At 40.0% G+C, this 227,785-nt stretch overlaps 10 protein-coding genes across 14 annotated transcripts; 6 read left to right on the forward strand and 4 right to left on the reverse strand.

The window, feature by feature from the left end:
- The first annotated feature begins 30,814 nt into the window (after window positions 1-30,814).
- Window positions 30,815-38,450, forward strand: LOC119739786 (cytochrome c oxidase assembly protein COX15 homolog). The gene is made up of 10 exons (XM_038214858.1): window positions 30,815-31,109; window positions 31,322-31,420; window positions 31,792-31,958; window positions 32,846-32,968; window positions 33,275-33,461; window positions 33,946-34,110; window positions 35,135-35,216; window positions 35,608-35,762; window positions 36,833-36,946; window positions 37,416-38,450. Exons 1-10 carry the CDS (start codon window positions 30,966-30,968, stop codon window positions 37,545-37,547), a joined length of 1,368 nt encoding a protein of 455 aa, XP_038070786.1. The 5' UTR covers window positions 30,815-30,965; the 3' UTR covers window positions 37,548-38,450.
- Window positions 38,331-45,713, reverse strand: LOC119739785 (probable glutamate--tRNA ligase, mitochondrial). Of its 2 annotated transcripts, none has more exons than XM_038214857.1 (16): window positions 45,584-45,713; window positions 44,698-44,914; window positions 44,139-44,211; window positions 43,772-43,809; window positions 43,579-43,626; window positions 42,927-43,097; window positions 42,284-42,364; window positions 42,064-42,156; window positions 41,677-41,771; window positions 41,462-41,516; window positions 41,137-41,241; window positions 40,462-40,619; window positions 40,283-40,352; window positions 39,833-39,938; window positions 39,481-39,647; window positions 38,331-39,161 (listed from the first exon to the last, which is right to left on the reverse strand). In XM_038214857.1, the coding sequence occupies exons 2-16, from the start codon at window positions 44,899-44,901 to the stop codon at window positions 39,051-39,053; spliced, it is 1,575 nt and encodes a 524-aa protein (XP_038070785.1). In that variant the 5' UTR covers window positions 44,902-44,914; window positions 45,584-45,713; the 3' UTR covers window positions 38,331-39,050. The 2 variants fall into 2 exon arrangements, with proteins under 2 accessions (XP_038070785.1, XP_038070784.1); XM_038214856.1 differs by having other exon boundaries at window positions 45,597-45,712.
- A 135-nt stretch (window positions 45,714-45,848) lies between these two features.
- On the forward strand, window positions 45,849-51,854 carry LOC119739783. Of its 3 annotated transcripts, none has more exons than XM_038214853.1 (7): window positions 45,849-46,372; window positions 46,868-47,054; window positions 47,295-47,408; window positions 48,184-48,241; window positions 48,615-48,752; window positions 48,982-49,161; window positions 49,286-51,854. In XM_038214853.1, exons 1-7 carry the CDS (start codon window positions 46,099-46,101, stop codon window positions 50,006-50,008), a joined length of 1,674 nt encoding a protein of 557 aa, XP_038070781.1. In that variant the 5' UTR covers window positions 45,849-46,098; the 3' UTR covers window positions 50,009-51,854. The 3 variants fall into 3 exon arrangements, with proteins under 3 accessions (XP_038070781.1, XP_038070782.1, XP_038070783.1); XM_038214854.1 differs by having other exon boundaries at window positions 45,850-46,372; window positions 46,871-47,054; XM_038214855.1 differs by having other exon boundaries at window positions 45,856-46,372; window positions 46,874-47,054.
- A 496-nt stretch (window positions 51,855-52,350) lies between these two features.
- On the forward strand, window positions 52,351-65,486 carry LOC119739960. Its single transcript, XM_038215119.1, has 9 exons — window positions 52,351-52,472; window positions 55,046-55,208; window positions 55,833-55,937; window positions 56,306-56,379; window positions 56,536-60,028; window positions 60,153-61,891; window positions 62,291-62,452; window positions 62,826-63,043; window positions 63,700-65,486. Exons 2-9 carry the CDS (start codon window positions 55,118-55,120, stop codon window positions 63,767-63,769), a joined length of 5,952 nt encoding a protein of 1,983 aa, XP_038071047.1. The 5' UTR covers window positions 52,351-52,472; window positions 55,046-55,117; the 3' UTR covers window positions 63,770-65,486.
- Window positions 65,487-66,179: 693 nt separating this feature from the next.
- LOC119739961 (E3 ubiquitin-protein ligase RNF139-like) lies at window positions 66,180-72,106 on the reverse strand. Its single transcript, XM_038215120.1, has 3 exons — window positions 71,912-72,106; window positions 70,978-71,248; window positions 66,180-70,488 (listed from the first exon to the last, which is right to left on the reverse strand). The coding sequence occupies exons 2-3, from the start codon at window positions 71,180-71,182 to the stop codon at window positions 68,705-68,707; spliced, it is 1,989 nt and encodes a 662-aa protein (XP_038071048.1). The 5' UTR covers window positions 71,183-71,248; window positions 71,912-72,106; the 3' UTR covers window positions 66,180-68,704.
- Window positions 72,107-72,315: 209 nt separating this feature from the next.
- On the forward strand, window positions 72,316-76,121 carry LOC119739962 (RING finger protein 145-like). The gene is made up of 2 exons (XM_038215121.1): window positions 72,316-72,633; window positions 73,254-76,121. The coding sequence occupies exons 1-2, from the start codon at window positions 72,444-72,446 to the stop codon at window positions 74,885-74,887; spliced, it is 1,824 nt and encodes a 607-aa protein (XP_038071049.1). The 5' UTR covers window positions 72,316-72,443; the 3' UTR covers window positions 74,888-76,121.
- Window positions 76,122-77,476: 1,355 nt separating this feature from the next.
- On the reverse strand, window positions 77,477-82,177 carry LOC119739963 (glutaredoxin-3-like). Its single transcript, XM_038215122.1, has 8 exons — window positions 82,057-82,177; window positions 80,694-80,802; window positions 80,305-80,379; window positions 79,968-80,132; window positions 79,402-79,576; window positions 79,152-79,279; window positions 78,529-78,703; window positions 77,477-78,243 (listed from the first exon to the last, which is right to left on the reverse strand). The coding sequence occupies exons 1-8, from the start codon at window positions 82,119-82,121 to the stop codon at window positions 78,110-78,112; spliced, it is 1,026 nt and encodes a 341-aa protein (XP_038071050.1). The 5' UTR covers window positions 82,122-82,177; the 3' UTR covers window positions 77,477-78,109.
- Window positions 82,178-91,676: 9,499 nt separating this feature from the next.
- On the forward strand, window positions 91,677-144,090 carry LOC119739838 (neuronal acetylcholine receptor subunit alpha-9-like). Its single transcript, XM_038214931.1, has 7 exons — window positions 91,677-92,398; window positions 123,287-123,426; window positions 126,631-126,675; window positions 128,686-128,795; window positions 136,387-136,589; window positions 138,269-138,595; window positions 139,710-144,090. Exons 1-7 carry the CDS (start codon window positions 92,350-92,352, stop codon window positions 140,315-140,317), a joined length of 1,482 nt encoding a protein of 493 aa, XP_038070859.1. The 5' UTR covers window positions 91,677-92,349; the 3' UTR covers window positions 140,318-144,090.
- Window positions 144,091-151,376: 7,286 nt separating this feature from the next.
- LOC119739839 (neuronal acetylcholine receptor subunit alpha-10-like) lies at window positions 151,377-204,503 on the reverse strand. Of its 2 annotated transcripts, XM_038214932.1 has the most exons (9): window positions 204,016-204,503; window positions 185,681-185,829; window positions 177,226-177,270; window positions 173,042-173,151; window positions 166,258-166,457; window positions 164,838-164,870; window positions 158,790-158,911; window positions 156,819-157,026; window positions 151,377-156,323 (listed from the first exon to the last, which is right to left on the reverse strand). In XM_038214932.1, the coding sequence occupies exons 1-9, from the start codon at window positions 204,080-204,082 to the stop codon at window positions 155,722-155,724; spliced, it is 1,536 nt and encodes a 511-aa protein (XP_038070860.1). In that variant the 5' UTR covers window positions 204,083-204,503; the 3' UTR covers window positions 151,377-155,721. The 2 variants fall into 2 exon arrangements, with proteins under 2 accessions (XP_038070860.1, XP_038070861.1); XM_038214933.1 differs by lacking the exon at window positions 164,838-164,870.
- A 3,602-nt stretch (window positions 204,504-208,105) lies between these two features.
- On the forward strand, window positions 208,106-217,300 carry LOC119739607. Its single transcript, XM_038214588.1, has 5 exons — window positions 208,106-208,552; window positions 208,901-209,057; window positions 210,731-210,766; window positions 211,110-211,175; window positions 212,208-217,300. The coding sequence occupies exons 2-5, from the start codon at window positions 208,916-208,918 to the stop codon at window positions 214,523-214,525; spliced, it is 2,562 nt and encodes an 853-aa protein (XP_038070516.1). The 5' UTR covers window positions 208,106-208,552; window positions 208,901-208,915; the 3' UTR covers window positions 214,526-217,300.
- The last annotated feature ends 10,485 nt before the right edge of the window (window positions 217,301-227,785 follow it).

A 227,785-nucleotide genomic window follows, 5' to 3' on the forward strand; every position in this document is an offset into this window, starting at 1 on the left:
AAAAAAACCCGACAGTCAGGTTACTTGAGTATCTCGCACAAAAATGGTGGAAACCCTGGTTTCATTTTAAAGGCCAAGTATAGAAAGACCTCCTGATGAAGCCATTACTATATCTGCGAGTATATCTTGAAAAATTAATCTCGTTCTAAAATCAGAAGTTTCTTGCATGAGCTGGTCAACAAGCCAAACAAAAACATGGTGGGTACAAACAGTTCCAAAAGCACAACTCCCCCACATCAGCTATGGAATGGACCGTGAATTAATATTTCATTTAGACTGAGTACAGTTGAATCCTGGTTAGTTTTCGTTCACATGGAAGGCACATGGTATAGCTAAAAACTATAGAGCTACGGAATGAAGAAAATAATCTTACAAAGGAACCTCGTTCCAAAAGCAGAAGTTGTCTTCCATCTGCTGTTATAAGCATAGAACGGCAATAAGCTGATGTTTTCTAACATCAGGTGTTATTTACAATGAACATATATGTACAATCATCACATGCACATTAATGAAACTCTGCTTGGTTTCATTTTACATTACGACAACCTGCACAATTTTCTTTACAAGATTGCAATATGCATTGGTCAAACTTTGACCTTTACTTCCATTAGCTGTCAAATAAACGATTACGATGCTCAGGAAAACAGGCTGAGTAATCCTAACGAAAACTAACAGTTTTCCGCTTGAACAATCTAAGATGAATTTGAAACTTTCCCCAACCATTTTGTTGTTTCAAAACTTTTCACAAATTTTAAAAACCTTTCACTTTTTTTCCCAATTCAAATCAACTTTTTCACTGACTTTGTTTCTTAGTTTTCTAAATATTCGCCAAAAAAACCCCCAGAAAATGATTACTTTGTACAGTTTTGAAATACATGTAGTTTCACAATGGGTTTCTAGTTATTGGGTATACTGTTTTGACGAACCCTTAACAACATACAAGACTGTATTCGAGAGTGCATACACATTCATTTTAATATGTATAGTATACTGACATATGTCACATTCAGCTCAAGAAAATTCTTCTTGATTCAATTTATTACATAATAATTTTGTTCATCTATTATTCTTTCAGGCGGGGCATAGGTAAATGTCTGACAATTTTGTTTCACTAAAGCTGATATTTATGCATTTTTTTGTCATTTTGTTTTGAAGTTTCTTTTGCCCAGAGCAGCGATGTGTGTTCATTATTATGACGGCAGCAATTCAAGGTCTGATCGAGAAATGCAAATGACAAGTTGTGAAGCTGGACGCTGGAATTTGAACTGATTCTTGGAAATAAGCCACAAAACGTTGTTCAAATCTTCATGTATTTCATGATGTTGCCTAGGGTGTGTTCAGGAATATTGAGCGTATTGTCTCCAGGCTCGTGCGAATTATTTCATACGTCTCAACGTTGTGTTTTATAAAGGAATATAATAGGAATATTTCTTAATAAGTAATAATGTCAACAACGATGGTAATTATTTCAATTTGACCTAATTTGAGAAATGTCTTTTTTATTAAAGTAAGATATCAATTGAAAGATTTTTCTTGACCGCCTTCTTGACGTGCTCTGCATCGGGACCTTTGTAACGAAGCACCAACGAACTTAAAGACAGATTCTTGAGGTGAGCAGTGAGAGTCTCCACTCCATCTGCACTGAATGCATTGCCATTAACTATAAGCTCTCTCAAACGATGCCCGGCAGGGAGGATGCTGATCAGGTCACGGACGTCATCATCATTCAGTCCACATGAGCTTAATTCCAACAGGAGCAGGGATGGAGTAACAAGAGGGCCTACATCACGCAGATGGCTGTGAAGGTTGGTATCAGACACATATACGCGTTCCAACCGATCACAACCACCCAGTGCATTCCCTAGTCTACTGACGTCGTCATACGTTCGGTTACGCAGATCAACTACCTCGATCTGATTGCATAAACGGTCTCCTAACACATAGTCATCATCAAAGTGAGACGTCTCATTAATCTCCAGTGTCAGCGATATTTGACCACGATCCCTCTTATCCATCTCTTCAAATGTTGTTTCTAAGGTCTGCATGTCCTCATTCGCTTGTTTCGACACATTAGACATGATGTAAGTGACCTCGAATGGTTTCACCAATGTCGAACATTTTTTGGTTGCTCTGATGTTACCAACCCGTAACATTTTACTCAGCAGCTTCAGCTCTTCATGCGATCTACAGGTGATATAAAAGTTAGGGCGTATTGCAGTGATGTAACGCAGTCGATCATTAATAGCACTCAGCAGCGTCAAATCGTCATGCGATCTGCAGTAGACAGTGAACCTATCAAGTTCTACTAGTGGCTGGCGGAGACACTCCAAGTAATTGTTCATCGCTAACAGATCCTCATGACTTGTACATTCCACGCTAGTTGGTCGGTCTAACTTATCAGCCATTTCGTCAGAAGAACCAGACTCATATAGCAACAGGCGCGCCAGATTCTGCAGTGTAACCTTGTCACGCCGTCTTCCTTCGTTATGTTGTTTTTGTACGTGCTTCAGGATGAGCCCAGTAGCCGGAGACCCCGATGATATGCCGCATGCAAACCGCAGCAGATATTCCATTTCAAGGACATTGTCTGGATTGATCTGCTTCAACTTCTCACGAAACTCCTTTTTATTTGCGTGATGTAAATTGGCAAAGTAGCATGCCGCACTGTACTCCTGAAACGTCTTGTGAAGGAATGTGACTATAACCATCGGGCCGTCTACACTCTCGTACGTTTCCTGTTGTATGAAACCACTTTCTTCAGATGCATCATTCAAGACAGATGCACATTTGTCGAATTCTCTTTGCGTCAGTACGGGTTGGCGGTTATCAAGTAACCCATCCAACGCGACACGTCCCAGAACGCTAAGCGCAGTCTCCAAACGCTGCTTCCAATCTTCTCCACATCGCCGCTCAGCAAGAACCTCCGTGAATTTTTGGTACAGCTGCGCTGATTGGTCAGGCAATTGCGACTCGCCGAATTTGAAAATGTAGCAAACTATCTGACAAATAACTGGAATATGCGCCAATTTTTGAAAGCTTTTCTTCATGATTTTAATTAAGTCGCGTCCCTTACCCTCCTCAGCTCTGAAGTATTTCGTAATGTAATGCTCTGTGTTTTTCTCGGTGAATCCGGATGTTTCAACATACAAAGACCTGGGGTAACCTTCGATAATATCTGCGACCTTATGTGGCCGCGTTGCTACTAACACGCGGCTTTGTTGTAAGGCATCCTTGTGCAACACATTGTATAAGCAATATTCATCCTTCGAAGGTTTAAGAAATCTTGGCTGAAGTTCATCTAAACCGTCCAATAACAACACAATGTCCTGTTTGTTGTCTTTAATTAACCTGATTAAACGTTTGCGATCTGGCCGTTCATCTCGCTGAAAGCATTGGTCTAAAATTGCATCAATAATGCTCGATGTTTTCATCTTTTTAAGCTCAATCCGGAACAACAGCTTGAATTTGGCAAGTTGCTGAGATGTTGCCCAAGTGTGTGCAATTATCTTGAAAAGAGTAGTTTTTCCGAACCCAGCCCCGCCTGAAAGAATAATCATCAAATTCTTTACCTTTTCTGGATTAAGCAAATCTGTCCAAGACTCTAGGGTACTGTAATCATATTTTCCCACACAAATTTTCCCATCTCGTGTGGTCAAATCTTCGTTGATAAACTTTTCGGTAGCTTGACGAAGCTGTAAGTCAGTATAAAGCTTATCAACGTCTGCTACCTTACTTGCTTTGTCATCTGGAGCTGCAGTTTTAGGGATGGATAACGCCCTGTACTTATTTTGCAGCCCTCTCTGGACATCTTGCAGCACAGTGCCTGTTGATTAAATGATCAATGAAGGTTGATTTTGTCTCATTTTGAAACACAATATACATAGGGTCACAAAGTAGATCACAAATTGATCTTGTCATCTTGACAGGACAGTGGGTTCTGAAACATGTTACATTGCATATTGTCAGTCTTATTTTCAGTCTTATCTTTCCAAGATGAACAGTTTAATCATGTCATTCACGTGTAAAACAACCTGAACATCTTATGATCAGCATCTTATTGAAGCATGTATTCGGAGAACCAAGGTCTACAGTTGAGTAAATATAAGATCAGTAATGTGCCTTTACAATAATATATATGATGAAGCCAAAGCGCTGTTTTGGGAAGATCGAGATTATTAAAGGGCAGGTTCTGTTTGCATTTGTCATAATTGTATGCAAGCGTGGGAAAGACCTCCGTCTAATGAAAATAAACTTCCAATCCTGAACTACACTTTTATAGACGTCTTACATCTGACGTCATCAGGGCAGGCCTTTGTGCCTCTGTATCACTGAATTGAAATAACAAACAGTCGCATCAGTGACCGCCAGTGCAATCGGTCTAATGAAACACTCGATTGTCAACACTACTGCAGATGAGACAACTGAGATCACTTACCTTCTTCAACGCACCGAGATAATGCTAGTTCTTGCCGAGGATGTCCATCATTTCCTGGGTGAACAAGTACAAACCACAGCAGGCGAAAACATGAATCATCAGTCACATATTATAGATTTTGAAGTATTGGAAGTTCCCGCCAATTTCCAAAAGCGTTCAGTCACTTGTGAAGATCGGTCGTTCTTTTTCCTCTGAATGTGAATGAACGTCTTCGATCTTGTTTCAATAAGCCTCCGTAATGATGACGTCACTCTTTGTGTACAAGTGTGCTTTCTTAAGGTCGCCCCATAAGGCCAAAAACTGAAAGGTTCCGGTTTCTGGTCTGCGCGCGCGTCGCCGTAGCCATGCGCGTCGGCAAAATTAAAAAGCTTTTGTTTCAATGCAAGGTGATGTCTCAAAACCGCCAAACTCATTGGTTTGACTGGAATCCTGCTGCTGCACAATTTTGACATGTTTTTAGATGGGGTTTACGATCAAGCATAAGCTTCATGCATGTGGCCTCTCTGGGCTCCCACCATTTGCAGACGGTGTTGCAATTTTGTAATTGTGCGTCTGGAAGCCATACTGAGAGAGCGATGGTCGTGTATCTGAAACCTGTAAACGCGTTTTAATTAGCGCAATAAGCAAGGGAGCAGACTAATAACCAGCCTGGCAGTTCATGCACGATGTCGATATCCCTCTATGGTCTGACGTTACCATTTTGTCTTGACTATCCAAATTGCCCCCCAAAAATGTTCGTGTCGGTCGTAAGTAGTTGCAGAATTCTCAAGCCTTATGGCCTTACTGAGGCCACCTCAAGCTCCACTCTGAAGGATTATACATTTGAGAGAGTTTTAAGGGGATCGGAGCGCCATCTGCAACATCAGCCGACATTTGAAGAAAAAAAATGGGGCAAAAAAATTTTTAAAAAACGCGTCGCCGCACCACATTTGGGGCATGGCAAGCTTCACAGCAGAAACCGGAGACTTTTTTGGCCTAAACAAGTGCGAGTGCACAATAAGCTCTGGCCGATTAGTGGATCTATAGCGATTAGTGGTGAATACCAAGGGACTATAACAAACTTTTCATAAACATCTTTCCGAATTTTTCGGCAAGTATTTAATTGATTTTGTTTGCTTTTTTTGAAAATTTTAATTTACTCGTTGTATTTGGTGGGAAAATTGTGGAGTATATTTTGGCAATTTTCGGGTCAGATATGCACAATAAACACGCATGCGCATCGATCGAAACAAAACCGCTGTTCCGAAAACCGTACCATACTTTCATTGAGGGCGCGTTCAAACCCAACGAGTGTACAAAAAAACCACTTAACCAAGCTGGCTGTGTCCGTATTTTTGCACAGGCGGACAATAGTATCAGTATATTTTGGGATGTCAGAGCAGGGAGGGGGTGGGGGGTTCGCATTAGTTTTAATGAATTTCTATGAACATAATTTTTTGACAGAGCTGTGTTTTTTTTACCCCCGAAACCACCCCCAACCCTGGATCCGCGCCTGCCATTAAAATTGTGGAATGCCCGCCGTTCCCAATGGGTATTGCAAACCCTTCAAGTATACTGACGGACAGACAGATAATTATGTTTATTTTCTTCGCTGTCAAGATTCATAACATTTGGGCCAATGAAAGCATTAAAACATTGAAGACAAAACACGCCACACATACAGCCGTAGATATGGTGTGCAGCCAACGTCTTTGTACATTTGTTATACATTTGTTATACACCATTCTGCAGTTTGATACATTTCTCATTTAAAACGATTAAACCCGCGCTATAAGTTGCTCTAGTGGCATATTTCCGGACCATTGACAATGGTACGCGCGCGCGTACACAGGCTTAAGATTTTTTTGACTGCCCCCCAAAAAATAATTTCCTTGCCCCCCAATGCCCCCCCCCCCCAAAAAGTCTGGCACCGCCACTGGTTTTACGGAGCTCTGGAAGTGCCATCCGACTTGTTCAGATACTGACTTATTTTATCTCAGGATGACGACATATTACAGGCAAGATGACGACATCCTGAGATTATTCATTAGGGGATGGTGACATTCTGAAAGTAGGATGACGACATCTCGAGATAATTTATTAGGGGATGACGACATCCTAAATTAAGGAAGACGACATCCTGAGATAGTTTATTAGGGGATGACGACATCCTGAAAATAGGATGACGACATCCTCATATAATTTATTATGGCATGATGACATCCTGAAAGTAAGATGACGACATCCTGAGATAATTTATTAGGGGATGACGACATTCTAAATTAAGGAAGACGACATCCTGAGATAGTTTATTAGGGGATGACGACATCCTGAAAATAGGATGACGACATCCTCATATAATTTATTATGGCATGATGACATTCTGAAAGTAGGATGACAACATCCTTAGATAGTTTGTTATGGGATGACGCCATCCTGAAAGCAGGGTGACGACATCATGACATAATTTATCACATGGTGCATTGAAGCCATCTTCAAAACGCACAGGTGGATACGGAGCTCTGGAAGTGCCATCCGATTTGTTCAGATACTGACATATTTTATCTCCGGATGACGACAAAATACAGGCAAGATGACGATATCTTGAGATAATTTGTTGGGGGATGACGACATCCTCAAAGTAGGATGACGACATCCCGAGATAATTTATTAGGATATGACGCTGACATCCTGAAAGTAGGATGAAGACATCCTGAGATATTACGGGGTGCATTGAATCAATCTTGGAAACGCACAGACATCATGACCTCTCATCATCAAATAAATACCTTGTATATACAGCGATAGGGTAAATTGTTTACAAGCCGCACGTCCACCTGTGCGTTTTGAAGATGGCTTCAATGCACCCTGTGATAAATTATGTCATGATGTCGTCACCCTGCTTCCAGGATGGCGTTATCCCATAACAAACTATCTAAGGATGTTGTCATCCTACTTTCAGAATGTCGTCGTCCCATAATAAATTATATGAGGATGTCGTCATCCTATTTTCAGGATGTCGTCATCCCCTGATAAACTATCTCAGGATGTCGTCTTCCTCATTTTAGGATGTCGTCATCCCCTAATAATTTATCTCAGGATGTCGTCATCCTACTTTTAGGATGTTGTCATGCCCTAATAGATTATATCAGGATGTCGTCATCCTACTTTCAGAATGTCGCCATCCCCTAATGAATCATCTCAGGATGTCGTCATCTTGCGTGTATTATGTCGTCATCCTGAGATAAATAAGTCAGTATCTGAACAAGTCGGATGGCACTTCCAGAGCTCCGTAGGTTTCCTTATAATGATATTATACTCGTGAAACACTGAGAAAGCCTTACCTGTGTAACCAATTTCTAGCTGTTCCTGATCCTCGCTTGGTATTCGCATGTGCACATTTCCTGGGTGCAGATTTAAGAAGAAAGGGCATCACTATAACCACGTTAATAGAATGGTATGATGTGTCATTCATGAGTCGTTCATGTAATTATATTTTTCGGCATAAAGTTTGTTCCATATGCTTGAACATGAAGGCCGCATTAATGTGTAAATTTTTAGTGTCAAAACTGTTTTTCATACTGATGAGATCAATGTCCATTAGGCCGATCTTTTCAGTTATACGGAAGTAATTCTGCGTTTCAATTTTACTGTCTAATCTGTTTTCTTACCTCGTTGTTTTCTGCGGTGATTGAGATACAATCCAACTGTAAGAACGACAGAAACAACATTTTGTTATTTGAGTCACTATTTTAGTTTCAAATATCAAATGAGGTAGGGAAACTCATAAATAAATGAAATACAGAGCATATTGCAATTATCCACGTACCAAAGTAATTATGTAAAAAAAAAGGAAGACAGCTATTTTTATCTTCAAGAATAATGCAACATAAATCGAATAAAAACAAAACCGCTGAATCAGCATGATTGAGAATAAGGGTTTTTGTTACAAATTTTTTTTTATGAAACTTGTTCTATAATGGTAGGTCTAATAAATTGTCAGATCACCCTTTTAGGCTATTCAAAATCTAAATTTCAGACTTTTGTGGACATTTTAAGTATTTTCGTGGTACCAAATGTGCTTAAGCGTGTAACCACAAGACGTTTTCCTTTATAGGCCTATGCCACTAGGATACATCAGGAAGCAAATTTGGTCACCAAGGGTTGTTAATGGAAACGAGGTTGTAAACCCATAGGGATGAGGTTTGGGAAAATCCAATTCGCTGGCGTAGTTGTGACGTCACTCAGTGGTCAACTCGGTGCAATCATACTGGTTCATGTGCACTTACAAGTACTAATTGTGGAAGTGTTCTGTAAAAGCATAAAAAGGATGTAAAATGATGTATTATGCAATGCGTTCGCAAGGAATGTACGTGAATTGTTGCCCAGGAAGTGAGATTGACCCGGGGGGGGGGGGGGGGGAGATGACGTGACACTTCTCATGGTATACTGAATCTCCCCGATGCCATAAAATTAATGAATTCGAGACTTGCAAGTACACGTGTATAGAACATGACTTACATATTGTCACAAATAGGCTAATTGCTGATACAAGACCGAAAACAAGCCCAATGATTTCTGCCTTGGTCCAGCCAGATGTCTCACTCCCACTTGTAGTTGGTGTAACTGTAGTAGACACGTTCATACCTCCCAACTCTGCCATTTCGGTTCGCAGTAGCGGAACTTCCTATATAGACAAACCAAAATGAATACTCGTCCTGTCATTTCGCTTTGAATAAATGAGTACGTCTGTTTCGCTTTGAATAAATGAGTACGTCTGTTTTGGTGTATTATGCAATGCGAACTGAAAGTTCAACCAATTTCAGATAGAATTATTGTGATCCGTCTTAATTTAAGAGGGCGCCACCAAGACATGAGTGAGTATTGATTCGTAACTCTCCCGATATTTCAATTAAATTCATCCCCAAATCGCCGCTTTTGAATTAGCTAGCTCTCAAATTCCTCGTCATAACATCAACAAGATCATGGGGAACGAAACGGAGGAGAAACCTGCAGCAAAAACCCAGAGGAAAAGGGGGAAAAACACTGCGTCAGTGTCCGATCCTGCGTCATCAGCAGAGGCTATACACACAATTGCTGCCAAGATGGCTGCCATGGCGCAGCAGATGTTCACCACAAACTAGACAAGATCATCAAGAGTTTAGAATCTATTGAATCTAGACTATCAACACTCGAGGTGAATTACCATAAGATCACATCGCAGGTGGATGACCACAGCAAAACCATCCTTGAGCTGCAATCTGCTGCTGAATATGCAAGCAAACGTAATGCCGAACTGGCGAGTCGCATCAAATATCGATGCGATGGTAACCACATCTACTCATGTCAACTCGAGGATAAGATAGAAGACCTATATACCGAATCGTTCCCGACGTAACAACATAATCATACATGGAGTACCCGAACGATCTGAAGGGGATCAACCCTGCGAGGCCTTCGTCTCTGAATTCCTGACGCAACATATGAAATTAGAAGGTAGTGAGGATTATTATCGAGATTGAGCGCGCCCATCGCACCCCGGCTCACCGACCAGCCACCACGGGTACCGGAGGCCGTCAAAAGCCAAGGCCAATTCATTGCAGGCTCTCCGGTCCGCTGATCGGCAGTACGTGTTGAGGAATGCGGCCAAACTACTGAAGGGCAACCAGTACAAGGGGTCATCCATCTACATCTCTGATGATGTAACAAGCAAAGTCCGGAACTACCGCAAAAAACTTCGGGAAGAAAATCTGCCATCCATACGCAAAGACGAACGTGTACAATTTGCGTACATCCCATGGTCTATCCCACCAGTCATGAAGTATAAACTGCATACAGGAGAATTCAAGACCTTCACCGGGAAGTAAATCACAGCAATACAACACATGATAATGCACACTTACATTGTAACCTCAATGTCTATATCCTACCACCTTGTTGTGTATTCATCATTATTATTGTTATTAGTATTATTGATTTTGTTACAGTAATTGTATCCTCAATGTGATGTACATATTACCCCTCTTTTTCTTTCTGGAGTGATTTGTTAAGTGTTACATGTAGCTCAACAATAATCAGGTACCAGCCATTAACACCTGAGGCATCATCTTACGTAACAATATCAATATACTGCGGCCATCTAAGGGAGAAATGTCACTACTCTTTTCTCACCACTTGTTCATTCTTACATTGCGTTTGTAACTCATGTCATTTTTTGCCGTCCAATGTATTGTTTCTATGTTTGTCCGTGTGTACAGGAGTAAATTTTGTGTTATCCTGAATTTTGTCACCTAAAAATAATGTATTAAGTAAGCCTTTCCGTGTATTTTACTGTATTTTTGCAGGCCTTATAAATCATCGTAAAAATATCCTCCAGTTTTATGAATGATTACATAGATCCCGATATAAATTTTGCAACTCAAGAAATAAATTCCGAATATTATGATCAAGATGATCTCATGAACGAAGTTCATAAAACCACTCAGGATCCATTGATGTTGGTCCACATTAATGCAAGAAGTTTACAAAAGAATGTTGACAATATCTCAAAGGTCATCTAAAAGACAAGGATGTCACATGGCCAGTATTGGCAGATGTACTAACTTCGGCAACAAAGGAACATTGTCCTGTTGTAAGGGAGACAGAGAAACCGTGGATAGATGACCCAGACTGCCAAGACTTGATTGACCAAAGACGCCAAGCGAAGATAACCAACTTTGAAGGCGCAGCTTATAGAGACCTATGCAAATCTGTCAAGACAGCATGTCGCAAGGCAAAACGGAAGTGGTTGGCTGGTTTGAGTGCTGAGGCAGATCAATCATTCAGGTCTGGAAATACCAAGCGTACATACCAGCTGATAAGGCAGATTAGCGGGAGGAGATCTCCTCAGCCAGGCATTGGTATCAAGGATAAGAATGGAGAGATGCTTTATGAAGCCGATAAGATCAAAGACCGATGGATAGAGTACGGCACACAACTCTTTAGCTCAGACCTACCACGGCACACTCCTGATGAACATCCACCAGAAGCACCAGAAGCACTGGAACCAGAAGTTATGCCAAGTGAAATTAGAGCAGCCATAAAGAAACTGAAGGTTGGTAAAGCAGCTGGTCTGGATGGGACTTCTGGAGAAATGATAAATGATAAAGGCAGGAGGAGAGACCGTAGTACAAGCCATGAAAACAATAATTGATAACATCTGGAGGACTGGTGTTTGGCCAAGCGACTGGACACAATCTGAAATTATAACCCTACCAAAGGTACCAGGAACACAGGACTGCTCCAAGCATAGAACCATCAGTCTGTTGTGCCACGCTTCTAAAGTGCTGCTGGAAGTTATTCGTAGCAGGTTAGCACACTTTGTAATGCCGCAGATCGCTGAGGAGCAGTTTGGTTTTGTTACCGGCAAAGGGACAACTGATGCTATCCTCACCATACGTAACATCATTGAGAAAACAGTGAAAAGACAAGATCAACAACTGTGGATGATGTTTGTTGATTACAGCAAGGCCTTTGACACAGTCAACCACGCTGTCCTGTGGAAAACTCTCTTGGATTATGGCACACCTAAACACCTAGTTTGGCTACTGGAGAGACTATACTCAGAAGCTACTGGAGTTATTAGAGTAGAAGATGGCCACACAGACCAGTTTCCATTTGAGAAAGGAGTTCGGCAGGGCTGCATTGTGTCCCCCTTGCTTTTCAATGCCTGTGGTGAAGCCATCTTGCGACAGGTGAAAGAGTCACTAGATGAAAGATCGGGTAGCATTGTTGGTGGAAGAGCAATATGGAATATCCGCTATGCTGATGACACCACACTGATTGCACGCTCAAAAACAGAACTGGAAAAGCAAGCAGTAGAATTAGAGAAATGCAGCCACATCTTTGGTCTCCATATAAACTCAGCCAAAACTCATGTTATGGTTCATGGTAGCAAAGAACAGATCTTTCTTGGCGGAAGTGCAATCAACCAGGTAGACAGCTTCAAATACCTTGGCTCAATGGTAAGGATTGATGGAGACTCTACACCAGAGGTTTGTGCTAGGTTGGCAATTGCAAGAGATGCCACCAGCCAACTAATTGGACTGTGGAAGGCAAATGAGGTCAGCCTGAAACTGAAGAAACAACTGGTGAAATCTCTCGTGTGGAGTGTAGCCCTCTATGGTGCAGAAAGTTGGACATTAAAACAGAATGACATGAAGAAGATAGAATCACTTGAGCTGTGGGTGTGGCGTAGAATGCTTCAGGTCAGCTGGAAAGATAGAAAGACCAATGCATGGATCCGCCAAAGGGTGGGAGTTTCAGAAGAGGAAGGTCTGCTTGCCCAGTTAAGGAAGAGGAAGCTGTCTATGTATGGACATCGGAAGCGCCGATCAGATAGCCTAGTGCAGATGACAGTAGAAGGAGAAGTAGAAGGGAAGGCCAGGCAAGGATGTAGGAAAACAGGATGGATCGATAACATCAGGAAGTGGACGGATGGAGGAATGGCCGTGGCAAGAGCAAAGGCACACAAGAGAATGCCGACGGTTCTTTGAGGACTATGGCAAAACAGCAGCAGCAGCAGTTTTGGTGGTGTTAATGGATGCGTACTGGAAACGAATTATCCTGAAGATAGTAGTGTCAAAATTGGTTGATGTGTATGTGAATCGCATTATCTTCAGAGTGTTAAGTTTCGACACTGGCTGTGTTTATTTCCTGCGAATGTAATCGATTACCCGATACCGACCACTCAATTCGTATATTAACGGCGATTTACGCCGTGTATCGACACCGTCGATTATCTTGGCGTGTAAGTATCGATACTAACATGGATATTGTCAGTGAGTGTATAATTATAACCTTCCAACATCACGTCCACGGTGCGCTACATTCAGCGCGATTCACGCCATATAGATGAGTGCAGCACATAGTTCCCGGTAAAAAATTATCAAGTTACACTAATTATTGCATGAAAACTGTTCAACTAACGTACTAAATGTTCTGGCGGAGTGCATGTTTCCCGTGAACATCACCTTGATTGTTCTCAAAGACCTTTAAACGTATTTCTCCCTGCTGCTTTGTACAAGTCAGCCAGAACACCGTAATAGATGTAGTTTCATTGGAGTATCGGCCGCGCGTCTTAGGCCATGACTCACTGCACCAAGCTTAATTGTAGAACTTTTGCTTCTTTTAAATGCAATCCTTGCAATCTTCCTTTGTTTGTGTTCCATTTAACTTTATTTTTAATCTTCATACTGCCACCGTAAGGGCGGTTTGGCACCTTTTGGTTTATACGTTTATGAAAATTTCCATATTCATGAGAAAAACTGTGACGTCATTCAAGGCAGAAATTTCAGTTTCACGTCTGCTAAATATTTAGCATAAAAAGTCACTAAACTTTTTGGGGTTTGCTGTGGTTATTTTTCTGCTTTCATTGGTTCATTGTTGTGTCAGTATATGACAGTAAGATAATGAGAAAACTTTATGCACAAAATGTTTTCAATGAGCAGAATGTTGGGTTTACAATTCCAAGAGAAACCCCCTTATCTGACAGCTGTGTTCCTAAATTGACATCAAAGCAACAGCGCCCTCAGTTTTTAGGAAACGCTTGAAACATTCTCATTGTTAAACAAAGTGCACTTTGCGAAATGTGTACTGTAAAGGGATGTCTCATATGCATACACAACAAGGAATATTTGCTATACAATATGCTCCAGTATAAAGTTAATTTCGTGGATCCTTTGAAACTTGGCATAATCAAGAAAAGGCCTAATCGTTTCCCTTCACACAAGCTGGAACCATCCCCCCAAAATGATTGATATTGTGATAAATAATTATTTTATTTCCTTTCCATATCATAACTCAATGACGACATTCTATCCCTTACTATTGTAACCTGCAAAAACCTGTACGTGATTGTATCAGTTCAACAGCATCAATTGAGGCGTGTCAGTGGCGGATCTAGGAGGAGGTTTCAACTAATGTTGAAATAGTAGAATGGGGCTACCATTTTGTTTGTTGTATACAATACCTGCTGAGGTTATCTTGGAGGCCAAGTTGTGAATTATTAACCACAGGTAGGTTAGCATGAAGCAGGTCTCGGATCCTAAATTAGTTGGATCAAAGCTAAGTTTGTCTGCAAAGTGTTGTTGACACTGGTATTAAAGTCCATTAATTGGAGTCCGGTCGTCATGGTGCTTGTAGATACAGCAGGCCCTGCACCATGTGCAAACCTACCCCCTTAACCCTAAAAAGGCCGGGGTGGAATCCGCCTCCCCCTCTCAACTTTTTCCGCGATACCCTTGAAAAAAAATTTTGCAACCCGAGCTGTGCTGACTTTTTAGCCTCGAGTCTTAATTGCGCATCTTTTGATACTGAAAACATAAATTCAGACCGTGGGTTGCCGCTCAACGAAACATTTTCCGGTGCTACTCGCCGTGAAAACTGAATTTCCCCATACGTTGTGTACACAAAACAGAATTACCATTCGTGCATATAAATAATTAATTAGCCATAATTCCAAAACCCTTTGACCTATAGTCATGAAATTTCTTGGGTTTGTTTATGTGAAGTTGTTCTATGCATGCACCGAGTTTCATAATTGTTTGTCAATCGGTGGCCGAGCCGCCGAGATCTTGGGAGCGGGGCGGAATCCGCCCCCGGCTGTGAGATGGTCAAAATTTATAGTTTAAAAAAAAGGTATATTTCACAACGGTAAAGAAGCCTCATACCATTGACGTCATCACCGACAGATTCCTGTTGCCTAAATCTCATCTCTCAAATCACACGTTCGCACAAACAGTTTGAATAAGGTCAGATACTGGCATAGTATCTTTTATAACCATTATCACATACTATTGGAAGTCCAGGAGTAATACTGAATATTAAAATGTTTTATGAATTAAAGAAACACAGACAATATACGACAGTTTAAATTTAGTCGATTATTTTATCAAGAATTTGCTTCCTTTCATTCCCTTTACATTGACAGCTTGTACAGTATCCTAATGGTAATCATTCTTTTAAAAATACAAACAAAAAGTTGTTTCAATCGCTATTAACCCAAAGAAACCTGAAATGTTCCTACCTTTCTTGTTTGACCTTACGTGTCTTCTTACTGATGCTGACGCTGTATCGCAGCCTCACAATGGGCGGGTCGGTGGCTCAGGGTATAAATAGTCTACTGTCGCCAAATAATGACCAACATTGATGTTAGAAGGCAATTTGTGTTGTATCGGGCTGGCTGGCTAGCTACACCAATCTATTCCTTACTCCATGGGTACACATACAGACACAAATCCGCCGATGTTCATTAAAGAATGTTCAGGTTATGGCGTTTGGGTGGTTTGGGCGAATAGCTGGTTAGTTGTGACTTCGAGAAGGATCACGCGATGGAAACTATAGAAAGTCACCTGACGTTTGATGGAACTAGATTTTCTAGGGTGTGTCTGTTGATTTAGTGAGTAGGTAGGGCAACATTCGCACAAATATTGTTTTGTTGATTGAAGGAACAATACGATAAACCTCAAGAATGTAACAGCGCGACAAATTTCAACCCAGTAGGCCTAGATTATACTTTTTATAAAATTACACCTTCATTTTTCTCGCACCCTGTTGGTAATTCCCCCCCCCCCCCAAAAAAAAAAACCCCGCAGCATACTAAATAATTTTGTACAGGCGCAGTAATTTCACAGGATGCATGATCCTATTACTGACATATACAATAAAGTAGGTCATTTTGACAGTTTCATTTTTTGAATGTTTCCAACGGTGTCCCTTACCTTCAAAAAGCTCGAAAACCAATTGATTTTGTTATGAATAATACACTCAAATTCATATGGGAGTTCAATACGGCTGGTTTTATTAATTAATTTTGTACCTTTGCTGTGTAGTATATGAAACTAAATGGCACTAACTTTTATAGTGCGGAATGCGTATGACGAGTGCGCGCATTGATATTGGCACATAAAGTCATACTTACCAAACATTAGACTGGTTCTAGGCCCCACCCACCAAAAAAAAAGGAACGGGGAGGAGGTAGCTAGCGCAAATTTAATACCATTGATTGGATCGCCGCTGCGCGCGCAGCATGATTGTTTATTTTTGAATCACTGATCAGCTTTGTGTATTGACGATACTTGAACACATGGTTCAAGAAACACTTTCGAATTCAGGGAAAATCGAAGCTCATTTTCTCAGAAGGTGCACCCATTTGTTGGATATTGCCATTTTAGGCTGGTTACGCGCAAACAATACCGTTAGGGGAAATTTAACCTTCTGTATTCAGGATTCACTGCTAGCTACCCGTCCCCACATTTTAAGTCCGCAGGACAATGGAGGGACAAGGAACCAGTCTAACCAAACATTATCATTGTTAAGTTAATATTAACAGAAAAGGGGCGTCTTCGGGGATATTACAGTTTTGAACAAATATCAAATTTCAGCTTTCGTAGCGAAATCTGGCTTAATGGTGTGTATCAAAGCATTCAAACTGGCCTATTTTAGATTGAAGTGTTTGATGTACGACAAACATAATTATTGTTATCTTAGCCCCTTGGACCGTCGAGAGATTCGTCAGGATCAATCGACTTATTTGGAATTAATTGCTCTAAAGTAGCTGCAGACGAAGGAGCGAAGTCTGACATTATCAGGAGCTAATTGGTGTCGATAACGCCTTAATTTGGAGTATTTGAGAAAAAAAACACCTAGCTTTGCTTATTCACGAAATAAAGTCTGGCATGTATAACGGGCACATAGCATGAAAAGTAATTTTTGTAATACACTCCTTGTTAATGACCCTTTAATAATTGTGTCCCATTTAACCGTATTTTTATTTTCATTTTGCAATTTTGAAGGGCATTTTGGTGCATTTTTGTTTTTTATGCTAATGAAAATTTGCTTTGGTATTTCGTAGTCGGAGGTTCTTCCAGCCAAATTAGAAGAAATCCGCAACTTTCAACGCAGCTTCTATAAATCTAGCAGAGGTCGCCCTTCAAACAGCTTGCTGAATGGTGGCCGTCAAGTTATTGTAGGGCAATGGATCATCATAGAGTTTGTGTGCCTCTGAGGGGTGCAACACAGTAAATAGGCCACGAATCAGTCACGAATAATTATTACATTCAAATTATTCTATATTGTAGAGTTCTGAGAGCCTTGGGGGAGTGAAGACATTATGGCACTGCACCTCTGGCCGGGACGTTGGGCTTCCAATTCTGAGCATTTTGGATGCAATATTGGGTCCGAATCTGGCGCTATTTTAGCCATGTTGTGGAGGGATCCTTTTCAAAAATGGCTAAATTCCTTTTAGGATGGTCTTATTTGGCTGATAATTTCTCAAAAAGTCGCTGGTGAACCCACCAGAAATTGAAAGGAATATGAAAGACGACATGTTGATCATCATTTTTCTGCGCAGCCTGAACACCTGTGAGATTTCTGAGCATCTATAAAAAGAATTTGGAAGAATGGGGATTTATCACAGGTGTCAGTGGCAATTTATATACCGGGGTGCATCCTGAGATGACGGGACGGATCATTCCGTATCAATATTGCAGGGGCGTGTCTAGGTTTCGGAGCGGGAGGGGGGTGTCGGCGATGGGTAAAATGGACACAGCTCCTTGTACTTAAAGGCCTGATTTGTCCAGCCTGCAAAATATGTTCATAGACCTTATGCGTAGCGATCATCTTAGAGGGCATCTGTTGTTACTTCTGTTCCTTGCTCTATGCTTTACTTCAGTATCAATGAAAGCACAAAAAAGGTTCACTCTTGCACATTCCAACTAAACAAAGGCACTGCCCTCTAAGATGGATGCTGCATAAGGTCTATAAAGAAGGAGCGATATACATGTAGTCCCAGTGCTGAAATAGGGGACACTATTTTCTGGTCTATTGCAAGACTTAATGCAGGGTAGCAGTCGATAATGAAATTGATATACTGTACAGACAGAGGGCGGGGAATATCCCATCGATGGAGGAGAATGTAAGGGGATATCAAACTTCAGTAGAAGGCGATGGATTTATAAAGAAGGAATCGACTTTGAACTTGCACCGAAATATCCTACTTGTGCAGTCCCGTATAATTTGCAAGGATGGCAGCAAGAATTAGAATCAAAGATACACACAAATGCACTATAGCAAGCTGTGGTATAAAAACAGAATATTTCAGGGTAAAAACTTAGGCTTGATAAATAACTTCATGTTGTATTAAACAATGTAAACAGTAATATCTCTGATATCAGTTTAATTTTGTTCACTAAATCTGAAATAATTCAACTGCAAGTTGACAAAAAGGCAACAAAAAAATAAAGAAGTCATATAATTATTCCTGTCATACAGGTTAAATTTCAGAATAAAAAATGAAAAAAAAATGTGCTGCATAATTACTAATGTTTTCTTGCATCGAAGCCACAAATAGTTTGTAGATTTTTCTTAAATAGCAAACAAACACAAACAATGATGTCAAGTGCTGGAAATCAACGCTTAGTGCTCAGAAATCACCTTCAAAAATCTCATTCGATTAATCATTAATGACATGTATCCAGGTCAGAATGAGCAGCTAATAATTCGGAAACCTTCATGTCATAATTCATATTAATTAAACATTTACATAAAACTCCAACCAAAGAAATATATACATTTAACAAATCCAAGACACACAAACGTTTTACTGATTAAAAAAACCCGACGGTCAAGTTACTTGAGTATCTCGCACAAAAATGGTGGAAACCCTGGTTTTCATTTTTTTTAAAGGCCAAGTAGAAAGTCCTCCTCAAGCCAATAACATAATTACGAGTATATCTTGAAAATTAATCTCGTTCTGAAATCTAAAGTTTCTTGCATAAGCTGGTCAACAAGCCAAACAAAAAAAATGGTGGGAACAAACAGTTCCAAAAGCACAACTCCCCCACATCAGCTATGGAATGGACCGTGAATTAATATTTCATTATAGGACTGAGTACAGTTGAAACCTGCTTAGTTTTCGTTCGCATGGAAGGCACATGGTTTAGCTAAAAACTATAGAACCACGGATTGAAGAAAAAAATCTTACAAAGGAACCTCGTTCCAAAAGCAGAAGTTGTCTCCCATCTGCTGTTATAAGCACAGAACGGTAATAACACACACTTTGATGACCGGCCTGGTTTTAATACGTGTTCAACAGGCTTGCCAAGCTGATGTTTTCCTACATCAGTTGTTATTTACAATGAACATACATGTACAATCATCACATGCACGTTAATGAAACCCTACTTGGTTTCATTTTACATTACGACAATTTGCACAATTTGTTTTACAAGATTGCAATTTGCATGGTCCAAATCTGACGTTTTCTGCCATTAGCTGTCAAATAAACGGTTACGGTACTCAGGAAACCAAGTTGAGCAATCCCAACGAAAACTAACAATTTTCCGTTTGAACGATCTAAGATGAATTTGAAACTTTCCACATTCATTTTATTGTTTCAAAACTTTTCACAAATGTTAAAAACATTTGACAATTTTTTGTCTCCATTCAAATCAACTTTTTCACTGACTTTGTTTCTTAGTTTTTAAAATATTCTAAAAACAAACAGAATATGATTCCTTTGGATTTTGAAAATGATTCCTGTCACATTGTATTTCTAATTTTTGGGAATTGTTGACGAACCCTTAACAGGATACAAGACTGCGTTACATTCATTTCAATATGAAATTACGGTATACTGACATATGTCACATTCAGCTCAAGAAAAAACGTTCAGAATCAATTTATTATATAATTATTTTCGTTAATTATTCTTTCAGGCGGGGCATAGGTAAATGTCTGACAATTTTGTTTCACTAAAGCTGATATTTATGATTTTTTTTGTTCTTCATAAAGTTTCTTTTGCCCAGAGCAGCGATGTGTGTTCATTATTACGACGGCAGCAATTCAAGGTCTGATCGAAAAATGCAAATGACAAGTTGTTCAGCTGGACGCTGGAATTTGAACTGATTCTTGGAAATAAGCCACAAAACGTTGTTAATCTTCATGTATTTCATGATGTTGCCTAGGGTGTGCTCAGGAATATTGAGCGTATGTCTCCGGGATCGTTGGAATATGTGTCATTTATTTCATACGTCTCAACGTTGTGTTTTTATATAGGAATGTAATAGGTCTTCGTAATGATATCGACAGCAATAGTAATTAGTTGACTCAAGCAAACTAGCCGAATGACCTAATTTGAAATTTTGAAGAAAACCAATAAATTATCTTTTTAAAAATCTTTTAGATTACGGTGACATTTGGAAGATTTTGCTTGACCACCTGCCTAACATGCTCTGCATCGTGACGAAGCCAAAGAATCTTTAGTTGAGGCAGATCCCTGAGATGAGCAGTGAGAGTCTCCATTCCGCCCACACTGAATGCATTGCCAGCAACACTTAGCCACAACAAACTATGCCCGGCAGGGAGGATGCTGATCAGGTCAGGGACGTCATCGTCATTCAGTACACATGAGCGTAATGTCAACCAGAGCAGGGATGGAGGAACAAGAGGGCCTACATCACGCAGATGGCCGTGCAGGTTGGTATCAGACACATCTACGAATTTCAACCCATCACAACCACGTACACCCAGTGCATTCACTAGTCTACTGACGTCGTCACACGTTCGGTTACGCAGATCGACTCCGTCGATCTGATTGCGTACACGGAACAGGGATCCTAACACACAGTCATCATCAAAGTGAGACATCTCATCAATCGTCAGTTTAAGCTGAATTTGACCACGAAGCCTCTCATCCATTTGTTTAAGCGTTTCTTCTAAGGTCTGCATGTCCTCATTCGCTTGTTCAGACATGATGTAAGTGACCCAGAATAGCACCGAATACCCCAATTCTGTGACTGGCCTGATGTTACCACTCAGTACCATCTTCCTCAGCAGCTTCAGGTCTTCATACGATCTACAGGTGATATGAAACGCAGGGCGTATTGCAGTGTTGTCACGCAGTAGATCATTAATATCCCTCAGTAGCGCCAATTCGTCATGCGATCTGCAGTAGACAGTGAAGTCCTTAAGTTCTACTAGTGGCTGACGGAGACACTGCAAGTAATTGTGCATCGCTAACAAATCCTCCTGACTTTTACATTCCGCGCTAGTTGGTCGGTCTAGCTTATCAGCCATTTCGTCAGAACCCGACTCAAATAGCAACAGGCGCGACAATTTCTGCAGTGTAACCCCGTCACGGTCACGCAGTCCGTCCTTGTTACGTTGTTTTTGTACGTGCTCCAGGATGAGCCCAGTACATGCAGTAGCCGGAGACCCCGATGATATGCCGCATGCAAACCGAAGCAGATATTCCATTGCATCGACGTTGGATGGATTGATCTGCTTCAACTTCTTTTGAAACTCCTCTACGTCTGTGTGATGCAAATTGGCAAAGTAGCATGCCGCACAGTATTCTTGGACAGACTTGTGTATGAAGGTAGCACTTTGTATCAACTCCAGATCACTCGTGAAATACTCCCTATGAAGGAAACCCAATCGACAACCATCCTCCAAGTCTTTCTTATCAAATTCTTCCGCGTAGAACACCAGCCTTTCCCCCTTAGGGTCCAGTAACCCATTCAGAGCAACTCGCCCCAGTCCACACACGACTGATTCCATCAACTCCACCTCATCCTCGCCTTCATTGCAACAGCGACTGACTAGACACTTCGCAAACTTTGTGTAAAGCTCCGTTAACTTCTCAGGCAATTTTGACAGACTTTCCCAAACTATACACAGGAAGAGAACAATGATTGGAATCTGAGCCAGTGAGTGTAGCTGCCCCCTGGATGTCACGTGCGAAATTAATGATTTCCCTTTGTTGGCGGCACCTTTTGTAGCAAAGTAGGATGTTATGTATTTCTTAGCAGTTTTGAATGTAAAACCCAATGTTTGTATGCGGGTGTAGTGTGGGTATCCCTTGATGGCAAAGTCAACCATGTGTGGCCGAGTTGATGTTAAGACAGTGCTGCGTCTCAGCACCTTGTTACTCAAGATGTCCTTGACCCCATAACCACCTTCCGGGGCCGGAGAATTGAGAACATCGGACGGAATCTCATCCAATCCGTCCAGTAGGAAAGCCGTAACCGCTTCGTTATCATCAATAACTTTCTTCAAAACTGTCTTGTCAATATTAGGTAAAATCTGGTTGCGTATGGCCTCAAGGACGCAACTTGTCTTTTGCATTTGCCTCAACTTCACTGGGAGCACAAGTTTGAACCTTTTTGCCATTACGGTTTTTGGATCAGTGCTCGCATTTGCAACTCTCAATAAAAGAGTAGACTTGCCAAATCCCGCCCCTCCTGAAAGAAGGATCTTGAGCTTTCTGACTAAAACTTCAAACATATCTTCCGAAGAGTCTAAGAGCTTTGTACTAACTTTATTTACATTCCGTGTCCCCTCCGGTAAATGAATCGATTCTTGTGTTGTCTTATTACCTTCTAAGTTCTGAGTGAGTTGTAGTTCAGAAAAATGGTCAATATCCAAGGTCCTGGAAGGATCCAAGGGATGTGCAGGGATGGTGCTTGTTATATCCTTGTTGTACTCCATAACAAGCTGCTGGATATTCGTCAGATCAATACGGGATGCGAATCCAGTAGGACCTGAAACGAATCAGAATTAGCTGAAAAAATGTAATGAGTTTCTCAATTATGCAGTAACTCCTTTAAGATTTTTCCAAAACCATTTCATTTCTTTGTAACTGGTACGGGCTACTAAAACAAGACATTTTCACTTTTGGACGAAAAAATCGAACCAAAAATCGGCCCAGGTTTTGTTGTGGATTAATTACTTGACAAATTTCGAGTTGTTTGCGCCCCGAGTACAGTTCTCGCAGGGTCACACATGGTTGCAGCCACTCTAAAAGTGATAAATATAGCAACAGGGGCGTTTTCTTTAGGTTTAAAACAAATTTGCCGACTGACCACAGACCCGTATTACAATCATGCATGGGCAGATACAAAAATAACAACACTTAACCAGATTTACCTTGAAGGCACGTGACGATGTCATTTCTGTCGATCCTGGCCAATGCTGCACACACCACGTCCATCTGACCTCCAATGGTGGGCTGCCGTTGTCTCCATGCTACGAGCATCTGGAATTTCTGATAGTGGACATTGCCCGGGTCGTTGGCCTCGAAGGTCGAGATGTCTGCGGATGTGAAGCCAAGGTGTATTGCAAGATGCTTCCACTCGTGACCAAGCCTCTGGGCGATATCGGAGAGAGTCGGATCTGATATTTCCGCTACAATATCAAAAAAAAGATATATGACTTCAAACTGTATTCGAAACTGCATGGGAAGAGAAACCCGATGCACGATTCCCTGGTCAGATTTACTTGGAATCCGAGTCCAAATTTGCTTACCCTTTTGGGGTAAAAAAATTACACTTTTCTTGGTCAAATATACACTTGTCTGCTTTGTGTTAAAACGAGGTGAACAAAAGTCATTTTTGGCACCCGGTTAGGCCAATTTGGACCCGGATTACGGGTTAGTTTGATCACGAAGTTTTTAGTGTGCGAAAACAAGGATGACAAATAATTTGCCTTTATTAAAAGAGTGAATAATTAAGTTTTGGTACGTACAACTTGATGCGTCCTCTGATACTCCAACGGCGTGGCTTGTACTAGTAGACGGCCTGGTGGAAGTACCAGCATCATCAGCAGGCTGAGTGCCAACCTCCTCCCTTGATGTAACTCCAGATTTTTGGGGGATTTGACTTGTAGACGGCCTGGTGGAAGTACCAGCATCGTCAGCAGGCTGAGTGCCAACCTCCTTCCTTGATGTAACTCCAGATTTTTGGGGGATTTGACTTGTAGACGGCCTGGTGGAAGTACCAGCATCGTCAGCAGGCTGAGTGCCAACCTCCTTCCTTGATGTAACTCCAGATTTTTGGGGGATTTGACTTGTAGACGGCCTGGTGGAAGTACCAGCATCATCTGTAGGCTGATTGCCAACGGCCTGTCGTGGTGTTTTAATGGTCCTGTCAGAATCTTGTTGATGTGCAGACGTTCGCTTCATTTTGTGAAGTCAGTTTGACAGTCCCCTCTTTATAAATGTGTGACCCAACTTGACGGATATCATCTGTGCAACAAAAAATAATTTGCAGTGTCTTTGAGCTGTCTGTAAACGTAAATTACATTGTGACAGTATAGGCTTGGCCGACGCTGTTTTCTGTGAATTCTAAACTTTCTGAAAACTCCTGCCTCCACCTCATTCTGTCACGTTTGTGATTGGTCAGGCACGATCCGGGAAGAATCAGGAAAATCGAAAGCCTCCCCAATCCCCATCCGGACGATAAGGACACGCCTTTATCGATGGTTATGTGTTTTTGTTTCATTCCATGGTGGTTAGAAATCATTCGCTAAATGTAGTGAATCATTAGTTTGTTTCGCAAGCATGTATCAGAACTCTATTTTTGTCGGGTGGAGTGCGATGGCCTTTTATGCTTCCCTAAGTTCCAAACTTTTCAAACTTTTTAGCGTTTGCTAATTCCATAAATAATATTTTCATTACTTATGACGTGATGTTTATATAGACTCTTTACAATTATAGTTCTTTAGCCTTACAAGAATAGACGTGTTCCTGCAACCTGCGTCCATATCAGTGTACACAAATATTGCATGCATAGCTGCTGAGATTATCTTACATGTCAAACTTGCCAATTAATAACCACAGGTTGGTTAGTACGAAGCAGGTCTCGGATCCCTACCTCCATTATGTCAATTAGTTGAATCAAAGGTTAAGTTTTCCTGCTAGGTGTTGTTGACGCTGGTATGAAAGTCCATTTGATCCAACATTAAATGGGTCCGGCCATATGTGCAGTGTATTACAAAAACAGATCAATAATCACTAGTTTTGATGTTAGGGGGATCTGACTTGTAGACGGCCTGGTGGAAGTACCAGCATCATCAGCAGGCTGAGTGCCAAAACTTCCTACCTTGATGTAACTCCAGATGTTTGGGGGATCTGACTTGTAGACGGCCTGGTGGAAATACCAGCATCATCAGCAGGCTGAGTGCCAAAACTTCCTACCTTGATGTAACTCCAGATGTTTGGGGGATCTGACTTGTAGACGGCCTGGTGGAAGTACCAGCATCATCAGCAGGCTAAGTGCCGACCTGCTCCCTTGATGTAACTCCAGATGTTTGGGGGATCTGACTTGAAGACTTCCTGGTGGAAATACCAGCATCATCAGCAGGCTGAGTGCCAACCTCCTTCCTTGATGTAACTCCAGATGTTTGGGGGATCTGACTTGTAGACGGCCTGTTGGAAGTGCCAGCATCATCAGCAGGCTGAGTGCCAACCTCCTTCCTTGATTTAACTCAAGATGTTTGGGGGATCTGACTTGTAGACGGCCTGGTGGAAGTACCAGCATCGTCAGCAGGCTAAGTGCCAACCTCCTCCCTTGATGTAACTCCAGACGTTTGGCAGATCTGACTTGTAGACATTTCATGGGGGGGGGGGGGCGTCATGTAGATCAATTAATTTTTTTTTAGAAACTCAAAATCTCAGTGGGGGGCGACTGGGGGGGGGGGGCGACAAGGTTTCATGGGGGGGGGGCTGTCGCCCCCCCCCCCCACGCCCCCCGTGGCTACGCCACTGCGTCAGAGCCAGACTCAAACAACAACAACTGTACAGGCGCACCAGTTTCTTTAGTTTAACCTCGCTATGCCATTCCCATACCCGAAGCGGTTATCGGTGCACGAATGTTGCGTCGTGATTATGGTCCTTTCACATTCTTCGGCAACTTCATCATGTCCCTTGTAAGGAGGGACATGGATTTTGAGTGCAGTTTTTTAAATGAAAAATAAAAAACAAACTGGAAAAACAACTGAAAGACCCACATTGCGACCTAGGTACCTTAGACTTTAGTGTGTGACGTCAGATTCATAAATGATGACGCTTTTATATCGGTATATGGCACGGGTTAGGAGCAATGACTTCAGGGGCGTGTTTCAGATTTTAGGACACGGGTGGGTGGCCTATGATGCTTTATTCCAGGTTTTAGACTTTGTTAATTCCATATAAGGAAATTACATTAGTTGTGACGTCACAGACGTAGCGTTTATTTTTTGCAGACTCGTTCCTGACGTGTGACGGGGGGGGGGAGAGTCGTCAAGGCTGACAATAGTTTTCGTCGCCGTAGGCCTACATTTTGTGTGCCCACCTATACGTGCATCTGTAGCCCATTGTATGCATAGCTGCTCGAGGTTATCTTACAGGTCGATCTGTTGTGAATTATTAACCAGAATTAGGTTAGCATGAGGAAGGACGGTCTCGGATCCCTACTTCCATTATATATTAAAGAAATTGATTAAAGCTAAACTTGTCTCCTAAGTGTTGTTGACACTGGTATAAGTCCATTGGAATGCAATATCAAAGTAGTCCGGCCATATACAGCAGGCCATGTGCGCCATGTGCCGTAAGAAGCATCAATGATCGTAATTGACGCCACCAAAAGATTCCAGTTGCCTAAATCTCATCTTTACAACAAGTCACATACATACGTTTGTACACCCACAGAGGCGCACCCAGGTTTTGGTGGGGGGGCACACTTTTGTTTCCAATTTTTTTTTAAGTTACTTTGTTTCAAAAATCTTGCCCAAAGTTTTGGCCGCAGAAAAAAAATAGGGATTTTTTTTTGTGGCGTTTGACGTTGGTGGCGCCACTTACACCCCTATTATACTGCTAGAAAATAGGCCACATACATACCAAGGTCAAATTGAGGTACTAAAAAAAATTCTAAAAAATAAATAAATAAATTACAACCTCTTGGGGGGGGGGGGGAGCTCAAGCCCCCCCCCCCAGGACCCCCCCCCCCCCCCCCCCCTTGGGTGCTCCACGGTTTGCACAAATAGTAAGGTCAGATACTGACATAAAGTTATAACCGTTTTCAAATATGGAAAAGTTCAAGAGTAATACAGAATATTAAATGTTCCATGAATGAAACAAAATAAACGACAGTCAAAATTTGGTCGATTATTAATATTATCAAGAATTTGATTCCTTTCCTTCCCTGTATACTGACAGTTAGCTTGTACCTGGACAGGGTGAGCAAAACAAACGAAACCCAAATGTCGGGACAGTAATAGTGAAGTTCTGCATTTAGCACCCTCAAAATCTAGGATATAAAAGCCCAATTCATAAGCTTTGTTTTAGTACAAGAATCATTCAAATCACTTAAGTAATTTTTAAGTTACGGAATTTTAAACACAACCACCGTTTTAAAGGTGTGTTCTTTCAGCGAAACGAAAACAAAACACATAGCCTATAGGCCTAGGGACGTGTGAATTGTTTTCGTTTTGCTGAAAGAATTACGCATCCCTTTTTTTGTGATCGGTGGATAGAACTTTGAAACGGGTGGTTGTGTTTAAAACTCCGTAACTTGAAAAGTACTAAAAGAGAGCTTATGAATTGGGCTTTCATATCCTAGATTTTGAAAATGCTACATGTAGAACTTTACTAAAACAATGGTCCCGCCATTTTAGGTTTCGGGTTTTTTTTTCACTCACCCTGTATATCCTAATGGTTATCATTCTTTTGAAAATAAAAAAAATTGAATCGCTTTTTACCCCACAGAAACTAAAACTGTTCCTACCTTTGTTTGACCTAACGTGTCCGTATTTTTACGCTGCTGCTTGACAAAATAGTTTACTGTCGCCAAATCCGACCAACATTGATGTTTGAAGGCGATTTGTAGAGTGTATCAGGCTAGCTGGCTAGCTACACCAAGGCTATTCCTTCTCCATAGTTTACATCCGATGGTTTGGGCGAATAGCTGGTTAGTTGTGACCTCGGCGCATGCTGTGTGAAGGATGACGCGATGGAAACTATAGCAAAGTCACCTGAAGAGTGACTTTACTAGATTTTCTAAGGTGTGTCTGTTGATTTAGTGAGTATGTAGGGTAATATTCATTCGCACAAATATTGTTTTGTTGATTGAAGGAACAATACGATAAATCTGAAGTATGTTAAACAAAAATAGTACGACAAAGTTTTAACTCATTAGGTATACTTTTTGAGAAAATTACTCCTTCATTTTTTTCGCACCCTGTTGGTAATTCCTCCCCCCCCCCAAAAAAAAAACCACCCCAACAACAACAGCATACTGCATAATTTCTCATGATAGGCGTAGTAATTTCACAGGATGCATGATCTTATTATTGACCTACGATAAAGTAGGTACGACAGTTTCATTTCGAATGTTTGCAAAGGCGTCCATTACCTAATTCAAAAAGCTCTAAAACCAATTGATTTCGTTATGAATAATGTACTCAAATTCATGTGGGAGTTCAATACGACTGGTTCTATTTATTGATTTTTTCATGTTTGTTGTATCTATACTACAATTCAAGGAATCTCTGTCTGTCTGTCTGTCTGTCCGTCTGTCTGTCTGTCCGCCGATTATCTCCAGAACTGGGCACCGTATGGAGTTGAAAATCGGCGGGTGCATTGTTCGGGACAACAGAATGTGCAGTGCCGAGTTTGAAGTAGTTTGGACGAGGGGTTCTCGAAAAAGCTGCAAAAACAACAGTATTTTCTGAGACCTAGCGCGCCAGAATATAGCCTAGAACTCCGCGCACTGCCGTTCTTTTATATTGTTTACGTCATGTTAAAGCAAGAGCGCGCGTGCTCAATATGACGCAAACAATGCAAAAAAGACATGGGCACATTGTAGGGCGATAGCACTGCACACCATGTCTTCGTACGTTAGTGGCATGCACGGGCACGGGCACATGCATTTTGTAGTCAACTGAGCAACCATCACTGCACTGTATGTAGGCGGTCGACTGAGCAACTCTAATACAATATGGTATCGCCCTACAACTACGCCCTACAGTTGGGCAATACCATATTGTCCAGTAGGGGTAAATATCAGTGTCGGGGGTTGACGACATATTGTGCGTTTAACTTGCGAGTGTGCGTTCACACCATTGAATAATGTGCGTTATTTGCACGAGCTGCAGTTCTCAGCTGCCCCCTCCGAACACGCACATTTTCGACTGGCCCTGCACTAGTTACTATAAATTAAAAAAAAAATCTAAATTGCACTAAGTTTTACAGTGCGTCATGCGTATATGGCATGTACGCGCATTGATATTGGCACATCATGTCATTCTTACCAAACCTTAGACTATAGTTCCCGCCCCTAAAAAATACGGGACAGGTAATAGCTCAAATTTTAAGCCACTGATTGAATCACCTCTGCACGCACACAGAATGATTTTTTATTTTTGAATCACTATTCAACTTTGTGCATGGACGATACTTGAACACAATGGTTATCAAAAAACTGCTTACCACAACAAAGTAAGCAATATTGCCAGTGTCTCCATGAAGGCAACTTTCAAACATTTAACTGCATTTAAATCTGAAAAGTAATGTCCCTCTCTTTATTAGTAGTTGCCAGAGACACAACACTCATAAATGAATTTTTGGGGTCTATTGCCATATTGCAAAAGGCTGGTTCTGCGCAAATATTACCGTTAGAGAGCCTATAAGTTTATAGTTTTGCTTATTTACGAAATAATGTCACTGTGGTTAAAAAATTAACGGGCGGCCCGTACGGTCGTGTAATTTTTGTTAATGCAGTCCCAGGGGCGGATCCATGATTTTTTTTTGCGGGGGTGGGGGGGGGGGGGGGGGGTGGGGTGGGTGGGGGGGGGGGGGGGTGGGTTTCATCAGCGAATCAATGCTGAAATGTAGACAGTTCACTTGGCAAGTTGGCCTCCCTAAAATCAATAGGTGCAGGGGGGGGGTGTCTTGTGCCATGTTTTCAATGAGGGCGTTGTTAAAATTCCACCATCGTTAACACTGTGTATAATTACAAAATAAATTTAGGTTTACATTTTTCTTTTCAAAATGCACTTCGTCAGAAAAAAATACTTCAGGGAAGACCGATTCAAAAGAGGTAGGTTTTCATTTGAAGCTATCCAGAACTATGAAAAATCTGGAACTAGGAAAACGACTGTACAACGTCTGGACCAGGTGTTCCGATCCTGAGGCTGGGCTCCCGAGGCCAGATGATTTATGGCCAGAGCATGAGCGACGGAGGCGGGCGAACTTATGACTGCAAATATTACTTTTCAATATGATGTTGGCCGTGTTTCTGGTGAAAGTTGCATGGTCCAGTCTAATTCTACCTCCATGGTCCAGTGAACCTTCGCATCGCTTTTGAAACTATAACGTTTCAGCAGTTCATCAACAAATAGCAATGTGACAAGGATTGTCAACTTTGAGGCGATATATGAATTCAAAGCATTATGTTTTGTATTAAAAATCTTTAAAGCAGTCCCCCCCCCCCGAAATAACGCCGAAGCTGGTGACGACTACGAAGTTTGAAAAAGGTATTTAGTATCTAGAACCTTGACTTGTTACACGGTAACAACTGTGTATGCCTGTAAAGGTGTACTGCTAAAAATAATAGTTACATCACATGCACACGAACACACGCACAGTGGGTCGTTTTAGCCTAAAAACTGCGTTTTCTTTGCGTTGATTATGATACAATATTTTCCGCGATTTTGATAAAGGAAATCTGTTCCATACAATCTTATAGCTCAAATTGAAATGGCTCTGCGAAATGCCTGGAGAAGCTCTTTGAATTTCCATTGTAATCGGCAGTGTTTGATTCAGGGGTTTTCCTTTGCGAGCCGGTTTTGTAGTCGAAAACCTCGTCATGTCCTGGATGTTATCCATCAAAATGCCATGAATGTGAGTAGTGTTAACAGTTGAATATTTCTTATTTGTGCTGTACTGGCCTAGTAAATAGTAGCAGGTCATCAGAAATAGTTCTATTTTGAGTTGCCACATGCAAATGTTGGGCTTTTGAATTGTCATTGTCTCTTTTTATTTGGGCAAATGTTGGGAGGGGGGTGTTGTTTAATATCTTTATTATGATCAGACTTTCTTTTCCTCAATAAAAGGTCCGACACACTACATCATCGGCACTGAGCTGCACCAAGAGACTAGGACAATTCTTCAAGTTACCGCAACTGTCCAGATTGTACTCTCGTTACCCAAGGGTAAGTTCACATAATCTCTCTCAACCTCCGTGACCCACTTGCGGGTACCTGAATTCTTGAATCCTAGAAAAAGACACCAGTGTCGAAAGAAAAGTATCTGTCAGATTTCATCAAATTTTTAGACTTTTTATCAGAGTGATAATATCCCTGACCTGTATTAACTGTAGGGTCTAAGAGATGTTGGGGTGGGTGGGGGGGGGGGGGGGGGGGGGGGGGGGGAGAGAGGTAACGTTAAATTATTGAACACTTCGATACCAGTTGTTGTGCACATTAATCTGTAAACCACGTTGTAGTTGAATACTCCTTGCCCTCAGGTATTGTAAATTATTGATTAGTATTTGTTTTTTCCTGATTGTTGCGTTTGTATTCAGAGTCAGCAGATATTTCAGCATGCCAGTCGGCGTTTTCAGAGCAATGGAGTGGCAGAGGCACAGCCGACCGCAGCTATCCCAGCACATGCACAGAAGATTGTTGGCTGGTGGTTGCTGGGCTGCTGTGGTATGGTGGTGGGTGCTGTAGTACTGGGCGGAGTAACAAGGTAAACAAAAGGATCATTTGCAGGAAAAACATTTCCTGTTAAGGGCGCTCATACTGATCAGCTACCGTCAAATGTCGTCAACTGCCACAGTTACCATCAATTAATACTGTCAACCTCTTCAAAACACACTCTTATGATAGACTTGTGGTTAGGGGGTGTGCATGGGAACCGGGTGCCTGAGTACCCAACCGCTATCGTCAGGAACCGGTTCCAGATTATGGGATCGGGTACCCGTAACCAACTTTACAAATTACTTCTCAGACAAAAGAACAGTTTGGAACTGCCATTTGTGGGGAAGTTTCAAAATGAAAACCAGGCCTCATGGAAAGCCAAAACAGATTTCATGCATTTTAACCACACAACAGATGACGCTTGTGAAAGTTGCAGTTAACACCATAAAGCTAGAAAACCCTGAATTTTTGGGTTGGTTTTCTTTTACAGGGAACTTCGAAAGGGTGCCCAGTGCTACTCCTAACTGTACACTGGCACTAGTCATAGGCCTCATTGGATGATTTCCAACTGCTCTCCAAATTTGTTCGAACTAATTAGATATGCTCAGTCCGCATGTGAACCATGCATATATGTATGTGTTCTACATAATCCCTGAGGACCGACACACAAAAGGAGAACAAGAGATCCTTTCAGTCCTTGGGCGTTGGGTCTTTTGTTGAAAACGGTCCTCTTTCATACGGTTATGTGCTTAGACTATTGGAGAGTGTTATATTACAGAGACAAAGCATTGTCCTCGAGAGTATAGTAAAACACGACTGTCAAGAAGGAATATGACGCACTGCACGCGACAGCTCAGTAGCGATTGTGCCAAGTCTCTTCGTCTGAGTGATGTGTACATGTCTAATTATTTTACCTCTGCACGGTTGATTTTTCAGGTTGACAGAATCTGGTTTGTCGATGACTGACTGGCACCTGATCAAGGGAATGAAACCCCCACGGACCCAGGAGGAATGGCAGGCGGAGTTCGACAGATACAAGCAATTCCCAGAATACAAGTAGTAAGTTCATATTTCAAATCAATACTTATAACAAAAAACTGATGGCCTACTAGGCCTGCAACTATTAATAGGTTATTCAGCGATTTGTTTGGGTTCTTTATTCATCAGCAACCATTTAGTGAAAGAATAAAGTTTCTTTTCAGAAAGCCCAAGCATACACTCCTTAAAAAAGTTCTCAAGCCAAAAAAACTCAAAATGTCTATGTTCAAATCTCGTCTAGGTTTTTGACACCAAACAAACCCTTGCCATTTTAAAAAACTGGGCTCGATAACCAGCTTTGGCTTTCACTTTACATTGATTTCTCAGTGTGCACCGTGACATCACATTGGATGAGTTCAAATGGATTTGGCGCATGGAGTATGGCCATCGTATGTGGGGGCGCACTATCGGCCTGGTATTCCTCCTTCCCGCTGCGTATTTCTGGAGGAAGGGTTGGCTGACAAAAGCCATGAAACCCAGGGTGCTCATCTACGGATCTTTACTGCTGTTCCAGGTGAGAACTTAACTGGTACCCACTACCCCAGCTAAAGGTATTATTCTATCTTTGTGCTCGGACTGGATAGACTCTCACTGGATAGATTTTGTTTAACTGGTAACCAAGGATCAATGAGTCTCATATGAGGTTAATACCACTATTTTCCATATAAGGAGAATTTTAGCACAACACGTGTTAGGCACTACCATAGCCATGGCCAGAGGGGTATTTCACAAAACTTGAAGTAAAATTGTTCAACAAAATTCTTGAAAATTTGTGAATTTTTCTTGTTTGGACTTTATGAACTGGAAATAGGCTTTCAGCTAGGGCCATTATCTGCGTCCAGGCCCCCTAGCTAGTAATTGTTTGAAACTGGCTAAGCAAATAAATACATGTATTCCCTAAGTAATAGTTTGTGTGCTCAATTATCATCTGCCAATCTTATAAAGCAGTGTTTTGTTTTGCCTGTATTGGCTGATATCTAATCGTGTTTCACACACAGGGTCTGCTCGGCTGGTACATGGTCAAGAGTGGTCTACAGGAACCACAGCCTACTGACATGCCTCGTGTCAGTCAGTACAGACTAGCTAGTCATCTAGGATCTGCTTTTGCTCTCTATGCACTCATGCTGTGGAGTGGCTTATCACATGTCCTGCAGTACAAACCAGTAAGTTAGTATTGGCTTAAAGGGAATGTACATCATTGGCTTATACTTTAATTTCCAGAAATGAACTATTTGAGGGGTTAGTATAATAGATCAAATATTGTTACGCTGACATGTTTGAAGTTTTGTTTTCGAAAATGCTGGAAAAACCAAGAAAAACAAAAAATTTCAAGTAGTCTGGTTCCCTGACTCCACTGAAGATGAAATGGATCAATTTACATATGCCGGAAAATTGTACGCTAAGGGAACCAGTCTAGCTGACCTGCACCCATTCATGAACATAAAACCAATTAGCAAACAAAATTGGACTGAAAAAATGGTAAATTTGGAGCAGTAGTAAAAAATACTTAGGTTTTTCCTACGGTGGTCGGCCGACCACCGTTGGAAATGTAAACAAAAATACAATTTTCTTGAAAGTGACTTCACACCAGGTGCCATAATTTTACAGGATGCTTTAGACTGTCATTTACCAACATCCTGTAAGGTATTTTGTAAAAACTTGGTCATTTTATTTTTCAATGTTTGCAAATGTTGTATTTTCCCTTTAAAGTCAAATAACAAGTAAAGCCGTGTCCGAATTACTAGGCTACGACTCGACATTACACACGATTCTAAGGGAAGTTGCTGCAGCCACTTCTGTAAAAACGTGTCAATATTCTATATACTATACCCAGTCATTGGGAGTGCATTTCATGAGGCACTTCACTTGTCACTATTGTTGTCATGACAGTGGTGTGAGCTGATTGAAGGTTCCGCTAAAATCAAATAACCACTACTGTCGAACACCTTTATAACAAGGTCCTTGGGACTTTGGAATTACCTTGTTATAACAGGTACCTTGTATTAACAGTAACAGAAAACAAAGAAAAACAGACTTGGGACCTACAATTTTGCTTGTTATCAGCAGTACCTTGTATTAACAGTGCTCTTCTTATCAGGGTTTGACTGTATTTAGTTTGAAAAAAAATGAGGATAACCTGATTTTGAAAGCTTCGATTTCTCCAACCACTAATGTTGTTTCTTACAGATAGCGGACAGCAGATATCTGCCGTTACTGAGGAAGTGCGCACATGGCACTATGGCCTTAGTGTTTGTCACAGCCTTATCAGGTACTTAATTTGGTGTATTTGGAGAAATCATAGGTTGAAACCTTGGCTTCAATTCCGGCTTTGGCTTCTCACTCCAGCCTCATGTAATAATGATAACATGGTACTGCATCCAGCTGGAGTCCCCCAAGTCTAAAAATCTTCTGTAGGTGAAGCTGCAGACATAGCCGAGCTTTCAAAATACTGTGATTATAGACATTCAAACTGACAGAACATGGCAAAATATTTGTCAGAAACATTCTTGTTGGATCCTTTGGGTGCATTCTAATTTTGGATTTGTACAATGACAATTTGCAACTTTATGGGCGATGACAGGTCACATGTATTCTTGCCGATTTCGTCGTCTCAAGCTTTGCAAGCAATAATGATGTTGTTTGATTGGCTTGCATTTCAGGTGCCTTTGTGGCTGGGCTAGATGCTGGTTTGGTCTATAACTCGTTCCCCAAGATGGCCGACAAGTGGGTGCCTGATGACATCATGGCCATCCAACCCAAATACAAGAATGTTTTTGAGAACCCAACCACGGTACAGTTTGACCACCGCATTCTGGTGAGTAATTCGACATCTTACATGGTTTTCCATGTATGTTGGTGTCACGGCCTCATTTGTAATGAACAAAATAGGATCCACAAAAGATTGTTTAGTAAAGCGTTTAATTTTGTTTTATAAAATGACTCTTGGACCATTGATATGAGAGGCAACACCCACGCATCTTCTAAGATGCATAGGTTACTGTACGCCGTGCTTTGCGTTAAATCGGATATTTATCTTCTATAGCTTTTCAAATAACACAGACTGATTACATGAATTTGGTACCGGTATTCTTTTTTCACTTTATTTTTTAATTTAATTTTTTTAATGAGGAGTTCGAAACAGGGTTAATGATAATAAAAAAAAGTGTGGCATAGCAAAACAATAATTTACATCCTCCAGAAACAGGCAAAAAATAAGGGAATAAATGTGTGCTCCGGAGGTTTTTATCACTCGTTTAATACCGCTTAGAGTCTGGGTGCTGATAATTACCCGAGCCGGAGGCGAGGGTAATTATCAGCACCCAGACTCTAAGCGGTATTAAACGAGTGATAAATACCGACCGAGCACATATTTATTCCCATTCATAAATACCTTATCCGTAAAAAAATTTCAAATAATTCGTTCAAAAAATCCCGATTTTGTTCAACAAGTTCACTTCATGCTTTTTGAAACATCCCTCTAGCAAAATAATGGAGTGTTCAGCTGGCGGGTAAGATGTAAACAACCCTTTTATGGAGATTGACGCGCGCGTAACATGTTCTGCGCGATGTCACGCAGAACGCACCTGGGGCGTTGCGTTTTGAATTTAGAACTATAAAATTCTGACTCGCTTGTAGTGTTGCGCATGCCTACTTGAGGATTGTGAACGTTCAACCAATGAAACGGTAAGAGGCACTGGATTTTTAGGAGTCCACATTTTATTGTGACACTGGAAGTGTTTAAGACCAGCTAGCCATGTCTTTATCATCCGTTTAATACCGGCCACGTGACAGGCTCTCGACCAATAGGAATAGCTAAACTGTCTGAGGTATTTATGAATACTGAATAAACAAAACTAATCGCAATATTTGTTTTTCTTTTGTCAGGGAACGACTACAGCTTCAGCAGTTGTCGGGATGTGGTTGCTTGCTCGTAAAGTACCGTTACCAGCGAGAGCCAACCTAGCAGTGAATTGCATGCTCGCCATGAGTGCTGCACAGGTAAGACAAAAACCAAGTAATTGACTCGAACAAGTTAGATGTAGAGTTCTGTACATCAAACTCAAGATCTTGTTAGTAGATCTTCAGATTGGAGGTTACAGTTCAATGTGTAGAGTTCAGTGTTTGTGTCCTTGGGCAAGACACTTGACATGTATTTCTCATCACTTCCCCCCTCCCCCACCTAGGAGTAAATGAGTAGCTGTGAGGGCAGAGATGGTTTTTGTTTGAATCAGTGATTTAAGCCACCCCGACAAAAATGTGGGATGGTAATGTTAGGCGTGCCAACATTTCTTCTGTCAGGCATGCAACTGGGAATCGAGGAAAAAAACGAAGAAACTCCAAACCACACAAGACTTTGTACAGTATATTTCAATTGATAATGGCATTCATGAGAGGTAAAAAACAATGAAATCAGCAGATCCGAGGAAAAGTTGCATGCTTGTTATGTTGTATTTTTGTTTTCCCCCAGATAACCCTGGGTATCTGCACCCTGTTGTACTTTGTACCCACCGAGTTGGCAGCGGCCCATCAGTCTGGCTCACTCACGCTATTGTCCCTGGCGATATGGTTTGCTCACGAGATCAGAAAGGTTCCTAAATAACCACAAAACTGCTACAAGATATGCTGTGGAATGACGTAATTCTTGGCAGCAGTCTTGAATGTCGCTGCCATTGGCTAGAAATGGTTTGCAGTTTAAGGTTACAACTTTCCAGGAAAATCTAACATGCATCTTTTTTTCTTAAATGACTTGGTAAACAATCAATGAAAGTACCAAGTACATGTATATTTAATTGGCCTATTGCAAAATGTAAGATTTTTTTTTTTTACATTTACCGGTGCACCTGCAGACTGCAGATGCCCGTTCCATCGGACCATTCTGATTGGGTGGCTGTACCATCCTCCTTGGTTAAAGGAGCAGTTTTTTTTAACAGAATGCAACCTTTTTTGCTCGAAATCATGTTTCTGAGGAAACAATAACAGTTGGGAAAATTGATAAAAAGTAGAATGTAAACATTCTCACACCTTTGTAAATAATCAAGGATGAGATGGTCAATTTTAAAAAGTCTGAAGAAATGAAAGGTTGGAAAGATGCATTTCTCATGCCAAGCTCACAGATTCAAGAGGTCTGATTTCAGCCAAAAAAGTTTGAAAAATCTCACGCAAGAATTACTGCGTGAAGAGCTGTTTAGGTACAAAAGTTTGGTCCTCAAAAACCAGCTCACGTGACAAATGTAAACAAACAGGGTTTTTCAACGTTTACGATGTGCATTTCTTGAGACCAAGAAATTTGAAATCTCCACAGGAATGTACGTCTTCAAAATTACGTGTCAAACTGTAAACTGGTGATTCAGACTCAAGAATTTGAGGCAATTTACATATATTAACAAACCAACACTACATGAGTTTATTTTGGGTACTGTGTACTACATTTGGCATACTTTACTTTATAAATAAATGTGTACGTGTAACTCATTTCATTGTAAATAAATGCATGATGTAAAGACCTAAAGAATCCAGTGTATTTTCTTGCTTAAGAAAAAAAAGGGAATAGTTATTCAAGGTAATGGGAACATTTCCTTTTGTGGTTTTTTTTTATTTGAAGCAGCAAAATTGCTCAAAATCTTAAGACGGTGTGTAACAACGAACTTGTTGATGTTTCAGCTCAGTGAACACTCTACAGTTTGAGAAAACAGTGAAAACGTATGCACGATTTTTGGGGTCTCTGGATTCTGTTGCAACGCACATAAATAAGTCTGCCCATGGGCACATTTTCTTAAACCGTCTTCAATGATTGTTTTCTTCTGAATGATACCATTTCAGGCGGAATAATTTCACAAGGTATTTGGTACCAGTCCCGTCTGCACTTTGAGTAAGGATGTTCTCATTCCATCGGTACGTCCCTTTCTGGGTAATTGCAAATGTTCCTAAGTGTCTTTAAAATAAAAGTTTTGAAAATCTGGTAAGCTTAAATCAGCCTCGGCAAGTATGGACGCTCTGAAGTTTCAACTTGATTCAACTGCGGTGGATTTTGTCGTGTGCATTTCCAAACATCAAATCTGATTCGTCGAAGCGCCAGTAAGTCGATGGATCTCGTTCAGTGCTATCACCTGCTGTGTGTTTCATTTTGTCTGACTATCTCATGAGCTGCGTGTAAACGGTGAAGTGTTTCTGTCTTTCCTAGAACTGACATCATCTCTGCTACACTTGCTCCTTTCTGTACGAAAAAAAAGAGAAAAACATGCCAGAAATGTTGCTTATATATGATTAAACTACCAAGTAGGCTTAAAACGTTTTTTAAACAACAAAAGTAATTGCTTAAAAATACTTCCTGAAAACTTGACTTAAAAAAGTCCAATAAAGTTCTTCTCTGGCTGGCAAATTTAACAAATTCAATGACAAACTTGTTACATGTATATTCGCATGTGCACACAAGTCAACTTTTGTCCACACATTTCGGACATTCACCATAGCTGTGATTGGTCAAAGTGACATGGGGGCGTGGCTTAATGTATCAATCTATCATTGGCTCATACCTTTACATTACTCAGGGCTATTCTCAGCACCCTCATGAATATGGAATAAGGAATGCCGGCCAAGCTTTCGCTACACTGTCTCAGCTTGGGAGACAGGTCTGTCACCTCACTCAACACTTTTTCTTGAAGACTGTCAATTTCCTTGCAGGCTCTGTCCAACACCAACTCTGAAAAGACAAAAAAGTATTAAAAAGTTAAATGTAAATGTTATTTGGAATACATGTAGCTTACAGTTACCCCCTAAGTCACACGCATGCAATATTACTGATGTAAGCTTCAACATTTCACAGAGTGAACACACAAAGGAGGAAGTTAAAGACTAAATCGCAATCTCTAATGAGGGTCACATTACCTGCCTGGCTGGAAACTGACATCAATTCCCCTTTACTGAGTCGCGGTGGTATCCACAGGTAGATATAATCAGGTTGACATAAGTCTTGTATCTTATCAATATGGTGCTGCAACAATAAGAATAAGTGACAGGAATTGAGAACAAAATGTATATAATGGTGATTCATTTCGCTTTCATTTTCGTTGGGTTTGTTGGCCCCTCACCAACATAATTTATAAGAACTTTTATGCTTTCTAAGAGCCTGGGGAAAAATTCACCAGCTTGCACGTACGGGAATCGAACCCATGACCTCCTGCTTACTAGTGCAGACGTCTCGACAAGAAGTCTGCAAGTGTGCGAATCCACATTAATTTTCGTAACTACAATTTCACATTTTTTCTTTCAAATTCCCCCCATTTTGCAGCTATATTTCAGGTCTGACCCCCCTTCACACATTCTGATTTAACTTACTTTCCTTGCTTCAAGAACTCTCAGCAGATACTCGTCTGTTAGGTTTTCCATCTTGTTGTTTCCTTCTGACCTGACAAGAAAGGGTTAGGGTTCCGTGAGAAGTGCTCAACAGCAACAGAAAAACAACAAAACAAACTAAAAAAGAATCGCCCAATCTTGACTACAACACAGAATCAAACCTTGTTAGAAGCTCAGCCACTTGTTGCCGGAGCAGGGCGACCAGTCTATGCCTGCCTTCTGTATGAGTCAGGAGTCGGATGATATGACCTCTGTTGACCTCCGGTAGTAGTCTCATCTCAAGCACAGCTGAATGGGTCGAGACTCGGTGTAATGAAAACTACATCAGGGAAAGAGAAAAGAAGAGGAAAGAACACATTCTATCACAGTTTACTGCTCTTGGAGTGAAAACTTTGAGGGTTTACAAGTCTATGCGCTTCGAGGGACAGTGGGTGGCCATGAGAGGCTCATATCTCCCTCGGCCTTCAGCCTGGGGAAATAATACCCTATTGTAGTCAGGCACGGGCCCAATATGTAGTTTTTATTTCCACAATTCAAAGTGCTTCAATTTTACCTCATACATCTGAACAGTGATAACGTACAGGGCCCTGTCACAAGACTATCTTGTGCATGAGAGACGATTGCAACATGTAGATCATGCTTGATACAATTTTCAACTGCTCTGCTTACAGTAATGAATTTGAGATTGGGCGAAAGGCGTGTTATACAAATATTGACTGTTTCAAACTAGAACTTGACACTCTGTTTACCCATGTAGAGGGACAATAGAATCCCAGTTGCCACATCAAGGTGGGAGATCTGAATATTTTCGATAAAAAGAAAGTAATTCCACAAACCTCTTGAATCAATTGCTGCATGCTGCGTATTGTCTTGTTCTCCTCAAACCCTGAGCCACAGAATGTGATGAAATTGACGACTGCTTCTGGCAAGAATCCTGCATCCTTCAGAAAAAAAAAAGAATAAAAAAATGTTTTGCCACCGTAATTTATTATCGAAGTGTTACATAATAGCGAGTGAGGTCACTAGTTATCCTAGTGATATTGTATTGTACTTATAATTCAACAAGAGCAACAATTGTTAATGCAAAATCTCCAACCTTGTCTATTTTGTTGAATAATACTACTAATGGAACTACACAAATTAAACTGAATCACTTTTTACCTTGAAATGTTGAACAAAAATATCACCTTGACGTTTGGATAACTTACTCCCATCTCTGAAAAAAAAATAGTTTATAAATTAATATTCAAAATTATTAAATATGACAATTTTTCGGAACAGCATTTTCCAAAATTTACCTTGACCAACACTGTTCTGTATTTTCTTTGTAACAAGCATCTTAAAAATTTAAGAATGGAATAATCCTCGGATCTCACCTATTGAGCAGAAGCGGCAAGTGTGCAAACTTTGGTGGACTCCAGGCAAAAGCTTTGTAGAGATACAAGTGTTTGGGGGTCGATGTTAGCCACTCCTGGACATTATGGGATAAATCATAGCCGGAATGTGTGAGACATTCTGCCCAAAAATGAGACAGAACTGGACACAGGTCAGAAGAAAATTTCAAAACAAATCCAGGCATAATTTATGCGTGGCCTAGTATGAACAACTCAAGGTAAGTCTTATATCCTCCTAAATCAACTTGAGGCATAAAGAGGCATAAAGCTTGAATCCTCCAAAATCCTACCAAACTGCATGATTGATTTTGAGGGATAGACGGTTAGGATTCAGTTGATTATAACGTTCCTTAGGATGACTTCACTTACCATTCCCCGCAGGACGTGCGTTATACCCATGAGGTGATCGTCAACCACATTGGCAAAATGGTAGGTTGGAAAACCATCACTTTTAATCAGAACCTGAAGACAATAAGATCAATATCTGAGAATGGTTACAAGTTCACAGATGTATCTTGTTTGATGGGATTTTCCATCGTGGAGATTTATAATCAGTTTTATAGAACGTCCGAGTAAATTTTAAACTTACCGGATCTCCTTCTATAACACCAACATCGTGACTTGTTTTGCCATAAACCAGATCTTCAAAGGATTCAATATTTGGCTCCAGCTACACACACACACAAAATATATAAATAAACTAAATTAGAAAAAAAAAGGAAAACTGCATCGCAGTTCAAATTTGTGGCTTAACGTTAAAGAAAACTCTGATTTTCAACTTAAGAAACTTGGCTGTTGAAATGAGAAATTCATCTTTACCTGGAGGAAAAAGTGTAAAATGTTTTGTCCAAAATTAGAATAAAGTTAGCCTGACTTGTTCCCCCTTTTTTGGAATGATTTTCTTGGTTTGGAGTCTAACTAAACTTAAACTCCACTCCAGTCTGACATCAGTCAGATTTCTATACACATACATGTATGCTGCCGTCATAGACAAGGCCATACAGTCAAGAGGTCTACGATCAGCCTAGATTAATATACGTTATCCATTTGCCATGCACCACCCCCCCCCCCCTTTACATGTATGTGTTTATTACAAACGCATTAGCCATACAGGGCGTCGACTAAACACGCAGTCACCATTAGTTAAAGTCCAAATGTCCCTACTGACAAAAGTGATGATATTTTTACGGCCTACAACTACAAGTTCCACAAGGACAAAAAGTCCAACTCACCTTCAATCTCAATACACTCGGTTTCCCTGACCGCAAGTGGTCTTGTACCTGGTGGTGCGATAGGTGACGGCACCTGTTATCATAGCGGGGGACCTGTCTATTTCTCATGGCTTCCTTCCTCAGGAGTTCCAGCCTTTGTTCTGTACAGAAACAGTGGTAGGCAGCCCCTGTCTTAAAAAGAAGAAAGAAATTCTTGTGGTCCATATATGTGATGCGATCAAGCTACATGAGTCGTTTGTCGACACTGGTCAAAATTATTGTTTTTATTACAGATTTGAAAAGAGCACAGTCTCAGCTTTGTGCACTCGTTGTTGCTGCATTTAAATAACAAAACTGATCTCAAGGATGGCTGCTGAATGCAAAAGCTCTATAGCAGCAGCACAGTTATGGAGTTATGGCTGGACATCTATCAAATTTTAGAGAAAGAAATTAACCCCAATAAATAATTTCTATTTGTTTTGTCTAGACTTTTGGGGTGAAATTTAAAAAACTATTGGAAGACCTGGTCCTCAGGACCAACAGTTTTAGACATTTGCAAAAAATTTAAAAAAAATATTTGGAAATTCGTGAAAACGTCAAATACAACTGAAAATTTGTGTCTTTGTGATAAAAATGAGCCCTACTGCATACCACATTCTCAAACTGAACTTACCTTGACTAATGTCTCCATGTGTTCCTTGTAGATGTGCAATCGCTCTGACTTTGAAACAAAAAACCAAATACTGGCCAATTAGCATGAAGAATACTTTGCATCACTATAAGTGTAATTATAATCATGGGTACCCCGCTCTGACAAATTGTGTTGTATAAACGCAGGAGCAAAACTTTTTCTTGGGGATTTTTACCTGTTTATAAGGGCCGAAACTCCCTCCTTGAACGGGACCTAAGAAATAGAATTAATCATGTTATGAGTACTGAGAACAAGTATACCGGCATGCAAAGCACTCAACATTCAAAAAAATAAAAGGCATTCTACGTTTTTGTCCAACACAAACTTCAGAAAACTTAGAAAAACTATCAAAAAAACTCAGCCAAACTTGGCACCACGGTCAAGTTTGGCTTATTAACAATGCTATACGACAATGACAAAAACTTGCTCACTTGAATATTTTAATATACTCTGAATACCAGTCATGAATATTCCACATATAAAGGCCATTTGCAAGGCACATCGCAAAATGTGGTTCAACTCTGGCGAATTCTCCATCTTACCTTCATCTGGGTTGACTCCAGACCATGCTAGCATCTCCTGCAGATGATCTTCAGCTCCAGGAACTAGCCGCGTCTGGTATAAGACATAGAATCAGGAGAAAGACGTAACAACATCAGGCTTTATTGTTTTGATAGACAACAAAATTCTGTAAAGGGCGGAGGGTAAAGTTGTGATCTGACGGCTTTTTACCCAACAGGCTTCACCGTTTGGTGCCAACCCATCATTGAAAAAAGGTGTTTTTTTTTTCAAATGCTTTAGGTCTAAGCAAGCCTATTGATCTTGATGGTTAGTTCACGTAAGTAATTTTTTTCTCAAGACAAAGTTGACACTCAGGCATGCCCTTTGACCTATGGTTCGATGCACAACAGATTCAGAAACTTGAAACTAAACAGCAATTTTCGTGTTCTCCCAGCCCCAATGGACCCAAAACATTGAACAGCTCAGTGGAACAATGTCTGATTTTGTCTGCAATAAATTAATAGCCCTCTCAAATCAATCAATATAATACTAAAAAAAAATTGAAATTATACAAATTTACACAACATTTATTTCATTAACCTGATCGGTATCTTCAATCCTCAGAATAAATGTGCCACGGTGTGCTTTGGCAAAGATGTAGTTGTAGAGCGCAGTCCGAAGGCCTCCGAGGTGAATATGTCCAGTTGGGCTTGGAGCAAACCTTACACGCACCTCACAGCGACAGATACTTGAGGTGGACAGAGGACGGATCACACGGAGTATGGACTGCCTCAGAAAACCCATGATTTCCACAGTTCTACAGACAGATGAACACAATTTACTGGGATTGGATATTGACCATACTCCATAGACATCTTTTATCATGATTTTATAAAATTAAAAAAGAAATCAAATATATTTGTTGTTTTTATTTATGTTTAGTGAGCCTACGCCTAGGAGTAGGACCTAGGCCTCAAATATCTTGGACTATGGGTTAGCCATGTTAGCTGGAGTTAACTCCAGGCCACCTAGACTAGGGTGGGGGTTAGTCCAAGTAACTTGGACCCAACTTATCGCCTTTCCGACATTTGGACATGGTCATGTCCGAATGTTAAAAAGGCGATAAAGGTGATATTTGCTTGGGGGGGGGGGGGGGGGGGGGGTCATAGTAGTAATGCTTTACAAAACGTTGACCATCCGTTCCTCAACCCCAACCCTGCCTCGGCCCAGCCTAAAATCTCCTCCATCCCCTCCCCCAATTGTCCCTACACCTTGCCCCCCCCCCCCCCCCGGCCACGCCTACTTAACTTAAGCCTTGGCACTGAAATTCTGTGCAGTATAAAACTTAAAGTAAATGCCGGCAGCATTAACAATTTATGGCAATGCCTTCCCACGTAATTTCAGGCCCTATACATATCGATATATATACATATATGTAATTATAACTAAGCAAAACTTTCAAAACCCAAAGAAACCTTATCACAACCTTTCATACCCACCATTTGGCAGGAATAACTGCCACTTGTGAAGTTGTTGGACGACAATCCAAGAGTTGCACGGTGCACGTGTGTAGCGCCCTCAATTGGCGGTCATGCTTACTGGTTCTCGATAAAAACTTTTCTTTGGCCGTGCAAAAGGGAATTTTACTGGAATGAAGAAAAACATTACGGATAAGTTCGTAATGAAAATTAAAACAATGTTAGTTTTGATATGCGGATGTATAATAAAAGTCATGAATCTATGAGAAATCTAAAAATAGCTGCATGCAGTCTGGTGCCCTGACCTACCGACCGTGATAATTTATCCTTTATTACAACGGGGAACCGGCGAATTTGGCATACACAAAAAACACGTGCAGGATCTTGCCGTCAACTTTTCGGCGCGGTTGTTTAGAAAAAAAAAGTGGCATTTTGTATCGGGAAAAATACAAGCCCTTTCTCTCTTTTGAAATCATCACATGTAGCTGTAACTTCTTTGGCCACTGCATGCAGCTAGAGAGGCATGTCCCTGGGCGGAGAACGTGTAAAACTGGCAAGGAACGCTGCACCGACAACTGACAGTGACAGCAGTGGTGATGATGGCAGGCGCAGGCCTGCCGTGTTTGGCGGGTCAACCAACCCGAGCCTGCACGCCTGCGGTCCATCCGACTCGGACAGCGGACCCTGGCAACACAAAGCAGATTTTGACTTCTTGAGACTCGGTCCCCGACCGCATCCACCTTCTCTAGCCAAAAAAGACGAGACCCAACTCCAAGACTTGAAGTTAGATAAAGAAGGTAGCCAAGCATGGGCGTGGCGGGGGGGGGGGGGCTCGTTACTACCATACTTTAAATTGGGTGCTATTCAAATCCGACAATTGTTCACACTATATTACAGAAAAGTGTGCAAATATCTCCGTAACCTGGCTGGCTTTGTCTGTAGTTTGTGCACATGCGTAATATTGCAATTATAACCAGTAGAATTGTTTTCGGGTGTCAAAGCTAGTGGGGGTGGGGTAGTGTTATTTTTAATGAATTTATATTTAACTAAGGAAATTTTTTTTTTTTAGATCCGCTCCGCTCCTGGTGATTTCTCTCCCAGTAGACAAGCATCTGTATGAATAACATTTCGAAAAACATTATCAACCTGTTACGAATTTAAATAAACCTCAACTGCCGTCCCTTTGAATACCCAAAACTTTAGGGTATGTTGGGTTATCGGACACATTGTTGCTTCTTTTTTGGCCTTATTGACAACTGCAAATTGCTGTCATGAAATGCTCTTTTTTTGAGAAGCAGGTGATAGTCATTACGTCCAAAAGACGGCAGTCCAGATGACAGCTTTGAGCAGCATTGTTAACAGAGGGGACAAAGCCCTGGATGAGGTGTCAGCAGAGAAAGACGATGACATTCTGTCCATAATGTGTGATGACAATGACGACAGTGACATCTTCGGAGATGACACAGTTGAAACAAAGAGGTACAAACAAAAGCAGTCAAATTTGACGCATTTGTGTAATTTGATTTTAAATATGAGGTGTTGTAATGGTCCACAGCTAGGTTGTCCAAAAGATGCCCAGGTGAAGGTTTTATGTAAGACATTGGGCAGAGTTGGGAAACTTGCTTAAATGCTTCACACTGCTATGTTCTGAAGTAATGAATTTCAGAATTCAGTGAATTATTTTGAAATATAAAAGAGTTTTTTCTTGTTAATGTGTAGAGACTGGAGCTCTGAATCCAGATTTGGTAATAAGCGGAAACAAGATTCTCCAAGCATCTCAAGCCCTGCAAACATCAAAAGAAGTCGCTCTTTGTCCAAAACTCCTCCAGAAAGGTACATTAAGCAGTCTTGTAGAACTCAAACTCGTACATTATATACTCGTACTCACTATACTCATACTGTTACTCAAGTTTATTTTTTCCTACCCTAAATACGCATGAGAAGGTGCTCACAGGGATTCTCGTACTGGCCAGAACATATTGCCTGTATTCATTCCCATATGCATGGCAAAGTACTCATACTCATCAAAGTGTTCTCCTGCAACAATTAAAAAAGAGGTACATACAGGAACAGGATGCATTTTCTTTTGTTTTAAGGCTTTTGCCAAGTCCCTCTGACAGCAAGAGGGCCTAGAAACATGTACCAACTGGAATGTACTCAAAATTTACTCAAGAATAACACAAAAACAACACATTTCTAAAGGATGGTTGTGTGTAGGTTTATATTCTACTTTCAAACGTTCCTTCCAATTAATATAATTTTGTTCAAAACTGTTTTGTAGCCCAATTGGGTGCTTTCCATAATGCAGTGTCCCGTTAACTTCCTTTTGAAAATTTACTAACAACATAGACTCTGATACAGAAATGTGTTTTATTGACTGAGCAAATTCAGTTCAAAGGACAAACTTCAGTTCCAGCATAGATCAAAGTGACCAGTGTGGTGTGAAAATTGGACGGGAACAAATCCAGACTTGGTTGTGGAGATGTCAATTATGAGGGTTACAGTCCATATAAGGTAAAAGAGTTCAGATTATGTAGGATTTTTAGATGAAATTTGCCCTCCTTTTGTTCACATTATTATCAAAGTTTTCTTTTAAAAAAAAAAACAGTGAAAGATCTCGAGCTGGCTCAGTGCACAGTCGCCTTGGAAGATCCCAACGTCACCAGGTATATAGTGGCGGATGCAGGGGGTAGGGAGGGGCACCTTTCCCCTGGCAGTGACTAAAATTTCCTCAAGAAAGGCCTTTTTTTCACTTCGAGAGAGCCCTTCCGCAGTTTTAACTTACACATACAACCAATATTACAAGGTAGAATTGTCCATTTTATTTGCAAGTGACTTTCCAAAACGAAACATAATGCCGCAAAACAAAACAAGTTGCATGAGTCATCACAAGTCATACAGCCCAAGTCAAGTTACAAGCTTTGCAAATTGTTCATTCATGTTGTGATCGGAACAATGTTTGGACCTGTGATTGACTCAGTTAAGACTCTACTAACGCATTTTTTACCTTTTTTTTGGGGGGGGGTGTTCTGGGACTAGAGTGACCGTGACTTGCAGAGACTGTGCTTCAACTTCACCAAAAACGGCAACTGCTTCCGTCCATTCTGCCCATTTCTCCACCTGAATCCACTGACCATGGAAAATGGTACAGTCCACAACAGACGTGAAAGAGTTAGGGTGAGTGACATCTACCTAACATAATGGGTTACAACATTGATTTCCTAGGGCTGTACATCGGAACCTGGTACCTGATGTCAGGAACCGGTTCCAGATTATAGGAGCGGGTACCTGTAACCAACTTTGTAAACTACTTAGTAAATTTCTCAGACAAAGATGGAGATAAATAGACGGAGATTTAAAAATGAATAAACCTGTCTCACTTTTGCCATGATTGCATTCACCACAGAATGGTGACGTCGTTATGGACCACTCGGCATCCCCGCACCATCTGCAGAAACTGCAGCAGCAAGTGCAGGAGCTGCAGATGAAAGCACAGCAGCAGAAGACAGACCTGCAGTCGCTGACGCACAACATGCAGCAGATTGAGATAGGCCTGAAACATCATGCCACCCAACAAGCTGATCAGGTTAGCTCTGCGCTCTTATGTGGTTGTGTTTAAGATCGCCCGTAATGGGTACTTTTGAAATGTCCGCATACTTATTTCTGCCCCCTCCCCAGTGATTCTTAGTTCCATTGTTATCACACCACAGGTGTTTGAGCAGATGCAAGGACAGCTTCACCATCAGCAACAGCAGCATCAAGCCCAGCTGGATCAGACAAAGCAGATGTACGGACAGATCAGCCAAGCCCAGGACAGGATGGAGGAACGTGAAAGGCTCCTAGGCAGTCTCTGCATGTTGCTGCAGCTGGTGCTGAAACACCACCTGGAGAACATCACGCCAAGCAGAACCAGCAACACTCACAGCAGCAGTACAAGCAGGATTGCACAGTTGGAAAATGGCAACATGCTACACGGGCCCCTGTTGCATGATTTGCGACAGCTTTTACCTGAGAATAAGCCTGACGCTGATTGTCCCCCGCAGCCTAGATCAGCTGATTATGAGAATCAGCGGCGCGTGACAAGAGATTTGTGGCGCTCACTGTATGAAGGGCATCCCCGTCGGCCCCAATCGGCTGATACTTTAAATCGCTCCAGCCACCAGCCGGCCTGCTATGCCCGTGGCCCTTCCCATGCAGGGATACCCTCCCAGGATCCTCAGAATGAGTGGCCGACCAGTCGCCAGCATGACTGGTACTTTGGCCCCACCTACAACTGTGCTCCATTGATGGGCAACTCGCAGATTCCCATCAGTCAGCCATATTGCCATGTGGCTGGTAACCCAGGGATCGTGCGCCTCTTGCCAGTACGTCACAGTGCAGATTCGGCTTTTGACGCGTACCCACGTGAGCGTGCACCAGTGCAACCTCGCTAGTATCTCAAAAATCGCAGAATTCTATCCAAAATACATCCTGTTAAAACGTGAAACACAACAAGCAAGGATGCTTTGCCAGGGTAAAATAAAAAGGCACTTACATTTTTTTTGGATTATCGTCACTTGAAAGGAGCCTGTTCCTGATACAACATATGCTGCAAAACAGTTTTCTATTTAAAGCAAAATCAGAGCACAAGTTCTTGATTCTGCTTATAATGGACAAAATTTGGTGCTTACCACATCAGCACAGCTTCATTAGCTAAGCACAACTTCTTGCTACTCTGTAGAAGACTTTGTCTTGGTAGAAAGCGGAGATCACTTGTTTAAAGTGTGCAGAGTCATACAATTGGACAGTTATTTTAAGAGTTCACTAAGCTGAAAAAGAGAGATTATATAAAAGAACTGGAAGATCTTTTTCTTAATTGCTGATATTGCCCATATATTTCTGGGGGGGTAAAAAAAACCTAGGACTTTTTGGTTTGAGTTTTTTCTTCTATTCTGGCCACATTTAAGTTGGGCGGAACAATTGTTTGAAATCTTTTATCTACATTATGGTAAACAGAAATTCCAAAAAGGAAGTTGTTTTGATACAAGTATTTTTGTACTTTGATTCACCAAACTCTTCATAGTAGTACACTTATGTGATTTACATATATTTTCAGTACTTAATTAACAAAATATTTCCATTTTGACCTTTTTTAACAAATACAGATTTGGTGATTTATATACCGATATTTTTTTAGATTTAAACAGCATAAAAAACATAGACAAGTAACGAAGAAGTGTATGTTTTTGTTTGAGTGCGAAGATAGTGCTTGAGATGTTTAACGTTTGAGCGTAGACTATCATATGTTTTTCCAAATGTGGGGAAAAAATTATGCTTCATTATGCTTTACATATTATTACTGCAAGTTTTATGCAGTGACAAGAAAATGAAAAGTTGTTACTTTTTTTTAATTGCCAACGATAGAATATCTGTTATTTATGGCAACAAGCCAAGTTGTTTCCTTTTACAGTGGGAATATTTTAGTAAATCTGATATCTTAATGAATATATTTTAAAAGATGACAAAAGAGTTGATTTTTAGTAAGAATAAATATTTAAAAAATTGGAATACTTCAAGAGTTCAAAAAATGATTTCTTAATCGTGCATTACTACGTTAAATCTGATATTTCTTGCCATTTATATCTGTCCTTTAATCAAACCTAGTTGAACTGCCATGTCTGCATTATTTGTTTCTATTTCCATATATTTATTCCCAGTATTATATTTTTGCAGTAGATAGTTTTGTGATTTTAGCTAAAGGGTAGAATTTAATGCACACATGTTTGAGTTTGAAGCGTTTTCATCAGTTTTGATTCAGTCAGGTTTTTTTCAAATACTTTTCTTCCAGACTTAAGTAACAGAGCAGCAAATTCTCCAAAGGAATATTTCTCTAAAAGTCTGGCTAATGTGACATATTTTGTTTATATGTACACTTAAGTTTGTAGTAATGGAATTGTCTTGATAGGTATACTATGTTTTGTTGGTTTAATATAAGACGTTGCAGATGCAACCATAATTAGGTTTTTGATTTAACAAAGTGCCAAAGAGATGAAAACAAATATGTGTTTGTTTTCTATTTGCCATATTTTGTTCGGGTATTATACTTTGCATGAACCAAGAGTTGCAATAATGCATATATTTTTTTCTACAGAAGATATATTTGTTTCAAGAAGTTTTATTTGTTACAAAAATTGTTTTTGTTTGTTGTGTTTAAAAATGTTATGGATAAGGAAAATGAAAAAAATGTGTTTGACTTTTTGAAAGGTTTCAATAAAATGAAAGACACATTGATGTTTGTGCTTTTATAGTGTTCTTTTTAACTTTTTTAAAGAGAATATTTCATGAAATATAGCAGAACGAAATTGCACATTTGCACATTTATATTACTAATATTTTATAAGCTAAGATATAAATACGTTTGAGACCAAAACAAATAGTTGTGGAGGGAAACGACTAATCAAACGACTGGTGGCACATACAAATTTTTCAAATAGTTTTGACCTGAATAAAGAGATAACATGCGTTTTTAACCGACTTGAGGTTAGTAAAACTGGTTACAGGTAACACAAAAGGAATGAAAAGTTTAAGAAAATTACAAGGGAAAACAAACTTTTGAAGGAAGTTTTGAACTTATGCAAATTGAGGGTTGTGAATAATTATCACTTCGCGGGCGCGAGCGCTTTTGCTGTGGTCTTGCAAACTCGCAACGAGTATTTCGTGTTCACAAAAATGTGCGTGCAAGCGAATCGACTTATTTACAGTCTCATCTGCACGATTTGAAAGGCATGACATTAGGGGCATCCCCGAGCCATTCCGCAATGGCGTCTCTGTCGAGAAATACTTACGGTTGATTTTTCGTAAAAGTTTGAAAGTATTCTCATGATTTGCGCCCGCTATAAAGGAAGGGTTCTTTCTGAGGTAAGTGCGAGCTATGTGGCAGATTACATCTGTATCATCAATATTCAACAGTGAGTCTGCAGAATTTTGTGACATCGCCTAAAAAAATGCAAACACGGTCATGACGGTAAATTGTATTGTACGCCCGTGTAGGCCTACATAAACACCATGGTAAGGATTGTCCAATTTCCGGACAATAGGCCTAGTAAAACTCACTAGCACTGTAGCAGTAGCCGTACTACTAGCAGGTCGTAGGAAAAAAATGTTGCAACCTGATGCCACTTTGTTCTTCAGATATTATCCCAGTGGAGGTCATTCATTACAAAAATCATGAACATACATGAATCTGGGCCACTTTCTCAGTTTCTGGGACATAGAAACATTTCTATAAATTATTTCTAATTTTTTTTTTACCCTCTAAAAAGGCTTTAGTAAGGCTCTATCAGTATCAATATCATGTCTATAGACTTTGTACAAAATTGTGGAAGGGATGTCAGTTTGCAACATTCTTTCCAATTCATTTCCCATTTATCTAACGAAGTGTTACTTTAAATAGTCTTGTGGTCTCACATTTTTCCCGTTGGCTTTATTAAACATGTTGGATTGGCAGTGGCAGATCGTATGGCGCCCTCGGGGTCATGCATGCACGTGTATTACATTTATTGCCAAATTATGTCGAGTGAATGCGTGGTCTAGTGGAAAGCGCGCCTACCTCACAAGCACTCATCTAAAGTTTGAAAATGATTTAATAAATCATTTTTGTCATTGTGTTTGGAAACTTTATATTGTATGTACACAAATGTAAGAAATGTCTTCTGTAATATTGTTTTAAATAAAAAAATTCAAAATTGCATTGTTTTTTTTTATTTCATTTCATTGTAGACCTACATGTAATTCATAATTATACATAGAATTGTTTTAAATACTTTCAGTATGTTTTAAAGATCAGACAATGAGTTAGTATTAATACCAAAATATGCTGGGGACCCACAAAAAAGCAAAGCTTGTCGAGTACGAGCCCCCTGAAAAAAAACCATTCACATAGGTCTGATTCCCACAACAACAATGTAAGTGCGGACCCAGATGAAGATGTGTCATGGCCAAAAAGACACCCCCCCCCTCCCCGACCAAAAAAACAGTTTTTGCTGTGCTGGTAAAAGAGCAAAAACAAATGGGGACTGGTTCACAAAATTATACACTGCCTTATTTAGTTATTTAAAAAAAAAAAATAAAAAAAAAGGTTTTGTTTTTTAAAAAAGACAGCCAGAACTGAAATTCAGAAGTTTACCTGGGTGGGTATAGTCAATGGGTCAAATGGCTTTCTGTGTGGACCTTCCCTATTTCTAGATAACAATGTTATGCCTCAAAAGCATCATCCCAATTTTAACTTGGAGTTTAAGATCATTATCATTTTTAAATTTCTCTTACATTAACCAAAAACAAAACATGTTTTGCACTTAAGGTCCTTCCCACTATTGCTGCCATGGATTGACCAATAGGGATTGAGGATTGAAATTTGATTGATGATAAACTTTGTTACCATCTCCCGTTGGTTTCACATTGCAATCTAGTATTCACACACTAAAGCTACCTTGAAACCTCCAAAGTTTTTAAGCACGTGGATTTTCTTTAAGAATCTTTATCGTAAATGGCAAAAGAAAGTACGAAATGGCCAAGTTCTTCATTTTGTTGGCCCCTAAACCACTCTGCCTCATGGGATGTGTTGCCCGTTTATTGTAACCATGGAAACATGCGCACCCCATACAAAGGTTACTTTGCATAGATCTGTAAATATTAATGTTATTGACAGTGTCAACAAAACCCCGGGACTCAACTGCAAGGGGTCATATTTCTTGTCTAGATCCAAGTGTTTATTTCACCGACAAAGCGCCATGGCATTTTTACCGACTGACAGACCTGTTTGACCTCATTGATTGCTTGCCCATTGTTGCATAGTTTGGCACTGATCCAAAGGTCTTGAGAGTTGTTTACCCAAAGAGCATAAAACAGCGCCATTTCAAATTTGTGTTGGGTTTAGTGCACAGTACATATTGTACAAATTATGCCCATTGTTGATTGAATTTCAAATCTGCCTTTTCCCCTACAGACTTCTTCTCCATTATACATTGTAATTAAACTTGCACATTAAACTTCCTGAGTTAATTACAATTTTAATGCACAATTGAGTTAATTAAATTTTAAATGCACATTTACATATGGTAATGTATACAGATACTTTTCAGCCTTTTTTATTATTTCACATTTTAATTTTCTGCATATTTAATTTGTGTAGGTTTCAGTTCCTTACCAATCCCCGGAGCAGTGAACTCAGCAATTTTGACAATTCCTCAACTCTTTTGACAAGTGTTTCAAGCACTTCATTCTCAATGGGAGATGTAAATATTGGAATTGAGTTTGCTATTCTGCAGCACTGTGTAAGCACTGAATTGTCAGTGATGTAGGACAACTATTGGAAGAAAATGCATTGGTAGAGCACTGGAACAGCATTCTAATGATGCAAAGTTAAAATCCCAGCTAATATCCTTGTTGCTTATTTGAAATGAAATGTGTTAACTTATGCTTTTTGTTTTCAGTGGGTAGCTGTCAGCTAGGTAATAACAACAAGGCTTTTGCACTTGCTGGCTCTGCAAGTTATGTGATCCAATATGGCAGCCGTTGCTAAGCGACGGAGTGTCTTCATCTCCAACATTCCACTGGCGTCTTCGGTAGAAACACTGGAAGGATTTCTTCAGCAAGGTTGGTCATTGAAGGGCTATTTAAATGATTTATTTTTTTTGTGGAAAAGGAATGTTAAAATTTATTCCGAATAAATGTGCGTGTGTTTTTTTAGAAACTAGATTCCTTTTCTAAATTGCTATTTTCTAGCAGTACGAAGATATCCACTTTTTAATGAGATATCGACCAAAAATATGGGCCCAAAATATCAGCACATGTTTAGTTTATATGAATTATTACCTTATTTCCCGCTCCACAGTTGGTACCGATAATGTAGGGATCAGAGCTAGTCTGCTCGCAAAGTGGATGTGTTTATTACAGTGCCCAAAACAAAGTCTACTTTTTTTCAGAGTGATGCAGATATCCAAAAAAGGCAAAAAGGGTTATTTTGGGTTGAAATAAAACGTACAAGTGGCAAATTTATTAACTAACTTTGTAAGGTGTGTGAAAAAAAAATTGTAGTAAAACTGCAGGATTCAGGACAGTTTGTATTAATAGTAATAATCAAATATGTTGACGAGCGTGGCAAACACAACTTGAAACACATCGAAATGCAAATACAGCATGCTGGAGGTTGCAGGTTGGAATCCCACTCCAGTCAATGTCTTTGGTAAATCTTTATCTCTTCCTTGACTATTCCTTCAGAGCTTGAGTCAAGTGGGCACGACAGAGGCCACCTTCTGAAAGTCATCTACCCAGTGAGTTCCTCAAAACCACGACAGGCACTGGCAACGTTTCAAGATGAAAAAGGTGGGACACATTTCTCAGGGGCCTCATCATCAATGTTTGGTCCGGTTTGTTTTCTTTAGCCTGGTCGCTATTGCTTTATATGGGATGGTTTGCTGGTTTTATCCGTACTATAAACAATGTATGATTTTGTTAGATTTTGGTAGTTTCAGGAAGTTTCTTTTTAAAATTAAAAAACCCTTGTAATTATTATTTGAAACTAATATTATATTAAGTTTAACATTTGAACTTGACATTATGCGCATCTTTACTACAACTTCCACCAGTGTCATTCTTTAATCTATTGTTTGAATCAGATCCTTTCCATTTTTATCAGTTTTTTTTCCCAGTTGTGTTTCCCCTATTTTTTAATCCCTTTTCTCTTAACCCAGCCATGGTTACCTTGATGCGGAAGAGACTTCGTTTTGAAGGAGAGCACCTGACAATGCAACCATTCCTGTCACAAGTAAGTACATCAAGTAGTTTCTTAAGAGTTAAGTACTGGAGTTGGTACATGTGGTGTCCAAATAACCACGACAGACTTGAAAGAGTGTCATAGCTATGTCATGTTTTTTGTGAGGTACACATGTAATATATTTTCAATCAATTATCTCAACTACAGGTTTTCACATCCATGAAGGCCGTCATCAATCCAGATGTCACGGAACTCTTTCCCTTCAACTCCCAAGACTTCTCCCGACTCCTTGAGAAGCAGTCTGGAGTGGAGTGTGGTACAGTGGACGAGCAAGACAGATATGGAGGACAGCCGGAACAGTTGTATGTGCTCACTGGGACCTGGTACCAGTTACAGAACGCCCGCAAGTTCTTGCAAGAATGGATGGTTGATGAAACCAACAGGCCACGGCTTAATGAGGAACATCTGAGAGACAAAGACCAGAGAACAGTGGACGTTACTTCCCCATCAGCTGTTAATGGATCCCAAAGGAGTCCACATGAAGAAACAAGAGGCCTCGCTAATGAAGGCAACGATTCTGAGAGACTAAGGCTTACAGAAGACACTGTCCCCAGACACAACTTAGAAGGCGATCCCACTGCCCCAGTAGCTGGTGAATCTGTGGAGAGTGGCAGAGGTGGGAGACGTGGTGCAAGAAAAGCCCCTAAAGATGGCACCAAAACCAAATTGGAAGGAAGGAATGTAAAAGTTGCAGCTTCATTTAAAGGACCATCAAATAGGATCAGTCTGGGAGTTGATGGTGAAAGTGTTGCATCATTAAGTCATCACCATCCAAACTCCTCACTAGATGTGACACCTCAGGACAACTCTGCTTCTGTAGGCTCTGTGCATCACCTAGAGCCTTCTGAATCTCCTGACCCTACGACTCAAATCACAGAAGAGGTTCAGAGTAGAGAAGATGACTTCATGCGTCTCCCAGCCAGCCAAGAAATTTCAACTGACCCAACAATGCACAGAAATGCTGATGTGAGCACACCTCCTCCATCAGACGGAGACTCTCGGACACCAGAAGACATTTCTGGGAGAGCTTTTTCAACTATGTCCTCTGAGAGAAGTGAGGATAGGCTTACTGTTGGCTCCAGTCTTGATTACATGAGGCATGTTAAGGTCCCACAAACCCCATTGGCAAGCGTGGACTCGGAGAATGGTGGACGGGAACAATTTGAAGCAGACTCAGTCCATGATGACAATGACACCTTGTCACCTAGGGATGATTTGGAGAGGGAGTCTACCACGTCTCCTCAATCAGGTGCTACCATCACTGATGGTAGAGCCATTGATGGTGATAATGAAGAGTTTGTGGAAGGTATGGGATCCCTGCCAGTTGACCCCGGAGTCTTCAGTTACATCTTACTTAAACAGAGCGACCCCATCCGTGAAATTGAGGAGAAGTTTGGAGTCAAGTTCTCCATGCATGCAACCAGAGATAGTGACGACACTGATGTTGAAAGTGCCCTGCTGAAGATAACACCAACCAGAGAAACTGCTGAGATCGCGCAGGCCCATGACGAGTTCGTGGACTTTTACTCTGAGATATTCTCTACACTGAACCACCGGGCCATCACAACAACAGATATGACATTCAATCCCGAATCCCTTAGGAAAACAGTTGACCTGATCCACGAGCTATACCAAACTGTTTTACTCACTGTGACAAAGGAGAAAGTTCTCATTTACGGATCAAATGAGAGTGATGTTCGTCTGGCAAAAATGTTGGTACTTGAGTCATTGAAGAAGACCCCAGTGGATTCGTCAGGTCTGCACACCAGTGGAGGTATCGGGTCTGCAGTGGATTCATCAGGTCTGCAGGGTCAGTCCGGAGTTAGTGGACAGAATACAGAGCAGTCTTTTGCTAGTGGGAGGGTTGAATCACCATCTGCTCAGCCAGCTCCGGAAGTCAGGCAAGATGAGAACACCACTGAGGTAGATAGACCAGGAGAGTATTCTCAACTCAGAGGCGATGGTTCCAATGAAGTTGATGGTACTCTTCAGACACAGCTTCGTACCCCTGGAAATGAGCCAGTGTTTCCTCTTACAGATCGGCTTCATTCAGATCCTTCAGATCTTGAAGTAGATGGTGCTCCACAGACCCAACTGGAGGGTAGACTCACTGGACCAACTGCACGGGTTGAAGACGAAGCAGTGGATTACCAACACATTGGAGGCCCCAGAAGAATTCTCAATTCTAGCACTGCTTCAGAAGCTGAGCCTGCAGCATCACCTTCTGGGAGAGAAGCTGGCGCTGAGGTAACAGGGGAAGCCAACGAAGTCACAGAGCCAGACAGACGAAATCTTGTGGAAGACATAAGCAATATGGCAAATGTAATACCTGTAGATCCAGGCGTGTTTGCTTTTATTCAGACACAGAAGCACACTATTCTGTGTGACATCGAGCAAAACTACGGCATCAAGTTCAATGTGAGAGGGAATCTGGACAGCGACGTGTACATGGTTGAAGTGGAATCAGTGGGAGCTGTCTCCGAGACGGCTGCTCAGCAGGGAAAAGATGCATTTGCAAATTTCTACCAAGAGGTGTTTAGTGGTCTAGAGCACCGTGTTGTAAGCTTGGCAGAGTTTGAAAATGTAACAAGTAACACTCTGGCAGAGATCATTGAAGAAATGGAGCACTCTTTCCGTGACCTCTTGTTCAGAGTTGTGGGCTCCAGAGTGTTGATTTATGGCCAGGGTCGTCACAATGTCAACTCTGCCAAAGATTTGATATGTAGGCGGCTGCGTGGAAGCCTCTCTCGGCCTGAGTCGACGTCACAGTTTGTTGATGATGATGTAGACCTCGAAAGTCTAAGTAGTGACAGCATGGTGAATCGACTCTATCACCTGAGATTCAGCTCTCTCAGTCCCGTATCTCCCAGAGCTGGACAAAAATTTGCCCTGACACAGAATATAGATACTCTGGGTGTGAATGGGCTACCTGATGCAGAAAGAGAAGATCCAAATAGCCAGGATCACTTGCTTAGTGAAGAGAATGATCTTGGTCATCTGCCCTCCCAGAATCCCTTACCTTCTGTGGTTGAGCAGCAACACACAGAAAGGAATGAACATTTAAAGACGCTGAATGGATACAGCAGGTTATTAGAAGATCCCAGTGATATCCAGTCTGCGAGAGTCAGGACAAAACCAGATGCAAAGCATCGTGTCCAAAATGATGATCCTACCCAAATGAGAGATGCTGAAGTTTGGAAGGGAACCCTTGGAGACGTCACTTACAAGTTTCAAGATGGCCGTTTGATTCTTGACCTCAATTCTGGCATCTGCGTCCGGCTCTTCTGTGGGGATATCACCGAGATGCAAGTTGATGTAATTGTGAACGCTGCAAATGAGACCTTGTCAAATATAGCTGGTGTTGCTGGGGCCATACGTGATGCTGCCGGAGAAGGCATGCAAGCAGAATGCAACAGGTACGTTGCCCATCATGGCCTGCTGTACCCAGCCAAAGTTGTTCACACAGGCTCAGGGAACATGCCTTGTACCTTTGTGCTGCATGCCGTGGGGCCAAAGTGGGGAGACTACCCAAACAAGCTGCAGGTCCGTCAAACCCTGAAAGCCACAATTGTGAAGTGTCTTCGGACTGCAGACGAGAAGCTTCAAGTGTCATCCTTAGCCATGCCATTCATCAGCTCAGGTTTGTGGACTCTGTTGTGTAGTTTATCACTTCTTTTTCTTCATTTATACTTTTGTATTAAAATCAAGTGGTTCTTAAAAGAAACCTATAACCTGTTTTAGTTTGATTGCTTGTTTCTTTGCAGGTATTTTTGGAGTACCTTTGGAAGTGTGCATTGAAGAGATCTGCAAGGCTTTGCTGGATGTTAACCGAAAGCGACTGACTTCCCCTCATGGTATCCTTCAAAAAGTGGACATTGTAGACTTAGACAGCGGGACTGTTAGGCAGGCGCAGGACATCATGATTCAAACACTTTGTCAGGAAGCAAGTGCCAGCTCTGAGGCTGTTCAAGGACAAGATGATACAGACATGAGAGAGACTTTGTTGGAGCCCGGGAATAACGTAGAAGGAGATTATGAAAGGAACCTAACTATTCCAGCGGCAAATGAAGATGGGGTGAGTAGGAGGGGGAGAAGCCATAAGCAACGGGAGGCTTCTGCAAGGATGTCAAGGTCGCAGAGAGAGAGCGTTTCCTCCGACGAAGACCTACCTCATGGAAACGTAGAGTATAAAAGGATGGATGACTATAGCCTTCCTTCCAGTCTGCCACCCATGGTTCGTAGTACATCACTACCTTACCTGCCTAGGGATGATATGGATGATGCAGGAGAGGGTCGCTGGGCTTACAGAACATCGGGCTTGTATACATCACCAGGTAGGGAGCTGAAAGAGTATCCATCACGTGGGAGGAAACCTCGTCTGACTGGAGAGAGAGGTCAAGAGCAAGCACCCAGTACCAGAAATATCCCAAATGCTTCACCTAAGGAAACCAGACAGGAGAAGCAAGTCAGAGAGCTCCTTGATGCCTTCTCAAGAGCCCCACCCTCCCCTGAACTATCAAGAAAAACTGAGGGTGAGCTCAATCGCCTGTTGTCGGAACAAGATAAAGGGGCCAGGCAGAAGCAGCTACAGAGGCCAGTAAGACGCACCCAGAGCCTAGACAGGTCGCGTCCACGTCAAAAGTGCTTTGTCTGCTCCTCACCAAGAAATCTGTCCAAACGAAAGTCCTGTGAGCACCTCATCTGTGAGATATGCAAGGATGCGCGCCTGGATGTTGGCAGGTGCAGAGAATGCAGCAAGGCAAAAACCAGAAAGGAGCCAGAGAAAAGATGCGATGTGTGTCTCTCCTCCACCAAACACTTGCTTCTGACCTGCAGGGATTGCGAGAATCCCCTTTGTGTAAAGTGCATAGGGAAAGGGCTGGACATCTGCCAGAACTGCATGAAACATATGCACTCTACGCCTGATGGGCATGCTGAGAAGAAACCACCTAAAGTCAGGCAGCCGATTGTCGGAGCTCGAGCCTCTCGTATTGACACCAAAAACGACTACCGCATTAAGACAAGTGTTGTTAAAGACTCAACAAGCACACGGAGAAAACCCATGCTTGGCTGCAACCAATCAGTGGATGTTGTCGCACAAGGTTATGCCAGGGCTGGTGGAGTCAATGGAATGTCCATCTCGAACTCGACGTACCCCAGGAACTCGGCATTCTCCAAGGAATTGGTGGCCGAGGAAGCTCCTCATGAGGAGATCCTAAGACGTCTCTCAAGAGAGCAGGAAACAAAACGGCAGATTTTCCCAAAAGATACTGCAACGGTCACCAGTCGATCATCCGTCACCGACAGCTCACAGACAGTACGCAGACATTCAAGAAAGAAGGCAAGTAAAACGGATGAGCTTCAAGTCATCGGTCAAAGCTCACCTCCTGTTTTGAGACCGCAGGAGCCAATGTGTGCCATCTGCATGGACAAGATCAAGGACCCAAAGTCTCTCCAGTGTAAACATACATTCTGTTCCTCTTGCATTGAAAAGGCATTCCAGGTAAGCCGTGTGCTGTACTGTAATTTTCTACCACAACTGTTTTTGATATTCAAAGGTTATCATTTTTCTTGTTTGACAATTGTATTACATGTATCTGGAACTTTCTATTTAAGAAGAATTACTGTTAGTCCCATGTTTGAGGGATATCACAAAATAGCTGAATAGTGCAGGCCTTTTATTTTGGTTATCTACTGTACATGTACCAGTTTTAAATTATGAATGTAATTAGCAGTCTTTGATCATTGTAATTGTCCTTTAGCATGTTCAGTCTAATAATTATTCAGAAAGATAACTGTATGCACCTCATTCTTTGAATGGCCAAACATGTTGTATTGCTTGTATTTTTATTTGTCTGAGGTGCCACAAAGGAAAGGCTCATTTTTGCATTGTTTCTTGCAGTTCAAGCCAATCTGTCCCATCTGCGGTGTGAGTTATGGCAAGTTACAAGGTGACCAGCCAGACGGCAGCATGAACTACACTACAGTTTCCTCAGATCTTCCCGGATACCCAGGCTGTGGAACTATTATCATTACTTACACATTTCTGAACGGAATCCAAACTGTACGTGCAATCTATGTAGCCTCCAAGGCATTTTTGCTAGGAACCGTCATTAATGCTCAAAAGTTGTTGTCATACAAATCAGTCACATGTCAGTCACATGTCCTTCAGTCATGAGTTTATAAGTCACAGGTTTAGTGTTCAAATGAACTGTAGCAAAAAAATTCCTACTCCTGCTTGAGACCTCACTTGTGGTTGACTTGATTTTCATTTATATGGACTTGTGATTACTTGTGATTTGATGTGCTGTGAACTTGTGATTTGACTAATAGACTTTTGATTTGACTTGTGTTTGGCCATGTTATTTGACATGTTATTTGACATGTTGTAGACTTGCAAATCAGTTTGTGACTTTATTTGTTCTAATTCTTCTCAGGATGAACACCCTAACCCAGGGCTGCAGTACCGAGGGACCCAACGCCAGGCCTACCTACCAAACAACAGGCAAGGCCAAGAGGTACTCAAGCTATTGAAGACGGCCTTCGATGCCCGACTTTTGTTCACCATTGGTCGATCAGTCACAACTGGCGCAGATAACACGGTCGTGTGGAACGACGTGCATCACAAGACAAGTCAAACGGGCGGGTCGGAAATGTAAGTTAAGAGAGAGGGAATTAACAGGCTTGGGACGGACTTCCATTATCCCTGACTTCTTAACAAATGCCTTAAACATTTTAACATTGACTTGTTTCACGGCCATTACCAGACCAGTTTGTATTTGGATGGGGGAAGGGGAGGGGGGTGGTCGACACATTTGTATAACGAGGGCACTATTCAAAACAGTCAATATGCTAACGGCCAAAAGTTGGCGCTTTTCTTTGCAACATATTTGCCAACAGACAAAACTTGACTAATAGCAACAGATCATTGGATATACATGTACATAGGTATTGTGATTTGGGAGATTTTAGGAACAACAACCGCACACCATAAGTATAGTGATCAGTTGTTTTTACAGCACAAGACAAGAAGGATGGTGTGCCAGGCAGATTTTGTAGACTTTCCCCAAAATGGGACAGAAAAACAAGCAGAATCAGAAGTTTGCTCATTCTTAGTGATTTCCCAATATGTTTTTGTTCATCCGGTGCTAGTCAGAAGCCATACACCATATTCCATGTGGCCAGGTATCAGGCCCAGAGTCACCATGCCAGCAAACCTTGATAATAGTCAACATTGATCATGTTTAAATGCTCGTAGAAACTTGGAATAGCATTTGTTGATCAAACTTTGTGTTGGTAATTTTTTTTCAGGCATGGCTATCCAGATCCAACATATCTTCAGAGGGTTCGAAAAGAGCTGGAGGCAAAAGGCATCAAGTAGAGGAAGAAAATGTGTCACAAAGACGTGATGCCATCATCCCTGTTGTAGCCAGAGGATGGAAGTTTTTTTGTGCAAATTAATTTTTTTTGCAGCTTTTTAGAGGGCCACAGAAAGAGAAATATGAACCATATAAGATTGTATCATACTTTGTACATGTATCTCATCAACTTTCTTTGTTAATATTTTTGAATTACACTTGTATTCATAAATACCTGAGACAGTTTACTATTCCCATTGGTTGAGAGCCTGTCATGTGGGTGGATTGAAACTGCTTACACCACCTGGCTTTAAAGACTTAATTCCTGCAGCGCTGTTTTTAGCACTACGCGTGCGAGGCACATACCATAGACATGGCCAGAGTGGTGTTTCACAAAAGTAAGGTTGTTAAAAAAAATCGTGAGTTTGTACAAAAGCGCTACTGTAATGAAATTGTAATTAATACAGATGTTGGATTGTCTCTTTTATTTTTTTAAGCAATGTGGACACAGTTATAGTGTCATGATGGCCCCCATTAATGGCAGAGAGGTTATGAAACAGTTTTGCTTAACTCATATAGTAATATGCATTGTAAAGTTCATGTTCCCTCCTTGAGTGCGTGGAAAAAAGTTGAAGTAGGCATTTGATAAATTCAGAATACACAGAGCCTTTATAAAAATGCACAAAAATATTAAAGTTTAATGAGATAATTTTCTCAAGTCACTATAAACATTGGATCAGGTGACGTCTATTAAGAAAAATTTATTATCAACCTTTTACATATTGCATTTGTGAGAAAAAGAGGTTTTTTTTCTCTTTTTCTTCACGTTGCACAGAATGCCAAAATCACATATTTGGCATTGTGTACAGCAAGTCAACACGTTAATATTGTGTTGCCAATGTATATTCTCCGGACTTTTGACAGATCACAAAACTAAGGCATACACGTTCTTGCAAATTGTTGAAATTATTTGCCTAGTAGCCAGCACAGGGCACTGGGAGCCCGTGAGCTGATGGCAGTGTACAGGATTGGTCTACAAAACTCGGATCTTATTCAATATTGCCAAATTCTGTTGAGTACTTAAAGTAACTTTTGAGTTCTGATAGTTTATCTGTGAGTTTGTGTTGTGATTCTGCAGTGTTGCGTGCAAAAGATTGGAAATTGTAAGTACATGTACAAACATATCTTTACTTCTTTCGCCATTATTTTTCTCTGTCTTGCCTTTTGATAAAAAAAATAAAATTCTACCATGAACAGCCAATGAATTCTTTAATTGCTACTTTGTCGAATTTAAACCTTTCCAATTGAAATTTTAACATTCATGAGCAAAACTTTGATGTCATCAGAGAAGCTTCATTATCATTATCAGCTTTGCTGTGGTCACTTTCGTCTTTGGTTACTATGGCAGTGTGTCATTTTTATTTACAAAGTGCTACAAAATAACACTAAAAGTCATAATCTATACAGAAGTTCCTTGAACTGTAAAAAAATTGGAGAATATGGCGACTGCTCCAGTGAACATGACATAACAAGCTTCAAATTTTCAAACATTTTTTCTTCTGTTTTTTTTAAATAACCTCATTGTAAATATACAAATCTAAATTCTGATGTATAGTATTTTATTGTAGATTATATTTTTGTTGAGCGTGCTGCAAGTAAATATTGGCTGATGATTGCAGTGTGGTTTAAAAAGACACAAGTTTTTCCCTAAATAAAGTTTACAAGAGTGTCTGGAAGGTATTTGCTTTTGCTGTAATTTTCAGAAATGCATGGATTTGGGGGTCGGTAATTTATAGCAAATACTGTAATACTGACCTGTTTAAAGTTTTGTGTTCATAGATGCTAAAAAAAAACAAGGGAAAAAAATGCTGTTGTAGTCTGGGTCCCTGACTGTACTTCAGACGAAACGGAGCAATTTATAGATGTCAGGGAATTTTCAGGTCAGGGAACCAGACTACATGTAGGTGGCATGTGCCTGTTCACGGAATTGTTACTGATTGCAAACAAAATGTGGACCAACTAAATTTGGTCAGTTAGGGGTAATTGAAAAAAAGTAATTTTCCCCCAACGATAGTCAGCCGACCATCGTTGGAAATTGATACAAATTTTCCAATTTTTTTTTAAATTACAGCACACCAGGTGCCATGATTTCACAGGATGCTTGAGACTATTATTCACTTACAGTCAATTACGACATACATGTAGGCACACAGATTTTATTTTTTGATGTTCGCAAATGTATATGACCTTAAAAAATGGCAGTCTGGACAGTAGAGCCCGTCTCCAACTCTCCATTTATGATACAATGTGTATTGAGTTTGATGGTACATGTACATGTACATCATGTACAATGTATATATTGTATACATTGTATACATTGTATACATGTACATGGCATTTCTAGGACATGAAGGATTGGTGTAATACATGTTGTACAGCTGCTGGAGTTTTATTAAATGCTGTTGCACATCTCCTTCAATAAACCACACTTTATTTCCATTGATTATACTCAACTTTGTGATACATTTTGTACCTTGAACAAGGAGACAATAGATTCTCTGCACGGCAGCCATCTTTGAGGTGCATGCATTTTAGGATGCACAATGTATACACATGAGGCAAGCCAGGAGATTTCTTGTACATTTTTTTTTATTTTAAAGAATAAAAGCATCCCCAAGATGGCCAAGAATGCAAAGGGTCTATGTTAAAAAAACACAAAATTTAAAACTCAAATTTCAACAGTTAAATTAGTTATTGCAAGTAAATGATTAACATAATTTTTTTTTACAAAAAAGTTACAATTCTCTACACTTATTATAATGCATTTGATATTTATTTCCCCCAATATCCAAAACGTTATTGAGGCATACAATCAGTCAGCAATTTTGTAAAAGGAAAAAAAAAAAGAAGTTTGATCTGCATATGTAGCAAATTGCTTTTACTTGTTAAACTTTTGTATAGCAAAAAATTACTGAATAGTAAACTCTGAAGGCTGATGTAGTGAGGCGTTAGAATTGCCATACACTTTGTGAAGCAGATCAAGGGAAATTGCTTTTGACTTTTGTGGGTTAAATCTGTCAAGGGAATAAACACTTCACAGAGTAGTTGGTTTAATCTCAGTATGCTTGTTCAATGAACATGAAAACTCATACATGTCGAACCAAATCATGGTATCATGATGTTGCAGTGATTAGGGTCAGATAAGTACAGTTGTCGCTCTATTGGCCTACTAGACAAAACCAGAAATTGATATTATTAAAATATAAATTGAAAATTGAAGTCTATAGATATTTTTTATGCCCATTTAGGGCATTATGGCATGTAAGTCCATAAATGTGAGGCTTTCTGGCAAAATGGGACAGAAGAGGGCAGAAAAATAAAAAAACAAAACAAATAAAGCGATTTTTCTTGTTCGATTATCAGAATTATTGATATGTGTTATCTTTGATACAAGTCTACTGCATATTTTAAACAAATGTAAAAATTGTGGAATAAAAATTTAATTCAAGGTAAAACAATTAGGATGTTTCATTTTCACGAATACAAAACTCAACATTTATATTAAAGTCATTTTTCTCACTATATTATATTTTTGACGTTGAACGGTTGTACATGTAAATGAAAATGTAAAACAGCCATGAACTTGTCAACAGAATGTCCGATAATTTAAAGTGCAACAAACAGTATTGCAAGTAGAATTTCATCCTCTTTCCTAATACCAGCAAACCCTCATTTTGACCTCTGCTCAGTTCTTTCCCATTTTGCCAGAAAACCTCACAAATGGGGTCAAAAGTGTGACTTTTTTCGTGTCCCTGTTACACCTGAACTGTTATTTGCCATACATAGTTTCGATAAAATCCACTTATTGTATTTGTTTGACAGGTACAATTCACATAATCACTCTTGGATTCAGAAGGTAATAAAGATGTCCCGATTTTACATCTTACACCCATATCAAATGTAACAGGGGCATGAAGAAAAGACATCGGACCCCAAATAACCCTTGTGGAAGCTGTTGGCACCATATCGATATACAAGGAATTTTGATGAAATGAATCGTGTAAATACATGTATCACTTTTAAAGCCTTTGCGATCAAATGTCAAACTACTTAAGAAGCATTGTGTGAATAAATCCCAGGCCATTTCTGGATTAGAATTATTAGTTTTGCCTTACATTTCCAGAAAGACAGAATTTGTAAAAATAAATGGTCTCGCTACCACTGATAACATTTCCTCTGAAATATAGAAATAAATTGACATGAATTAAACACTTGTTTGTTCATTTTGTGTACTCTGTTAAGGTTGCTCATTTACATACCGGTATCTCCAAATTCCTTTATTTTTTGGTAAAATGTCAGCGCGCATATACAAGCCTTAATCCAGTTGCTCCATTATTTTTGTTTATATATATTAAGATTATGGCTGCTTTGCTGGAGAAACAAAGCTACTGACACTCAGGAAAAATTGTGCGAAGAGTTCCTTACCTGGCCAAACGTACCTTGTATTTTCATTGAAGACAAATCCATTAAGATTGAGAAAGATGAAATCATACGAGGACACCACGTTGTTTCGGCCATATTTTGGGTACATACATGTATATTATTTGGATATCCAATCGTGTATGCAGCCATAGAGTCAGGAAGTGTATGCAGTGCGCAAATAAGTTGGTGGCCAGATACGGTACCCTTTCCAAAATTGAAAATGTTAAATGTGCCAGTTTAAAATATTAGAGTAAACACATGATGTTGTACATGTATGTCTCTACATGAAAATCAAAATATTTGTATCTCTCTTTAGAAGCATCAAGTTTTAGTAATTTTGCAATTTCTCCCAAAAATCCTCCTGACTGGACGAAACTAGGTACCCGATTTCAAACTGGTGATTTATATTTTGTAGGCACTGAAATAAATATAAATTACGTACAAACACTTTTCATTTGTGTCCATGACATAGGATTCTAGTGCTGATGTAGAAGTCCATCTTCCCCATTTAGTTCCTCTGTCTCTGTTTCAGAGTTGCTATTGACATACTGCATGATTTCCTTGTGGCATAACGGGCAGGTGTCTTGAACGTACAGCCACTTCCGAAGACACAGTGCATGGAATAGGTGCTGGCATGGTGTGACTCTCGCTGTGTTGAGATCCTGGTAGCAAATGGCACAGACGTCATTGTGTTGCCTTAACTGGTACTCTGTTGCCATGGGAAGGCCATTGATCTTATGCACGGCCATGCGGCGATTCTGGAACTTTTTCCAGCCGTTCTTGCCGAGCTGGAAGATGTTGAAGTAGGCGTGGATGCAAATCATGATGGCGCGGATGATGCCACCGGACTCGAAGAACAGGATCCACACACCGTTTCCAAAGAGGAAAATGCCAAAGACGAACTCTATGGTGCTTCCCGTGGCTTTGATGTAGTACACGTAGTCGTCAAGATTTTCCCAGAACTTGTCGCTGTACGTGTCGATGAGAAACAGCGTGTAGATGATGAGGGTGACAGTTACTTTGATGATGAGTTCCAAGCAGAAGGCGGTTACCGCTAGCAACCACGTTCCCATGGTGATGGAGGACCACAGGTATGTGATGACAGTGGCGGGGATAAGAATGAGTAGAAGAGACATGCTTAATGCTCGGGCGTGTTTCCATACGGATGTGTTATGAGATGTACTCAATGCCATCATCACGTGGTTTAGCATGTTGTGGATGAAATGCAACAAAGCTGTGATGAGGAGAATGAAATTGCGGAAGAGGCGAACAAAGCGTTTCATGGGTTCTAGCCCTGGCAGGCCTGTTTGGAGCGACAGGATGAAGAATAGAATGGCTGTGACGGTGCCAATGTGGGCAACTTCGTCGGAATCCCCACCCATAAGTCTATCAGCCCATTTGCCAAGATAGTAGGACAGATACGACACGATGGCAGTCAACCCTAGGACAGCAAGAGTGGAATCGCAACCATGGGTTGCCAACTCCAGCAACGCCATCCAGGCAAAATTATTATCCGGATTCATACCAATGACGTGACTTCCATTTGAGAACACCATATTGCTTGCCATAACCCCAGGCAGCGTCATGTCAGACACAAATGCAAAAAGAATTTGCAGGACATGTATTGCAAACCGCAAAAGCCAAAAGCTCCGCAAAACATTGGGTACTTGAAATTCGACCCACGCATTCTCAAGCAAGGAATTCAAGCCAAGATTACGTAGCATGAACCGGTAGGTTGTGTACCAAAGCGGCACGTGCAAAACGCCATACATGATATTGGACACGCATATCGCTGCCATTTCAAGGGAAGGGACTAGAACGGACAAAGCTTGCAAGGTGGCAAGGGTAGTGAAGGGTAGGTTGTCTGGACTGTAATACATCAGGCTCAGACGGATCATCATTGGTGAGATGAAATAGGTGCACATCGCCAGCCAAATGGTCAGCGTGAATCGCTCTGGCAGTAATGTAATACAAGCCACGTAAGTGAAGGCGTAGAACATCTGCACCATGATGTAGAGAATGAACTCCACGCTGAGCAGAATCTGAACTGGTGTAACTGTTGAACTGAAGGACGAATCTTGACTCGTCATAGACACCAAGACATCCCAGTCAGATAAATTCTTGTCCTGATCAACCTTGAGAAGCATGACGTGGTTCCACCACACAGCACTAGCCAAAGTACCAAGGCAAAGAAGCAGGATGTAGATCTTGAAAAGCGTCTTAGTTGCGAGACAGAACATCACCATGGCAACAAAAAGACCTGTTGAAAGACACAAGATAGTGCACGAGTAAAAATAACCTTCCCTTGAATACATCATCCCATGACACCCTATTGGCTATAATTTAAACTTTGTGTATATTGTGCTGTTGTCATCACATTGTCATCACAGTGATATGCGCTTGATGGAATTGTTTCAATACTAGTATTATCAGGCACCTTTTACCCTGTTTACTATTTGACACAAAATGTGTGAATTGACACACCCCTTGTGTTACAACCCAAGACTGGACATGATGCTACTTCAATGCAACGTTCCCAGGGATCAAGGGGTTTAAAGACTGGTTCATACTCAGCGCAAAAGCAATTGCAAACGTGAATTTGTGATGTCACATCAAGTTTTAGCACTGCGAATTCACACAAGTTGAACACATTTCAGCACTGGCAAATTTGCTTCGAATTTGCATTCACATGAAGTATGAACTGGTCTTGAATACCAGTGACAGGTTCACAACCACAAAATGTCCTTACTTATAACCAGAACGGCTGCACACCACACTGGGTGGTCCACCCCAAACTGGCCCGTGTCGATGCGTAGGTTCAGGATGGCGTCGATGAGGAACAACGAGGGTATCCGCAGGGCCACGCCCAGGACAGCTTGAACCTTTCGCCCCAGCTTAAACATCATCTTGTCGTAGTGATATTGGAGCAGATAGTAGAAGATCTGGTGCATCATAACTAGGCAGGGACAAGGATGGCCACGTCCATTCCAAATTTAGGAACGGATAACTCCAAAAAGAAACTGACAAAAAAGTAACAAAAAAAACAGGCTAAGTAATACTTTATAATACTTTACTTTACTTTTGGCTTCAAATACTTTTTTATATTAGTATTTTTATTTATATTTATTTACTCTGTACACAACTTGATGAGGAGTGGCAGGTCTTTGGCCACTGTGAGTGTTATCGCTTTTGCCTCTCCTATGCCCATCTTGTATGTGATGAAATAGAATTGGCATGAATAAATAATAATAATAATAATAATAATAATAATAGGTACAGCAAAAAAAAAGGAAATTCCTGTATCTGCATTAGTGTTGTTAATCATGTTAATACGCCTATCAAATGTTATTATTATGATATTATACTCTACCTTAAATTTAAACACTTAGGTACTGCACACGTCCATGACGTTCGATCTATGAGACTCGACTATGACCTACACTACAGTATACTGTATTAACATGATCATGTGCGGAAATAATCAAATTCAAGTGACAATAAAAACAGACAAAACAGTTTTAAAAGCACATTTTTCAACATGTTTAAGAAACACAACTTTCAGGAAATTTATTATTACTGAAACTCTGTACTTTAAAGCTTCTTGTTTCCTTTCCAAAATATTGATAATGCAGCATGCAGTCATAATAATTAACGTATAAAACTCGGTAAATATTGATACGAACCTTGGAAAGCATATACTGCAGTGCACTGTACCATATGCAGTAAATCCCCATTGCCTTTTTTACTACGGTTTCCCGGTCTGGTATCCTGATACCCGTATTGAATCGTCACAAGGATACCTGTTGGGTGCCAGACGAGTCAGTCCCATGACGCCTGCGACTCAGCGTTGTGTTTTTATTCCTCAATCAAAATCAAAATCATTGACGGAAAATGGAAAATATGAAAAGATCAACAGCGAGGCATTAAGGGGATAGGACATATTAATTACTGCTATACATCTAAACACTTGGGTGTTGACTTTTATGTCACTTTTTTCCTAGTTAAAAATCAATGCGACATGATTACATAAAAAAAATCGGGACAACGTACGTGCAATAAAACAGGTCAATGAACTTTTTAATTGACATCGATCGTACGCGTCAACAACGACGACGTTTGGCGGAGCACTGAAGAGCTCAAATTTACCATTTCAAGTGTTATTCAGAAAAAAACAAGACCCACGAACACACAGAAGGGGTCTCATACCGTCAAAAAATGGAAATCAGCAGTCGCCAACTCCACATTTGGCGGTTTTCCAATGTGGTCCTTCGCCTACCGAGTGTCTTCATTCTGGAAGCCATCCACAATTTGAGACGGGGGCGCAAGATACGCGGCACGGTGGAGAGTTTGGCCAGTGGCTGGGAGCTTGAGCCTCACGCCGTGACGATAGGATCTCAGTTTCTCGGTCGGTTCGGTTCACTAATGTTGATTTTGTTGGGTTTTTTTTTTTACTGAAAAACAGCTCAATAAGATAATGGTGGATATATTATTCATTTTTTTGCTCAAAATCGTTGGGTTCACTTTTGTTGATTCGTGTTTTTGTTTTTTTAACTGAAAAACAGCTCCATTAAATATTATTTATATATTATTATAATATTATTATTAAATAATATATTTTTTTCTCAAATTCGTATTAAATAAAAAAAAGGGAAAGATTCCCATATCTGGCCATCACTAATTTTTCTCTTCAGTGACCTATCAGCCATCAGAAAGTGTTAATAATATGTCCTAAAAAGCCAGTTTTTAACAGGGAAAATATTGAAGTATTTACTGAGAAAATGCTTAGAAATTTTCAGACCTGTCTCGTAATCCGTATGGTTTGTGCACAGGGTGACAAGTGATGGCCAGATATGGGAATCTTTAAAAAAAGAAATTAAGTTGAAAAGAACCCCTACTTACAATATTTGCAACTCTGTCATGTCTGTGTTGAATGTTTTGTGTAGTTGTTACATTTTTTGTGGTTTATTTATAATTAGCCTACATATTGTTTATTAACGTTGTATTATTTAATTTTTTTTATTTCAGGTTACTTTGTGGTTTTCCTCTTGCATGCCTTACCGCTGAGAATGTTGATCAAGCTCTACAAATTCATCGTTGTTGGTCTTCTGCTCCTGGCTGCTCATCTCCTATCGGACTACTCACTGTCTCGTGAAACCACAGTCCCCCAGAGTTCTCTCGTATCAGCGGTGACGTTCACCCTTGCAGAAGTGGTCATCAGCCTGACTTGTGCACGTCTAATGGGGACCAAGCATGTATGGGCCTTCGCAGCATACACACTACCCCAGATTGCGAAACTGAGTGGTCTGCCTCTTGATGTGCAAGAATCAGCGCATGAAGTTGCCCAGGTCTTGACCCTGACTGAGGTGACACTCTTCACCCTCAGACATGTTCTCGTGCCGTTCCGCCTGGCTCTGATTGGCTACAAGACTCTCCAAGAGTATAGTGAACTCTACGGCATCGTCAGTGTCATCTTTGCGTTGTACAATCGTTTCTTTGTGCCAATGCTGTATCTGATTTTCTGGCTGGTGCTGTTTGTCCATCGGCTGTACGTGTATTACTCCACAAAGGACCGTCGCATTGTCGGAGAGCACTGGGTGTTGGTGATATTCGCTGCCATCGCTGATTGCTGCGAGAGTCCTTGGAGCTTAGTTGGTCTGTGCTACACAGTGTCTTACACGGCGTTCCTTGTCTTGTTTCTCTGCAAGCTGTATCTCAAGGGTTTCAGCAGCCTTGGAGGAGAGACTTTCCTACATCGTGGTTGGACAGAAGGCATCACAGTGATGCTGCTCGCCATGGAAACGGGCCTGCTAGAGCTGAAGAAGTTGGAGAGAATCCTCCTCCTGAGTGTGCTCATGTACATCGCCCTGTCCTCAACAATCCAATCAGTGTATGAAATACTTGACCCAGTACTTCTTGCTCTTGCTGCGTCCAACAACCCAAGCCCCTGGAAACATTTCCGAGCACTCAGCATGTGCGTAGCGTTGATGGCCGCCCCTCTGTACCTGAGCTACATGCTGTTCGTGGTGTTTGAAGCCCAACTGTGGCTGATGATCATCGTATCTAGCTGCTTGTTGACCACAATCCAAACCCTAGGTTCCCTGACAATCTACCTGCTCTTCATGGCCGATCACCGTCGCGCTACACCGTGGGAGAGTTTGGATGACTTGGTGTACGGCATCCATGCTATGTGCCATGTCATGGAATTTGGCATAGCGCTCTCGGTCCTGTTTTATGGTGGGATGGAATCATTCCACAGTGACTACAACCTTTTTGGTGCAGCCATCATACTCATCCATTGCTACTTCAATGTCTTCCAGCGAGCTCAGGCAGGATGGCAGAGCTTCCTCACTCGCAGGGATGCGGTCCGTAAGATCAACTCGCTTCCTTCGGCAACCAAGGGAGAGCTCTCCTCCCTCCGCGACGTCTGTGTCATCTGCTTCGAGGAGATGACGTTTGCTAAAGTTACTCCTTGCAAACACTATTTCCACAGCGTCTGTCTGCGTCGGTGGCTGTATGTGCAGGACAAATGCCCGCTTTGTCACAAGAGCATCTTGCCAGAAATGCCCCAGCCTCCTCAAGGGATTGAAGAGCCAAGAGAAGAGTTACCATGGCAACCACATCCAGATCTTGGGCAAGGAGATGGCATGATGGCACTTTAGTTCCGATTTTTTTTAAAAAGCCATTGCTTTTTTTTTTCAAGCATTTTAATCAAACAACTCTCATTGCCAAATCAAATAGTTAGATACTTTATGTTCAACCATTTTATATTTAAAGATTAAATTAATGACCAGTGCAAACAATCGGGTAGTGATTGATGTGTGCAAAAAAACAATCAGTGATAACGAATATTTTTCTTTCAGTTTTATTGAAATTTAAAAAAAAAGTTTTAATGCAAAGAAGATGACTTCAATTTGTTGTTATGCATTTGTGTTCCTGCAATCATCCAAGACTTGATAAAATCATGAGTCTTCATTCGTTGAAATTTTACACAAAAATGGATGGGGGAATGACAGTATTCGTGTCTGAATGATTCCAAACATGATGAGTGTTGGGCAGATAATGTGATTTTGTCAATTTTCAAAGAATGATTTTGTGTGTCGTCATATAGTACGGTGTCATACATGTACGTTCACATACATTGTATATTTATGAAATTGAAGCAAAGTGATTAACCATTCCTGTACAGTGTGCATGATGTGCATGTGTGTACAAACTAAGGTGATTGGAAGTACATTTCTGAAAATGTGTACATATTGACAAAATAGTGTCGCCTTTTTCTTTTATGAAGTCGCTTACTGGACAAAAAACATATACATGGGGGGGGGGGGTTCAGTGTGTAACACAGACTGAAAGTTTGGACTATCAAAGTGTAGCAACTTCAAGTTTGGATGAACCATGGTGAGGTGTATGTAAAAAATGCCGCTTAAAGTGTTGCTTTGTTGCTTAGAATAAGATTTAGTTTTGCTATTGAAAGCTGCTCCATTGAATTGTCTGTCTACCTAAGTATACATTAGTGCTGGGATTAAAATCAAGATTTGAAGAAAAAAAAGGTGTGAATTTCACCATTTGGTTTGGATTTTGGAAACTAGTAATTCGAAACCAACCTTAAAAAAAAACCAGGCCTTTCATTTTTTGTGATACAAGATAAAGACAATTACTTTTAACATCCCCCAATATTCTTGGTTCATAGCTTGCCCATTCCCATCCATGTTTTTGACATTACATCTCTGGAGTGTTTTTGTAAAGGCCCAGTGGTTATTGAGTGCCACAAACTACACCCAATTATCGCGGAGGGCATTGCATGCGGCACCTTACTTGCCACTTTTTGTGATATTTGTTAGCACGACTCTGTGCTAAATGGGAACTTCTGGTGAAATAAGATAACCATTTGAATTTTTTTTAGGATAACTGGGTTTTTAAATCTCCAAATTCTCCCACCACTAGCATGCATGTACTTGTATTGAACAGTTGACTGTTAAAAATGTGTTGTAATTCTAACTAAAAAGGACACAAGTTGACTTTAACAAGAAAAAGGACAAAAACAAATTGTTCCAGTCAACTTCTATTTTGTTGTTTCATCATGTTTATTGTTTATTGTTTAAAACATCTTTGTTTATTACATGTATATGTTTTGTAATACACAGCTAACTTTCATCTTCTGATTCATGTACTGTATACATGGACACATTTTTGGCCTCTGAGGCCATTGCAGTAAAACAGACGTTTCTTTAGTTTTAGCACTGCCTATGAATTTTGGGACATATAAATTGTACGCCGTAGGAGTGGTTATGTCATACATTTTATGGTGCTGAGGTCAAGCGTTGCCCAGGTAATGTGTCCAAACAAACATGGCCTAATGTAGCAGTATATTCATTGTATTGTGTCCTCTTTTTTATCAATTTTTCATCCATTTGAAAGAAAAATAACGGCTTCATGAGTGATGTCTACAGTCAGCTACAAAGCACTGTCCTATTTTGCAGACTTAAATACTTTTAATGTCTGAGAAATTTCGACTAAAAGTTTTTCATTTAAATTGCTTGTTCAAATCATACGGTAAAAATGGCAGCCAAGACATTGTTTGGACACATCACTATTGGAGATGACCCAGCATGACCTCATACTTCTACGGTGTATTTTTAGTGGAGTACCAAAGACTAGCAGTACGTTGCAGTATTTTTGAGCTTGCTTGCTTGCCATGCCAAGAGATAGTATAATGGCTATACTACTTTTTTTATTTTTGCTACAAATAGAAATTTGCTCAGAACGGAAAATATTTGCTCAGCACAAGGATTTTCATAATCGACATTTTTCCTTTAGCATCTCCATGGAATTGGGCTCAGTTGATACTGCAGCGGACCTCCCATGTCGGTAATCTATTGAATCCTCTATTCCGCTTCAAATTTTTTTTTTTAAGATTGTGTGTTAGACTTCGCGAAAAATTGATAACAAAAATGAAATTTGTGCAATACAAATAAAGACACCATAATGGATTTGTGATTCCTTGGTTTTTCTGCAGTGTGGTTTTGTCCATATGAGTAAAACAACATTTTGAAGCCTATTTGCTTATCTACATTGTACATGTACCCCATTCCTTTTTTTAAATTCCCTTTTCGTTGCTTCATCAAATATCTGTTTTACAAAAAAACCTGTTGTTTTAAGGTTGTGGTCTCTTAAGAAAAAACAATCTCAACAGAATTGTCTCCTTAGAAGGGTGAACATTTGTAGGTTTTTTTTTACCTAAGGTAACCGACTACACAAAATTTGGCAGTTCCACAGTGTCGTACGTACATTTTGGACAATACAACAGTTCATAATTAAAGTTACAATCACGAAGTTGATTTTAATTCTGATAAGATGTATTGGTGAGTTACTACAATGATTTAAAAAAGAACTTATTCATCTAACTTTGTTGCTGTAGTAGAAACCGGCTCTAAACGCTGTGGTGGTCGGACGCACTCGCACAAATAATTTAATTAATTTATCAGTTGCAGATGAACTGTCGAATATTGTTAGAAATCCACCACATGTATATTTCAATAGAATACAGATAACAAGCTTCAAAATTATGTATTTTTTGTTTGTGGTATTTGGACCAACAGGGCAACGATCGTGAGCGAAGATTTCCACCACACAGCATTTCAAAACTCTTATTATTTTTGAGCAATGATACTTTTGATAAGTATGGTTAAACAAAAAGAGTTAAATAATGCAACACTATCTGGAATGGGACTGCAAAGGTCTGGGGTTCAGATCCAGTTCAATCCAGTCCCTCACTCAGTTGTGTACCTGATAAGACTTGAATAACATAGGTCTCCTTTTGTACTGATGATGATTTGTACACAAACTTTTGACAATTATTAATATCTGAGTTGCACCATCTTTCAGCTCTTAGTGGGAAATCCCTCGTCAAGGTCTCCGTTCTCCAACATCTCCTTGATAATGTCCAATCCACCAACCAGATCCCCATTCAGATAAAGCTGGGGAAAGGTCGGCCAATTCGAGTAGGTCTTCAAACCTGAGATGAGAAAAACAACGAAGACATATAGAAGAATTTGTCATCTTAAATGGACTTCTGTGTCCTCATGGTCTGGTTCATCAAATTCAAGATTTTGGGTTAATTCTACACATTGTGGGTTCGAGTCCAGCCTGGGGTTAATGGAGTGTGTGTTCTAAGGAAAGACACTTTTCACTGATAACATGCACAAGGTCACGAAAATTTATAAATGTGTGTGCAAGATCATAACTCGGACAAGTTTAAAAGCATCCACAGGTTCTGCTTTTTGTTCTAGTTTGAGTGTACCTTGTCTAACTTCGTTGTCTCCTAAGATGTCAAACGTCTTGTAGTCAATGTTCTTATCGTTCAGGATTCCAATTGTTGTCCGACTGAAGCCGCATCGTGGTTCCTCTGGGTTTCCTTTCATGAACAGCATGCAGGGAGCCGTGTTGATCAGCTTCTTGAGCCTGCCGTTCAAATCCTATTTAAATAGAACAAAATAAAATAAAACATGACAATGAGCTTTGTTTCTTGATAAAATGATTGATTACAAGCCAACAGACTTCTTACACTGGTCACTATTCAAATGTGTCAATAGAGATGCAGCATTGTTTGATGCAGTGAGGCGTTGGCCGATTCGACTACCTCACGTAAGAGGTCAAATCAGCCAAAACCAAAGGACGGTTAATTTTGTTCTTCTCTGAGCTAGTCTTTGGGTAAAATATGTACTTCCATGGCACTATTGTGCAAAGAAATCCTGGAAGATCAAGTAATGTGAAATAAGGATCTCTTGGTGATGGCTGAGTTTGACTACCTCACTCCCCATCATGTCAGGATTGAGTGATAATTTGCCGCCACCTCTGGACTAGTACTTTCAAAATACTTCCCTTCAATCATACATCAATCATATGTGTTTGTAAATACTTCACCTTTTTAGGGAAATCTTCATCTAGGTCGCCGTTCTCGTTCATTTCTTTGATGATATCTAAGCCACCGACCAGCTCCCCCTTGAGGTAAAGCTGTGGGAAGGTGGGCCAGTTGGAATATGTCTTCAAACCTTCAAGGAAGAGGAACACAATAAGAAAACAGTAGACAAGAAGTAACAAATTAAACAATTGATCAATCCTGTAGCTGGAATAAAAAATGTGAAATTTGGCAGATTTTTTGTTGAACCCATACCTTGTCTAACTTCGTTGTCTCCTAAGATGTCAAACGTCTTGTAGTCAATGTTCTTATCGTTTAGGATTCCAACCGTTGTCCGACTGAAGCCGCATCGTGGTTCCTCCGGAGTTCCTTTCATGAACAGCATACAGGGAGCCGTGTTGATCAGCTTCTTGAGTCTGGAGTTCAGATCCTGTCACGGCCAAAATTAATCAAATAAATGACATGTTGAGAGACCAACAACACATTGTGATAGCTTCAAATTCTTATAAAAACACTACGTCTATTTTGGAGAAATATCATTTTCATTTTGCATTTGGAATTGTGTCCCAATTTTGTTAAGGAACGAATATTGTGTCATTATAATTACTGTGGAGAAGGAGGGTTTTTGGTGGGTTTCGAAAACTTCCAGGCAATGACGCAGGGTTAAATTATGCTTGACTATACTGTGGTATGGCAACAATATTTAAGTCTCAGTAAAGTGCACCGTTTCAAGGGCCCTACAACTTCGATTCGCAAGACTTAAACTTATATTGTGAAGATGAGTTGTCAAGACTACAGATTCAACACTGTCTGTCACTTGCCTCTTTTGATGAAGTTTCTGGCTTAGAGTCTGGAGTTTCCGCTGTCTTGGATGGTGGAGCATTCGGAGGTGGGGCTTGGCCAGATGAGGCTTTGGAATGCTGCTCAACTTTCTTGTTAAACTCCGGACCATTTGCACCGTGAAGTGTATCCACAACTTTCTTATTCTGTACACAATCACATAAAGAAGCTGTCATAATTGCTTACTACCATGACTACTTTACATCACAAAGGACACTCTTTTAAGAACACAGATAAGGATCCTCTGTCACAAACAAAGTGGAGCTCTTTCAAAACTCACGGAGAGATTTCTTTTTCAGAAACTATGGAAAGGCCTACCTTTAGAAAGACAAATGTCGGTACCGATGAAATGTCATACTTGAGTGATATTTCCGGCACTGATTCAGCCTCAACCTGAAATGAATATAAAAATTGTGTTTTGACACAAAAAATGAGACAAACAAAGCACACATCGCCCTTAAGTTATGGCATAGTTTCTTTGATTTCAGGGTGAAGTCTACAGTTAGAAAACAATCTTGGAAAAAATATAGTGTATCAAGATAATAAAAAGGAAGAAATCATCAACTTTACATTTCATAAATACAAATAGAATAATAATTTTGGGGGCTTGCCTTACTCACAACTGAGAAGATGAATTGCGAAGGACGTGGCTACAAAATTATTATTTTCAAAGATTATAATTTAGTGGAAAGTTGTGCAATTCTTACCTTGACAAATTGGACGTTCAGAAACTGCTTGGCTACTTCTTGCATAACATCGTTCATGGAGACACACTGAGGTGCCCAACTTGCCCAGAAGTGCACCACTAGGAGGCCACTGCAGAACAAAAAACCAACAAGCAAACAAAGTGTTTATTTAGCCATGAACTGGTCTCTCATTTTTTCAATTCTTAAGCCGGCACATCGTACAAGTATAGCGCCCTCCAGCACATGTATACGAGTAGACTACAACATATAAGATATTTACTTACTATATCTCGTCGATCAAACGCGTGGCCTAGTGGGCAGTGCGCCCGCCTCGCAAGCAACACCGCTCGATTTTGAGTCCCAGCCTGACAGATATTTTGGACTTTATTATTTGTGTCCCCCCCCCCCAAAAGATAATTGTCTCTTTTTATTGTTTTGAATCGAATCCTAGATTTAATTGCAGAGTTCAGTTCGCTTTCTTTTTCTGGAAAGAATGTTACAACCTAGCTGCGTCACTTCAGTGGCTGTGTACAAGGTCTATATGGAGAGTCAAGAAATTTTCTGAGTACTTCCTAAACAATTTGGAAATGTTTCTCACTCTCAGTCCCACATTCAATTAATAATTCAAGTCTTAATCTTATCATCATTTTTGCAATGACTGACCTTCATTGAGATGATATAGTAGAAGAAAAAAAGCAGCGTCAGGTTGCAACATTCTTCCCTTTATCTTATCTGTGGCTCTGGAGGATTTTTAATAGGAGAAATAAAGTCCGAAAGTAGTAGGTCTGATTCACATCTCTTTAACTTAAGCATTGTTAAGCTTAAGTAATACGCAGTGGCTATTGTTACGGCAGCCGTAACGCATTTCCCATTTTCTATCGTTACGGTAGACTGCAACTTTTATAAAAACATGACAAGAAAATATAAAATTAGAAGGAAAAAAGTGAATTTGAACGTTATGAAATTCGGACTTTATTTCCCTTTTAAAAAAATCCTCCAAAGCCTCAGGTTAGAAAAGAAAAAAATTCGAGTGCAAAACTGAGTTTCGAACCCGCAACCTCGCGGTGCAAAATCCTACCCTCTATCGCCTGAGCTGCCGCACTGCTTGCTAAAACATGTGGAAACAAATAATTATATACCTGCGTGCGTATCAAAAAAGTATCGTAGAGGGCGCTAAACAACGACTGCCGTAACGATAGCCACTTCGTAAGTAATAAGTTCAATGTGAACATCGGACAGGCATGACGTGATTGTGATCGTGAAAAGCACGTCAGCATGGTCAGGGAAACCTCGCCAGAATATGGTTTAAAAATATCATGAACCCCTGCAACCAATGCACGTTTCTTGTTCTTAAAGTTATTCAACTAAATAACGAGACATCTACCTTCCTGTGGCCTCGGCAAGTGTATCAAAATCGGCAACAGAAGTCACGTCAACGAAGTTCGACATGTTTTCTTTTTCTGAGTTGAGCAAAATTCTGAATATACCGCCCTCTCTTGGCCGTAATGATGATTAAATTTTAACTAAAAGAGGGCGGTATTCTTCTTCTTCTTAAAGCAAGGTATTGCTCTTGATCCTTCACTGTCGGCGAAGGCAAGTCTCGCACAGCACATCATTGGAGAACCGTCATTGACTGATGAGACACGATTTCGGTAGTAATTTCCCATTTTTTTTGTATAGTTGTGCCCTTAAGTTTTAATTTTATTCGGTGCTACATATTAGAATTTTTGAAGAGGAATGTACAATGAAGTCGAAAACTGATGTTGCATTCGAAAACTTTCAAGAGACTAAAGTGAAGAAGAAAAAATGGCGCTCACCGAAACTGATATTTTCGCGAGTTTTTTTTTGGGGGGGGGGGGTGGCGGAGGTAATTTTTTCACGCGTAGAGGTCTTATCATTAGAAAGTTTATAACTTTGTTTTACATTTTTGATCTGTGTTCTGTCGAACTGTTTTTATGCAAGGAGCATGCATCGGGGACTCAGTCGCGCGTTTCCCGTGTATAGGTCTTGTCATCTCATCAGTGCTTTTACGGAGGACAATGGAGGATAGCCATATGGACACCCCCCCCCCTCAAATTTGGCAGCATTTAATCAACCCCAACTTTAGAGCCAGCGCAGCAGGCCTTTGTCAACTGTTAGCTTTTGTACCCGCTTCAGATTCCCGACGATGTTCACGCCCTCTCCCGATCTCGGCGGCTTCAATAAGCCAACTTTTCGCCGTCGCGCATGTGCAACTATTGAACTGGCAAACACGTCAAGCGGTCCTCGACCAATAGACAGCAACCTTACCGTTACATGGGTTTGTTGATCCAAAATTGCATTGTTCATCCATTGCTCACGTGAGATGTCAAATTGGTTTTTTAAAACCGAATCTCTTCCAATCTGTAATGGAAAAAAGCTCAACTATTGAACTAACCGTCAAACTACGCATCACCGTCTTCCCTATAATCCTGCAATACTACCGGTACCCACTGCTCTCGGTAAAGAAAATCCCTCCGCGCCCGCTGCATAATCACAACAAACATTGCTCCCTTCAGAGTAAAATATAATCCCCCCAATATCTCCTGGGGACTCCAACGAAAGTGCTTCACCGCCGATTCATCATGCGGGCTTACGGGGAATATTAGGGGTGGTTGGCTTCCTTCCCAGCAGGCGCGTCGGTGGCACCAAGACACGGTGATTGTAACTCTATTGGCGATTAACTACAGAGATGGCCAATGGCAATATCAATATCATCTCATTGCGCAAATTAGTATTCTACTTGAACTGTGCTCCAGTTGAAAATTGGATAGTTATTGCGCAGGTATAGCAGGCGTATGCGCGGACATTGACTTAAACAAATCTTCCCAACTCTAGATGAACTTATGGGCAATGGTGTTCTGGCCAATTTTTTTTTGAGTCAAAATCCGTAAGCAGTCAAAATTTGATCTGCTTACGGATTCTAATTTCTAGTATTATTTTGTGAGTTAATAATTTTTGTGAAAGTTGTGGATGGGAACCGGGGCGCCCTCTTTTGGTGTGTCATGGGCTAGGGGTCATTGTGCGGATTACGCCAGTGCGGCAAAGTGGTGCGCTTTGGGCGTATCCGCGCCATTTAATGCACTCCCGCATGATCAATACAAGTCGCTTCTAGTGACAACTCTCGACGGAGAATCCATAGGTTACGCTTGATGATTAAAGTCGCCCGTTGACAATGTCTTTTTTTCTCATCTTTGGTTTTGGTTACGCGAAAAGCTGGGGTAAACAAGTGGCGAATGACGAGTAAGCCGCCTTCATTGCAAATCAATATGATTTCTTATCCCTTTTGCCGAAAAATGTTTACTAACTTAACCAGTCTACGGGCCGTTAGTTATTGGAATATTAATATATTAATGCTGGTGATTACTTTGAAGAAAAATAAAAGTCATTTCGGAGTACAATTCGGAATGGCACAATTGAGCAAATCTTCCGGCAATACAAAAGTCATTCATTTCTGAATGAGACATCGAGTCAAGAAACAAAATCTGCCAAGGTGTAGTTATCGAATCATTATTACTTTAGGCCTACAAATGTTTGATTTTGTGACCCGATTAAATTCCGGTCACACATATTTTGCGTATTTTCGTTGAAACAAAACCTACAAATTGAAATCTTGTCTTGAACGAGAGAAAAAGAAATCGCCTTTCTTGAAGAGTGCGAACACACACAAAACGGAAATCACAAGGAATCTCTCCTTCTTGCATAGGTGGGATTAAATAGCTTGTTTTGTTATCACTTAGGCGTGAAGTCTTTCATCTCCCACGTGAGAGCGGTGAGTGTGAGAGGAAAAGACGCGTTTATCTCTCGTCGGTCGGCGTTACGGCGCGAGGATTCTAGTCGCCAGACCTGTGCTGCAGACGATGACTGGTAGATTAACGCGGTACGTTTTGGTGTTTCGCGGAAAACAAAATCACATATGGCCCACTCTTTCTACCACGTTTTGTTTTACTCCTTAATACTGAAGCGTGCGGATAGAGTTGTGAGGGATGCTTTGGTGGCAAAGGATCAAGTGATGGTTTGATCGAAGGTAAACTGACAGACTAAATGAACGGATTTCAGATTTCTGCAAAATAATTCTATAAGCAAATCCTTCAAAATGGGTCTGAAGGGCATGGCACGTATATACGAACATTTTTACATTAGCCAGAAACAAACCTAGAGATTTAACGAGAAAATAAATACGCAGTGAAATTATTCCGCCTAAATATGGTGCAGTTTGAAACAAAAATGATCATGTGCAATTTATGTGTTATCATAATTTATTTTGCATCCATATTGTTGACTGTTTATCCCGATGTGAAATTTGTCGGAATTAAGATGTTCACGGCACGTATTATTAAGAACAGGCTAGGCTTGCTAACAATCAACAGAGGGCGTTCCTGTTGTCGGTGGCCGCAAATATGGGCAGCATACAGGTAAGATGTCAACAAATTGTTTTCTAATGTCCACTTCTCTAAAAGCCAGTTGGAGCTCACGAATACTTCTCACGGAGACCTTTAATTGCCCATCAACCTGTAGTTACTACCCATGATAACCATGAGCTTCTCGTAAATAAATTAGCCAGTTTTGTTATTTATAATTTGCCCCACGCGTCACGTGAGCACTTTGATCCTAAATTGAATTTGCCAATAAGAAGTAAGGCGCCATTTAATTTACTGGGGGTAGTTTAAGTCTGACATCAGCGGACGAAGGTCTGTACAGTTGATTAAATGGTGTTAAGTTTGATTCGATTACATCAACGTTAATACGGAAGAGTTTAATTTAGTCTGGGGATAATGATTTCCTTGAATGCACGGGCAGGGCAGGGTTTAATTCTCGTAGCACTTTAAAACGGCCTAGTTGGAGTTATTCCGTAGGTCTGGTTCCTGGACGTCATTGATTTACGGTATGTTACGCTTCTCTTGTATGGACATGCGTTGAACATGCGTGGACATTAACATTCGCTACAGATATGATCTGTTTTATTTAGACCCCCCCCCCCCCAATGTAGCTTGTGCACATTCGCCTACGCATACACAGATTCCATATTAAATTTGACCTACAATTTTCTTTTCTATGTCGCAGAAAGGACTTAAATCAGACTATCTAGGCCGAGCAAACCCGCAACGGAGCCAAACATCACATGAATGTGTTTAAGGCCACTGAATTTCAGGGACCATTTTGCACTACAAGTCCCTATAAATGCATCGCAAATCCACACAGTCAACAAAATCCATCGTTGCATTACACATGAGATCCCTAGGGGAATCCCACACAGATTTGTTAAAGCTCACCCCATGCATCTCTCAAGCCCAGGACAAACATGATAAAAGACCCAATTCCAGACAGATCAGCGGGTAAATTGTGGCAATTTTCTTCCCAGACCATCTCCCTAAACCTTCTTGCACAGGTGCGCTGCATGCAAAAGGCTATAATTATGTTTCCCCACCCCACCTCCTGGCCAGTGGGAGCGGGCTAATAACTCAATTTATATTAGCCAGGTTTCTGCACACGTAAATCTGGTATGAGAGTGACAGATAGGGTGAGGCAGACGGAGGGGGAGAATGAGACGAGTAGTTCGGTGTAGTTGATCACTGTCGTGTCGTGGCATTTCTTTTCTTTTATTTGCAGGAAAGGGGTTCCTTGAGAGCAAGATCAGTCTCTTGCGTTATTGCCTGTCCCCCTGAGCCGTTCTATAATTTGAATTCAATCCACCCATAGGGTACCTTCGTCTCACCTCACACAGATTCTTGTCCATCGTTTAGTCAGACACTGTAATCCCACTGTGGGTTTGGTTAGGAAGGTTGAAATTAAACACGCTCATGTACATGTTGTTCTGCTGTGTGTTGTAATTGGTTGTCTTTTGATGTGATTATCGTGTTTCTTTTTTTTTTTAGACATGAACTTAATCAATTTTGTTCGTGTTATTGGAGATTGGACTTTGAGGAATACGTAGATTTTTGCTCGAGGACAAGGATGAGTGGGAAAAAAAGATAAATGTAAAAAAAAAAAAAACCGATGGATACGATGATGATGATAGGGACAGTCGTTTACAGCAACAGCAGCAGTAACAGCAACGACAGACGACAAATTACTCATGGCCATCACAAGTTGATGTGCAAACTTTCAGCAAAACCAAGAAGGAATTTGAGGTTTTACTTGGCGATGCTACATGCATACTCACAATTGGTTTGGTAGAGCTCAAGTTGCCGCTAGCTGCAATCATGGAACTGACAAGGACAATATTTACTGTGTATCGTTGACCAAACCCTGAAGGGCCATTAGCATAATTGCATATCTTTCAATTATCGAAAAACCGAGAGTTAGTGTATCGGGAAATCGGCATTAAAACTCCCCGATGAAAAGATCGATGTCCCTGTCCTAATTTTCTTGTTTCTTCATCTCGAAATATTACCGACTGGGGAATTTTGACATCCATTACGCCGGATCTATCTGCACATTCCACGGAATGGACTGCCCACTGAGCAGCCGAGACAACTGCTTTCCCGCCCCTTGCTGGGGTGGCGAGACAGCGGTAAAAATGCGGCCGGGCTGAGAGGGAAAAGCACACATCCAGATCAATTCAATTACAATCCGGAACATTATCGTTTATTACTATCGGCAAATCACCCTAAAATGCCCGCCCGTAATGGCACACATGTACATTGTGGTCGTTCACGTAACTACATTATGAACAAGCCAACGGCGGAGAAAACGCATTAAGGTGCACTCTCTAAGATTGCGTTGGGAGATTATGGTGGCCTGGTATTTTTAAAATTAAACTTCAATTATTTAGACAATCACATAATCGGCCTTAAATTCCATTTGTTTCAAATCGTGGTATTAAAAAGTAGCCATTTTGCATAGGTACACTGTTGCAACGTTGCGAGTTGCAGCTTGGTTGGCCAGTTCCATTGGGTGATGGCGGCAGCCATATTGAAAGCTGATTCTCGCAATGAAATACCGAGGTTTATAACGAGACTCTACTTAACATCTAGCAAAGCTCATTCCCTGTACACATAATTGGTGCCATCAATATTCAGTACAGGCTTAAATAGTCAAATCTGAAATTTGTAAGCAATGATTTAGGCGTCATACATTTAATACATTTTCTGCAAATTTCCGGCCGACACTCAACTAATAATATGTCTCACTCTGTAGCTTCCACAATTTGTAAAATATAGAGATGTCTTTCGATCTGCACCGTGCCAACACTAATTTGTGTGGATACAAAATAATCAAGGTCTACCAAAGCTCGACTCGATCGTCCAAGACTGTAAGATCATAGAAGCTATACCTAAAGTGCCGCGCAATTTCCTGTGTCTGATAAAATGCACAGAAACGCCGATGGCTTTTGAAAGGACCTAAAAGCCCCGCGTGTGCTGGGTTGCTATACTGCCAGAAAACATCCGACTACTTTTCCATTTCTGGAAAATCTGACCCGATTTTCTTCCCAATCGAAGAGAGAGAGAGAGAGAGAGAAAAGAATAACAACACGTGCGCTGCATGCAGGGCCATTACCAGCTTCCGTCGCGTCGCCAGCCATTAAGATGGCGTGTATCGAGGTTGATTCAAGGCGCACTCCCGTACTATTGGGTTAAAATCTTAGAATCAATCGATTAGTGTGGCAAGACAGTGGGGAAATTATCATTTCCAAATTTGTCAAACAAATAGTATTTTCTGAGTAGGGACTTTGGTATAAAACGTACAATTCCAGTAGAATGATGATCCGTGATGCCTGATTATATCTTGTAATTGCCACGTGCGAACATATACGAGAGGTTTAGCAACACGTTGCGCGAGAGAAGAAAACGTGAGCGTGACCGCGAACAATCTGCATACACGTCAACGCAACCCTAACAGATCTCAACCCATCAAACCCCAACAGCATGTTTGTTGGAATCTGTCGGGATGGGTACAGTACCCCTAAACTGACATACATCGGGTTGGCACACCTCCACAATCTAAGTCAGAAATATGTGTGTGCAGTTTCCCATAATGTGTTGGAATTTGCCAGGATGGGCATGGTTCCTAGTAAATCATGCCGGGGAGTTTGGGCTCTTTCGCATTGACGTTCGCGCATATGACGGGCAGTAAACATGTAAACACTGTTTGGCGTCAATATTTTAAATTTATGATGCTACTCAGAAATTGTCATTATTATGAGGTCTTTGCTGGTCCCAGAGGGTCAGCCTATAGGGTATGCATTGTATCTATCTCAGTACAGTCTGTCTGACTGACTGACTGACTGACTCCTCCCCCCCCCCCCGACGGACTCCCCGACTGACTCCCCGACTGTCACTTGTGTCTTAGACTGGTTACCTAACTCACTGACTGTCATTTTGTGACTTGGACTGGTAACCTAACTCACTGTCACTTGTGACTTGGACTGGTTACCTATCTCACTGACTGTCACTTGTAACTTGGACTGATTGGGAACAGCTTTATGGCTAACGTGGTCTTGTTTTATGATAATCTCTTTCTACGATCAGGGTAGAAACGCTCATAAATTAAAGCGGAATGAATAAAACGAATTAAAACACATTAAGCCAATTTCAATAAATTACTCATATGGTTATATTAATGAAATATGGAAATTATATTAACGAAATAAAGGAAATGTTATTTGTGTCCACTTCAATTTGTTCATAGCACGAAGCTGTGTTTAACCATAGAGCAAAGAATTAAAGTATAAAAATGAAATTGCCCGAATCTAAACATGCTTCTTGACTGGAAAATTATTACGAAACAGCAAGCAAACCTCCATCGAAATAAACCCAGCCTGTTACAAACGATTTTATGGAAATTTCAGATATTAATGATATCACTCATCCTTGAGGTTGTCTGGCCTGCTGCGTTGGTGAAACACTAATTGATCTCTACCCCCCCCCCCTTCGTCCTAGACCTATTAGGCCCTTCTAGTCTGCAAACAAACCACTCGTGATCACGCCAATTACGGGCGAGACATTCCTGCTGGTCTGATGAATTCATTGTGTCTTGCACAGCGATCAGAAGACTTAAAACCGAATCATGGTACATTTACCTTTCGGCTTGGATAACCCGCCCAATAAATAATCCAATAAATGTCTGTGCACATACAATTCGAACGCAGCTGATTTGAGTGAAGAAGGTACACTTGCAATTCAAATTCAAATGTCACGGTTATATCTACTGATCTGCGATCGAATTAGATCAAGATTAAATTATCCCCGAAAGAATTTTAAAACATGCCGTCTTTTTTTCTGCGATGGCCTTTTACGTCCTAAAGTGAGTCCACAAGAAACGTTAGAGGCATGTAGAGAAGCGAAAAATATAGAAATCAAATAGACATGCCCAGTTTCCGGACTAGTGCAAAATATACAAATGTAGATCCGATGTGGTGTCTCCTTCATTCCCACCTATTTTTTTTGAGCCCTCATTAGACAAATTTCGTTTAACTGGTGACCCTAGGTCGCAACATCCTCGTGCGCGGAAGTATGAGCAAACCATTCAGTTCACTGTCCTGCCATTGCCTTACACGGATAATTACATAAGGATCTCATATGAAATCACATCTCATAAGCCTGCGTACCCACAAAGGGGGATAAAATTACGCTGGTTCTGGTAGCTCCACGATATAATAGGTGACGTTTTGATCAATATCTCGCGTTTCTACCGTACGGTTTTTTCCACCAACTTTACCTTACGTGATGTCCATGGTTATGATCGCACATCGTCTGCTGACGTAAAGCAAACCGGATGTCTCTAACAATGAAGATATTTGGCTGGTTGCTATGGTTACTGTCATCTTTAGACTGCTTCTTGTCCTTGAGCGATAATCTTTCAAAAGAATCATCCAAAAGAATGTCTCGCGATTCGATCGTATATAAACATATATTCGATCGTGTATATCATATACAAATTCAAAAGAGAAAAATGTCCGTTTGGGCGGACAAAAAAGGATGAAGGCTATAGCTTTGATCATGATAACCCTTTCCCTCCTAATTACGACTTAACATGGAAACGGTTAGAAAGGTTTTTATGTAGGGTATTGCAAAAATTCAAATCATCAAACAGGCTTTGGCAATGATGCCATCTGGTATATCACAGCTCTATGCTCAAAGGAACATCACATTTTCGCCGGCAGCGTGCTTCAGTGTTTATTTAATGTAGAAAAAAATTTCGAATACGGCAAGATAGATTTTCGTTATTCTGTGTTCGCTTCGATAGTAATGCTGATGTAACCACAACAAGAATTTCAAAGTCGATCGTGTTTTTAGTGTTAAGGACAGGTATGGAAATATGAAAATGAACCTCTTTGTTTATGGAGCAGTGTTTGGTCTGAAGAACCATTTGTGAGAGTATTTTCTTTGACATTTGGGATAGTAAACTTTGTCCGTCGATGAATGCTGAATGCTTTACAGCTCTGTCGGTAGCGCTGCTGTGTTACGGTGATTCAGGGACCTAGGTTCGAATCCTGTACCAGTCAATTAACACAATTCATGTTAAAACTGAGCCTGTAGTGATTTGATGATTCATAATATATGTGTAATACCAGAATATCGATTGTCAATGATTAGTTTTTGGGGGGATTGGCAATTACGCGACCATCTCATACCAAAAAAAAAACCAAACTAATTTTGACTGAATGCATGCACGTACCGGCACAATCAATGTCTTTAATTCTTGGTCACAGTACAATATTGGTCAGTTAGTACAAAACCAATTTATGGCCAATTTCATTAATGTGCGTTCAGTGGTTTGGTGCATCCTGAGGGGCAATTTAATATCGAAGCTTTTGTATTCGGGAGGCACCGAGCAATTAACCATTCAAGGAATAAAATGGCCCAGAGTAGGAGCAGATTATCGAGCAACTTGCTTCATCTCCGTGTGGATTACACGCTTGTCACACCCAGTAATCCATCTCATGTCAAGACGTAGATCCCCCAATGCATCAAACCAACATTCACTTTTACGACCGAAAACGCGCGTTAATGGGCACAGTTCCTCGCCACGTGACCCTTAAAGAAAAAAAATGCCACTGGAGTGTCTTGAGTTTGATCGGAATTTATTGGGTATCGGCCCTTCGGAGCGAGTCAATGTCTCTGGAGTGATGCTGCGCTGAGGTTGAGAGGCAAGGTTTCCAGGGGGACTAGCGCCTTTGGAGATGCGGTGTTGGGGGACAGGTATACTCGTGCGAGACGTAGGGGGTTAACTGGCGGAGATTATCAGGCGGTCATCACACTGTGAAGCGAATGTCATTGGTGCCGGTAGAGCGTAATAATTGGCACGTGTATCTATAGGGTTTCTACAATCCGTGAAACGTCGCCGTGGATATTGTGTGCGTGGCGTGGAGGCACGCATTCTACCGTCATCGCTATTTCAATCAACAGCAGCATCAGTGACACAGCGAGCCGCGGCGGTTAAATCTGAGCCGATAGCGGCATTGTCAACCGGGCACTACGCCTTGAAGCGGCCCCGAGTGCATGTTCACGCCGGGAAAACAACAACTTTCACGGAGTGCGGAAACGCGATCTTTTAGACTGCCAGCTCCCCTTGAAGGCACCAGGCGATCTTATTTCATTTCATCCCACGGCCTGGCAACTTGCCTCCCCTCTCTTGGAGCCAGTCTGGAGAGTGCTGGAACCCTGTTCTTTTCCTTGCACCGCCGAAAACCACAACATATTAACATTCCGGAAACATGAAACACTTGTGGAACTATGTCATCTTTATAGGATGCCTAATGCAAGGTGAGTGTTTTTGTCTTTTAGCGCCGGTCGCACTGATTCATGTGCATCATGGTACGCCACGGCATAGCCCGCTTTTTGTAATTCTCTAGTCAGTTACGATAAGCACGGAGTTGTTTGTTTGCCGGGCAGCTGTGGCGTAATTATACAGCCCATTAGACCGGGTCTCCCCCTCCCCATAACCCCCTGAGCCCTCCCCGGCGCTTGTAGGTCTACCACAACTCTGTGTTGCATTGCCTTGGACCGCCGGGGACCATATTGATCCCGTTTTGCCAGCGCAACGAGAGGGCGGTGGTGGCAAAAAAATGTTCTCTGTATCGTGCATGCTCATGTGTGCGTCACTGAATTCTTATCACTATAATTCCGATTCCTCCGTGGTTATCCCACGGCATTTACCGGCGAGATAGAAAGGAAGAGTGAGATAAAGGCAAAGGAGGGGGGGGGGGCCTTCGCACCGGGGCAATTTCTGACATATTCCTCCAAGATGACATTAGTCACGGACAGCTGTGCTTCTCCTTGTTTACCTTACTCCTGTCCTCCCTTTTATGGTTCCGTAAGTTTCCAGCTATGACGAGTCTTAACATTTCCTTCCCCTGTACCCTTGGAAGTAGAATCTCCGTCACTAATTGATGGTCGTGTCATCCTTGACCTATTTAGTTTAATCGGATGTTACTGTGCAAGTCCCTTCATTTGTATTCTGAAGTATATATAGTCCGATCTTCCAAAGCTAAGGACCCTCTAGACCATGTTACATTTTGTTTGCAACTTGGATGTTCAATAGTTGTGTGGTCACGTGATGCGAACTTCAGCCAGCTTCTCTTCTGCACTGCATGCGTGTCTCTTGAAGTGTGATAGGTGTATAAGGGTGACAGACTGTGGTTGCCTCCTGGTATGACGTCACACGACGCATGGTCTATTCTTCCCACACTTTATCCTTATTGTGAAAAAAATATATAATGGCTAACAAATCTACTGAATTGCTTTCGGGGATTAATTTTGCCATGTTTGATCCTTCTTTCCAGATACCGTTAAAATACTAGATTCTAGTTGTACCGAAAACTTAAGGAATCGTTTGATGAACCGTACGCATATGTAATGGTTTCCGGATGTGCTGTCTTCTCGTTTATTCTCGTAAATTCACGCAGACACCGTTGTCTCCTCATTTTTTGGATAACGTTGGATTCCTTCCAGACCCATGGTGCTGTTCCTTAAATTGTGCTGGGCCTTCGGATTGCTGAAATGCCGCTGACTTTAATGACAATCTTAAGATGTAACACAGATGTCCAACCCTCGATGTGTTTTCATTAATTCTACATTAATTACTGACAATGATATCAAGGATTCCTTAAATGAGTTTCATTTGCACGTCTGGGAAAATATACAGTGAGTGATTTTATTTTGTTTATTTATTTACTTGTTTGTTTGCTTATTCTTTTTGTTTTCTGTGAGGGAAAACCTGAGGTTTCATGATCAACCTATTATGATCAAGTTCAGTGATACCACGTTGAAATAGATTGATTTCAACCTCTGATCTTCTTGTATCAAATATGGATAATTCATTGGTAACTGTACAAAGCTTCGCGCTCGTTCCCAATCTCTCTATTGGAATGTGGTACGGGGATCAGTGCAAATTATACAACGTCTGTATGAATCCCTGGCATTTGATTGGTGAGTCTTTAATCACGTCATTTAATTATTCGTCCCAACGGACGGCGCGGCCGCACCGCAAAAATAGACGTTCCATTTCATGGTAAATGGAGTTCCATTAATCGCCACACTTTTGGCGACTCTGACCAATCAGATGACGAGGATTTATTCAGGTGTTGCATAAAACAACAGCTAATGAATGTTTAACATTCGTGCAATGGAAAGAATAATTTCATTCGGTGACAGATGGAGTGTTCCATGAAATTATTCTTACCATTGCACTCATAAACATTCATTATTTGTATACCAACCACATCGTTTAATGCAATAAAATAAAATCTTTTAGAGAAGATGCTAAAGTGAACAATCGCAAGATGTGTTTACCAGACCATTTTGTTGCATGCCGACGCGAAATTATAATGATGATCTAAGAAGAGCCCGTCCGACTGATACACACATGTAGACAAAACGACGCCCCCATTCTGTAGGATTGGTCTCGCCCACCTCTTTCTGCATCCGTATCAATGAAGAAAAACAAAGTCCACGCAGCTGTTTACTAATAGTACACACATTTGCCAAGCACAGAATATCAGCTTAGCAAAACGTGAGACCAACCGTTATGCAATGATACAGTCTTGTGACGGGATCTCAACTGGTTTTTGGTTTAAATCGAAGTAAGATTGTGTGGCTTTATGGAGTTCGGCTCAGGCACCAACGATCTCCAGATCTGAATAGCCCATTGGCTGTTAGAAATGACGTCACTGTCTACCATCTTACTACTCCAAGAACAATAGATTTGTCCTGGGTCATTCCATAAATTTGGGGTCCAAAAGTAAGACTTTTTTGTGTCCATGTTAGTGTTACACCTGACCTGTGTCATTTGCCATTCAAGTATCATTAAAACTGACTCCACACTATTTTTTATTTGTTTGGTAGGCACTTTGCTTTACATACCGGTAATCACTCTTGGAGATATAAAGCCTTAAAGATTGTGTCCTGAATTACACAATTTTATACATGTGAGATGTAAGAGGGACACCAAATATTGGACCCCAAATGTACAGATATCTAATTAAATTGTCCTCTAGTCTTTTTACGCATCGACTTTCTCATTGTTTTTGTTTTGACGCTATTTTAATTATTTTGAACAATGGGAGTGGCTGAGACTGGTTCCCTCCTCACATTATAATGGAGGCATTGGCACCAGTGTATAGCTTCATTTTTGAGTAAAGCTCCGAACGGCCACTATATCCAGATTTGTTTCCATGGAGATCAGTGCCAGGTACCCGGCGCCTTTACGCCGCAACAGGCAAAACTCAGTCAAGCGTCGAAGCACGCACAGCAACATTAACAAATTGTGACGGGCAGAGATTGATATCAGAATTAATCACAAGTCATGCAGTGTCTGCGTGCACGTCAGAACACTGTGCGCATGCCCACTGGGCTAACACATATTCAGAGTAATACGAATTTCTGTGGCGTCACATTTTGAGTACATGTATGCACCTTTTCTTGGACAACGCTTACTGCGCCGCCAATCAATTTGACGTCACAGTTCTGACGCTGCCATCGTGACGTCATGAAAATTAGGTCTTTATTCTTTGTGAAGGCGTGGCATCCAAACCATAGCGGTAGCCATAGAGTAATGTTTAATTAATTTAATAAACCTTCATTTAATTCAATACAGATTTATCTCAATCGGTCATCTCATACATGTTTGTTTTCGCATCGTGTACTTGCGTGAGAACGAACATGATAACGACGCGAAGATTTACCTATACCCACAGTCGATGGGTTCTAGATTTAGTCGGGCTTGCTTGAATACAGTTCTTATCAACGGTAATTTAGATTTGTTTGTAAATGTGCTATTGAATCCTTCAAGTGTATTAAAGAAAAAAAAATAGATACTCTAAAAGGCATTTAAGTCTCCTATTTAACTTTAAATTTTTAAACTATTTAACTTTAAATATTATTTCATATATTTTCATGTTTGTACGAGTACACCGAGTTCCACCAGCCAAATGTATAGTACAGTTGCGAAAGTGAGAGGTCAATTTGTTGGCACGATGCTTCTCTTTCACGTCATGTGATTTTTCAGTTTCCATAAATAGAGATGCTAGTAACAAAATGTACAAAAGGCCTTTTCCGAGTGTTATTTTCTTTAGAAATCAATGTACCAAAAATAATCGAACATTTTAGAGCTTTTACATGTCAATTTCCTATTCAAGGGGCCCGGAAGCGCGCCACCAAAGGTGAACTTTCATGTTCCATTCCTTCAGCGCGACATTTTGGCACAGTGCTGTTAGCCAATAATGTTTGCCCCTCTCGTCGCGCGCGCGTCACTGCGCGAGCAGGCAAGCGTGATTGGTTCGATTAGTTTAGACAGCGTCCTGACAATAAGAGCGCACGCGAGAGAGCAAGATGCAGGCAAGATTAAAAATCAATCTTTTGATTTGATTCATGCGCAATTTAAATCATGCTTACATGGTCTGTCATCTGCGATTGCTTCAAAAAAATGAACGCAGAGTAAAAAAAAGAAAACAAGAAATTGGCATTTCTGAATTGCATAATGTTGTACTCTTTTTTTGGCCAGGAAAGTATGGATCTTGAGCATAGGTGCAAAAATAAAACATTTCAATCTCAATCTGATTGTTTAATTTCAAATATCCTCTCACGTTGTTTTCTTTGGGAGCGTAATTAAACGAACGAAAATAATTAATATAAACACTAAATATTTATGCCCGATTATTTTGTATTAAATCAAATTATGAATTACGTCGACTTTGTTTCATTTGGATATCGTCTTATTGAAAGCACCTTTCATAATGTATCCGTACCCATACAGATGGATAATTCTCTTCAATTCACCCCATACTTCGTGTTAAATATAAAAATTTGTATTTTTGTTAAAGTTATTTGGAGAAGCAAAATGTATATATTCATATTTAGGCATTACATGCTGTTGAAAAAAATGCGTTTGTGCGTCAACCTTTTTTCCCCCAATTCTTTTAGAATGGGTGTTTATGCATCGATGGACAATGTAACATGCTATCGTCCTAACATTTCGATGGGCACTTTTTTTTAATCAAGATCCGAGTAGGAATGTATGTACGACGGATCTCATTCGCTTGGTTGACAAAAAACTGATCTCTTAGATGCAATCTATCAGTTTGCATAGCATTATTTTTTAAATTTAGCTGCATGTAATCACAATTCCCTCCTACAAAGCACTTCCCGGAGTCCCGCATATACAGCCTATTAACAATTATGGAAATTGAAAATACAACCATTCTTAATGCAATAAATATCCACGACTTTTAGAGGAAGTCTTCTTGGCACAAACAGTAACAATATTTGTCTGTCTCCGAGGCAATAAAAATAACATTTTGATTTGCAAACCACAGGGGCGTTCGCCTCGCTGCGGGGAATAAACCTCCTGTTAAACGAATTTGTGAAACAAGCTTTCAGAAGATTCCATCGGCGTTTATTTCTTATTATCTTCGCCTTCCTGTCAGTGTTTATGGCAAGACAACTACATTATTATAATATCAACTCATTTTGTCCTGCTTGGCGCGCTGCAGCATATTTTGTTACGACTTGTGTAGACATTCTGATATAGGTGTCGATCTTTCATGTTATATTTATTTCTATTTTTGAGATATAAAAACAATTTATATTTCATGACAAAAATCAAATTGTCAAAACTGTCACTTTTTTATCTCCTTGGGGGCGAAACAATTAAAATTTATAAGTAATTGCGATTATTGACCTCAACTTTTTATTACTGTTTTGTCTGGTCTAATTCAATTCTTATACCCTATGTTGATGTCCACTTCGGTATGTCAGTATCTCAATCATAGGTAAAACAGAAGGTGATTTTATTTTAAATTGAATCCTCAAATAAATGGGAGTAATGCTCAAAAAATAAAAATGTTAACAAATATTAGCACGAAACGGTTTCCAGGTAGGAATGTGTAGAACACAAACATCATTCGAAGAAGCAAAGTCGACAATACAATATGTTCTTTTATTGTGTTGTGTTTCGCCAGTTGAGTCCAAATCAGCCACTGTACATGCGGACAAAAACACAACTCGATTTGTTTAATTTCGTCGAGACTGACCGTTTAATTTACCGAATCTCACCGTGAACTGTCCGTCTTATATCTTAATGCACCGTGGTATTGTCAAAGAGGCGCGTCTCTTGACGGTACTGATGAAATTCCGTGGATGGTAAGCACTCCACAAAAAAGAGGGGGGGGGGGGGGGAATCAATCCCGACACGGTCTCGGAATCGAGAGAGTCGGACTGCGCAACCCTTTACACACTCGTTCTTTCCACATCAACAGATCGACGCTGTCCCGTCGTGTTTTTCCACACTGTTAGAGCTGTGGAACGTGATACGTATTAACCTACATTTTGCGCAAATCCTAATTTCATTCTGTGTTTTTTTTGTCTTTTCTTTTTTCCCCCTCTCCATAAGCACCACTCGTCATGAGTGCAGGTGGCGCGCTGAAGCTGTTCGTTTGATGGTAGCCTGCATCTAGTATGCGCAGCGCAGGCTCGATTATCGTAGGGGCTGGGAACCAGTCCTTCGCAATTGGTCCGTATCCAAACATGAGAAGGATCATATTCTGACCTTTTCTGACAAGAAGTAAACATCGTGATTGAACGCAATGCTGTCCAACATCACCTTAAACTTACACTGTTTTGAAAGCGAGTAAACCCAATAGATATTTTCAATATCAACATAACATTAAATACCTTTAAGGACACTTGTACTAAAGGTAGCCCAACTATGCTTCTCTTCTATAGTTGCATTTTGTTGTGTAAGTGCATGCCTTGAAACCCAAAATACAGTAACCATTATGTGTAAACAAAATGATTTAACACCAGGCCGAATTTTTGAAAAGAAGTTTGGGAACAGCCACGCCCCCCCCCCCCCCATCAGCCATCATAACAATCATCCAAATTAATCATCCTTTTCTACTCATAACCAGAAAGACATAAATAACACTTTTGGTAATTTATGTGACGTACGCAAATGTAACCCTTATTACACGTACGTTTTTTTGACGTACGCAGTAGATTTGACCCAACGAAGCGGCCCATAATATCGCTGTCACTCTGTGCTGAAATATTGACATGTATAATATTGCGGGACGTGCTTGGTTCATACACTTTTTGCATGGAAGTTGGTACATAATGAATTGAAATACTCCCACAATATTTGATTTTTGGTTAAGACAGTTTACAGTGCTCTTGTATCTTGCCCCCGAAATTAATAGCAATAATTATATTCGTGATTAACCACATCATTCTGATTCAGTTGTAAATTGCCTTATGAAAACTGTAAAGGAGACAAGAAGATGTGAAACTCAGCGCATATAATTTATGACACATTTAAAATGCACCTCAGCACCGTTCCCCACAGCCTCAACGGGACGGTGCGATCCTAAATTCGACCCATCACGTCAAGTTGCTGTCAATCGGCGAATTATCGCTTCCTAGGAATTAGCAGCCGATGCTTTCAACATATTGTACCGACCCGAGGTTTCTCCGCGTGACGGACAATGATGGGCTTCGATCTTTTTATCGCTACGGTTCGTGCCATTTGGAGGAGCTGTCATCCGCGGGCCCTCGTGCTGGCCTTGCCCAGTCCAGACCCAGGGGAATTTTGTTCAACTCAATCCGATAACCGGACTTCTAATTCCGATCCATTGCTGCGTTTACTATTAATAAACCCACCCTTCGTTTTTCCCTGCGATTGGCAAGCAAGACGTGAAGGCTTTGCCACATTACTGCCATGTTTTTTTAGTTTCTTCGAGATAACATCAGAAAATGTATCCAAGGTTACTTCGGTGACGCGCTGGATCGTCAGAAACATCACAGAGCAAGGAAATAGAATCATCAACTTTTTTGTGTGTTGAGTGAAATTGTTAGGGTAACGGTGAACGTCATAAAATTCGTTCCGGTTCGCGTGATTCGGCGATGTCCGGCAAGCCATCACAGATCTAATATCCGGGCAACCAAAGAATTGACCAATTTTGACGCCATTTTACCCGACAGAGCGAGAAACGGATATTCTTTAAGTAACTCAACTTAACACAGTATGTGAAAACTGCTCACTTACTGGATTGACCTGATATATACAAATCAAAAATTAAACAGGGAATGACATTTCGATCTGAACAAGATCTTCGTCTGAAAAGATCTTGCTTACAGCGAAATATCATGCCCTCTTATTCTTCATATTTTTTTTTAAACAGTCTGTAGAATAATAAGCTTACACATTTTGCTCGCTATTTCCTTGACCAGAAAAGCTTTTAATTTCAAATCGGCTCTGAAACCGAGGGCCTCAGTGCCGTCTTTTGTTGAGAGGATAAAAAAGGCCCTCAATTCATACAACGGCTTAGCAATGATAGCCTCGGTTTCAGTGCCAATGTGAAATTCGTCGGATAGCTATTTGGAGCAATGGCGGCTATATCACGTGACAACGCCATTATAGGCAAAAGCAGACGTAGTTTTAAGGTTTGTGACGTAAGTGTGCACAATGCCATAAACAATAAAATTTTCACAATGATAATTTTGGATCGAAGCAAATAGGAAAATCTTAAATTAGCGTCAAAAACGTGATATTATACCGTTGCGTTGGTAGACCTAAATTGCGCCCTTACAACCCTCAGTCGCATATCGACGTTCAATCTTTTCGTTAAGAGGTTTTGCGGAATATCAAACTCATCAAAACACACAAAAACATTGCTGTCTCGAGCCGAGGACTATTAGTCATTTTTAAGGTCGCAATGATTATCATTCATCACACTTTTCAAGCGATAAAAATAAGCTGTTCACTGCTTGATTGTAGGACTCTGATATATGACTCATTTAGTTGCCCAATGCCCCAAGGTACGAGTGCAAGTTACCTATCAAAACATTGACACACTGGGGCGATTAGGTGCAGAGAGTCTAAGCAATTGAAACGGTTCCTCTATACCCCCTCCCCAGAGAGGAAATCTTAAGGAATCGGCGGAGGTAAATTAATGCCCTAGGCCTGAGAGAGATCATTTCAACACCTTTTTGGAAGCACCGTCGACGTTTTGTAACGCTTAACTTAGACACGATCATATTGAATTGATTGCTAATTGTTTTATGAAAAGCACAAAGGATCCGGGCCCTTTATCACTGGTCTATGGAATAGCCGCTTGCAAAGCAAGCGTCTATATTACGCCTACAGATTAAGCAACTTATTATGCAAAACAAGACTGCGTCTTGACCTCGAGATTCTATCAATTCAGCGAGCACATCTATCAGGTCTTCGGTAACCCGTTGTTGTATTACAAAAACATGGCAGCCATATTGACCAATCAATAGCTTAGGCTGAATTTCTGTTCGAAATGACGTCACAATTTTCAAAGTCGTCTCTGAATGGCTAGCGCGCGGGCAAAATCTCCATGCTCATTATAGTCAGACGTTGATGCGGAGCTTGCGGGCTCCGTTGAACATTGGGTGATACTCAGAATACTTTATCGCATTGAGGATGCTCTCATTTGATAGTGTTGAGTACATGCAATCCAATTAATTGTAATGAATTTGACTGTTAATAATTATCAAATAATTGTGTATTTTTAAAGTTTATTATTTATTTTTCCTGATGGGTATATAAAAAATGTTTCAAAGTTGCCCCTTTCTCAAAGTTGTACTCTGTATTGGTTGTGATGCTGTGTAAATAATACAAATAAAGAAAACAAAAGTAAAGAAAACGTGAGTCATAAGTCGCCGGAGTTACTTTTGAGTAACAAGGACCTGTAAGACAATCTTACAACGGTAATCAATGGGACCGGCAATAACTTGATATATTTAATTCTTATTTATTTAATTCTTACTTTAACTGGGTAGCCCATTCAGTAAAATCCACTGGTCTCCCATGGGGCCAAGTAAAGAGAAGACAATATGAATAAATTACAGTTTAAGATGTGGGAGGAAAACCCCAGAAGAATATTTTGGGGAAACCCACGGAATCAAGTAGGGACTGAAAACCCATTCTACATGTTGGCCCACGCAGGAATTGAACCCGGGTCACAGCGGTGGAAGGCGAGGAAAGTACCGCTACGCCAACCTGACGCACTTTTTGACTATTAAGGTGTCAATCTGAGCGAAATACCAGGACGAAGAGCAGTTTATGCTCTATCTCCTGCATGTGAACATCTAAGATGTTTTGGTCAAACATCAAATGGAACATTGTAATGCATTCACAAAATCAGCAATGACAAACGTACTGAGCCCCAACAACGTCAGCTAACTGTAACAAAAGTTGCATCTTTCTTTAAATTAACACAGCAACAAAGCAAAACATGCAACACAGCATCAAGCAGCATCAGCAGCAGAACCAACAGCAGATGCTCACCGTAGCGTTTGAACTAATTTCATCAACTGGCTTTTTCGTGCCATGAAATGTCGCCCTCATTCTTCCAATTCATTCCATTTTTGCCTAGCCTTGTGCTCAAGATGATCCGTGATGTTCCAGTTAAGTATGCTGCTGTTCCGAAACCCGAAAATGGAACGATACACAGCGGACTTAATGACACATGAAGGGTAAAGTTCTTATGGAATAAAGGTTAATGCTTCTTTGCTGAAAATAGAAAAACCTTTGCAGTGGCTTCATCCCAGGATTTGGAACCAGGAAGGGTATTTTCTTTGTTTTTACGGTTTTAGTGGCACAAGCCTTGGCCACCACGACTTACCCTTTATCTTCACGTTTTTCTTCAATTTTGCTGAATTCCGCATGATGAAAAGCTCATGGACATCATCATTCTTTTTAAATCAAATATAGAATTTCTTGTTAAGAATAAAAGCTGTAAGATTAAAATATTGTAAGGAATGGATTCATCTTGATCGCAGACCCTCTTCAAATGTAAAACTTGTTTTGCAAGACAAGTAAGCTTGAAATACGATGGAGAAATGTATTTGGCCATTATGCATTTCTTTTTTTCCCATGCAGTTCCGGCATGATATGAGGGCGTCCTCTCCGCATGGATGCTTATTCCTAGGTGTCCAAAGCCTTTGAGAATCAAATCTGTCACAAGAATACAGGGAAGTGTTGGCGAGAATTAGCTATCTAATCAGAAAAAAAGGTATTGAAATCACCGACGCAAGCAGCTAATTCGTGGACAGATTTCAAAGTGATTTTTTGTATAAGAGTCGGGATCACGGTGGGGCTCTCGGTTTCGCTGGTTCTCATTTTATCTTTTACAAACATGAGTTGGGAAGGACAAATATCCTTACTTTTCGAGAAAAAGACATCAGATATGCACGTAATGGACCAATCAGATGATGGGAAACCCAACCGTATGGGAAACAATCGCGACCAGTACAAATAAGGACAAACAAACCGCGTACCACAGAGGGAAAATAGGCATGTCTTTGCTTTGCTCAAAATTAGAACTTGCGCAAATTGATTGTCGTTATTCCTGAGTTGATTATCTTATGCTGTAGGTCATTTGAACTGTCCGTGCTTTATAAATAAGGACGATAAAGTTACGCAAGGTCAAAATTTGCGCTGGACATCTTCAATGAAAGCGCTCTATATGCAATGGTTGTGTAGCTTCGTGGGAGAGGGTATCTGGTAGAGATCACCTGTTTTGTCACTTCTATTCGATACGAACTAAGGGTGTTTAATGTTCATCCTTATTATTGTCGTCCGAGTCGATCCTTGCATATGTAATGCTTAAATGACACATAACAGAGATGGTTTTTTAAATTCAATCCTTGAAAATTCACCGTCATTTTTATTTGTGAGGGCGTATTGCTTTTTGTTTGTTTTGATTATTATACTGATGCGAATTCCCGTTAATTCTTAAGCAAAACATTGATGTCATTTAAGGCAGAAACGTCACTGTTACAGCCGTTTCAGCACCAAATGTTTCATGAATTTGGGATTTTTTGGGGTGAGGTAAATGATCCTTTGTGATTTTTGTTCAGTTCATGACACAAAGTCAGTGCACAAACTTTACGCAACGAGCAAAATGTTTGTTTCACAATTGGAACAGAAAACCCGGTACCCGAAGAGGGCGCTGATTGACATCACAGCAACAGCGCTCACAATTGTCAGCAAAAGCTTCAATTGTTTTTCAATGTTTTTAAAAAATGCACTTTACAAAAACAATTAACTAAAAAGGGATTTCTCAAATGAAAATTTGTATAAAACTTGTTCCAGTGTCAAATTCACGTCATGGCCCCTTTAACATTTTGAATGTGATAGCAATTTTTGAGCCATTGTAATCGCTAATGAAACAACGAAAAGACGTCTTGGTGAGGAGGCGAGATTGTGGCTTGGCGAGCGGGCGGGCGTGCTTGCATGACTGCCTCGGTGCGCCGCGGCGCCTGGCCGCCCCGCAGCGCCGCTCGCCGCCCAGGCTGTAACAACCAGACCTCGTTCTTCGCTCCTCCGGGGCCTAGCCATCGATTAACCATAATCCTGATGAGATGGCCATGGGCCTCGATTAGTTACCCTTCCCTGAAAACAGATCGAGGATAGGTGAAAAAAGGAGAGAAAAAAATGAGACAATGTAGCCTATTAAAAAAAATGTTAGGGAGAAACAACCAGGTTTGTCTCACAACGCATAGTACTGTCTCTCTGCGGATTCTCTGTCTGTTTTGCCTGTGCTCGGTCTGCACAACTGCAATTGATTTTCGGTAACTACTTTAGGTTGTTGGGAATTCGTTGCCCGGTAAATAAATTTAGGGACAGAACCATGTTCGATTTTGTGTCCCTGTTTTTCTCTTCTTACTGGCCTGCACCGAGACCACAGTTTTCTCTTACTTTGCCTCCGTGTTGTTCTTCGCAGTCGACCTGCTTCGATTTTGGAGGAAGGAGGGCTAGGGGGGAAGAGAGGGACACGGTAAGGTCGATGTCCTTGGAGATAATCTCATTTGGAAATGCCAGTTTTGATTTTGAGTGTCAACACACCCCCAGTCATCGGCCAACGATGCTTCATGCATACACGTGGAGCCATGCGTATTCTCATCATCATGCCCAACACGCACAGTGCATTCGCAATCTCTGTAGGTGGATATACTGTAGACCCATTCACCCCTCGATCCCCCCCTTCCTATCTATTACCGTATTCCATTGCAGGTGTCAGATTTGGTATCTGTATAATACAATGTATGGTATGGTATAGAAAAGTCTAGAAAAGGATTGAATTGATCTTATCTTGTGAAGTCACATTTTTAGTGATATTATATCAATCCATTTTGTGCGAACCAAAATGCGTATGTATAACTTCCCCAATTCGCTGCCACTCTAACTGTGCCGACGTCATGAAATTCCGTCGAAAACGTCTTAGTCCATGCGTTTTTAACAACAAAAGTATTCTTTTACTAATATGCTCAGAGGGGGGCACGGTACGAGAAGGTCACAGGCGACGAGCAGGGGGGGGGTGCCCCTATGAGCCCCCGCCCCCTAGTGACGCCACCAGGGAAGGTGTCGAGTCCATCACAAGTAAATCACGAGTCTTTTCACAAGAAACAGTGGATGAACAATAACAACGGACGGATGCCTTTCTCAAACTTTATGTGAATAGCTTATGAGTTGAATTGGGACTGGAGGACTTGTGATGGACTCGATTACATCCCTGGACGCGACTACGTCTAACGCATGCAATGTTTCACCCATGCATGTGAACATAATTGTCACGGGAACAAATTCAGCACGTAGTCTGGCTCGAGGCCCCCCCCCTCCCCCGGTGCCCCTTCCGTAAAATTAGGCCCCAGATTCCCACCCCTCCCTCCGACCCATCATCGTTTGGACACCGACGATGCTACTGGGTGGAAATAGGACATAGTTTACGGCAGTTGTTCAACAAAATGCAGCTCTGCTTTTACCGTTGGAGCACGCTTCCCTCTTGACAACATGCGATAATTAATGGCAGGCGTTGATTCAAACGATTCTATCATCGTGATCACACCACGTCCAAATATGGGTCTGCAGAACTGTTTCAATTACAACCGTTTCATATTGGCGTTCAAGCGTCGTGTAGAACCAAATGGTATTGGAAGAGACCCAGACAAACCGAGATAAACATGTCACTTCTGGTTTCAAACAGCTTGTGTCAATTGCCATTGACTACGTTCTGGAGCCGTTCCGAATAACTGTTATAGTCGATCTGTCGATGCAATAACAGTACCTTACTGTTTCAAGCGTTTAAAATGTCACAGACTGAGTTGAAATCCTCGGGATAATAGGGAGCAGCGCCAGCCCTCACTCTGGAACGCCAGTCTTAAACTAGTCTTAGCTTTTATATGTATTGGAAAGATTGAGTTTTTTATTTGCATATTACTTAATTTTAAACCTTAGATACATGCAGATTTTACTCATGAGGGTGCAACATTTAATGTAGTCAATCCGAAATTAATATGTAGAACTTGTCTAAGGGCGCGTAACGTATCTTAAAAGTAACTCTGGCGATTTCAGATTCATTTCATTCAGATCATTTTGTATTGAGAGCTCATTTAATGATAAAATTGCATCAACAAATTTTACTCGTTTTGAAGCATATGCAGGTATACACTGTTCTCGTTTCGACCCAAAATGCACAAAAAATGTTGCCTAAAAGAATCCATATCTATAGGGCAAAAATAGTAATTAGATGACATGACATTTAGGTTACAATAGCGGGGACGGTCTTTTTGCTTGTCCATACACTTTGAATTCGCATCTGCTGTGTGTTTATTCGACTCAATAGCTCATTCTACTCTATGAATTCTATATTGAGCCCCTCGCCTCCAACCGGAACACCATTATAGCATGCAGCCGGCAGCATGCGGCGAAGCAGTGAGGATGCACCGTGTATACTCCATTCGATTCAGCGACTGTGTGTCACGTGGTGGTCCTGTGACACTTTTCAGAGCGCGCGAGAAACGCAAACGGCGTCTGTATTTCTTGCCGTGCCCTGGTGCCGCCCACGTCCGTACCGAAACACGATCATCCTTGCACTCAGGAAACAGTCGTGCGAACCAGTCCCAGCTTATATCCACAGAAACGATCGGCATTTGTGGCGGCAGTCATTTTGGTGGGAGTCTGTGGTACTGGTGTTGTGCCCATCCTCTTCATCCGTTAGTCACAGCAACATTGTAATCACCATGACACTGTGTATCACCTCGACCTTGGCAGCTGTGTTCATCCTTCTGCTTGTACAACAAGACAAAGGTTTGTGACATTGACGTTTTATCAGCATACTACATCACCGATACCCTCTCATATCCTAGGACTCCCACACGCAGATACGCTATTAATATTTTACCATCATTTTGCCTGTTTGACAGGGGTGACTGTCCCCTGCCATTTGCTGCTCGCACTTCTGAAGGCATCCTCAAGAGCCTTCTCGATAATTCTATTTTTGAAATTAAACCCTGCGTAAACATGTCCTCCCAGGGGCTCCATTATAGTGATTACCCAGTGGTATTGACGAGTCTTTCATGAATTACTGCCGTAGCAATTGAGTTGATATGAGGTAGACTGGTGAACTAATACAGTGTAGGCTCTAGAATTCATTATCACCTCATGTAACCTGTGGCGTTTGTTGGACTTCTGTGTTTATTAAAAATGTCATCTGTTTTCTAAACTATTTTCCATATACGGTAGCATAATTATTTATATTGAATTCGAGACACGATGTAGAAGAGAGCATTGGTTACATTGACACCATTCGCAAATGATATAGTGGAACGAAAATAATTATGATGAAAACAAACTTCACAAACAATACCTAAACGTTTTATTTGCAACTTTCTGAGAATGTTCCCTCCATATACCAAGGCCCTAAAGTGTACCGTTCAATGCTCGGGCCTAAGAAATACCATAATGTCTTGCTACTATTAGGTTGTCCACGTCGAAGGTATTTCACGGCAGAAAGGTCTCCCAGTATACATTTTTTATATTTGATTTTCTTTGAAACAATCTAAATCCTAACCCGAATTCTCAGTCAATCCCGCCCCTGCCCAGAATGGCCAGTTTAACTCCTACTTAAACCTTATTGACCCCAACTCACCTTTAAACCTAACCTCAACCGTAACATTCTCTCCTTAACCTCACCTTTTATTTTTATTTTCTCAAATACGCCGCTACCAAAGTGTATCCGAAGGGCAGAGAACTGTAAAATTGGTAAAACTCGGCCTGTAAAAAGCACCAAGCAGAGTAGATATTATCCGTCATTTTGTTAGTATGCGCTGTCAGTTCCAAAATTGTACCATGCGTCATCTTTCAAGCGAACTGTATAATACGTCCTTGCAACCGTGCAATGGAACTCCAATTTGCAATTATTCTCTCAAGCGGTATAGCTATATCCAAACGAATTTGTCATCCAAGTTTCAGCGAGTGGACTCGACTCAGCATCACCACCGTAAGGGATGGCATTTGACAATTTCTAGCGACTCTTTCTGTTTTGATTGATACTGTGGTTTTTTTCTGGCTCATGATCAGTGATATTCGTTAGAGCTAGATATACCAAATAAATAAAACTTTTTAGATCCACTTGGATCGAAGCAAAAGCACTGACGGCGTACTGAAATACAACAAACAAGACAATGCATGCCATATCAGCTATTTAAGTCTCATTTATTGGAGATAGATATCGTTTCTCAATCAATATTTTTGCAATGTTTCCCGTGCGTCGAGGAGTCAATTGTTTTACTTGTGATAGCGCAGTCTGTTGGTTTTATCAAGTGTTTGTGTTCTGTGTTAAGAAATGAGAGAAAAGGAAGAAGAAATGTCTTTGACTTTGAAAAGGCAGCCCATTATCCCCAGCATTAACACTGTCCTGTCTTGAGGTGAAGGGTGTTTTGTCGTGACGCTAGTATTAGTAATAAAATCATTTGTTTGGTCATTCTAATTCAACTGAAGCCGAAACCGAGTATTCGAATAGCGCGAGGGCAACCAAAATCCAGCATTCGAATCTGAGTGCGTCAGTATATGATGAAAATGTGTTTCAACTTCTAAAAAAAGGAAGGTAACTCCCCTTAAAAAACAGCTGGTTATCAAAAAAAAGTGCGGGAGGGGAAAAGAAAAGAACGATATATTAACAATAGAAAGAAGCTAAAACGGGCATGGTAATGTACCTCCTTCTTCCCCAAGTTCTTTTGTTTTTGATAAGTTTGGTGCTGAACATTAGCCCGTCTTTTATAGGAATCACCTACTGCACTGGAGGGCCGCACAATCCCAGCCCAAGTAAACGCCAATACTCATCTTGTCTCATCATTGAGCTAGGAAGATATCTCTGTAGTCTCGCAGTCATGCCCGAAGATGTAGTCGTTCCTAATTGAGGTCAACAAGTGGAAATGCCTGCAAAAATAATGGCTTTCCGGGTGGACATCGGGCAGGCTTCTAATGAAGTGACACTTACTTTGTGTCTTACCTCCGAGTGCCAATAATGTCTAGGGCCGGAACGTGGGAGAACTAATCCCTTTTTTATCAAGGCTGTCATGAGATGTGACTAAATGTAATTGCTAGGAAGACGACAGGTGTGACACTGCTAAGGAAGTCAATTTAGTGGGGGTCCATCGCATGAGAGCAATTACTCTCTCTGTCTTTTGGAAGAAATATATGTAGGAGTTACTCGGCCTCACAATAAATCTATACCAAATCGCAGCATCACAGAATCGTAAAAGAGAACTTCTTAAATCCTCTTCAAACTTGCATTCGTTACAATTGTAGTGCTAAATTCAAACCATTTGTAAAATTAGTTGTTATAAAGCATGCGTACCATAATGTGACCACCCATCTCCCGGAAAAGAAAGACTTCGCCATGGCTTAAATTTTAATTGTTGATATCGGTCGCATTTGATATGTTAGTATGCAAGTTGGTTCCTCGCAGAATCCTTTTGATTTCGGGAACAATACTTTTCCACATTTGTTTTCATCTAAGCTTAAATCAATAAGTAGTTTTTGTTCCTCAGTATATATTATTTTGAAAAGCTAAATGGTAAGATTTTTTGCAGGTTAAATGAGTCTACTTATTTACTTGTCAAGACAGTGTGAAGACAGCATCAATTCTCAAACATTAGTGTCCTGTTTCACACGGAGACCAGGGAAATCTCCCAATCGTTGCCAGTGTTTCCAGTTCCTCCATGTGAACGACGCCACTGAATCAAATGGCAGGTGGCAGCTGGCCATCTTCTATATAGAATCCAAAATGTAATCGAATAAAAAACGCGAGAAGGTCAGATAGAAGGTCAGATAATAAAGGTATGAATTCATTAAAGGGAACTGTACCGAAATATTGTCTAAGACACTCTATTGCTAGATTGGTTTTAGGTTAGGGTTGCCAAGGGAGCGTCAATCACCTTTAAACTTTATTTTAATGATAGTTTCAAACTGAAGTCTGAAAGAGTTCCGTTAATTATTAAAGCAGTGCCAATAACACTTTTTTTGTTCGAGCATTTTACTGGATTAATTGATTTTTAGTTTTATTTAAGAACGTTAAATTGCGCTCTCAACTATGGAGAGCAATATGCCTTTCAAAACCAGGATTTTTTTTCAGCGCATGCGTCGATCTTATTATTCTTTGGTTTAATTTAACGCAGTGATCAAAATTTATGACACTGAAATCATTTTTATTATTAAGCAAGACATATAATTAAATTATATAATTTAAATTAATAATTAAATTATACAATTAAACATCAAAGTGGTTACTTTAAGTCCAGCACATTACCGAAAAGTATACACTGACATCAATCTGCTTAATTATGCATATATGCATATTATACACAACATAATTTGCATACAGTTTATATAAATTTGTATGTCATTGCTTACAGGACACGTTGTTACAACTGATAATGTAGTAACCAACTGATAATGTATCACCAACCGATAATGTGTCACAAATTGACCGATACTGTATCACTAACCGATAATGTAACAGAAATTGACCGATAGTGTAGTAAATGTTACTACACTATCGGTCAATATTTGTTACATTATCGGTCTTAACCGATAATGTAACAACAATCAACTGATAGTGTAGTACATTTTTACTACACTATCGGTCAATTTCTGTTACATTATCGGTTAGTGATATAGTATCGGTCAATTTGTGACACATTATCGGTTGGTGATACATTATCCGTTGGTTACTACATTATCAGTTGTAACACACGTTCATATAATCTTTCACACGTAAATGCATATATTTGGATACGGAAACACATACGAAGCCCTTCGTCAAACGAAGAGTTTTCTTTCCAATCTCTGCGTCCCTTTAGAACAAAACACAGCAACTGTATACAACTTTCAAAGGTGTACGCTTTATTTACTATTCCTTTCTTTCGAGGGCTTAGTAGCCAACCTCTAAAAGCCGGATATCTTCGGTCAAGTTGGCGTTGTCGCCCCCGTAAGTGCCTCCTAAAAATCCCATACATCCAGCCTAACTGTCGGTTTCATGTGGAGTACCATTGATTAGGCCTGTGCATTAACCATGCATTGTGCCGCATGACTGCAGTCTCAGAAACCATCATCGGCGCGTCGCCTTGTTCCTTCATTACCGATTTTTTTTGTCTTGCCGCGTCTCATTTTTTTACAAGGTTTTCTGTGTCCTGTGCAACGGTGTGAAATAATAATGTCTGCCGGCTCCGTCATTAAGGCAGTAGCGCGTTGGTAACTACCCGTGGTCCATTCATGCACATGCTACAAAATAAGATGTATTCGCCCAGTAGTACAAGGGCTATGTAATTATGAGATATAGCACAGAACCGTAACACACCACATTACTTATTAAACATTGACTGCTTGTTTGTCAACTCCAAATGCCACTTGTTATTGAGAAATGAATATTGATGTTGTGAGTGAAGGTAATCTATACTTAGCTTTATACTGGAATGGTAGTCAGCCTTTAGATATTACACGTCAATATTAATTCTATTTCCGTTGAGCATATTCACTCATATAGCTTTATTGCATTATATTTGCGATGATTTTTATTAGTTTAGAATGGTTCCCAGCAAGGATGCGGTATAGCTGCATTTTTGATCACTGGTTTTTGATGACATTAGACAAATACACCTTACCAATGATGATCGATCCCAATTCGCAACACTAGGGTTCCATACAGGGACAAGGAACAGGGGTGAACACATCAAGATGACGCTGCCCATAGCTTTCGGATATCCTTGGCTTCTTTTTTTAAGAGGACCAATCTTTAAGAACGAAATTAAACTATTTCTATAATTAATGTCCAATCTGTGAAATCTACTAGCCTTCTCAGTTTGACTGTAAGAGATCTCCAAAAAAATCCTCTCAAAATGCGATAAACACAACAGTTATATGAGGACTTAGAAACCTATTGTATGTGGTTTTGAATTGATGCTAAAATATTCGATAAATTTTGCATTGATATTAAAGCATTTTAAACCTCTAGATCATCTCTTGATACTTCGAGCTATCATCAACCTACGTGCACGCGTACACGTACACTATTGAGGATGTACAGGGAAAATGATACACCTTGTCCAAAACTATGGCTTCGTTGAAAAAAATTATATTAGCATCGTCTCTTCGTTGTGAGGTATTTTAAGGGTTGACCATGACCTAATCAAGCAACGCGTAGTTCATGTCAAATGTAATCCAATTGGGTTTGACATTTTCCACATCTTGGTATCTGTGAGTGGGTTGGGGATGATGGCAGTTACAGGATTCTAAGTGCATTATACCATCTTATCTTTGGAGGCAGTTCCCACAATTGAACAAAGTCATTGTGTGACATTTGGATTACCCCCTCCCCACCCCCACCCCCACCCCCACCCCCAAATGCAAATGGTTCATTAGGAAATAATGGAATTTTCCTTCCGAGTTTTATATGATCTGACATTCAACATTCGATTTCATTTTTTGTTTGTTCAACATTAAGCATCAGTATATTTATTTCAATGTATCTTCTGTGAAGTCTTAGATCTTAGCTGTGAATTGCTAGGGAGGTTATAAGTTTTAGAACTGAAAACCTACATGGGTTTACTTAGGGACCGTAACTTGAATACGGGAATGTCTTTGACGAGAATCGAACCTCCAGCATATTGAGGTTGTGAAAGTAAGAAACAAACACCTTTACATACCAATGTAAACCACACCATATATTTTACTGTTTGGCATAAATTGTTAATGTTTTTCGTTGTCTGATCGACGATGCTTGAACTAAAACTGCTTAAGGTAACTATAAATAGAATCGATAGCTCAGCTATTTCAGCGCTGATGTGAGAATGATGCAAGGTAAAAAGCCCCCGAGGATTTCCAAGTTTCCATGACGACAAATCCTATTTTCTACCTGAAGTATAATCGGTAGGCATAAAGCTTAGAGGGAAAACCACAATTCTTTTCTGTTTATATGGTTTCGTGTTTGGTTGGGCACTTTGGAGATTTTCACAGATATAATTATGGGCATAAAGTTATCATGTATTGTGAAAATTGTTTAATTTGGGAGTTTTCGAATTTCTGTTAAAAAAAATAAGATGGTTGAAACGTCTTTTGTAATTGTATAGGCCTATAAGGCCTATGCATAATTTTGTATATTTATTTGGGATGGATTCTCAGTGAAGAAAGCTAAGTTGATTTGAGACGAAACACGTCATTTGCAAACGAGACATAAAAATGAGATGTGGGAGGAAAACCACAGATGGATATTCTAGGAGATCACGTGGAATCAGATGGGGCCTGAAAACCCAAATCCACATGTGGGCTTGGTTGGGAGTCGAACCTAGGCCATAGAAGTGGAAGGCGAGGAAAGAACCACTACGTGAACCATATATTTTATGTTAAGAAGGTATATGACGTACGTGTATATGCATCGATGTCACGCTCATGCCGTACCAACAGATCGATAGATTCAAGTTCATTCTACCTACTCGACGCATACTGGGTCCCCTGACGATATGTAGCACATATAATGGTAGTAGTGGCTATACGGATACGCGGACCGCTACGTTGTAACTCATAATTAACCTCAATGTGCCAGTGTGTGAGCCTTCTGCGTCATTTTGGGGCATTCTCACGATACCAAATTGCTTTGCCAGAGTGCCACTATCAGCCATCATTCTGTAAAATATCTACTACTTCGTGCACGTTCTTATACAGAAAAAAGACGTCCTCTTAAACATCCAGCGTACATTGTTTCGTAACATGGGAACAGCCTTTGCTTTCCAATTCCCGACGGGGGAGTTTTGTTTTGCCACGAACCGGATAGCCCCAAGAAGAAGGAAGGGATAGTTTCCACTTAAAGATAAAGGGGGCCCAATAATTCCGATGACTAGGTTTGTACTGTAGTAACCCAATCACGCATAGCTCCGGAGGTATTGGAGTTCGCTAGAGTTTACTCGTTCAATTTCACTGCAAGAAAAACAGCACAACATCAACAAGGGGACAAATTATTTGCGGTGGAGAATGAAAATGTAATGATGGAAATTGTAACAATTTAATAACGCTCGTCTCCGGAGGAAAATGATGCCGTGTATCAACATTGGGCGCGACATTCTGCTTGCATGTTGCCGAAGGCGGGTCGTTTTTTTTTATTAATATCGTTAACATCGTTCATAATATCATCAGCCTTATCGCGTGCCTACGTTTCCCCCAGACTAGCTTTATATCCTCGCAATAAATAAAAAGATAAAATCACTAGCCTGACGAGGCTTGCGGATTACGCAAACCCTTTAATTCGATTGGAACTGTTTTTCAAACTGGCTTATCTATACAATCTTGGAAACTCGAAACTCCGTCTGGGGTGATTTATCCTAAAATTGCTTTTCAAAGAAGCATATTTACTTGGCCTAGATTTGTTTCATTTCAATAAATTGTAATTGGCTGTGAGAGTGAATCAATATTTGTATTGCGATATATTTAATTGCAGTTTCTCATAACTCGGAGGCAACCGGATTTTTCAAGGCTTGCCGAATGTTGCTTTTAAAATCTAAAGTTTTGACAGGCGGCCTGAATTTTTTTTTTGCTGGCAACGAGGCATGTAATTGAAACTCACCGTGTGGCAAAATTGAAAATTACAAAAAATAATGAATGAATGAATTACCTGATGCACTGTACTTTTGTTTCATAAAGCTCATGCATGTTCTTACACTATAAGAAAACACAACAGAGTTTCATGGTGTCTTTGGCGCACGCAGATCGGACTTAATAAATACAGAGAAATTGTCGTGGCAATCAAGTTTTGGACATGTGCTGACATTCAATTATCAGGTCCATTGGGGTTTCCGAAAATTCGGTTCGTCACGGGTCTTGGCTTAATAATTTGATAGGCTTACCGCATATTCGGTTATGATGACTTGTGCTCAGTATCGGAAAACGGACCAGATCTTAACAGTATAAATCATGCAGCTGGAACCTTAAGGCCAAGTCGGGAATGAAACCGATGTTTGGAAAATACCTCATGAACCACCCCCCTCCTAATGGCGTTCCCAAACCAAATGCCACTGCTAAAAAACATTCAGGAAAATTAGTCGTTTACGCGTGTCCTTGACTATGACTCAACAAACATGTTTTCCCTTGGTACCTCATAATGGTTGTAATTTCCCTTGTTTGATGACTGCCCTGATTTTATGAGTGACTCTCATTCACTTGCGTTTATGGCATCGGTTAGCCCTCCACAATGGAACGTTGAATAATTCATAATCTATTACCAAGACCGAACTCAAAACTAACAAAAACCTGTAAGGCCCGATTCCATGGCGCTGCTTAGCACACGATTTTCTGCTAACAGAGCCTCCGTCTATTTCATGGAGACCATAAGCAGTAAGCACACAAAAGGCACGCTTACCGCAGAGGAAAAAGTTGCTTAAATCAGTGACGTAACAATAGAAATTTCAATGCGCGCGCAACCGTTTCCACATCAACCACATAAAACAGTACGTTAGCACAATGTTCTGCTATAGTAAGCACAGCTATTCTGCTAACTGTTAAGCAGCGCTGGGAAATTGACCAATGAAACATAATGACGTCACTTTCTGTTTACATGCGCGCTTCTCCTCATACGCCCACACAGGAGCCTCTGACATGCTCCCGGTACCTCTACATAATCCCTGACGCCTTGTGCGACACCCTCTACTGCCTCCTATAGGGACTTGCTGACAAATGATATAGTCAGGCTCCTTGAAGAAAATTCAATTATGAAAATGGGGAATGAATTGAGATCTGAGTGGCTTGCGGGGTGGGGTGGTTGGGGACTAGAGGGGCACAGTGAAAATCTCCCAGTTGTATCCTTGGTGACAGACAGTGGCACATCTACTGAGTGTTTACTGATACAGGTGGACAGTTCATTTGGATAATGGATTGCTTGTTAAGCACTGGTGACGTTGGTTTGGTTGATTTGTTTTAAATTACATGTAGTTTTTTTTTTTTCTCTTTAGAGGTGGAAGGCGAGGAAAAGTACAACGGCACCAAGCTGACTTCTTGCAACAGAAAATACAATTTTGTACAATCAAAAAATCTACGAAATGAAGAAAAAGTATGTGAAAACAAAACCAAAATTCACAATTCCAACCAAACAAGAGGTGTTCTTTAGTGTGCCAAAAGACAGACACAAAACGTGAACAAGCATATACCCAAACCAACGGTTCACATGGAATTTCCAAGTACACCATGATGCTTGACAGGGTAACTATTGACATGACATGAAAGATTTGAATCTAGAAGATTCGGATTTTTCCTGTACACTTCCGTGTAGAGATTTCTCATCACTGTACAACTGCGTCTCTCAATCATTCCTTGCTTTCGCTTTAAGCTTGTGCCTCACTTTATCTGCCAAGCCGACCGCCCGTCTTTCTCCATAAACTCCCCCTGTGTTGTCATCGCGCACTACACGGCGGGCCTAATTGACCAGAGTGGCGTGAGCCAGTAGTCCAGGGAAATCTTTCTTTTCGTGTTTTGTACTCTCGCAGTTGAAAGAAGACGGCAAGCTGAAGCCTTTTTGATGCAAGGGAGAAGATTCATGCCTAAAGAGAGACAGACTGACTGGGCAAAGAGGGAAGATGTTGTATCAATGGCAATATGAAGCATCGTTGAGTATTGCGGGCATGTTGTCATCACAGGGGCCAGCCACAGGGTGTTGTTGGTCGAGGGAGAAAGTACCTGCCACGATCTTGACTGAACTTGGATAAAAATAACCGACTTGGGATATACAACCATTCCCTTGAAGACTCACATGGAAACAAAATCTAGGACGTTTCCGGGGGCATCCACCCCGGTAAATTGAATTGGATGATTGGGTGGTGAATCCGTATGCAAAATGTATAAGTGTCATGAATGGGAACATGTCATCTGTATCAGCGTCATGTCATCCCTGTTCATCAGAGAAACACGGAGTTTGTAGTGGCGTGATTTTACTGTATGATGCCACCTTTGTCAAAGCCTTTAAATATTCCCCATAGCAATTATAGCATTTCGTGTTGAACAGCCATTTTCGTTTTGAAACCTGGACTTGCTCATTATAGGGGTTGCAAATAATGTAGTGAAACCGTTGGCACTGAGAATTAATTGGAAAGAGTTGATCGATCTTGCTCGATACTCTCATTATCTTTCCACGCCAACATCGTTTATTTGCTGGTGAAAGATGGTTGATTGTTTAAAAACATAAGTCGGCTCGTCAGGAATGAATCATTCCTGACGAGCCGACTTATGTTTTCATACACCCATTACATATTGCAGGAATGGGAGGAACAGCAAAGGCTACCTTTAATCTTACAAAAAAGACGTCTGGTCGTGGGTGTACGAGACATTAATGATTTGAGTCGGCTGAAGGTCGCAGGTTGGCGCTTTATTAAACCCTACTTGGCCCATCCGCTGGGCCTGGCACGTCTACACCAGCCAGGGGGAGGAACAGACCGTGGCAAGACTGTATACAACCAAGTGGAGAGGCTGTATAGCGACATTAGGGTGACATTACCGACACTTCTTACCTAACATAAACACATGCCAGAAATGTAAGAATAGACCTCAGGTGCTACAATCAATAGCGATGGGGCAAAATGCTAGTTTTAAGCCAAGAAATGAGATATTATGTTTCAAGACGAGAGGGTATGTCTGGCAGTTCTTTGTCTTATTTTTCGGTCAAATTAAAATATTACGTGAAATCATTGCGAGGGGCGATTCAGACGAGAAGGCCAGAAAAAATAAAACATTTTAAACTCATCTTGTTTGTGGCATTAACCGGCCCAGTCTTTTTTTAGTGCACCTCGTGATTTCATTGGATACGTTTAAGACGCTTGGTGGCAGCACACACCATTTCACGTCATCGTTCATGACGTTGCTGGGCAGGCGTGCGCATGCTCAGAGTCGTTGCATTACACGAACAATGGGAAAGAAACTTGTAAATGGAGACACAGTGAATAAACAACCATTAGGATACCATGAGTAACCGCAGCCTTCAGGTTTTCTACATGTATGTTGAAACAGAAACTTATTTAGGAGATGTGCACAGAAAATTAACATTCTTTCGTGTTCCGCGTTAAGATACTCTTGATAATTTATAACGAAGAAATCTCCAGGGCTATGACACGTTTAGTTTTGCATGCAGGGTCTACCGTCAAAATGACACTCTCATAATAGGGAATATTTTAACATATTAAAGCCGTAGTTTCGAACACACTGCCCATCCCCACCAAAATAATTGGCTTTATAACGCCACATTGACATTTGAGAAACGCCGTAGGAATGATGCAAAGAAATCTACCTTTTTAATATAAATTATATAAGTTATTTGTTTGATTAGCCTTGACATTAAGGTTTTCTATTTGACTTCATTGTTGGCGTACGTCATTGCTCGTCAAGCCTTCATGATGGGGTATTCATCACAGCGCTGCTGTTGCGTCTACAGCTTACATGCCTTAAGTAAATAATTAATGACTCGTACAGTTCGTTATGTCAGAAGGCGTCACAGCAGCGCGTGAGACAAATCGTGTGTGAAAATTGTCCCGTGGGTGGGGGAGGCTTGGTCCACAGGTTCCTTCCTAAGATGTGAATTAAATATTGGCGATGTAAAGAGCAAAGGTTATGTTTCTGATTGAATGTTTATCGAGTTAGACTTGTTTGAGTAACGATGCAGAACTGATTTAACATGTAAGGTCACATTGTGTTGCTCTTTTACAAGCACTCAAAAACTTGGTGGGCCTATCTCTTACACCATTGGGTTCTGACTAGCACCATTAAGACATATGCTATAGTCAAACTCAAGTTCTCATTTTGTTCACAACAATTACAGTACTTCATGTACTTGGGTATTTTGTCAAGGACTCGTATTAGAAAGTAAGGCTTCAAAGGAAGAGGTAATTCCTAGATGTGTGTCACTTGGTTGTAGTACCCGACCTCAATGACATAGGCCTTACACTAGCGATGGGTATGTCTGGCATGGTTTAGCACTCGACCTCAATGACTTAGGACCTATATACACAATGATGATGTCTTACTTGGTCATAGTACCCTACCTCAACGATTTAGGCCTTACACTCACGATGGGTTTATCTAACTTCGTTTTAGTACTCTACTTTAATGACATATAGGCCTTTCTCACACTTGCTATTACTCGGCTTAATAGTACTTGATCTCAATGTCTTAAAAGTACCGAACAGAAAATACACACAGAGAAGAATGGCACCAGTCTATAATTATAGCACTCCACCTCAATGGCTTTCCGCACAATACTCCTCTGAGGCGGAGCGATCACTCGGAAAACTCTTTCGAGGCTGGTTGACCTGAGTGTACAACATTACCACAAATTTATTAATGTAACATGGAACTTGAGTACTTGTCTATATAGCACTCTAACTCAATAGCTTGATACCTATGTACTCTTTGATACCGGTTTGATACCAACATACCACCAGATCGCATCAGCCCGGTATATTATTAGTAGTTATTTAGAGCAGCTTGATGCATCTACAACATTGGTAGACCAAGTGGATAATATTCGCCGTATTTTTGTTAACTAATGTTCCATATAGTCTCCCTCGTCTCCCACTATACGGCGGCTCCAAGGGGCCATTTTCTGGCCAAATGAACGCGCGCTTGTTGGCTTTCACACTTAATTTAATTGCAATCAATACTTGTGCTTCAGATGGGGCTATATTATGTCTGCACACGCGCACGTGCGTACTGCCCAAGATAGGAGACTATCTCTTCTATTCAGTTTAGTAGTAGCGGATCTGATAACCCCCCTCACGTGAGTGGTATTTTTCTTTGCCACTTTGCCGGGGCTCTGGACCGCGAAATGGTATCAGGACGGCGGGGCTCATTTAATCGCATTCTTCCGATCGACTGCAAGTCTCATCGCTTCCACCTCAGACTACTTCATTAGTTGGGCGGCACTGGAGCTCGGTTCTTCGCATTTTTTCTGTATATTTCGCGTTATGCTGCATTTTAAAGGAGAATATTAACAAGATCATATTGATTTTTCCTCCTCTTTCTCCTTCTCTCTTGACTAGTTTGTTTGCCTCCCTTTCTTCCCTTCGACCTGCAATTTTCACAAGTTGAGAACATCATAAAACGCCTCTTGGAAATAAGATAATTGTCGAATCCTTAGGTCGTTGTTTAGGTCGTTGTTTAGGGCGGTTGATTACCCCAGTAAGACATGGTGACACCGCTAACTTTGTTTTTGTTTGTTAAGTTGTTTCTCTGCTTTTTTCTCCCTCTTTAAGCCTCTTACTCCGAGTGATTTTAGCCTTCTGCTGACTTCTATTAGCTCCACTTAGGAAGCATTTTGGTAACTCCATTTAACGCCCTTTTTTTTCGTTTCTTTGTTCCAAAATAACTTCAAAAATGTACAGCGGAATTTCCATATCTTCTCCCTCCTTGCGATTTCTGGAAGTTTAAAGAGCCGTGAAGTAATTGCACTTCAATGCCGTAGGTGTTTTGCGTAATTGAGTCATCATCAATACAAGGCCGCTATTGCAATTTGATTGTCGTTGACGTTAGCGGTGGTGATTGAATTAACGTTTTGTGGGTTTGATTGTCTTTGGCTTTGGGTCATTTATTTAGTTCCCAGCATTCAACAGAGGATGCTCCTTTTTGAGTTGTAGGCTAAGGATATTTTCCAAAGAAGATAAAAAGGTCATCATTCATGTCAAAAAGAAAAGAACTTTCTTCGAATGTTTAATAATGGGTTGACATACAACCTCATGCTAGTGAAGGTTGGACGACTTCTTGTATCAGATCGTAGCACTATGGGATGTAGTTAAGCGGGGATTTGAGCAAGAGCCTTCCAGAAAGTGAGGCAGCCGAATAAAGGAATGAAGTCATGTACTTTGAGCGTGCGTCCCAAAGGAAAGATCCCGACTTACCACAAGGTTGATTTTAATTTCAGTTAAGAGGATTAAACGACCGAAGAAGCATCAATTTACCATCATAGCGATAGCACCAGCGAATTTTGACTTGATTGAAAAAAAGCGGAGTTTTAATTTATGTATCTCGCAGGTGTAGCTTTTTTATAATTTTACCGCTCATGTCTTGACAACAAAATTCGAGCCCTTGCTTTTAAGTAAATTACAACGATACTTTAGGAGCGCGTGGCTCTCATTTTATTAATAAGATCTGGTTCTGAGAATAAGACGAACCCTTTCCAAGTCAAGACGCTATTCCAGAGCAGATCAATAGCCAGAAATTGGGACAAAATCCGGAGCAAACTGGTTCAAGTTTTCTAAATTTACTGTCACCCGGAAAAACGCTGTAGCCTATCGACCTTTCACAGCTAGAGCACATTAGGAGAAAATAAAAGTACTTGTGTCTGGCTCCTAACGCACTGTTTGTATCCCTTTTTTCTCTTCACAGGAAGTGGATAGCCCCTGCTGAATTGGACATATTTGGCGGGAAATGTGATTTAACGCGGGCTCGCACTTTTACCCAGATTTAATCAATCGCGCCGTTGCATTGATTTGGCGCGTTAAGCCCGAATTCATCGGGGAGCACGTGGCGTATTATTTTCCCTTGAACCGAATCAATGCATGAGAAGTGCGACAGGAATTGCATTTCCGGTGCAATTAAAGTTAAATCGAAAAACCCATCAAATGGGTGACGTAAATTCCCCGGATTAGACAACAACTTATTTTCACTGTGCAATATGGAATTATGGTATGCTGGATGTAAGCTGACTGGAAATTGAATTCAAAAGTTGTTGCCTGCAAAATTAATGGTTAGCCGTCCTTGCTTGGTTCCTTTTAAGTGAACTTAAAATGTCCTTGGTTGTTTATTGATCTTCTTATCTGCTTATAGGAGGAACTGTGGAAGGCATCCTTACTTTTCCGTAATTTTCGAAATATTAATAACAAAAAGCTTTTCTTCAGAGTTTTGAGACCTCTGCTTACTTTGCAATTGAAGGCAAATCTTCAGATCAAACACTTAGAACTGAATGGTCTTCCCGCCTAAAATGTATTGACATTGCAGTTGTTGGTACAACGTAAAAAAAAGTCGCAGTAATAGAAAGAATAAAATTCGGCACCACTTTGAATTTTAGGCACACGGACATTTTCCTCTTCCATTATTTGCCCACGAACCCGTTACGGTTCACATTTTGATATATCTACAGTCGCATTTGCCACACGAATTTGTCTTCCCCGCTCCAAAAAATATTTGCACATGTTTAGTATGAGAAGCAAATTGGATAATAATTAATCACTATAGTAATGAAATATTAGCGCGAGATGAAGTGATATTTTCGTTGTTGAGAATTTTGTTGAACTTGATATTGTATCAATACCACATGGTTGATATTGGTATGCAAACTATGTTCGCATTGAAATAGTTTGTACGTCAAGCTTATGAGTTGGACAAACATCATCTGACACGTCTGCATTTTGATTGATAGGGCCTCCGTGACGTTTTGTTTTTGAATGTTTACTCGTTTCGCCACGCTTTACGGGAGAAGTAAACGCAGAATTGAATTGACAGAAATAGTTTACATCACTAGGCCCAGGAAGTTTATTTACTTAAGCTATGATGCTTTATAGATTCTGTACGGTTGATTTTTGTGGTATAAACAGTAAATTTAATGGCAAAAAAATGACATCGACAGATTTTTTGAGAAAATACTGTGGAAATCAGAAGTATTTGGACTTATCGGGCAAAAACGAACCGGAAGCTTGTATCCAACAAAGGGGCGTAATTCTGTTCAAAAACTCCCCGTTACGTTGGACAGCCTTGTAAATGTGTTAAATTCATTTGGTATTTGATTAATATTGACCAGAAATGTTATTTTTCCTCAATTTGTTATACAGTGTCAGCAGGTGACCACAATGTATCTAATCTGATACGCGACAGGTTTAGTGACTATAATCGTCTGGTGAGACCGGTCAAGAACGCATCCCTTCCCATTATTGTGGACTTTCTATTCTACTTCGCTCACGTCCTGGATATGGTAAGTAGTAAAGCTAACCATCTTGGCTTACAGGGCGCCACCAAGTGGGCACCTGAGATTTTTTCGCAGCGCTTTATGGAAAGACTTGACATCGGCGCGTAAAAGTGCACGTATTTTGGTATTTTTCCCTTTTTTTCAACTTTATTGGCTACCAAATTCGTTTGCATGAGAAATTTATTAATGATCCCAGACTAATGAGATTGCCATTTTTCCCTAAGCAAAAATACAATTTACAAAAACACGAGAAATTAATTACCCGATCCCAAGCCTTCTGAAAAGGTAAAACTTGCGTTTTCAATCAAAATAAATTAAACTTACTTATGGCAACTCACATTTACGTTAAGCCTAAAAATATCTCAAAGATGGAACATTGTCAAGATTCGCTGCTCGGAAAAGCGCCCTCTTGTGGACTCTTATTTTCATAGTTTGTTTACTCCAATAAATTCTCATCTTCAGTAGACTTAGAATGAACTGAAATTGTAAGTAATTTTACTTTAACAATCTCCAAACACACTGTAGTATAAATGTTCGTAATTGTTTTCTCATATACGGGCTTAGACGTGTATTTTGTAGGTTCCTTTCTCTACAGTTTTTTTCGTGAGCCCGAAGAAATTTTTTTTAAACCATTTTCGAGTGACGTCGATTTACTTCAAACTCCTTTAATTTCTCCCTGGATTAAGCGGGAACCGTAAAATAAAAAATCAATAATTCGCAGGTATACTTAATAAAAAATAACCTTTCCCAATCACGTAACGGAAAACGCTTGAACACGAAACCTCTTTCTAAAATTTGATCCGGAGAGCCTTGTCAATAGCATCTAATCGAGAGCTCGTCAGCGCGCATCCGCTAAAGCGGTTTTATTGAGATGGGGTTTCGAAACAATTATAGCGGCAATTTGGAACGAGGCCGGAGTCAAGCGATGAACGCCGTCCACCGCGCCGAAACTCGGTCCTTGTTTTCACTGCAAATAAGACGGCAGCAGGCTAAAGCGAGATGGCAGTAGACACTTGAAACTAAAACAAAATTCAATTTTTTTAAAGAAAGGAACACCTTGGGGCAACTTGTTTGTTTCTCACGGCGAGTGTGCGTGATAACCCGACGCGGTTCAATGCGATCAGGGTGTCGATAATACACGGAAATGAGATTTAATGATGAGTGCAATGCGTATGAGATGAAGAGTGCAATTAGGTATAGAGGTCTACCATCAGTTTAGAGTGGTGTTTCTTACACCTGTCCATGAATCTTACCGGTCAATGTTGGCTTACGAGAGGGATTGTGGTAATAGGAGATCAGAGATCGGAACCTATTTCTACGGTGTTTGTAATAGGGAAGTTTTGCACTCTACCGATAAAGGTACAAGTGTTAAAGCTCTCAATGAACAAAGCAATGAACCACGTGGAAACTTTGGATCTACTGATGGCATTTCAAAATTCATCACACAGTTTGTCTTCTTTTGCGAATTCGTTTACTCGCATTACCTTTTGCGGCCAACACTTTCCTTCATTCATTTGACAATGAGGTATTTCATGATAAGGATAAATGTGGGGAAAACTGTAATCATTACTAGTTGCGACTGACTGAATTGCAATCAAGTATAGGCCTAATAAAAACTTATAAAAAAAACTCATTTTATATTCCCCTTCAAACAAAACAAAACAGATTTTGAGTGAACGATGCCTGAAATCCGAAAGAGAACCTACAATCTCTCAGCGCGGAATTGCTCCCAATTCTCACATCTGCAATCGCAGGCGAAGAAAATATCACTTAACCTTTACCCTATGTTAGGAGAGCACCCCCTGACAATTCAATTACGGGATTTGGAGCCCAAGGCCCTCAGGAGATACAATCAGCCACACCGATCCCTGATTTTGATACGACTCCTTATTTCCCCCATCTCGAAGTGAGAGCTCCGATCGTGCAAGAAATCACCGAGCGACAGTTACTGCATCCCCCTCCAGACAAAGCATTAGTGGGTTATCACACATCGCAGAATGCTGCGGTATAACACCGTTGGTATAGGAAGCACTTTCAACTCTGAAACATATCAAAGGAAGACTAAAAAGGATGATATCATGCCCTCCCGCTGGCAAATTGGAAATCTGTCAAGACAATCAAGCCGACATGTACATTTCTTGATAGCTAGGAAGAACTTGGTCATAAACGAGCTGGAAATGCGATAGCACATTTTCTCTTTCACCTTTATTTTTAGTTTGGTGTTTCATGTTTCATGGAGAATGATGCCTGCTAATTACAGGTGAATACCCTGATGGGCATTATGCTGGCGTATCTCCGGCCAGCCTTAGGGGATAGATCCGATACTGAAGCTATAGATTGCTGAGTGTTTTCTGTCGGTCCGTCTCACTGTTTATCTATCTGTCGGGCTGTTTGTTCGTGTTGCGTTAAATAGCTGTCCGTCCATGAAGTCCGCTCCGTCTCACAGTTGTAGTTATCTGTGTTGCATTTTTTCTGCGCCCCACATGCATGTGCGTGTCTTTTCTGTTCCTATTTTCTGTTTGTATAAGGAGTTTATTTTATTGGCGATATGCATGTTGGTGACTTCACATTCAAACATTCATAGTGCCCGATTCAGTTTACATGTTACGAGTTTCTTATTTCTATATTTGTAAGGGAGTACTTTTTTGCCTTAATGTGACTTCACCAATGCACATTGGTGAGTTTCTCGTCAGTTGTTCCTATTTTTATATTTATTAGAATTTCTGTTCGCATATACATCCTGGAAAATTCATATTATAAGATCTCTCCATACCTACACTGCCTACCAGATTCAGTTCTATTGACAAGTCGGTAGAACATGCGTGTAGAGTCGTTTGTTTTGTTCGTAGATTTCACGAGAGTCACATTATTTTGCGGGTACGTTTGCGTTGCTCATTACTTTCCCCAAACCTCGGCTTCATCACCAGTGTTGGCATTGCGCTATACCTGTCGTTAAAGGCTGTCATGTTCACATCACCCTTCAATACTGTGGCCATATTTTACAATTTGAAGCTCCCTGAGCAGAACATATGGACCTATAGTCATAATGCCTTATAAATTGCCTGACGCCGAAGCTGAAGACGAAAGCGTGGTTTTTGAAATACCTTCGCTAACTTTAGAACATGAGTGATATGGCCTAAACTCTCTTCCTGTCTCTTCCTATTTTCAATTTTACTGACCGTCTTAATTTTTACGGTCTATTTTCTTTAGAATGAACGAGAGCAGACGTTGAGCAGTTCCATTTGGCTGACGTTGGTAAGTCTTAAACCCAAGGTTGTTTTCCTCAAAGTATAACTCCCCAATTTTGTATCTCGATCACCTGTACAATCTACAATCTGCAATCTCCTAGGACGGTGTTATTTTGTCCCTGAAGATAGCCACTCAAGCAAGTTAATCTCTGGTCTTGTTCCAGACGTCCACAATTGGCCTTGACTATGTTTACCCCTCGATCGGGTGGATTTTCGAATGCCATGAACGATTTTCTGCCTTGGGGAACTTGAAGTGTTTCTTCAGCTATGCTGATGCGTAAATGCCCCGCCAGGGTATCGGGGAAAGCCGCAAAATGTGTCACAACTCCCCCGGCTGCTAACGCGGTAATCGGTGAATTTCTGTGCTTCGAGAAGGCCACTTCAGGGACGATTTGTATAATGGGATTTAACCTAAAGGACGCTCCCTTCTCTTAATTTTGTTGAGAGCGTTGCTTATAAAATCTGTGTAAACATATCTAATTTTTATTTTATTTTCCAAAAATGCAAATAAAAACATTGGCCTTGGAACTATCAAAGTTATGATCATGCATGCTTTTTGGGAATGGCAGATGTTAATCATGACAAGTGATATTTTTTTCTGACATGGAACTCTAATAAATAATTTTGAAGTGTTTTGTTGTGTTTTGTCTTTTGAATTTAGTCTTCCTTTTTCAGTATTGTTTATATATATATTTTGTGTGTGTGTTTAAGGCATTCCGTTTATAAGCTTCGGCTTCTTGTGCAATGCCTCCACTCAGTAGTTTTCATGTAACAATTGTTTTGTTTTCTAAAGTGCTTAGTCATGTGAAAATAAATGTTTCTGAAATAAGAAATAAGAAATAAGTGTTCTTAACTAACAATATGTATTTTCTAGAAACTTCAAAGCGATCTTTATTTTGAGTGACACGAAATTTTCGGTAACCAGGACCATATTAATTCCGTTTTCATTTTATTAAGGTATCCGCAATGAGAAACAAATGTGTGATAAGTGTTTGAAAGTTCAACACCTTCGATTCGTTAATTATTTAATTATAGTTGTACATTCTCGGATCACATTCCTTGAGCGATTGGATTGACAATGGTTGCCTGTGGCAATGCATGCCTTTAAAATGGTCAGAGAACCTGTGTGTTACCCGAACATTCGTTTGTCAAAAAATATGTACCGCTTTTAAAAAAAAAGATTGGAACGCCGGGCCCATATTCCGTATATTCCTTATATTACCCTCTCCCTGTGGTGAAAACAGCTCGATACTTCCATTTCTAAACGTGCTAACGGCTTATTCATGTCTACATGCAAAATATGTCTACTCCCGCGTTGGGAAGATCAATTTATGCAAAGTGTCTTGCCCAAGGACTCACAACATAACCCCTCAGGCTGGAATCGAATCCATAAGCTGCAGCATTGCCTTGTAGATCCTGCTAAATATTGTCTACACCATAAAAGGAATCATATATTATGTATCTTTAAATATGTTTGCACTAAAAGTAAACGGTTCGGCGCTTTCTCACTAGCTTCGCTAAAGCAGTACATGTGGATATTTTGTGAAATTCGCATGGAAACTCTGGAGACGTGAGAAAAACCGAAGGAGTTCTCAACCCGTCCCATTTTAAGTAACTTTGGTCGATTGGAAGATGAACTGTCAGTAATTATCTTTTTAAGAAATTCGGTTTGTTTTCGTCTGCAATTCCTGTAAAAAGGCTATTATATGGGGGAATACTGGATCGCTGTCCCTGCATGATTCATTCTGATAGGAATTCGGGAAGCAGTCTACCCTGCAAGAACTGAATTATTGCCAGGCCGCAAATAATTCAACATTTGTAAATGAATAATTCCATGGCTGAACGGGGCCGATCGTTGTGTTCGATGTATTCAAAAGGAATGGCTTTTGCACTGTTAGAAAAATAACAAAAGTTTTTTTCGATTTCTTCCAATGTCTTGCACGCAATTGGGGTCCCTATATTGGCAGACTCTAAAGTTACATTGGTTTTTTTTCTTTGTTTTCAATCTTTCCTTCAGTTTTGGCGTGACGATTACATGACGTGGGACCCCGATGATTACGGTGGGGTGTACATGTTCAAGGTTCCATCAGAGGAAATATGGCTGCCAGACATCTACTTTTACCAGAAGTAAGACAAATCCTCAGATTTTCTGAAACCCCGGCTTCGTCTCCAGCATTGACTTCAGGAGGTCTGCAAGTTCATTTTCCTCTTCAGGAATATCAAATTATATATAAATTTAAGCCAAAGTATGGAAATTTGAAATTTAAAGGCTTCTTAATGATTCTGAAGCCAGATGCAAAACAGAAGGCGGAGACGAAGCTGGGGATTCAAAATGTACAATTGTTTGTGCTTTTCCTCTGACGCCACTTTTTCTTTGACGCCACTGCTCACCCCCTTCTGAGTAAAAAGTATAGTTAGAATGTTTGGATATGTGATATAAGCTCAGTAGAAGAATTATTTTGGAAGGCGCCAATAAGCGCACAGAAAGGTTACCTCCTATGGACCTGAAGTCCGGTACACCGTCTCTGCTCTGGCAAACTTGGCACCGATTTTGACGTAATTTTCTCATCGAATAAAATACACAGTACAATACAATATTAAATTAAGCAAAGAAATTGACTGCAACGGGAATTGAACCTGCGACCTCTAAGGCACAGGACTCATATTCTTTCGCAGTACGATTTAAAAGCATGAAAGGTTAGGCACCAAGCTAAGCAACTTTCATAAAATTCTACGATCTTTTTAGCGCACTCTTTCGAAAGATATTATGCTTAGACTCTCCATTTTCTAACCTGTTCATCCTTTATTTTTTAACACCTGTTTTAGGCCCTATTCTTATCTTTTCAAACCTGTTTTACATTTGACTTCAAGTTGATGTTTACCTTTATCTTTTACAACCTATTTACCTTCATCTTTTCAAACTAATTTACCTTTGCCATTTCAAACCAACCCATTTTGCCTTTACCTTGTCAAACCCATATTACCTTTACCTTTTCAACCAATTTTACATTTACCTTTCAACCCTATTTTACCTGTAACTTCCGAAACCTGTTTTACCTTTAAATTGCCAAACCTTTTTTTACCTTTAACTTCTGAAACCTGTTCGCCTTTATCTTTTCAAACCTGTTTTACCTTTCTTTAACTTCTCAAACCTATTTTTTTTCAAACCTTTTTTTATTTACCTTTAATGGTTGAGAGACTCTTTCCGTTATTTCGTCAACCCGTCGCTATCGTCTTCATCAATACTTGTCAGCCTGTGTTCCTCTGACATTTTCTCTGGAAAGGAAAAAAAATGAAAAGAAGAAGAGAAACTAGATTCTGTCCGGGGAGACATGGAGTGTTGTGCCGCCGAGCTTATCCTCACACTCAATAGCCCTGATCAAGAAGAGCCTGTCAAAACAGCTTAAAAAGCCCGCACGATCGAACCACAACGATTTTTTCCCTTCCTCTAAGGAAGGACAAAAATCATTATGTCCCCTGCCGCGGCATATATTGAAGATCTGACTACAAATCTACTGAATCATAACAACATCAACTCGTCTCAGTTATTTGGGGCGCAAGCATAAATTAAGGCATAACTTGGACCAATTTGGGTCAGTGAATTAATAGGAATATAGACTCGCATCAACTTGTTTGACCCCGAATATCACCCAATGTTTTGATATTTGTTTTGGTTGGACTTCAAACCCTAAGTTTCTTGCATCGTTACCATTTCCATAACCATCTTCAGTCCTTGGGTGCAGCTCTTGAGCAATGAAAACAAAAACAAAAAAAAGGGTTCTTCTTTACATTGAATGAACTTCGAAGGAAAAACAAGTCAAACTTTTCACCCCATCCAGAGGACTAGATTTGTATTGTTAATGTTTTTTATTATACAAATAATATCCTGTACTAGTAGGTCCACTATAAGCTGGGCGGTTCGTTTTGCTCCGCTGGCATGACTGGTATGATACACACACACATTTGCAGACAATTCAAATTCTAAGCACGCAAACACCAGATGTACATCACCACCTTTGATGTCCAGTTGCATGCTGGGATATTGACGTCTAGACTATTTACGTCATTTTTCCCCCGCCAAACTGTTATTATTGCGCGCACTGAGGTGAGGAGATTCCTGCATATTCGCGTTCCCCTCCCCTCAATGCCTCAACGGGCACGCGGTAATGTGGAAACAGTTTCAGGTGCGAGAAGTAATTGGCTTCCTATTGGGCATGGAGTGAAAGTTTCTCTTTCTCTTCGAGGTTGTTACTCAATTTGCTGCTCGTGTTGCTAATGTGTTTCGCTGGCGTTCACACGGGCACCATAGCTGTCAACTCACACTATGCCGTTAAGGATGTGATTAGCTTCAGCTTACTGAGCATCTGGCGCTATAGACTTCAAAGTTACCGCCGTGTTTACTGATGTGTCACGTACCACGAAGTCTGGGTACCAGACGAGCCATAGACAGTCAGCTACGTTGTAATCACGTGGTTTGTTGTGCCAATTCTCGATTTGCAATAACCCTTTGCAATTTGCCCTAACAGTTTCTTTCGGATTCGATTGTCATCGAAAACAATTACAACTAGTCTCATAAACCTGCAGTATTTTTGTTTTCATTACTAGGAAGTTGTAAACGTTAACGATAATATTAACTAATGGAACTTATATTAAATCAGTAGGTATTTAGGTCTTCTTTGTTTTTCAAAGGAGACAGCCCTTAATAAATGCGTCAATGACGAACACGATTTCAGTAACATATTCATGTTGGATTCAAAAGTATAAAAGAAAGTAGCCTATTTTTTTTCTAAAGTTGTTACAATATCACATGATAACTACCAACCAACAATGATTTTAGATCACAGTAATAGTCAACTAATGACATTTAATTCCACACATTGGTATTAAAATACCCATTTTATAGCATCAGACACTGCTCTTCCATCTTCCGCAAAAACATCCTCTGACCCAGAGCTTTTTACAAGTTAAAATGTCATTTTTTGATTGCGACCCAGTTTATACAGCCGTAGGCGCGTGTGGTGACAATCGACGTCCCTAATGCATCCCAGGGATTGAAAAGCAAATATGAAATAGAAGAAATCGTAGGCCATTACTTAACCCACATAAGCAGAGTGCTACCGAGGTATTTCTGAAGTCTTGAATGTCCGTTAGAACGAAAAAAAGGGTTATACTATCAAAGAGGCGGAATTGAAAACCAGAGCACTACGAGACACAATTTGATTACTTTAAGGTTGGTAAAAATAAAATTTAAAAAACACGGAAACGTGTTTGAGCTACCTTTCCTTTCAATTAAACCACAAACCAAGGCCAAACACCGCCGTTCCGTTCACGCTAAAGGAACGGCTGGGTTTTTTTCCAAATAAAGAACTGACGTAAAATATGGCCTTTCAGTGTATTAGTTTATCACTAAAACGAGACGAATTACCCTTTGTTCAAACGTGTACCTTGTGTGAGGCGAACGTTTAATTCTGATCAATCATTGAACCAGGCTCGAGCGTTTAATGCTCTTCATAATAACATAACATGAATTTTACTGAGGAACATATTTTGTGCAACTTTCTACTCCTCTTAAATGCATTAATATTAAACATTCGAAATTATCCATGCTCAGGGCACTGTTGCTGTTGTGGTGTTATTTCAGTTTAGGGGTTTTCTGTTTAATTAAATTGTGAACTCAAAATGTGCTCATTGAAAACATTTGTGAGAAAACTTTCCTCATTTACCTACTCGTCATGTACTGATATAACAACGAATCACCAAAGAAAATAACATTTATGACATAAATATATCCAAAATTCTGGCAACTTTTGTCGTCGGGATAGCTGTAAGATTTAGGTTTCTGCCTGAAATTAAATCACACTTTTGCTAATGAAGTTACAAATCGTCATTAGCATAAACCAATACGACACCAAAATGCCCTTAGAGAAATGGCAAAATGAAAATTGAAAATAAGGTTAAATGTGACACAAAGGGGCATCAACAGGGACCGCATTAAACAATATTATTGGCCCTTTTTTAGTTACTATTTTCATTACAACAGGAACAGAAAAAACACATACTTCACTCAGTGCCCGTCACGTATAGTGTACTTTGAATTTAATAACGCTTTAATCTAAATTATTTTGTTCAAAACTTTTAACATAGAATTTAATGGCAAATTTTACGATAAAAGTGAAATTGTTACTGTGTTCTAACGGTTCTCAGTTAAGTATTTATGACACAACTGCCGTATTTGCCTGCATGAATTAAAAAAAGATGTCTTTATGTCTTATATTGAGTGGTTGTAATACTGTTGGTTCCGAATATGCTCCTATCATGACGTGCCGTATGCACAAATATTGTTTCTAATCTTTCAATCTTAAAAATGACACCCCAAACCCAATGTGTGAAGTAAAAAATAATCACATTATCTATTCTGATGGTTCGCGCGGAAAGTAGTTTACTCAGTTCGATCTTGCATGCAGTTGTGAAAACACATCTTAGAGTAGCGATGCGCAGGGCCTCCAACAGAGCCATCTCTCGATACAGATCGAGCTAAACTGCACTTTGAAGAAGAAGAAAAAAAGTTGAAGAAGATGAAGGAACATCAACGAGGTGTGCTGTGATGATGAGCAATAGCTAATAGTAGAGTCAGCATAGCGTTGCTGCATGGCTCACCCCCTCCTGTGATGAGCAGCTGTCCGTAGGGAGGCGTACTTTAAGTGCAATGATCTCTGCGTGTAGTCAAGTTCTCCAGATGGCTCTGTATTAACAGCTTCCATGCCCTGTGTCTAAGCACTGGATGGTAATGGAGATCATAATTCCCATCTACACGTTAATAACTGAGTTCCGTTTCCCTATTTTGAAAGCCTGCAATGTGTCAGAAAAAAAGAATTAACATCAAACTCCTGAATAAACTCGAGATAATGGCCTTAGATGGTCATGGGTCGCTGGTTCCCACCGCCCAATTCAAGGGCTTACGCTGGTCACCGCAAAGCCCTTCCACAAAAACTTGTGTTGGAAAGATAAGCGGTGCTAAACATTGTGGGTCGGACACTTTCCATGAACTGTATACATTGTAAGTCTTGCTAATGGCGATCATTATTAAGGCCTACATTTCTTTCTCAAACAGGTTGAATTCACACCGGAAATGCTGACCTTAGGTCACCGGCTATAAAGTCTATAAAAAGAGAGCTGAAAGAAATTAGTGGTTACCAGCGCAAAAGTTGAATGTAACCAGCGGTCGCTGGCTCGCCTAATATGATCTGGGACACGAGAAAATAGATGAGAATGTAAAACGCCACCAGCGTTTGAAAACGTGACTTGCTATACCACAAATCAATTCCAACGGAAATCGTAGAGGTCGGTTTAGTTCTAATGACACGTCCACAAAATGATCCAGGGGTCAGTTGTGGTACATCTTGGTATCACTCGCTAATCGGGCGACCTTGTTTGAGTGCCGTCAGGGCAACTTTCATCACATTACTCATCAGTGTGCCCTTGGCTCAACCCTAAGGAGTTATCTCGGCGCCAGACCGACTCATATACATGAACCACCCGGAGACGTTTCCTTTCAGGGGTGAAGATAGTCTGGTCGGGCCGCTGTAGTCTGCATTAGCATGAATACAGCGCAGCGCGGATACAGTATGCTCGGACTTGCTTGGGTTGGGGTGCCAAAGTTCCCAAGACTTGATTCGTCTTGTTGATAGCGCCCTCTGCCGCCTGTACGGCTTGACCAATCCTGCCAAGGACCGGCTGTATTAAATGAATAACATCACAAATCTAGAGTTGGATAGGTCGTTGACATCACGGTCTTTTATCTTGGTACCGCGTGGCGGGTTTACCCCGTGCTGAGTTGTCTTGGAAAACAATGGGGCATACGTGATCTGGCATTTGTACCACAGAGCAAAATGTCATTGGGCTTCGAAGCAGCAAGTAATGCTGAGCATTTGCAAAAAAGTGGATGAAAAACCAGTCACAAGAATAATGCATAATTATATATCTGGAAACAGCAAATATTTTCGTTCTCCATTCTTGTGCTGGGAAAACAATTGACATTGGCCAATTACACCCGAAACTTTTCGAAAGATCTGCCACACATGTTTCATATAATGACGTCAGGGTGCTGCACCGTCAGGACTCTGACGATAGTCTTTGCGGTCCTTTGACTGCGCGTGCGTATCATTTTGGAGGATTGTGGGCTATAGTTGATGGCAGTCTGTGCACCCTTGATAGCGTTATTAGTCTAGGGTATAGGGAACCATTCTCAGTAATGACGAGACGCAAGCAGCACGCCAAAGGTCTACTGAGGTTACACAACGACGTCATTTGTTCCGGAGACGACCAGGAATTCGACAGACAGGCAACCGTTCATGCCCTCACTTTGCCCCAGGGCCCATGATAGCCTGACTCGCTACTCCTCAATTAGCCGGTCACGAGCGGGGCATTTTCGACAAACCCGTCTCTTTTTTTGGTCAGGGTCCGCCGACGGCAGTTGACGTTGATGAAACGGGCTAGTCAGTCGATGGAAATGGACAAGCAGGATCGATAGGGTCGTGGTTGTCGAGTGATTTTCACTGTGCATTCTGGGAACCATTGAACCTTCGTCGATGATAAAACGAAGCAGGAGAAGAACGCTTGAATGAAAGCATAGAAAGATCCCCTTTTGATAACTTGTATCAATATGAAATCCCTAATGTATGCTTTCCGCTGTTTGTTCGCTAGTTTGCATGGGTACACCACACCCTTTGAGCAAGCCCCTGACACTCGCAACGTGACTCACTGAAGCATATCCCAAATGGACATTTAGAAGATGATTGTCTCACTGAGCATGTCTTTTTAATTGCCAAAACATTATTCTTCGTTCAATCAGAGATTTCATGAATGGTTTAAATTTCAAAGTTCATGCACCTCCATGACTACTTTTGATACGAATTCAAAACGTAGTCACTTGATGTTTATACCAGAATCGGAGTTGAGTTCGATTTGTGAATGCAGTGGAGTACATCCCAAGTCCAGTCACAAGTAAATCACTAGTCCAGTCGCAAGTAAATCACTAGTCCAGTCACAAGTAAATCACTAGTCCAGTCGCACGTTCAGTCACAAGTAACAGGGGATGAACAATAACAAAGGTATGTCTTTGTCACTGTTCATTTGAATAGCTTGTGAGTTGAATTGGGACTGGAGTACTTGTGCTGGACTTGTTCTGGACTTGTGCTGGACTTGCAGGGACTTGTGATGGACTCGTCTACATGTACATGTGATCCAATCATCGCAAGTCAATCACTAGTCGTCCAGTCTCCAGTCAAGACAAGGAGATTTATTGAGTGAACTGCATGCCTTTGGCACTGTTCGTCGCTCAGGCCACTTTAACCCACTATGCGATTGACTAGTGATTGACTTGTGATTGACCAGTGATTGACTAGTGATTGACTTGTGATTTGACTTGCAATTGGCTTGTGATTGACTTACAATTGCCTTGTGATTGACTATAGTGATTGACTAGTGATTAACTTGTGGTTGACTCTGCAATAGCCTTGCGATCGACTTATGATTGACTAGTGATGGCTAGTGAATGACTTGTGAATGACTTGTGATTGACTTGTGATTGACTTGTGATTAGCTGGCGATTGACTTGAGATTGACTCGCGAAAAATTTCGGATTGCCCTGATTATCACAACTCTGTCAGCGACAAACGCTAAACTTATTGATAAAACGAATTTGTATATTTTTTTTCAGCGCGGAGCTACAAACTAAGAACTTTCTGCTTGGGTCCGTGGTGAAGATCTTCAGCGATGGGAAGATCATGTGGGGCGCCCCCGTCAACTTCAAGGGATACTGCCTCCTGGACGTCCGGTACTTTCCTTTCGACCATCAGCGATGTGAGATGAAGTTTGGCCCTTGGCAGCATAACGGCAAAGAGATTATCATGAAAGGGCAAGGTAGGGTGAGAACATCCTGGTGGCTATGTGGTTCTTTCTGCAATCAAGCATCGTCCCTGACTGTGGTGCGCATGCGTAAAACCTATCACGTGATCGAAGTGGATTATCACGTGATTTGAGGAAGATTGTGTTCAACAAAATCCTCCCTGGACTGCATTATCTATTTCGTTGAAAAATAACGCATGTGCGTTAAAGTCAGAGTCTATTGTTGGTTGAAGAAAAGATAAATGCATCCGGTTTCGTTTGTATTAAAACGTGTTCACTTCCGATAAAAGGGCGGCTTTAAATTAAAACAAAAGCATACTAAATGCATTTGTTGGAGGGAAACAAATTTGGCGCTCGATCTCATCCCAACAACATGTGTCTGGTGTTGCTAGAGCTACTGTTGAGTGCCTTTTAGCAAAACGTAAGCAGTAGTAATCCATAGACAACTGTCGACAGTCCCCATACATAACGTGTACATTCGTCAGCAGGATACATGTCAACATGAGTTGTGTATCAACATTGGTAGTTGGGTATGCTGCAGGCCTATGTAATGCACAAGAAAACCCCACACGTGAGAGCTCCTTTTGTTGCATCTGGTCACACTCCTTCATAAAATATCAATAAATTTGCATTAGTTGTATATTGGCTGTTTGTGTTAGCCAATATTATCTCTGCAGAGGAAAGCTGTATGGCCAGCCAGAAGCCATAATTATCACCTACCACAGCCATCTGCCGGGAGCGTACCTCTTGAGAACGATCCAAACGTTATCTCGGTGCCCCCTTGTATTGACAGCCATGAGTAGCTTACACCATTTAGGGGTCTCTTATTGTTTACTGAACACTTATTAGGTGTGATCCAATCAAACACATGGCTTACGGCTCCCGGCTTACTGCCTTCAATTGGCTGACATAAGATATTCCAAAAAGCTGATTTTCTGGTCTGAATTCTCAGCCTTCAATTCTCAGTTATTATACAGGGGAGGTAACAGACTATTAGGGGAACTTTATTTGTATGGGTAACAAAGGATTGTTAGTCATTTTTATTTTATTTAATTTGTTTTGGTCAATTTATTTATTGAGGGTTGACGAGGGGAAAGGTTTGCAAACTTGTATGGGAAAAAATCCTTTGGAAAAATTCGTTAAAAGTTCAATTTGGGGAGTGGTTAATGGATGCGGTTTCGTCAGCATAACAACGCCAACTTGGTCCAAAAAATGACGTTTAATTTAAGGATCCTTACTCGGAAAAACCAGAAAATTTCTGGAAATAAGCATACGGCATGCAAGTTATATTTTGTTTTACATTTTCATCACAGTCTCTTTCCATGAGCAAAAAAAAAAGAGGAAAAGGGAAAGACAGAATAGAAAGGGCTAGCACTAGGCCATGTATGTTAATGTAAAAATAGGAAGGGTTTGAAACGCTGCCAAATACATGTGTATTGCCGCGCGCGTGCCGTCACCGCGTAATGGGGAATTTGTTTTTATTGTTGGGCCAATTAGGGCCGAGTTATGGGGACTTTTCGCTGTCCCCACAGTGTCTTCAGTCCCCATAGTACCATGAGACAACTCGTGTGAACGGTGTGTAGTGCCCAGAACTACGGACCAAGTTGGGCCTATGTGTGAACAGCTGTGTTCAATGATGTGGAAGAAAACATTTAAACCATTTATGAATTATATTTGATTTCTTTGCATGACAGGTGACCAGTCCGTCTTCAATAGCAACGGTGAGTGGGACATGACGGGCATCAACACCTCCAACAACGTGGAGTACTACCCAGACGATCCGGGCATCCCTTTCACTGACTGCAAGTTCACCATCAAGTTCTCTCGGCGTTCCGAGTTCTACGTCTTCAATCTGATGATGCCATCTTGCTTGATCTGTCTCATGGCAGCCTTAGCCTTCCTCTTACCCCCGACCTCCCAGGGAAAGGTCAACCTTGGGGTCACCTTCCTGCTGTCCATGACCGTGTTCCTCATGATCGTGGCTGAGTCTATTCCGCCCACCAACCAGGTTCCTGTTATCGGTAAGTAGGCCATATAATCCCATCAAACCTTACCAAAGATTCACAGTATATAGGCTGCCGTAGGCGGCGCAATTTTTGCTCTCTTTGCAATGCCTCATGGGAGAAAAAGTATTTGGAATCGTTACCAAAAGGTATTCTGCATAGGTATTCGAGTCCCAGGACTTGGCCGTACTGCCTTCTACATTCTACATGGTCGAGATTATATTGTACATTGAATATTTTACATTTTGCGAGAACGAGACATGCGAGTTTTATCAGATTTGCGTCAAAACGTCCACAAGACATTATTTTACAAACTAATAAAGGCCGGATACAAGCAGTATTGCTTGGCGATGACATAAAATAAATTATTGAACAGGAGGGTTCTGTCCCAGCCCTCGTAAGGTTGAACGTTTGAGGTCACAGTCGGCATCGTTCGACACCATGATAGACACACTTGGACCGCACGATTGAGCCAAAAGAGTTGAGAAAACGCAATCAGTAAAGTACCCTTCCGCCCTTTGATGACAGAATTAAAGTACGCTGCAGCGTCGATGTTTGTGGTGCCTTGCCCTGTATCCAGAATTTACTTTTTTTTTCGTTGTTGCTTCTTGGAGCTCTTCTATATGTCTTTCAAGTCGACCGAACGAAATCACCACAATTGAACAGTAATCACAGGGGATGTGACGCGATGCGGTAGACCAGGCGGCGACAAATTCTTTCAAGCTGAAAGCTTTCAATAGTAAGACGGTGGATTGCTCCAGTCCCTGCGACCTGGTTAGGTTTCAAATTACAAATGGATTTGTTTGCTACCGTGCGCGCAAATTCATTATTATACCCCTGGAGACGCCTGGTGGCAGCGTTCATAGCAGTAATCACCATTAATTCAAAGCCAGTGCACAATAGGTAAAATACCCCTGGGACGTTTGGGGCCAGCGGGATTTTTTAAATGAAAATGTTGTGTCTTGAGACTTATACAGCAAGTACAGAGACCAAGGCCCCTGGCTGTTGCTTGCTATAAATCAAATTTACAGTGAACATCAAACTTGTTAAATACCAATAATGGTAGAAAGGCTGAATGTATAACCGGATGAATATGCTTGATTAATATGAGAGTGTGATTTATTTATTTCAGGCCAATACTTTGCAGCGACCATGGTGTTGGTATCCCTGTCGCTGGTGCTCAACGTATGCGTCGTGGCCATCTTTAGCCATGCGACCGTGGGCGAGCCGGTGCCCGAATGGATCCGTACTTTCGTCCTGGGCGTGCTATCCGCAGTTGTCCGCATCTCATCCGACGAGATCAGGGACATCCGGCGGGCCAAGTTCCGCCACCGCAGCCACACACACACGGTGCTGACCAAGTCTTCAGGCGGACGGACCAAGTTCACTTCGGTGCCTGTGAACGACGAGACCAAGACGCACGGGGTCAACTACTACATGGACTACATGCCCAACTCACACATGACCAACGACAGTGACAAGTCTAAGCGACAAAGCGAGCAGTTCGAGGCGCTGACGCGAGAACTGAAGAGGATGAACGAGACTCTGAACAACATGAAGCTGGGTGAGAAGAGATTTAGTGTAGACCAGAGACGAAACTACCGGGAATGGGTGTTGGTGTCCCGGGTACTGGACAGGACTTTCCTGGTGCTTTATCTTATCGGTAATGTAATGGCAGTCGTACTACTCGTACTGCCCGTGATGATTATGAAACCCGAAGTACCAATGACGGAACACTGACGTTTGATCTGCCGGTGCGAGCGCTTCAGATGTACTATCACAGACGAATTATTAATGAGTGGTGTTCTAATTGAGGAATTGGTTAATCGGGAACGGAGCATCGATAGGCTCGAGAGCGACGGCTGGTGAAGACTACGAGTATCAAGACCACGCCCACTGTATGATTCAAAATCGATGGCGTTCAGTTACAAATCATTTCACCGTTTGTTAAACTCTCGTTTAGGTTACGCGACGTTCGTGACAAATTAAATGAAATAAGCAACCATTAGGGTAGCTTCAATCCATGACTACATGTATTGCCATGGACTATGGCTGATAACATAAATATGTCAGTCGATGTACTATCTGTATCATTACGATTTATCACGGTTCTTCCTTTACTGGTTTGATTCTTTTATGAACGTCAAAATGAAGTGGGAAATGTGGCAAGTTATTCCAAAAATAGGGATGACGTAACAGTAGTCGTTGTATGACGACCTCGCTTGCATCTGACTATCCGACGACTGTTGTTTCACCCGACGCATGCGTATCATAGACTGATCCACATCTATCGGACCATTGAGAAACAGTTGTCAAGTTTACGCGTGGTGTTCATACCAAATCGAGGAATCAAGGTATTAGACCTTTCTTGTTCCAACGCGGACTATAAACTTGACTGACCTGACTGGTGACTTGACCGTTGAGGACTGGACTGGCCTGTGCAAAATGTCAGAAATTAATTTTACCGTGACTTGCTTAACTGGTATCCCCGCATTTCAATAAAGCTGTCTGTATAGAGAACCAGAGACTAGTTTTGTGGTCAATGCTGGGAGACTTTGAGACTCTTGGTGGCAGCAAACACACCGGTCCTTTGGGGGGTATTTTTGCGCAGGCGCACACATTGTGCAGGCATCAATTACTTTTTCTGCAAGCAAGTATTATAATACTCAATTACCACAACGCGCATGCGTCAGTTGGTACGAAATGGTTCTCGGACTGAACTTCCCTTTAAAAAAATCCCCCGGACCTATGAATGAGAAAGAAAGTGTGAAATTTATTTTATTGGTCATCAGGACTTGATTAATCAAAATTTAGCGAAGCAAAAACAATTTTTTTGGGGGGGGGATGAAAATGTAAAATTCCTTCACGATTCCAACACCCAACCTGCAGCATTCAGACCGTAGATTTAGCGCAGCATGCTTTGGCGAAACCAAACTGACTGCCGTGGAATATAAATTATAGTATTTTTTTGCCGAATCAGGTGATATTTATATGTTCACGTGATATGTTTCACGCATGCGTATGACAATCAATGATTTTACCAAAATGCCAAAAAAAAACAGTTTGCGTTCTGGCATAATGGAACAAAATGTGAAACCAAACTTTGCCGATTGTAGTTGAAAACTGCATACATTGAATTAAGATGCTTAAATGTCCTATAGTTAGAAAACAAGCTCCGATAATATTGTAGGGAACTAAAACTCAATTCACATACGTGACATAGTTTTAGTACTCGCGCTCGTACTGGAGAAAACAAATTGGTACGGGTATTCGTACTCGAACTCGTGCTCATGCTAATGTACTCTTACACTAGAAGTCGCAAGAAAAAAATGTTTGCTCTTATTGTAATCGTACTCACAAAATAAGTACTATAATTGCAAATGTTCTCCACCAGTAAGATCATTTTTTTTAAAGTACATACAGGGGAAAACAGTTTTACTTTTTGGGAGGTGTCTGAATTAGTTTAATGCTAAGTTTGACAGCAAGAAGCCCTAGAGAACACGTGACTCATTAAAAGTTACTCGAATTTGTGGAAAGTAATCGTACTCGTACTCGAGCACAGATTTGGTACTTGTACTCGGACTCATGAAAATGTACTCGACTACAACACTGATATGTGATAACCAAGGACAACCCAAGGAAGACTTAGTAGTTTAACATCAAGCTTATTGGTCTAGGAACCCCACAATAGCCAATCAGTTTTGGATGCATGGGTCAAAGGTCAAGGTCATTATGGTTATAAAATGCAAAAGGATTTTCAGGAACACTCTAAAATATATTTGGCATATGACCTTAAAACCTGATATAGTTTGGGGTTTTTTGAGTCCCCAGACTTCAAAACCAAAGCAAAACTCTATAAAATTATGTATTAAAGAACAATCGGAGCAATCGTGATTTGTTCAAATCCTTTGCCGGGAACTCGAGAATATTTACGTCTGACCAAACGCATTTTCAAAATAATAAAAAACAAAGCGTCTTAAAAGCTGCTTTTACGGCAATTCGAGTGTAACTTAAATTTTGTACCGTTGTTTGACAAAGACAAACTTAGTCCTTGACGATAATCATTTGGATCAACGGATCGTTTCAAACCGATAGATTTCCTGACCGTTTTAAAGACCCGGATTAAGCTGATTTGAAAATTTGGTAGTAGCTGCAACTTTGCCGGTTTTGAAGGTTACTCTTTATCAAAATAATGTTCATACTTAATGATAATTGTAGTCTCTATTAAAACTGGTCTTCTGTCGCGATCTAGGCCATATGGCGGTCAATTTGTCTTCGGTTGAAACCACAAATGAAACGGTCACGTTGCAGTGTAAAGATTAAGTTACTGGTTGAATTAAGTGAAGCTTTAATAGCTTGATCCTGTTTAGTTAAAGGCCAATAATTTCCATAGTATAGCAATATTCAAATAAAAAGCTTGATTTCGTCTTCTGGGTCAAAGTTAAACGTATACTATGCACTTCATTTTCGTATATCCAATTAATGAATACTTTCCGTTAAGATTTCTGAAGTTATGTACGAGATCTTATGTGGCATTAATAAGAGATTGTGTTTTATTTAAATGAATGACCTTTAAGTGATTTAGATTGGGATACTCATTCGAACACCATCCTCACATCGGTATTAAAAGACATATCGTTTATTTAAACAATTTTGGCCCATTCCAAATCAAGGTTATCAACGAATCAAGTACAGCTATTGAATTAGTTTTAAAAAAAGTAATGACATGAATTATGAACAATTTTTGAGATTTGAATCGTCGTTTATATGTAAAGAGCGCTAAAACTGTTTTGTTTTAATAACCACGTATATGCTACATAAGCTAGTTGTCTTTCTGTGAGAGATTTTAACAAAGTAAATCTTCAGTTGAATCTATAAGCCTTAATATATGCTTAGGGTTGAAACAATGTTATATGTAAATGAATCAAATAAGTCTATTCATAACAGTGCGATAAAATCTGGGAGAAAATGAAAATAGTTAATGTAAATAATCGATCATATAAATAAAATTGCAATATTAAAGGGACGTAGGCCTTTGTTCAACACAAATGACATTATATTTAAATAAGTGGTTAACTGAAAGTATCAAAATTCATCTTAAATTTTATTTTACAGAAGTTTGGTTAAAAACAAAACCTGCGGAAGATGCTGTAGGTTTTTCCCATGATGGTAACATAAGGAGCTTTCCATTTTTAAACAGAGAATGCTGCAGCACGATGTATTTTTGCGCGAAATGGGGTGAGTAACCGACACGAATGACTGCTGCATTAATACTTCATTAATGTTTCATGTTCAGTTCCTCTGCCATCGAGCATTCATGTCTATTTCATGTTATTATGACACATCAGTGTAAAAACACGATCAGGCAAAACCAGTGAAGCTGAGAGCAGAGCCGGCCCATTCATTTGCATTACGAGGTAACACGTCCAAACATTTGGGCCAATGTAAGACTTAAGCAAGTCTAAGTGACAGTCACTGAGTGAGTTAGTAGACTGACCCCTTTGAACCCAGCTCAAAAAAATAATAATCTTTAGGTGACACTTATAAAACTTTATATATTTCAAGTTTAATTGTAACAAGTTAGTGCAAAAACATAAAAACCGTATTTGTAATGAAATATTCGATCTTATGGAAGTATGCCTGGTGATAAAGAAAAATAGTAGAAGGTACAAGATGACTTTGTTTTTCAGTATTTTTCCTGTTACATTTTTTCAGTCGGGTTACCGCAGTTTTTCAATCATGATATGCATTTCATTCTAAGAGATTTACTCTAATTAATTGTAAATAATGTTCAATTTATATAAAAAACGAGCTTGAACTAAAATATAAACCATAGCATGATATGTATTAAACTGTCATTATTGTTATCAAAACAAATCAAAATTGCACATTGTCTCGGTTTATAATTGTGTTATATCAAGTTGCAAACAGCGGCTAAATTTGTTTTCATTGATCGTACCTCTTTAAAGGAACAAACCAACCGTTTTTAGTTTGCCCTCAAGGATGCAGGTCAGCAAGTCGGTCCGAAATCGCCTACGCCGGCCAGATCATTTGAAGGTCGTGAACTTGATGATTTGTTAAAAAAAAAAGAGACTGTTGGAAGCCGTGCAGAGGACTGCGAGCTCGTATTTCTAAGAAATGTGAATGAAATAAGGCCCTAAATGGCTTTATTTTGCAATGGAGCGTAGGCGTCTATTTTCGAATGACGATGGGCTTCAGGACTGCTTTTAGAATGTTTTTTTGCTCAATCTGCCAACATTTGGGCGTTTGAATATTGATTGGTGCTCCATTCGTCTGCAGAGAAAAAATCCATTTTTGGCCAAATTTTGTTAAAAATGTAAGGCTAACCCCTTGCATTTTTTTCAATTTTGGCCAAAAAAATGAAATTCCTTGAAACTTGCAGGAAAGATGCCTAAGGTAACCCTGAACACATTCCAATTCGATTAGGGAACAGATGTGCCTTTGAAATGTAATTTTAGTGGAAAATTATGGGTACAAACAGTCAAAAATCATTTCTTTTTTTTATTGATTTCCTCCTACCAAAATGGATGCTTTTTGGTTAAATCTGCCAAATTCGGGCGTTTGTATATTGATTGGCACTCCACTCGTCTCCAGAAGAATTTCTGCGTTGTTTAGAGAAAAATCAATTTTTGGCCAAATTTTGTTAAAAATGTAAGGCTAACCCCTTGCATTTTTGTTCAATTTTGGCCAAAAAATGAAATTCCTTGTAACTTGCAGGAAAGATGCCTAAGGTAACCCTGAACATATTCCAATTCGATTCGGGAACAGACGTGTCTAGGAAAAGAAATTCTGGCCGAAAATTTATAGCAAAAACGGTCAAAATTCATTCTTTTTTTGTAGATTTCCTCCTACCAAAATGGATGCTTTTAGGGTAAAATCTGCCAAAATTCGGGCCTTTGAATATTGATTTGCGCTCCACTCTTCTAAAAAGGAATTTCTGCGTTGTTTAAAGAAATATCAATTTTTGGCCAAATTTTGTTAAAAATGTAAGGCTAACCCCTTGCATTTTTTTCAATTTTGGCCAAAAAATGAAATTCCTTGAATCTTGCAGGAAAGATGCCTAAGGTAACCCTGAACACATTCCAATTCGATTCGGGAACAGACGTGTCTAAGAAAAGACGTTGTGGCCGAAAATTTATAGCAAAAACAGTCAAAATTCATTCTTTTTTGTAGATTTCCTCCTACCAAAATGGATGCTTTTAGGGTAAAATCTGCCAAAATTCGGGCGTTTGAATATTGATTGGCGCTCCACTCGTCTCCAGAGGAATTTCTGCGTTGTTTAGAGAAAAATCAATTTTTGGCCAAATTTTGTTAAAAATGTAAGGCTAACCCCTTGCATTTTTTTCAATTTTGGCCAAGAAATGTAATTCCTTGAAACTTGAAATTCGGGCGTTTTAATATTGATTTGCGCTCCACTTGTCTCCAGAGGAATTTCTGCGTTGTTTAGAGAAAAATCAATTTTTGGCCAAATTTTGTAAAAAAAAGGAAGGCTAACTAACCCCTTGCATTTTTTTCAATTTTGGCCAAAAAATGTAATTCCTCGAAACTTGCAGGAAAGATGCCTGAGGTAACCCTGAACATATTCCAATTCGATTCGGGAACAGACGTGTCTAGGAAAAGAAATTCTGGCCGAAAATTTATAGCAAAAACAGTCAAAATTCATTCTTTTTTTGTAGATTTCCTCCTACCAAAATGGATGCTTTTAGGGTAAAATCTGCCAAAATTCAGGCGTTGAATATTGATTTGCGCTCCACTCTTCTCAGAAGGAATTTCTGCGTTGTTTAAAGAAAAATCAATTTTTGGCCAAATTTTGTTAAAAATGTAAGGCTAACCCCTTGCATTTTTTTCAATTTTGGCCAAAACATGTAATTCCTTGAAACTTGAAATTCGGGCGTATTAATATTGATTTGCGCTCCACTTGTCTCCAGAGGAATTTCTGCGTTGTTTAGAGAAAAATCAATTTTTGGCCAAATTTTGTTAAAAATGTAAGGCTAACCCCTTGCATTTTTTTCAATTTTGGCCAAAAAATGAAATTCCTTGAAACTTGCAGGAAAGATGCTTAAGGTAACCCTGAACACATTCCAATTCGATTAGGGAACAGATGTGCCTTTGAAATGTAATTTTAGTGGAAAATTATGGGTACAAACAGTCAAAAATCATTTCTTTTTTTTATTGATTTCCTCCTACCAAAATGGATGCTTTTTGGTTAAATCTGCCAAATTCGGGCGTTTGTATATTGATTGGCACTCCACTCGTCTCCAGAAGAATTTCTGCGTTGTTTAGAGAAAAATCCATTTTTGGCCAAATTTTGTTAAAAATGTAAGGCTAACCCCTTGCATTTTTTTCAATTTTGGCCAAAAAATAAAATTCCTTGAAACTTGCAGGAAAGATGCCTGAGGTAACCCTGAACATATTCCAATTCGATTCGGGAACAGACGTGTCTAGGAAAAGAAATTCTGGCCGAAAATTTATAGCAAAAACAGTCAAAATTCATTCTTTTTTTGTAGATTTCCTCCTACCAAAATGGATGCTTTTTGGTTAAATCTGCCAAATTCGGGCGTTTGAATATTGATTAGCGCTCCACTCGTCTCCAGAAGAATTTCTGCGTTGTTTAGAGAAACATCAATTTTTTGCTAAATTTGTTACAAATGTAAGGCTAACCCCCTTGCATTTTTTTCAATTTTGGCCAAAAAATGAATTCCGTGAAACTTGCAGGAAAGATGCCTAAGGTAACCCTGAACACATTCCAATTCGATTAGGGAACAGATGTGCCTTTGAAATGTAATTTTAGTGGAAAATTATGGGTACAAACAGTCAAAAATCATTTCTTTTTTTTATTGATTTCCTCCTACCAAAATGGATGCTTTTTGGTTAAATCTGCCAAATTCGGGCGTTTGTATATTGATTGGCACTCCACTCGTCTCCAGAAGAATTTCTGCGTTGTTTAGAGAAAAATCAATTTTTGGCCAAATTTTGTTAAAAATGTAAGGCTAACCCCTTGCATTTTTTTCAATTTTGGCCAAAAAATGAAATTCCTTGAAACTTGCAGGAAAGATGCCTAAGGTAACCCTGAACATATTCCAATTCGATTCGGGAACAGACGTGTCTAGGAAACGAAATTCTGGCCGAAAATTTATAGCAAAAACGGTCAAAATTCATTCTTTTTTTGTAGATTTCCTCCTACCAAAATGGATGCTTTTAGGGTAAAATCTGCCAAAATTCGGGCATTTGAATATTGATTTGCGCTCCACTCTTCTAAAAAGGAATTTCTGCGTTGTTTAAAGAAAATCAATTTTTGGCCAAATTTTGTTAAAAATGTAAGGCTAACCCCTTGCATTTTTTTCAATTTTGGCCAAAAAATGAAATTCCTTGAATCTTGCAGGAAAGATGCCTAAGGTAACCCTGAACACATTCCAATTCGATTCGGGAACAGACGTGTCTAAGAAAAGACGTTGTGGCCGAAAATTTATAGCAAAAACAGTCAAAATTCATTCTTTTTTTGTAGATTTCCTCCTACCAAAATGGATGCTTTAAGGGTAAAATCTGCCAAAATTCGGGCGTTAGAATATTGATTGGCGCTCCACTCGTCTCCAAAGGAATTTCTGCGTTGTTTAGAGAAAAATCAATTTTTGGCCAAATTTTGTTAAAAATGTAAGGCTAACCCCTTGCATTTTTTCAATTTTGGCCAAAAAATGTAATTCCTTGAAACTTGAAATTCGGGCGTTTTAATATTGATTTGCGCTCCACTTCTCTCCAAAGGAATTTCTGCGTTGTTTAGAGAAAAATCAATTTTTGGCCAAATTTTGTTAAAAATGTAAGGCTAACCCCTTGCATTTTTTTCAATTTTGGCCAAAAAATGTAATTCCTTGAAACTTGCAGGAAAGATGCCTAAGGTAACCCTGAACACATTCCAATTCGATTAGGGAACAGATGTGCCTTTGAAATGTAATTTTAGAGGAAAAGCATGGGTACAAACAGTCCAAAATCATTTCTTTTTTTTATTGATTTCCTCCTACCAAAATGGATGCTTTTTGGTTAAATCTGCCAAAATTCGGGCGTTTGTATATTCATTGGCACTCCACTCGTCTCCAGAAGAATTTCTGTGTTGTTTAGAGAAAAATCAATTTTTGGCCAAATTTTGTTAAAAATGTAAGGCTAACCCCTTGCATTTTTTTCAATTTTGGCCAAAAAATGAAATTCCTTGAAACTTGCAGGAAAGATGCCTGAGGTAACCCTGAACACATTCCAATTCGATTCGGGAACAGACGTGTCTAGGAAAAGAAATTCTGGCCGAAAATTTATAGCAAAAACAGTCAAAATTCATTCTCATTTTTTATTGATTTCCTTGACAAAAATGGATGCTTTTTGGTTAAATCTGCAAAATTCGGGCGTTTGAATATTGATTGGCGCTCCACTCGTCTCCAGAAGAATTTCTGCGTTGTTTAGAGAAACATCAATTTTTTGCTAAATTTGTTACAAATGTAAGGCTAACCCCTTGCATTTTTTTCAATTTTGGCCAAAAAATGAATTCCTTGAAACTTGCAGGAAAGATGCCTAAGGTAACCCTGAACACATTCCAATTCGATTAGGGAACAGATGTGCCTTTGAAATGTAATTTTATTGGAAAATTATGGGTACAAACAGTCAAAAATCATTTCTTTTTTTTATTGAGTTCCTCCTACCAAAATGGATGCTTTTTGGTTAAATCTGCCAAAATTCGGGCGTTTTAATATTGATTTGCGCTCCACTTGTCTCCAGAGGAATTTCTGCGTTGTTTAGAGAAAAATCAATTTTTGGCCAAATTTTGTAAAAAAAAGGAAGGCTAACCCCTTGCATTTTTTTCAATTTTGGCCAAAAAATGTAATTCCTTGAAACTTGCAGGAAAGATGCCTAAGGTAACCCTGAACATCTTCCAATTCGATTCGGGAACAGACGTGTCTAGGAAAAGAAATTCTGGCCGAAAATTTATAGCAAAAACAGTCAAAATTCATTCTTTTTTTGTAGATTTCCTCCTACCAAAATGGATGCTTTTAGGGTAAAATCTGCAAAAATTCAGGCGTTTGAATATTGATTTGCGCTCCACTCGTCTCCAGAGGAATTTCTGCGTTGTTTAGAGAAAAATCAATTTTTGGCCACATTTTGTTAAAAATGTAAGGCTAACCCCTTGCATTTTTTTTCAATTTTGGCCAAAAAATGTTATTCCTTGAAACTTGAAATTCGGGCGTTTTAATATTGATTTGCGCTCCACTTGTCTCCAGAGGAATTTCTGCGTTGTTTAGAGAAAAATCAATTTTTGGCCAAATTTTGTTAAAAATGTAAGGCTAACCCCTTGCATTTTTTTCAATTTTGGCCAAAGAATAAAATTCCTTGAAACTTGCAGGAAAGATGCCTGAGGTAACCCTGAACACATTCCAATTCGATTCGGGAACAGACGTGTCTAGGAAAAGAAATTCTGGTCGAAAATTTATAGCAAAAACAGTCAAAATTCATTCTTTTTTTGTTGATTTCCTCCTACCAAAATGGATGCTTTTTGGTTAAGTCTGCCAAAATTAGGGCGTTTGAATAGAGATTGGCGCTCCACTTGTCTCAAGAGGAAATTCTGCGTTGTTTAGAGAAAAATCAATTTTTGGCCAAATTTTGTTTAAAATGTAAGGCTAACCCCTTGCATTTTTGTTCAATTTTGGCCAAAAAATGAAAGTCCTTGTAACTTGCAGGAAAGATGCTTAAGATAACCCTGAACACATTCAAATTCGATTCGGGAATAGATGTGGGTTTGAAAAGAAATTGTGGCCGAAAATTTATAGCAAAAACAGTCAAAATTCATTCTCTTTTTTTATTGATTTCCTTGACAAAAATGGATGCTTTTTGGCTATATCTGCCAAAATTAGGGCGTTTGAATATTGATTGGCGCTCCACTTGTCTTAAGAGGAATTTCTGCGTTGTTGAGAGAAAAATCAATTTTTGGCCAAATTTCGTTAAAAATGTAAGGCTAACCCCTTGCATTTCTTTAAATTTTGGCCAAAAAATGAAATTCCTTGAAACTTGCAGGAAAGATGCTTAAGGTAACCCTGAACACATTCCAATTCGATTCGGGAACAGATGTGCCTTTTAAAAGAAATTGTAACCGAAAAATTATAGCAAAAACAGTCAAAATAAATTCTCTTTTTTTGATTTCCTCCCCCCCCCCAAAAAAATGGATGTTTTTTGGCTAAATCTGCCGAAATTCGGGCGTTTGAATATTGATTGGCGCTCCACCCGTCTTAAGAAGAATTTCTGCGTTGTTTAGAGAAAAATCTATTTTTAGCCAAATTTTGTTAAAAATGTAAGGCTAACCCCTTCCATTTTTTTCAATTTTGGCCAAAAAATGAAATTCCTTGAAACTTGCAGGAAAGATGCCCAAGGTAACCCTGAACACATTCCAATTCGATTCGGGATCAGATGTGCCTTTGAAAAGAAATTGTGGCTGAAAAAAATTATTTTAGCCGAAAATTTAGGGTTCAAACCGTCAAAAATCATTCTTTATTTTATGGATTTCTTCCCCCCAAAATGGATGCTTTTTGGCTTAATTTAGGGTTCAAACCGTCAAAAATCATTCTTTATTTTATAGATTTCTTCCCCCCAAAATGGATGCTTTTTGGCTTAATCGGCCGCTGATCCGTGGGGGGGGGGGGGGGGGGGGGGGCTGGTTATGGACACACATGTCTGAACACGTTTCAAAAAGAAACATATATAACTGCCTCACACACTAACTGCCAATAACAAAACAAACAATTTACAATCATTTTTAAAATCATCGCTTTATTTAAACAAATTGATCAAAATTAATTGTCAAAAACGTACCAAGTGTTAATAATTATGATGACCGAAATTTGTACTTTTTACACAAAGGTCATGGCCGAAGTTAGCATTTTCTGTAAACGAGGGCGCACGTATATCAATTAGCCATTACAGGAAAGAAAACAAAAAGTTACAGTAAGCTCGTTTTTGTTTTCAAGTTTTTTTGAGATTCAAAGGAAATTATTAACTACAAATTAATTAAAATACATTCTAGTGGTTGTTATGGTCTTACACACAGAGGGCGCTATTAGTATTACTGTTTATAAATTACCATGTTGTAGTATTTACGTGGTTAGCTGCATTTGATTCAATTAAGTATTACTTTTTTCCTGTAATGCGATTTTCGGAGTGAATTTTGCATTCAACGATGCAATCTTAAACATTCAATGTATTCCCGTGGCTGAAACAATCTTGTAACAGAATTATAATAAATTAATAAGATGCATATATTGAATTGCAATGTGTAATACACACATTGTATTATAATTATTATTATTTAAGTTAAACATGTGTAAAAGTGCTAACATTATAGGTGTGTCGCATTTTAAAAAAGAAAGCTGCAACATAGAAATACTGTTAAAAATTAGTTACGGGTAACTTTTGGGGGTATTCTGGTAAGAGTGTTTCTCCCCGCAGATTCCAACAAAGATAAGAATTCACTTGAACACATTTTACTCGAATAATTATAATAATGTACGTACATACATATCATATACTGCAAAATATAATATATTGAAAACTTCTAATTATGAAACATAATTTTGCATGTAGTCTTCGTGATTTTCGTGCACACGAAGCACTACACAAGGTTGTTCAACGATTACACTTGAATGAGGGCTTATACAAAGAATAAATTCATATATAATTTTCTAATACTGAATTCTTCCCCTTACCGAAGCAATTTTGGTTTTTAGCATCAGCAGGTTCTCTGCAATCAACGACTCATGAATGCTTTGAAAAAATATTTGTCAGTGAAGGGCAAGACTATGTACTGAAAAAAATAACATCTTAAAACTTGTTTTTTTTAAATAGCAGTTGTTTTCTTCTTTTGAAAATTGTGTTTATAATAATAATTAGTATTTTACCGCAAATTTTCAAAACCTTGAACCACCTATTGTTTCCCCACTGCAATTGTATAATCCCATAGTTTTATTTGTAGTAATTGAACATTGGACATTTCTGTATCTGTTTACAGTCACCACGAGTGGCGATATTACCAGTTAAATCATCGTAAATTCTCAACACAATTCGAACCACCACACCCATAGACCTCATATCACTTATCCTGTCGAAATCGAATTCTCTCACCACAAAACACCATAGTCACGTTATTTTGACAGATTCCAAAACTTAAAACTGTTTTCCATCCATTTCATAATCACAACATTTCGATTTGAAAACATATTTCCCACATCATCACTGACATCACACTTACATCATCAGTAAAATCTCCATTCTCACCACCATCACCCGAAGCATCACCATCACATTCTCACCCTCAGCACCCTCATCATGTCAAGTCTCACCACAACCTTTCACCACCATGAACATCATTAACACAAAAAGCTTTCACCAACATTCACTCCAAAGTCACCCCCATCTCGGGTACTGTATCACTGTACGCGTGGTAACAATGTGCCGCCATCTCACCCCGTGTCATCTCATTAATATTCCTACCAACAATTCATCGCATCAACGCACAGGGAAAGTGACAAGATTAATCAAACACTGCCTGGAGTGGGATCGAACCTGCAACCTCCAGATTGCCCTGCAAACCTTGGCCCACTGAAGGTAAATTATACTTCTTACCTTTTTCCCCCAATTTCTCGAAAGAGTCACAAGAGTTTGTTTCTGTGCCAAACTTACCTAAGTACGCACAAACGTCTCACATTAACAATCCGAACTGTGCATGCTTCGTTGCAAAATTGGTAATGTTGGCACAGTAACGAGGAAAGATGATTATGCTAATTACTAATCCATGGCACGCAACATTTCGTTATGATGTATTATTATAACTATCACCATTGTTTAGTTCAAAACATGGCAATATCGCCAGAATTCCACTGGAAAGTACAATTTTACACATTCCAAACGTTTCACCTAGTTTGCCCCGAAACGTAAGTAACATAGGGCCTAATACTTAACACCATAATAAGCGCAGATTACTTTTTGTCAAAATTATCCATTCTTAGATCTATTGCAAAAAAAATGAAATTACTAAATAAATACCGTCTTTTGATATTATATCAGAGATCTGTTTCACAAAGTAAAGAATTTGCGCCCTCTATAGCGACATGGCTTCAGAATCATTCCATAGGGGGCGTGCTTTATCTTCGACGGATGATTGAGAGGGCGGGAAGAGTTTTATTCAACTAATATTTACCAAGTAAAATCCCCTTTAAATACCTCACAATCGAACTGTAAGCGTTTTTGAAAATTACTCACACGATAAACAAAGCTGCATAATGGCATTATGGAAATCTAAAAGGTTAGAACAAATCTTACTGCAATCTGTTAATTATATTTATCAAGGATTATATTATTTATGTATATGATATACTTTTAAGAACACATAAATACCGCAACTATTACATAAATTATAAATTGACCCTAATTAAAAGACAATCGTTAATGTTTGTTTCGGAACTGAGGGTGCAACTCAAAGTTTCGCACTTCTACTCTAAAGTTTCACGAATAAGATAAAGAGCTTTGGTAAAATAATATATATTATTCATTGTCTTTGGTTAAAATCTGTCCCTTTCACTGAAAGACCAATTACAATGACCTGTCGACCGATAACACTCCAAGGACACAAAACTACAGATAGTCAGAAGTATTCAAAACACAGCATAAGATCATCGTTATTTGTTTTTGTTTTTGTTTTTACAAATATTAGAAGGAAGAGTCGCACTGACACAAGCCGTTACAATGCACCACACCTCGTCCAATTGGTCCTACAACAGCAGAGGGCGCACTCACAAGCAGAAAACGATTGACAAAATTATTGTTAGAAAATATACAGTATAAGTGCTTAAGCGTATTGCTTAAAGAAGGCATCACATTTCAAACGTATTTTGGTTTTTCCCCACTTCCTGATTCTTTAGGGCCTGCCCTAATTCTTACATAAATTCGTAAAGAGCGCCCTCACTCTATACTAATCGAGATCCGTAGCAAAAAGGCGGAAAACGTAATCCATTTTGCACAAGAGAACTGCAAATCATTTGTATCGTTTAAATGAAAATTATTTCTTTTAAGAACTCTCTGTAATTCGTAACAGGCGGTGTGCGCTGCTGCAGCGGCGCTGTCTATGTGCATTTTGCTGATCTCAAAATTGCAATTAACATTGAAAACCACTAGCTTTAATCGTTCATTTCCATAATGCAGAATCAACATAAAATTGACCTGACGACAAGTCGTCGTTCACGTACGTACGGATCATGAATCGCAACCAGAGTTAACCGTTTTCGATCCGACGTTGAATTATAATTTACCAACATAAAAGATGTTCATATTGTATAATAATAATAATTTATTTTGTATATACAAGTTTGAATTCCCCGATAGAGAGTTGGTACTTCTCTTTTACCATGATCGCGAGATCAATTGATGAATTATCAACGCGTTGAATATTCCATCAGTAAACTATTGGTTGAACTAGGCATATTTTGGACGTATTGAATCGATGGATAACAGTATCTTGTCACAGACTCTCTACGTGCATGATAAGCTCACTGGGATAGTCTGGCCACCACAAGGTCCAGTTAGTGTTTATAGTGAGCTTATCGTTCGACTCCAAATTGGCGTGACTCCATTATTGGCATCGCCTTGAAATTACGCATGCGTACTATGTGCCTATCTCACCAGCCAGATGGTTCTGCACGCGATCTTGTCCAATTTCCATTCGCCACCCAACAAAACAAAAGTGCGCCCTCAAGTGTCCACTTGGTTGGCCTTACCTACGCCCTTAAGTGTTCGTCGAGACCATGAGTAGAACTCCCCGTTACAAGTTATATCAAACGTCTGGGCGTAAACTTGGGATTCAGTAAGATACACCCGCACGACGGCTTTTATAAGCGAATCCAAACAAACAAAGGGAGAAACTTTCTACACCAAATGTCAAGTTTCACCAGGAAGCAATGAGCTTTAAGGGGACCAGAACGCGATGGAGGAGGCGATGTGTCATTGGTAATCAGTTTAATATCTAGGGGTTGCCTGTTTGTTCTGAGGGTTTGAAAAATATTTTGGTAGATGTTTTTACAAAAAGTTCGTTCCCCGGAATCTGAATGTCAGATTTGGATGAAAAACACGACAAAGGTACCAGCAGACCCTATGAGACATACCACAAAGAACAGCCTGTCTAGCACAATGGCAACGCGTTTCCACTCCGTCTGCACACGCCGGGAATTCATCTCCACCTCGATACTGAAGGTAATCTTCTGCATTTCTCGCAGGAGGGCTAGATAGAGCGAGCGATTCCGATGGAGCGAGTCCCGTACGGATCCCACCCCGCCATCGCCTCCTCCTCCCCCGCCACCCCCAGCGGGCTTACCCTGGTCAGCTTCATCGGGCGTGTTGCTGTTAGGACCCCCGCAGCCATTGGAGACGATTCGTGAACGGGAGGAAGTTGAGTTGGCCGTGACCTCGGCTATCAGACTCTTGGTCTCCCAGGAGCGCAGCTCGTTAGCTAGCTTGTCGCCGATGGTGGGTCGGCGCTTAGACCGGCTGCTCTCAGACGGTAACAGGACCCGACCGATGCCATTCAGGATGTAGCGCTTGATCCAAGGCGGGACGGGTTTGCAATCGGGCCCGCGGTGGTGCATGTTGAGTACTGTCACGGACATACCGATGGAAATGGAGATCAGAACCATCGTGCAGGCGAAATATTGACCTGCAAACAAACAAATCCCACAGTCGATCAAATCAATGCACTCAGTTTACTTGTTTGTTTACCGTTTGGTTACAGAAGAGGCGTTTAACGAGTGAAAACAAAAATAAGAATATTGATTTTTTTATTATTAAAGACGATTCTGCTCAATAAATGAGGAAGGGAGGGTGAGCAGAGCGTCGTTTATTAAAGAGGAAAATCAACATTTAACTCTGAACTTATGGTCAAAAGGGGCGCTCTGCTCCAATTGAATTGCTAACTTCCTGTCACGTGACATGGACCTTTGGTATATTATCAAGATTGTGTATGTAGAGCACAAACTGAAGTTACTTGGGAGCCATGTTTAGAGCCACGACGTAGAGAAAGGCATATCTGTGCGTTGTGCGTATTATGCACTGATCCGACAGAGGGATCCGAGTTTGTTGGGGCCCGAACATAGCGGCGGCCATATTGGGAGGCCAAACAGTGACTTGCGGCGGCTTCACATGCCGGTCTTACCGATAATTGGCACCGTGCTTGTGGGCGGCATAGTCTCCGCTACCAGCAGCAGGAAGACCGTGAGCGACAGTAGCACCGTCACACCAAGGCTAACCTTCTCACCAGACTCAGGGGGTAAGAAGAAAGTCAACAGCGACACCAGCGACAGGAACATGCAGGGGAAGAGCAGGTTAAACAGGTAGTACAGAGGCCTTCTCCGAAATAAAACCTACAAATGGATTTTATAAAAAAAAAACCAACTGACATTTACTATCTTTCCTGAATGTGGGAAGAGCCTAATAATATTATCCCCCAACCCAGGTCTACCCTGCTGGAAGTTCATGTTTCAATAAACCAAAGAATGGCAAATCTAGGATCACTATTTTACCACGCCAGGGCAGATCTGGGAGAGGTATGTGATACGACGGCGCCCTCAATCGGATTTTTCTTATAATGGACGGTTATGTTACTTTCATCCACTCAACGACAAAAGCTGGGTAATTATCTTTAATCCGTCATCCTTTTCGTCGCAATCATATTTTCCCACTGTTTTCTCCCTTAATAATCTCACTATTCTCGTCTTTCTTATGAAAGAAAATGTAACAAACGAGGGACCTTTGTTTACTTCGTCTATTAATGACAACTTTTGATTTTGCCTTCCAATACATTATCTAAAATGTCAACAATTACGAAAAAAGGTTTTGCCGGTGTAGCGTGAATATCCGACTCCATGAAATGTGGACTCATTGGTAGTATTGCGCACGCGTGAGTACGATACTATGCTATTTTTAGGATCGTTTCGGGAGAGTGACCTGTCACGTGCGAGGGATTAACCAATAATAGGGAAAAAGGGGTCCGATTTTCATAGGAGTCGGATTTTCATGTGACACCGGCAATTGCAGACCAAAATCCAACTGGGACGCCGACTCTCCCGAGATTTGAAAATGAGCGTGGCCTTCCATCGTGAACAGGCCAGCATCTAGCTCCAACAAAATAATTACCTGTGTCATTTCTTTCTTGTATCTTTCTTTTTAACTAGGCCTAAGAAGTCCCTAAGGCACTGTTGTCCGTGCATATTAAACATGGTTATACCATTAAGCTTGCCCGCAGGCCATGAAAACAAACACCTTACTCTGAAATTAATTTGAAGCCTAACGGCTAAAAGCGATGACAAAAAGGCCAACGGTGCATGGATATGCAGTCAGCCTGCTAAAAATACCAACCTGCGTCTTATAGGGATTTTTTCCTGGCGGGTGGGAGTACGTGACAAGCGTCCGATTTAGGTTTATTCAATGCCAAAAATCTTTGTAAGGTACCTTAAGAAACGCCCACGTGTACGTATAGCACACACGTACGTACAGTGCAAAGCCAATGAAGAGAACACTTCTTATCAGGTCATTTTCTATTCTGTAACATATACTCTTAGACCGCGATATAAGGCTTGGATACCTCAAGCAAGTTGAGTACTTTAAAGAGTGATTGATGGGTGCTTTGATTGGTCATTTCCTATGAACTTTACGAAGAAGAAAAAACGACATATCGGAAGGACCTTTTCTCTCCTTTTTGTAGTAAATTGTACCCGGACTTAATTAAGACTTGCTGAATAAAACACCGACGGTAGCTTTTCATTCCAAGCCCAAGAGATGGACCACACGAATGCTTAATTATTAACTATCAACGGAAATATTGAAGAATCTCGGTTTGTATTGTTTTAAATCGTGGACTTGAAAGTCGTCCGAAATGGCCCCTTTTTGGTAAAAAAAAAAAAGGAAGAAGATAATTTTTAAACTTGAAATTGATATATTTTGAACGATACAATTAAATCTAGACAAAGACGGAACCACAATATTTCCTTTTAAAAATGCAGATGACTCAGGCCTGTTCCATAAGCAAAGCGAACTTGCAAATATGACTTAAAATAGCGCAAGATAATGGTACCTCATTGTTTAGTGATAAAATCTTTATTTTTTTACTTTGTAGACTGGTACTCACCTCGTATTCTACATCTGTGTATATTTTACCGGGGTCGTCGGGGTACTCGACCGAATGACTGTGCACTTCCATGCTGATCATGTCCCACTGCCCGTCGCTGTTGAAAATGGTCTCGTCACCCCCTGTGGAACAAAAATTACCACACAAAAAAACGGAGGAAAGGAAAATTAAATTTCCATAGATTCGAGGCCAGTTGTTGACTGAGTTGGTCGCATGCAAAGCTTGGCCAGCCAAACCACAGACTACGCAGTGCATGATGGGAAACATGACAAAGAATAAAAAAGACCACTTGCTTTGCTAAATAGTTTCAGCAGTAGCAATTATTTTTGTATTTTAAGCTCGAAAAGCACTCATTTAAACGGCACCATTTTTTTTCTGACGCCAAAAAGGACTCAAACGCTTCCCACAATACACTAGGCAGTTAGCTTTGCCTGTCATGCGCATTACGGCTTTCACACTTTTGCTTTACTCCCTCTATTGGCAAAGTCACTGACAGCATTTCTTTTTCAAAGTCCAACACAGCAAAGCACCAAGATACTAACTATTTTGTGAATTAAGTAACGATTAAAAAGCATAACATTGGGCAAAAATGCATGTTTTTACAGGGTGCGGAGGCCTGCATGCCAGGGAGAAATGAAGCAAGTTCGGGCGAGTACCATTAGTCGACTAGTGGTTGACTTGTGAAGTAACTTACGCCTGCGCACTAATAGCAACTCGCGAATGGCTCTTGTGGTTGCAGACCAGTAAATAAACTGCCATAGACCCAAATGATAAATGCTCCCACTTCAGAAATCCAGGAAAAATACTCACAACCCTCCAAGGTGTTCGAGACACACATCAAATTAAAGATTATTTCATCATCTTTCAGTTTCTTTTCGATTTTTGGGGGTTAACTGATGACTTATAGGAAAAATTTCCATCCGACGGCTTCCACCCATATTGTTTACAAACCCTCAAGTTCATGGCCCACAGTAAGCTCAAATACCGAAGAATTTGAGGGCATGCAAATCGTGATTTGGCCGGCCGGCGTAGGCAATTTTGGATCGATTTACTGGCCCGCAACCTTGTCAACGATGGTCAAAACGTCACCACAGTCCTGGCGCCCTGTTGTATGAAGCGCATGACTATTGGTTACCAGCGATGCAACTGTACCCCGCATGGTCCGGTTCCATAAAGTCGACTAGACAAGTATAGTCCAACCATTCATCGTTCGAGTGAAGTAAGTCGAACTATGGTTAACAAACGTTCTCGCTCGAACTTGCCATGGTTACACCTTTGGTGACTTTCCGTTAGTTAAGGGGTCACAAGGAAGGAAGGGTCATTTTCGTGAAGTGGAATCTTAACACTCTTTATATAACATTTTGAATTGTCAACATTACATGCAATCGGGTTAATTTTGTCAATGTTGATCGTGCGAAATGAAAATATGACTGAGAATGAAAATGATTATAATAAGAACCCGGCTAAAAAAAAGAACTAATGTAATTCTGGCATTACAACCTGAGACTAGCCACTGAACCAGGATGAAATGACAATTACACAAAGTCCTACTCTTTCCTTAACACAGCTTTAATTTAAAAATTGAATTAATTAATAGCGGCGGATTTGTTCAGCTACTCCTAATCATAATTAAAATTCTATTATTCATCATCTTTTTTTTTTGCACAGCTCTGAAAAATCCAAGTCAGAGTGACAGCTTACACTTTCATTGAATTCAAACTCCATCGATCACGAGATCAATTTAATTAAAAGGTTCTCCCGGATATTTGATCTTTCCTGAGCAGCCTCGCTGGGAAGCCGATTTCCATTGACCCAACGAACTTTTCCTTGGAGTGTAGGCCTATTCGCTTCTTCTTTCAGCGTCCGGAAATGTTCCATTTCTTTCGAATTATTGTTCACAGGTTATATTGACAGTGTGAAGAATGAAACCGTAAGTGATATGAAAATCAATTTGTTGATGTTTACACACTTCTTCCCCTCAAGTTGAACACCAATAGAAACGATAAACCACCCACCTTGCACAGCAAACTACTCGACAAACGAACAAATAATTGTTGCGTGAGTTTGAGAAACAGGTGAATAAACCGTGGACATTCTCCACGCGAAGAGATGTTGTTGCAATACTGCTTACAAGTCTCTAGTTTGATATCCATGCATGGAGAAGGCACACGGTAAATATTAATCTTTCTACCACCGAGCCATCAATCAATTTATCTTTTGCCACAGTTCTGTTCTTGAGTGGGTTGGTCAGCAAAATAAGCAACCCGTTTTACCGATACATCACGCATGCAGCACCGCTTTGGGTCTGCCACACATTGCTACTACATGTAATTGCAAAGAGTAGCCTTCATGTTTTTGTATGATGCAAGCTGTAAGTGGCATGTTCCGACGCTTGCAAAATGCTGCCTCTCTTTCAGCCCTACGAGTGTGTGTGTTAGTATGCAAGCCACATGAGGGAAAATGCCAACGTGCAAATAAGGCCTAAATGCGGCCAAGGCAAGATGAAATTGTTTTCAGTGCTTGGAATATTAACAAACTAGCTTCCGGGTGCAGATGGTGCGGATTTGGCATGCATTGCGTGCAAGGAGGAGTCCTCACTAAGCAGTTATACCCGTGTCGTAGCAGTATCATTATCATTTTAATTAAGAGAAAGAAGGCGAAAGATTTATGCAGAGAATAAATTGAAGAAATGTGTTAATTATTCGGACTTCTCCTCTCCTTAGTACTTTTGAGTCTAGCCCCTTGACGTGTTCATTCTTGATAGATCCACAGGGTTTACGCTGTTTTTCAATTAAGATCCGTCCCACAGTCCAGCAGCTCAGCAGATCATTCCCCTGCAATTTCATGAAATAAACTGTCCAAAAAACACCGTCCGCGTACTTAACAATTCTTAGCCCTTATACAGGCCAAGTCTTCAGTTTGATCAATGTTGCCAGAGGAACATTAAACTATCTCCTGATATTTTCACATTTGGATCAAAATTTCGTTAAAGTGACAGTGTCCCACAAAAGTACACCTCTTCCAACCCCTTATATACAGAGCCACGATGATAAAAAGAACACTTATCTAATTATGAACTACAGTTGTACCTCCTAGACGTCTACAAGGAAAGAAGGTGCAGTACTACAACAGAGTACCATGCTTGGGCAAATTTGATATTCCTCTGACGAGTGTGTACGTGAATTAATGATGGCAGTTGTCAGAACGTTGCCGCTGGGTGCATTCATCATGGGAACGAGGTGGGACCAAACCTAAGGCAGAGACTGTCAAATTCGGTATTCTCTGTTTTCGAGGTCTTGTTTGTGAGTTTCGTTGCCCGTCGTCTTTAAATCGCAGGCAAGTTAACAGACCAAGATTACCTACGCCGACCAAATCATGACAGCACAGCTGTCGATTCTTAGTTCTTGTGGGAAATGAAGTGTTTAAGTCCCTCTAAGATTATTAGCTTGTATTTATGACAAAAATGGACCAAATTTCGATCTAATTTGCAAAGTACATGTAATGGTCTCGAAAAAAAAGTGAAGAGTTTTGAGCATTTTTTTTATGAGTTTTGAAAGTGACGGTTTTTAACATTGTTGTAAATTTATTTACTTTTTATTCTAAATTTATTCAATTCCATGCAACAAAAAATCCCAGGATTTGATGGTCGAAAACTGAATATATGGCCGGGCCCTAAATAACTACCTTTCGCACAATTCATTCCCCCCCCCCCCCAAAAAAAAATAATCGACCAAATTATATTGAAAATTATCGTAGAGTTCAGACGTTTTGACATTACATTTTCATATTGCTACCCAGGTACTTTTTGATTTTAAATCTGCCTTTTCTACAATAATATTTGTATTTTTGGTTTGTATTACTCCTGTTACCAAAGAGTATTACCATTTAATGGTTTCATTGATATTTCACAAGTGCAATATCGTATATTGAATTTGTATGGCAAAGCCCTTTAAATCTTTGTAATTTTACGTTTCCTTAAATAAAGTTGCGAAACGTGGGCCCGAGGGCATTTAAAGATTCAAGGCTGTGAAACCAACAATTGTGGTTTCCATTGTCACTTCGTGTGAAGGTAGACAACGTTATTGAGAGTGATCGGAATTGCATTTGTGACTTGTAAATAAAAAGAAGTCAAATACTTCGGTCAAATCATTTTGACTAGATGATACCTGTATTTACCACTAGACCGTTTCATTTAATACATGGAAACTGCTGCTGTCATTTTCAGATTTACGAGTGTGTTGGCAATAGTGGTGCGCATGAAAAAGTATGAACAATTATCTAATACTGTGGGGTTTTTTTTCTAAAAAGAAGAAGAACAAGAAAAAGATGGAAATCCCTCACGTCATCACCGATTTGCAGAGCACATCTTGTTCGTCTTGAATAGCATTACAATGTGTTTGGAGTAAAGTCAACAGTTCAAGCTTGGGTAGGCATTGAAAATAGGCATAAATAGTAAATCACTTCTTTAAAAAATTCTGGTACATTTTAATCCCATAAAAGCGCCCATTTCTTACGTTACCGATTCGGTGAATTTACAATTTCGCATGTTCGTAGTTGGGTCAGTGAACAACTGCAACTCGTCATAATTCGACAAAAGTGTAATGATTTTCGGCTAATTTTTGGATGTTCAAACCAAATCAATTTGATATTTCTTTAAAATGATCTCCATACCAGCCAGAATTACTTTGCATGATGCTTTGCACCTGTATTATCTATAATTATATTGAGTGGGAATTTCAATCACTCGTGGGCCGGAAATATCCTGTCTGAGTAACGGTTCCTGTACGTTTTGCCGCATCATCAATTTTGTTTACCCCGTTCACCCAAGCCCCTGATGATATATTCCGATAACGTATGACGACAGCTCTCCCTGCATGAACTTAAGGAACTGATAGGTCCTTGGGGAATGTTTAAGACGAAAGCATTTGATGTACGAGATCCGAAGATAAGATGTTAATCAAGACACGTTCATCATCGGGCATTGGCCGCAGCTCACGGCATCACCAGAGCCCTCGACGATAGCTCCTAAACATTTTTTTTCTGAAACCAAGTTATTCACATACCAAAACACGCATGCGCAAGACATATCACGTGACAAAGGTAACACTATCACTCGGTGGGTTTAATATTAGTTCTTCTTTTCAGTGAAATAAATGTTTTTCATGGTTCTTTCTGAATCATTGATAGTCTTGTGTGAGGGCGTGAACGGCTTGAGAAACATTCCATTGACAACGGACGCATGCGTATTATGGTCAGAACTGTACTTTTAGTTGCAGGGGGGAAATCACCTCCACCGAAAAGCAACTTCTTGCGAGATATTTCGCGATTACTGTTTCTTGTCTAAGGCAATTGTCTAAGGCGAATTTGAGAAAGGTAGAACTGGGATTATCTTAATAATTGCGTCTTGCACCACACGACGAGCAGGGTTTTTTTGTGTGAGAATCTAAACAGAGAAGCATTTCGGAATCGGAGAGGGAGTGTTTTCAAATAGTAACTAATCTAGCTCTTATCTTTATCGGCCAGAAGCTTGATATTTATTTAATGATACGAGGAGAAAAATGTAATTCTGATCAATGCAGCAGGACACTTTCTCTTTGTTTCTTTATTCAACAGAGGGCATTTTATACCTATTTTTAGGCGTTGAGAATTAGAACCCAGTTGTACATGGATGCTTTTTGGGGGAACAAACACAAGCTCAGTGTGCCAATTTAAACCACCATTGCGTTTTGGATAGAGCAACAGAAAATAGCGCACCTATGCATCATTTAAAGCAAATCCACAAAACAATAACTGTACATCTTGGCAAGGCTGAGCAAAAGGTTAGAGAGAACAATAGGGAAAACCCCAATACAATGATTTTTTGCAGGTACAAATATGGCAGGACAATAAAAAAAAAAAAAGCAGTCAGTACAAAAGATGCGGAATGGTGATGTAAAGCAGATGGGTGAATGCGGATGAATATTTTGGAAACGGGAGGAGAAAAAAAGGCGGGTTGGAACCAATTGAATTGGCATGGTTAAATTGCTACCAGGTTAGGGGGCATCTTACCGCCATCAGAAGCAGACGTGTTGACTTCTGTATCTGAATGAGCGAACCGATATAATAATACATATCACTGTTTTAATACGTCATGGAGAAAAATAGTCCCGTAAATTGTTAATTTCATGGTGAATACGACAATGCTTTTATAGTCATGTCGATCTTTTAATGACATCATAGTTTCACAATATTGTTTCTAAGTGTTTGATTTCCTTCAACGAACAGTAAAAATTGTTTGATCTATTTTATGGGGGAAAATGACAAATCCTTGAGGGACAATGTGACATTGGGAACAGGGTTAACAAAAAATTAGACTAAACGACTTCTCTCAATATAGAGGATCTGAGAACGACATCGAACAAAGGCTCTCGCAAGCAACAAACAAATGTCGGTGACGATGTTATTGTGAACACGTGCACAAAAATAAATAAAAATTCCACAAACAACTACGGAATGGAATAGCAGCCTGCCCATCTTTCTCTAAAAAATAAATTAAAAAATAACACGTTTTCGTGTGCAGCCTTCAAGCACCAATGTGCAGCGTGCAGACAAGGACTTGAGTTCATTACGCAACGAAATAGTGTGATAATTAAAACAATAGTAATAATTGCTTCATTTTCACACGACAAATTTTCAGAGAACCGACTATAGTGTCTTTGTAACTAAAATGCCTGCGATGAACCAATTTTCGATTTCGTTCCGACTATGTCGATTCAAAGAATCCTGCGACTTCAAAGTGAAGGTCCACAGAGAAGGTTATTTCAAGTACACTTAACCACTTGACACCGAAATGAATTAATATCTTTCATGATTTAGCTGCATGGGATCCACAAAAGTAAGATTGGACCTTGATATTGTCACGTGATGCTTTCAAAGGAAATGATAGGATGGGCCGATTGTTTCAATCGCCTTTCCATTGGACATCATATTGTGTTAGTGACAATTAAACTTCCCTCACCAAATAACATAAAATGGATGTTGAAATCAATTATCCACATCTAAAAAAGAAACTGTAAAGTTACGGGGGAAGAACAGCCCTTTTTGAAGAATGTAACAACTTCGCGTTGAATAATTCAGTTGCTTACTCTAAGAGGTTCAAAATTATAGGGCAAAATGAGACTACTTTTACCACCATGCACGCCATATAGACCTTATGCGATGAGGCGGGGTCAGAGGGCAGTGGGTTTGCATTGTGTGGATAGGCATGAGTAACCTCTCACGCATTCTCTGTTACTGGATTACAATAACAAAGAACAGCCTCTGAGACACCTGCAATGCATGAGGTCTATTTGGAAACTTATATACATTCAGTCATGACTACAAGTTGGTTTCTCATGCGATGAGATGACAGTCAATTAAAGAACTCATCCCCAAAATGGAAAGAGAACAAAAAGAGACAGTCAAGTTTGGTTTGCAGAAATCTACTCACCCGCCCCGACCACCTTGACTTCCGTGGCGTCGTGTTGCCAGAGACCAAACTTGAGTTTGCAGATTTGTTCGTCGAAGGGGAATGTGGTGATGTCGATCTTGCAGTAAGTGGTGAAGATCTGTGGGCATCCCCACATGATGGAACCATTGTTGTCGATCACTGCAATCTGACCCTTTAAGAAGTTGGTGTACTTGTCGGCACTGTCGACATAAAAATAGAAGCAAAGGGTTAAAAGTACTTGGGCGTGGTCTGGGTAAGCAAACCGAAAGGGGGTCTTAAGACACAAGTTTCTATATTATTATTCTTCCAAAGCCAGTTTTGCAATAAAATCTTTGCAAACTACCCCCTCAACGATGAAAATGAATCTGAGCAAAGGTTTCGAAGGACCTCTGCCGCCATTTGCCTAACATACGCTTTATACGTGGAGTTATAAACGATATACTTGGACATACAAAGTAAGCTTCATACCTCCCCTTCACTCGTCCCTTTAATCCAAGGAGCTGGTGGGGGTTGGTCGTTTCATAAAATCTTGTGAAGGTCACGATACGTCACTTGCTATTACATGTAGTCATCTTGTGCGACAGGGTCATCATGAACACAAGGAAGAGCTGACCCGCGTCAGCCGGTAAACAGTTTGTCCAATGAGAGCTGAGAACGCGTTGACCCCTGGTCTTTAGGTCAAAAAATGATCGTCCAATGACAGCTCAAATCGATTTGCCCGACGAGCGCCCGTGGGTAGGGCGACAGGGTCATGCGTACACGGACGAGAAAAACCCTCTCCTTGGAGAGCGCCATCTTTTGGCCCCGCGCATAGTTCAAAATAATAGCCGAGTGAAAGAAGATTGAATCGGGTTTTAGTGTTAAAAATGCAGTGCACCTCAAGTTTTAATGAAATTGTCATTTTTACTTTCTCTTTTCAGTTTAAGAAATTCAGTTTAAGTACTTTACAAATAATTAGGTCAAGTAGCGATTTCGACAATCTTTTCTTCCTATTTATTGTTTAAATCTTGTCTAATTTCTTTTTAAAGTTTAATGTGGAAACTGCATATTAAATTTAAAATGGTCATGGCACTGTCCATTTGCACTTGAAAATAATATAGGTTTATAAAAAAATCAAGGGTTTCAAAATATTACCCTATCAGCTTTGTTACAGTTTGTCTCTTTTTTTTTTTATTGTTTAGGGCCTTCAATTCCTAATGGAATCAATATTGAATCATGCCAAATTACTCATCAATTAAATGTGGACACTTAAAATTGAATTTAAAACTAGGATATCACCCATTATCATTTGATGTCTAAGTATCTTTCCACCCATGCAAACCTTCAAATCTCATTATCATTTTCCAAAGGTGAGTTGCTTGACGAGAAATAAGTATGCGTCGTTGTAAAACGCGGTCAGCTAACCAATTTGAAAAGGTGTCTTAATAACGCGCCGTCGATTCTGGGCCAGCCTTCTGTCGATTTACAGCTGTTTTTGCAAGACTTTTTACTCGGTTCTTTGAACGATTTCTCGTCGGCGACCTCTCTTTTCGGCGTATCGGTTTCAATAACTTGAAGATCTCGCCCGCCAATCCCGCTGCCACTTGGCCAGGTTCGCGCGCCAATTATCATAACCACGAGTGGCAATTTAGGCCTAGGATTTCACCTGCGGGCCCGGAATGAAACCACCTACCCCAGGTGCAAGTTGGACAACTATATCCTTTCAATAACACGCCTGCAGTCTTCCCTTGACAAATACGAAAGGGCGTGAGCGAGGCTACTGAAAGAAAGAAAAATCCCCTATGATCCAGTACGCTTTGAGACACCGCAGTCACGAAGAATAAATGGGGTTTAGGGAATGTTCATCAACTCTACGGGATGTGGCACAGGAAATTTAGCTAAACTGGTTGACAAGAATTAGTCAGACAAGCCGAAGACGTAGTCAATCACTGGTCATGTTCCCTGACGGCTTCATGAATATCACTGCAGGGAGATGAACGGACGTCAGATCTACCAGCCTAAGGTAATTTTGGCCAAGATCCTGAATTCGGTTCCGTAGTTTTGTCACGTATAGTGTCACTTAAATTAAGTATATTTTCCAATCATTAGCCCAACTTGTGAAATAACTGCTCATCTCCGGTACCATATGCAAATGCAATCGTGATAACTATCTTATAGTCTAACCAAAATATACATTTCAGTATACGGTCATTTTCCAGGGTAAAATTTAGAATGCCAGACCAGTGATTATCATTTCTTTCTCTTCATTTCTGCTTGTTAAAGGGAATATACAACATTTGCAAACATCGAAAAATAAAGCTACCAAGTTTTTGCGAAATACCTTAATAGGATGTTGGTAAATGACAGTCTAAAGCATCCTGTAAAATTATGGCACCTGGTATACTGTCATTTTCAAGAAAAGTGTTATTTTTGTATCAATTTCCAACGCTGATCGGCCGATCAGCGTTGGAAACAACTGGCTTTTTTTTCAAATACTGGCCCCAATTTACCATTGCACTTGTTTGCAATCGATTACAAACCGATGAACGGGTACGAGCCAGCTAGACTGGTTCCCTGACCTTACAATTCCCCAATGTATGTAAACTGCTCTGTTTCTTCTTATATGGAGTCAGGGAACCAGACTACAGGAAAATGATCGTTTTTCTTGGTTTTTATAGCATTTTCGAACCCAAAACCTCCAAAAATTCAGTGTAGCTATATTTGCTTTATATTTCCAAACCCCCAATTCCATCCATTTCTGAAAATTACAGCAAAAGCAAATGATGTATATTCCCTTTAATGGAAAGCACGAAATGCATATCCGTCAGGATTCGAACCAGGGTGCCCAGTGCTAGGTGAGATTAGCTTCCATGCTAAAAGACTTCCTAAGAACAGACTTCCCTTGAATAGCCATTATGAATCAATTGAAACGAATTTTGGGTCACTCCGTGACCAGCTTTATGAGCCTGCCTCGTTCTCACACCCAAGGTACATCCATGTGTGATAACAGCCATTTTGTTTATCTCCCATGGGGAAGCACACCTTTGGCATTGATATACCGTGATGTATGTTACAGGACACCGTAAATATAACCACTTCGTTGTGGAAGCTATTGTTAAAACAAAAACCCAACTGCTACATTGATATATGAATCACAAGTGCACTGCGTTCCCTAGGGAGAGTGTGCTTCGATGCTGGCACAGTGCGCTGACACTAATTAATAACTCTACTTGATAACTCTCAGGACTAACTCTAAGAATAGTCAGCTAGTGTGGTGATGATCTAAACATAACTTGAACATCAGTGAACAACATTTACAGATTCAGCAGTTTTAATTTTATTTTTCAAAAAGAACAAACATAAAATAATGAAGGGAAAGCCAATTTTAGCTTTGGATGGGATTTGTGAACATTTGTATCCAGAGGTTTTTAGTCTAATTGTGAGGCGGATTGGTGAACCATACTATGCAATTTAATAATGTTAAATTCAAGACTCGATCTGCTTCAATATTCATAATGAAAGTACGTTCTTGAAAAGAAATAGTATTTAGCAAGGATTGATAAAAGGTAAGGACGTCAACCCTAAAATAAATAAAGCCAACACTGAATTGTTTTATTGCAATTGAATGCTAAAATCTCAAATTGGCGTAATCTGCAGCCAACGCCCACATAAGTTTAAAACCAATCGCAAAACAACCTTGTTTAAGTTTTAACTCTTAATCCAATTGAATTTCAAGCTGAATTTAGTCCGAAATCGGCTTGTCCGATTAATAACGTTTTGTCAAAGCCGGGTCCAATTTAATTGCACATTTCGCGCATGCTAATCTCATTATACAACATCACTGAAAACAATTTAGAAAGTAATTTGGATCTGGACTGACTTTGAATGACCGTTAATTGGAATTATCTATCATTTGACACATCTGTTTCCCAGAATTTTTTTTCGAAATACCAGGATGCCAGTTAGGATAATTTCACTGTATGATTTACCAGTGCGGCCCGTTCTTAATTGGCCACAAGTATTATTATAAGTGTCGCCATGTGGAGGGTAGATTTTCAAGGTATTTGCAAGTAACCCCTCGGGGACTCCATCGTCATCTCCGGAAGATTCCAAGGAGCACAACCTTGAGACCAGGGACCTAATTAAGGCGATGAGGCATCCGAAATTCCAAGATCAACATGAAACAACATCAACAGTCGCGAAACATCTTGGGCTCTTGCTCTGTCTTTCCATATACAATCTGGGTTACGGTAGCATAATTACATGTGGCATGTCAATGCGCAGACGATTGGCAGTCACGCAATAGTATATGATGGACAAAAATGAAGGGGGATTTGAGTTCTGTACGCTTCATTAATCTGAGACTCCCTGAAGAATTCCAAAAGGTCTCGTTGATTGGAAATTCAATTCCTATTCGCTGTTGTTGTTTTTACATTCGAACCAACGTGTGTAAAATACCATGTCGCTTTGATTTATTTTAATCAATCTGCATATAAAGTGTTCTAATTACTGGCAGTCAATAGTGAATTTGGCATCATTAACGCATTCTAATTTCATCGTCTACTGGTGGGTCCCAATCTATTTTAATTAATCTATTAAATCCACGCAATAAATAATAAGATGATGAGACACAGTCCTTCCTAAATTAATCGTAAAGATATGGCTCAGTATACTGTGATATTCTGTAACGATTTGAACATCTCTACCCCACAATTAAAAGTAGATCAAAAATCTAAACTGAAATTTCACCCTAGCCTATCATACACTGACGACAGACGATGCACGTGGAGAAAAAGTCTATATCAGATTGAAAGAGTTTGAAAAAGGAGGTACTCCATCTATTGATGCAAAAGATGCTTAAAATGCTCGGCATGACGTCACGTTACATGGTCTATACTGTCATGCCTAGCAAACTATGGTTGACCTTCATTGCCAGAAAATAAAAGAAATAATTCCCGAAGTGTACTGCATCATGTGATGAAGCTATCAAACAGTTAGATTAATCAAATTTAAACACACAACATAACATAATAAATTGGTTTACTGATCTGGAGACCACAATCAGTCACCATTTTTAAGGTGGCAGCACGGTCGCGAACTCAATGCTCTTTCTTCACTGGTAAGTGTATGCGTTATACGCGCGCGTATTGGCAGACGAACACGCATATAAATGACAAACATGAATGTTTATTGCTATACATACATCGTTATCTAGACCTTAAAGATATAGTCCATCATTTGTAATTTGTGCATTTTTTTCGTTTGAAGCAACAAAAGTGTTCAAAATCTAATGAAAGATGCTGAACAACTAACCTGATGAAGTTTCAGCTCAGCTTCAGCTGTATATTCCGAGAAAAACAGCATTCTAGGATCTCAATTTCAAATCAAAAGTTGCTGAATCATGTTTTGAATTGTTTTGAATTGCAGCTATACGCGATGTCGCGCACTGATCCGACGAATTATAGCAACCGCGCGCGCCTGTGCGTCGTGCCAATGTTTGCGTGCGCTGCGCTGAATAACAAAACGAACTACTAATTTAAATTTTCCTAGACGCACCGTTGGAAAGGCCTTCTTTCGTTGATTACTTCAACATGATAGCTTGCCAGAAAGATTAATTTCACAGGGAGTTTAGTCCACTTACTATCTTTCAACCAAGTATGTTTTTCAACAATAATACGCCAGTTACTTTTTCGGATGGCTGCAAATGATGGACTATAGCTTTAAGAGTAGGATATCGATGTTCTTAGATGTCCTGTACATGATATCGACGTTGGTGGTACCAGCGAACATAAACACTCAGCTGAGATGAGACAAACAAGATATTTAATCTGTGCGCAGTTCCTTGTTTTCTTTCAATCATCTGTCACTGACAGAAACATAATCTGAGAAGAATTATAGTCCATAAAATTGCTTCGATTGGCTTCATCCATGCCCCCATCGCTGAAAGCTTATATCCGCTTCTTAACTCAAGTTGGACAAGTTATTTTGTCAATGGTTTCACCCCCTCACCGCCAGCTTTCTCAATTTTTATCAGATACCGCCGGAAACAGTCAGAAACACCCGTCCGATGTAATTACAAAATAACATCACCCCGTCTTGTGTTGACATAGCGTATGGCATGTTTGGCAACGGACCCGACATATGATCTTGGGCAAACAACATACGGTTTGCAAGATGCAGCTTGAGTGCTGTACACATTCTCCGATCGAGTCGACAGCAAAGAGAACTTCCTTGGAGAAGACACTTGAGATTCCATTTGACGGACAGGGCTTGATACTGGGGGTAGTCACAGCCCAGGTTCAACCCTTTTGCAATTTCACGGGGGGGATACTATCCAAAGGAACGCACATTCATTGTACGGCTCATGAAACCCATCTACAACCGCATTCTTTTTAAAAGGTAATTTTCCTCATGATTGCAATCCTAATTTCATTCGTGTGTGTCTTTCTTGTAATTCCTTTTAAAACAGCGCACCAACATTGAAGTGCATTGCTATTTCAAATGACATCAATGTCACATGTGTCATCACGGTCATCATCGTCGTCATTCTGGTGTCATCATTGTCATCCGTGTCACGTCATCATTTAATTGCTTCATCACGTTTGTCATTGTAATCCATAATCGTCAATGTCGTCATCTATATTGTCATGATTTCATCATAGTTTTCACTGTCATCACCATTATTTTTGTGATCATTGTCTCCCCGTACTCGTCATTATCTCTCATCACGCTTGCCACCGATGTTGTCGTCACAACTGTAACCGCTTCATCGCTAATAATAAACAACTACTAAAGAAGTGATTACTTGTTGTATAGCGTGACGTCGGGCATCCAGATATTTTCAGACGGGACTTTGATGTTCTTGACATGATTGTAATCCTCTGGGTCCCACCGTAGGTATTCGTCTTCCCACAACTGTGGAGATGCAAAAAGACAAACGCATGGATTGTAAATAATTATAAACATTCTTTTTCATTTTCGCTGAAAATTAAATAGAAAAGTTATGGATGCTGTTGATGTGTTCATGTTTTCCCGGCATATACCATAGCATGGAGCCATGGTATGGACGCTATTTTCATTTGTTTAATTATAATAATAATAATAATAATAGCTTTATTTACAGATGGTAGCCATGTCACCTGACAGATGATTTTCAATGGGCCATCTATCAATTAAAACGTAATTAAAATTACATGACTTAATTAAGACTATACATACATACATACAAAACACAGATCAATTCACAATGATAGTGCCACTAGAAAAATCAAAACTGTAAAAATACATTAAAAGTTCACATCCAATACAATAGGTAAAATAGAGATATTTAAAAACATGTGGTAGAGGAGAACCATGAGAATGCGACACTACCCCCCCCCCCCCCCACATCCACCCTTCTGTCAATAGACATACATACATGAAAATAGACATACATGTACATTAATATAGCGGTGTGTCCATCTAATAATTACAGTCAATGGGGAAAGAATCACACTTATACAGATTTTGTTTTAAACAGTGAAGTAGCCTCTGCTTAAATGTTTCGACATTCGTAACAGTCTTTAGTTCCCCACTCAGCTTGTTCCAAATGGTACCACCCCTGTACCTGAATGATCTCTGACCAGTAGTTGACACATATCTAGGTGTATAAAAGGTGTTGGGTTGATTGCTTCTTGTATTATGAGAGTGAACTGAATTAACCGGTGTGAACATGTCCTTTAGATAAGATGGAGCATTACCATGGACAATGTTGAACATTTGCAAAGTTTCAAAATAGTTAATTGTGTTTACTTCATTAGTGAAATTTACAAGATTGTTTTTAAATTTTCTCTTTTTAAGCTAACCGTTGCTTGATTCGGTTTTGAGATGCAAATCCATCAAATAGGCCTACATTGGAAAATCAAGAAAGTTGTTTGTCTGGCTTTTGAGGTAATGGATGTGTTGAAAACGGCAGAAACACCAATGATAAATGAGTGAAAGTCAGATGTGATAAATGGTTTTGCTAATGTGTTTGAGGCTTCGGATGTTTGAGGAGGAGTAGTGCCTGCGATCAATTACTTTTAAGTGGATCATTTGCCATGCATCAACACAATTCATCTCGTGTTGAAATTGTTTTATGGTACAGATCTCTACAGACCAAAAAGGCCAGTATTTGCAAAAAAATTCTGCAATGGTTTCTGGTCGATGGTTTCTGATTTTCCAAACCCCTAGCCTGCTTATAGAGGAGAATATGAAAGGACGAGCATGTGATCCTTTGCTTTGTGCACAAAGTTACTAAGGCCAAAAAAAAAAAGGTTTCCGGTTTCTGGTATGCGCGCGCGTCGCCGTAGCCATGCGCGTCGGCAAAATGAAAAAGTTTTTTTTTTTCAATGAAAGATGATGTCTCAAAACCGCCAAACTCACTGGTTTGACTGGAATCCTACTGCTGCACAATTTTAACGTGTTTTTAGATTGGGTTATGGTCGAGAATAAGCTTTATGTTGCCTCTCTGGACTCCCATATATTTGCACTAAGTTTAGTCGGGCACCATTTGCAGTCATCAGCCGACATTTGAAGCAAAAAAAATCAGGTAAAAAAAAAAAGCCGCGTCGCCGCACCACTTTTTGGGCAAGCTCCATACCAGAAACCGGAGACTTTATTTTTTGGCCTTTAAAGCAAGAGAAGAGGTATAGCATTGACATGGGATCATTGGATAACTGTTATACCAAATGTGGACATCATTTCTCTGCATGTAATTTCAGTGTTTAATTATGTATTACTGATGATTTAGACAAGCTTAGCAGAGATCAGAATGTTAACGACGTTTGACATACCATATGTTGATCGTTAATGATGTCTGAACGAAATATTTTTCATGACCTAGTTTCGTGTGTTCAGTGGAAAAACAAACATGAAAAAACTTGACGTGTGCGCATGCGCTACAAGCAGCCAGTCATTGACCTATATTATTTTTAGAACCAATTACGCCATTCGTTACCGTGCTTGCCTAGAGTAGCCAGGTAGGTTATTTGAGGGTTAAAGCCCGAAGTATTATGCAGCGATTCCGCCTGCGGTACTTAAACGATGCCTTGAGAGTGAGTTCAATTTGGCTTTTGAAAAAAAAAATGCCAATTTTTTTTTTCCAGCGGTGCTGTACCTTCTTTGCATTCGACGAATAGAAACCGCCACAGGTACTCATAGCGCCCGACAGACACTGTTGAAACAGCTGCCGATTATTGGTGACACGCAAGCGACCGGGATCATCCAACGGCTGTTTACTGAGCCATCGATTGCGGGACAAGTATGATCCATATGTCGAAATCAATTTATTTACATTGTATCCAAACAAAAGTGAAAACGGCGTGTTGCATCGCCGGCCTCCAGGCCAAATTATTAGCGCGTCGTGAAGATTCAGGTTGATTCTGGAATTCATAATCTCTTGATGTATCTTAGAGATGAACCTTACAAACCGTACAATATAATGACCTATCCAGTCTCATACAGACGGCTTATTAATTAATACACAACGGCGCATTTGGCTTCTTTTTTATTTGCAATGAGTACTTCTCCTCCTAACACATGCAGCTGAGTTGTTCAAACAGTCCCGGCTGATTTCCCTGCAGAATTCAGTGAATTTGGAGCAAAGTTATGGGACTTGTCGTCGGATTTGAAAACTTCGAGTCATTGCCCTCCCTGTACCGTTTCATCCACGTCATCCTAGCAAATTCGAGTTACGTTTTATCGAAAATACCAAGATATATATATTTATTTTTTTGGTTGGTTTTTCGTAATGGTTTCTCGTAATGTCCTTGGGCAATATGGTTGCTTCGCTCCGCTTAGTAAATGACATGATTGGTTCTCAGGTTTGCAACACCGAGTTGTCAGACATTTCTACGTTGATATTTAGGGGGAAATACATGACCTGTAAAACCAGATCACTCGCGGAATGTTCGTATTTGAGTATTGGATCTTTCGTATAATCCAGTTTTTACGGTCGAGTGATATTGGTATAAATGCACTTTTCACTTCGTGTTATATTTCCTCGCGACATTGCAACAAATTTGCTTTTGCTGTGATTTTCAGAAATGGATTGAATTGGGGGTAAGTATTGCATAGCAAATAGGCCTAATGTTACAACTGAGATGTTTAAAGTTTTGTGTTCACAGATGCTGGGCAAACAAAGAAAAAACTGCCGTCCTTGTAGTCTGGTTCCCTGACCCCACTTTGACGAAACTTCGCAACTTATAGACGTCGGGGAATTGTCAGGTCAGGGAACCAGACTAGCCGGCTTGCACCCGTTCACGTATGTGTAACCGATTGAAAACAAAATGTGGAATAACTTAATTTGGTAAATTGGGGGCAGTATTTGAAAAAAAAATGTTTCTTTCAAACGATTGTCGGCCGACAATAGATGGGAAAAAATCAACCTTTTTTTTTTAAATGACAGCACACCAGGTGCCATGATTTTACAGTTTTAGTTAGAGCTAGGGACAGATTTTTATTTACAATTTTTTACTCAGTTTAAGGGCAAAAAAAGTGCAAAGAGCGAGTGAGGTGCAACAAGGTTTCATTGATTAAACAAACATAACAGCTCATCAGAAACATCCACTTCAGATCCCGAGCTTGATGATTACGACGACACATAAGATGATTACGACGACACACATGATGAGACAGAGCCATCGGAAAATACATGTATATTCAGACTCTGCAACAAGCGACATTGATTTCTAATGGATTTTTTTTTGCTGGTGTCTCCCTTTCCTATAGTTTGAAAATCAATTATTCAATGAGACTTGTTACAAAGTGGTCATTAAATGAGCTTCAGGTCGAGGCATGACTGTCTCACTCACTATTTATTTACAGTCAAGTAAGGTTTTTCATGCTGATTTGGTAGTTTTGTTCTTTGATGTTTGAAAATGCTGTTTATTACCTTTAAGATTCAATCCCTTATAAATTACAAGCCGGTTTTTTTTTCTTGAGGATGTGACGTCACAAATTAATACTTACCAATGTAACCCAGGCATTTATCTTGAGTGTCTGTTTTCTCTCATCCTGGAACCAAAAAAAGACAACGAAACAAGTATTTAGGTTTACAGCAAACATATTGCTGTGTTGGTGAATAAGGGCCGACGTGGCGTATTGAACCACGTCCCTTGGTGTCTCCTTCATCCAAGGGTCTCGTCCAAAGACGACGCCCGTTGGGACCAGCGTATTCTGTATCCATCTGAACTGATTAAGGCCAATCACAAATTCATCGTAGGGATTTAAACACAGACAGTTTGACTCAAATTCCAAATTCAGGTTAGGCTGGCTGAAACTGCTCGACTCACCATTGATATGCCAAGGTTAATAAGTGAATCAGGGTCATTACGTTATTGATAGATCGGACGTGCTCCCGCCGTGCCACTAACCCCCTAATTATTCGCTTGTCAGGATTGATTGTTTATTTTTGGACAAATCGACGATGCAAGTGTGGTTCATCTTCCTTGTCTGACATTTATTTATATTCCTGAGATAAATGAACATTGGCAATATCTGGTCCTCAAATCAGTGAGTTGTTTTTAAACAGAGAGTGACATGCTGACACGGGGTCTAATGATTTGAATGTTGCATGCTGTTTTACTGTTAGACTTCAACTATAATCTTTGAGGCGGAGGAAGTATTAAGAGAAATCATCAATAATAACCGACATGTTTGACATCCAATTCATTTGGAGTACACTATGGCAAATGGTCGTCTTATTAAGGAAGGTATAACAATCAATTGGTGAAAATGTAAAGAGGTATTGAAAAGGCAGGTGTCATATTGTTAAATCTTCACCAACTCTCTCTATTTTTTTTCTAGAAAACTAAAAACTCATTTTCAATTCCATACTAAAGCAATGTAATAGGGATACAAGCGACCTTGATTATTGTCTTACACCTGGGTCTGTGCTCTGTCGTTTCTTGTTTGTCTGTCACTTGTCTGTCCATAGGCTGAGGAATAAAAGCTAATGTTTCACCCCGGAACTAGTTATTGCCATTTGTATAGTTAATGTTCACTATTATATCAAATATTAATATACTTATATGTACATGTAATGTCCATTTGATTTTGTAACATTATGTATCATCCTTATATGGCAGCATTAAATGTATTCCATTCAAAAAAATTAAATGCTTAGGAAACATTCCATTAAACTTCAAGAACAATCTCGAAGTCATCGCGAATATTAATTGTTTTCTATAGGAAGAAACAATAAATGCCGGCTGCGCATACTACATGTACATGAACTCAATTTATACGCACAATCTGATGGCTCGGGTAAGCACATTTAAGCTATGATATCCATTAATTCGCTATTGAGGAAAGTTCTAATCAATATTCACCTGGCCTTTCAGGATGTTTTCAAAATATTTTTTATCAAAAACACAAACATAATATAAAACGATCGACTAAATAGACTCTTGCGATTTAAGATGTTTGGCCTTAGCAACGGAGGTGTTGTGTTTACCTACAAGGGTCTCCAGTAGTGGTCATCTTGAAGTGTCAGTCAAAGTGTCATCTTCAATCAACAAACCTATGGTCGATGCCCTGCACTCGGATAACTGACTTTGTGCCTTGCTGTGGGGTATTTTCTTTCTCTTCTTTGCCTGCGGGTTGCTATCGAATAGCGTCTGGAGCATTTCCCGAAATCGATAATGTAAAATAGAATTCACCCAAGCCGCGTATTAGTCGCTCTGAATTCAAGAAGCAATAACCTTTTAATTATCCACGTAAAACGGATAATTTTTTTTTGCAGCGTTTTACACATCCAAAGGATGCACTTCTTAAATGTATTTTGATTTTCTCTCCTTTATGTGGCAAATCTTGGAAATAACGGCTTTACCATTTTTTTCCCGATGAGGGATGAAGCATCAGTAATGTAGAATGAACATAAATGCTGTTGTAAAGCATGATAAAAAAGCAAATAAAATGATATGTTGATTTTTGTGTGTATATTTGTTATCTCTTTTTAGTCTTGTCACTGTTCCGAATCGTTTGTTATACCTATATTGTTTCTCAGGGACTAGACCCTGCATACAAAATTAATAGAAAAAACTCTTTGAGTCCTCCGACATATTCATGACTAGATAGGCAGGAGAACCACGCGATGAGCATTAAACCAAAGCAGGCAGTCCGTTCCACACTTCAATTCGATAAATTTGTCGTCAGGAGAAAGAAAACTAATCTAGCGTGCGGAACGAGAATCAGAGAAGAAAAACGGCCCATCAACAGATTTCTCGGCTCAGCTGCAATAAAAACGAGGAATATTTATATTTGTACAAAGATGAAGGATGATTGTCTCTCAGAGGATAATGCAAGCCATGTTCTTTCGCCTACGGCTGATCAGCAGATGTTTAGAAGCGCGGAAAATTTAATCTCCGGCTTTGGGGACTAACGTCCCCTCCCTAGGGGGATTCTATCTAGCGTGTTTAGCGCCTGATGTGCGAGGGACACTCGCTGATGACACGGACCTGATTGATCTAGACCAACGCAAATCACCTGTTTTTTCGCACACAAACACCAACCTCTGCTTAATTATTTTTTCTAGAAAATCATCAAAATTCAAGTCAATTTTTTTAAATGTATTGATTGTGGAGTTCTAATTTCAGGGGAAATGTTTCATTGTGAATTTCTTTGTTCAATTTTGACATTTTGTTTTCAAGAGCCCCGTTGTGCGGGACGTGCATGAACAGCAAATGAGCCTATTTATGCCTTGAAAGTAAAGAGTGGTACGTACGGAGTTACCCAAAAAAACACCTCGGTTTAGAGATGAGAAGATAGATAAAAAAAAAAAAATATTTATTTGCATAACGAATTTCTGTTATCCTTGAATGAAGCCGGTGGCTTTTATAAAGGTCAAAATTGATATTAATGGGTCTGGATGGAGTCAATTTTTCATATCTTCCAAATCATTTCGAGATTTAGCTTGGAGGATGAAATCCATCATTCTTTTAAGTTTAGTAGTTGATATCAGCGACATCATCTTGGGGGAGGTCTGTAGATAAGGAAGTATCTACTAAAAGCCTGACTTTTGTTCCAGTGGCGTTTCTTGTCTCTCGCTCTCTCGATTTTTTTATTTTTAAATTTCAGGGTTTTTTTTATTGATTCCTTTTTTCTGTACTATGCTGATTTTGCGTTTTAAATCTTAATATTTGCGTTGGTATGTATTTTAAAATACTGAATTTCTCCTGATGACTTTCCTGATGACGGGCAGAGCATACTGCCCGAAACGTTGAGTTCCCCCGGCCCCCGGTTCTTTTCAGAACCCCACGAACTCATAAAGAGATTTGTCACATGGGGGCTACAGTAAGTCTTTATCTTAATGATTATCTGTAATGGTTTTTTATCAAAAGTTTCATGTCATATCAGTCTTTTCTGATTTTGTTTGGTTGGTGTTGTGATGTGGTTTTACTCGGCCATTATTTATGAAGGGTAACTTGTTTCAATTTCGTAAATTTTATTCAATGTTTGAAATTCAGAGACCTAAAGAAAGTTACACCAATACGATTGAGCTCAACCATAACATTCCAGTTCAAACAATCGCAAGCAATGTCAGAATGATCACACAGCAATTTGGTAGATAAACCGGCTCGAGGCATAAATATATTCCTAGATTGCTTTTAATGGGTCGTCGACAACCAAAAGTTGTAAACTGATATCGTTGGTACGTGTTTAAAAATCGGTCTTAGCGGGTACAGGACGGAGGAGCGGGCCGTGCTTAGGAAGAGAAAGACGGCAGACATGTGCGGTAGCCCCGGGGCCCTCGTGAATGTCCGTCAAAAAACGTCCCTACTCCACGGAGTGGGGGGAACAGAGACCATCCAAGAAAGACGACGCGATGGAAATGTCAACGGCAATTAAATATGGGTTACATTATGGCATTTAAAAAGCTATTCTGGGGAAATTGCCGTAAAACGTGGAGGGTCGTGTTACGGTGTTGACTAAACTGGACGGTAGTCGGATTTCTTTCGTCGATTTTTTTGCGCTGTCGCTTCTCGACTTGTGGAGCCATGGTATTTCCATAATGAGTACGTTTAAAGGTTAATTTATCAGATTCAATTTGTATTTTTTTCATGTAGTTATTGTGATCAATATATCCCGTTTGGTAAGCATGTTTAGCTCACAAAAAAAACTAGCGTAAAACAATAAAACAAACACAAAAACTGAATGTGTGGAAATTATTAACCGTCAGCAAACCTGGGTTTTGATGTCGATGATAATAGCGAAAATGAAAGGACTTTGTAAAAAAGATATCTACGACAGTTTCCAGAAATGCGGATTGCACCTGCACAACTTGACGATAGTAAAGACCTGGTTAATTAATAATGAGGTTCAAGCTGACGAATTGTTGGTTTTTTGGTCCCAAAGAGACCATAGAAGCAATGGTGACTGAAACCAGCGAATATGAAAGATATTTTTTATCTAATCAACAGGCAACGAGAGGAATCAATATTAAAAATTACAATAAAATAACTGCCCTTATTCATTATAGATTTTGATTTTAAATGGCTATTTTTCTTCCAATGTAACATAAAAGTTTAAAACTCGTTTAAATAAGAATGGTTAAGATAACCGACAGTGCACCATTAAAAAGCAAAAACAAAAATAGTCAAAGGATATTTTTGACGAAATTTACCTACCACGATCGGCCAGAGGCCACTCAAGATGGTGGCTGCAAAGAACGCAAAAAATAGAGTAAGACTGATTTTTTTTTTGTCTTGATCCGAGATAAATTCGCTCTAATTTGCAATTTAGTGGAAGGAATGTTTTTTCATGACTTTTAGGGGTGGTCCACGTTTGAGGGGTAAAAATACGCAAAATTCATCGGTTAACCACCAATCGGTAACTGAATTAAGAGGTTTGCCGCTTCAAACAGACGGCGCATGCGTTTCCTTCAGCAGACCGCCATGTTTGCACCTGCTCAGCATCCAGACGGAGCAGTTATTAATAAACACCAAGTCCTCTTTACCCATGCGACTAGAACTCTCAACCTCCCACCCCGAACTCAATCACTTCAACGCGGCCGGGTGAAGTCCGGATTAAGGTGATAATCCTCACATAAATCCCCTTGGCCTAGAATCATGGGACATCAATTCACCTCCCCAACGAGGAAACGGGGCGAATGACAGTATGAATGCTTGGAAAGGATTTTTTTTCAAGACTTAACAACAATAACTCTGTAGTTCTGGGACAGGTCAAATTTATCTTATTTGTCGTCTTCAAATGTCAGTCAAATTCAGGGTATTTATCCTACAGAGCGCAATACGTTGTTAATGTCCCAAGCAGGTGCTCGTTTTTGCTGGGCCTTAAAAGGGCAGGTTTCATAGACCCAGGGTTCGGATATGTGTGTCGATGAACTGCTCATTTTACCACACTCTAAAAAAAACCCGGGTCAAATTTGACCTGGAATCTGGGTCATATTTTTCGGGTCACAATGACCCGGAAAATGACCCACAGAGGTGTCATTTTGACCCGGACAAGTGTCATTATGACACTAGTGTTAGATCAAATATGACCCGAATTCCGGGTCGAATCTGACCCAAGACCTTTTAGAGTGCATCCACCCTTATTGTACGCGCTATACACTTCGATAACATGGTGTCAAGGGACCTTTATCGTGCCGTTGCTCAGCACAGAACTGAGCTATTAACAACAGAAGAGACTTGCTTACCCATATAACCAGCTAAAATGCAATGTAATGCATCTGGCCGTTGACTGGTACTCCACTTAGCATATAATTTTGCTAAGCAAAACGTTTAACAGGTTTGGTCAATAATTGTCCAAAATTATTTTTTATTCGACTCATTTATTTGATTTGTATATTTCAGGTCAATTCATTCAGTGAGCATTTAGCAGCAGGTACCATTTCTCAAATTCGTTAAATGGTGAGATATACAACAAGAGTACTTCCTTGTTGTTGAATTACCCATTGTGCCAAATTTAAATTGATTAATATTTGTGTTAACAAAAAGAATCGATCTATACAGAGTTACGTGTTGGGCTGACACATCACCTGAAGTGTGTACTATAAGCAACACTGCTATGTCCTCAGTCACTTGATATAATGTCCATAAATAAATTGGTACATGACACTGACCCCAGGAAGAAACTCATCCCGTTAGTGCGTGAAAACAGGTGGCCAACCTATGCGCGTTCTGTATTCCGGGGTATCGTGTAATCTTCCCGCCATCATCACATTAAAACAGACTGGTAACTTTTCACACCCTGGACGGATCACTGGTTAAACTTGATTTCTAGCAACGCTTCTATTTGCAGATATTGTCTGGCACCTCGACTCCACTCAACCAAAACGCACTCTCGCCTTAAGCCCTCAGTGAGAAAATCAATTTGTCAGTGTATGTGGTTTTCTGACCTTGGGTGGGATGGAGTTTATAGTGCCAACAAACTAGTGACCGATCATAATAAGGTTTAGATGATAAACACCAAAAGTCGTTAATTTCCTGCGCTCATCCGCCGACAGCTGTCGCACATTTTAAGCACTGTAGGTGACATCGACATTTGGATTTCAGACAGAAACAAAAACCAACACTGCGTATCAAACGAAACAATCAATGCCGATGTCTGGTTGTAATTAATTTGAGCGGGATTTGCAAGCTCGCGTGCCTGTATCACTCGTCATTATTGTCATAACACAACACTGTGGGTGACATTTTACACATCTCAATTACCAAAGAATTCTGCCTTCTGCAATCTGTCGACTGCTTGGTATGTCTGGGCAATTAGTTCAGGGCGAAAAAGAAATCAAACTTTCAGGCGAAGCGCAGCTGTGCTACACCTAATTCCCTTGGCTTTAAGTTGTCTCGTTTTGCTACTTTCAGCGCCAATAACCAGCTCACATCAGGCCTTCTCTGTTATCATTCCATGATATTAAAATGCTGCCCATGGAAAATAAAGTAAATGTCCATCCGGGGAAAAAAAATGAAAGAATCGTAAGAATAACAAAGCGTTTTTAAAGCTCATTTTGAAAAAGCCTTCGAAAGAAAGCCGTTAAAGGAACCAGAATGACATTACGCATACCGTCACTGAGCTATATACAATGATTACAGTCCACCGAGTGGATTTTCCAGTAACGTCTAAAAGGACGAGACCGATTACTTTAACATTACTAATCAAAATCCAGAAGATATTAAAGGAATGGATGATGAATTAAAATGTACCACACATTCAGATGATGTTGATTTTCAAAACATCGGATTTGGTTGATGCAATCTTTGACAAGACGCACGGGTGTAATACAGCTCCGACGGAAGTATTTGAAGATTAAAAATGCAATTCTAGAGACGTTTTCCCTAGAGAATTTTGAGACAGTCACAAAGTCTTTATTTACATTGTACACGATGACAGATGCAGATGAGAAACTGAGGACAAATAGGCGAGAATTACATGACTTCATCTGGACCGTTGCACATTTGATGTAGAGAAAAAAGCAAGAACAAGAACAAGTGCAACTAGTTATTAAATTGCAGTGTTTCCCATTGGCGCTGGTATGCTTCACGGTTCTCAATTGCATCGTAGTGACATCTTAAAATGGACAGGAAATTATTACCGTGCCAACTTTCTGTGGCACATATTCTCTTCTCGTTTATTATGAGTGTCTTAATCATACACAATGACGAAGGATTTTAGGTAATCGGTCAACGATTGCTGACATGATTATTCACATAATGCTATTTTGGCGTCGTTTGAAAGGGGAGGTTTTCTCCAAAATAATGTTTTTCCAATGAATCAGTGGTGGATAAATTTAGGTATCTAAGGCATCTCCATATAAGCCTCCAGCTTTGGAAAATGCCTCCATACTTGCCCATTGATTCATTGATCTTTCTTTCTTATCTTTCTACATGTATACTCTTTGTTTTTACTACTTCATCATGTTACATTGTTTTATAAAAGTTGTGGCATTATGGAAATAAATGTAGATTGAATTGAAGTACATGTATATGTATTTTTTTGTGTGTCTTAAAGCATGCGGTCCAACAAGAAAGTTTTACTGCGGTAACAGTCATACAAATTTCATTAATTAATCAATTAATTAATATACTTCATCAAACAGTCATAAACAGTATGTAACTCTTATATTTAGGTGCGTAGCACAGTTTTTGCTTCTTGAGTAACAAAATTAAAGGGCATCGGGCACTCGTCGGGCCAAATTGAATTTGTTGTGGTCCATGGTAATTGGACAAGACGGCTTTAGATTTCCATTTTTATGGTTCTGTGAAATGTCAAAGAGAGAAAGAAATATCGAGCGGCAAATTTGTAGAGGAACAAATAATTAGAGTTGCAAATCTGTGCAATATTACCAACGGCCGACAAGGAGAGCTCAGGTAGAGTGACGGCCTGTCTCCTAAGCAGACTCAGGGGTGAATGTGGGGAAACAAAATGAGATTTCGCAAAAAAAGACCAAATTTGATCAACTCACCAGCTGTATCACCTGCGCCAGGAAAAGTAACATTTCCACTACGGTCACTGTGCTCTGGCTCCTGACGGGCCGAATGAGATTACTGTAGTTGGAATTAAATAGGGTCTGAAACAACCTCGTGTGCTCCTCCGTGGCGAGTAGCTGCCGACCTGAAAGGTATCCGAAATGAAACAGGAAGTCCGTGTAAGTATCTTCATGGTATTAACCATAAATGGTTTGAAATGTACACTTAAAAAACCGGGTCAGATTTGACGCGATATCCGGGTTTTATTTAGCCTGACACTTTTATGGCTCAAAATGACATCTTTTAGGGTCAAAATGACACTTCTTCGACTTCTTTTCCGGTCATTTTGACGTGGAAAGTGTCATTTAACCATGGAAAGTGTCAGACTTATTTTTGGCGTCAAAATGACACTTCTTTGACTCATTTTCCTGTCATTTTGACGCGGAATGTGTCATTTGGACACTTGAAAGTGTCAGATTTGTCAGCGTCAAAATGACACTTCTGTAACTCACTGTCCAGGTCATTTTGACCCAAAAGTGGCAGGCCAAAAAGAAGCCGGATTCAGGGTCAAATCTTTGCAGAGTGTTACCAGCTTGGGGGTTGCTGAGTTTTAATTTGCATATATTAACTAGTTTGAAAAAAAAGCTTAGCACTGATCACGTGTACTACTTGTAATAGGGACAGGAATGACTTACTTGAGTGAAAACTCATTGAAATGGAGATTTCAGTTTCTGACTTAACAATGTGTAGCGGGGGACTTTAAAAATAGGGTTTTTATATTTGAGGTTATTTGAGGTTATGAATGTATAAAATATTAAAATCTAATTTATTAAAATCAAAAAAATATTTTTTTAAAGTTTTTATTGAAACATGTGTATATAGATTTTAAAGATTTTTTGTATTTACACGAAACCACATTAGGATTCATAAAACACGAATCTATATTAGCACCATTGTCCAAATCTCTCATATACCAAGGTAAAACTTGATCGTTCTCACGGAATTAATTAATGGGATATTACCCATCAAGGCTGTTTTACTTGTGTCCAATTATTGTGGAAAACGTGTAAGGGAATACTGGACACTGAAAGACAAGTGGCTGGAAAATGATGCAGATGACCTCGCGTGTGGACGGCACCGGATCGCATTCTGATCCCCTAACGACCACTCGGCGGACGGCCGTGAGGGGATTTTTTTATGACAGTTGTACCTGATGTCCCCCCTGTGACTCTATTTTCTGACGATGACAACGATGCTAGCAATTAGAGCGATTGCTGCCTGGGAAATAACTGCCATTGGAAGATATTAAAGGTGATTGTAATGCACATGGGAGTTGATGTCCTCTCTCCATTATGGTCTGTATATTATATATGGCTCATCCTTTTGCCGGATGGGTTGTGGGGTACAAGATTCACGATGATTTGCCCGCTGGAAGACCTTCTGCAGGCTATCATTTACTATAATGCGCATGCTTGAAACATATCACGTTTATATTTCCAGGGAAAATGATAGAACCATTTTGCATGCTATATGTTAGGCCAGTGGGTCACAGTGCTGCACGACGGGAGTTCGATTCCCACAAATTTTATACTTTCATTTTTTGAATAAATTTCATGTTATTTTCTGAATTTGTTAAAAGAGAAGTTTAAACCAAGAATTATTCCGTTATCAACTGACGCATGCGCATTGCAGTAATTGACTAAGTTGCCATTGCAGTCTGGCTTTTATTCATTTGAAGCTAGCATTAAACTGGGATCAATTTCATGTAACTGCTAATCATCAAAAGTATTGCTCGCCGAGTTAATGCGCTAAGCCCAGATTCAGACAAGAAGCAGTCACGACCAATGTACAGATTATGATATAATTTCTGTCTTAAGCAAATTTCAGTGCTTGGCGCCCCCTCGCCCCATATTCGTTTCCACCCGTTGTATAATGTCAAGGAATACCGTCACATACTGGGAAGCTACCTGTAGTATTGCTTTGCGATCGAAACCTTTGGTGTTACGGATGGACATAGCAACGAGTGGCATTTAGCGGGTCGCTTTTTACTCCCTTCTTGACAAAGTCCGGTTGCAAGGAACGATAGCCGTGTGAAGAGCACTCGACCGATAATCGCGGAGCCGGGCCTTTAGGCTGCCAGTAATGGGCTGGCCCCGGCCGGAGTGTGATATTCCGCACTCGGGCCCCGGGTTGGCCGGCTCCGGTATCAGAAACGAGTAGATCCAATCGCTGGCCGTAGCTATTCCGGCAAAAGGCCGGGGGACCTTCTTGCATTTCCTGTGGAAGGAATGTTCCAGAGTGACCAATACTCTTTTGCGTTTAAAACGAGAGCGAGACACACAGATCTCCAGTTTGTTACTTCCCTTCATGACCGTTTTACCCTTGAATGGCCCGTGTTTAGTCTGTCGTGGAATTGTCAACAAAACTTGTTGTTTGGTTTCCATAAATCGCCATTTATTCAGAATACCATTGATTCTGAAAAAAAATATTTATCTGGAATGATGGACGCTGTATGATTCTAAGTTTGGGACACTTCACTTATGTGAACTAACTGCTCCTGAATGTGTGATGCTTAAATTGTTTCACTTTTTACTCATTGACTGAATGATGATATTATAGGGTGGAAAATGACACCTTTCGGGGTCAAAAAGGACACTTTGGGGATGGTTTCCGGGTAAAAATTGCCCGGTCCAGAGAAGTGTGATTATAACCCGGGAAGGTGTCACTTCGACCCCGAAAGCACGCATCAGGTCAGATATGATCAGGACTATGGTCAAATCGGACCCAGGACTTTTAATAAGAGTGCGTGCGATTTTTTAATTTTTTTTTGCGCGATGCCTCCGTTCGCAAGTTCATGTAATTCATAAATGCAAGTCAATTCCAACATATTTTTGTAACCTGAAATCCTCTGAAGTTTCTTATATCCGCGAATGTTGGTGCGGTCTAGTTACCGCACCAAAAATGCGCGGATATAAGAAACATCAGAGGATTCCAATTGACGGATATATAATCAAAATTGTACGACGTGCTGCTACTCCTTACTTCCAAGAATCGTATATTTGTCGGAGCAGTTCGGGTGAAAGGATTCACGACTTGACCAGTGGCGAGCATAAATGATGTGTCGCACCCGAGAAGTAATTAAACTCACTCTCAACCGAAGTACAGCTTCATTGCTTAACCCCCCCCCCACCCAAAAAACCCTGCTGACTGGTGATCTAATTTAGGTCAAGATGGCGAATACTAACGAGCCGTGAAGTTTGATAAACCGCACGTAGTGATCGGCGCTTGCGTCATAGGTTTAACATTATGGTGATTTATTTGTTATTCGCGCATGCAGAACGGTCACTGGCATTTAACTGACTTCTCTATCTGTAAAAACTGTCTTCAAAATTGTTTTGTACAATAGGCGCCTGCACAGCATATGCATGCAGGTATGATGAAAAACAACACTGCGTATTGATCTAGTACCTCCAGATTCTGACCAATCAGCTGGCGCCTGCTATCGTGTCTTCAGTAACCCATGTTGTATGACAAAAAACATGGCAGCTCGAAATGACGTCACAATTGCTCGAAATGACGTCGCAACTTCTGAAGGCAGCTCCAATTGGCTAGCGCGGGGTGGTATACAATTTACATGTACGGATATATCCGACGTTTATAGTGTGACTCGGCACACGCTAACGTCTGATCCTCTGAGTACAGGTTTTGCTGGTGAGAGCTCAATTCCATGGAGCTGCTAGACATACATGTTAATTTTGCATGAGACATTATATCAGCTTATTGAGTCAGCAGCTGAGCTGATTTTCAGCTGATTCTTGGCTAGTGCATAAATTTGCTGAACAAAAATTTCTGCTGATGAGCAGCTCCCGCGAAGGTTGGTTATTCCTCAAGCATGTCTCAAGTGTGCACCGACAGGAATTAAGAGGTTGTTAATGAAGACATAATCACATCATTATATGAACAACAGACAGAGCCATCTGTACGACAGTTGAGTTAACATGTACACAATTCCAAATCAATAATGTGATTTTCGGTTTTTATTTCTGATTATAAGCATAGTTAAACACGGCATTTTAATTAATCATCACATTTTTCATTAGTTACTCGAAACACACAGTCCGGAAAATTAACAGAAATCGAAAGACAAATCTGATTATAAGCACTGATTGGTTTTGACGTAAAGAGATTATCATAATGTATTAAGGCTTAGTGCAGTGTCGCGCGTTTGCTTAGTGTGTTTAGGCCTATGTACGGCAGATACCAGAATCTGCTAATATAGATTGGATAATATAGAGCAACATCGGATTATGTAGTACTGCATAGCCTTAAAAACATGAATCACACAAATACGTGCACGGTTGAATGTTCAGCAACTTGGTTATGTCTTGTGACAGTTGGTATCTTTTGATGACATGGCGCGCGTGTAGACAAGCACTTACAACAACCATGAAGAATGACCTGAGGGCCCGGATCTGGATGTAGATTAAATTGACTAGGAAAATTAATCTTGGCCAGTCCACTCTGCGCATTTTGTTACCCGAGGCGCTCCATAGCGCAAGCCATGAAGAGCCAAGGAGGCATTCAGTTTCGTTCCATCTATCGTCTGGTGTAGGCCATTTGCTCTTCATGATTTGTTCTTCCAGCTCGTATCATGTATCAAATGTTATTAATGTAATTTTGCATCTTTTAAGGCTCCTTTTATCTTACAATAACGGAAAGTCTCCATTAAAATACCACAATAATTATTTTACACTTCATTCCTTCATATAATAATGTAAGGAGAAGGGTCACACTTCCAAACAGTGTAAACAAGTGGTGTTAAAATACGTTAAGATATTTATGTTATTCGAACCAACAAATTCCCAACTGATGTTTATCTCAGTAAAAGTTGTGGTTCAATCGAGTAACAGTTGACGACTGAGCTTTTTGGTAAAAACACTTTAGATAATTTGTCGAAAGTGTCAAGTTTGAAAACCCGAATTCTTGTTTCCTTTTATCTTTGCCTTTGCTTGGTTCTGTAATGCTTCTACTATTCCCACCCATCAATCGTTCGCGTCAATATCACCGCAGACCGAGAGATATGTCTTTGAGAAACACATTCATCGCAAGACGTTTTTCATCTCAGCTTCCGTAGAGATGGCCCCCTTTTTCCCAATTCGCCAAATTACAGGTGCTGCACGAAATGGAGGGCGCGACTTTCATCGTCTTAAAAGTGTCATACGTTCCCCGTTGTAACTCTACCTCCCTGTTTGTGACTTCTGGCAAACCTCCATTCTTGACCAGGGTTTATACTTTGGGCAAAAAAATAAAATCTTGCAAGTCGATGGTTTCCAGCGGAATTCGGGACCTGATTTGGTGATCACGTACATCATTAGTTCTGATTATATTCCTTGTGAGCGTCAAGGAGCAGCATATTCACATTTCATGTTTTTTAGAATGATTCTATGATTTCCTTAACAAACAGGGTTTTTTTTTATCTGATCGCAATTACTTTTTCAAAGGGAAATCTTCTAGGGTCGTTGCGATTTATTTTAATGGAAGGAAAATGCCATTTTTTTGGCGGCTGGATTCGAGGATGTTGATACTTAAATTGTTTTAACGAGCACCGATAATTCCTGATTATATTTCTGTACGCAAGTAGAGTTTCACGTTATAGATATACATGTACAAAGAAAGTTTAAGAAAATTCACGAAATTTCTGACCATTTACCCTGCTTCTGTATTCATCAGTGATTAACTATATACGCAGCTTTTCCCTACATACTTATAATAACACATGACATTCTGCAATCAATTATATCCCTCTGAAAACATGTACATCCGAATAAATGGTCGTCAATTTTACCAACAACGCATTAAACACGGGTCACTGAATGAATTCTCTGTAAGAGGATCATTCTAAACACCTGTTTCTGTGTAATTTGTTTGCAGGTGTTTACGTCTTTGCTTCACATGATTATGACCCGCCAGAATTCCCAGTCTCAGTATGCTTGTATGATGTTACTATAATTAACTTCATGATCACAGACGCTTTCATGCATTTTTTTTTTCCGTGGTGAACACATCAAATACCAAGACCGGTTTTGTCTTTTACCTGCCCGTTTTCATAAAATGAAATGACATTTTCACGAAATGGAAACCGACATTAATTTGGCTGCGAAAATGTTTTTTAGGGTAAATTAGTGGTGATTTGTGAGCGTGCACGGACAGATTCTCTTTATGCGAATACCATGTCCTTTACAATAATGCCATGATGCTCCAACGTTCAGTTTTACAGTTGATTGACATTAACCACACTGCAGTGAGTAAAATCACCTGCGCTTCCGAAATTGGCCATAGTCAAGTAAGAAAAGAAGTTATCACACTCAGCTGAAATCGAAGGTTCCATTTTGAAGGTTTAATGTTTATTTTGTGTTTCACATGCGTGTTACTTACGAGACAAGTTTCAGATTTTGACGGCTGAGAGTCGTGAATTCCGCTGCACAGTGTTTGCCAATTAAATCCCGTATTGCGTTTTCATCATGTCATAACAATATAATCTACGCAATAAAAAAATAATACACTGGAGTTGAAAAGGGCATAAGCCGCCAGAGGAACGAAAGACGCAAAAGCCTTTATCCATCATCAGGTTGTCTCATCAGGGCCCTGTCATTCCTATTTATCATCTCTGAGGTCGGGATAATATGACCCAGAAAGAGAAAAAAATGTGAAGCGTGCGGATAGCTAATGTTGCATGTTCTGTCTGCACGGAGAAGAAATAAATACAGTGTTGCCAAACTGTATGACGCGTGGATCTGAAATGATGCGTCAGAAATGCCGCATTGTGGGTTCGAATTTTAATGCAGCGTGAAATAACGTAACAAGTGGATTTTTTTTAAGTTAAAGGCTATCAATCGTCCTTGAGGTAGCTGGAAATGAGCCTTCAAAACTGAACAGCTCATGTAGCAAGTAAAACACAGTTGAGGGGAAATGGAGCACGATTTATAACCGATCCCATCTGACCGGAAATTAGAGCAAAAAGGCGATTAAGATGGAGGTCAAAGAAGTCACTAATCGATGCCTTCTTAATATGCGGTAATTAGTTACCGGGTAAATTTTAAACAAAGTAAATTTGTGGCATGGCATGGCTTCATGAAGAATGACCCACCTTTAACTCTAAGAGATACATAATTCTAAAGTTTAATTGATTTTCCGGTGGTTTAAAAATTACTCTATGGAAAACAGCCCTTAATGAGGACAACAAGAATTTGTAGCACTTTAAAAACACGCTGTGAATTCAAATCCTCACTAATTTAAATACGAGATGATTGCTATTGTACTTTTTAATATCACTTATAAGTGTGGAAATAGATGGATTTGTAATGGATTATCAATTGAAAAAAACTAATAAAGGGTGGATTTATTTGAAAAGTTAGTTGTTAAGTGTATCAGTTTTTATGTTTTTTTGGAATTTCGCTGACCATCAGACCAAAAGGCGGTCTAATAAGGAAGGGATGAACTATGTAATCAAAGAAGAATGAGGACTCTTATCTGTTGACATTTCCCTTGAATTGGTTTCAAGTATAAGAAAGGAAAAGCAAGATTCTGATCAGATATTTCAGTGAGCCGTTGCAGTTCGAGGGGAAAAACATGTGGAACTCTTCACTTTACAGCCGAATATGCTATTCTGTGTGTGTTGCGTGGACCACAAAATGTTGTGGGACAATATTGTAACCATGCTGTTTACAACTGAGGACATGTATCTGGACATACGAGGCCCTCGCGGCTCTAAGACTATCTCATTAATGAGGACTTACCGGGCGAGAGGTTTAAGCACTTTAGATGCTATCGGGGAGAATGTAGAACTGAACCATATAGCCCCGGAAGAAAGATATGGAAAGGCGAGGTCAAGCTACTAGAATAGGAAAGTGCACCACCCAAAGTAAAAGTGGAGGGAAATACAGGCGGGTGCGCACTTTGAAGGTATAGCATATGAACAGTCTGACCTTTACTAACAGCATCAGGTAATGGTGCCAAACATGCTAGAAAGCCAGTTACTGTTTGATGTTTGACAGAAGGACATTGGTTAGGTAATATACAATTGCCGCGTGATGCACGCAAATAGTGAGTCAATCACTCAGAAGTATATACCTTTCTGTACCTTTGTGTAAGTTTCTCTTATATCGTACTGAACAGCTAAACACGGATAACATTTATAGTTAGCAGGGACTTTTCGCCTTTGGGCCCAAGTGACAAACAAAGGGATCAGTTTTGCAGACGTCACATTTTGAAGCCAAGTTTCTATTAACATAACAATCAGTATGAACAAATGTTAACTCAATTTGGTATAAGACTGTTAATACGAGTAAATATTAAAAAAAAAAAAAACATAAACTATAGAAACTGCTAATTATTCTCGAGACTTTCAACTTACGTTATGGTATACAGCTATCGATGCTGATAGTCTTCATGCATGGGGATCACGTGGGGGGTCGCGCTTCATGAATTATGCATCAAAACCTGTTTACGTAGAATTATCAAGTTGCCCCGCGGGGGCTTTGAAATTAGATTCCTACAGATGCTCGTATTATTTTGAAGGGAAAGGTCTTCATTTGAACTTTTGGAGATGAAGGGTAAATGTGACCATTTGCTGTGACACTATCAGTCCTTGACCAGGATATGGGTGTCCTTGTCCAGTACTTTGGCTAAGTTCGCTATGCTTATATTGAGCAAGTCTGATCATGGACTCAAGCTAGAAACACGTTTAAATGGATATTACAAAAAGGGAGTCTTGGAAATCTACTCGCTAAACAGAGCTAGAGTGACGTAGCGAATTTCTCAGTCATTCCATGCAGTTACAAAAACTGATATCAAAGGCCAATCCCTGACCAGTTTAACTTGAGGTCGTTATTTTTTTGTGGGGGCGCTCCAAGGAAATACCTTTAACATTTTATAAATGTATTGTGAATTATGGTGCTCAAAAGTATATCGAAGACGAAGGCTGGTGACCAATGCATAATTATTTCAATAGAAAAAGACAGGTGGCGCTTAGGTACTAGACTAACATGTCGTCAACGGGTTTCCATCAAGCAACTGTTGGTAGTCACACACGAATCATGCGCGGGACACCAGCTAATGACCGAGGCTGACGTAACAATCAAACCCGGGCGCCATTTTTTGTTGAGTTGCTAGTCTGGACCAAGCTGGTTCATGTATGGCATCTCTCTTTAAGAAGCAATGAGCATTCAAAACGAGGCCCGTCTTGGTTACCAGTCTCTCGTCGACTGGTGCCCGTCACTGGGCATTTGCTTTGCGTGTAACGCGCCATCGAAGCATGAGAAAGGCCACATTTTCCACATCTGATGATGTTTGTAGTCAGGCAGATCACAATTCCACGTAGGTATTAATTACGAGAATCACACGTTACACAAATATTGATTCCGTCACATGTACGCTCGACTTTTTCATCGCTGCCAAAAAAGGACAATTACACAACACATTCCTGACTGCGAATCGCAGTATCACGATCGACTTTCTGTCAAAAAACCTCGAAATTGAAAACTGTCAATTCCCCAAGAAACTTGATCCTTGGCACGAGAGCAAGGCTACAAGAAAGATCCATACTTCTGCTGAAACTGATCAATCAAAATGGAGTCAAAGTATCAAGTTGTCAACATTCTAGTGCGACAATTTTGTCCATGGTTTATCAAGCTCTGACTATCGGAAAGACGTCAAGAATGATTCCTTTCATAATTTATTGTGCACGTCACAGTGAGTTTTTTTTATGAAATGAGCCACCAGAATTATCACTGTCGAGTCATCTTTTAACTCATTTTAAAAATAGAGGTTTGAAGAGGATTTTGGAAGGTTATTTTCGTGCAAAATGGATATCAAAGTGCAAAATGGATACAAAGTGTTGAAAACAGAGACAGAATATATCTGCAAATATAATATTTATAAAGAGTTTTTATCTTGGAATTTTTTAATTGCCTGCAACATTATTGGTCATTTGTCATACCTTCCCCTAGATCTGGTCATAGTGAAGTTAATTTGAATAAACATCTTTCCGTAAATATCTTCCTTGTTATAATGCACCACTGTCAGTTTCAGTTCTAATTATGAAACAATTTTGACTAATTGAAACTAGCTCAAAATAGCGTGGGTGGATCTGAGAAATGCGCTGGTATGTCAGACTTCACTGACGTGACACATACTGCGTTTACTTTGCAATTGACCGTTTGTTTCTACCTCAAACTAAATATGTGATATACACTTCGAGTTGCTGGAAAGTAAATACGGCCCAAAATTGCGTGCGCCGGCCAGATCAAGAATTAGCATGGTATAAATTTCTCCCTTTTACAAATTGGTTTTTGGCCCTTGCATTAGAAACGTCGTACTGCAAGATTGTATTTCTTAGAAATACTGGATGAGATTTAACCCAAAAGTCGCCCCATTTTGCAAAAGAGTGGAGAGGTAATTTTTCAAAATAGCAATTGTTGGTTGCCTTAAGAACTACCTTAAGGCAACCCAATGATCTTTGACAGGAAAACAAAATCCAAATTAGTTGGATTTCATGTTGAAAAAAAAACGTTTTTCTTTTAAGATGGAAAATGAAAGTAGGTCGACCAAGCTTTAAATATGATGTCTTTTAAAGCTCTAAGGAGGGTATGTATCATTATGTGAGGGTATGTATCATTGCTGCATTATAAGGCAACTAGTCTGATACCTTCAGACACCTTTAATTTCAAGCATCGTCCGTGCAGTATGCTATGCTTCTCCTGTTTTGACTCTTCCATCTACGATAGATCCATGACCACGATTCTTTTTAATGAATCTCTCTGGCTCTTTGTTCTGAATGACGTTTCATTTCAAGCCATCAAGCTATTTAGTATTATCCTAGTGTTGACACGCTTCGTGAGGTTTGACGTGGCGACACGATCCCGATTATATGCATATTTATTCAGCGTGAACTGAGGTTGGATAGCTCGGCTGCTGGGCCATTTTATCTAGGATTCTATTTATGGGCCTGCTACGGGGAGGAAAAATTAACCTGTAGATCACCTGACCCAATTGCCATTTACTCGGTCGAAATGAATCATTTTGTTTCGGAGAACTGAGGCAGATAGTACCCAGTGCTTGTTTCTTTGCAATAAATGGCCGATTAGCGACTTTATGTCTCATTGTACGACTGCTTTCGGGTTTGGTTCTTGGCAGTAACATAATTCAAAGTATATCTGCGTTTTTATATTTTCTTTTTTTTTAATTGAGCAATTTTGAATTGAAGAAAGAAAGTAATAGACCCGGAAATTACTGTGGCCGAAGATATCATGAAATTAACATAGGAAATGAGCACCGTCCTTTAAAATATTTGTTTTTAAAGGTAAAGCACTTTCGAATATAATTTCTGACAATTTTGCATGGAGTGAAAATATGGGTTGTTACCAAACGCTGCACTAATCGACCAAATAAATTTCGGGAATGATATGTCGGAGGCAAATATTATGGTACTTTTTTGTGTAATCCGTCAAGGATAGTACACGGGAATATTATAATCATGTAGTGCATTCAGAGTCCACATTATGCATTTTTATAATTCAATGACTGTGTCAAATCCCGACAAGAGCATAAAATCGAATAGCAAATATCGGATCGGGCCAAAAGAGAAAAAAAGAAAGAAAGAAGAGACCAGGATGTGAGGATGGTGGTACGAGAGCAGCTGCCTCATTAGACCTCTTCATGGCGTTATCGACGCCGTCTACCAGACGCCTTGAGTCCCATCAACAAAGACCATCCAGAAGCTTCGCATCGGATCCAAACCCCCGTATCACCTGACTAATATTTTACTCCAGTCTGGCTCTCCTGGATTTCCAATATCTCGCTCAGGGGAGACGATCGTTGCTTGCGGTAGAGAGCCCTCCAGCCAAACCCGTCATTTGACTAGGGTTAAACACCACTTGCAGAGGCTAGACGGGGGATAATTAAGGCGAAGGAGGGCGGATGGATACGCAGGAGATTTATTGCTCTCGTTGGCTGCCGCTGGATGGCTGAGATAGTGAGAAATCCATTTGGGAGTCAGAGTCAATAGACTGGATCATGTTGCGGAAACTGTGTACGGGGGAATCGCCCTCAGTACATCCACTTCGATCTTTTTCCAGCCCAAAGATGTACACATGTATCTCACATCATGTCTTCAGAGAATTGAGATTCACAACGATTGAAATGTGAGATGCGGTTAGCAAAACATGTGCGCCAGCGTGGCCTGCCCTGCAATGAGCGCGAACTCACATGTAGGCTTGTAGACATTCACAATATGATGATACAGCATTTAGTCAATTCCCGAACGTGAAATGATATTTCAATCTGCTGCTTATGGCGCTTCTTTACAAAACATGCATAAGCAATTAATTACAAATATACACGAACGACCAAAATACTCAGACCACTATATATAACAAACTGCACATTATGTGCCTTATTCACGAGTCGGCCATATTGGTTGAGAGCATGATTGGGAGTGAGGCAAAATCTTCATTTTTGGAACTTGTGTAGAGAAATGAAAGCAATGCCGTTACAAATTAATACCAGTCTGCTCTGATGAATAATTGAAAATTTGTGATTAAACATACTCTAATGTTTTAAGCCACATTTTAAAAAAAATGAAAGTGAGGCTGTAGTGAATAAAAAGTCTGGCGCCATCCCATTCAACAGTTCACAATTTATGCAATATGTTCAGGGAACACAACAAAAATGGCCAACTTGTGTATAAGGCCCATGGCTGGGGATTGCATTATAATTTCTGAAGGGGGCCAATTTAGTTTCCTTCGTTTAAGCAAGGCTATTGAGAAACATCGCAACACCGTCTCAGGTTATGTATTCTAGTGTAATAATCGAACTATTTGTTTGACGATAGTTCCCGCATGAAATTGCGATCTGGGCATTACCAAGTAAAGTACTAAATAACCTACCCGAAGCTGAAGACAAACTGATTCCTAACAATCTTTGCTAATTCGTTGAATAATATACAACAACGTTTCTGGACGTCCCGCGTCATTTATACACAGAATGAATAAACTAAATATGTCCATCCCGGGTAAATGCCGAAGCCGGAGACAAAAACCATGATTTCGAAAACGCTTGAGTGAAGCTGATTCTCGTCATCGACCTGCCAGTGAACCTTGAGGAGAGACTATACTTCTATTCAACGCTTTGTGAATTTTGAAGAGAGTCTAGTTCCATTCACCATTTTGTGAACTTTGCCATGTATATTGACTTGAAGCCAAATCAAATAGACGGTAACCATGGATCCCCGTAACAAGTGACCCTGACTTCCCCTAGGCCTAAATGTTGACAATTAGTAATTTGTAGCTGTAGGATTTTGTCTTGGATATACTGTCCGAACTTATAACGCAGTATTTTGGTGTTGTAAGTTTGGATCAGCGTTTAATCTGTCAGTTACGGTGAGTTTTGCTTTTGAATCAGACGGATTGAAACGAATCATGACAGACCATATAAGCAAGATGTTGGTGTTCAAATGCTACAAAAGCTAGAACATGGTGCATGAAATAATTGTTAGTAACTGGATCAGGCCTAAGCAGGTAACCGTTCCTGCTGCAGCCAGAAGTCCGCCATTTTTCTTTCGTTTCAAAGTTTGGGTTCAGAAAGCTTTGTTTAACCTCATGTACGCAATACAGATGGGTGAAATTGAACCTATTATTGAAGCGTCCGTTTGTTATCAATGTGTAAACATCTAACCTGAATATTCACACCTTGGACCCAATGACACCCCCCCCCTCCCCGTACACCTGCAGGAGTTGTGGCTCAAAGTATCCGGCAACCGAATGGTGATAACACATTCCTCTCTAGTATATAAATGCCAAGGTAACTAAAGAAGCTTCTGGCTAAATGAGTCACAGAAACTTTTTAAGGGGCTGAAAAAGAATCTGGAGGATTCTCTTATGCTCTTTAAATGTAGATATACGTTAACATGCGACTATGAAACCTCAAGTGGTGAAATCAAGAACGGAACTTTTAGTCAATAAGATAATTTTTCTTTTCTTTTTTATTAACTGTATCCAATTTTCTCGAACTACAAGCTGTTCGCTCATGAGATATTGACGCAGTACGGCGGAGCCGAGGGTGGCAGCGTAGTGCGAGGCAGGTTGGAAGCCGATCCCTACGCAGGTGGCCGACTCGTGCGGCCGGGTGACGAATTTCATGCTTGCCCGCTGAATATTGAAATAAAAAAATCTCCGGTGTCAAGCGGAACTGGCTCTACGGAAGCTCTGCTACTACTCGGCAGCGCGAAGGGGCGAGCTCCTGGGGTTTTACAGATCAACAAAATACGAGAATTCGCGGGTGTGCGTCAGCGTTGTTTGCGATGTCAAACTTGTGCGGTGATTTGGCCTTTTCTAACGCCATGGAGAAATAACTTCATGAGAAGGTGCCATATTTACTGAATGATTATCATTAAATTATCGACCATAACGTTAAATATTTAAAGTATTTTGTTGCCGCACGCTTCGGTCCAGAATGTCCAGAAGTAACGAGGTTCTCTCAATGAATCAGTTTTTCCAATCCAAAGCTCAAAATATTTGATCTGACTCTGATTGTTACACTACAGACAATTATTTAAATGTGTATTGTACAACATAAAAAAATCTTACTTACTACCCAAATGTTATGAACTTTTAGGTACCTCCATGGGCGTCGCGAGGAGGGGAGCAAGGGGGGCACTTTGTGGCCCTCCCGGAAAAGCACCCCCCCCCCCCCACCCCAAAAAGGGGGGAACAAAAAGACGCTAGAAAAATGATAAATTTAGAATATGCCGGAAAAATACAGGGATTTCGGGGGGATGTGCTTTGCCCCCCCCCCTCCTAGAAAAATCCTGGCGAAGTTCATGGGTACCTATAAAACTGCTATTCACTCATATCAAAATTGATTGATAAAAGTTACGTCAGCGATGACCAACTCCAACGATCTTTACATCTTCTAACAAATCCACAGTTTTGATTGATTGAAGCTGACATATTTAACACGGCACTTTTAATGCCAACTTGATTCACCGGTCTCGTAAAAGGTAAGTGGATCTAAAAATGATTGAAGTGAAGTTAAACTAACTTAATTAACCTTTACAGTAAGAAAAAAAACACGGTTTAGTCACTAAAAACAACTGTGCACTAGTTATCTAAGTTAGTTAATTGTTAATCATGGTTAGTAATCATCTTTTACTGTGCAACATCCAATTAACCACACGTAACCCTGACGACAAATCAAGTCAGCGCCTTGTAAACCCTTATAAAGGTGCCACATAATGGTCTCGTATTTTCATCAACTTCTTTACCAGTCCCTAAAAATAGCAAGCGCTTTGAAACGCCCATAGAAAGCGTTATATAAATGTAATACATTTTTTATTATTATTATTAATATTTCCCATTGCAAGCCTTACCTCCACCCCCACAACCTAATTTTTACCATAAGCAATTTGTTAGCACGTTTGTCTACTAAGCAGCCGCTTCCTCTGAAATCTTCTCTCACCTGCGAGCCAGTCAAAAAAAATATAAAATGCATAGTGTTGCTGGCTTTTGCAAAACGAATAATTCATGTGGTAATTAAATTTCTGTGTCTGACACCCCCTCCACCCCCCCCCCCCCCCCCCCGGGCATTGGTGTGGCGACCTCGTGCCACAACTTTTCATGTTTTCCATATTTATATCAAAGCCTCAACGAAAAACATAAATGAAACATAAATGACGTTTACTTCGTATAGTGGCCGTTCGCATCTGTCAGCTCACCTCGATTCAGGGATGCATCAATTTGCCTATTTTAACGGCTGAGCCGGAACGTGCGTAAGTGATTAAATTGTAAGTCCACTTAATCCGGTGGGCTAATTATCTGGTAGAATGATCCCCGAGGCAGATCGGAAGGATTATCATATGATTACATGATCTATGGGATTCGTGTGTTATTATTACATCATGAATGAGTTCCAATACTGAACTCAGTATACTGTTTCTATGTGTCAGAGAGCTTTCACCACATGAATATGTCACGTTTTGAATCATTCAGTCAGCTGATCGCGATGTTGTGGTCACGTGATAAAGCAAAAACACATTTTACACAAACGGGAATATCTAAACGAAAATTGGATAATTTAATATCACAACTTGTCATCAACGGATGTCCTGGGGTGCAGATAAAAAAATATCTCAACCCTCGTATTTACATAATTATATAGGGCCTAAACGCCTTTAGCGCGCATTGACCCCGTTAGAAAAATCGGTGTCTAAATCTCATATGAACAGTCAAGATGCTGGGCTTTCATTATATGGTTGCAATTGGTCACTTTAACGACAACATGCTAATGAACTGAATATCGTCTTGGTGTTGCCTTCGTGAACTAACAAACTGTTTTACATTTAAAAAAAAAAAATGACTCCATACATGTCAGACGAAATGACGGCTGACGATGTGCGAAACTCTTACCTTCTGTTTGATTAAGAAATGTTTTGAGAAAGATTTTTTTTTGCTACAGCGAAATCAAAAAAACAGTACCTTCAAGATCTTTGGCGGGAAACACTGCTATAGATTTAACACTTCATCACTTTCAGTTAGCAATTTATGGTTAGCTGACGTCATAGCCGTAGAGTTGCCACACATTGCTTTGAAAAAATGTGGACACAAACTGAATGCAAAAACTGCCTCTTGCGCCCCTCGTGTGTTGTTATCTGAATTGGTGAAGCAAGGACGTCATTTTGTGTCCATACGATGCCCCTGCCCAATTCGTCAGAGCGGTTAACCAGAAAATGCTGCTAAGCATGAATACAGATGAGAACCAGTGCATAGCATTATTTATCAGTAATATTCTAGCTGGTAGCCCGCCAATGTGAAGCAAATTATTCTTATATAGCCAGTTGGCACCTCTGTAGGTCCAACGACTCTTGAAGACATGACCAATCAAATTTAATGACAAATATAAAATGCCATACCCTAAATTAAAACTGTGCGCTGAGAGATTCTCTCTTTCGGGAAAGGTCAAGCCACGTCTTCGAGAACACTGGCAGATCGAGAACAAACTAATCTACCGGGAGTTACTTAAAATTCAGAGAGAAATGCAAAAGGTTAATTGCTCCACACGGATTTAAACTTCTAGCAGTATTGCGGTCCGATGCATTTTCATGAGTACTAGTAGGCCTACCTTGCAACACGCACGAATACGAATGCCAAGTCATTTGTCCATGATCCAGAGTACGAGGGTGAGTGAGAGTACGTTTCTACGGGTACGATTTTAATCCAAGAACACAAAAACGAGTACCAGTATTTTTTTTAAGAATATGCATACATTTTCGATTCATGTTTCCTTGAATTTTTCAGCGTCAACTTACATAACATATGCTATTAAAGGCACTGTACAAGAAGATGCGTTAAGGTATCCTCTTTTTACCAGATTGTAAATGACCTAACAATAACAATAACGTTTCAGATCATTCGAATCTTCGCAGCGTAATATTATATCTCAGACGGTATCGTTTATACTTCTTTTCCCGTCTATAAAAGAAATGGTCAGCCTCGGTTTCGTATTTTATAAATTGAGTCAATGGTCACTCGTTTTTCTTTCACAATTCTTTTGTAAAAAAAAATACGACATTGAAACATGCAGTACTTTTAAAAATTAATTCAAAAGTTACGTAACTGTTGTAATTAGGAGAATAAAAATAATGGGAACAGCTGGTCAGTTGTTAGGGAGAGTCTGGCCGTACAACTCTGTTCGTTTACGGGAACAAAATAAGGAAATATCTGTGTTAATGTACACTGGTCGGTCAGTAGTTATTTTCAAAGCTAGTTACGGTTTTCTGGGTCGGTTTAAGACAAATCTGGATACCGTGGCCTCAGGCGTGGTGGGTTTGATATTTCAAACTGCGAAAGGCCAAGGATAGTAATTCGGGAACTTGGGGCTATTCTAAGCATTTTGAATCAGAATACTGGATGTTTATGTTACAACTTTAAAAAGGAATTGTTGTTGGCTTTGCGCATGCGCTGCGGGCATGGGTTGGACTTTACGCCACATATTCAATAGACCTCCTTAAATAAAGAGAAGTCAAAACGAATGTCAGAACATCTATAACCGGTAACGGTTTGGTGTCCATCTGATTACTTATTCTCTTTCCCTATACTTGTCTTTCAGTAGGTCCTATGACCGCTTTAAATCTCTACTACCAGTACCACGAGTTGATCCACTTAAACGCCCCGCTTCCAAGTATAGACACGCCCCTTTTTAGGTGGAATTATTGGACCGGAGACATCATCACCGACAGCAAATCTGTCGTGCGAAATCATTGTTTGTTAGCAATCTTTACCTGTGGATAGCAGCGTGAGACAAGTCGTTAATATCCACCACCATGCTCGTCCCAAAGACACATTCATCTTGCTTCTTTCTCCGCTGAAGTAAACCTCACCACAATCACTCCCAAGTCAAGATCCTAAATCGTCAGATCCACTATCTTTCCGCGGCACTAAGCCAGTTTCCAACGACGATGCAAGAGTTAGGTGCGATGAGTGGTTATCCGGCTATTTATTGTGAGGAATGTCTACACACGTTCGGAAAACACCAATCCAAAGTTTCCATATCCACGGTTTGGTTGTACGAGTTAACGAAGTGTTACTCCCCGTCACACAGAATAACACATCATACAACCACTGCAATGTCTTGTCTGTTTAATCCAAACGGCTAAAATAAAAGACCATAGTGTATAACGAAATGCGGCTGAATACTGAAATGCATACTTTTGTTTAAACTGTGCACATGGAACCATGCAGAGCTTCTGCTTAACTGTGATGCAGTGTCTCTTCTGGGCGCAGTGCGTGCGTTGCTGCAGAGCGAAGTTGATTTGTGGGCGGGGCTAGCGGCTGACGGACGTCACGTGTTGTTGGCGTGGATAAAAAAAGCTTATGTTCGCATTATAAGAGTACATCATCGGAGAATAATTGAAAGGGGTCTGCAACCCTACAAGGGCTTTACGTAGAAAAATGGCAATCATAATCAGCCTTGCCGCTGTAATTCTTAATTAAAGCAAGACGAAATGCATCGAGAGGATGAGGCAAATCCCGTAATAGGATCACTGTCACTAGACCTCGCCCTGTCTTGACAGGTGCAGGACACGAGAGGAACATAGTGGGGGTGGTGGGGGACTATTAAAACTATTAAACCAAAAATGTAAATTGCATTCTACCGCGAAAATGAAAGACAGGTACTGAAAACCATCATCAAAATTAATATTAATGGAATTAAATCAACTTGATCTTGAAAATATATACTGAAAACCAAGCATTATGATGGACACTTATGGCAATATCATACATTGAACTCAACTTTAAAATATCCCGAGGCTCCTCGATACTCGGAAAATTCTATTTTACCAACTAGCGTGAGATCTGCAAAACCTGCTCCATGGATGAACTAACATTATCGTAAAATCACAAAACATGACTTGACAATATTGGGCCATCGAACTAAATGAATGCCAGATCTAATCCTTGTTTTTGGAATTTTATATGAAGCGATGGACACGCTAATACCCAACGACAGTATATCATTCAACAGGGGCACACGGATTGTCAATAATGATGTCAGGGGTCACTATCATCTGAAGCACCGGTTTCCAAGCATTTCAGCGGGGAGAGCCCGCTGGACTAGCCGCCATCTCTCGGCAACTTGCTGTACTACAATGCAATGAACTCCGTGTTACAAAAGTGGAGGGCGCTGTTTGGCAGCCAAGGAAAATTGCTCAGCAAAAGGTTTCTAAACCCCGTTTCAGTTCCAGACTCGGATTGACCTTTTTCTGCACATTCATTTGGACGCCTATAATGTTCAAATCAAATGAGAATCTCTCACATGTAATCTCATGATATGATGATTTGATGTAATTCGCCTGAAGTCTTCATGCCAGGACCCTATTTCTTGTGCAACGCAACAGGAGACGTGACGTACGTAGCTTAGATTGAAAAATAAGAAAAGTATGAGATTTTTTTTAGTAAGTGAGACGACACAAATAGAGGGCGCTATTTGGTTTGGGTAAGTTTGGTTCTCAGACCAAAAGATTCTGACTATTCTGACCAATCTCAGGTCGGGCATGCGTCACGTCACAGCACGTGACCAAAACGGATAGGATCATTCCGGTCGCGAAAATTTCCGAAGTTATCCAAATGCGTTTTCTTTAACTCTCGGCAGTGGGCGCACATTTCAAATTTCAATACCATTCGTATTGCCTGCAAAGCCAGTGGAGAATTTAAAAGGGGCGCCTGGGCGGCCAAAAGCAAAGACCCCCCCCCCCCAATAAAACCGAGACCGCCTATCATTGATACACCCCCCCCCTTCGAAATTTGCGGCGGCCTTCTGGACACCCCCCCCCCCGAATGCTTGGGTCTGCATCCTGCCAATGGTCTGACACCACATTGAAGGACCGCCCCTCCCTTTTCAACATTTCTAGATCCGCCACTGTGCTAGGCATCTAAGAGAACGATTAATAAACCGTGTTTCCCGCGTTTTTTCTGTACATTTATCTGCTCTCTGCGTTCTGAGGTTATTCACCTTTTTCAAAAAGAATCTCTATTAACTAGACAGTCACCCACAGGAGGACCATTCGACAAAGGACCTACTTCAAACGCCATCCTTTTCATGACACCTACTTGTGAGACGAGAGTATCTAGTTACAATCAAGATGAGAACGACGGATGCAGTTCAAGTTTGAAGGAAGGAGTATAAAACCGTCTTGGAAGTGCTGAACTGAAGGTGTCAACAGAAGCCACCCGGGAAATGATCATTAAATATTCAAAATCTTTCAATCTGAGCTGGGTGAGTGACATCAAGTAGCACTGACCTATCACCTGGTCAGAAGAACACGGGAGAGAGGCTTGCATTCTGAAATAATATTAAAGGCGATGCCAAATGGATGCTGATAAATTTGATTGTCCATATCTTTTTGATAGAGGGCGCTGTTATACGCTTGAGCGGTTGACAACTGAGAGAAGTTGACATCTAGGGTTCAGTATTCAAGGCTCGGTGCATTATGGGAATATCGATATGCTAATTCCTTATAAGCATAAAGTGACGTTACCCTCTTCCCAGGTCAGGCTCATTTACTCGACAACGGTTTATGTGCATTCCATAACGACATATTCCACGCTCGTTTTACACACACGATCACAGACAGTAATTCTACATCATAGCAGCACCGGCCTTTCAGCAGACTGTCACCGCACCAATCCCAACTACAGTTGTGCTTATTTTCCTTTCAAGGAAGAGAATCAATTTCAAATTGGCACTGCATAAAACCGGGGGCCTCGGTGCCGTCGTTTGTTGAGTGGTTGAGAGGATTAAACAACAAGAGGAGGCTGCATGCATCGAATCATACAACGGTTTAGAACTGAGAACCTCGGTATTAATGCTAATTTGAAATTCGTATGTAGGGCAGTACTGGTCCCCGGCGATACATTACAAAGTGAAAATCAACGATGGAGGGACCGGGAACCATTGTCGTATTTTGTTTAAATGTGTTAAATACACGTCCAGGACCCCTAGGCCACAGCTACGTGCTATTCCCACTTTACAGTCCCTGTCCAAACTTCCTATTCAACGTCATGTTCACTGCAAAAACTGTGATTAGCAATTAACATTGTTCTAACCACTTTCTTGCTATCAACTAGTAAACATGTTTAAATACTAAACATGTTTAGAGTAAGGATGGATAGTGTTTAGCAAATGAACATTGATGTTTAGGAATGGAACACATAATGTTTAGCTTTTAAACATGTTAACAAAGTGATAGCAAAATTGTGTTTAATTGCTTAACACAGTTTTTAGAGTGTTTGCTTTACTTTTCTACTGACTGAAAAAATGAGGTTTTAAAGTGTTTGACTTTCACTTTTGTACTCAGTGCTGCATAGCCGTAAAATTGAACGAATTTAACAGCTTTGGAAATGTTCGCTTTAATAGGTTCCCAATAAAGAGCAAAGGTGATAAAAATTAAAGGTTTTTATGTTTTTGTTTCTGTTTGATATAACGATTCCCGAAGGAAGAAAAATCTTCAACTTTACAAGTGAAATTCATGCAGGTCCTTAGTATTAAAGGCCTCTATTAAATATACCTGGAAATTCACTTAATAACGACCTAGCATCGCCGTTTTGATTTCCTATACATGAAAAGAAAAACACATCCACAGGTCACAAGGTCACATTGACGATGCATAAATGATGGCGTGCATGGTTGCATGCCTTAGGCTTTATTGTCCTCTGTGTTCGTGAGCAATATGAATGACAATGCACAGGAACCCACCACCTTGAACTTAATTGCACCTCTTGCCTGGTACGCTGCGGTAAATGGTTAACATTTAACAGTTTCAATGGTTCCCTACAGTATGGTGTTCAAGTGGTTAGGAGAGGTTTGGATGAAGTCAATTGCCCGCCATTTTACCTGCAGCGTTCGTGCACGAAGCTGAGGGTGGGGCTTAGTATAAACTGAATACAAGTATAAATTGCCACATTTGGCTCAAACATCCCAAGCCTTCGTCCAACTGCATGGTGATTGAACTATCACCAAAGTGTGACTTCTTCGAAGTACAATGTTTCGTGGATTGCAATGACTTGCCACTATACCCGGAAATCAGCGAGCTTTTACTTTTAGACGGGACATAATCAAGAGGCTGACCTCAATTGGGCTTGCTAAACCACGAGTGTCCAAGTAAAGACCTACCTTGATGTCTGCAGATTCCGTCTGGAGAACAGAAACAGTACTTGATCAGTACTCAACAGTGAACTGAACAGTTGTCAGTGCTGTGTCGTGTTGAGCGCCGTGACGTGGTTGGACACCTGTTTGATGTGCAAATCAGATTAAGCAAGGTAGGTTTCAGAGGCTAATTCTAAATTAGCAAATTAGCAGACTTGAAATTAACAAGAAAAAAATGATAAGGAAAAGTGTTTTTATTTTAAGTCACTTTTGAGTCACTCCAACTGCTTTAGTTTAATTTAACTCGCATCATCAAGGCCGAATTGAAAACAGCCCAAACAGTGACAATAGATCAATCATGTAAACAAAGACAAATAGACTACATTTATTGAGGGTGCTCGACAGAGGGCGCCATATGCATGTACACTCGAATACTTGATTCGTATCCATTTGAGCCATTTTGTGAAATAGCAAATAGTCCATCATTCGTACAGCTGTATTTGCTTCTTGTATTGTTTTAGAGTATCTTACTGAGAATGGAAATGGCCGAGTTAGGAAGTGTGAACGTGACCACTGCAGCGACACCAACTACAACTAAACCACCTGGCTTGAGTATTGGCGAGATCACGGCCATTGCTGGTACACTTATAGCAGCCTTGGCTCTTCTCGCGACAGTATGTAAGTGCACATATTTTAGCATAATTGTGCAGTTTATTGATATATCGTTATGCATAGGCCTATTACATTTGTAACGAGGCAATTTTGTGGCCACCATATCCCACTAATACGATGAGGTACGATTCCAGTTCTTTGCATATTTCCTCATATTGGACTGGAAACGCACCTCCTGCAATATCAAGGTCATATGACCCTTACTTCTGGTTTTACCGGAAGTGTTAATTTGAAACCCTAATTATCATATCTCATGAATTATAAATCTGATCGGGTTGGTACCTTATAATACACGTAGTAAGAAGTAGTATTCAAAATTAATATGTTGCATTATTATTACTGTGTAGTTTATTGTTCTCATGTTATGACGTCAGGGTATATTGAATGAGGCATATGAGTGACCGCCATATCACCACAATACAATAAGTTAGGATTCCAGTTCTTTGCACATTTCCTCATATTGGACTGAAAATGCATCTCCTGGAATGTCACGGTCATGTGATCCTCACTTCCGGTTGTACCGGAATGGAAACTTTTAAAAATTAGAATTCCAATTTTAATAGTTACAATTTTTTATAAACAATCACGAAATCATTTTGTACTGTCCAATAGACATTCAAAAACAGTTTTAGAACAGCTCTGTGGTTGTTCAGTTACAATCACAATCTACAGTTACTTGTCAACCTATCACATACACACCCTCGTTTTCTGACCATATCCATCATTCACAACCGAATTCATTCACAAAACAAACACGATTGTTACACACGATTGTTTCGGGCGGTCTAAGGCATGGGCGTCGCCATCATTATTTTAAGAGGGGGTAAAGCAAATTTTACCCACAAAATCCCTCCCTATATTTTCCAGCATTTTCTGGATTGATAATTTTTTCAAGAGTGGGCAGGGATATTTGCCTTCCCCCTCCCATTAAATTAACAACAATATGATTTCGCGCCTCTTTTTCTCTTTTTCTTTTCCTTTTTGGGTTTTTTTCTCTTTTGTTTGTTTGTTTGTTTGTTTGTTGGGGTGTTTGTTTGTTTGTTTGTTTTTTTCTGCTTGTCGGGGGCCCCTTGCCCCATCCCCCTCGCGACGCCCATGGTCTAAGTCAACTACTCCAATTCGGAATTAATCTATGTTACTGTTTTCTTTGGAATTTATTGATGCCAGCAAAAATATTACAGAGTCAAAAGTATATCTACATAAACCTATCTTATTATTTTAAGCCGGGCTTCTTCCTTGCTCAGTAACATTTCAGACACTGACTGTGGACAATGACACCTTGGTCCTTGAAGCCTCCAATTCATGGCAGACATCCTTCTGGGTTATTCGTTTGTTTAATTAACGTCTGGCTGTTGGGTCTTTTTTGCTTCAAGAATGGACAAATTTGAATGCTTAAAGAAGTGCACTAGTGTTCAATAAAATGAACCAAAAAGGGATATCTCAAAAAATTTCCATACAACTGCAGATGAGAAGAAATTAAGTCGCACAAATATGTTCCGAAGAAAATTCATCGCATGCACCCTTCAATATATCAAATGGCTAATTCCAACGTATCAAATATTGACTCAAGAAATTACCCAAAAAAAACTGTTTAAGCTTTGCCCTACATTGTTTAATATTTTCATTAAAAAGTAATAAAAAGAAGTAGTGACAACAGCTTCTATTTGTCGTTCTTACAGTGGGAATGTATCTCAGTCATCGCAAAACAGGTCAAGGTAAGAAAAAAAGTATCAGAAATAATTAACTGGAATAAGTTCGTATTCACCTGAAAAGGCGTGGATCACTGTGAATTTATATTGTTAAAGACAAAATTACAGTCTTTATAAAATAATGAATTCGCAAATTTCTTCTCTTTCGCGTTTGTTCAAATAACGAGGTCGACTACATGTATTCCAGTTCATTTCAATATGAATTAAAGGTTTATGCCGAAAAACAAGACCAAAGGAAATTATATGAGAATATTCGTGTATAAAAGCATCATTTCAAATACCATTCTATAAACCTTGTGGACGCGTTTATACCTATGCCGTTTATTCTGGTTTGTACATCCGCTTGCAGGAAATGGGCAACAACGATTACCAACGGAGGAAGAGATAGAATTAAACCCATCAAATGCTGACACAGGTGAGCATGGTGTTTCAGACATATTGTTACTTACATCAAATGAATGTTCATTGCATCCTTTCAACTTGTTATGCTTTCTCTGTCGGATAAGTTCATTGTACTTTGATAATACATCCGGTATTGGCGTTGACCTCTGGCTCTTTTGTGAGAATAACAATGGCTGCACATCAGTAATGGGATGAAGTCATTCACATAAATATCCATTAAGTTGCATTCCCCTGTGATTTTCTTTTTAGTTTCATCCCGAGAAAATAGATTCCTTTTCTAAATTGCTGTTTTTCGAGCAATTCAAAAGTTATTTACCTTTAAATGAGACATTAGTCCCCCCCAAAAAAAAAAAACCCGTCCAATGTTAAGTTATTAAATTATCAGTTTAGAATTTTGAATTATTGGCTGCCGGACAATAATTTCGCTGGTAGGCTGGTTCCCGCCCAACAATCATTATCAATAATGTGCGTCAGATCTGTTTTTGCCAAAACAAAACAAAAATGGTTGTAGACGTCAACAAAAAAGGGAAAAGGAAGGGGTATTTTGTTTGTACTAAAATAGCCCAGTTGAAAATTTATGACAAAAATCATCGAAATTGTTAAAGGAATACAGTAACGGAACTTAACAAACAATTGTTTATAAAACTCTTTCAATTATTTATTTTAAGAAGTGAAGTAGTTTAGACTGCTTAACCATCAATCCGAATCTTGATGCAAAAACTCAACTTTCACGCACTAATTATAACCATCACATGAACCTGCTAATTACCAACGAAAACTCAAATGACTGTCAAAATGAATTGTTTGTTTTTTTTGTGTATCCTGGGTCTCTTGAATTCTCTTCCTTATGTGTTAAATAAATAAATACTCTCTTCTCATTCAATCAAAAAGTTCAAGTTTTTAAACGAGTTTCGACTGAAGTGATTCTTTTTCAGTGCTTTTAATCTATAAACTAGAGTGATTTCTCTTGAAGTCATCTTGTCCATAGTTCCACTCTGGATATTAGAGAGAGAGAGCACTGACACGGATTTTGTTGTCGTTTTAGGAACAAGGCACAAGGTATGTTGCTGTTTCTCCAGAGTGGTAACCGTTCTGGAGCGCTGTCAGCAGCAGCTTATCCAGTACTACAAGGACACAACAAGCACCATCCCTGCACACCCCTTAGATCCTTCCAGGACCGTGGCTATTGATCAGTTCTTTTCTGAAGTTGAACTCACTCGGAAATTAGAGGGTAATGAGATGACACAAGAACCCATTCATTTACAGAAGGGGACACGAAATGTAGATAAATGTAAAACAAAGCGCCTAGACTCATGGGTAGACATGTTTCAAGATGTAGCCGGAAAGCTTAGAATCCTTCTTTCAGGATGGGCAGGATTTGGCAAGTCTACTCTTTTATTGAGAGTTGCAAATGCGAGTACTGATCCAAATTCCGTGATGGCAAAGTTCAAACTTGTGTTTCTAGTGAAGTTGAGGGAAATGAAACATACAAATTGCGTCCTTGAGGCCATACGCGACCAGATTTTACCAAACTTTAAGAAGGCAGTTTTGAAGAAACTTATTGATGATAACGAAGCCGAAACAGCTTTCATACTGGACGGATTGGATGAGATTCCTCTCGATGTTCTGAATTCTCCAACACCTGAAGGTGGCTATGGGGTCAAGGATATCTTGCACAACAAGGTGCTGAGACATAGTACTGTCTTAGTATCAACTCGGCCACACATGGTTGACTTTGCAGTTAAGGGATTCACACACTTCGCCCGCGTTGAAACATTGGGCTTTAGGCTCGAAACTGCAAGGAAATACATAACATCCTACTTTGCTAAAAACGAAGCCGACAACCACGGGAAATCGTTAATTTCACACGTGACATCCAACCCATTACTGCAAACACTGGTTCAGATTCCAATCATTGTACTCTTTTTGTGCATAGTTTGGGAAAATATGTCGAAATTGCCTGAGAAATTAACGGCACTTTACACAGAGTTTGTTGAGGTTTTAGTCAGTCGCCGGTGCAACGAAGGCGAGGACAAGGTGGGGCTGATGAATAAAGTCCTACGTGGACTGGGGCGAGTCGCTCTGGACGGGTTACTAGACCCAAAGGGGGAAAGGCTGGTGTTCTCCTCAGAGGAATTTGATGAGAAAGACTTGAAGGACGGTTGTCGATTGGGTTTCCTTCAACAGGAAAGTTTGACGAGTGGCTTGAAGAAGTTGAAGGTAGTAACATTCTTACACAAGTCCTTCCAAGAATTCTGTGCAGCATACTACTTTGCCAATCTGCATCACACAGACGAAGACAAGTTTCATGAGAGTTTAAAGCAGATCAATCCAGACAATGTCTTCGCAATGAAATATCTACTTCAGTTTGCATGCGGCATATCGTCGGGGTCTCCAGCTACTGGGCTCATCCTACAGTACGTACAAAAACAACATGCGGGAATGTGGCATAATAAAGACCTGCAAAATCTGGTCCGCCTCTTGTTGTTGGAGTCTGGTTCTGACGAAATGGCCGATAAGCTAGACCGACCAACTGACACAGATTGTGATAGTCAGGAGGAACTGTTGGCCATGCGCAATTACTTGCAGTGTCTCCGTCAGCCACTAGTAGAACTTGAGGAATTCACTGTCCACTGCAGATCGCATGAAGAATTGGCGCTGTTGAGTGATATTGATAAACTACTGCATGATGACACTAAAACAAAAATTGTTCTAAATATCACCAGTAGTTGGCATGAATGCCTGAAGCTGCTGAGAGAGATACCATCGAGTGGTAACACCAGGGCAACTGTTTCTTACACCATGTCAGAGAAAGCGAACGAAGAGAGCCAAAGGCCTTCAGAGATGGATGAGAGGCTTTGTGATCAAATAAAGCTGGAACTGGAGATTGATGAGATATCTCACTTCGATGAGTATGATTTAGGATCCCTGTCCCGTGTGGGCAAGCAGATCATCGAGGCAGTCAGCCTGAGAGGGAGACCATATGATGACGTCATTAGACTAGGGAATGCACTGGATGGTTTTGATAGGTTGAATGATGTAAGGTTGTGCAAGACCAACCTTCACGGCCATCTGGGTGTTGTAGCCCCTCTTGTTCTTCCATCCCTGAAGTCGTTGTCATTACGCTCATGTGGACTGAATGATGATGACGTCCCTGACCTGATCAGCCTCCTCCCTGTCGGGCATGGTTTGCAGTCGCTTAATGTTGACGGCAATGCATTCAGTGCAGATGGAGTGGATACTCTTACCACTCACCTCAAGAATCTGCCTCTAGAATTGTTGTTGCTTTTTTACATAGGTGACGATGCAGAGCGTGTCGAGCAGGTGGTTGAGCGAAATCTTCCACATGTCACTTTTTCGTAGGTATAACTGATACAAATTATGACCAAGTTGTTGCTTTTTATTTTCACAATTTGGAGCACAACATTTCAATCGGACCGTTTGGTTATTCTACTCGAGTCGACAAATAAGTATTGCTGTCGACATTCTTACTAAGACATATTCATATTATATTCCTAAATCACAACGTTGAGAAGTATACAAGAAATGAATGACAAATGAAAATGAATGTGAATATACAATGTTCACCTATGAGACATTTCTAAGCGAATTCAGACGACGCATTGAAAAAAGTAAAAAAAACCGGGGGGAAAGCAGTAACAAAAGCACGGAGGAAAAGTAAGATCCATATGTCATCATAGATTGACTATAAGCTTAGTAAATTGATTCATGGTCTGCATATGTCCTCTAGGGTTTCTTTGAGGATTCTGAATGGTAGCTGCTTCCATTAGACCCCTGGAAATCTGAGGTGGTGACTCTCAATGCACAACCATTCGGTTCGATTTCCCTCAAGGACAAATGATACAGCTGCATCACGTGGTTTCTGTCAAGAACTGTTCTCTCCTATCCCTTGCTCTCCTATCCTTGCTTCTTACACTTGAATTTCCTTCCTGTGAGATTCACATCCAACTAGGGTTTCTTCGGGGTGGTTTTCAAATGCAATTTTCTCAAAATTAAGTTTTACAATTGGTAATAAAGTTGGCAGTCTTATTTATGATACCTAACCCAGCAACCCTTATGCTTTATACCATTGGAAACCTCTTGTTTTGCAAAATCCAGATATATAAATATGTCATTTCTTTAAAAGTCCGAGTTTATGCTCATTTCGGGGAGGCAGGTCACACGTACTTCTGTCTTCCAATTTGCTATCATAATGTTCATATTATTTACAGAAGACACAAACCAAAGGGAAGAGGTACACTTAAATAGTACAGTAAAATAGTTGTTAAAAGGTTCAAATTTGTATTATTTTTTTCAAGCGGAGAACTAAATGTTAGTGTTCGTTAGGATTGCTCAGCCTGTTTTTCTAAGCACCATTATCGTTTATTTGACAGCTAAAGACGAAAACGTCAGATTTTGCAATCGTGTACAGAATTTTGCAATCGTGTACAGAAAACTGTGTGTGTTGCCGAAAATGTAAAATGAAACCAAGCAGGATTTCATTAATGTGCATAAGATGATTGTACATGTACATGTATTTTCATTGTAAATAACACTGATGTGAGAAAACGTCAGCTTTGAGGCTATGTATTTGGGATCTTTGCAATCCTTTAATGGAAGTGTTAGATGAACGCGTGTATTTTAAACAAGACAGGTAGAGAAAATGTCAATTTTTGGAACGAGTTTCCTGTGTAAGATATTCTCTGCATTCAGTAGACCTAGTCCTAATTTTAGCAGCACCGTGTGCCTTCAATGAGAAATCAAATCAAGCAGGTTTCAATTATACCCAGAATGTTTTAGGGTGTTTTTTTTTTGCACTTTGACAAGTTGATGCAATAAAACTTTAGCTTAAGAAACACGTCTTTATCTGTATGTACAATCATACGACATTGTTAATATTGCTCATTGCCTGTACGATTATTGATGTATTTTGATTAATGTACGGTTATTGTATATAACGGCTGATGAAAGGAAACATCATCGTTCAGAACGAGGTTAATTTTCTCAGATAAACTCGCAGATATATTTATGGTACATGTATTTACAACTGTTTCTTTTCTACCTGACTTGAAACTGAAACAAAGATTTCCATCTATTCCGAGTGTAATACTCACTAATTTTAAGTTGAATAAGACAACCTCAGCTTTATGTCACCAAGTTTGTATAAAATTGAAAAATGTGTGCATCGTGAACGGTTTAACCATTATCATATTCGTCGGAGTTTGATTTAATTAACCATTTATTATGAAATGTAGGTTTGAATTCCGAAGTTTCCACCATTCTTTTGGACCTGAATACTTGTAAAACAGTGAAACGATGTGATAATCTCTTCAAGTTATTTTTATGACCTCTTTAATTAAGCATCTCTATAGTGGCAATCAGGAAAAGTTCAGCTTTCCAAAACTGTTACGTTTATGATTGGGGTTTTTGGGGGGTGTACATCGCTAAACAAAAACACAAAGCTATACCTTTTATTCGTTTTCTTGACAGATCAATTCTGCAGAATTGCATCCATGTTTGTTTTTTTCTTTTTTCATATACCATTTTATAATTTTCTTGAAATTGTTCGTAACGACAACAACCGACTGTGTGAGAGAACTTAGTTGATACATGAATGTGATTAATTTGATGAATTTCATTATGATTGCATGGTTTAGGGTTATCATTATTCCCTCTTTTGCACATTATTATGCATCTTTCTCACTCCCTCAATACTCACTTACTTGCAGTTGAATAAATGAACTTCAACTTTATGTCACCAAGTTTGTACATGTATAACAGTGAAATGTTTGTGTCTCGTGAACTGTTTTAACCATGATCATCTTTGTCGGAGTTTATTGTAAATAAATATTTATTATGAAATGTAGGTTTCTTGAAGAAACTATGAAATACGATACTTGAACTTAGATTTCTATATAAGCACTTGTTTATTTTTTTTTTTGGGGGGGGGGGAGTTATTCCGGAAAAAGTCACACATTTCTGGATTGGATGTAAGGAAACATTAGAGTAGCTATGCAATAAATGTTTACATTTATAAATATTTTTAATGCTTATTGTAAAATTTAGCTTGTATGACAGGAATATTTTTAATAGACTTCTATATTTTTTGTAACCCTTATTTCAACTTACACCTGGAAATTTCGGATTTAGTAAACAACAATAAACTGTTATTAGAGATACTGTATATCTTGGTTTGCAATATTTTCTTTGCTTCATACAAAAAAGTTCGTTTATTATCAAGCCGAAGTTTTCACCCTGAAATATTGTTTTTCACCACAGCTTGCAATTGCGCATTTTTGGAGTGCAAAAGTTGCTGTAAGTTTAAAGTCATTTCCTTTGGAAAAAAACCTATCGCCTTCTAATGAAAATGAACAACATCCCCTCCACCTCACACTCCCCACTGAAACGATTTTCTGTTTTGTACAGAATAATAATATTCAGTGATTTACCGTAAACTGCTGCCCAACATATAGGTATTCTAATGTTTGGAACAGGCTAAAATAAAATCCCCCCCCCCCTCATTTCAACATGGAACTACATGTACATGTATACCGCTCCTTCTTTAAAGACCTTTTGCTTAGCAGCCATCTTAGAGGGCAATTCCTTAGTTTTGCTGGCATATGCATCAGTAAACCTTTTGTGCATTCATCGCTACTAGAATTTTTAAAATGCCGTCTAAGTAATTTGCGGGCTAGAAAACTCAGCCGTTTAGTTACAATAGGATACAATATGGTCTCACTTGTACTGAAAAATCATGAACCGTTTTATATCCGTGGACAAGGTTATAAAACGGTGTTTGTGTTCAAAACCTGGAATGGCACATAAGTGATTCGAGCGATTCTTTCACTAAAAGAATGTTTACTAATTGGGCTTTCATATCATAGATCTGGAAAGCGCACTATGCAGTACTTCTTTTAAAAAAAATAGGGGGCACCAATTGGGTTCATTTTTTTTACTCACCCTGTACAAAGCGAAAAAATTGCACGATATTTACAGCTGCTGTGGAAATAAGCTATCTGATTTTTGCTTTGTTAGGTTGCCACTCACAACAAAGATGTTTTTTAAGGTTGCTAAAATAACTCCATGTAAAAAAAAAAAAGACTCTCAAACTTTACAAGTGAAATGCCAGGTCATTTTAGTATAGGGTTATACAAGAATACTACTGAGAGCAATCAGCCTAGCATGCCCTTTCGAATTTCAATACATGCACTGAAAAACACATCCACAGGCCCCAAGCTTACAATTATGAGGGCTTCATAAAAGAGAGTGCATGCATGATTACGTTTATTTATTGGTCCCCTGAAAGTTATGGATGGAAGTCCCGCCCCCTTGAACTTGTCCCGCTTGCCTGGTACGCTGTGTAAACAGTGATCACTGTTGAATGGTTTCAATGATTCCCTACAGTAGGGTGCAGGTTGGGAGAGGTTTAGAGGAAGTAAAGTGCCCGCCATTTTACCTCCAGCGTTCGTGCACGAAGGGTGCGGCCCCTAAACTGAATACATGTACAACTGACTCCATACCTTGGGCTAAAATTCCTGAGCCTTCCTCCAACTTTATGGTGGAAGAACTGTCTCGAAGGTATTAGCTCCTCGAACGTCGACGTTTCCTAAAACTTTCGGAGATCGGAATAACTTGCAACCCGGACGGCTTCAATAATCAGAGGCTATTAACTTCAAATTGTCTAAGCTTGCCAAATCGAGGTTGTGTCAGTAAAGACCAACATTTCTGGAGAACAGAAAACAGTTCTGGAGAAAACAGAAAGAGAACTTGATTGGTGCTTACAGTGAACTGAACAGTTGTCGGGTTGTGTCGTGTTGCCCATGTTGAAGTTGGTTGGCGATCGAGCGCCGTGACGTAGTTGGACACTTCTGTGTTGGAGGGACTTCTCATCGTCTCTTGTGAAGAGAATAAATCAGACGAAGCAAGGTAGGTTACTTACAGTCTAACTCTGACAAATGCTGATTCAGCGTCTTGAGAATTAGAATACATCAGGGAGTAAATGGGGACTTATTTAGGAACACGAGTAATCTGATAATTTTAAGATGCATTCCCCATCATGCCTATCAAAAAAGGATTGTTTATCTGTTTAAACGATAAGAACTATACTTTATACCAATTTCAGGGGTCTGCAACCCTTTGAAAAAGAACTTATAATTTGCCCACATGATAACCGGCCCTGGGAGAGCCGAAGTTTTGACTGGCAGCCGACTAATCTTATTTTGCGGAGAAATAATTCAACAACTCAAAGTTGGTGGGCATTTTCGTTCGATGTCTCATTCACAAGTAAAAACTTTTACATTGTTAGGAAAATAGCAATTGGAAAAAAAAATCTGTTTATCGAGTGATACTCGAAAATGGCACATCTTTAACAAGGAAATATCAGGGCAAAGAGTAATAGCATTTTTCAAAACGTCAGCAGGTCATATATCCGCTTTTGTTTAATCCATGAATATAAATCTCTATTTTTCACGGACCCAGTTCAGGCCTTAATACTTCTTTACTTTAATAGAAGTGTAGCTTAGGAATTTCAGCTTTTATTTATCCATCATGTTTGTCTTTTATAAGAAAGCCAATGCTTGTATATGGTCGCGGTCATTTTAATTGGAAATACTTATTTTTGTGTCCACTAAATTGGAGTTTACAGTAAAAATTTACAACGTACGAATTAAACTACATTGGTCTGCAATCAGCGTTGTTCAAAACTTTTCGCGTTGAACCAAACGACGATTGCGATACGAACTAGTTTTCTCAAAAAAGGCTATTCAATAGGCATCCCGGGCCATAATTATGAAAACCCCGGGCCGATGATAAATTGTGACCAAATACGGTCACAAAATATTTGCCAAGTATGTAGATTGAAAATTTGAATACCAATGAAAGGGACGGGGCATGGGGTTACGATTGAACGGTGCTCGATAGAAAGAAACCCAGGTGCCCCAGGTAAACACAGACACCTATTGTTGGTAGCTAAATAGTTTTCTATTGCGACATGAATTCAGCCGGATCTTAGAATGTGGGGAAATTTGATTTGGTCCCATAGGTATTTTAAGTCATCATTTGATTGCCGAACGCTGACTGAGTATTAAAACAGAGTTTGGGATTCGAGATCTTCATAGAAAAATGCAAACCTTATGTAATCTATATAATCTTAATGTGTAACTAAACTATTAAGGTTAGTAGAATGTTCAAACGATAGTCAGAACGCTATCACAAAACTTCTGGGTCCTGCATGGCTCCCTGCTGTCTATCATAATGCCCACTGCAGTTGGTAACCGACGATGAAACCGATCTCACTATAGGCTTAGTCGCAGCCATCGTTGACTCACCACAGTTCGATCAGCTTTTTTTATAATTAAGTAATTTATTTTGGTGTCCTAATGTCAATATTGTGTTTTTATATAGGAAACATTTACTATTAAACATCATTCATGAACCTTAATCTAACAACTAATGTGGCTGTAGCTGACTTTGTTAACACCTTTAACACCGGCAATTGTGGACCTATAGGACAAAAGTACGTCCACGGATTGACCGAACGTCCACGATTGAAATTCGTGTATAAAACCAATTAGAGCTGTTGCTAATTAGAGTACAAACAAAAGAATGAGGATTAAGGACAATAGGGGGTCCACGATTGCCGGTGTTTACGAAGATATACTTTGTGCGTTACGTTTTGCAAAGATGGCATTTATAGACAACAGGAATCTTCGCCATTTACATGTAATTGCATATAATCACGACATTTGCCTTCTATACAAAATGGTAATAGCAATTATTTATCCATTTTCGTATACTGCATACTTACTTGTACAAAGCACCATGGCAGGACTCCTTTGATATTGCATACCAGACTTCCATACCGGCGTCAACAACATTTAGCAGCTAGACAAATAAAGCTTTGATCCAACGCATTAACATAATAGTAGAGATCCAAGACCTGCTTCACGCTAACCTATACTTGTGGTTAATAATTAACAACTTTGACATTTATGATGCATGAAATGATGTAGTATTGGGATAAGCAATGAATGTAGATAGGGAAAGTGCAGGTGCGGATCTAGCTTTTAGGAAACGGTGGGTGATATTGGGGGGGGGTTGACGTGTGCGGCCGAGGGCACGACCTGCTGGGGGTGTCCCCCAGAAAATGTTGACATCTATGATGTTTTCTCCAGCATTATCAGTCATACGGTTGCGAAGGGCGATTTTTAAATGTTACGTAACACTTCATTTTGAATGAAACTACATGTGCACATACATGTTCACGTTGGCGGGCGAAATCTTTGAAAATCAATTCCTCCCGTTTGGGAGACCGTATCTTTTATGCAACTTTCAGGGTTTACTTTCCTCATAATGATCCAAGTATGTGCTAAAAATCGTTGTACTTTCGTTGAAATTGAAAAAAAAAACTGGCTACGTGCATCATTGAAAGTTGTAACACTGACGTTTGCAATAGCAGTCAATCTTTTCAAGCCTCACGAATATTAATAAGGTTCCTTTTTATTATGGTATGCAGTCAAAATGTTGAGAAAAGCGTCCTTCACGAGTTTTTAATTGATAAATATCAACCTTTTTGCCGGATTCCATTGGTCGATACCGAGACCCACGCCAAAACACGCCGAATGACCCTAATGAATATGCTAATCTACAATACGATATTGTGTGGCTGGGCCGAAATCGGTCAACCATAGTGCCTGAGGCGCTTTGCTGAACAATGCATGTGACTTGGATCGTCAGAAATCATTGTCGAAATTTTCCATATTAAGCTGAAATTCGGAATATACTTGGATTATGTAAGTGTTCAACTGCTCGTGAAATAACAATTTTGAGAAACTCCTAGAAATAGATATAAATACAGAGATTTGGGGAAGTTTTCGAACGATTTCTTCCAGACTTGAAGGTCGGCTAAACCAGTAACCAGTATTTACGTTTCGGCATCGACGACGGCGGTTTTTTCACTGACATGAAGCTCAGAATTTCTTCTTCCGTTATAATGTAATTTTTCAATCATACTGTGCATATTTTCTGAGAAACACAACGTTCAAAAGGCCATGTTTTTCTGTGGTGCATGAATTTCACTGCTCTGCTATAGCATCTAAGTACGTAATCGGATTAGCTTTGCCTAACTACGGCAAACACTTTGCCTTAGCAACCACATGACTGTTATAACGCATTTTGAGAATACATTACATTTAATTCGTTCGTTTTGGCCACAATCATTTTGGGTTCATGAAATGAAATTACACTTCTGATATAAATTTGCAGCAAATATGTATTCCTTTGGAAAGTATAACAACTATGAAACATCACTTTTCCAGTTATGGAATTTTGATCACAAACACTATTTTTAAGCTTGTCCACAGATCAGAATAAAGCTTAGTGATATTTCAGCAAAATGAAAACTATTCGAATATCCAAAAACACATCAAAACACTCTCATAACCATGATAATAACATTTATTTGAAAACCTGCTGCTTCCAATGTAAAAATAACATGCTTTACAATGTCCAGAGTTTATAGTTTTGCCCTGCCTTCTACTTGGCTACCCGGAGACTTACGGGATTATTCTGATATCTTTTTCAGGATACAACATGATTTCACTTGTACTGTAATATCACGTACCTCAAAAGTGATCCATGGACAAGGTTAAAAATCGGTGTTTGTGTTCAAAATTCCATACCTGGAAAAATCCATGAGCAATTTGAATGATTCTTTCACTTAAAGAAAGCTTACTATTTGTCCTAGATTTGGAAAGCGCTACATGCAGACATTCTTTTAAAAAATTAGGGGGCACCACTTTGGGTTTCCTTTTTTTTTTTTTACTTATCCAGTACAAAGCGGTAGAATTGCAATATATTTACACAGCTGATGTGGAAATAAGTTGTTTGTTTTTTGTTTGTTTTTTTGTTTTTTGGAAATGTGGATATAAGCTATCCGATTTTTAAATTGATAAAATAATTCCAGGGGGAAATAAAACTCTCAAACTTCACAAGTGAAATGTTTGGTCATTTGGTTCTATAAAGGCCTAAATATACCTGTACTTCTTAAACCAGACAACCTAAGCTTCCCTTTCGAATTTCAATACATACCAAAAAACACATCCACAGGCCCCAAGCTTACAATTATGGGGGCTTCATAAAAGAGAGTGCATGCATGACTACGTTTATTTATTGGCCCCCTGAAAGTTATGAATGGACGCCCCGCCCCCTTGAACTTATCCCTCTTGCCTGGTACGCTGTGTAAACCAATGATCAATATAGGTCGGTTTCAATGGTTCCCTACGGCAGGGTGCTGGTTGGGAGAGGTTTAGAGGAAGTAAAGTGCCCGCCATTTTACCTCCAGCTTTCGTGCGCGAAGGGTGCGGCCCCTTAACTGAATACATGTACAACTGACTCCATACCTTGGGCTAAAATTCCTGATGAGCCTTCCTCCAACTTTATGGTGGAAGAACTGTCTCGAAGGTATTAGCTCCTTGAACGTCGACGTTTGTTAAAACTTTCGGAGATTGGAATAACTTGCAACCCGGACGACTTCAATCATCAGAGGCTAACTTCAAATTGTCTAAGCTTGCCAAATCGAGGGTGTGTCAGTAAAGACCAACATTTCTGGAGAACAGAAAACAGTTCTGGAGAAAACAGAAAGAGAACTTGATCGGTAGTCACAGTAAACTGAACAGTTGTCGGGTTGTATTGTGTTGTCCATGTTGCATTTGGTTGGCGATTGAGCGCCGTGTCTTAGTTGGACACCTTTGTGTTGGAGGGACTTCTCAAGGTCTCTTGTGAACAGAATAAATCAGACGAAGCAAGGTAGGTTACTTTTCAGCGTCTCCAGAAATAGAATACATCAGGGAGAAAAATTGGGACTTATTATTGTGGTGTTAAAGATGCGTTCCCCATCATACTCGTCAAGAAAAAAATGTTTTGTCTCCTAACGACTTTTCCAATTTGTATGTTTTGTTTTTACGGACAAAATACTTTTATTCCAATTTCAGGGGTCTGCAATCCTTAAAAAAAATTTTTAATAGATTTGAACACATTAGGCTATAATGACCCGCCCTGACAGAGCCAAATAATTTTGTCTGGTTGCCAATCAGTCTAATTTTGCGAGAAAAAAAACAATCCAACCACTTAACATTGGGGGATTTTCCATTCGAACACTCATTCAGGATTAAACAACTTTTATATTGCTAGGAAAATAGCAATTAAAAAAACCTATTTTTCTAGGGAAAATCGAAAATGGCACTTAAATAACAAGTAAATATCGGACAAAAAGTGATATCATTTTTCCAAAAGTCACTTTTGAGAAGGTCCTATAACCGCTTTTGTTTAATCCGTGAATACCAATCTTAGTGCTTACTTCCTTGATCCATTCAACTTAGTTAATTTCAACTCAACTAAGATAACATCATATGGATAAACACCTTATTCGCAACATCAAGGCCGAATTAAAGCAGTGACAATAGTGACAACGGATTAGTGGAAAAAAGAACTGTGAGACAAAAAATAGAATGAAAGAGAAAAACACCTGACCAACCTTCCGACCGATCAACCAACAATCACTTTATGAATTGGCCAATTAACCGAACAAAGATCGGACTCAACACAAAAGAGACTTGAAACAACCTGATTCATGAAGAAATGGGACCATCAACTATATCAGAAATGCAAAAAGTCAATTGAAACACTGAAAATTCAAATCCAAAATCTTCCATTGAATTATCTAAGAGCTCGGTTACAGCGAAATAAGCCTTATCACGGGGCGTAAATCCCGAGGGAATGGGGGTATATCCCCCCAACACACACACTTTTTTACCGGGGATGGGCTATTGAATCATTCCCCACCCTCCCATTTTTTCGTGATGAGAAACAAAAACTGCGGATTTCAAGGTATTTTGCGAAATTCCCAACAACCAAAATGTATTAAATAGCACTGAAAAATGATAGGGGGAGTACACAAACTTAAAATGCGCCATTTTGATGTAAGCGCTTTTAGAATTTTCCCATCCCCCATCCCCCACTCGCCGGCACAGATTTACGCCACTGCCTTATCATCTTAAATTTATAGGTTTAGTATTTGGCCCTACTTCTTTACTTTAATACCAGTGTTAAAGTACAAATGTATAAGGCCAAAAAAAAAAGGTCTCCGGTTTCTGGAATGCGCGCGCGTCGCCGTAGCCATGCGCGTCGGCAAAATGAAAAAGTTGGTTTTTTTTTCAATAAAAGATGATGTCTCAAAACCGCCAAACTCACTGGTTTGACTGGAATCCGTTCACCCTTTAACAGATATTTTTAATCACTCTTTAATTTCCGGAGAGGTCCCTAATGAACTTAAAATTGCTAAAGTTACTCCAGTTTACAAAAATGGTGATCGTTCCAATGTCACTAATTATCGCCCCATATCTGTATTGCCATGCTTCTCAAAATTGTTAGAAAGGTTAGTTGCAAACCGTCTAGAAAAATGTATTGCTAAATTTAACATACTGTCACAATCTCAGTATGGCTTCAGGGCCAAATATTCAACTGAACTTGCCTTGATTGATTTAGTTGATAAAATAACATCTAGTCTGGACAAACGTGAACATACAATTGGTATTTTTTTGGATCTTTCCAAGGCATTTGATACAATAAATCATGATATTCTAATTAATAAACTACAAACATATGGTGTCAGAGGTACTGCACTCGAGTGGTTTAAAGATTACTTGAGAAATAGGAAACAATTTGTTGTCTGGCAAAATAAAAAGTCCAATTACAAACCAATCACATGTGGTGTACCTCAGGGCTCAATCCTAGGACCTATCTTATTTCTTATTTATACTAATGATATTTGTAATTCTACTCGACTTCTGACGTTCATCTTATTTGCAGATGATACAAATATATTTTACAGTAGTAAACATTTGAATGATGCTGTTGACATAATGAACAATGAGCTAACTAATGTATTTGAGTGGTTTGTATGTAATAAATTATCTTTGAATTTTAAGAAAACACATACGATGGTTTTTACAAATCGAATTGTAGATAAAAGTATTCAGATTCGTTTTAACAATCATCATATTGAAAAGGTTGATTCCTGTAAGTTTTGGGGGTCATTATTGATGATAAGTTAACGTGGAAAAATCATTGTCAGAAAGTCCTTACACTTATATCTCGCAACCTTGGTATTCTTAGAAAACTTAGATATTTTGTCCCATCCCGTGTTCTATTTTCAATTTATAATACGTTATCCTTGCCTCATCTTCAATATGGTATACTTGCCTGGGGAAATACTCATAAAACCTACCTTGATAAATTGCTCGTTTTACAGAAGAAATCTTTAAGACTGATTAATGGTTCTAGTTTTAAGGATCACTCTGCCCCGCTATTTGTTATGTTCAACACCTTATCTGTATATGAACTTTATAAATATAAATTGTGTGCTCTGATGTATAATTTTGAAAAAAAACATACTGCCTTTGAATATTAAATCGTTTTTTGTAATGAACACAGATATTCATCATTACGACACAAGATCGTCAAATAAGCTTCATCTTAATAAAGTTAGAACATCCCTACACCTCTCAACTGTACGACACCAGGGGCCCCTCCTTTGGAATAAAATTCGATCTCTCTGCCCAATGACCTCAATTAGAGCATGTAAATTGTATTATAAAAAACTACTTCTCTCTACGGTTAATGTCAATGGTGATTAAGAGCAAAAGTATTACTTTATTGCCAAGTAAAATTATTAACAACACATGTAAAGTCAAGGATGGTAAATTTCCTTCAAGTAACTTATTCTTTTTTTGTAAAGTTTTGCATGAGCTCGTGAATTTAATGTAATGTAATCACATATTACTGATATATCCTATGATTATTCATGAATTGTATAACTACATGTATTCTTTGTGAAGGGGGCAGACCTAGTACAAGCTTCGGCTTCTTGTCTGGCCTCCTCATACTATTATTTCAAAGTTTCGTTAAAATGTTTACCTGATGTATATTATTCAACTTAATTACCTTATAGTATGGAAATAAACCTGAAACCTGAAACCTGAAACCAAGACTACCATTTATTCCAAAAGGAGAACTTACCATTTTTTGCAACAACAAAAAACAACAATAAAAACTAACCAAATAAAGAAAGAAAGATTAGAAAATTGAAGAAAGCAAAACTACCCTCTCCCCAAATGCATTACATTCCTAATAAATGGTAATAAGGACCGTTAGACAGAATGAAAAATCTGCACTTTTTAAATATTAATTTGCCATAATTTAATAAATTTTTATCCCAATATAATTTGTTTTTCATTGTTAAAAATTAACAACCTTTACTCTCCTTTTTTTAGAAGCTAATAGAAAAATAGGGCACCTTGAGGGTTTGGGGGTGGGGCAGCCTGCAGCTTGTTGTATAACCATTTGGTATGGTTATATCAAGAATACCACATATAAACATATTAACATTTTGATGTTAATGCACATGATGAAATAACCACGAATAGTGGTGATTTAACAAGCTATACTTTTTCAAGCTGCATACGAATCCCGCACCCACAACCATTCCTAATGGTTCCTAACAAACACCTCTTCATGCAGCTCACTTATAATTCGCGCTTGTAATTTTTACGTTTTTTCTTTAAAGGA

This window comes from Patiria miniata, unplaced genomic scaffold (assembly GCF_015706575.1).
Source record: "Patiria miniata isolate m_02_andy unplaced genomic scaffold, ASM1570657v1 HiC_scaffold_4, whole genome shotgun sequence".
NCBI lineage: Eukaryota > Metazoa > Echinodermata > Asteroidea > Valvatida > Asterinidae > Patiria > Patiria miniata.

Bases quoted from the DNA above. Each gene is read 5' to 3' on its own strand.
- LOC119739839 (XM_038214932.1), bottom strand. From the start codon at position 204,082: ATGAATGTGTCTTTGGGACGAGCATGGTGGTGGATATTAACGACTTGT. The intron at 173,152-177,225 runs GTAAGTATTAAT...GCATCTCCACAG, and splicing joins TAAATGCCTGGGTTACATTG to TTGTGGGAAGACGAATACCT. The intron at 166,458-173,041 runs GTAATCACTTCT...TTATGTCGACAG, and splicing joins GACGTCACGCTATACAACAA to TGCCGACAAGTACACCAACT.
- LOC119739963 (XM_038215122.1), bottom strand. From the start codon at position 82,121: ATGTCGAACTTCGTTGACGTGACTTCTGTTGCCGATTTTGATACACTT. The intron at 80,380-80,693 runs GTAAGAATTGCA...TATTCATTTCAG, and splicing joins TGAACGTCCAATTTGTCAAG to GTTGAGGCTGAATCAGTGCC. The intron at 80,133-80,304 runs GTAGGCCTTTCC...GATTGTGTACAG, and splicing joins CGACATTTGTCTTTCTAAAG to AATAAGAAAGTTGTGGATAC.
- LOC119739962 (XM_038215121.1), top strand. From the start codon at position 72,444: ATGGAAATCAGCAGTCGCCAACTCCACATTTGGCGGTTTTCCAATGTG. The intron at 72,634-73,253 runs GTCGGTTCGGTT...TTTTTATTTCAG, and splicing joins GATAGGATCTCAGTTTCTCG to GTTACTTTGTGGTTTTCCTC.
- LOC119739838 (XM_038214931.1), top strand. From the start codon at position 92,350: ATGAAACACTTGTGGAACTATGTCATCTTTATAGGATGCCTAATGCAA. The intron at 126,676-128,685 runs GTAAGTCTTAAA...TCTTTCCTTCAG, and splicing joins GTTCCATTTGGCTGACGTTG to TTTTGGCGTGACGATTACAT. The intron at 136,590-138,268 runs GTAGGGTGAGAA...TTTGCATGACAG, and splicing joins GATTATCATGAAAGGGCAAG to GTGACCAGTCCGTCTTCAAT.
- LOC119739783 (XM_038214853.1), top strand. From the start codon at position 46,099: ATGTCCCTGGGCGGAGAACGTGTAAAACTGGCAAGGAACGCTGCACCG. The intron at 47,055-47,294 runs GTACAAACAAAA...GTTAATGTGTAG, and splicing joins GACACAGTTGAAACAAAGAG to AGACTGGAGCTCTGAATCCA. The intron at 48,753-48,981 runs GTGAGTGACATC...CATTCACCACAG, and splicing joins ACAGACGTGAAAGAGTTAGG to AATGGTGACGTCGTTATGGA.
- LOC119739961 (XM_038215120.1), bottom strand. From the start codon at position 71,182: ATGATGCACCAGATCTTCTACTATCTGCTCCAATATCACTACGACAAG. The intron at 70,489-70,977 runs GTAAGGACATTT...GTCTTTCAACAG, and splicing joins TGCAGCCGTTCTGGTTATAA to GTCTTTTTGTTGCCATGGTG.
- LOC119739607 (XM_038214588.1), top strand. From the start codon at position 208,916: ATGGAAATGGCCGAGTTAGGAAGTGTGAACGTGACCACTGCAGCGACA. The intron at 210,767-211,109 runs GTAAGAAAAAAA...ATCCGCTTGCAG, and splicing joins TCATCGCAAAACAGGTCAAG to GAAATGGGCAACAACGATTA. The intron at 211,176-212,207 runs GTGAGCATGGTG...TTGTCGTTTTAG, and splicing joins CCCATCAAATGCTGACACAG to GAACAAGGCACAAGGTATGT.
- LOC119739785 (XM_038214857.1), bottom strand. From the start codon at position 44,901: ATGGGTTTTCTGAGGCAGTCCATACTCCGTGTGATCCGTCCTCTGTCC. The intron at 44,212-44,697 runs GTTAATGAAATA...GTCTTATACCAG, and splicing joins GGATTGAAGATACCGATCAG to ACGCGGCTAGTTCCTGGAGC. The intron at 39,648-39,832 runs GTAATGTGACCC...TTGTCTTTTCAG, and splicing joins GTCAGTTTCCAGCCAGGCAG to AGTTGGTGTTGGACAGAGCC.
- LOC119739960 (XM_038215119.1), top strand. From the start codon at position 55,118: ATGGCAGCCGTTGCTAAGCGACGGAGTGTCTTCATCTCCAACATTCCA. The intron at 56,380-56,535 runs GTAAGTACATCA...TCTCAACTACAG, and splicing joins TGCAACCATTCCTGTCACAA to GTTTTCACATCCATGAAGGC. The intron at 63,044-63,699 runs GTAAGTTAAGAG...ATTTTTTTTCAG, and splicing joins CAAACGGGCGGGTCGGAAAT to GCATGGCTATCCAGATCCAA.
- LOC119739786 (XM_038214858.1), top strand. From the start codon at position 30,966: ATGGCTCTGCGAAATGCCTGGAGAAGCTCTTTGAATTTCCATTGTAAT. The intron at 32,969-33,274 runs GTAAGTTCATAT...TTGATTTCTCAG, and splicing joins CAATTCCCAGAATACAAGTA to TGTGCACCGTGACATCACAT. The intron at 33,462-33,945 runs GTGAGAACTTAA...TTTCACACACAG, and splicing joins GATCTTTACTGCTGTTCCAG to GGTCTGCTCGGCTGGTACAT.